The following is a 230,466-nucleotide window of genomic DNA, read 5'->3' as shown; positions in this document are numbered from 1 at the left end:
TTCGTAACTTAGAGTGGATTGTGTTCTTGCTGTGAAGAATAATTGTCTTCTCAGGCTCCTGAATATCTCTGGAAGGGTTTTATTTGGCTCTGACATAATTTTGAGTTGCAAACAGTAGCTGGAAATTAAATTTTAGTAGTGATGCCTGATTTTATCTGGAAGGGGTTTATTTGCCTCTAACGTAATTGCGAGTTCCAAAGAATAGTTGGAAATTAAATTTCAGTGGTGGACTCTAACAGCTGTTCAGCCAGTTTATGAGGAGAGCTTTGAAAATTAATTAGGTTTTAACTGAGCGAAGTGTTGCATGACAGTCTTTATTCTCCTTCAGGACACTTAAGATTCACCCTCAGCTCCCTGATACGGGGATAGTACCTGCCAGCCTGCCAAGTTCCATAGCACGTGGTGGGAGGGCACTGGCTGAATCCAGTCTAGAGCACTGATTGCAGAGTGGTGGAGGCTGGAAGACACTTCTGGAGGGATTCTGGTCCAACACCACCCCTGTTCAAGCAGGACCACTTAGCACAGGTTGCCCAGGATCATGTCCAGGTGGCTTTTGAATATATTCAAGGATGGAGAGTCCACAGCATTTCTGGGCAACTTGTACCAGTGCCCAGCCACGCCCACAGTAACAAGGTGTTCAGAGGGAACCTCATCTGTTTCAGTGTGTGCCCATTGTCCCTGGTCCTGTCACTGGGCACCACTGAAGAGAGCCTGGTGCCATCCCCTTTGCACACTCCCTTCAGAGATTTATATACAATTATGAGATGGCTCCTATAGTTGCCGACTTGATGTGTTTATAGAGATTTTTGCTCTCTACACTCTCCAACTGCCCTGTAAACAGGATGGGGGTTTACACGTAGATTTTCAGAAAAGGGAAAGGGGAATTATGTTTTTATAGGATGGGTGATGTATGCATTCCCAGAATCTTCATGCGTCTATTTAAGAGATAATCTTGTTGGAGAGGATTTATAACCAATTCATTTGAAAAATTATTTATTTTTTTTTTTCTTCAGTTGCTATCTACAGACTTATCTAGGATTCTGTCACTTTAACAATGTTTTAGCTATTTCACACAAGGAATAAGCAATTTTCTCAGCTCATTCCTTACTTTTGATTTTTTTCTGGTAACTCGTAGGAGTTGTGTGGTTATGAAACTGTGTTATCTCTCGATACTGGCCTAATCACAAGAGAGTATGATTAATGTAAAGTCAGTAGGAGAACTGGAGCAAATGACAATGTTGCTGTTGTAGCTAGCACAGGTGGATGCAAGACAGTCAGGATGAGAAGCCAGTGCTTTGCCAGATAGGCTCTTGGTTTTTCAGCAAGTAAAATTCAGTTTTAATGGTGCAGCATTATGTTGTATACTAGCAGTCTTTTAGTGTGTTTAATAAAAATGTCATCTTGGTAAGTGGAGACCTTAACCACTGCACTAAATCCTTTTGGAGATGTGAGAAGGTGCTTTGAGTGCATTTAAGTTACAAGAGTTACCACTAAAAAATACTGAGGAGCTGTGGTTTTGCAGGCTTCCTGATGATGGCTGTAGAGTGCTCCTTCATTTGGTAAGGAAGAAAAAAAATTCATCAGCATTTTTATCAGGGGCTCATTAGGGATGAGCACAGCAGCAAGAAGATGATGAGCTGTCATCTATTGTTCCAGCTTACAAATTAAGCCATTCTCCTACCAATAAGCGCAAGCCTTATCCAAACATCCCTGCAGGCAGACTTGCATGACATTCCACCCTCCTTATCACAGCGCTTCTGCCTCTTGTCTGAGATGTCTGGAGATTAACCAACCCTTCTGGTGGATAGCGGGTTAAGAAAAATGCCTCATTCCGAAAACTTGTAGAGCTAATTAAAAGTAAGCTGTATCTTGCTGACTGACACCAAAGCTATATAGTATTTAGAAAATCTAAAAGGCAAGGTGAAATTATTAGGGGAAAATTGCTTGTTCGGTATCTGAATGCACATCCAGTGTCTGAAGTGGCAATTACTTTATGATACATGATCACAGTTATGTTGGAGTCTGAAAGTTAATGGGCTTCTGCTATCTGAAGAAGCACTTTAAATGAGATACTCGTTGTTACGCTGGGCTGATAAGGGCTGCTACAAACTCTGCTTACAAGCCTTAGTACTAATCTAAATGACTCTTGCTCTAACACCTCTTAGTCACGCTCTCCTTGCTTGTGTCCAGAGGGTGAAGCTGTACATAGGCTGAGTCACATTTTAGAACTGCCATGGATTTCCCATGTTCTGTTTTCTCTGTCTGATAGAGGAACTGAGGGATGGCTGATCTTTAACAAAACTTTTTGCTCACGGTATCTGCTCTGTGCAGATGCTTCATGTGAATATGCTTTGGTGCACATGGAAGGTTAAGCAATGGGTCTGCCTGGGAGGTTTTCTGCGCTTGTCCCTGCAGTCTACACTTCAGCAGTATCAAAGAGGCCTCATCTACAAAAGCTGTGTGGCAGCATGGCTTACAGGAGAGTACATGGAGATGGGTAAGGGACGTGGCCCTCTTAGCCTGCTGTATTTTGTGGAGAGCAGTGTTTTGATGTCTTTCCTTGCCAGGCAGTTTATCTTCCATCTGGCTGACCATTCTCCTCAGTGCACAGAGTTTGTCATGGTCTCCTTCCATGATAGATGGCAACTGCAGATCTTCGTGCCTCTGTATTTAGATAACCACTGAGAATGTGGATAGGAAGGAGGCAAGATGCATGTCGTGTTCTTGTCCTGTGTCTGCACACAGCACAAGCTCTGACCTTAGAGCGACTGGCTGGGAACAGGACCAGGAAAGTGAGAAACTCGGAGTGGAGGCTGCTGCAGATCAGAGCTGATCATAGCAGATCATAGCAGAACGTACAGGTGAAGGATGTGAAGAATTTCGGTGTTGTGGTCCCTGCAGTCTCCACTCCTGAATTATGTCCCAGTTGTATAGTGTCCTTAGCTTTCGAGGCCTTATGTTCAATGACCATAATAATTGTAGGGGTAAAGAAAACATTGAATGTGTGTGCAAGAGCAAATATGGTCTCTGTGTGCATGTGCTGGGCATTTTATGGACTCTAGATTAAATAAAAACAGAGTTTAGCCAATCCTGTATTCTTAATATGTATTTATTGTTTAAAAATTAAGCCTATGACCTCTTTCCCTCTTTTGACCAGAGAGAACAAAGTGGGTGGAAATTAGTGGACTGAAGTCAATATCTAAACTTCCACAGCTGAGGAACACCTTGTAGGACGTAGTCCTGCACCTGACCCTGTTTCAGAAACTTGGAGTGAAAGTTCAGATCCACTGACTAGTGTTGAACAGCTAAGGAGTGTGCTTCTCCAGAGTGGGCAGCCATCAGCCCTGGATCTTGTTTACTTCTTGCTGGGCTGTTTTCTCACATCTCAAAAGTGTTGACAGTGCTCCAGTTGTGTGCCTGTGTTTAATACATAGAGGTATTTCATTTTTCCCCTCTGTTATTCTGCCAAGGAGACTCTAACAAATCCTTCTGTTATGCAGGATTTGGCTGACCATTGTACCCAAAATACTGCATGGGTATATGTATTCTTGTGATTTTGGTGATTTAGTACCAGTGTCATAGGTGAGGAACTGCAGCTGAGAGAAATCAAGTTACACACAAGTAGGAACATTGCCAGGGCTGGAAACCAAGCCCCAGGGTACTAAACTCTGCTTCCACACCCTCGTTACAAAGGCAGTGCTTTTCCTGTGTTCAAAATTAACAGGACTGAGTAAGCAATTGCACCTTGGATCTCTGTGCTGACCCCCAGAATAACTGCTGTAAACCTTGTCTCTGATCTGTTGCTGGATCTCTGAGTGTCCTGGCACCGCAGGATGCGAAAGGCAAGAAAGGCTTTTAAAATTGCTGAGCTGGCCTTTATGTAGCCCATGCTACTCATGTGGCGTCTGTGTCATGGGTAGTCCTTGACTGGGCCCTGTTTTCTGTGTAGAAGGCTTCCAGCAGAGCTGACAAAGGTGTCACTGGTGAGCTGTGTCACCTTGTCTGACCACATCTTTGGTGTGACTCTTGTCAACTCTTGCTGCTGTCACGTTTGGGATTGGGTTGAACAATATCAATCACAAGCAGGTAAGACATGGGTAGAATGCAATGCTCTCAGGAAGGTAAACAGCAATGCAGGTGGTGTGCAGGCTGAGCAGCAAGCTTACCGGTGCTGAACACCATTACAAAACCTTATTGGGGAAAGGTTTGTTCTTCCCTGTCCCCATGCATGGAGGTTCAGCTCCCCACAGTGAGGAGAAGGGTTCCTATTCTCCCTGCGCCCTCCCACAGCTGCAGAAATGGAACTGGGATGGGGCTACTGGGACTGGCTGAATGTTGGGGCTGGTCTGGCAATAGTCATCGCGGGCAGGCTGCACCACCTTGCGCAGGGTGGAGGGCTGGGGGTTCGTCATCTATGGAAATATAGAAATCAAGCAAGTAGACCTGTATTTATTTACTGCTGTTGAACAAGCTACTGGTTGGAAGCAGCCTGTTTAACTATTACAGTACTAAGCATTTTCCGTTTATGTAAGCCATGTGATCAATCATAATTAGGCTTAATGGGGGGAAAACCAGTGTCTTGCAGGAAGCCGACGGGCTGTCTTCTGGAGGAACCTTATTCAAAGGTAGCTAGTCACTCTGATGTATTCTAAAGTCCGTAAAAATGCCTTAAAAACCAAAACCAAACAGAATCAAACAAATAAAACCACCAGAGGGAATGAGTCTTCTTTCAGAAGAGATCTCTTAGTAGGATTAAATTATAACAAATAAAAAAACTCCTTTAGTTGCTGAGAGAAATGATTACTGATTGACCATGGTGTTAGTCCCTGAGCAAGCCACCCCTCAAAAGCCAGGCTGTGAGCACTTACTGCCCATAATGCTATGGGGCTGGCTGTTTGCTGTCTAATCCTTTTGCTTCAGGAAACTGGCATCTTATTTTCTGTCTTCCTGTAAGTCTCCTGAAGTGGTGCTATATCCACAGCTAATAATTTGATTAATATGACTCATGGACCATCCAACGTGGATCTGGGTGCGTTTGAAGGGGTAGGACTGATGGAGGGCTTTGGAACAGGACACTGAGAGCACGTGGTTGTCACCAAGGGATGATGTCAAATGGGGTTATAAATCTACAGAGGCTCTTTAATGCCCATCTACTGAATAACTTTTCTTCGAGCTCTGCAGGACAGGTCTGACTCCCCATCTAACACTAAAAATGTGATTGCATGTGGAAGAAACCTCGTTTGTCAATGTATCACACTAGAGATGGATTGATGGTGGTTGCTTTTGTTCTACTTAAAATAGCCTCTGCACACAACTGTACATCTGGGAAGCTGGAGCATCATTTTCATAGGTGCACATGACGTTTTGTCTTTGCAAGAATGATATACCATAAATGAAACCTGAGCGGGAACCTCTCTTTATTTCTCCGTGTTGTTCCAGGTACCTGCTAATACCTCTTGTACTTGCTAATGGTTCTCTGGGTTGAAAATGGCTACAGAGCCTACCAGAAGCTGTAAGAGGAAAGGGAATCTATACTGGAAGGCAAGATCTGAATCTTTCCAACTCTGATCCAAATCTTGACTTCCTGGCCTCAGCTCAAGTATTAGGCTGTTCTTTTCTGCATAAAGTACTATTGTAAGGCTGCCCAGAACATAAAGGTATAACTTTTCACCAAAAAAAAAAAAAAAAACCAAACCACAAAAACCAAAACAAACCCCAACAAACACAAACACCCACCAAACCACTTCATTGGCTGCAGTTAGCCAGTATCTGTATCCTTAAACTGAAAGGGTGTACCTTCCATTTGAGGGGTGGCCTGTGATGATGGAATGTTATTTCTGTATCAGCTTGCTCTACTGTCAGCCTCAAAGTTTTGGGTTTTTTTTTAGCAAAATTGTACTGGCTTGATGTGTAGGAAAAACAGGGTCAACATACTAGCAAATAATTCCTGTATCAATACAGCCCATCTTTCCACAAGAAGGTTTTGTGAGTGAAGTTCCGGTGGTTTCTCTCCAGGATGTACAGCTGTGTTTCCCCTACAAGCCATCAAGAATGAAACATCCATCTAAAATCTTTATTATTCTGAAACAAAAATGTTCCAGAGAAAGTAGATGAGCCTGATCCGTATCCCTGGAAGGCAGGGCCACCTCAGGTTGCTGTCTGTGTATTGGATCCAACCAAGTGATGGCTTTTTGCCTCCGCCGCTCTCCTTGAGAGGCAATTCCACAACCCCTTTGCTGTGACGGTTACACATCTTCTCATTTATTCATGGCCAATTTAGGCCCATTTGTTTTATTGCATGCATCGACCTTTACCAATGCATTAAGAGGGTAAAGAATGCTCGAAACTAGACAGCGGTCAATTTTTCCCCTTTGCTCTCATTTAAACAAGTTAAGTCCTTTTAGTCTCCTGTCATACTTTGAGTAGCTATACCTATGATCATCTCTCAAGTACATTTGTGCATCTCTTCAGGGCCAGGAAATGTGTTCTGCCAGAATGGTACAGAAGGGATCAGGTGTGGGTCTGGTACAAGGACTTATGTCTGCCCTCGGTTCTGGTGCAGACAATGGTACATTCTTCTTTTTGCCCTGGTGTCACACAATTGTCCTGCTAAGGTCTCGTGTACTTGAGTCTCTTCTCTGCTCTTATGAAATTATGAAGTCCCAGATTAAATACACATTTATTATCTCTGTATACATGTCTATGTGCTTTTTGGGCTGTTAAGTTTCACCAAGATCTTGCAGCAAAAAACAAATCTGCTTGTTTGCTTGTGCTTCCTTAAGGATTTCTGTGTCCTGGAACTTGGAGAAGACACTTCTGTAGGACCCTGCTTACCCTGGAGTAACCTTTTTCTCTTGGCTGCATTTTATGACGGAGTTCTTTTGATCCTGAAGATCTTGGCCAGTTGAAGAAAGCTCTGTATCTGACAGAACTTTAAGCTGGCCATTATGCCATTAACTTCTGGTTTAGAGAGACAAGTTTCTTGGACCTGTTGTGTTGCTCTCCTGTTCTTTCCTTCAGACAGGCCCCCGATTTATTTAGATTAGTACACACATCAAGGAAACATTAACATAACCACTGTTATTACAAGTTAATTTGCCAAGGCACCAGCAGTTATGAAATTCACCCTGCTTCTGTTTACTGCCCTAGTATTGCTGGCTCCTGCCCATGTTTAACTCTTGGTCACTTGACAAAAGCAAGTTGCTCTTTTCCTTTCCTGGAGTTGCCCACTCTGAACAATTTGCTGTGACTATCCAGGCCCTTGCTTGTCCTAGTATCTTAGTTTTTTTGATGCTGGCAGCTAGAGACTAGTTTCTCTCTTGGTCTGTGCAAGATAAAAATAAGTAAAGAAGCAAAGGATGAAATCTGCTTTTCCTCACTTGCAAGTCACTGCTATAGGATATTGCATTGCTGGCTCAGTACAATGGCAGGGGCTCTGGATCACCCTTACTTCCCCATGTTCTGTGACTTTTCACTGCACATTTGTAAATTAAGGTGATGCTGTTGGGCCCAGAATCCTTTTTACCCTATATGCAAAGTATTTCCGGGGAAGCTTTTCCCTCTCCTGGTTGAGTAATATTTTATTCTCAGTGCAGTGTGTGGAATGGTCAATACAGTATTAATACTTCTCTTCTTCAATGCAGTGTTTTATTCAAGAGTTGGGGCTCAGGTGAGATAGATGCAGTATCTGCTGCTCTCCCTGGTTCTCTGCTGTCTCCCATAATGTCACTCTGAGATGGGCTTTGATGCTTCTCAGGACACGTCTTGTCTGGGACCAAAAGACCGGTCACAGACAGGGTGACAGAAAGTAACATAGCACTGAGTTTACTGACTCTCATCTAATCAGTACTGACACTTCTCAGGGACCTGCATCTATAATTTCTCTAATACCACATGCAGCCCGTGAGCTTGAGGCAGACTGTCTGCTTTTCTTCTGTTTATGATGCTTTGCAAGTGCCTGTGACCACATAAAGCTTGGTGAGCCTGTGTCTGGTGCTGTGATCCAGCCTACGGTATGTCCTGGGTTTCTAACCTCCAGGAAGGAGAAAGGACCCTGTGTCCGCAGTGTGTCACTTCTGAACATCTGCCTTGGAAGGGCAGTTATAGCATCAAAATCGATTCTCATAGGATGGCACAAGTTAAAACAGGAGCAGAAGCCTCAAAGCCTGTATGCACCTGTATTGTATACAATACCCCAAAATTCCAGATGCTTTACAAGGCACAATGCAGGCAGTTCTTCCCCAAATCCTAATCCTGGAGGGAAGGCAGGATTCAGGAAGGAACAATATTATGCTAATATACTGTCCTCTGGGCATAACAAAAGTTGAGTTCTTTTGGAAGACTGTGTTTGTATCTCTTCAGGGAGGGAGGGTTTCAAGAGAGGAACAAGGGCTTGGAGAACCAGAATAAAAACCTTGTTGTGGGAGTACTAAACAGGAGATGAATGAAGACTCACCTGAGCCACGTGACATATTCCTATGTCTCTGTGCTGTGGCCAAGAGGGAGCTGGTACCCAAGAGGCAGGGCAGAGACTGTGCTTGTCACATTTCCAAGATGCAGCAAGGCACAGAGACAGGCAGAATTTTATGCTCTGACAGTGATCAGCAATGGCCCTTTAAGGCTGAGAATGGCGTGCAGCATGGACACTGCCCAGTCCAAACCCAGTAGCCACGTGAACTGGACCTGCGTGGGCAGTGCCAGTCTGGCACAGCAAAAGCCTCCTGGTGGCAGAGGGTATCTGACGGAACTTGCTGGCTCCCACCCCCTCTGCTTCCCTTTTCCTCAGGACAAATGAGAAGAACCTGTCTCCAAGCACAAGATTTTGGGAGTATGTGTCAGAGATGCCTGACACTAAAACGTCCGTCTCGCCCTGATTTCTGCCCAGGGTGCTGCAATGTCGAGTGACATAACCTTCCAGGCTGGCTCCGGTGCAGCGGTATTTTGTCTTATGTTATTGCTGGGAGCTTTCTCTCTGAGCTCTTTCTGCTTCCCTGTGTTCCCGATCTCTGGCTCTCTTCTTTTTTTTTTCTTTGCCTGGGATGCGTTCTGTCTGTAATGCATCAGGAAGTAATACGCAATGAGGAAACTCTCATCATCTGTGCATCAGGGAGAGAATTATTGACTGAGTGCTGAGCAGTCAAGTTATTGATTCAAACCGTAGCCCAGTCTCTCCGTCTGCCGCTTGGAGTGGCTGGTTCCGTCCTTCTGGTTCATTGCATTTAATCGGATTCCCTGAGCTGCCACACAGAGGGAGAGAGTTAGAACCAGATTTTGCTATAATGTTTGCTTCAAAATCCAGCTCCATTTCCCCTTCTCCATCCATGGAGCAGGCAGATTCAGATGCTCTGGACATCAGCACCAAGGTGCAGCTCTACGGCGTGCTCTGGAAGAGACCTTTTGGGAGGCAGTCGGCCAAATGGTCCAGGAGGTAAGCCATGGTCGCTGGGGGATGCTCCGGTGAAATACAGAGCCTAAGGGTGCTGGGGTGAGTTAGAGCCTGAGTGCTTAGCTCTTCAAGTGCGGGGAATGAAACTGCGGGCATACCTTCCCTGCTGTTCTGAGTCTGCTTTACACACATGGCACCCCAGTGTGATGTCTTCTTCATCCACCCACACCCTGTGCCACAGGCCATTCAGGTGGGAATAGGGACTGTCTACCTCCTCTGGATAATCACCCTGCAATTGTTTCATAAAAGAGGAAGAGTCAGCTCATATATTTTGCCCCTAAACAGCTTGACTTTGTTCAATAGCGTTTGTTAAGGCTCTTTGAGTTCTTTGAGTATGAGATGTCTAGGCGGAACTGTGTGTATGTGGTCTGCAGGGGTTTGTGGACCAGCATTAGCACTGGCAGCGCTGGCACACTGGGAACAGCAAATGCAGACTCCCTTCCCTGGGAGGAAGGTGGCTCTGAATTCTCTCCTGTGTGGTGCCAGGGAGCTGTAAGCTGCTATGTGTTGTGTATCCACAGCCAGGAAGTTTGGAGTCAGATAACATTTGATATAACCTTTTACCAAGGATGGAAGTATGTTCTATAATACTGAAGTGATGGGTCAGTTTGAGGTTTAAAGTTGTTGCAGTTTCTTTATGTGAATTGCTGAATCTCACAGGAGAATTTTTTGCTGTTTGTCAAATGATAAGACATGACTGTTTATGGATGGGAACTTGCACAGAAACATGGCTCTTTCTCATTGCTCACTGGAGATACATGATCCAATGGATTAAGCCTTCCAGCATTCCTGGATGGAAGATTAATGTCACTGCTGATAGGCATCATTGGCAAATGACTCAGTCAAAAGACTAGCGGCTGAGAAACTCGCATTTTCACCCTACCGCTGCCAGAGATGTGTTTTGTGACCCAGGATTTGTTGTTGTGATCTATGAAAGAAGGATAGTAGTATTTACCTGGTGTTAGTAGTTTGATATCTGCAGACGGAAAAGTCTGCCAGAAAAGCAACATAATGTTTTCTTTGCCCCCCTCACCTTTCCACTGGGGAAAGGCACAAATGAGTCATCAACAAAAGGCAGCACAGGAACCCTGGTTACCTCTGGAGCTGAACGGCAGTTTTGTAGCCTATAAAGCATAGCGTCTCAAGGATTTTTGGAACGATAAATTAACTTGCACATGAGCAACATCTGTTAGCTACCTCTGGTACCTACATTTTGTGGGTACCTTTTTGCTGCAGTCTGCAGTGCAGACACAACACATGCAATCCATTCCTAAAGCTGGTTTTCCCAGTTCTGCTTTGTGTAACCACAGTGCTGTCCAGTCTAAATGTGTGAAGACAGCACAATCTGAAAAAATAGTTAAATGTGGCTTGGGAAGCAGTTTTTGTTTGTAGCCATCTTTGACATGTGTGCATGTTTTAGTCTGTATTTCCCCTTTTCCCCCTGAAAACAATGGCCTTTTTTTCACCCCCAGAGAGAATTTGTGCTGATGCTCCCTACTCAGTTCCCAAACATTGATATTTAAATGAATTATGTCTGGAAACTAATGTGACTGTTATAGAAAAGAAGTGCACAGAATGACGGAGGGGAAAGTAATTTGCCACGGAGTAAACATTCTTAAAAGGCTTTTCTCCTAATCAAAATTTCTTGCAGGCAAGTGGCCCATCTCTGCTCTCTCTGTCATTATTTATTTAGTGCTGTTCTATTCCTAGAAGTCACTGCCATCTTCAGCGAGTGGTAAATATATTAGTGATAGCAGGCGGGCAGAGGTGGGGGAGGTGACGGTGGGGCAGGGTGATGTGGAAGGTTAGCTGCAAGGCGGTTGAGAGTCCTGGGGGAAAACAAATGTTTAAGGTGGGGATGGAGGCTGACTGGATAATGGATCAAGGAAAAAAGTCCAGGCATGGTGTCCAGAGCTTCGGTGACTGAAATCCCAGATTTGGGGATTTTGCAGCAGTAGAGGTTATGCAGGAAGGGGTAGCAGAGCCCTGGTTTAGGGCTGGCAGCTGGTGGCACCTGTGGGGACAGCAAGACTTGATATGAAGCAGTTGTCTGGAGCACTTTCAGCCCTTTCCCTTGCCCTCAGAATGGTCTATTCTGCAGTCTTAGCAATTGTATGCTGCCTCAGGTACTGATCAAGAGTGGGCTGGGTGCTCCTTGCATGGGACCAAAATGTCTGAGATTTATTTTGAAATGCCATTAGCAGCATCCTAGTTCATGTCTCTCCAAGAGAAGAAGTTTTATTCTTTGGCTAATGCGAATTTTCTTTCCTTGTGAAGTAATATCCTTCCAGGAGACGTGCAACCATTTTCTGGCACTTTTGACAAGCACAGTTTAAGCCTGGGTCACTGCTGGAGTGACTTTGGCAAGTCATACTCTCTGTCCTTGACTTCCAGTCCTCCTCTTCCCCAAAGCTGCACCTCATTCTTCCTTCCAATTAACAACAAGCAGTTTAGCCTCTTCTCTACTACAAAAGTTGTTCTGGTAACAGCATTGGCCTGACATGGGGTCTGGAATGAAACGCACAAGGTATGTACAAGCCCTGAATGTGGCGTGAGTGGGGCTCTGCAACTTTGCAGATAGGAGGTGACAAATCCTTCTCTGCTGTGAATAATCCCAGCCCCACACAGAAATGTCAGGCTCTGAGCTGACTGTCAGTCTTCAGGTGTGAGACCCCAGGCTAAGGAGGACAGTTCCGGGAGGGCATTTGCTCAGTGGTCAGCCAGAGTCATAAAGCAAGGCGGAACATGAAGAACTGAAAAGAGCAGAGAAAAAAACACAAAATATGCTTGTGCTTCCAAGTAAATCCATCAGAGGTGCCAGGTTGCTGCTGGAAGAAGGGAAGCACAGCACAGTGAAGAGAGATTTTCTCTTCTCTTGGACCAGTTCTGGCTGAAGCACTGCAAAGCGTGCACGTAACCTTGTTTTCCAGCAGAGTGGCTGCCAATGATCACTGGATACGGTCACAGGACAGATGGAAAGGGTAATTGTTTAAGGCCGTTCTCTGCTCTAAAAAAGACTAGAAAATAGGCAGCATGGTTCCTGCTGCTGAGCAGCATGTGCGTGCCAGTGTGCAGCACAGGGGCAGCCGGTACTGCCGAGGCAGCGGGACTGAGTCGAACAGACTGTGTGCTTTGTGCTTCCCTCGTGTCCCTTCATACACTTCCCACTTGGCTGGTTGCTGTCAGGAAGCATCCGCCTCTTCCCGCTCCCTGCCTGGCTGGGCCCTGCTGCAGCGGGGCAGGAAAAGTGAGGGACCGGTATTATGGTCTCTGAGCTGATGTGCTGATAAAGATCTTTTGCTCATGGTTTTCCTGAGCTGTCCCCAGGGAGAGAGAACTGGGCTGATCTAGTAACTGGGATTTGCTTTCTGTGCTCCTGGACTGGTGCCCAGAAAACCTTCCTTGGAAGGAAGGACCAGGGAGACTGCAGAAGTTTTATAAAGTAAATACTTAATGTGGACCATTGTCACTTCAAAAACTTTTGCAAAGATCAGCTGATTAATCTCGTTAGCCCTCTACAACACAAAGAAAGCATTATATCCCCAGAAATCAGGTATTTGTACTTGTCCAGTATGGAGTTGTTGTGCCTGATCCTTGCAAATGACATCTCTGGATTTTCATCCAAGTCAGTCTCTTACTACTCCTTCTCTATTCCAGTTTAATTACACTGTGCTTTCAGTGGTTTCATAATGCAGGATCTAATGACAGAGTGAGTGACCCAAAGGAGCTAACCACGTGTGAATGGCTCTTGTATTCCTTGTGCTGCACAAGGTGAGTGTGGATGGTTGTACGAGTCTTCTTACCTCTCATGCTCGTTGCTGCTCTCCAGGCTTTTTGAATGCTGCTCTGTTTCTAAATCTCTCTCTTTTTTTTTTTTTTAATTGTGTTTATTCAAAGTCTTCCCATGTCTTCCCCACACTCCTTTTACTTCTGTTGGCATATCTGGGTGTAATTCAGATACATGTTCAGTATCTTCAGCCCCTCAGTCCCAGCCCTAACTGGGTGTCTCTGTCTGTTCTCCTCTGGGCTTTTGCCCTTTCTACTCTTTCTCACTTGGCTCCTGCTTCGATCCTTACATTGCTCTTGAGTTGTGCAACTTTTTCTTCTTTTCTTTCTCACTTCATCCCTCTTTCTATCATGCTGCATCACTTGTCCTTGTTTTGTTGTGTGGAGACTTTGTCCTGAAAGTCAAAGTTAAAGTGGTGATCTTGGTTTCTTAGATGTTGCCTTCTAGTAGAGGATAGATGAGGGAATACGATCTGAGCATAAATACATTATGTACACCAGCTAACCAGATTTTCAATGTTTTTCCTTCATTTTTACCTGTGGGGGGTTGGTACTTATTATTATTGTAGTAGGAGTTTAAAACTCCTATTTTTTTATATTTCCATTCCAAATCCCCAGAGATTCTCTCCACATCTGTAAACTCAGGTATCTAAAAATTCATCAATCTGCTAAAGGCACATCATTTCTCAGACATCTGTGCTGTGCTTTGTTCTTGGTTTCTGGTGTGTGGGGTTTTTGGTTGCTTGGTTGGTTTTGGGTTTTTTGTTTGTTTGTTTGGGGTTTTTGTGTGTGTGTGTGGGGGGGGGGGGGGGCATGTCTTTCCTCCACTGCAGCATAATCTATACTACGGGCATTATCAGCAGCACTGAACAGACAGAGGGTGTGTAACAAACTAAAACCTGGATTTGACTGTGGGTTGACATTTAGATTAAAAATCTCACTTGGTTGAAGATCAGTATTTTTATGTGTCTTGCAAATGTTTCTCAAGGATGTTCAGACTGAAAAGACTGTTGAAAAGGCTGGACAGACTTTCTCCATTTCCTATGGTGTGTTGTTTTTTATTAATTAGTCACATGTTTGTGCCCACAGTATCCAGTTCACTCTGGCCCACTGGATCAAGCACAGCCCATTAACCAGGCAGGATCTGTTTGTTCTTCAAATATGTTATTTCCGTATTTACTGTGCAGATGGAGTAACATATCCTTCTAAAAAAATCAAGTCCTCCTTGAACTAGACATTAGAGATACAAAGTGAAGTCATAAGAAAAGTCTGTCATAGAGCTAATTATGAAGTGGGAGGAAAAATGAAGCAGGAAGACAAAAGGCTGCAGCTCACAGCTGTGACTCCTCCAGGAGATGCACTGGAACACAAGGCTGGCTGGGAGGGAAACGCGTCCCCCAGGTGGAAGGTAAATCGTAATTGTTCCTGCTCAAACAACTTGCTGGACAGACCACACTATGAATGAGCACCTTTTCAGTCCTCTACCAACTAAATGAGCTCAATGAAGAAGAGAGATTTTTTTTTTTTCCCCCCTCTTTTTTCCTCCTAACTGCCCCTCTTCCCCCCACCCTCCCCTCAGTCACGCTGTTCTGCTTACAGAGATTTTGCCAGGCTGTGGTCAGGAACAAGAGGTGAGGTTAGCCAGTCAACTGTGATGTTCCTGGAGTATCAAGTGAGAAGACAGTGTCCTGCTGAGGCAGCGAGTTGGCTGCTTCTCCCCACCTCTGATGCCAACATGAGCAGGTATAGATGAGTGGACAAGGAGAAGAAAAAATCTGTAGCACAGGAATTGCTGCTGATCTTTGTATGTTCTGAATATTTCTGGATAGAAATATGTAGATTTTCAATGACTGTCCCTTTAAAACATTTTGGAGGAGGTGCACAGTAGGTCCAGAGCTCAAGTTTGCTGCAGGATTTCAGAAGTTTTAGCTCTCTTGTGTTGTGCCTTTCCCTCTGCGAGTCTATGGTGATGTTCCTGTGGCATGTGGCAATTTCACCTGTGTTGCCAGAGCCACAGCAGACGAGCAAGAAACAGGAACTGGTGGAAGTGCTAAAGCTTTCCCCTGAGTCAGTCTGCACTTGGTAATTCTCTGCCAGCTTCCACTTCTTTAGCTTTAGAAACTAAACTGGTACTAAATTGATGTTCTAGTCTGTGCTGGAGGCAATGCTTGGCTCCATCTGATGGGGCCTGTTTTGCAGGAGAGGGCTGGGGTGGAATGGGCATGTGGAGGTGTTAGAATTGCTCTTGTGGATCAGAGCTCAGCCCACAGCCTATTGTTAATGCTGGCTTTGGAGAATGGTGCGGGAATCCTCAGGCTGCACAGCTGGATCGCGCTGCCCGGAGAAGTCTCTTCCTGACCCCTCAGAGCAGAGGCCTTCTGCCCAGAAGCAGGAGGATTTCCTTGGGATGTTCTCATTATCCACAGAAATGCCTTATCCTTTCCAAATTCCTCATGAGCTCTTGTTCTCAGAACCACATGAAAGTGATTTACACAGCAGTGTTTTGTGCAGTGCAAAAAGCGCATTCTTTACTCATTTTCAGCTTATTGCCTTCCACTGTCTTTCCAAATCCCTATTTTCTCATATCAGAAAATACATTACAGAACAGTGCAAAACATTGTCGTTAACTCTTTTGAAACCTCCCTACTAAACTCATCCCTGTTTTTTTCAGCTGCTCTTCAGCATTTTTGAGTGCTGCAGAGATTTAGACTGATTTTAAGCTAAGTTGGACGTATCTCCTCCGTACCACTGCCTGCAGGGTAAATTCAAACTCAGTTTTCAAAGAGGGACTCTTACAGGGGTATTTTGAACATCCAAATAAGCTACAAAGTGGTACTCCTTTAATCACAATTTTGAGGACATGCTCCAGTAAATTAGAGGGCTGGTTTACAGAAGCCGTGATATTTTCTGGCTACTATACAGTGTTCATCAGAGCATACCTAGGGCTAACTGACCCAAACAAGGAACATTTTAATGTGATACATATGAGGAAAAAAAAATTCTTTTGTATTTATTTACAAAGGTCAATGACAGGAGACTTTGCCAGGAGCTCTGCTTAAAAATATCCCCAAAATGTATTCCTGCTCCTGAGTGCTCTCATGGCCAAGCTTTTGCCTCAAGAGTTGCTTGGGGATGCCAGCCTGTGACTGTCCCTGACGTATGACTCCATGTTACAGCAGGAACTCTTCCCTTCTGGCTTATGCCAAGGGTGGGAGGGAACAGATTGCAAAAATAAGCTTCTACTTGCTCTTAGCCCACGAGAGAGAAAAAAGGAGCAGCTCTTTCTCTTCCAATAGAGTGAATCCAGCATATGGGCTAGATAGAGTATGCACAGGTCGAGATGCTAAAAGGCTTTGGCTGTGCTTCTGTCTTGGATGCAGACCACTGCCCCATTCCCCTGTCAGCAATGATGCTATGGTCTGCCTCCAACACTGGTGTGTGCACACTGTGATAAAGTAGAAGCCCAAAGCACTCGAACTTGGTGTTCAGTGTTAAGCACTAGCTCTTGGCTATGAACAGGAGTCAGGAACCACCTTAGGGTTGCATGGGAATAGTAAACCCTTCTGTTCAGAAAGCTGCTTTAGTTAGGTGGAGATTTTCTTGTGCTGTGAAGCACAACCTCTGTTCTAACAGAAATTATTTCCTTTCTCTGTCTTCAAGGTTCTTCATCATTAAGGAGAGTTTCCTGCTCTACTATGCAGAGAGTGAGAAGAAGAGTTTTGAAAGCAATAAATACTTCAATATCCACCCCAAGGTGAGCAGCATTTGCATGGCAGAGGGGGTTATTCTATTTCTAGCTCCTACCCTCTCCCCGGGCCCAGCAAGTGAAGACAAGGTAAGTCACAAACTTCTCACAGATCCCAGAAAGCCTCAAAAAAAAGCAAGATCATGTCAGCACCTCTTCAAGCTCCTTAATGATACAGCAGGTACATGACTTTCTTTTTTTTACCTGATAGTAGATATATTCCTCTTGTTTTCTTGATCTCTTAATCAACTAATCTTGTGGCTATGAGAATACAGTTGGCAAAGCCAGTGGTGGGGCTAGCAGCTTTGATTGCTGCTTGTTCCTAACCTGTATTTGCACTTGGAAGTGATCACAGCGAGCCCCTCCTAGCCCCTGTTCCCTCACTCTGAGAAGCATCCTCTGTAGCTCTGCCTCCTGGAGCTCTCTCGGGGGGAACTCTGTGCCCTGAGTTTGATTTTATCCTCTGTAGTCACTGAAGGATGGTGAAGCACATGTACTTCCAAAGACGCTGATTTCTCCCAGCCTGATCAGGGGCAGCAGGCCATCCATCCATCCATCCATCCTCACACAGCACACATGGGTTGTTGACCTACTGGTGGTGATGGTAATGGATGCAGAACCTCTCTCGTGCTACCACACTGTGACCCTGCAACATCTGCAACATCTTTTGGGAGATCACCTCCTGCTTGATAAAAGAGCTCCCACTTCCATGTTCTAGATAGCAGCCTTCCCTCCAAGCTGAATGCAGGAGACCCATCTTTACCCCCTCTCCACTTGAAGGTCTCCTAGTGGTGGTGAGAGTCCCTCTGCTTTTCAGGAACTATGTGTATTGCCACTTCTGGAATAGCCAAGGCAGAGCAGGGACCCACATGTGACCAAAAGTGAAAGTTCAGCTCCTGGTTAGTTAATATTTTTGCTTTATTTTGCTGAATGGAGTGCTCTGGTTCATCCCCAGGGTGTCATACCCCTGGGAGGCTGCATTGTGGAGCCCAAAGAAGAGCCTAACATGCCTTATGCCATAAAGATCTCTCATGAAGATTTCCATGTAAGTAGACTCTTTTTCTTCTCAAAAATAAATAAATGAAGCATTTACTGCTGATGAGCAGAGCTGGATTGACAGTCTGTCCCAACCCACCAAGGTATGCCAACCCTCTCTGGGCAGAGTATCCTGTGAGAGAGAGTGGCTTAGCATCTCAAGTCACCTCAAAGTTTTGCTGCTGCTCCTGCTTTTACAACCAACAAGGGAACATGCTCTTTCTGACAGCAGGTCTTATGATACTAGCAGACCAGTAGACATAGATTCAGGAGCCCTACAGCTCATGTCACCCTATCATTTTATTCCTAGTGTGGCTGCTTGCTGTGTGCATCTCTTTCCAAGGAAGAATGTGTGGTAGGCATGGGTCATATTTGCTCCCATGGAGGTGGAAGCCTGTGGAGGGCTCTCCTCCTGCCATAGATGTGTTAGTTATGTCCAGTCTGTGCACACAGGCATGTCAGCCACCAGCCTCTCTAATCAATTTTTTTTTCCCCCCTCCTTTCTTCTAGGGTAACATTGTTCTAGCAGCCGAATCAGAGTTTGAGCAGGCTCAGTGGCTAGAGATGCTACAGGAGTCTGGAAAAGTGTAAGCTGCTTTCTATTCTGTATTCTCTTTCATCTGCTCTGTAGATGCATAAAGGATAAAGAGGAAAAAGCCTCAGTAGAAGGACTAATGGGAGGAAGATAAGCTCCTCAAGGCTAGTGAGACCTTCAGTTGCCTCCTGGACCCATCTCTTCTCTAAATGAAAAAGCCGACACAAAGCTTTCTGCGTCAGTTTGCAGTATGGCTGATGACAAGCCCAGGCTGTCATCTGCAGAAAAACTCCCTACACTGCAGATGTATGAATTTGGGGTAAGATAAGAGCAGAACAGACAAGGCACAATGCTGGTGAGCAGCTGTCCATGTGGCTCTACATGCTGCTCGTGAGCAGGGACGTCACCAGCCCGTCCCTGCTCTCCCAAGCACGACCTGCCACACCAAGGTGTCAGTAACAGCCCTGAGGCAATCGTGTGCTGTGTGAGCATCCCCATGCCCACATTCTGGGGTGCTCAGGCTGCACAGGATTTGGACTCTTGAGGCAGTTTAATCCTGAAATGCAGAGGCAGGCTAAATCCCAGGGGAGGAGGTTTTAGCCGAGCATTTCCAGCCCACCCAGATGGATGAAAGACTTTGGTTGCTGTATGTGTACAATATTGAGCTTAGAGTCTGAGAGAGCTGGAGAGATTTGCAGCTCGTTGGCCACCAGCTCTGTAATCCCTCAGTATTCAGAATCCTGACAGTACTATGAGCAGCTGTCCCGTGAAACCAGAGCAGGGTTTTTCTAAATTTCACCAGATGCAGGAAGAACTAACCCTTAAACAGGAATTTGACTTTCCTAAACCAGGTAGAAACTTCCAGAGCTGTAGAGCAGAGCCTGCTATTCAGCTATGAGACTTAAAGCAACAAGCACTTTACTCTGCCCTTTGCAGCTGTGTTAGAGCGTTTGTACATGATCTCTTGTGACTGTAGGGACAAAAGCTGCCCTTTCAGGCAATTTTAACTTGTAATACCAATGTATGCACGCATGTATGCATGATAAAGGAGGTGTCTTGGTTAATTGCAACTCCATGAGGCTGAAAATTTTTGTTTGTAGTTAATGAGTAACACAGTGTTATGGAGGATCAGGCTAAGTCAAGTTCTGTGCTGCTGCAGTGAGCCTGGCTTTGGTGTGGAAGCAAGCTCAGCTACCTCCACAGTACTGTGTGCACTGCAACACTAAGCTGTTCTTTAAAGCTTGATGGGAGCATGAGCCCCATGGGACACAAGACCCAAGGCAGACCTCTGTCACCCCTTCAGCATGAGCAGGCTTGGCCACTGCAGAGGATGAGGAATCCAGATTTAGCCCTTGAGTAATTCAGAGGTTTTTCTTCAATAGCACAGGTCTCCGCTTGCCTTCACCAACATTAGACTTAACTGTGCAGCTCAGGAGGGGTTCTCACATGCAAGTCCTTGCTCCAACATTCCAGCACCAGTGTTTAAAACAGGAACTAGGTAGTGGCTGCTGTCATACAGAAGACCACCTGCACCTAGCTGAAAATTCACTTGTGATACCCCCTTCCCTCCCTTCTCTGCTTCTGTTCTTGTATTAGAGGAGAGTGATGCAGTTACTGTGCCAACCTAATCAGTGCTGTTGATAACCTGTACGTGAGGAAAAGCACAGATTTATGCTCCAAAGGTCAGGTTGGGAGCCAAGCAGCAGCCAGAAAGTCACAGCAGGGGCCAGTAAATTGAACGGCGATGAATGAGAAAGCTAAAATTATGCAGCTGAAATCTAGGCAACCTACTTTATTGCCCTGTTCCTAGACAGAGATTGTACTGCTGATGGCACTGCAGAATTTCCAGTTTATTGTGATCATCCTACAGTCTCCCTCATTCTTTAAACTCAACCAAAGGATAAAAAACCCCACACCACGCTCAAAAAACCACCAGCCTCATAGGCTGAGATTTTGTTAAGTAAGGGAAAGAGTTAAAAATTAATCCAGGGTGGAAAGGGTCCTCTGTCCTTTCTTCTTTGTTTCAATTTTTTTCTACTGCCTTTTGACATCTGTGGCTGGGGGGAGGGCGGTGGGCAATGCCTGCACAACAGCTTATTACCTCTACCCTCAGTGTACTCAGTGATGCCTTCAGCTCTCCACTCCTCTCCAACCCTCCTGGTTTAACAGGGAAGCTGCTTATTCAGTGTGGAGGGGAGCTGATGATCTTTCTACGCTTCCAATGTGATGTGGCTAGGACTTAGCACACTTGCCAGATCTTGAAAGCTTTTCAGAAGTGCACAAAGGAGGGCAATGCACAAAGCCCTGACTCCCAGCTGACCAGGCTCTCTTCCCACCCCAGAGGCTTTTGCCCCTGTAAGTAGGGGAGGGGGGCACACGTGCTCTCTTTATGTCCATAGCGGCATCCCCTCCAATAGTTAAAAGTAGATTTGGTGGGCAATGGGTAAGAAAAACCACATCACCAACTCCTTTTGTCAGGAGAAAGGCATGAACTAGGGCACGGCTGAGCCCAGCTGAGAATAATGCTGAGTGCTTGTTCTGAGAAACATGCAAACAGTTACCACATTGCATGCCTACCTGTGACACTCTGCTGGGAACATTTTGTGATTGGCATAAAGAAAAAAGTCACTTGACATTTGGGGAAGGATTAAAAAATGGGTTGTCCTGATTCTCTTGTTTTCTGAAAGGTATTTGTGCCTGCTGCTGGATAAGAACCAATTCTATACCTCTACTCCTTTAGGCCCTTGGCAAAACCACACTCCTTCCTTTCTTGACCCTCACACTGCCTACTTAGGCAACTCTGCCTTCATATACCCCGTCTCCTTGGATGGCCATACTTTTGTGTCCCCTCTCTCCTAATCCCCATAACTATAGATGATTATCCATCCTGGGCTCTTACCTAGAGAGAACTAGGTAACATAGCACTTCATGATCCACAGGATGTATGTGCTAAGTGTCTCCAAAAATTGGTTGTGGGTGCTCCTCAGAAAGGTAGAATGCAGACAAAGCTAGAGAGATGGTTCCAGTGCTGTGAAAGGACTGGGACAGTTGGTGTTTGAGCTGTATAGCAAATGGAAATACTATAAAGCTTCGGGGTTTTTTTGCAGAGGTAGATTATAAGGGCACTTTCTACGTGTCTCAAGGGCATTCCTGACCCTGCACTTTCCAGCATTTGAAGCAATGTGGCTTTTTCTGATGAAAACCAACTTGTTAAGAAGTACAGAAGAAAAGCACTTGCTTGCCCCTCAGCTGCAGTCAGAGCCTGTACCTCCCCCCAGGTGCAGATACACAGTGGCATAGGTTCCAGCAGACTAAGGGAATAAAAGCTGAAATGCTACACAGTGATAAGGGTTCATCTTCTAAGTTATATAGTAGTAGGTGTAAGAAACTTTGAGTTATGGAGAGCGAATTATCTTGGTAGACTGGGAAAGCAGAAGGAAGTGAGCTCTGAAACGGTGAACCCGATAAACAGACATCTTAAAGGGTACAGCTATTTTGAATCTCTCCTAGTGATCATATGATAAACTCTGTCATGTCTCTACCTTTGAGCTGTTTGCTGTTGGTTTCTCTATAATCAGATTCATTCTGTATCAGAGGGTGTTAGGGGAAAAACACATTCACAGCTGCTACTTCTCACTCAAGATGAAGATGTCTACCTGTGGGCACAACATCACCTTTTTAATTAGCATGCTAATTTCCTCTGCACTTTAGAATATCCTAGATGCTCATTAGCTGAAAAGAAACCCAGCTGTCTGCAAAGAGCACAAGGCAGTGCTTGGGCTGCTGGAGCTGTGATCTGCCTGGTCCCTGAGGTGATGTGTGTTTAATGTATTTGTCTGGCTTTTGTAAGAGATGAAGTACAGGTTGCCTTGAAATTGTTTTATAAGAGGTTGCCAACTTAATAGTTTCCGAAAAGCTACAATTTCAAATGGCTCACAAAGAGGCCTGGTACAGAAAGGCTTAGAGGTGTTTAATGTTAATGAACTCCCTTAGGATTTAACAAAGATGGCAGAATTTCTCGGCAGCAATTGCTGTTCCTGTATGTGCATCTATATAAATAGATGTGGATTAATTTTACATATGCATTTTATGTATTTGATGTGTGTAGATAATTTTTTCTAATGGAACATGAATGGACATCAGCAGCAAACTCCATTTCTGGTTCTATTTTTGATTTGTGTGTCTTTGTCCTTGGTATTTAATATGTATATTAAAGCCTACCCTGTTCATCAACTCAATCAGTAATGGGCATCTGCTCCACAGGCCTTTTTGCAGCTTAGTTTTATAATGTGTTCAACAGACCTTGAGGTTCCTTGACCAATGGTCCTACAGTAGCACAAGGTACTCTTTGAATATGCCTGTTTCCTTTTACTCTTCCTACTTGCCAGTACCTTGTTTGATTTGTATCTCTGTTTTTGGTGTGGTTTTTTTGTTTGTTTGTTTGATTTTGGTTTTGTGGGTGTTTGGGGTTTTGGTTGTTGGTTTTTTTTTGTTTGGTTGGTTTGGTTTGTTTTACAGGGAGAGGAGAGGCACTTAACTCAATGTAGGCAGACACCAAATCCTACTGGCTTACAAGATTAGCAGAGGAGGGATTGATTGGTCTCAGGTTGGATGATGGATACCAGAAAGGCTGATGATAGAAGGCTTCGGGAAGGAGTCAATCAGTTAGTGTTTGAAGGGAGGGAGTGGCTATAGCAGCAAAGTATTAGAAAGGCCGTAGAAGACAATGTAACTGCCAGATGGGGAGTTAGTTGAGTTAAAAGCTAAAATCTGGTTCTAAAGTCTGTCAGGATTCATTTAATGGTTTCCAGGTACTGCTGGAGGCTGTGCATGTGTTGTGCCAGTCTGGAGAGGCCTGAAGACTAAGTTCACTGTAGAAATCTCCAAAACACTGGAAAAAAATTTTGAATAGCTGCCAGCTGTTGAGATACCACTTCTGTATTTAAATAAATAAAGAAATATATATAGATATATATATTGCTGAATGCCAGGGAAATTTCTCCATTAATTTGTGAAGAAAAATTTACAGAACTTTTCTCCCAGCTGATGAGAGTCTCCATGTTTGAACTGAATGATTGCTGGGCTGAGTCCTCTGCCTGGCTCTGTGGGACCCCTAGCTCTCTTACATTGTGTGCTTTGTGTCTGCTCTCCCCAGGACCTGGAAGAATGCCCAGCTGGGAGAAGCCATGATTGAGAGCCTGGAAGCCCAAGGACTGCAGCTGGCCAAGGAGAAACAGGAGTATTTAGGTAGGAAACTCTTACTTACAAAAGCCATAAGCCCCAAAAGAGCCATTTTGCTTTTCTGGAGTTGTCAGTGTCGTCAAGCCAAGCAGCTACAGGTTTTTATGACTGGCTTTTACTGGTTGAAGCTTTTGAGCAGTGAGAAGCTGAAATTCAGGTTTTGAAAGTAGTTAAAACATGAAAATGCTAAGGTAGGATCTGGATATCTGTGTGAAAGGAAGAATGTGCTTTGGCCAGCATGCTGCAGTCCTGCAGCTCCTGATGGTTGGACTGCACAAATGTTTGCTGCCCCTGAGAAGCTTGGATGTGCTGATTTCAGCTACTCACCAGGCAAACAGCCAGTACCTTTGTCTCCCTGAATCGCACAGGACTGGTATTTCTGAGGCTGATCACAACTTCTTGTGCCCAGATTTTCCTCTTCTAGCTGGTTTGGGGTTTTTTTGGTCTTATTCTACTTGGTCTTTGTCTGCCTTTGTTCACATTGTTCATATTGGAAGTGGGAACATTTGCATGGGCTTGTTTGAGGTGTCTAATGGCAGTGGCTAAATTGTCATTGCTCTCTCTGTGGGCAATGGAGAGAGAGCAGTTGGTCCAGATGAACACAGAATCATTTAGGTCGGAAGAAACCACAAGCAGGGGCTTGTGGTATCCACTCTGAATCATCAAGGCACTGGAGGAATCTTGAAGAGCCTTTTGCATTTCTGCATCCATGTTGATTAGCAGTGATGTCAGTATGTGGTCTCACATGTAACAGGGATGAAAATTAAAGTATCAAGGCATGTTCATTTTGCCACCTAAGCGCCATTCACACGTATGAGCAGATGGATGTGCTCGTATGTGAGGCAGACAGGGAGGAATGGTTCCACACCTGACAAATGATAACAGAGTGCTGAGGGGAGGACCTGGAGAGATAGAAGAAAAATTAGAAACAAGAAAGTTTCGTCAAAACATTATTTTGCAACCATCAGAGCAGACTGAAGAGCATAAGAAACTAAAGAGGGCCACAGTATGATAAAAGAAAAGGTAATGGAGGCATAGAGGAATGCATGTTCTGTGGGAAACAGGAGATATCTGGAATATAAAATATAAATAAAATATATATTTCATTGGGTTCTTTGGTCCATGACAAGAACATTCGGAGCTGGTCAATTGTCACAGTTGGTTACTTTCTTATGACAGCAGTTGTCTATATACTCCTATATAACTACTGAGGCTTCTGCCTCATTAGCCTGACCTTCAATGATCTGTGTCCAAACTGTAGTGAAGCTTTGAGGTCAGGAACTGCTCCTCACAGCAGTTCAAGGCTCTGTGGAGGAAGCAAACAATGTTCTGGGAAATTCCCTGAATCCCCCTGGAGTTACCTTCCACCTGTCCCAAACCCAGCTGAGATGCAGGTTTCTCTCTCAGGCACGGAATTTGCAGAAGCCCATCAAGCCCTGAGCTTGGTCCCCCCGAGGAGTGGTAGAAGAGGGAAGGTTGGACAACCTCCGTGTAATTGCAGTGAGGTTGTGCTGCGTCCCAGCAAGGAGGGAGAAGGATGGAGCGGAGAGGAAAGGCAGCTGTGGTGGTCGGCAGAACTTCAGTAACACAACACTATTGCTTTGGATCCAGGAGCCCTGCTGTGGGCAGGAGGAGGAGGTCTGCGTTCCTCCTAGCAGTAGCAATCCTGCCAGCAGTAGTAATCTCCTCAGTTCCCTAGTACAAAGGGAACTGGTAGCATCTTCATCACCTGATATGGAGAAGACTTAATCATAGAGTGCTACAGTGAATCTGCCCCTGCTCACATGGCAGCTGAGTGGCAGAGCTGAGAGCTAAACCCCAGGCTTATCCATGAGGAATGTGTTTTTGCCTAGTTCCCTATGAGCATGACTAAGAGCTGCCTAAGGCAGGGCCTCTGTTTAAGGTAGCACAATGTAGGTACATCGGGTCACAGTCTCTGGTGGGCATGTGTCCTCAGTAGACAAGAGCAACTGATGATGAAGGAAACTATTATTAACAGCTAGAGGTTTCGGGGCTAAGTTAGGGGATTTGTTTCTGTGCTTGGCTTGGGACATCCCAAGGTGATGATAAGGAGCTGGCAGTGATGTCCAGGGGGCTGATGGACAGTGTGATGTGCTAGGCAGGTAGGGATGGGGTACCAAGCTGCAGGAGGACTGACTGGAGGTTCGCCAGTCCAGAGAAACCAAAATGCCTGGATGCAGTGAGAGTATCCAGAAGGGTTTGCTTTCCCTGAGATCACAACAAGCACAGCACTTGCTATGTTACATTCCCAGTATGAACACTTCCAGTACAGCTGCATTTCCTGGAGCCACCAGTCAGGTTCCTTCACATATCACAAGACCACACAGTGGTTGGCCCATTCACATAATTTCTGTCAAGCTAGTGGTGTTTTCTATTCAATCCTGCACTGGGGAAGACTAGTTTTGAAATTAGCTATGTGTGAAGCAGAGATAAGAATATTTCCTGACTCAGCTAAGGTTAGTTTGTTAATGCTCTTTAAGAACACAGAGAGGAAACCTTAGAAGGAGTACACAGCAATATGGTTGTTTAGTTTCTCAAGTTATTTGGCAGAAGGGAAATTATAGAACATCCCATTAGCATCATCTCAGCCTTTGGAGCCTCCCAGACACATACACAAAGAACAATAGGGAACGCTGCATTTTCAAGCTTCAAACAGCCAGTGTTTCATACTCATAAATATCCCCAGGATATAAATTGCTTTTCTCTTTGCTTTTCTCTGCATTTGGCCTCTGTGTGTGTGTGTGTTTGCAGATAAGCTAATGGAAGAAACAGAAGAGCTGTGCCTGCAGAGGGAGCAAAAAGAGGTGAGTGTTCATCACAAGCTGATTTCCTTCAGTGTGACAGGACTGGGAGGTTGGGAGTTGTTGGTTTGAAGGCATGTCAGGGTTCAGGTAGGGATCCTGTGGAGCCAGAATAGTCTTCAGTCAACCTCTGGGCCCTGTGGATGAAGAGAGGAATAAGAGCTGTGCCATGAGGTGGGTCCTGGAGATGTAACCCTACTCCTCTTCTGAGGCACTTTCCATGCAGTGTGCTTGTGATTATGTCTCCAGGACAAAGATCAGATTAAATTCATATTCACTGGGTTGACTTATACACTTGTTATTTGGCAGATTCAAGAAGACTCTGGCAATCAGTTTGTCTGTCTCCACAGTTAGAAAGCAAATAAAGAGACTTGACATAGTTCTAGTGTAGAGATACCATAGTGAGAAAAAAGGAGCAGCAAAAAGCAACATGTTTTGCTCTTTGGACACACCAGAGATGGGGAGAACAAACTTTGCACTGGGGAAGACTTGAGAGCACTCCCTTAGATGTAATTATGATACCTTAATTTATCAAGTTTTTTATTTTTTTCCAAACTTTTCCTAACTTATATCTACTTAATATTTTTTAAACTAACCTATTCTCCTATTTACCCCAGATCTATACCAGTTTTTTTATAGCATAAAGCTGTTGTAAGATAGCTTTGCAAATGGGTTGTCCTGTTACATGGTGGGAAAGCTTGCATGGATGTAGACCACTACATTGCAATCTTGCAAACTGTTGCATGTTATCTTTCACATTTAATCTAAAATCACCATTGTCCCTCTTTAGCAAAAGATGGCAATACCAACCTGGGCTTCTTTGTCCTATGTTTTTCCTCTGTACATTTCTGCAGAGTTAAAATTCAGAGGTGTCTTGGACACTCCTTTATGGCTAAGCTGTTTCTGCCTCTGCAGGGAGATATCCCTTTCTGGTGAGGTAGCCTGCTGCACAACCCACAGTCATAGGGAGGGAAATGCCCTTGTCTAAAGACCCTGGAACACACCTCTGCTCTTACAAAGTCATGCACAGTGTCTTTATTGCCCACAAAGGGCAAATGGGGTCAGGTTAGTTTGAAGGAGTTTGGTACTAATGAAGGAATGAATACATAGCTCGCTGAGCCATGGCAGTGTGACCTGCTGTGAGCCTGAAGGCTTCAGAGCAATATGTTGGCAAAGCAGCTCAAAGCATGTATCTGCACCATGGAGCAAGAGTCTTATTATGAATTAATCTGGAGTCAGTGCTGTTTTGTGACCTGTCTGGGCTTGCAGCAGGAGTTCTGTTTAGCAGCTAAAGCTGCAAGGGGACCTGACCAGGAGCAGGACCCTCACTGTGATTTGTCCTTGTCTCTCTCCATCAGCAGTAGGTCTTTTCTATACCACTGCTTTCTCTAAACTAGGGGAAGAGACTGTTCCACTGCTCGAGGATAGCTTGTGGTATTCCATGCTCTTTAAGCATGGTTTTATTAGTATGAAGATAGTGACAGGTCGTTTAGACTGTGCAAAGCTGTAGCTGTGCAGTTTGTCTTTCTCTGTCCCAGTGGGGATGGGAAGCAAGGCCAAGGTAGTAGAAATATCACACTCCAGGTGTAGCAGTGCTGAGGCTGTCACATTCCTGTCCGGGCTTTCTGTATCTGCACACACGGGTACCTGGAAATGGTACATGCATGTTGAGTCCAGTTTTCCCAGGGAGCTTTGGACCTTCTGTATATATGCAGCAGAGCTGATCTGTGCAAGGACCATGCCAGGGAATTCCAGGTGCCTGGTAATGCGGCTGGGACTTCTGGATGTCTGGAAATCCTCAACCAACCTTCAATCCTTTCTAATTGCCCCTGGACAAAAGTGTGGTGGAATTGGATACCCCATGGCTCTACATAGCTCAGGTTGAAAGTCCCAGTCATTGTTAACAGGGAAGCCTTTTCCACCTGTGTGCCAGCAGAGCACATTTCTGTCTTCTGTTTTGGACCAGGAACTCGAGCGTCTGAACCAGGTGCTGGAAGCAGAGAAGCAGCGGTTTGAAGAGGTGGTACAGGAACTGCGGCTGGAGCAGGAGCAGATCAGAAGGTAAGGGGGCAAACTACTCAGGGCACGAAAAGGACACAAACTTCCGTGCTGGGGAGAAGTGCTGCTGTGGTGGCCAATCAAAACAGTTTGTGAAATCCACCTATTCTGTGCATGTGGGAAGGAGATCGATGCTATATTGACCACAACAGGAACGGTTGAGATGAGTTTATCTGCAATTGCTATCACTTGTGTGACCAATAGAATTCAGCTTAGTTTCACTTTGCAGTCAGGGCTCCAGCAACCTAATTTTCAAAGGGCTGGGACATGAGCAGACCCCAGATTAGTTGGGGTAGCATGGCAATGGACAGGTGCTAGAGGATTTCAGAGAGGCAATTAGTTTGATTGACTGACCAGCCATGTCAGCTCCAGACATCTGAATCTCGTTTTCCACCATCAGCTGAATGATGCTGGGTGGATGATGAAGTTGTGTTATCAAGAATAATTTTGTCATTTTAAGAGTTACACTATGCAAAATATGAATAGCAAATGTATTTAGAAGGGGAAGGATGCAAATGCTTTACCCTGAGTTGAAAGGGTATGTTTTGCCATTGCCTTCTTTTTTTCTTTTCCTCTCCCTAAACAACATCTCAGAAAAGCCAGTTTGATTTTTGAAAACCATTTTTCTTTTCATAGACCTACATCTGCTTAGATATGACTGCCCTGTCTGAGCTCTGCCACTTGCAACCATAGCCCTGCCCTTGCTAGAGAAGCACATGAACAGTTGCTTTTGGTTTGAGGATCAGGAGATACAGTAAAGCTCCTGGACACCCATAGTGTGTTTAAGGCATAATGCTTCTCGGCAGGCTCCTGGCTCTCCAGGGCTGCCTGTGCCAACCACTGCTTGCAGGTCCTGCACAAAGAGATCCACAGCCTGTGCAGTCTGTGGGGACAGTGTTCCCCTGCAATAGCTGTCACCCTTTCTGCTTCTTTAGGGAGCTAGAGCTCACAGCCCGCTCCCTTAAAGGAGTGGAGGAAGAAAAGAAAGAGTTGCGAAGCCTGACACAGTCCTTACAGAAAAACCTAGAGGTGAGTGACCACTTCTCCCCTCTGAGTGACAGCATTTTGGGAATGATCCATGAGAACTGACCAGGGCTGAAAGTGATGCTGTCCTGTAGAAATGAATCAAGCATCTGCTAGTGCTGGAGTTAAGTCCTGTGCAGATGAACAAGTTCATTCGGTAGCTGATATCAAGACCAAAATCCCCTGCAGAAAAGGACTAGAAGTGACTTGGAGCCCAGCAGAACCAAACCAGGTGATGTGATGCAACACAATGACCATAAGTTGCAGTTTGGGAACCTCAGGCTTAACACTGGGGAGAGACTTTTCACTGGACAGGTAGGCAGGCAGTGGGAGAGGCTGAAGAGCCTCCATCTTGGAAGTTTTTCACATCTCAGCTCTAGAAAGCCACAGATGACCAGATCTTGCTGTGTTGACAGACCAGCTCTGAACAAGGGGCTGGACTAGAGCCTACCAGAGGAATATTTCAGCCAACATGGTTGTAAGTCTGTGATAGCTTTCTGATCTTTTTTTTTCTTTGAACTGCAACTCCCTATGTCCTGTCATAAATTGGAGCAGGAGAGAGGTATTTCTTCTTCAAAGAATGGACCATGGTTCCCAGGGAACTATGTACCACACAGGAATTTAGGAAATGGAGTGTCAGTGTATTAAACCCTTTCCTAACTTGGTATCACTCTGGTGGATTGGTGGAAATTTCTAGATGTGTATTTTTGTGAAATTTCCACACAGCTGACCTTCTGAAGCTTCAATGTCATCCTTAATGTTCATGTCAGATCCTGCAAGTTTATGCAAAAATCTGTTGCTGATGTTCGCTTGAGCTCTTCTCCTTGCTCACAGTTATAGGTATGAAATAAAGAACTCAAAAGCTAGAGAAGGAGTCTGCACAGCAGACTGAACAATTCACAGGAAAGCAGCATGATATGTCCTATTGCCCCGCAGTTAGAAGTAGCACCAAGGGGCTGCCTCTAGTTCACACTGAGGAGCAAGGTGAGAGGGGAAGGCAGGGAAGCTGCCTGCATCAGTGATGAACTAGGGAAGCACAAGGCTCCAGTCCATGGCCTGGGTCCTTACTAGCATGTTGTGTTGAAGGATCCGCAGGTTATCACACCTTGCATACGGAAGGCTATGGTGGAGGCTTGTTCCTGAAGAGGCAGGTAGGAAGGGAAAACCACATTTTGTTATTCCTGGTTTTAACCTGAATGAGGACTGTGGATGTAAGGATGCAGGGACTCAATAGGGAGGGAACAGGCAGGAACAGAAGCAGAAATGTTAGACTTGGTTGATACAATCTTTGCCCTTCTTCAAGGAGCTCTCCCTGGAAAAGCAGCAAATGCTGGAGATGCTGGAAGAAAATGAGAGTCAGCTCCCACCTCCAATCAGCCCCAGCAAAGAGCAAAGCCCCATCTGGGGACTGCACTGCAGCCTGCGACAGATTGAAGAGAAGATGCAAAAACTTCTGGAGGAGAAACTCATGGCAGAGAAGAGGTGAACTGGGGACAGAGGTTCTTACAGTGGTGTCAGAGACAGGGATGTGGGATAAGATGTGATCCAGTGTGGAGAGGGTGGTTGGAAAAGAGGTATTTTTTCCTCCTCACAGGTGGGAGGCAATCAGAAAAGGTATGGCTAAATATTTTCAGGCTTAAAATTAGTATCACTTCAAAACTGTTCCCCTGTTTCTCCTGAGACCTGCAGAGAGGCAAGATCCTTTATAATTTCCTTTCCTGGGTGCAGTAAAAGGAAGAGGACACTTTGGTCCTGCTCAGGCTTAGTGGTGCCAAATGACGTGGCTATCTGCTGACTTGCTTTTTGCTTGCCAGCACAAAAACAAGTCTGGAAGCTTGTCTGGTTCCCATGGCAGGAGTTCAGGTTATAAGCACTTCAGAGGAGACAGTGAGGCAGGGCAGCTGAACCTGCTGCTGCTTGGGCCTGCTCCTTTCATGTCAGGACTCAGGAACATGAATCCATTTGGTGTTTGTGCACTTGTCCATAAGAAATGTCTGGTGCTCCTGGACCTTATCTGGGGTTGAGAATGTTCCATTCAAGAACTGTCCACTTGGTTTTCTCCAGCAATGCTTGTGTTATTGAGCTGAAGCACAGACAGTGCTCCTGTTAGTGCCTCTTCGCTCAGGGCAGACAGGTAGTTAAGCATGCTCCATCACGATACTGAGCCCCTTCCCTCCTGTGAGATGTGCTGAGGTGAGAATGGTCATCTTCATTTATCTTCCTTTGCTGTGCCCTGCACCAGGATGAAGGAGAATGAGGAGCGGTCTCGAGCGCTGGAGGAGGAGCGGGAGTTTTACTCTTCCCAGTCACAAGCGCTGCAGAACTCGCTCTCGGAGCTGACTGCAGAGAAGCAGCAGACAGAGAGAGACCTCAAGGTATCCCCTGCCTATGTTGCATATTGCTGTTCCTGGGCCCAGAGTTCTTCTCCTGGAAACTTCCACTTGGCCAAATTAAAGCTAAGTTCACCTGAGCTCTATTAGTTATTCTCATTTGTGAAGCTGCTACTAAAATTATCCTCTTCTTCTAACCTGTGTTTTGTTTCTGAAACTAAGTACTGTGCATCCTTTTGTGGGAACTGACTGCCTTTATCTCAAGTCCATCTCTGCTGGAAAGATGTCCTCCTGTTCCTGCTCAGCTGCAAGTACTCGCATAAGCACAAATTCACAGATTGAAATACCATCTCTGATTCCACATGGTTCATAAAATGAGAGGAAAGCTGTGAAAATGAAAGTCAGAGTAAAGGAGAATTACTAAGATGAGCTGGACTTCAGCTTCTGTCTGAAGACATGAGGAACAGCTTTTTTGTTTGCTTACCGTATTTCTGTTGGTTCTCCTTACTGTTGTTTCTTCATTTTCATCTGCTTGGTGGGTACTTCACAGACCTTGTGAGTTAGCAGAACGGTTATTGAGACACAAGCTGTTTTTCAGCAGTGCTTCTTCTCTTTCTCAGGCTGAGGTGAAGGTGCGCATGGATCTGGAGAAGAGACTGAGAGAAGCTGAGGAAGCATTGCAGAGCTTAGAGCAAGGCTTAAATTCTCTGGATCGCAACAAGGAGAAAGAGGAGAAGATGAAAGCAGATGTCAGTAACTTGAGAAGTAAGTCAGTCATCCACACTCTCTACTGATGAGCAAGTCCTGAGAGAGGAACTATTTCTACCCATCTTCCCAGATACAAAAAGAAGTTCCCAAATTAGAAAACTGCACCAATGTGCTCTCCCAGCTCCTTGTACCTCAACTACATCTCCCTTTTGAGGAGTCAGAATGTGCTTTGCAGGCACTTGGTGTTTTGCCCTCAAAGGAGGGCAAAATTATCCCACCCCACCCTGCTGAGTGTAAGACAAACTAAACGCTTTCCAAAATGTCAAACAGGGAAGCTATGGCAGAGCTGTAAAGACTGACTGGGTCTGAGTTATAAAGAATCCTCTGATTCCCCTCAAGATAAACTCTTTTCTCAGCCTTGGTTACAAGAACATCAGTTACTGTAGGAACGTGCTGGGAGGTGGCCCAGCAGATGAAGTTTGGATCCTTACTCAGCGCTCCAGCACTGCAGTTCACATGTCAGGTGTAAGACTCGAATTCCTCACAGCTTATCTCTGTTTCTTTGCCTTTTTTTTTTTTTTTTCTTTTCCCCCCTTCTCTTCTGTAAGATGGAGCATTACCCTAGCATCTGGCTTGACTCAGGTTCAGGAATTGACGTTAGGAGTTTCAACTGGTTGAAATATTCCTTGTTTTCTATCCTCAAATATAGTGCAGGGGAAAGCTGTTATGAAGGTGCTGCATCTATGCAGTTAAGGCTTCATTTCAGTAAAAGATGGATGTATTGGGCCAATATAGAAAAGTCAAAAAGTCTTGTGGCATTCTGAGCACTGCTACATATACAAGTATAAATACACATCTAAATAGTTTTTATATATATATACACACATATTTATAATTTATACATAAATATATGGAAGTATTATTCAACAGTTTCTGCATCAGATTTCTAAACTGAGACAAAAAGGCATGATTCTGAACTTCATCCCACTGGCTCAGAGTCATAGTAAGAAAAAGTGGATGTGTTGAGCTCAGCATTCAACTAGGTCTGAGCTGCCTGCACAGGGCATAAGTGAGTAACCTCTGGCACTGAATGTCTCCTGACGCTCATTTCTCATCTCAGATTTTTGGGGATGTTTTCTTCAAAAGAGTAAAAGTGTACTGATGAGCAAAACCCTAGAGAACGTGAGGGACTAGCAATGTTCTCTTTAACGTCAGACCCAGCACAGATTGCCTCGGTCCTTCCAAGTGATTCCTGCAGTTCTGCCCTGCCCTTTCATGTAGGAGTTGGGGCTCATTGACACACAAGCCCTCTGAACAGCAAGGGATCAGTGACAGGCAGGAGGACAGCAAGACTGGAATGGCAGAAGATATGTTGGTTTGAGACCATGAGAGGGGAAGTCGGCCAGGAAAAGCAGCTTGTGTGGCAGATCAGAACAGAATAACATTGCCATAGATTGGACATAGGGCTTCTTATGGAACCTATAATATATGCATATATGTGCTAGTATTTGCTGTGCTGTTTAGAAATCCCTGCCCATGTATGGCCTGTGTGCGTGTGCCTGTGCCATTGTTGCCAACACCTCCCTGTCTGCAGTTAAACTTGATGGGTTTTAAGTGTCCTTCAAAGAAAGTGCAATGAGCAAGGTTTCAGACCCCTCTGTTGCAAGAGAGTTGAGAAGTTTTATCATAATACCAGAGGCTTTTGGAAGCTGAATCATGAGCAGCTGTGGGAATGATTGATGGGATATGGATGGTTGTGGTTCTTTCTACTATTTGAATATGCATTTGTTGGGGACTGGAGGTTTGTCACTTTGAACTTGTTAATTCTGGTGATACTCCGGAGCTTCGCAGACTGTTGTTTGTGAAGATCTAGGGAGGTGTTAAATGTCATTACCTGGCTCAACCCATCAGTGAGTGCAGTCCCTTGTGCCTGATTCATTGCTTGATGTGTCTCTTTCGTCACTGCTCACAGTAGTGTCTTCTCAGAGTTCTTTGAAGAGTGCATCCGCAATGCCGAGCTGGAGGCCAAGATGCCCGTGATCATGAAGAACTCTGTGTACCTCCACAAGGCTGCCACTCGTCGCATAAAGAGCTGCCGCTTCCACCGCCGGAGAGCCAGCACTTCATGGAATGACTGTAGGTATTCGTTATCTGCTGCTTCTACATCCTGCAGGAGCAGATATGTGCAGATGGGGCTGACAGACCAGTAAGGTCTGAAAATGTGGTTCATATTTCATATGCCCTAGTGGTAGAATGGAGCTACAGGGAAACTTGGAGCTTCCTTATACCAGAGAGCAGAGTCTATGTACTGGTTGCATGTCTTTTCATGGGGGCTGAAAGGTAACTGCTGTGGTGGTCCTGGGCCCCTAAAAAAAACATGTGCTGAAAGCCGACTTAATCTGAATGCTTATCACAGACTGAGTTAGGTTGGAAGGGTCACCTGGACATTGTCCAATCCAATCTAGTGCTCAGAGTGGCTACCTGCAAGGTTAGATCAGGTTCGACACAGAACCCTAAAACAGAGACAGCTGTCAAGAAGACAAGTGTGTTTCCGTGCTGTCAGCATTTTCCTCCTGTGTAAACAATATAGTGAAGCTGTTAAAGTGCAGTGCTTAGCTCATCCCTTGCCAGGCTCACAGTCGTGTTGATCACATGGCTCGTGCTCTAGTGCAGCTTTGTCTTCTGTTTGTGTCCCTGACGGAGAGTGCTGACCTTTCTGTGCTGCTCTTGTTTCAGTGAAGCAGTCCCAGTCCTTCATCTTCTCCCATTCAGAAGCTGAAAGCATTGAGGAGCTGAAAGAAGCGGCCAAAAGACTGAGCCAGGACCAGCACTTCAGAGAAACTCTCTACCAAATCATGAGGTCGCAAAAGGATTCTGCTTCAGGGGATGAAAAGTGACTCTTGGTGGGAAGGGGCTTCTGGTCTCAACTTGCCATTCAGCCCCTCAAAAGTTACACCATCGGGTGATAGTGTCAGAAGGGAGAGTTGCCCTTTGGGTGGGGAAAGTGGGGGAAGGTTGTGTGTAGGTAATTCCCTTAGTTAGTGGCTTTGCTTTAGTTTGAACACTCCCTGTACCCTAGCAAACCTCTGCTGATGACTCCAGATCTGTTTGCTTCAGCTGCTTACTTTAAGCCATGTTTTGTCAAGATACCACGGTCAGTGTTAAAGTGAACCACAGACCGTAGCTTAGGAAGTGCCTCTTCTTTCCTTCTCCTGTCCAATCTGTCTGCCAAATACAAGTGCTTCTGCAAAAGCCCTTTATCAGCCTATGCTCCAGCCAATGTAAGCTCCCTGAGTGGACACAGCTTACCCTGTTCTGCCTCATCTCCTCTAGGAAACATCTCACTGCACACCCCTAGTCATCAGCACTTCAGTGGGACACATTTCCTGAAGACTGCAGCAGTTCCGGCCTCCTAAGCACAGGCAACAGTATCAAACACAAAGAAATGTCTTGATGCTGCATCATTTCAAGCAAATATTAGCAACACAAGGTGAAGACAAGCTGAGGATGCTGTGGATTTGGCTCCAAGGATGATCATGTGCAGAGAAAAGCAGTGGCATCAATGCAAGCTGGAGGGAGGGTTGCTTTGTGCTGACTGTGGGCAGCACATCCTGGGACCACCTTCGTACTTGTTTTGCGTTGGGACATCTGTCTGTGTCATTGACAGATGGAGGAGTAGAGCTATGTGCTGCAGAAGGTGTTATCTATAGGCTACTTCAGTGTGGAGGAGCCTTTAACTCAGCTCGGATGGCCTCCTCATCACCTCTGTAAAACACTGATGGGTTTAAAACTCACATGGGTGAGTGTCCAGCAACAAACCCCATCAGCATTTGGAGAATTAAACCTTGGCAGCAGCAAGCTGTCAGGGCTGTGGAGGTGGGGAAAGTCATTTCTGTATGTACTGCTGTCAATAACCTATGTCCAAGGCTTTGTACTGCTCTTTACCAGTCCACTTAACTGCAATCCAGGTTATCTTGGTCAAACTGGGACCTCTAAGAAGTCAAGGCTGGAATTGGGAGAGGCACTATGGACAGCCTTGTCAGTGGTAGGCTTCTGGCTGGCTTCTGTCCCCTCCCAGGTGCTCACCATGTGGTTATCACAGGGGAGGCTTGTCCTGCATGTGGTCATCTTGTATGTCACAGGAGAGGAAACACTTTTCTGTGGAAACCTTGCAGCCTCTCCCACCTTCTTTAAGCAAGCAGCTGGCTGCAGGATGCTTACAGGGCACATGACAAGAACGCTCAGAGCAGTGCTGTTATCCTTGGGGTATAAATTGGGAAACAAAGGTATCAATGATACAGAGGTGATGCAGTTACCAGCAGAGGTACAGTTAGAGCTCAGGGGCTCTCAAGTGCAGATTTACTGGGGTGTTCTGGGCTGTACCTCTCGTCAGTACTCCTGGGTATTGCATATGTCCAGTGACTCCAGGGTAGCTCCTTTCATGTCCCACGCAGACTGTGATGCTGTCTGGTCCCAGGCTTTGACTTCTGGCCACCTAAGTCATTCCCTACCAATTCAGTGCTGTTTCTAGGGAGAAATCAGGGATGAGGCAGGGAAGGGAGCCCTGGCTTGCCAGCCACAGGAGAGGTGCTGATGCTGGGTGGAGGAGTGTACTGAGAGGGTGTGATGCTCCTAGAGAGGGTAACTCTGCTGAGACCAGAGGAAAAGCATTGAAGGCACAGCCTGTATTTTCCATTTCAGGCAGTTACTGACCAGTATACTTCTGCCAGGCAATGGGAGGTTTTATATAATCTGAGGGTCCAGCACTGAAGGCTGACATTTTTGTGATGACAGGTGATACAATTGGAAAAAATAATTTGCATCTCTCCTGATCCTTATGTGTCTTTTTCACTTGTGCTTGTGTGCTAGAAAGCCACAAATGAATTCTTGCTCCTACAAGGCTGAATGGCTGTGAGAAAGCAATCCAGAGCTGGTTTTCCTCTTGACACTGTCCTCGCATAATCTCTGGCTATTTTCCAGTTACAAGGTCTATATTATGTGATGCTGGAAGGAACAGAAAAAAGGACAGCCAGGGAGCATATCTGTAATTCAGACAAGTTAGGAAAAATCACCCTGTGGCTAGGGAATGCAGCACCTTTTGATCTATTACCATCAAAAGCCACAATATCAGACTTTACAGAAGTATTGTACTCCGAAGGTAGCCACATCAAGTCTTCCTTTACTGTGCATATTGACAGCAATAAATAAATAAAAGTTATGCTGACACTAGAGTGAATTCCTGTGTGTTCTTGATACACTGTCACTGAAATGATGTTAAATTGCCTCTGCAGGAGTTGAGACAAATCATTGTGACATACTCATTTACTGCCAGTGTACTTCCTCTGCTTCGCTGAGTTGTTGCATTATGTGCTTGAACATCACCTCTCAAAAGGACTGGCTGTATGTAAAATGACTTACCCTTGCTACCCACTTCCATTTTTAAAATGTATATAAACCCAGGATGTATAAAATCTAAAGAAGAAATGTCCGCTTTGCTTACCTGAAACCAATGAGCAGCTCTCTGTAACCACCAAGACATGCCTTAAGCCACCTGCAGTGATGTGCTTGTCATCAGTCATTCCTTGCTATATATATTAGTCTTGCAGAGGAATCTACCAGCCCTGACCATGTAAGGTCCCTGGCAGAGTCAACACAGAGCTGGGTCTATGCACTATAGCATCTTGATCAACTGTCTTCTTGTTCTGTTTGAAAGGATACAGAATTACTAATTCCAATGCTACCTGTATGTTTTTAATGCAATGCAGTAATAGGACGATGGCTTAGGGAGCAACCCTCCTCTGTTCAGATAACCTCCACTAGTAGTCCTGGGTCAGATTGCTTTATCTCACTGGGAAAAGTGGGAATGAGATGAGAACTCCCTCTGCTGAGTAGAGTTCCTTAAATTGTTCCCTCATGTCTGAGAATAGGAGAAGATATAGGATGGTTCGCACCTCTAAGATTAATCTTCAGAAGTTGCAGAACAGCTAGACTGGCTCTGAAAAGCTTGTGGCCATTCTTCCACCACCTCTGCTGTCTGGCTGTCATCTGGGAACTTCTCTTTCCTTCAGAGACTTTCCCTGTTGTGCCCTTCAAAGACAATTTAAAATACAGTTTCATTTGCAGACACTGCCAAACGTGAAGCCTGCTGATTCTCCTCTGTGTTGTCTTGCCTGCTTTTCACAATGTGAACAGTGGCTCTTCCTAAGGTAAATGTAAGGGTTAATTTTGCCCTCTACATAAGATGCATGAAGCCTCCAGGATGTTTCAGTCCCTGGTGTAGAAGAGTGGCTCCTGCTGAAGGACAGGGCTTTGCCGGCTCCCCTGGTGCTCGCAGCCCCAAGGCTTTGCTCTCGCACAGAAGTGAATTGTAGAGAACAGAAGGCAGTGCCAGCCCTGCTGCCTCCCATATGTGCTGCTCCTAAAGCAGAGAAAGTGGACAAGAAATGGAAACTGCCCTCAGGGTCAGAAGTCAATAACAAAAGGTAAACGTTGCTGGTGCGTGACATGCATTGCTGTGCACAGCACTCAAGGGACATAGGATGGTAGCAATTTTTAGCTACAGTGTGTGGCTTTATTTTAGCCCAAGATGGTAGGCAGGCGTTCAACTTTGGGAATTAGTGCATTACTTAGGATGGTAGCTTTTCACAGGAAAAGTTTGTTTTGAATGTTTTCCAATGCAGTCACTTTTGTTTGTGGGGAAGCAGGCTTCTGCTGTGTCTAGTAAGGAGAAGTTTGCTCTCAAGAAAAGGTGTCTATGCTCTGAAAGCTTTGTCCAAGGCTTAGTTTCAGGCAGGTCCTGGGGCTTGCCTGGAAACCCCATGGTTTGTTATACTGTTGTGACTGCAAAGAATGCCATTATTTTTAACATCTTCCAGCTGATATCCTTGGCATAAGGATAATTCTGCAGTTTTACACCTAGTCCATGCATGATTTGCTATCTACCTGGCCTTAGGGTGGCCATGAATGGAAGAAATGAAGGAGCCATGGGCTGTAGTCAGTCACCTGAGAGCTGGGTCTGAGGTGGCTTGTCAGGGTGACAGTCACCATGAGAGGGGCCAGGTGGGACCATGAGGTTGGCAACCACATGTGGTTTGCTGAAAACCTGCAGTGCTTTTCTGCCCACTGAGATAACACCTCTTCTTCTATATTGAGTAACTAATTTACTTTGTACTGCAGGTTTAACTCTAAATCTGAAATGGAGAAAGATCCAACTGAGTACTCAGGTCTGTGAGTCCTTTCTGCTCCTTTTTTCCACCAGTGTTAACTGCAGGATACACTGTAGTACTGGAACCAACTTTTTTCAATGTTGACAGATCTGGCACTTCAGAGGAAGAAAAATTACAAAGGCCACTTTGTGGGGGTAGCAAAGGCACCTTTTGCTAATTCAGAGGTGTTGCAATAAATAACTCAGCAGGATCACATGTTCTTACTTTGCTGTATTATGAAAAGTGCAAACTTCACATTGCTTAAAATAATAAATGAACTCTGCTTACCCTTGAGTTCTTTTTGACTGCACCCCTGTCTCTAACCTCCTTCTGGAAATCACCCAAAACCAGAGGAACAGGTTAATTCTGGAACATTGTTAATTCTGCAGGCAGGAAAGAGCTCCTGTTTTCTTCAATATGTCGGTGGCTGCCTGTAGGAGATGCCAAGCCCTGCTCCTCCAGGATCAGGAAAAGAGGTTCCGGGCTTTGTTGGTGTTTGGGTTTTCTAAGCTCTACAAAAAAGGAGTAAATATTTTTAACATCTCCATTTTAATAAGGGGGCTTGAAAGTAAGTTGCTTATGGTGAAGTGTGAGAAAACTGACTTGGTGCAATGGGATCAGGCCCTGTTCAAAAGACGTACTGGCTCTCACAGCCCTGATGGATGTACGGCTGGAGGCTCTTGTTAAGAGTCCCTGCTTAAAGCACAGCCACAAACAGGGCAATAGCACATGTGGCAGAGCTCTGTCTTTGGGAGGGTTCATAGGCATTCAAGTGCCCTGGGTGACAGAGGCAGGCTGTGCTCTTAGGTGCACTCATATCAGTGGCACGTGAGGCAGTGAGAAGAATTAAAACCACATGGTGAGAAGGCATGAATGCTATGTTTCACATAGCAGGATAGAGTAGCAGGCTTACTGCAAAGATTGCCAGAAAGAAGGGATTGCAACTCACTTGGGAAATAGCTACTGCTTTCATTTCTCCTTTCCATTCCCGATTCTGCCAGAAGCACAACACTCGTGCTTGCTGCGGGCCAGTAGAAGGTAAGGAGGCTTCACCAGAAATGATATTGAAAAGTAGGAGGTGGTCAGAGAACAAAGGGATCTACAGCTAAGGCCCTCTTTTCTTCTCCCCAGCTTACTGCTGCTGAGCAAGATGCAGTGAGAAAACACAGCTGAGCTTGCAGTGGCATGGCCCAGCTGGGTGATACAGGGATGTGACTTATGGTTGCTCTCCTTTGCAGGTAGCTGTGCATATGCAGTGGATGCTCGAGTGGCAGAAGTCAGTCTTTTGGTGCTGGAAAAGTTTTGGGTATTTGAGTGTTGTCTGGCAGAGGCTGGATATCCCTGCAACTCTCAATGGACTTGGATGTTCAGTAACTCCTCTAGCCTGGAGCCAGCAGCTCTCTCGAGCCCTCTCTGATAAGTCTGCAGTACTTCAAACAAATGCTCTGACCCATAATGGGGTGCAGGGAATAGCAGTGAAGTCAGACACTCTCTCTTTCTGCTTCTGCTACTAAATTTCTTGAGTTTTCTCCTCAAGCACAAATACAGAGTAGGTATGGATTAATGTGGAATTTATTTCAGATTAAGAGAAACAATGTAGGCTTCCTGTGCAGGCAAATCTGGCTTTCTTCCTTATGGAGGGTGAATGAGGGCTCCAAAATGAGGACAGAAAATTCCCAGCCATTCAGAGGTACCTTGGATGCGTAAGTGTACTTATCACATGTGCTAAGCTTGGATGGGAAGGAATAGCAGGACACACTGTATTCAGAGTTTGAAGCCAGCCTGCAGTAAAGGAAAAAGGAGTTTGTCTGGAGAGAGAGATATCATAACCCCTTCCTTTTGGTGATGCTGAAGGAGCTGGAAGAGAAAGTGTCCACTGAGCCCATGTTCTCATTTTAGTTTGTAGCTGACTCCTGTTGTGGGCAAGGGGTTAGTTTTGGTGGCCTCTCATCACACAGAAAATGCCTCCACCTGTGATGGGCTGCTGCTGAGTAATAGCTTCATTTCAAAGCTGTAGTGGTGGTTGTGGCTTCAAGAACCACCACCAGACCTGTATGCAGCAAAGGATGGGTGTGACACCCCTCCCAGCTAAACTTACAGGGACCCAATGTCACGGGAGCCACCGGCTTGCCCTTGCAAGTGGACACGAGCCCAGCTTGCAGGTCTGGGCTGGCACACAGGAGCAGAGAGCCCTTTGCCCACTGCTTGAGCTGCTCCTGCATTCCAGCCTCCTAACATGCCAGGGCAGACTTCTGCCACCAGGCTTTCATCCAGCAGCAGCAGCTGGAAGGAGGAGAGCTAATGAGCCAGCCTCGGGAAAGGCCATTGACAGCAGGTGTGAGAGCCATCCCATCCACTTCCTAAAGGGACAAGAGCATCTCCCTGTCCCCATGGTGCTCTGTCACAAGTACTCTGTTTGACTGCTCAGCGCAGTGGAGGCAGGACCCAGTAGTTGGCTGTCAGAAGAGTTGTACATAGGCTCTGCTTCATTCCCAGACCTGGACAGAAGAGATGGGGAAGGGAGAACAGCTGTTTTCCAGGTTAATTGTAAAGGAAGAGGAGACCTTGCCTTGACGCCTTCCTGTGTAGCCTCATCTAAGTGTTCCTGCTTCGACAGGGGTATTGGACTAGATGATCTTTTGAGGTCCCTTCCAATCCCTAACATTCTGTGATTCTATGTAATAGCTGTCATGGATAGTGCCCTGCAAAGGAATAAAGCACCCTGATAAGATGTCTCTAGGCCTCAGTTCTGGTGCATTCCCTGTACCAGGAGGTTTGGTCCTGTCTGTACTTGAACAGGGTCACAAAGTTAGCAAACAAATTGCTTTACATGAGGAATGTCTTCTTCCTGGTCCTCCAATCTCTCCAGCCCCAAACATGAAGGGCAAGCCAGCTTGTTCCCACCTTCCCCTCCAGCCCTCTCCATCAGCTTTCTGTTTGCTCTTCATTGGCTAATTGTGGCTTCCTCCACGAGATGGGAACTGGTGTCACCCTGGCATGTGGGGCAGGAGCTGGCCAAGGAAGAGGAAGCTGGCCTCACTGCAGTGGAGCCAGGCAGCCGCTCCCCTCGGAGAGTGCAAAGGAGGTGAGACGTGGCCTGCAGACCATCATAGCTGCTCATGCCTTTTTCATAATGCTGGCTTTCTGTCTAGAAAATATTACGCATCCTACTTCAAAATTCTTACAGACTTTAGCATTTCATACAGAAAATGCACAGAGATGGGCAGTGAACACCCCAGGCTGTTAACCAGGCACTTTCCTTCCCATCACATCTCACCACACAGGTGGTCATGGGCCAAGCCCCGTGGGTGCAAAGGTGTGCAGGGAGGTGCCTGGCTCCCCCTCATTGCACACCCAGCAGCGCAGACCCTTTTGAGGTCTGTGCCCAGTGTGTTTCATGGGGCAGGCTGGGAACGGGTGCAGCTGCCAAACTAGTCTGAGCTTTAGCTCTGGGGAATTGGTTGACAACATATGTCCATTGAAAGCTGCTAACTAGCACTGAAGCTGACCCATCTCTCCCCCAGCCACGTGTTCACACACACATACGTACATATGTGCACATGCATACATATGTGAAAGGATAATGTGTGTTAAATGTATATCTCAAATGTGTATCATTTATCAAGATAAATACTTCATAATGAGGGTTGTTTGTTTGTTTGTTTGTTTTTTCCTGAAAATATTTTCTAATTTTTCCTCTGATATTCTATCTTCACGGGCAGAGAGCAGACTGGAAGGTTTTACCTTCAGGTGAAACATCATGTGCCTTATAACTGAAGAGGTGGTGTTATAAAGAAATATTTCCTGATTTAAGGCACTGAATACATTTTAATTATTTTGCAGAATAATTGCCTTGCATTTATTACAGCTATAAAAGGATAGCCAGAGAAGCAGAGGCTGTGGCTGCTAGTGCAGCAGGAGACATCAATTATGGAGGAAGGAGGATGTGCTGTATAAGGTCAGGAGACAGGAGGACAGAACGGTATTATATTCTGTTTTTTCTCTGTCTGCCCAGGTGATGTTTGCCATGGTAGGGTGTGAGTTCCCAAGGTAATACAAAATGAATCCTGCCCCTTTTCTAAGGAGAAATGGGTCAGTATTTGCCATCCCTACAGCCCAGATACCACAGCCTGACGTGTTATGGATGCTAATTCTGGTAGTGAGGTCATTACTTCAGCTCACTTTCTAGAGGCTGTGTGTGAAGAAACACGAATTATGCAGAAGCAGAATGTGAGTATTCATCTTTGGGTAGACAGCTGTGCCCAAGACAAATCAGATTTTATTTCATGGAATCTCCTTTCTCCTTAATCTTCAGAGATTTATTGAAAAGCTTAAGGTTAGGAAAGACCACTACAGTCTCTAATCTCTTCTGTCTCTCACAGACAAGTATGTTTTACCTGCTTATCACTGGGTGAATTTTAGTGTTGCTCTAATCTACAGTGAGAAAGGTTTGGGAAAGAGATCTGCGGCACATTGTCTCTGGAACTTACTGGTGACTTCCCCACCTGCATTAACGCTATCTGGACTGACACACACCTGAACATGCCCCAGCATGGACCCTCCAGGAGGTGTTTGGGAACAGCACTCTTTATGTGCAGCTAGCTCATCCAGGTGCCTTGTGGGGCAGGCAGGTTATCTATTCTGCCTGCCAGTCCTGCCTGTAGTTTGCTTAAGTATCTCTGTGTCTCTGCCGTGCCCTGGCTGTTGGACTGGAGCTGTCAGAGGTGAGTGTGTGGAAAGGGCAGGATGATTAATAGAATCATAGCATGTCCTGAGTTTGAAGGGACCCACAAGGATAGTCAAGTCCAGCTCATGTCCCTGCGTATGACAACCCCACAGTTCACACCATGTGTTTGAAGGTGTTATCCAGTCTCTTCTTGAACACTATCAGGCTTCGGGCTGTGACATCTCCCTGGGGAGCCTGTTCCAGTGTTCTACCACCCTCTGGGTGAAGAACCTTTTCCTAATATCCAACTCAAACCACCCCTGGCACACACGTGACCTCAGCAAGCCCTTCTTTGGGGAACATGTGCTCCTTGGATGCAACACATTCATCTACCCACTGCCCATCTGGCTTGCTTTCCTATGAAATGAAGTGTTGGCAGTTGCTCTGTCTCTCCCACCTCCCCTCAGTTGTGACCTCTGTCCACCAAGCTTAACAGAGACACAGAGATATCAAAGATTACCTGACCCTTCATGTTTCAGAGCTGAAAGTAATATAAACTTTTTTTTTTTCTTTAATTTATAGCTGAAGAATAGTGGAATTTGCCAAGCAGGGTCTGGGCTAATCTTGTGCCTCGAAGTGGGAGCTGCTTCTCTCACGTCCCATGCCAGTGCTTCAGGAAATGTCTCTCAGTGGGAGGATGGAGGAGAGTGGGGTCTCTGGCTGCAGGGTGATCCATGCTGTTCACACGTAAGGCACAGGGACTTGGCAGGGTTTGGGTATTTCACAGACAAATGATAATAACCATGGTTTTTAGTGAGCAGCTGGACTGCAAAAGGCAAGATGTTTCAAGGGAGATGGGAAAATGTCCTCTGATTCCTTAGCTGCTTTTGAAAGGCACAACAAGGAAGCTTTAGTGCATTTGTCATTTCAACCAGAGTCTTAGGAACCTGGCCTCTTGACTGAAGTGGAGAGTTGAGGGTTCCTCCTCTGCAGTTACTCTCATGTATGTGATCTTGAAGGAGTCACCTGAGGAATTGTGAGCTATTTGTATCACCCAGCTTTCAGTAGAGAGCCTCATCTTCTCAGCCTTTTTCTGTAATCTCATTTTATACCTTCCTCATCCATGATCTTGGGCAGCCACCAGGCAGGGGACAGTGGCTCATCCTGCCTGGATATGCACAGAAGGTCCCAAGGTGCTAATAGCAAAACTGCCAGAGCTGATGCCCTGTGCTAGTCCTAATAAGAACCTGGTTTCACAGCCCTCTGTGCCAGGAGTTCTCCTTGCTCTTTTATAGTGGTAGCAGACCTGGACTCCTTATATTTTAATCTTGAAAGAAGAGTTTTTTCGCCAATGCCTTAAATTGTTCTCTTGCAGCTCAGAGGGCTGCCCCTGTATAGAGTGAGCTGTGGGGCTGGCAGGCCCTGCAGCTCTGCCCCAACAGGACAGCTTACATGGGAATGAGACCCCCCACCTTCTGCTGAAAATAATGCACAGCACCCTCTGAAACCCTGTTCCAAGACATATGTGTTTCACCCAAGGTCACTCCTTTTCTGGCCCAGACTTAGTGCTTGGTTAATTCTTCACAGTCACTTAAAAGCTCTTCCTGTGTTAATGTTCTCTCTTTAGTACATGGTGCCAAATATATCCAACCATCAAAACCTTTTGCTCTCAGAGGGACAGGTTTGGCATAGGGGGTGTTTATGGGAGGGGGACATGTGTGCACAAAGCTGAATACCATTTTTCCTGTGTTTGTCTTCCCCTGCCACCAAGAGGCACCTCAGGGCAGGTGGGAAAGTCACACTGCACTTTCATAGCATCTTGGTGGCATTACTCTCCCAGAAACAGTAATAAAGCAGTGGCCTGTGGGCTTGCAGTGACAGTTAAGCTCCTCATTTTGTCTAAGTCCTGGCTGTGTTATCTGTCAGGAAGATAATTCCTTGACCTTGTGGTCGGGGGATGAGCGCTTTGCTTAGTGATTAAACCACTGCAGTAGATAACACACCATGTTTAATCCCTTTGGTAACTGGTCCCAGGAAGAGGGGGGGATGCAGAAAGGGCTGTAAAAATACAGAGGCTTGCAATAGGTCTGGAGACCTCAGAAACGGTGGCAACAGCACAGAAAACTGTGGCTGTATATGCCCATCCTCCTAAGTTAATTTGGTGGCAGACTAGGAACAATCAGCCTATCTAGGGCACTATTTTATCAAGTGATAGAGCCATATGGTGCAAAAACCCGCAGCCATCTGAGGGCTTAGGCACATCAGAAATCAGGGAGTCTTTGTGTGTATTGATCCTGTCTGCTAGCTGGCATATATAAAAAGAAGGTTTATAATTATTTTTCCTCTGCTGTGTCAATGGGGGAAGGGATTCCTGAATAACCAAGTAACCCTTGCTGACTCGAGCCAGGGAAGGATGAGATACAGCCTTTTCTGCTGCTTCAAAGTTGTGTCTGGGATGTGGCTGTGAAGCATGTGGCTGGTGTGCTGGAGAGCCCCACAAGCCTGCCTTGATGCCCAAGCAAGTGCAGCAAATGCTTCAGAATGTGGAAGCATGACAAGGTTTCAGGGTTGTACAAGTCATCAAGGGTTGAAGTCCAGTCCCCTGGTGATATTTGGGGTCCTGCCTGCAAGTGAAATCAGAGTCAGAGGTTTGACTGAGAAGGTCTGACCTAGGAGGTTTCATCTTCCCAGTCAGCCGTCTGTCCCCCTTCCTGCTGAGACTCTGCTTCTTGCCCCTGCCAGAGAACGAGAGAATGGGGACATGAGCCAACATTCAGCCTGTCAGTGGTGAGGCACTATCTTTCTTGAGGGTGACCCATTGTTGTTTGAGCAAGCCTCTCTTCCCATGCCATCACCACATAGTTGAGGATTATGATTTGCCTTTAATCTGTCTTTTCCCTTCCAGAAGGTCCCTGCCTTCCTTGGAAACAGCCCCAGCCTCAGGTTGCCTTTGGCTGTGTTGTCACCTCTGTTTGGACACAGGAGTGTGCTAGTTGTCACCATGTGCTCGCCTTTGGGCAATTGACCTTATCGGGCATAAACGCAGCCCCGTGGTCTGGTGACTGAATCGAAGGGGCTGCTTGCAGATAAAGCCATCCATGGATCTGGCCTTTGTGTGAAACTGCCAGCCAGCCCTCCAGTCTCCTAATGAGAACTGTGCTATGTGCATGTAATGGGTCTCTACCAGCCCATGTCAGTTTGATGTTAGATTTCGTATATAAGGAAAGAAAAAAATAGAAAAACAGAATTAAAACAAGCTCCAACAGAAATGTGCTTCCTCATCCTCTGCTCTTGAGCTAGATACCTCTCCTGCAGCTCACCCTCCTGATCCTAGCATGGACCCACCATAAAACTCTTTTAGTGCCAGCTCACATTCAAACACTAACAGAAATGCTCCTCATCACCCTTTGCTTCACAGGAGCCCCCTGTGCACCCTTGGCTGCTGCCCGAGAGCCCAAAGAATGGCAGGTCAGCTCAGGCTCCCTCCTGCTCTACTGTCACAGGGTGCTGCCTGCCAGCCCCACCGGAGCAGCACCCATGCAAGCATGGGGTGGGGGAAGCCACTAGTCTGGGGTGCTTCAGAACACAGGTCCCTGCTAGTGTTATGGGAGGAGTCTTCGACAGGAAGGAGACCTCAAAAGATGCAAAATTCATTGTGATTCTCATCTAGGATCCCAGTCCTATTTTTGTTAAATTGTCCACTTGTTTAACTCCTCCATGCACTTATCCCAGCCAGCTCCATGGAGCTTGTTTCTCTTTCTCCTCCTTACTCTCACCACTCATTCAGGACTTGTTTCTTTGCTGTAGTGGTATGAGAGCCACCATCACTGGAGATGTCTAAAACAGCTTTTAGACATTTCTCCACAAACTCAGCTTTCCAGCCACTCCCAAACCTTGTTGGAAAACACCTCTTCTTTCTTACCTGTGGTCTTAAGTACCTTCCACCTTTCTTCATTCCTTGAGAGTATCTGAAATGTTGTGTGAAAGGAACTGTTTGCCATGTACATTTCTGTTGCACGAGACCTATAAACTGCATCTCCTACGATTTGAAGGCTATTTAAATCTCCCATTTTGCCATTTCTTTCTTTTCTCTCACGTGTAGCAATTCTTTCCTCTGAGAAGACATTTTATCCCTTCGCATTTGTGCCTCCAACTTCTTCCAGACAAAAGACATTGCTAGCATTATACCCTATACATCTGATACATTGACTCCCCAGCCAGCCTTGCCTGCTTGCAGGATGCCTCCCTGTACCTGAGAACATTGCGGTGTGTTGTCATGGAGAAGATCCAGGCAGCGTTGCTAGGTCAGCTGGTGCCACGCAGTATGCGAGTTTATAAAGTGCTGGCATTAGGATGGAAGGACAGGCCCCCTGGAGATTCCAGGAGACTCTGCAGAGTTTCCCCTGGTAGCTCCATTAGAGTAAATTTTCTGTGCATTTGGGGACCGGTAGGCTGTGACTGAATCACGTGGCATCTGTGTTATAGCACAGTGTCTTTGCAGGGAGAGATCTGCAGGTTCCCAGAGACTACAGGAGCTACGAGAATTATATAGAGTAGGACAGTGTAGTTTGTTCAGAGACACTTGGAGAGGACAGTAGCTCTGGGTGCGAACATCACTGCCATCATTTCCTACTTCCACAATTTTTTGATCAAACCGTAAATAAAATGCATTGAAATACCTGATTGCAAAGAAGTATGTGCAAGTTCTTAGAAATGCTGTAGGAATCAGAGAAAACAACTGTTACAAGACAGAGTGCCTTCTGCCTGGAAAATATTAGGACTCATAGCACCCAAGAAATGTGAGTTGGAGTGACAGCTACCCTGCAAAGTGATATGGAGTGTATCTGCAGCAAACCTAAGATGTCAGGTGCTCTATCCAGTGTTGCATAAAGCCCTGAAGCATCCCTCGGCCTGCCCACCCGCCTGACACTTTCTGAGAGCAAGCAGGTCAGCTCTGGTTTTCTAACACAATCCTCCCTAGCGTGGCAGCAGGTGAAACTTCTAGCAGAAAAAGCAATATCACAACGCAGAGCTGTTATGGTATGTCTAAAATTCCCATCATGACAAGTCATGCATGCCTACATAAGCTAATTATGAATTTCCTGGTAGAGCTCAGGATGGGTTGAAAAGCCCAAAAAGAGAAGCTGAAGAATACTGGACCAGTTAGCCAGTTAGCCCATCCTAGGCTCTGCACTGCTAAACTGCTAGGGGTGACTGAGCTAGCCTGTTTAACACTGACTTGGTTATATCCACACCTCACTGTCAGTCATTGCAGTGGTGTCTGTATCTCAGACAGACTGCAACCCCACCCCAAAGCACAGGCAATGATGACTGCAGAAAGGAAAGCTTCTCTCTCATGCAAGAGGGGGCACCACTTCCCATGCCAAGCACTGGTCTAACCATGGAGGGCAAACACCTGATTTCTTCTAGTGCTGCTAGTGTTCACCCCATTCATGTTACAGTCTGGGAAAGCAATGCAAGGGAAGCAAATTAGCAGTGGTGCTGCTATTTAAGTCAAACAGTAACATCCCTTTGCTATGCCACAATACCTTAGTCCTTCTGTAGGTTTTCAATCTACACTGCCCAAAGCTCAGCTTCAAACAGTTCCTGCAGTTGCCCATGCACAGGCATGCCTCCATTTAAGGAAGAACAGAGCAAATTAGTTGGCTTGAAGCCTCTACAGGCCAGTGGAGACTTGGCTGCACCTTGTGGCCGGCTCCCCAGGTACCGAGCTGCAGGTGTGAACTAGGAAATAAGGACAACTTTAAGCTGGTGGGAACAGAAAAAGGTGCAGAGGCTTTTAGTGTCTGGATGAGGGCTGCAGAAATCACCCCATGAGAGCAAAATGTCACTTCTCCATTGGGTTTCATGTCACACGTGGGCTGAGTCCACCCAGGAAGGCTGTGTAGTGGTCCCTCCACAGTGAAAATACTGCTTTTCTGTTCATGGATCTCACTTTGTGTTTCTTTGATCTCACTTTTTTTTCTTCAAGTCTGAGGAAGTAGCTGTTACTGGGAGGCAAATATGTAGTGTGGGCAGGAGACAGGTGCACAGGTAGCAACATTTGTGAAGACAATGGGTTCTCTCCTAGGGTCTAACAAAATGAGTGCAACTTGGCACTTAACAGAACTCCCAACTGCCAGCATAATGCTCAGGGCTTTTTTCAAGAGGGAAGGGAAAACGTCTTTCTGCTTTACCTACACATTATGTTTTGAGTTCCCTTCTTCATTTATTTTCCCATCTCTTATAAATGATTAAATAATTGTCAAAAATAGCACTGCTTACTTTGGAAGTGATTAAAAAATAAATTATCCCATCACTCACTTACAAACCAAAACATTACTATTAGCATCTGACAGAGCCAAATCTCTTATTCCCTACTGTTTAGCGTGCTGTCTGACAAGGTTTCTCTGTGCCAGCTGCTCTTCCCTTCAGCTGTGCTGAGCTGTTTAAGCAGATATTGCTTTGCAAAGACGCAGGAACACAATGTGCAGCATGGGGTATTGACATACTTGTCACCCAGCCTAAAAATAACAACTCATGTGTGATCTTCCCAACCCATTGCCTGGGTACAGTGCAAGCAGGGGGAATTTCCACCAAGCTCTTGGAAGCATAACCTATCCCAAGCCACTATGACTGAAATGAACAATAAAAAGGTTAATATATCTAGACTGTATTAACTCCTGGAGTAACTGCTGGCTCTATGTAGGTAACTAATGGGATCAACTCTGGCCTGGATGGTATAAGGAATGCCAGTTCATGCCTGTTCTTTCATTTCTGCTAATGCACATTTCTCCCACCCTGCCTCTGTCCCGAGTTCCCAGTGCAGCCTTGTCTGTGCCACTCACCTTCAGCCCCCTCATTTAAAAGCCTACAGATAAATTTTACAGACCATTCCAGTGCTTCAAGGTTTGAGGGCAATGCCCAGAAGTGGTGGCTGGCACCTTAAAACCTTCTTCCATGAAACACCAGCTGCAGAGCAGGAGCCACAGGAGCTGCCACAGCAGGGGCACAGGGACGTCCTTCCCTTGCAACCATGAGCGGTTCATTAGAGGGCTGCTCGAGGAACACGGAGGATGTGAGAGCTCCAGCTAAGAGTGCCAGCATGGCCCGGGGCATGTCACATCAGTTCTTTCTGCTTCAGTTTTCCCGTACTTAGGCTGCTGGCAATAACTAGTTTAACTCACAGCCAGGTCCTGAGATTGGATGCGGGGAGCTGTATAAAGCACGTAAGAACAAAATAGCACTGGCAGTTTAGTTTTGTAATACAGGATATTTCTTACTGCCAGAGTGGATTTTTAATGCGGGGGATTTCTTGCTGAATGGCAAGCATGTAAGAGATGAATGCACACTTGCCAGAGAATTATTTGGGTCCTTTCAGAGTAGAATGCTACAATAACAAGCTTGTGTTTCACAGCAAAGAGCAATGCTTCAAGAATGGGCTAAAGACAAAGAAGTCAGACCTAGAACTGAATTTTTTATGCCCTCACATTAAGAGGCATACAGGATGTGGGGCACATCCCATTATGAAGGCTCTGAGCACTGGCCTTCCCCAGAGCGCTGGTTGCTCTGCAAAAATGGAGAATGTGTTTCCAGGTATCATGTACAGAAGAGTTTTGCATTTTTTGCCTCTTCCCGGTGTTCTCCCTTCAAAACACCACCTAGTAACATCTCACCAAAAAGAGGGACAGAGCTGCCTCCTGCCTAGAAGCAGGGGCATTTTGATTTTCTCCCCATGTCTCAGTACTGGCTCTTCGCAGTGGGTGCTACTTGCTTGCCAATGGCTTGTGGGGCTGCACTCTCAGAAGAAGTTGCATTAGGGGCCCCATCACCTCCCCTTAGAACATGCCTGTACCGTGCTGCAAAGTAGTGCCACGGGGCTTATTTCCAGAGGGACTGTGATAAGCCAGTGTCTTCCTGAGCTTTGCCTATGATAGCCTTCTTCTCCAACTGTGACAGCTAAGTCCAGTCCTAACTAACTTAATTCTCTAGGACCCTGACTCAGCAAAGCATTAAATGAGCTTTAACTTGTATGCTCTGAAGGGAAGCCATGTAATCTGAGAGCACCTCTGTTCCCCTGCATGTGGTGGCTGCTCTAATAAACAACAGCACAATCCCAGGTCCGCAAAGCAAAACTGTCTGCAAGGAGAGGCACAGTCATCACCTGCAGTGTGCTGCACCTAACTAGTTTTGTGTCTCATTCTTATACTCCCCAAGCATATCTGCTTTACGAAGAAAAACAAAATATTAAAAAAACACCAAAACCACACACAACCCACCCCCTGCCCCCCAAAACCCAAACAAAACAAAAAAACCCTTGCAAAATGGCATTCTAACTATTACATTTTTGTCTTGACAGAGGAAGAACACCCACAGCTGAAAGCAAATCTGTTATTTTGTGTAACAACCAGTGGCAATGAGAAGCCGTCCTCAGGTAGGATGTAATCAGCCTGGCTCTCTCTGAGGTCATGTCCTGGAAAATGTCACTTCCTTGAAGAAGTCACTTCCCTGATGACAATGAGCAGAGGTGGCTCTGGGGCTGTTTTTAGTAGGACTTCTGGAAAAACTAGTGGTTGATGGACTTTGTATTGCAAATTCTGTGTTTTCCACATCTCCCTGTCCAGGTTTGGCTTAGTAAAGATATGCACATGAAAATATGTCCCCTCTCAGACCTCTGTGCACTGCATATTCAGCATTTGTTTAGCAAACAGAATTCCCCTGACATCAGGAGAAATTTTAGCACAGAACGAGCCTGGAGCTCCATAAACATCACGAAAGAAACACAGTAGGTAACCAAGGTGAGAAATCTAATCCTCACATCTCTCTTATCCATGCAGTGAAAGAATTTATGATAAACTGGGTTAAAAAAATACCTTGTAATATATTAACAAGTGGTGGTGCAGCTGTTCCTTCTAATAGCTTTTGGATGTGTCTGCCAAATTCAACCTTGACAGAGAGATTGTTTCAGTGATGTATTTTGTGAGAAGAGGCAGCATGCAGAGGAGACTGTTGGCACTGGCACTGAAGGGCTCCAGCTTTAGCCCTGATGCTGTTAAAAGCTAGACAATCCACACTCAAAATGTGTGAAAGATTCAACCGGAGCTCAGGGAAAATAAACTGCTCTTTAATGATTCTCCCCCATGTGTGAGTTCTCTGACATCTAATACAAGATGAACTCATCCTGCAGCCTTGGTTTCACTGAAGTGAGAATCACAGGGCACTTGTCTGTGTTGCAGACTCTTCCAGTACTGTGTGTTTGATCCTGCTGTCTCGCTAGGCAAAACATTAATATGTAATGAAATGAATCCCAGGACTTGGTCCTGTAGTTCTTTTTAGAGGTGCATCCATGTGTCAGTTTGGCTTTAAATTTGAATGTTTAGTGGCATTAGATCCAGAGGTTGTCCCACTAGATCTATGGGATCCAGTGTGAAATGGGGAGCTAGACTCCAAGTGTTTACCAATTCAAACCTGGGAATTTGATCCTTGCTGGATCGAAGATGTGTTATCGGTCACAGAAGTTTCCTAGTAATTGTTCTTTCGTTGCTGTTGCTTTTAAAGCACAGGTATTTCAAGGTCTAGTGGTCATTCCGCAACATGCACGCACATGGCCTAGAAGCAATTATACCTTATAATACAGCAATAGCCTAAAATGTGTTTTCTAATCCCAGGAGAGGACCAACCTAAGTTACTTTTCTGCAGGACCTAACCAAATGCCAGCAGCTGCTCCTCTGCTCTAAATAAGCCATGATCTACTTCTGAGCTGTGAGGCAACATGTAGCTTACTTTGATTTTTAGTTCTCCCTGACCTGCAGCTCAGTATCAAAACCACCATATAAGCCTCATCTAAAAGTGACATATTTTTCACGTGTCCCAGGGTTTAATTTCTGTTCTCACAGAAATCCAGGAGTAAAACTCCTTCTCAAGTAAACAGAAGCTTAAGCAGACCCAATAAATACCTCTCATGCCTCTGCACAACTTGCTGACTTAATTTTCCATGCTGCAATTTTAAACAACTTATAAATTCCATTGACTTTCATAGACTTTGAACTTGAACCACAACAGAAATGAAAAAACATACATACACAGATTAATGTATTTTGGAAAAAATATTTTTTCTTAGATTGCACATTCAAAACTTGAGCTGCGCACTGCATGATACAGGAACAGTAGTTTGCCAATCCAGTTACCACCGTGTAGGTGTGTTTTGATTAGTTTAGCTGTAGCCCCAAGGTATCAAACTCAGTCAGCAGCAGGAGATGGACCCCAGGTATAATTACAGTCAGTGGCCAAGACATCTCCTGGACTGTACAATGTTCTCAGTCAACACTAGAAATGCCCTGTCAGAGGGAGGTTTGGATCAAGCCTTCACGTAGATTGCAGTAGACCACCAGTTGAAAACTGCTGTTCCAGTCAGAGCCTGTGTCTGCTCATTCGCCTGCCACATTTTGCCTTCTTTCTGCTGTTTTCCAGCTCTCCCCATTTGCCATCTGCTAAATGGACCAAACAGTGAACTTCAACCACAATGCAATAACAAGAGGAGCAAGAGCCCTCACATCCATGCTGGCAGGTTTTCTCTGCAGCCCTGAAGGCTAAAAAAAAGATGAAATGTTGGCTATGCTGGAGCCACTGCAGGTTTTATCCGAATTCCAGTGCTGTCAGGAAGCAAGGGAAGTTTTGTGCAGGCTGGATTTGGGCCTCTGGACACCTCTTTTCTAGGTTTTTGCAGCTACAAGGGCACACATGGACCACTGCAGTACAAACAACACATGAAGACAACTTTTTTATCAAGGACATTCTCTGGTGTTACAGTAGGACTGGTTTCACCCTTCAGACTGATTGCTGTTTTGAGGACGAGGGTGAGGGGACAGACTCCGAGCTGGAAACAGTAACGCAGCTGTCCTTCCCACAGCTACCAAGATTTTAGATTTCAGTGTTAATCAGTGCTTTTCACCAACGGGTATGTTTTACTTTAATAACCACTCAAATAAATAAATAAATAAATAAATAAACAAACAAACAGTACTTTGTGCTTTGTTAGCATCACTTGTCCAAAGTCTTTGAAGTGTTTTTCTGAGTGTTACTATTTCCTGCAAGTCCCAGCAATCCCAAGAGCCTGACTCTGCTTCCATTTATATCAACAGGAGCAAGCTCAGCCCCTGGGGACTTGCCTGGGATTACACAGTGAGCCAATGACTGAGGGAGCAAACGTCACTCAGGTGCCCTAATTCCTCCTTTTATGCTACCTGTCCTCAACAGCACCAATTGCACCATGATTCAAAGAGCAAGTTCCATCAAAACCAAAGAAAATCCCCACTTGCTTCATTTTCAACACTGTTTGTATAATGTCTTCAGGCTTGCAGGGTACCAGGGTGTGTTTGGTCTACTGTTGCTGCTGTTCATTTAACACCTTCCTTAAAGCTTTCTAAGAGGTTTTTGACCTGCTGTCACCTTCTGGGAAATTCTGGTAAGCAATCTATGCATGCAGAACTGCATGTCTGTGCTGTATGCCAGCCTTCTGGTTTTCTCTTCTGTGCTGTATGTCAGAGACATCCACAATGAAACAAGATCCTGGCTGTTCTTGCTGCTTCTCCTCCACGTGTCAGGTCCGATGCTGTCACCACAGCAACCCAGCACAACATCAGGAAAAAAACAGCAGAGAGCACCTGGTCTGGATGTGTGCTCATAACTGCAACCCAGCAGAGTGTAAACGTGGAAACCTGGAGCGGACACTGTTTTCTTGAATACTGTGCAGGGGGTAGGTAGGCTTTTCACATTTCCAGGGCATTAATGGCAGAAGGACTCGGTTCCCTCTAACCGGTATTGAGTTAAGAGTTATAAAAAAGCTGTGCTCCTCATCTAAGAGAGTCTGTAATGTACCTTATTTTGTGCATCTACTCTTTTTTGTGCCCTATGTAAGAATACAACTGTTAGCACCAGTGGACAGACAAATGCTGCCCTGCTTAGTAGACTATGATAAGAGCTGGGTAAAGGTCTCATTGTATGCAGCTCATAGAACCATTATGTTGGAAGGGACCTCTGGAGGACACCTGGTCCAACCTCCCATTCAAGGCAGGCCAAGTTAGATAAGGCTGCTGAGGGTCTCCTCAAGTTTTGAGACTTCCCAAGGGTGGCAATTGCTCTATGTAATCTGTTTGCAGATTTCTTTTTACAAATGATTGACAAGTTTGCCACAAAGGTCAGATTTCACTCATTTTTATATCCTAATGAACAACCAGGTTGTGCAGGTGCCTGTCAGTTTGTGGACTGCCCACAAACTTCTCTCCTTCTCCCCCTTCTCTGAAAGAATAAATTGTACAGATGATTGTAAGAGAAACTTTGACAGGAGAAGGAAAGGTGAGGATGCCGAGCAGGGGCAACAGTTGCAAACAGCAAAAGTGAAATTGCGTTGTTGAGCACTTCTAACAGCTTCTGCCCAGCTCTGATCATAATGTCTACTTACATGGTGTTACGAAGTCTTGATCTGTGCTTTCTCTTGCTCGGTACCAGCAGCAGGTGCAAGGGCAACCAGGAGCAACCGAAATTCTGTATTCCAGCCCTTCTCACCTTTGGCATGGGAGGGCAGCTGCTTTGAAAATGCAGTTCTGTAACTTAAACCAAGCTGCCTGTCACTCAAGCCAGAATCAGCTGGGGTGGTTTTGGTTCTTAGACAATAGACTCTAGTAGTCAGTAGTTTCTGCTGTCTGCATTTCCAGCTGAAAAGAGTGCAGCTGTAGTCAGCTCCAGTGTAGACAATCAATTGGTAATTCACAGGCTTCAAGGAGACTACTTCCGCAGCCCTCTCTGAGAAAATGCATGTGCTTGTGGGGTGGAGGACACAAAAACTCACTTCCCCTCTATAAATATGACTGAAGTCAGTCCTTCAAACATGCCTGGAACAAAAACACATTTAAAAAAGTATGTGAAATAGCTGCCATGTTTTTGTGCGGTACCCTGTTCCCTCGAAATAATTTGGGTTGTTGTTGGTTGCTGTTGTTTTTTAAATGTTAATATGAAGGAGTTTTCTGATGCCTTATCATGGACAACCAGTGATGTATCCCTGCTCATCGATGACTAGACCTTTCATTTCTTATTCAGGTGGGCATGCAGTTCTGCTTCCAAGGCCATCTTGTCAAAGGTGCGCATGTTCGTCTCCTCCCGTACTTTTTCCCGGACATGGAAGGATGCCCGAGCGACAGACCTGGCATTTTCTATAACAGTCTTCTTCTCCTTGAAGATCTGCTCACTTCTCTCCAGCTTCCTCTCTATAGAGAGGAGGATCTCCCTGCGCCGTAAGTCCTCATACTGTTCCACCTTTTGCTTGTTCATCTTCTGTACTTTCTCCTTCTCCAGACGGCTCAAGACCACCTTGCGGGCTTTTTCTTGGACAGCCTCTTCAGCTACTTGGGCAGCATGCTGGAGCTTTCTCTCAGTCTCTCTAGCCAGGGCCTCCAAGTGCTCTTTCTGCTCTCTTTCCTTCTTCTCTGCTGCCAGTTTGGCTCTCTGGATTTGCATATCCTCCCGCCTGGCCTTCTCCCTCAGCTCCTGGTTTCTCTTCTCCACTAGCTGCTCATAGTTCTCCTGAGCCTTGGTCAAACTCATCTCCAGGGAGGCCTTCAGCATTTCCTTCTCTTCTGCTTCTTGTTTGGCCAGTTCCTTGAGCAAGGCCTCATGCTTCAGCTTCTCTGCTTGGTTGAGCAGTTTCTTCTCCTTCTGCAACTGCACCTCCTTCTTCAGCCTCTTCTGCGCAGCCATGGACAGCTTCTCTTGCAAGAGCTGCTCCTCTCGCTCCCGGTGCTCCTTCTTGCCCTCCTCCTTTGCCTTCAGGTTGTGCTCTTGATGGAGCTTCTTCTGCTTGTCCTCCAGCACAGCTCTCTCCAGCCTCTCCCTCCGCAGCCGCTCCTGCTTCTCTGCTTGCTCCCGCCACCTCTCCTCACACACCAGGCGTTGCCTCTGCTTCAGCAAGGTGACCTCTTCCTGCTCCTGGCTCAGCCTCCCCCGCCGCTTCTCCACCTGGCTCTCCCACATCCGCTGGCCCTGCAGGAGAGCCCTCTGCTTCTCCTTCTCCTCCTGCTCCTTGCGCTGCTCTGCCAGGCGCCGCTGGCTGTCCCACTGCAGGTGGGCCGCCTGCCGCTGCTCCCGCAGGAGGCTGGCCTCCTGGTGCTTGGCGATCATCAGCGCCGCGATCTTCTTGTCTCTCTCGGGCACCTCCGAGAGGCCCTTCCTCCTCTTCACCTCCCTGACGATCCTCTCCACCCTCTGGGCGGTCTGGGGAGAGTGGCTGAGGTCGCCCAGGCTGAAGCTGCGCCCCAGCAGGGCGCCGTTGGCGACGGCTCCCCCCCGGCCCCGGCCGCCCCCCTTGCCCCCGCGCTCCCGCAGGCTCTCCCCGCTGTAGGAGGACGACGCCCCCGACTCGGAGGAGGTCTTGCCCCAGCTGCCCTCACGGCGCTTCTGCAGTGAGTCCAGCGAGTGGCTCTTGGCCTTCGCGCCCCCCGCTGCCCCGGCCTTCCCCCCGCCGTGGGGCCGGGGCCCGCCAGTGGTGAAAGCGGCGGCAGCGGCGGCCCGGGGGGCGACGCGGGCGGCTGGCGAGGGCGGCAGGCTACCGAGGGGCGCCAGGATCCGCCTCTTCTCCTCCCGGATAATCCTCTCCCGCTCCTCCCGGCATTGCTGCAGCTTGCGGCGCCGCTCCCGCTCGTAGGCCTCGTAGAGGCCAGCGGCCACCCGCATGGAGCGCCCGGGAGCTTCCCGCAGCAGGTCCCCCAGCGCCCGCGGCAGCAGCTCCACCGGCCGCACGGCGCAGCGGGCACAGGCCTCCAGCGACCGCGGGCTGGTCAGCACGTACCGGCTGCCCTCCGCCGCCGCGCAGTCGAAGTTGTACAGGTCCAGGTGCAGCAGCGGCGATTGTTCACCGGGACGGGCCGGCTCTCCCCCCGCTGCTCCCGCCGCTGCCCCCCCGGGCGCCGCCGGGCAGGGCTGCGGGGGAGGCTCAGCCGGCGGCTCCACCATGGCTCGGCCTGCAGGGGAGAGAGCGGCGGCGGGTGAGCGGGGCGGCGGGCGAGCGGGGCGGGGAACCCCTTTTGTCTTCCAGGGAAGGTGCAAGGGCAGGGCGTGCAGGAGCGTGCGGGAGGAGCTGTAGAGGGGCCGCGGGGGTCTGCAGCGGGGATGACTGGGCTGGGGGAGTGCAGCTGGGGCACGTCTGCAGAGAGAGCAGGGCAGGTTGCGGGGGGTGTTTGGAGGGGCACAGTGTCTGATGGGGTGGGGGGGGTTTGGGGCGGGGGGATGTTTGGGCGGTCAGTGGGGTGTTGGGAGTGTGTGCTCAGGCACGGTAGCGTGATGGGGGAGTCTTTAAGGTGCGTGGGTTGTGCATGGGGATGTGCGTGGGGGCGTTTGAGGTGATGGAGGTGTTTGGGGTGACGGTGGGGTGCGTTCAGAGTCCCTGCAGTATGTATGGGCTGTGGGCGCAGGGGTGTTTGTCTGTGAATGGGGGTGCCGGGGGTGCATGGTGTCTGCCTGGGCCAGGGGTGCGGGAGTTTGGGTGGGGGTGTTGGGCTATGAACGAGGATGCCTGTGATGCTCCGGGCTTGGCAGAGCAGCGGACGCGGGTGTTTGGGGCGGGGGGCGTTTGAGCGGTGGACGAGGATGTCAGGCAGGACTGGGTGCGGGACCGGGACCTCCCCCCAGGGCCGCTGCCCACGGCGCAGGACGGAGCCCCCCGCCCACCCCGGTCCCCCGCGGCACTCACCGGACGGGCGCGGCGGGTAGCCCCGCGCTTTGTCTCGGTGCCGGCAGCCTCGGGGATCAGGCGGGCGGCGGCGGCAGCTCCTCCATGGCACCCCGGGCCCCGCGCGACGCCCCCACCTCCGGGGCGGCGGCGGTGGCGGGCACGGCAGCCGCCCGCAGGCTGCGGCGCCCCGCGCTGCCCGCTGCAGGCCCCGCGCGGGGGGCGGGCGGAGGCGGGCGCGGGGGGAACCAGCCCCGCGGTGGGGCCGGGCCGGGCCGGGGCAGCGCTGCTGCCGGGCGGGGGTCCCGCCCCTCGTCCCCCCCACCGCGAGGGGCCGGGCCGGGCGCTGCTGCGGCAGGAGCGGCGTCGGGGTGGCTCAGGCAGCGGGCAAACGCCCAGCCCGCCAGGCGTGTGTCCTTCCCTGCAAGCATCCTCCAGCCGTGTGCGCATCCCTCCATGCCGGCGTCCTGCCGTGCACCTGCCTCTCCGTGCACGCATCCTTCCCTGCAGACCTTCCCTATACGACCGGCATTTCCAGGGTCGTGCCCTCTATTTTGCACTGTGCCTTCGTGCAAACAAACCCATGCATATTTACAGTGAATATAAGCAAGAATAAAAGTGGTGTAAGAAGGAGGAGGGGATGCTAACCCGGTTTTACAGATGGCAAACTGAGCCACAGGGAGATGAAGGTGCCTGCCTTGGGCCACCGGGGGAATTCGTTCCGGAGCTGGAAAGGAAAGGCACTGCTCTCAAATTTCAGTTCAAGGCAGTTTCCAGCCATGAAACTCTATTCCTTTTAGCGCTAATGCAAGCTATTGCTTGCTGCAGGGATGTGTCAGGACTGACAAAGGGGGAACTAGAGTGACATTATAGGCAATACAATACACCTTTTCAGGCACTCACTTTGAACATGCTGGTTGCAGATACTTTGATAGATCCCACGTCTCTACAGGGATCCTGGGCTCAACAGCCTCTGTGGGGTTGAGGAATGCCCTGCTCTAAAAATATTGTTCAGGAAAAAGGGGATTGTTGCTGGCTGTGGAGCTGCAGAGCATCTGTGCCACATAGTGGAGCAGCTCTGATTTTTTAAGGCAGAGGACAGTAGCACCATTAGCAATTTCTCATTTAACCTCTACAGGCACAGCCTTAATGTGTTTTGCTTTAATGAGGAAGGACCTGGCACTCACCAAAGGACTTCCAGGATGGCCTAGGACAAAGATACAGAGCAAAAGAAGGATCCAGGAAAGGCTTAGGGAGTGCTTGGTAGAAAGCTGAAGAGCTGCAGGTTGGTTGTGATTTCAAATTGTACAGGCAAAGACTTTGAATCATGCTCATCTCTGTGCTGATGAATGCAAACAGTAATGATGCATCTGCAGCAACTGGGCAAACTCCACCAATAAACCATATTGACTAATCTGATCTCATTCATTCATCATCATAGTCTGCAGGGGACGATTATAAAGCTTGGTAATTAATTATGCGAAAAATCCTCAGGCCAGAGAACAGCTCTCTGCTGTCTGAAGAGCCTGGCTCACTGGCTCATAGGGCTAACCATTAATACTAACTGTAGCACTGTAGCTGTCAAGCTGTGGCTGTGTTCCCTTCTTGTGGAAAATGCTAAGCTGGTAAGTGTATATACCAGGTAAGGTGTGGGCTTCTTGGGGCTTTTGGTAGGTTGCTGTTTCAGCCTCCAGTGGGGCTGTATTTGGGGCTTGATCTTTCAGGCTTCCTTGTGGATCTTTAGGAGTCCCATCAGTGTTCTCCCAAATGCAATTGGAAGGGGATTTATTGGGAGATTTTAGAAGCAGCTGGATATGACTTTAGGAGACATTAACACACACTATCTGAACATGGAGTCAAATATATCCCTACCTCATCAAGACTACAGGAGATTTGGGATGGGGCAGGAGGAGGTCTGTGGTGAAGCTCAAAAGCATCACTGCTAATAAGTTATCTTCCCACACAGATAAAACCTAGTTCTCTGTTGGCTAGAAATGTCTAGAAATCCACACACTCAGGCAGAGCAGTACTATAAGGTTACACTCCTGCTTTAATAAGTATTTTCCTTCTTTGCATTGCTGTTAATGATAGCGAGAGAAGCAGGGCAGTGGAAGATTTGGATTACAGATTGTGGGGGTGGAAATATTTGTATCACTTCAATAAATTCTTCTGTATGCTCTTCATTGCACATGTATTGATTGCTTTCTTCACATCCAACTTTAAAACTGCTTGTGCCTGGGTTTTTCCCTGCTCTCCTCGTGAGAGCTATTTCACAACCTACTAGAGCTCATTGGTAAAATGTTACTCATTACTTTCAGCTTCAGTTTTTTGTCTCTTTGTTTTAGCTTCTCTAGCAACTAATTTGCTCTTCCTCCTGCTTGGGTTTATGCCTTAAAAATGTTTGTAAACTGTTTCTATATCCCCTCAGAGCCAAGGAAAACATATTGTAATTGCAAATCAATCGCCGGTGGTTGCAGAAAAAGCTATCACCTTTCTTCTGACCTCCTTCCAGTGTGTCAGGGTCTTCCAGCAGCCGCTGCCCTGAACTGAGCAGTGGACTCCTGCCCAGCACTTGCCTCCGTGCTTGCCTGGCACAGGATAGCTGTGTGCATGGTCCTGGTGCCAGTGTGTTGCCTTCCTCCTCGCTTGCATCTCCTTGTGTCCCCTTCTCTAATTTGCTAGCTCTCCTAAGGTTTACTCAACACAGTTTGATTTTCCAAAACTTCCCCACCTCTGCCATGGGGAACATTAGTTGGTGAATTATCTCCTCCTTGCTAAATAGCTTTTGTTTTCCAGGCCGAATCCTACCTCCATCTACTTTGCATTTTGTACTCTCTCTTTCTCAAGCTGTGTTTACACCGTTGTTGGGAGGACCCTGACCTAGCTATTGTTTAGCTACTCTAGCTCTCACCCTACTCTCTCCTGTTTAGACTCCTCCTAGTTTTGTACCGGAATATACCTGCTCCTTACTGAACTGTGAGGACAGGGGGAAGGTGACAGCCTTGGGGAGAGGAGACTGCAGCCCTCTGACATAGCTACAAATTGCTGGTATCTCTCAGACATGGGATCCTTCCCTTTGTAGCTGCCAATGGAGCACAGCCACCCAGTGCATTCCCAAGTGTATCCCTTCCCTGCCCAGAGGCAGCTCCTGCACTCCTCCCAGATACACCAGAACCTCTCCGGCACAGCCTTCCTCTGTCAGCTGGATGGTTTAAGAACTAGTTTAAAACTTTAATGAGAGGCTGAGTCTAAGGTCTTACTGATCCCTTACCCCATGATACCCTTGGTCCCTTCCCTCTAAACAGCCCCTTGCCACATGCCATAATCCTTTGTTTATACCACCTGAGTGACTTGGCGGCCCTCTCTGAGCTAGTGCTGGACATGAAGTCTCATGAGATTTTACATACTGGCCTTGCCTGGTAGCAGAGGCCTGAAACCCAGCACACCACAACATCAGTGTAACAACCTGGCAAAAGCTAAAGTCCTCCTCCAGGAGATTTCAGTCTTGGATCTTTTTATCCATTCCCATGCTTTGCCTTTTGCTTTTGTCATTCCCTGCTTCTGTTCTGTCCACAGCCCTGCATGGCCTGCCTGTCCCTTCCTCTGTAGGATGGCTATTTGCTTTCCCCCTTCTGCTGCTCAAAGTGCTTGCCTGGGAGATTCAGGCAAAGCCTCCCTCCTTCCCTGCCTTGCAGGTGTTGTTCTGCAGCCACTTGGCCAGGCTGTTCCAGTGAGCTTGCAGCACCCAGGGCAGCTCAAAGTAACTGCTCAAAGCCAAGGCACCGTCCCCTCCTCTCACAGCCCAGAGGCTCTGCTTAGTGTTGTCATCTGTGGCTGAGCTTCATCCACTTCATGTGAGTCTCTAGGGAAAAGGAGCTTCTGGCTGGGGCAGATGTGCAGAGCAGAGAAGCGGATAAAAAACAGTGCAAGAGGAGGTAGCTGTAGCTGACGACATATGGTGAGGAACAATGCAGAGGGCTACTGCCAGAAGCGAATTGTTTGGCAGCCACTGGGGACAGACTTGCACTACAAATACTGCGTGCTTCATTCTGAAGCTGGAGTCTCAGGCCAGCATGTGAACCATGCTGATGGTGAGTTTTTTATTAGTGTTCATCTTGCTGGGTGACACTGTGTTGCATGCTGTTTGTTGTCTCACCAAAACCACTTGTTCCTCGATAATGAAAAGGTTTCACTGGTCCCTCGCTGAAAGGAAATTGATGCCCCATCCCTGGAGACATCCAAGGCCAGGCTGGATGGGGCTCTGAGCAACCTGATGTAGTTGAAGATGTCCCTGCTTATTGCAGAGTGTTGGACTAGATGATGCTTGAAGGTCCCTCCTAACCCAAACTATTCTATGATTGTATGATTCCATGAGCTGGCACTCTCTGTATTAAGGACTGGCAGCAGCGTTGCTGCACTGATGGTTTCTTGGGGTCATAGTGAAGAGGTCTTTACTCAGTTTTGTGCGAGTTTGGCTCATCTGTAGTAGTCTCTGTATTTGAGTAAAACCTGTGCAGTCACCAGGGCTGTCTGAAAATATATGTTAGGTTGGCAGAGAAAATTCTGAAAATGAAGGAAAAAACCTTGTCGCTGCGTATTTCCATGGAAACAAGTATAGAAGTAAGAGTGGATTTTATTTGCTTTTGGGGATATTGTGTTGTCAGTGATTATTTTTCGAGAAATGAGAATACTGGCATATTTTGGCCCAAACTGAATCCAAGATGTGGCTGTTGAACCACATACACTCAGGTCTCCTGTCAGGCTTGGCTTTGTATGGAGAGCTCATGGGTCATGAGGGAACTAGGGAACCCTTGCACATGGTGAATCACGGAGGACAGATCTGGCCCCAGGGTCACAGAGCAAACTTAAGATGAAGTAAACAAATACATGAATCACTTGGAAATTAGTGTGAAGGAGTCTTTGTTATATGTGAGGTCAGAGTACACCATTGGAGTGATCTGTGCAGGACTACAAGCTACATTTCCATGAGCTACTATCCACATATAAATAGTGTGCTGACCCAGAATCATCTCTAATAATCAAGTGTCATCTCAACAGGAAGATTACATGCTAACTCTAGCTACATTTTAAAGCTGAAGCTGAAAAGCAATTATGTTCCATTCATTTACATGAAAACTGTTGGTTTTAAGCAAATGATCAGTCTTGCATGCTGCTTCAGTTTCCAAGCTGTGCTATTTATTCTAGCACAGCCTGGAAATCACAATGTGAAACTATTGGAGAACAGTGGGAAATACAACATTGCTGGTGATGCTCTTCAGGGGAAGTAAAATGCAAAGTGTAATCAAACAGAATAAACTGTTAGATTAAGACTAGAGATTTAAAATGATTTTTGTTTTAAGTAATCTGAGATGTTCATTAGCTGAATAGTAAGAGATTTTTTTCTCTTCCTGCATGATTTCTACCTTGACCACAGCATGGATTTTATCAGTTAGTTGTTTTTAGGAGAACTGCAAAAATGTCACATTAGTCCTTCTTTTGCTGTCAGAAGCCACACCGAAACATAGTTTTCCAGGGTATAGTATTTAATGTTCCATTCTAAATACGAGCTTCTTTTGCATTCCTAGATTGTACTTGCTCTTGCCAAGAAGCTCACAGACGGAAGAGATTTGCTGTTTGTTTCTGCTCTCATCCGGGAGTGAGATACTGCAGGGAGCACGAGAGAGGGGTCAGGAGTAGGGAGCTGGACCCTTCCTCACTTTGTTAGCCGCATAGCTGTGCATATGGAGTGTAAAAGAGATTTGTGGGGCCTTGCACTCAGGCTGCATTTATGTACATTGTGGTCTAAGGAGAAAGACAAAAGAAGTGTTGAGCCCATGACACCTGCCTCCCTAATTCAGGAGAACTGAAAGACGAATATGACACCCGTGGAGGCAGAGCGATCACACACAGGTGGAGTCGGAGTCGCATCATGCACCCACATGGGGTCAGCACAGCGGTCGCCTAAGGCTGAGTCGCCCCTCCTGTTCTAACACTGTTTAACAATAACCTGAGCTACCGAGTCTGCCTTGACTACAGCCAACCCCCTTATGAATAATGCTGCTTAATTACAGGCTAATGTCTGCAGCTGAAGCCTGCTACTCATAATGACAGGATTACATTTAAATTCCTCAAAATTATATCTGTATGTTTAGACTGTGGAGGGGATAAACTCTTTTGTTCATCCTCAGCAAGAGCCTGATGCCTAATTCTTTAGGCACTGAAGAGCATCCACACTGAACCCCAGAGGCCGTACCAGTTCCAGTGCAGTTCAGATCCCAGCATCTGAATCCCATGTCATCAAAACCTCCCCAGGAAGGGAAACTGTTCTACCTGAAGAGTGAGAGACTGCAACTGGAGACACTGCCAGATTTTTCTTTTCCTTTGGGCTGATATCTGGGAATTAATCCAGCTGGAAGACTGCTGGAAGGAAATCTTCCTAACTCTGATCATATTTGCAATCAGTTTTTATGCCAGATGTTGCCTCAGAAAATATGAAAATCAACAGACAGTAGTTTTAATATGTAGCTTTGCAACTTGAAAAGGGCTGAGTTTTTATAGAAAGGAAAGAAAATGAAGATTTACTGCTTCCTTGAGGTGTACCGTGCCACTGTATGTAGCCAAACAATGCAGCATCATGTGGAAAAAACAGATGGGAATCCAAGAAGTTAACAAATGTCCTATAACAAAAACCTACTGTGTAACGGGAAAGTTTTCTGCAGCTGCCCTTCATTTTAAAGAAGAATTAGTCAAGAGATGCCTGACTTTCTTAATAGAATTTTCAAAACTGACAATAAGAGAAGAAGCCGAGCATAAATCAGGCTGCTTTTCATAGGAGATCCCGGAACATGAAGTTCTCGTTGGAAAGACAGAATATTTGAGGACAAGGGGAGTTAGGCAGGAACAGGTTCAGTTCTTTGCTTTGTCATTTTTTTTACCTAAATAAATGCTGTGACTGGATATCTTTGAGGATCTGGGCCTCCCCCTTCAATCTGCGAAGAGGAATAATCACACCTTCCCTAAGCGGTGCATAGCCAATGTGATAATGAAGCCATATATTAAATATATTAGCTAAGTTTGGCAGCAAGAGGATCTCAAGATGGTTGGAAGGTAATTTAAATTAATCACGGGATTTTACAATGAAGGAGATTTTGTCCTTCAGCCTCACTGAAACAGAATCCCTCAGAGAAGCAAAATGGGATTCCCTGTACCTCTTTCTTGTAGCACATTGGCAATGATACAGCTACAAAAGGCAGCCTCCCTTGCTGGAAACACCAGCACTGTTGAACAGATACTAAAGGGAGCAGGATGGATACTTTCCCATAACAGTTCCGTATAACTGGTATTTCATATATATAACTATATAGGTCAGAGTCTGCGCTTTCTCTGCTTCCACCAACAGTTTCACTGGACTCGGTAATTTTGGTTTTGTTGTGCCTTTGTTTTTCCTCCAACCCTCATGCTTTTTAGCACAGTGTAAGGATGAGATTCATGAGATGGTGCTGGACAAGCTGGTACAGGTCCACTGTAGAATACAACACGAAGATACCCATGCAGGATGGCTGCTGTACAGCGATGCTGTGCCCAGGTGAATTGTTCTGCTGGGATTTGGGTGTACATCTGTTGGGCATGGGGTAGGTGCTGATTGCAGGGTAACTCTGAGCTACCCATATGAAGCAAATGCTAAGAAGTCCAACATGATCTTCTGGTTTATTAGGCAAAGTGTCTCTGGTAGAGATGAGGGTGTACACCACCAGTTTGTGAGTTACTGAGGAGACCCTCTCCAGAATGCTGTGTGTTATTCTGGTGCTAGGAAATTCGGCAGGCAGGACCCTGGTGTTAAGATTAAATGAAGTTTGAGACAGCAGAATGAATTAGGATGATCAGCAAACCAGTAAGCTAGCCTTATGACAGAACACTAAAAGAGCTTCAATCTTTGAGCCTGTAAAATGAGATTTGAGGTAAGATGTGGCAGATCTTTAAAAATACACAATGGACCAAACAACTTGCTCAGCTGGTGTCTTTCAGGTATCCTACATTTTGCTGTGCTAACCCAGGGGCATGTCACAGTCAACCTCAGAAATGCAGGCTCCAAAGAAGCTGTTCCTCTGAAAACCAGAGTGGTTTTGTTGTTGACTTCAACACAAGCAAGACCTACAGGAAACTCCCTGTTCCTTGCTCTGAACATTTAGCCCTTAAGTGAAGTGGAATTAATACCATTGTGCTGTGTGGCTTGAATCTAGCTCAACTGGAGCAGAAGTCAATTTGCTGTATTTGAAAGAAAATTAATTAAAGCCTCGTTTATTTCCCTCAGAGAGAAAAGCTCTGGGTAGTTTCCAGGAGATTTTTTTTTTTTTCTGAGCTCCTTTGGTACAGGCCTGTATGTGCAGAATAAATGTCTTACAGCTTCAACCCCCAAGTCCCTATAAGCTCCAGGCTGTGACCTGGGTCTTCTGGCTCCCACAGCGGTGTGACAGCCCCAGCGGCTGCTCCTAACTGTGTGCTGCATTTCAAGGCACAGAAAGGGACATTGTAGCTCAGCACAGTCAATGTTGGTAGTACTCCGAGAAGGGAAATGTCATGGCAGGGATGATGCTTATAGCCTGGTTTACCCTCACCTGCCTCTTGTTGGTGGGCTATGAACTACACAGAGAGTAAAGCGAAATGGAGATGGTGTGCCAAGTTTTCTGTTTTGCTGTTGTTTTTTCCATGTTGCTTTGGTAGTCTTTTGGAGTTGAGCTTTTCTATTTACATCTAGTCTGAATATTAATAAATGAGTAATTCTCTGCTAAACATGAAAAATGTGTATGGGTTCCAATGTACGATCCTGGAAGAATAACAGGGCTGGCAGAACAGGAGATGTATGCAGAAGGGAATGGGAGAAAACACAGCAAAACAGGAGAGGTAAACCATACAGAAGGTTAATGGGCTGTGGGGATTTCAGGAGCACTTAAAAACTGGTTTACTGCTGCACAAATCCCGCTTCAAACAAGTTGCCAATTAATAGATCACAGAGGTGTTATCAGCAAGAAGGTAAAGGAGCAAGACCATGTGTGGCAGTCCTGGATGCCCAAGTGGGAGATGCTGTTTGCTGGAATCGTGCCTGGCATGCTGCCAGCTCCAAGGAACAAAAGGCACTTCTGGTGTGATGCCAGCTACCTACTTTCCCACCAGAATCTGGACATGGGGGATTGATGGAAGCAGCAAAAGGAGAGTAGTTCTCCTGCATCTTAGCAGTAAGAGTTACAGAACTGTCTTACTGAGGAGGAAAGGTCTGTGAGAGAGCCCTGCGAAGCCAAAGAGTCTTTGGTGGCTGAGCTGGGTGCTGAAGGATTGCTGTTGCATCTTCTTCTGGAAATGAAAGTGTCTCAGTCTTTTGGCTTGTTGGCTGGGCAGCTCTGCTCATGAGAGAGCAAATGGTGTGGAGCAGGTACAGCCCTCCCTCCTTGTCTGCAGGAGCACAGAGCGCTGGGGAGGAGGATGTCTTATAGGATGGTAACGTCACCAGGGGCTCATGAGCAAGGGTGGGTTGTATCACAGCCTGAGGTAATGGTATCTCTTAGGCTATTTTTTCTCCTTTGATAGTGCCGAGACTCTCAGGAGACATTTTCCAGCTGAGCACTAGCATCAGGAATCATGTTTTATTTGTGGCTTCTCTCTCAGAAGGGAAATGAAATTGCAGTTTGGAGTCATGTTAGATATGCGGTGCCTGGACAGACATTGATATCCTGTCCATCTTGGGATGGAAGGGATAGGCCGGTGTTTGTGTCAGGGTGAAAGGTACTATTTGTTATCACGAGGATGTGAAGGGTTTCCAGCAGTTTGAAGAAGAAGATAAGAACTTCATGGCTGGGATTAAAAAGATGGTTTTTTAATAAGAATAATCCAGTGGCAGGTCTGGATCTGGAGGGCAGCAACTGTCCCTGTGGGGAGAAATATCAAGGCGTGCAGAACAGCATGTTTGCTGCACTGGAAGAGGTGCTTTGTATTGCTGTAAAAATGGGCCTCTCCCCAGGACATAAGCAGCTTGGACTCCCCTGTGATCCACTGCTGCGGGCTTGCCAAGGGGACCAGGACGAAACACGGTGTGGGGTGCCCCACTGTCACCATGTACGGGCTGCCGTCTTCCCCCATTCCCTGCCAGTGGGTCACAGCCCAACCAAATGCCCTTTGGCATCTCTGCCAGGAAGGAGCGTATTGATGGGCTGGGACATTTGTGATACTTGTACTGCCTCTGCAGAATAAAAACAACATCCATAACCACCGGATGAGAATTGTTTAATCAGATGGGGCTGCATGAAGTAAGTGTGCTTTGACCTTCCAGTGAAGTTTGGTAGCTTTCATGCTTTAAAATTTCTGCTACCCAAAATTAAAATTAAAACAAAACAAAACAAAACAAAACAGTTATTTATTTCTTTTCATTTACATTCAAGAAACCTGACAGCCTTTGAACATCAGGAAAATTGTATGAAAATACATGGGTTGAGACTGTAAACTTTTCACCTGGGGGAAAGGCACTCTGGTGGTGGCAGCTCCCAGTCTTCCTTCATTGACATGTGTGTAATAAAGGGAAAATATCTTACCTCCCCCTTCAGAACATGAAGCTCAAAAAGAAAATAAAACGTAGGTCATGGACACAAGGTTGTGAAAAGGGAAGGTACCTGTTTTGGGAGTGATTGGTGGCATTTACTTCCTCTGAATCATCGGCTGTTGGCTATGCTGGAAATAGGATATAGGATTAGACAGATTGGGGGTCTGATGCAGTATGGCAAATCCTATGTAAAAGGCATTAGTTAATGTCTATGTGATACATCAGACATATAAGATAGTCCAGATGCTGTTTTCTGTGGTTCCACAATACAAACCAAACAAACAAGCACAGTCACATTAGTGTATCTGAGGCTCCAAAGGAAATATGTATGAATGAGAACTAAGGAAACAAAGTAGCATAGAAATGAAAAAGTACCTCTAAAAAATCAGAAACATTAACTAGTTGGACCCAAAAATGTGACCAAGCCTCCAGTTAGAGGCCATTTTAGTGAGGATTTGTCAGGAGCTGCACCTTCCTGTGTGCATTAATGCCACGTGCAGAGGAGGCAGTGTGGCAGCTCCTCACTGCTCTTTTCTTTCAGAGGTATGTGGGTTTCCAAACTTCCCTTCTAGGTCCAGGAGAGCTGCACCAACGGGTCAAACCGGAGCAAAATGGGAAGGTGGAAAAGACAGAGTGAGAACATTGGCTTGTGCCCAAGATTTCACAAAAGAAAAAAAAAAAAAAAAGCAGCTGTGTGAATCAGCAGGTTTGTGTGTAGCTCTAGCTCTCACTCTTCCTTCCTGCCTTCAGGCATGTTTTCCAGATGACCATGTATTTTTTTCCTGCTTTTTGGTTTTGAAGTGTTCACAAGGGGAGTATTTATAGGGAATGTTTTGCCATGGATGATATTACCATCTTACATGTGATGATAAGACATTTCTATAGCCTATTATGGGCTTTTACTATGAATGATCACTGTGCTTATATAAATAGAAAAATAAAAAAAAAATATACTTCCCTCCACCTTTCCCGTAGAGCTACATGTGCTTCCCACCACATATAAGGAGAACAGCTCACACTGTAGCAAAACGTGAATAATGTAACAGGTCTATAGAAGGTAAATGTTAATACAAGGAAGACAAAGGAAAGCAAAGAAAGAGCTCCTTCTCCATTCCTGCGTGCACTGTTGGATACAGAAGTGTTCTCTTGGGAGGGGCAGTTAATAGCAGATGAAGAGGCAGGAGGTGGCAGGAAGATGCAGAACTTTGCCCTACACCTGTGTGTACCAAACCGTTCTGAGCGTGTTCACCTCCTCCAGCAACGGCTCAGCCCTTGTACCTTCCCACCAACAGCCTGCGTGCTGCTGCTGCACAGCAGCTCCGAGATATCCCGTCTGCCTGGGAAGGAAGGGTTGAAAATGCAAGGAAACTACTCGGATTTTGCAGCAGCGTTCTCTCCTGCCGCCGCTGAGCAGTTCCTGCTCCGGGAGCAGCGCAGCAGGAGGCCGGACGGGGCCCCGTCTCCCTGCAAAGCCGTTGTTCCCAGCGCTGGGCCGGGAGCAAGCGCCACGTGTCGGTGCAGCAGCCGCCGCGCCGCGGGGTGGGGGCTGCAGCGCTCCCGCGGGCCTCCTGCGGCCACGGTGCCCGTTTGCGGCGCGCCTCCCGCTGCGGCTCGTACGCCAGAGGCGGCAGCAGCCGGTGCACCCGGCCGTGAGCTCCCCGGCGGGGCCCGGCCCCGATCGCCTCCCACCCGCGGCGGCAGCGCCCCCCACCGGCAGCGCCTCCAGCGGCCGCCGCGCGGACCCTTTAAGGCCCGCCCCGCCCCACGTGCCCCGGTCGGCGGCGCGCGGAGCGGGGCGGGGCCTGGCGGGCGGCGGCGGCGGCCGGGGCGTTGGGCGGGCGAGACGCCGGGGCGGCCGGGGCGCGCGGCCGCCGACCTTCAGCCCTGCAGCTGCGGCACCGCCGCCCCGCACCGCCCGCCCGCCCGGCCAAGCGCCGAGTGCGTCCCGACACCCGCCGCCGAGACGCCCGAAACTCGCCGCTGAGCCACCTGGTAAGTTACCGCGGGGGAGGGTGTGGGGCTCGTTCCGGAGGCTGCGCCGCGGAGGGGCTGCTCGCTCAGTGCGCGGGCGGGGGCAGCGGCCTGGCTCCAGCGGGGCGCGGGGCCGGGAGCCGGGCCTGCCGCCGGCGTGCGGAGCAGCGTGCCGCCTACCTGCGCGGCGGCGTGTGCTCGGAGGCGGCAGGCGCTGGCTGGGGCGGAAGGTCTCGGCGGCGCTTCCCCTGGCGCGGGGCCGCCCCGCGGGGGAGAGACCGAGACCCGCTGGGCGGCCGGTCCCTGCATGCGTGTCCGCGGGGCGGTGTTCGCTTTCCGTGGGGCTGCGCGGGGGCCCGTTCCCCGCCCGGGAGGTGGGCGCTGGGCTGTGCAGCCGGGGCTGTTACGTAATGTCACCTGTGGTCCCTGCGTCCCTCGTGTCACAGCCGTGTGTGGCCGCCGACAACAGCGGAGTTGTCTTTTCTCTGAGATCTGCGTTCTTTACAGTGAAACGTTCAGGCTTCTGGATCCGCCCTGGCGTGGGATTAACCTCTGGGATTTAAAAACCCCGAGAGTAACAGTCGAGAAGTGTTCATTGCTCTCTTCTGGTTTTTCTTTAGTAGAGCTTGTGGGTGCATAGAGAGACACTGAAGAAAAGTCGTGTCTGAAATGAAGGTATTAGTGAAGGCACTCCTGCAGATGATTTAATATGAGAAACTTTGTATACACTAGGGCTTCGTCTTTGGGTTCTTATTTATGGTGTCTTAACAGTGCCTGCAGGTCAGAGCTTCCCAAGCAGCTGCCTTTACACGTGTGCAGTGCTTAAGCTGAACCTGTACAACAAATATATCCTAAATCCCCTGGAGGACCTGTAACTCAAAAATAGCCATGCTGGGCTCTTGACAACTGAAAAGCAATAATGGTTGTAAGTATCCCTGAAGCTGAGTAAAAGATGAAAAATAACATAATAAATAGTTCTTATTTCTAGCATATTTACTTAATGCAAACAGTGATACATTTTCCCGTCTTTATAGTCTTCTTTTAAACAGATTAATGCAAATGTAGTAGTTTCAAGTGGGCTTATTCTCAAGATAGTTATGTTATTGTTGGGAATGGACTTCATCTCAGTATAGTTACAGCAAAACAAGTTTTGTTGGGTTGAAGGAAGTAAACGTATAATTTTAAAATATCCTGAATTTGTCTTTGGAACGGTTGAGAGCTAAACTGAGCTGATGGGCAGAGAGGATTTTGCACTTGTCTGGTTGCGCTTCCTAGTGGCTTTTTGTGTGTCTTCCCATAAATGCTATTATGTAATGGTGCTTCTCTTGGCAGGAGTCTATTGTCACCGTAATTCCTGAGGTTTCTGAAGCAATGCAGCTCGTTCAGGAGAGTTGTGGTCAGAACAACGGGAGGAAAAGTTCTTAAGAGGAGGTTTTAACCTCTTGTATTTTTCATGTGGTAGGACTAAGCTCAAGACATCTGGATCTCTTCTGGAGTATCTTTACTGTCCTCTGTTCAGCTTGTCTTTCTCTTCTGTGCTGCGCTATAGGTATCAGGCGCTAGCTTGCTGCTTGCATCCTGCGTCAGAGCTGGGAAGACATTGCCTCTCTCCTTTAATAATAAGAATTTTTATACTTCTCTTTTTTGTGTGTGGCTTTTTTTTTTTTCTGTTCTGAATAGAAGCAGAAGTGATATAGTTACTTTCAGAGCACTTTACTGTTGTTTAGAAAAAAGCACTTGGGATAGTGGAGAAAGGGGACTCTCCAAAGTCTGCTTCTCTAGTTAGGACTTGTCTATATACATCAAAGGGAGGCGAAACTCTAAGCAGAGAGACAATTTGCACATTAAATACCTGTGCTCTTAAGGATTGGTGCTTTTGTGTCTGCAGTTTATCGCTGATTTCATCCCCTGCCTTCTCTTCAGTTGTCTGTCATAAATCTCTTTGCCAGCCTACCTGCTTCTTTTTATGCCATGCTGGTTTGGGGGGGGCATATTTCTATGCAGGGAGGATCATTCTTTCCAGTATTGTAATCTGGTGACCAGTTGTGACACTGGCAGTTTTATAGGTCACACTTCTGTCTTTTTATAATTTGCATGTTGTTTCTGGTAATGATTCTGTAAGCAAAACTCGGAGAAGAAAATAACTTGTGTGTGTGTTTGGAGTTTCATCTGCCCTCTTGGATTTACCTGTCCTGTTAGGGGCTACTAGGATGAAGAAAATGTGCCTGAAAGACCTGCAACCTAATCTAAGTAGCTTTTAAGATCAAAGATAATTGTTATCACTATGGTGTGGCACCTCATGGTAGAGCAGAGTAGTACATGAGAAGGGAGCCATAACTTCCTCTTAGTCAAGTCTTTGTCAAAACCCGGGTGGTGCCCTCATCTTCCTCCTCAGAGCAGATGCTTCAGTGAAGTCTGGGTCTGGGAAAGTACTGATCTTGAGGCTGAAATTTCCCAACCCCAGTATTACGGTAGCAGAGACTTTGGTTCTGTCACCTTTTTTCTGCTTGTCATGCAAATTGACCACCTGTGCTCTTTGAGGACCCAGCGTCCTTGAGCTGTTCAGCGCACCGTGTCTTGTTGAAACTGTTTCCAGACAGTTATCAGCAGAGTTTATATTTAGTGCAGCATGTGAAAGCAGGCTGAAATAAATGGCTGCTGGAGCTCGTGAGCTGCCTGGGGAGGCAACGAGCGATGGTTAGTGAAGTCACTAAGTGTGAGTCCTGCCTGTAGTGTAATGATTTTGATGGGATTAGTTCTGTCGTGTGATGATGCTTGTTCTCCGCTATTTTATTCCTTCCTGGAGAATTGTTTCAGCTCTCAGTAATAGCAGTCTGCATGGGTCTTAAACTCAGCTCCTCAGCTGTGCAACCTCTTGGCTGCAGACTTGGGTTTCTGTGTCTGAGGTTGTTCCTGTTGCATCACTTCTGCTTTTTATCAGTGTACTCACTCACACCACAGCCATCTACTGCTATACCGCCCAAACAAGGTCTCTTGTTCTGCTTTCCTGAGAAAACAGATGTAAGCTGCTGGCCTCTGTCAGTCCAGGAAGGTTTGACGCTGCACACAGAGTCTGTGTCAGACCACTGCTGGGTTTTTTTGCCCTTTTGAAAGTTCCGTCTCTTCTTGCTAACCTGAGATCCTCCCGGAGAAGCCCATTGCTTGCCCATACCGGCATGAAAGGTCAGTAGCTTGGAAGTCTTGCTCCAGCGTTTCCCAGTCTGTGTCCTGTCGTGCTTTCTGCCTCATACAAGGGCTCCCTGCAGCTCCCCTGCCCTCTGAGCCACTTGTCAGCTGCTATAACCAGCTGATCCCAGCTGATCGGCTTAGCTGGGAGAGCGGCAATCTTTCACTGGCAGGACTGGGCCCGCTTGCCTGAAAGACTCAGGGAGGGGCGAGAGGCAGCAGGGATTGAATTCTGCTTTAGGAGTACGTAAATAGAAAGATGAAGGCATTTCCTAGAACAGGAAAGGGAAAATTTAACCCATACGTAGCAAAGATGCTTGCTTATAGTGGGGTATTGTTACAGTAGATCTCTCCTGCCAGAAATACAGTAGTCTGCAATTATGTTTATCTAGTTGTCATGCCAAGTGTAATGTCTTTAGAAATCCAGCCATAAACGTTTAATCTGTGCTATGAAACTATTCTGGATACAAATGGAATTACTTCAGATATAACTGTGTAGCCCCCAGCACAGAGACTAGCAGTTAGGGACAGGCAGATGACTTCCAAGAAGTGCTCTCTATCTTTGCAAGTCCTTCCTGGGATTCACCCAGCTTTGCTGTTTGGTAGTTAGGCAGACAGTATTCTCCTTGACTCTGCTAGCAGAGTCACTTGCTGAGCAGCTGCAAAAATTATTTTAAGTTTAATCAGTGGAAATGCTTCCTTTAAATTTCAGGAAGTGAGCTTTTGTATGTAGCAAGAAATGTTCTCACCCACCATTGGTATGCTGTTTTTGTTGCTGAATGGTGGCAGCTACTCAATCTCACAGGAAGCTCAGTGTTCTTGCATGGCTTACTTGCTGATGCAGTCTGCAAACCAGGTATTTTCAGACCAAACCTACTGATGCTAATAAGAGAACAGTGGAAGCCTGGCCTGTTGTTTGCTTGCTTATTTATTTCAAACTGATGATATTTGTTTGTGATAATTCAATGCAGTTTATTGAGGAGGCTCACACTGTTGAAGAGCTGCAGGACCAGAAGTTAGAAGTGTAAAACCCCTGCCTCTTTCCCACTGCTTCAGTTGTCCCCTCCTCCAGCTTTTGCCTTTCTCTGCGTGTGTGTTGAAGGGTGGGCAGGCTCCGAAAGCCAAGCATGCGCTGAGAATCTTCTCCACAGCGCAAAGGATCTGTGTGTCTCAGTGTGTCTCATGGCTCTGGTGGCTCCCTGAGGGGACCTGCTATCCTGGCAGTCAGCCCACCCAGCAGTGGATTTGTTTCCTGGTATAAGTGAGCACTGGGTGGAATGGGTTGGTCATTGCCTCTGCAGCAGTAACCTTGCAGGCAAGATAAACTACAGCTGGTAGAGCAGCTGGTAAAGGGGAACTGGCTTCTGGAAGCGTTTTTATGGGGAAAATGAAACACTGCATTGTATTTATGGTATGGACTAGAATGGATTTCAGCCCAGCATCATAAACTCACTTTCCATAGGAATGACTTCCTTGTAGATGCATGAGCTTTCCTAGGCTGAAGTATGCACTATTTTAACCTCATGCTCAGAAGTGCACCAGTTTTGGTACTTGGTGTCTCTATTCATAGCTTCCTTGGCTTACACTTTAGAAGCTCCAGAATTTCAATTTTAGAAGCTCCAGAATTTCAATTTTTGAAAATTTCAAAACTGTTTACATTTTCCCTGCACTCTTTTTCACCCTGGTTTGTAATTAAATGTTACTGTGGTTTGCTGCTCTTCCTGGTTTTTCCCTGCATTGATTTAATGGGATTTTGTAATAAAATGAGTGGGAGCAGAAAGAATCTGATCAAAACCAAGTTTGCATCTTGTATGGGAATGAAGACAGACAAGAAGTTTTGTTGAAGTATTGGATCTCTTTCTGCAGGACTCTTAAGGGAGCTTGAGTTTAAGAGGGAAATCCTCTTCATACATCAATCTTTTTTAAAAAGAAGGAAAAAAAAGTGTGTTGGGGGGGGGAAAGGACAACTCCCCTACCACCTGAACCAGACAACAGCCTCCCAGACCTATAAGTTCTGTAAGTGAGCTGGAGAGTGGTGTTCTTGTGCTATATAAAAATACAGATCTTTCAACAGTTAAACTTGAAACTTGATTTTCAACAATAGGTGTCAAAAGCAGCTTGCTTTGAAAGGAACTATAGTTTTTGTGTTTAGTTTTAAATGCACAGATTAGTAAAATATTTGAATGTTTCAGACCTATTTAAGATGATTTGGATTTATTTTCTTCTTGGTAAATAACTTCTGGTAAGTCTTCGAGGAGCAAATATTGAAGCAACCCACACTAATACAATTATACTGTGGGATGTGCCAGAATCTCCTTTGGGTATTAGTGTCCATTTGTGCCAATCACTCTCACAAGTCACTTTATTTCTTAGACCTAGTCAAGTGCTCTAATGTTAATTAAAACCCCTTAAAATGAGGGGTAGGGGGAAGGTAAAGATGCATACTGTGTGTGTGTTGCTCTCTAATGAGCCAAAAGGCAAAATAAAGCTAATGTGTGGTGAAGAAGACATAATGGTTATTTATTATCCTCTGCTGTGTGGGGTTTCATTATACTTGAAAGCTGAGGCAGAAACTTCCCCCAAAATAGCCTGTATAGGTTATCTTTCAGTGTTGGTACAGAGCCTGAGGAGAATCCCTTCTGTGCTGAAACACCAGCCTGGAAGGGTGATTGACATCTCTGCTTTTCATGACAAGTGTCAAAGTCACAAAGCATTGCTCAGAGGGTATGAAAGCTTCACTTCTCCATCTGCTGCCGCTTATGCTGCTGGTGACCCAGTGGCCATATGTGAGATCATCCCCAAAGCTTTAAACCCAGCTCCTCTCCGAGGGCCCCTCACTGCTTTTGAAAGTGTAAAAAGGGCATGCTGCTGGCTTCAGGAGAGGGAGGCTCTTCTTTTCCCCTTAGGAAAATCTAGTGGTACATCTTTGTGAAACTAAAGCATTTTTGCAGAGAGCCGTGTGATCCTGAAATGTTTCAAACTGGTTCTGTGACGTGCAACAAAAATATGCTGGAAACTTGTTGCAGGCTTTGCGAGCAGAGACTAGAAAACCTAATAAGCCTACTAACAGAGATCCATTAAAAGCCCCTTCGTGGGTATGGGGACCAGGGTTGTATGACTGGGGTTGTCTTTTGGTAAGTGTGTGGCTAAGCTGAATGAGAGACATGAAGAGGAGTTTGCTTGGTTTACTTTTAATTTCATTAGCTGTGAGAACTTCCATCTCAGGTGTGTTTCTGATTTGCTGTCTCGCAGGGCTTGCATACTTTGGGACTCAAAAAGCTGACATTTAAATGTGACAATGAAATGTTTAACAACAAAGGAGATCTTTAGGCAGGCTAGACAAAAATTCCTTTCAGCTGCACATTTTAGTTTCACTTTTGGATTACCAGTTTGCCCAGTTTTTAGTCAGTTGCTATGTTTTCCAAAGTGGAGAAGTTTACCTTATTAATAACAATATTTTCTTTTTAAGTTTTGGAATTTTTAGTATTAATTCTGAATAAAAAGGGTGTGGATGGATAAGAGGACAATAAAACTTACCAACGTTTTTGACACCATAGAGATGCATAGGAGAAAGGAAATGTTTCTTTGGGAAGTATGCAGTATTTGTGATTGACTAGATTTTTATTTGTAGAGGTGTATGTGTGTATCTGACTGGTCTTGATGTGGTTCTAATCTGTGTTTTTCAGGTAACTTCTCAGAAGTTTGTCCCATTGAAAAAAAAGACAAAATCAACAAAAAAACAAACAAAGCTTGAGTGCTGCTGAAAAACGTTTTCAGTGACACTCTGTTTGAAACTGTGATCTGTTCTCTCCTTACACTTGAGAGTTTTTTTAAACAGAATGTGTGAGGGTAGTTTTCAATGTTCTTTGGGTAACTTGTGCAGTGTATCTCAAACCCACATCTGACTTTTGCGGGTAATGACTGTACCTGAAACAGAGCTGCTTGCCTGCGTCCTGAAAATATAGTAGAGCTACTTCTACCGCTCAGCCTTCAGCTCTTTAGTGTGACGGAGTGCCCTCCTTATCCCATATGTATTCACAGCTAATACTTTTTCATGTATTCCTAGGTGTGTGAGTCAACCTATTGTCACTGAATCATCACTTTAATCATACTAACTTGACAACCATTGTATGCCAGCTTGTCTCAACACAAGGTAAGATGAAAGCTAATGCCATTACTTTATTTTTCCTGTCTCATTGCTTTTTAAACCTGTTTTTTGTCCAGATGCTAGTGACTTTGCTGTAGATTTAAGGCCAGAATGTGCCGCCTGCATTGTCCATGTTCTCCTGCAGCAAGACAGCTGCTAACAGTTAACATTGCTTCCTATTTTAAAAACTAGTGTTCAACATTTTCTTAGGGTCTAACTCCTTTGTAGCCATGTCTTAGCATTTTTCCTGACACCTCTGTTAACTGAACACCACAAAGAGCAGGTTTCCACAAGCTGTTTCATCCACTTACCACTCCCTGGTTTTGCTGTAGGAACTGTTGAGCTCCTGCCTTCCAGAGTTAAACATGCATGATAAGCCACCGGTGCTGATTTTTTTCTCTTGAACAGAAAATGGGGTTTGTTTGGTTTTGTTGGTTTTGTTTGTGTTTGTTGTTCCTCTCCGCCCCCCCCAATTTTACCTTTGAATACCTCTCACAGAAGGATCATACTTGTGCATTTTGTGTGTTAGTGGTAAGAAGCTACCTGGATATGCCTTTCAGAGAACTAAATATAAAGCTGTTTTTTGGACCTTGGTCTTTTATCCCCTTTTAGAGAAGGGGTGTAGACTGGGGGGTGGGGGTAGGAAATCCTTCTAAGCTTTCAACAAGGTTATTATTCAGTACTCTAGGGAAGTCCTAGTGCTCAGGAACTAACGTGAGCCTTTGTTCTGATGCTAATCAGAATAGGAATAATTCCTGACTACACCCTCAGATCCCTCTAGCAGTGCTGAGGCATTAAACCCCTCTGCTACCACTCTTCCTGCTATGCTGGCTTGTTGTACTTGATTCCTGCAACTGCTGTCTTGAGAGCAAAAGCTAGAGTTTTGAGGGTGTCTCATTAGGCGTGCCCATTTAGAACTTCTGAGGTTTTTTTGGGGTGCTTCTGAGTGGTACTTGTATGCTTGAGTTAAATAGGTATCTTGGTGTATATGTGTGTCTTTTTTAATCATTAAATAAGAAAATAACTTTTTGTTGATGCAAGAGTTGAATATAGCAGCATCTTTTGTTACATGTTGGAACATGAAACTGAAAGAATGCAAGTTGGCATGTAGCTCAAACTCAGAAGGTATTTTTCCTTCTATCTCTTCTTTCTTCCTTCTTTGACCAGAGCAAACAATACTGTTTCTCAAATGCTTTTAAATACCCTTAAAGAGACTAACTTCTGACTGCTAGTACAAAGAACTCTTTAAGTTTTCTAGGATGAACATGTATACAACCTATATATTGTTTTGTTTTATGCCAATGATCTGCTCCCATTCTAAAGACAGACTGCACAGTAGTGGAATGAGGAGCTTGAAGCCTAGGTATATAGTGAAATATGACTTTGCATGTAATACAACACACAAAAATAGTCCATTAAACTGTCTCTTCACTAAATCATCCTTGTGCTTCTAAAAGTAGGTTTCCTGGTACAGCCGTTTGGTTTACAACAGTGGGTTGTCTGAGGATAGTTGGTGGCAATCCTCTGTGGATAATCTGTCCTGAGTCTGACTGAGCTGGTCTTCTAGTGAATTTGTAAAGGAGTTTGCTGTCTTTCACTAGGGGCTGTTCACTCTGCAGGGTGGTTTGAGACCTTTTTTAGAATTAGTATGGAGTAGAGGGACAGGAGAGTTTTAGATAAGCTAAAGAGCTTCCCTAGAAGACAGACTGATACAGTGCATCCACACAGTTAGCATCTGCATATCAACACAATTATCTTGGAGTGTTTAATTTTAATGGAAAGTGTTTTTTCCTAATGCGGGACTGGAAAAGGCCTGAAGTAGCGATATAAATCTGATCTTGTTGCAAATTGCACAAGTTTTGGCTATGTAGATGTAATGTCTAGATGACCCGAGCTCAAAAAAACATGTAAGAAGGTATTGGGAGGAGGGAGAATGATTTAAAGTGAAACTTACCTTTTTGCTGGTGACTGTACACAGGTGGGGAGTGCGTGTTACAAAGGTAGTCCAGTGTGGCTCCCTGGTGCAAACCTGTGTGGAAGCATTAGCTACGCAAAGGGGCTTATGAGCACTTCCAAACAGGAATGGTTTATTAAGGTCGATTCTGTTGACAGTATTCTGAAGAGAAATTACTAATAGGTGCAGTGTGACACATTTTATGTGGGTAAAATTATGGGCTGGGTGTAACTGCCTTTGCCTAGAACTATTAACCCAGCAGTTGTTAAATCCCAGTTTCAGGGTGGTGATTGCTTTTATGACCTGAAAATAAAAACTGGAAGGCAAATGTGTTGTTTGTTTTATCTTTTCTTTACTCTTGATTGGCATATGCAGGGCATTTCCTGCAAATGAGTGCCCTATACTTAGACTTATTCGTATTCTATCACTTCTCGGAAACAATTATCTTGAAATGGGGGGGTGTGTGAGAGACCGCAGAGAAATTGCAGTACACAGCACAGGATTCCTCTCCTCCATTATTTTTAGCCTGTGAGCCGAGAACAGAAGGACAACGGCAAAAGCATTTCTGAACAGCTCCTGTGCAAAACTTCCCATAAGGTCTTGAACACTCTGTAACCTGTGCTTTCTTGTCTATTCACTGCTTTATCTGCTTGAACTATTTGTAATGTGGAAAACATAACACCCAAATGCTTGTAACAATGGTGTCTGTTCTGGTGTGGGCCAACATTCACCTGCATCCCTTCATATGTCCTGGGGTTTCTCCTTTGTGCATATTTTAATTTTTCTGTTTTATTCTGGTTTTTGTCCAAGTTGGCATTTCTTTTTCTGGTAGTGTACCATAGCATGAAACTCAGGGGACATACAGCATTGTTGGTATTAAAAATTAAGGAAGCGGTACAGAATATTTAAAATTCATTGATTGTTTGGGGTTTTTTTTCTCCACAAATATATATATTTTTTTTTCTGTTCCACTGATAGATAGGAAGCCAGAGGGAACTTTCTCTGCCTTTTTCTTTATGTATAAGCTGAGGGTATGGAGTCTAGATGAGAGCGATTTGGGATTTTAGCAGGGTTTTTTTTTTTGTGTTTATTTTAAGGTAATTTGAAGACCAGTTTTACTCTTGTGACTCTCTAGTTTAATCTCCAGTAGACAGGAAGGAAGAAGGGTCTTCAGTAGTCACCATGTCCTGGAGACAATACCTTGTTCCACTTAGGCTACGACAATCACCTTTTCCCACCACCTCTTCATGTTCTTCTACAACATTTGCTTTTAATTTTTCATCTGTATTTTCCCCTTATTGTGAAGCTAGAGTTTTTAATTAGCGTAGTTTAGTCATCAACTAACACATTGCAAAAAGGCCGTTTGACTTTTGGTGTGGCAATTTGCTGTGTGTGAGATTGGGAAGAAGAATCCCCCACCTGCCCGGTAGACTTGTGGTCATTGGCCATTTCCCATCCAGCTCCATTACATTAACAGCCAGTTGCATTTCTGGGTAAAGCTCAGCATCTTCAGGGCTGGTTGAGTTGAAGTGGCTGGTGACCAGGTATCTCACCTAACCTTGGAGTGGCAGGTTGGAACCCTGGGTGCTATTTCAGGCTCTGACTGTAGTAGGGGATCAGGCTCTGGCCATACACTTCTTAAACAGGAGATGCAGTGAGGCAAGCTGCGTTCACAGGGATGTATATATTGATGTACTTCTCCTTTACAAGGATGAGTCCTTCAGGTGAAAATGAAGGCACGCCTGGGGGAATAGGTATTACCAATGTGCTTACCGTGGCTGTTCAAGGAAATTGGCATTATAGCTAGCCTATCAACTCACTTGCTTAAATCCTCTCTTCTCCTTTCCTTTCCAACAGAAAGGGCTCTGCAGTTCATGCCAGAAAGCAGTCCTCCCTAGTTCAGCAAATCTGTTGTAGAAGTCCCAAGAAAAGATAGCTCTTTGTAGTGGGCGTCAGAGCTATTGATATGCAACTTGCTTTTGGGTCAGGGATTTGCCTTTGTGTTGCTAGAGGGGCAGATTTATGGCATCGATGTGAAACACTCATCTGAAAAACAACTTGCTACAGAAATCTGTTGTAGTAAGTCTTCTGTTTGAGATGTATGTCACCTGAAGATAGACCTGTTGCAGGGTCAAAATCTGTCAGTGTCTCTGCTTTTTGTTTTAAATGATTCACAGGAAACGCTAAAACCGAGCTGCCCTACATAACCTGCTAGGCAGCACAGGGAGGTGGGAAAGGAGATGTATATTGTACTTGCAAGACTTTTGAAAGGGCCTGAATGCTGTGACATTGAAAGAAATTGAAGCATTTGAGCCACTGAATGTTAACCCCTGGCTATAAGATGCTTCTGACCTCTGACAACAAGCCTAAGAAAATAGTCCTGGTTACCCCTTGTAAGTCAATCTTTTGCTTTGGTTGAACTGTGTACTTGTGCCCCACCATCTCCCACACTGTACTAGTGTGTTGGTTGCTGCTGACTAAAGAGGAGGACTTGAATCAGAAATATTGTTTCCTACAGAAAGGTACATGTGCTGCAGCCTCTCCAAGTGCTGTGCCAGATGACCCTTGCTGAGTTTATACATTTGTTTCTTGTTTTTTCTCTGAGGTACTTGGTGGTAAGCAACTACATTTGCTGAAGCAAGCTGGTATTTTATAGCCCTCCTGTGCTGTGCATTTAATTGCTGCATAACTGATTCATGCTGTCTCAAGTGTACATTGATTTTTCTTTTTTTATGCCAACTGTTTAACAGGCTTCTAGTACATAGGAGAACTTTGCACCCTCTTTCTACATAAAGTAGTACTTGGAGCTGTTGAGAGAGATTTTTCAGCTTAGATAATACAGTACTGTGTCTTAACAAGGGCATGTGTATATCCTAAATTCTGTGGAAGTATAGCTGGGCACTGTCTGGCTGCTCAGATGTTCAGGGCATCACTTTGTTCCCTTTCCACACCTCATGCTGTGTGCTCAATTTGTTTAGTGCCTACAAGCGGTGTATTTTATAGAATGGATACAGTAAAGAACACAGAAAGGCTTGTTTTTTTTTTTTTTCTCCAAGCCATGAAGATCAATAGTAAATGTAAAATCAGTAAATTCTATCTAGATTTTTTTTTTTATTCTCTAGCACTCATTATTACCTTACCCTTTCTTGCCTCTGAGTTCTTCTGTCTCCTTTTTTGTTATGGTGCCAAAAATAGTTTATGTGATGATGGCAGAATTTGCTTTAATTGCAAAAGCAGCCTGTTCTTCAAGTTGAAGCAAATTTTTTGGGGTAGGTGAGGTTAAGGAGGAGCCGATAAGATATTTTGAGCAGGCTTTTTGTAGCTGACTTAACTCATTAGTTATACTGGGATGAGCCCATGACTTCAGTAATTTCAGACTTAGACTGTGAGGGTCATTGCAGTTACACCCTCTACCTCACGTTTGCGAGACTACTGTGGAGATCCTCTACCCTTTTTGGAGAAGGGAAGAAAAATAAGAATGTTGCAGATAGAGTATGTGAGGTCACTTGGCGAGTGTGCTCAACAGCATGTAACGCTCTACCTGTCAGCCAGGAATCGGGTGCTGAGCAAGGTATTTGAGTTACAGTGCCTGCAAGAACAGAGACTGACAGCTCTGGAGGCTGAGGCTCTATTAGTCTTTAAGAGGGGGGAAAAAAAAAGGGGTAGGGGAAGAGGTTAAGAAAGGTGATTAGCATAGACAGCATTAATGCAAGCTTTTTACAGTGTGGTGAATGTTGTGTAGTTGTTGTCTGGGCTTCTCTACATGCGTCCTGCCTGTCAAAGCCTCTAGCATCTGCAGGAAATGGAGCAGTGAGCTACATGAGCTTATTTTGATCGCATGTGAATTTTTGTACACCAATATGTAGGCAGTTTTTGAGGGTAGAGCAGTTTCCTCAGCTGTGTATCTGTCTTTAATCAAGATGTAAGCTACAGTGTGCTAGGTGGTGCTTTCAGGTGCAGATACAAATCACAGCTTAAGGCCAGCAGCATGCAGTGGAGGAAGGCAGCGAAAAAAAGGTACAGAAAAACATGCAGAAAAATTAAAACTGAACTAGGCTGTTTCTTTTATGTGAAGCTACTCCTAGGAAGGTGATGATCTGAGTACCTTTGGGAAAACAAACCTTGCAACAATATACTGGTCTCCTTGTGTCCAGGAGCTAGTTTGGGAACAGATTATGTCGCTTAGCTTCCTGGTGAGAAGGAATAGCTTTGGTTGTAAAAGTTGGACCTTTGAAGCTACTGTAGACCCAACCTCTTGCTCAGAGCAGGCACTCAGGTTAAGTAGATGAGGATACAAAGGGTGGTCTGAATGTCTTGCATAATGGCTTAGTCTATATTTAGTAGGTGAGTGTCCCTCATGAGACCTTCCTTCAAGAGAAATGCTGAGCTTGGTTTGAAATTAGTGCAGTCACTGCTACTAGCTAGAGGACAACAGAAGGTTCAGAGGAGGATTAGAAAGGCTTCTCTGTTCAAATCCATGTGTTTAGATGATATTCAGCTGGCTGCTGAGGTCTGGAATTTGAGGCCCTTTATTATCCTCTCTGTCTTTAAAGAACCTAGATATGGGAAGGAGGTGTCTTCTCAAGAGAAGTTGTGGCATTTGTTTAACATAGGGGGAAGGAGGATTTTTTTGCCTTGAGTTCTTGTCCTGTATAAAGACAAAACATACTTGCTGCCCGATGTGACAACCTCTCTCCCTCCTTTCCCAATCTCTTTCATGCTCCAATGAAAACATGTATTCCAGGATGTACATGTCTTAGAATTTCCATCCTTATGAATGTGATGTTTTGAAACACAATTGCAATCTCTCATGCTGTCCATGGTACACCCTGAGGGTATGAGTGTTATTGTATGACCATAGGTTTTTGCTTTTTGGTTTTAGGTGTTTGGCAGCCTAATTGTGTTAATTCAATCCAATTTACTTTGTATTAATATTAATAGCTTAAACTCCATTATTTTTCTTTGGTATTTCCATGGAGAAGACATTGCTGGGGTGACACTTGCACTTGTATAACTTGCCTGTGTTTTATAGGTAACACTTCGTAACACAGGATGAGTTTCTCTGATGTCTTCTGGAACAAGAAGAGCTAAAATAGCTAAACTACAGAAGCAAAAACTCATTGAATAAAAATGATATGTGGATTTACTTCCACAATTAATGACTGTCTCCAGTGTAACAGACTGTACTGCATGGCTGCTGCATGCCTTGCACTATGATGTGCAACTTCATTGTGTTGTGGTTTTCCCAACGTGTGGCTGTAAGGTTGCCAAGCTTTCAGCTGCTGGTGTCGGGTTGTGGCAGCCACGCCTGGCCGGCTGGAGAGGTGGTGACCTTGTATGTGTGCAGGGCATGGGTGGCTGTGGGGAGGGCCAGAGTTTATGTATGGCATGGGATGGTGTAGCAGGCATTGGTGTTGCTGCAGCTGGACACAGAAGTCTTTATGCATTTAGTCATTCAGTTGCAGGTAGGAGCCAAACTTGGGAATATGGGGCTGCTACCTGGCCTGGAAAGAAAAACAAAGTCTCAATGCAGAAATGCTGTTCTTGGGTGGAAAATGTGAAGGTAGAAAGGTGCCGAGATGGGTTTCTGCTACTGCTGAGCTGGTAGTGACTTCTGGAGTGTCTTGCTCCTGATGATGTTGCAGGCTGTGGAGGTGCATGTTTTGCTGTAGTGGGCATTAAATCAGTGGCTCAATTTATGTAGAATGCAAACATGCAGTGATAGCCATACCACAAAGGAAGACTTTTATGAATCTCTGAACAAAAACCCAAAATACTTCCTCCAAATGTCCAAGTTCAAGAGTGTACTCATCTTTGTTCTATGGGAAGGTAAATTTGTGGATCTCTTCCCACAGTAACATGGAGATAAACCTTCTCTCCTTTTGCATCAAATGGAAGCCCTTCCTTGCCAGGATTAGTTTGTGCATGAGAGCTGCTGGGACAATCTTGGTATTCAGAAAACAAAAAAAATCGTGTTGTTCTGGGGTTTCTGAATGCCTAATGAGCAGTGCCTACTTAGAGACCTGGTCAGCTGGGAAATCCTACCTTTGAAAAAGTTCTCTATATCTGTTTATGCAAGAATATTAAAAAGTTTGGAGGGTGAAATGTTAATTTCTCCTTTCAGGTGATGGTGTGCTTATTTACATAGGCATGGTCATTTTGACATCCCACAGAATAAATCTGGTTCTTTCAGTTTTGAAGGCTTGGCTCCGCTTCTGGTTTTCTTCTCTGCAGTGCATGAAGTAATGAGCAACCAAGCTATCATGAGTCTAAAGTTCAGACCATGGCAGAGCAGCTTGGGGGAATCTCTTAATACCTAAAGCTCATTTTAATTTGCAGAGGAAAAAAAATCCTTTAATTACTGGATAGATGACAAATATGAGGATCAAAGTGAGACTTTTGAGGGAAAGTGTAACTGCTTATAAGATGGAAGTAATCGTGGCTCTCCTTGCTAATGAAGTTTGCTGTTAGGACTATAGAGCTGAGAAAGCAGACTTGGAAAAGACAATGTGACTTATTTTTTGTCTGCCCTGTGAAATACCAGCCTTTCCCCCTTGGCCTCCTTACTCTCAGCAGAGGACAGGTGCCATGTGAAGAATCACTTTGGCCACTGCAACTCCCCGCAGTCTTGTGTGCTTGCGTAGGGGTCACTCACAGAACTGCTGCTCTGCTCTGACCTTCTCAGGCTTCCACTACTTCATACCCCAGAGTGTAAAGGGGACACCACATCCAGCTCTGGATTCAGGTGATCCTAAAGTGGACAGGCTGTCTTAAGTTCCATACAGGGAAAAAATGAATTTGTTTGTCTCCATAAAAATCCACCTTTCCTGAAAACAGTAGCACAGCTGCTGTGCTTTGATCACTGTTAGCCAGAAGCAGAGTTTGTGATACCAGACAAAAAAAAAGTCTGGAAATGTTTGTCAGGGAAGTCCATAATTAATCTCTCCCAGTGGCCTTTCACTTGCTTAAAGCTGTGCTACCATCTTTCTGATTTAGAAGACTGTTGATTGTCCCCTGTATCTGAAAATGCATTTCATTTGGTGATGCTTTTGCTAGCAATATGTCTTCATTTTTACATGGAAGAAATGTAGATCTTGCTAGAAATTGATTGGGAGTAACTTCTGGTGGCATGGGAAATATTAAATAAGAATAACATAAGATGTGTGCTGAAGCCTGAGTTGCAGAAGGCTTTAAGGTCAGAAGCCTACATCAAGCTTTCAGCTTGCATAGGAGGTTGCAACACTCATTGGTGCACTGTTTCTGCTGCTCTCTGGTGTTAAATGTATCTTTGTGTTGTAGGATCATCAGTAAATGTAATGCATAAGGAGGGCAAAACATGGAAAAAAATGACACTTTGTCCTACAAACTTATCAAAAGCTGGCTTTTATAAGCAGAAAGATTAAGCTCCTGGTCCTAAGTTGAGACTACTAGCCACTTCTCTTGGTAAATACTTAGCCTGGCAATAGCTAAAATTCAGGTATTGCATCTATTTCCCTCTGGCACTTTTTGGCTGTGAGGCTGTTAACCAGATAGCTGCTGTCTGTGTATCTTCTGTGCTACATTGCTTTTCCCCTTACTGCTTGTGAGGAGACTGAAAAAGCCTCGCTGTCTCAGCAGTGGACTTAAGTCCTCAAGAGCTATACACCAAGTACCCAGGAAACTGCCTTTTTGTCTTTCTGTAGGAAAATTCTTGGCTCTACTTGAGACATTTATGGATTGCTTTTTGTGTAGGAGTGGTCATCTCTGAGTTTCTTGCCTGAATTCCCTTCCACAAGCAGAGTGTGAATATAGGGTTGAGATGTGGGTCAGGGCAGTGATATACCTGGACTCAGACTGGAGTGTTTAAAGGATGGAGCAGGGAGACTGGGACATGTTGCCACCTGGATGGATCTTGGAAGTAATGCTGGCACTAGTTAATCTGGCCTGTCATTCTCCATCCTGTTTACTCCTGACACTTGATTGTCAGAGTACACTTTTATACTCTATTTGCCTTGTGGCTTAGGCTGCTCAGCACTGCTGCAAAATCCTTCTAATCCTTTTTGCCATCCATCTCTTGTGATGAAAACTCAACTGACCAAGCGAATACTTGAATTTCAGAGAGCAAGTGTGGATTCAGGTTTGGGAAGAATGAGCAACCAGCAAATATGGCCAGAACTTGTTGGGACTGAGGGCCTCTTACAATATCTGAATTAACTTGTGTGCTGTATCTTGACAGCTGTTGAGGCACTTTGCTAGTTAGTACCAGGGGTCTTATCTCCTTGCACAAGACTTTCACAACTAAATGATACCCACCAACAGATGCTAAAATAGAAAAAGACCTCATTGATCTATTTTTTAAGAGATAATGAGGATGCATTAAGATTGTCCCTCTTGACTTCTGTATCCTCTATTATAACTTAGCTGCATAGCAGACCTGTATGTGAGGAAGCACTGATGAAGAAGCAGCTTTCCCAGCTGGTGTGCCTATATTCTGCAAGATATTAGAAAGCACTGCTACCACATGTCTGGCCTCACATCTGTTGAGGAAGTGTTATTGGGTGCTCCAATGGGCACCAACTGTGTTGGTTGCAGATCTGGGCAATGCTTTCAGGAATTGAAGATGGCTTCAGAATAGCTGTTGAGATTTACTGTACTAAACCATGCTTACCGCTGCCAAATGCCTCACAGCTCCAGAGCACTACTGTAATCTGCTAGTGACAGAACTGGTCTTTCAGTGTTGCAGCTCTGACTGGGCTGTGGATAAACTAGGCTCGTGTTAGGGCAAAGCATAATTCCTACAGGAGTGTTCTCATCCTCTCATGAAAGGTGCTCAAAGTTTGACTGTCCGGGCCAGAATACTGGCAACATTGGTTCTTCAGAAAGCCAAAGCTGGGCTGGGGATGATGGGCTGGAACAGAGGAAGGGGAACAGGCATTTTCTCTCTTATCTTGGAAGGAGTGACCAATTACTTTTGCCTTTAAATATGAATGAGCTCATTCTCTGTACCTCAGATACTGACCGTATGGTGTTTCTGGTAAAAGTAGCAGATGTTCCTCTCTCACTGGATTTTGCTTTGTTACACAAATTCTCTTTGTTTTCTTTCTACCCTGTCTGCAATGTGCTGTTACAGTGTTCAGCTCCAGTGTATCAGGTGTTGCTCTGAATTTCTAAATGTGCATTTACAAATAAGACAGGAGCAGCATAAAATGTTGCCTGGTTTGTGGATCTGGGACGGGGAGGGGGTTTGTGCATGGATGGGTGGTAACTGAACCCTGTGTTCTGGGTCAGTATGACCAGCTGAACAGTTTCTCCTCCTGTTTTGCTGTTACTTATGGCCTCTGCACTTTGTTCTTTGACATAAAACAGAATGTTTCACCCCACCTTCTTTGTGGTAGTTTGGTTTTGCTTGTGAATGCAGTTTCTTTGCAAATCTGCATCACTTTGTATCCCAGAACAGCACTGTTTTAGTGAGAGAATGAGGATATTTTTGCATGTAAGTAGTTGTTTTGTATATTAACCCTGCCGCTATTTTTTTTTTTTTTTTTGGTCCTCTTGCATACCTGTGAGCTGCCGTTCCAGTTCAGTAAGGGAGAGTAGGCATATGGTGGTGGGCTGCAGCAGACAAATGTCTGCAAATGCAACGTAGACTGTGGCATCCCCCAGTCTGGATGCAGGAATTAAAGGGTTGCACTCACAAAGGGTTGTTCTCTATTGTGTCTTTGTGCAGGGTCTAAAGCACTTGACACAACAGTGAGTGAAACTTTGGTCTGTGCTGGTTAGAGCGACTCAGGTCTTCATAAATCACATTTCATATATTCTTAGGAATCCTCATGTGGGAAGGGAGATCTGTCAGCTTAAGGCAGTGTCAAAGGCTGTCTGAGCCTGCACTGCCACTCTGGCCTTTGTGTACTGTCTTGCACATGCGACTGGAACAGGTGGGATTATGAACCAAGTGCTACTGTGGGCGGCTTGTCTGGGTGTAGACAGACAGCTCCTTCCCCTTGCACTGTAAATCTAGCCATGGTCAAAATTTCTTTGTTTCCCCTGTCCTGGGACCCAGCCTGCTAGACTTCTGTGTAAAGATAAAACTATGTCAGTATCAATGTATTTACTGAGAGGGGTGTCAAACAAAGAAGAATATTGTGGTACATTTTTTTTTGTAAGTTTGCTGGAATGAGGAAGAATATTTGCTGTTAATATTAAGAAAGCTGCCATGGTTAAACAAGAAAAAAACTTTTCTGTAGCTCAGTGAGGTGTACAGTGGTGGGATTGCTTAATGTGAAACAAATATTAGTTTTGTTTTTCCTTTTTAAGAGAACACAGGTACTAGCTTTCTCCATATATAAATGGCTGCGGAACAGTTCAAAGTATGTGTGTGGGTGTTTGCGCTCACTGGTTAATGTGATACTGAGAAGAGACACTAACGCAGGTCTTGTGATCAGCCTGATGTGTTGTCCCTTGCTTTACTTTAGAAGACTCATGACAGTGGCATGGGTTGATTCCCTTTTGGGAAAAACATTCTCTTTGGGCTGTAAGTCACCTGTGATGGTGCATTTGTACAGTGCTGCTTAGCATGTGAGGGTTTGTAGTTGTCACATTCAGTGAGACAAGGTGGTCTTGCCGGCAGCTTTAATTGCAAAATACTGTAACTTGCAGGTAGTTCCAAACTTAGTGTGGCCCCTTGGCAGAGCCAGTCAATGGGCCACACTGTTTTAAGTCTCTGTATGCGTAAGCGACTGATACCTAGAGGATGGTTTAATGGAGGAAGGGTGCATTTGAGGACATCAGGATTAATGGCAGAGTTATTCAGTTGTGATACATTGCTTGACAGTTTTAATGCTCTTCTTGGAAGGCAAAACCACAGGAGTGAAACCTGCTGATAGCCGTGTTTGAGAGCAGGCTGAGGTTCCCTGAGAATTGTTCCCAGAGAATTGTACTGGGGCCAGTTACAAGGATGCAAGGAGGCTCAGCAGTTTCATCTTTGTCCTTGATCAGAAGAGGAACAGCTGCACCGCAGGTGGTAAAATGCAAGGAAAGGCCAGATAAATGCTTAGACAAAGAACAGAGATCCCTTCTTAATGTCTTGTTTGTATTAAGAAAGTTACCACAGTCTTCAAGGTGCTGCCAGAATGTATACCCTTTGAACAAGCGAAAAAGGAAAAACAAAAACTTGAACTCAGCGCAAGATTGGTGTTTAGGATGACTGGAGCTGTTTTGTAGTGAATCTGTGCTCTCTGTCCCACTGCTCTCAGTAGTTTACCCTGTACTGCTGTTGCAGCACCCCATTGTCTGTGCTGCAGGCATGCTTTGGCTTACTATTAAACTTTGAAAGATATGTTCAGCAGCAGCTCTTCATCTCAGCCAGGAAGGTGGTGTATGCTTTTGCATGGGTTCCATCTCTCAAGGAAACATGACTAAACTTGGGGAACAGTTTAAATAAGTAAATAAATGTGCCCTCACTTCTCATTCACTACCCCCTTGCACCCAGAAACAAACAAACAAAAAAACCCCACAAACAACAACAACCAACCAAACAAAAAAGAACCACCAACTAAACACAAAACCTACACACTTTCTGAAAGTACATCTGGCATGGGAGAGGAGCCAGTTTGCTCCTTTTTCCCTGGAGCAGGGGGTTCCTGTGTTCCCAGTTGTGGTTCTTGAGGGAAGCGTGATGCAGGTATCTGTAAGGCGGTGATAGTCGCTTGCATAAAGGAACGTAGCCTCCATTACTAGTCAGCAGCTCATCTCTGCACTGAGCTCCAAAAAGCAAGAGTACAGCTCAGCCCTTGGCAAGGGCGTGGTGTGCCCCCACAAGGCCCACTAGGTTGCTAACGCTGCAGCCGCACAGGACGTTTGCAAAATGCACAAAGTAACTGCCCTCAAAACCTCGCAAACTCATTCGTATGTGCCCGGGGCGATTTTTTCAGTAATGGGGCGGTCCTGGAGACATCTTTAATGAGTTCAGCTGAGGAAATAGCACAAGGAACTGTGGGAGAGGGAAGGCTCACTCCTGTGTGCAAAGCATGAACTGGAGTGCATGCGGAGATAAGGAGGTTGGTAGTAATCTTAAGAAGGAACAAAGGAGAAATGAAAGCAGAAAAGAAGGTGTGTTAAGACAAGAAGATGAGGGGAAAGAGCTGGGAAATGGAGAGGGAGAGCCATTGGAAAGTCTTAGTCTTTAGTCCTTTCATAAATCTGATTTTATAAATTAATAAATATCAAGCTTGCGTCAGTGACTAGCTGCTAAAATAAAATGGGAGTTAAATATTTACTGATAAGAATCTGAGGGAAGCCTGTTTCCAAACAGTCTTCCTCTTTTGATTCTTGCTTCTGAGCCAGATTATTGGCATGTTCTGGGACAGAAATAACTCGTGTATCTGAGGGACCTTTTAATTTCCTTTTCAGTCTTCTGAATCCACTGTAATAAACAAAGGAAGCATTAAGAACAGGCGTGGTGCAGATTTTATTGCATGTTTGCAGTAGACTGAATAGCTCTGTATTTCTGTGACTGTTTATATAGCAAGAACCAACTGTGAGAATAAGATCACAGGGAACCAGTCGTGGGTCAGATTAAAGAGGTGGTTTCTCTGCAAGTGATGGTAGCTCATGATATCTTTGTAGCAGTGGTCTCTTTTTGTTCTGTGTTTGTACAGCACCTAGGACTGTGGTCTGATTCCTAGACTTGGGTTTCTGCCTCCTTGCCTCATTAGCGTTTGCAAGACAAAGGAAGTGCTTGTGAAGGGCTCTTTTTGCCTGGTCACATACCTATCACTTACCTGTCCGAAGCAAACCTTTATCCTTTGGCATGTGCCCCGGGCTTCCTGCCTGCATCTCTTACCTTTCAGTGACTTCCGTAGAGAGTCGCAACTAGCTGTAATGTATAAAAGAGAATGTTAAAAAGCATATGCTAAGGAGAGGGGGATAAGAAATGACATTCAGGCAAGAGGCTTTTGTTGGGTGAGGGGGTGACGGAGGTGCCTGCAGTGGAGGAAGAAGCAGCATGAGATCAGTGGGCTTTTTATTGCATGGCACGAAAAGATCCCCCGACTAAAATCTGATCTAACCTTGTCTTCCTGTGTGTCTTACAAGAAATGCTTCCCGTGTAAGGCACAGGAGAGCCTGCTGTAAGGAAGCATGTGGCTGTCATTTATTTCAGAAAATGTGCCTCAGCATTCGAACATAAGGAAACAGACCAGGTAGACCTGTGGTAGCTTCAGCCTTTATTGCCCACATTTATGCTATTTAAAGACTGGTCTTCTCCAGCTTTATTCTAGTGAAATAACAGGCTTACCTAAAGATTACTGTCTGCTTGTAGGTGAGGAGAATAAGCCAAGTGTTTCTAGGGTTAGTCCTTCACATTTCTCAAGTCAACATAATTGTATTACCCACCTGATGGTAAACTGAAACCCTTCCAGAAGGCTTCTAGAGCTCTGGTTTGACCACCAGTAAACAATTTCTTATGCAAGTCACCTATACACAGCAGCCCGCAGTTCAGTTGTGGTTTTAAAAAGAGGCATTGATTATGGTAATCACTTATCTGAAGGTCTTCAAGACTGGTTCATTCCCCTGCTGCCCTTCTTCCCTCTTTCCTCCACTATTATATGTCATGAGAAAAAAAACAATTTCTGTCTAGGAAATGGGGATTCAAAGATTTATTGTACAAAGAAGCAGATGATTCCTTTTCACCTCTTGAAATTAAGGTTTGCCAACACTGGGTTAATCTTCTTAATATCCGAAAAATAATTCCAACCCTTAAAATTGGCTAATTCCATGAACCAGACCCTCCTAATATTGATGTTATTAAGATAGTAACGTGCATGTCCCCTCTTCCAGTCTCCTTCTCCAGCTTTTTTCAGGCTTTTGCAAAGTCTGAGAGTCTCATTGTATGTATTGTGCATCTTTCTTGTATTGCAATGTCTTTCACATTACTATAATAGCATAGGTCTTAATTGACCAGTCTCAAGCATTTTGCATTTTGTGTGTAGGCCTGGGTGAACACTTGTAGAAGTGAACTGGGATCCCTCTGCACATCATCATCTGTTGGTGATTGGTTTGAAGGTGAGCTCTGTAGCCTACTGCTCTCAGGAATGTGGAGTGGGTGTTGAGCATTAATGTGCTCTGAAATGATGTGGCCCTCACAAAGGCTGATTCTTTCCTCTTTCTGCATTTCTTGATTCTCATCAGATCAGGAGTCTGATGGTCAAACTTATTTTCTCGTAAAGGAAAGCAAGCAACATTTTAAGGCTGTACATCTTGCAACTGCTGATAGTGCAAATAATCACCTGCTCTGCTTGTCTCCTTGCAGGTGGCAGTACCTGCAGTGTTTGCAAGGAATAACTTAGTGTTCCCTTGGCAATGGTGATCTTGAGGGCGGACCTGTCAATTCTACAGAGGCCTGCCTCCTGAGACCCTTTGTCTCTGAAGAAGAGTTATTGTTTATGTCATGCCATGCAGCATTCTGAGATTGAAACTTACTGTTTTGTCTAGTGACAAAATGCAACAGCTTTCTTTGGTCAGAAATAAAGATTTCTGAATGTGAATGCCTCTTCAAAGAACTGAGACTCCTGCCCTGTTACACCTGTTTCAAATGTAGCCTAAATATAATTAGCTTCTTCAGATTTGGTTTGTTTGCAAGGAACTATTGAAGACTGATGCTTTTATGAATAAAGCATGGCTGTGCTTGACAGTGATGATGGAACTTAACCTTGGTCACTCAGAAGTAAGTTGTTGGGCTCTGTCCTCCCCAGCAGGTGGTCCTGCCTTTCCAAAGGGCTGGTAATAGCGTTTAACTGGGATTTCTTTTCATTTGCAGAGGTTGTGTGATTAAGCCTTTGCAGTGATTCCCAGCAGCTATACTCAAGCAGATGGTGACGGGAGGTGGTGGGGCTGCTGGAGAGGAAGGTGGAGGCTGCTGGACTGTTGCTGGAGGCCAGGAAAGGGGATGTGGCTGTTGGAGAAAGGACTACTGATAGCTATTGTGCTCTGTAGTATGAGCTAAGGAGGGTGGTTTCCTCAAAATGTGCCTTAGAGCATCCTGTGGAGCCTTAAAGGAGCTATTTATTTTCCACAATGCAGGCTTTGCTTTGTCCTTTCCCCCACTTCCCTCTGCATCTGAAACAGTGACGGCTTCATGAGGAGCGTAAGTCTTGGAAGTGCAAAGGGGGAGGCTAGGAAGATAGCTTGTTGTCCAAAGCCAACTGTTCCTTACATCTGTTAAATGTCATGTTCAGCTTATCCAGAAAAGCAGTTTGAGGTGAACTAGAATGTGTATAAAAGCAGGTGGAGGCTTGCCTTTTCACAAAATGAAGCTTGTAAGTGGCCTTTTAAAAGTTGCTGATGGAAGCTGGGAAGTTGCAAATTACAGACCACCGACTTCTCTGGATACTACTGCTGTACATGATGTTTACAATACAATCTTTCCTTGAACTTCATAGGTGGAGGTATAGATGACATCTGTGTTTTTCTCTCTGCATTTAGTGAAAATAAGTGAGGTTAACTTAAAAAAAAAAAAAGTTTTGTAAGTTCCTATGCAGGAACTCTTTCTGGAAACTGTGCATAACATTGTTGTTGTTTGTGTTTTTTTTTTTTTTCCTTGTGAGTAAGAATGAGAAGCTCAGTTAACCTGTGCATATGGGACAGATGCCAGTCTGTTGATGTTTAGACCTTTCTGCAACATACAGGTTTTCTTATTTGTGAAGCATGCCTTATTTTAAGCGGTTGTTGTGTTTCTTTTAAACCATTACTCTGCTGTTACTTCCTATTAGCTGTTCGAGAGATGCCAGAGAATTGTCAAGCAAGTTTCTGATACTGATGTCAGGCTATTTGCTTCCTTCCACACACATGTAGCATTTGTCGGAACTATAATAACACTTGTGTCTGTGTATGGTTTTTATATAAAATGTTTGGCCTTAGAGGAAGAGGAAATTGGTAACACTGAAAGGTGGAGCAAATGGATTTTGCCTGTTGTTTTGCAGTAGAGACTTACACTGCAAAGGAAAAAGAAGAGCTTTGGTGAGGATGACTGCTGACTCTTGAAAGACTAAATTGCATGTCAGATTGACAAAATGGGAAAACAAATTTCATCTTAAGAGTACAGTAATAAAGGGATTGGGTGAATTCCCTTTGAGAAATTCACTTGAAAATAGATTAAATGAAAATGAAAATAATCTGCTGTTGAAAGACATTTTAAATCTTTGTCTCGCAATTTGGCAGGTTTTGCATATTAATTTTGCTATCTTGTAAGCTCTTGTAGCTGATGGCTTTGTGCTGCTGCTTGGATCATTATGTTGCAGGTAAAAATATGAAGTGGGTGACTTTTAAACTAGCTTGCTTTATACTAATTCTAATAACCTTTATTTAATCAATTCACTCTGAGGAAACCTTGTCTCCAGAGACAGGAAATTGCTTGAGGATTACTGGCTGTAGCAGGACCTTTGTATTTATTTGCAAAATGTCTGGGAAAAAATAAAATGTAGTCAGTCTTCCTTTAAAGGAAGCTGGAGTTGCTGTGCTTTTCCCATGGGGCTGAGTAGAGGTCGCTGAGAATTCTGTGCTATAATGTTTTTTCCTGCCGAGTAGTTTGATAATTTGATGGCTTGCATGTACTTGTGCAGGATGCTTGGAGGCCCATCAAAACCCTAAGCAAAGCAGATAGTGACCTGTTTCCCAAGTGGATGTTATTCACTTAGCTGGTAGCAGCTTAACAAAGTTGTTTCCTACTCTGCTGATAATGAAGAGTTAAATGTGCCTACTCTAAAATGTTCCTTTTAAGTGAAATGGAGAAGAATCTTCCACTTCTTAGCTCTGTGTGCAAGATGAGTGTGGGGAAGAGGTGTCTGGGGCAGCATCCTTCATGTTCATGTGCCCAGCCTGTTGACATTTGAATATAAGTGTGCTGGAGAAGTAACAAAATGCAGAAATCCAATGAAGACTCTACTGTTTTCCTCTTCTTGCTTGTATTTCATGGATGCTTGCCTGGTAGCTGGCCCATGCAGGGGGTGGAGGACTATGATGAGAACCAGGAGAGAGGCAGCACCTGGGAACCATGTGCTTGGCTGAGGGACAGCAGGCAGTGAGTCTTGCTTTCAGGGAGGGAGCTGCCCAGGTCACTGGCAGGATACTTTCCTCTAGCTTCTGGTCCCAGTGGTAAAGAGGCATTGCCTGCTGCTTTATCTGGGGTTTGTCTTTGCACATGCGAGTGTCCAGAGGGAATATGATCTCTGGGAGGGGTTTCACTGGAGTTTTGAGGCAGACTGGACAAAGCTGTGCTTATGTGGTTCTGGGTGGTCTAGTGAAAAAGCCAAGGTGTGAAGCAGAGGGTTAAATAACCTCTGTCTGACTTCTGTGTGTATCTCTTTCTTGCCCTAGCATTGGCAGGTGTGCCATTCTTGCCTGTGTGCCACAGCACGTCGTAGCTTTTCTCGCTGCTGCATGAAACTCGGATTTACTGCCAGAGCAAGTTGCTGACTTCTGCTGTCCTGCTTTGTACAACTTTTTCCCCTCTTTTGACTTAAATTTCATTTGACTTCCTCTAACTAGGCAAGCCTTTGTTGCCTTTGGCTATCATGGGGCACTCTCACACAGCTTTCTGGTTTTTAATCTACAGGGAAAACAGGCTGCTCAGAGCCCTGATTTAGGGAGAGGGTTTAGGTCTAGAGCAAATTTATGCATAGTAAATTAGTTCTGACATGTTTTAATGTGGATTGAAGACTGAGCTGTGATTTTTAGGAGCAAGAAGCCTGTGCAATTACTTGGCCCAGCACGTGGTACAGGCTACTTGCTTAAGTCAATGGTTCCACAAATTATAGATTTAAGCAGCAAAACTGAGGTGGAGTTTCTTACCTCTCCCCAGCTGCTGCTTCCACTGACTTCAGAGCTGTGTTAGTGCAAGGACCCAGTTTCCCCAAAAACCTCCTAGAAGTTGCATCAGTATTGTGGAGGAGATAATTAACTGCAAAGTGGGAGTGGAAACAGCAGCATGGGGGTATCTGGTCACCCGTCATGCAAGATAGCAGCACAAGTCTGTTAGTGCTCAGCTGGCAGAGGGACAGACCTCGGCCCTGGCCCAGCTCTGCAAAGGGGCAGTGCTGATATACAAGCGGCATACTACATTGCGGGTCAGTAAAAGCTGAGGAACCATTGCCACTATATAAACAGAGCACTGAGAACTGCTGAGTGAACAGTTACTACCAGGCAGTGCTCCTTGGCTGCCTCAAGACCCTTGACCCAACGATTGCTTTGAGTTTCTGTTCTGTAGTGGCTCAGCAGGAGCTCCTCCTTGAGGAGTGGAGGAACAGTGATCCCTGTGAAACCTGCAGGGTGGGTGCTGTGGGATGGGTGCAGGAGGCTGTGGCTGTGCTCCCACTCCTTGATGCTGCAGGTCAGAGCATCCTGGGTCTCACTTCTGGGCTGTCGTAATTTCAGCAAAAAAATCCATATAGATTTCTTTTTTTAATACTTTTTTTCTTTCGCAAATAGGCATGGTTTGTAAAGTGTAAATGTCACTGAGTCAAGTGAAGGAAAAATTGACAATTCAAATTGACCTTCAATTGAGATGCAAATTACAGAATTTATTTATGACAGATTTTTATCCTGCAGTCTCTTACTAGTCTACTCTTCTCTCCGACATGCTGCTTTTCTCCCGCTTCAATCTAATTGTGGAAATCTTAACATGCAACCCTGGAATGGTGGGTGTAGGTCTCTGGGAACTGGTTTGCCACCCTATTAGAAGTGGACCTGTCCTGGGGTTTTTTCTTAGAGTGCTTGGCCTACATGCTGTGTGTGTGTATGTCCACCCGTGACAAGTAATGAACAGCAATCCTTCTTGGAGTGCCTCTCTGGCTTGATGCTCCTAGCTCATGCTCCTCAAATCAGAATATAATTACAACTGATCCCTTGTTAGAACATCAAATTAAGCATAGCCCACTGAGGGAAGCCAGTTAGAAAAGGCTGTGGGGGTCTTCTGCCTAGTGATGTGTGCTTTCTGTGAGCTGGTAATTGCAAGAGTGATTTAAGAGAAAGGAAGCTGTTAGGATTCTATTTCCCAACCCCTCTTTTCTCAGCTCTCAAGTATTGACTTTTGAGATTAATTTATGGCACTTTGCCTAGAGTCTGAAAGCTTCAGGTTGAGTATTGGTGCAGATGCTGGTGTGCCTGCTGCTTGTGAGGGTTCTCAGCCTGGGAGCCTGCCAGGGCCACCTTCTGCAGCCGCCTTTGACCGCACAGGAGCAGGTGTGCATACAGGTGTTGTGCTAGTCGTCCTATGCTTTGAGTTGCAAGGGGTTTGAACGGCAATGTAAAATTTGAATTTTCCTTTTTTCAATGGTATGCTGGCGAGAGTGGTGTGGCTGGGCTCTCTGGAGTGAAATATGCTGAATGCCTCTGTGATTGATCTCTGCCACAGTGAGGGTTTGTGGCAATATATGGATATCTGTGATGTTTGCACAGTGCATCCTAAATATGAAAAGAAATAGGAAACATCTAATGACTTTTCTGCTACTAAAAAAGAAAAAGTGAAATAAAGAGATAACAGATACAAAACTGAGCCATGGTGCTGAGACCTTTTGAAGGCCTGCTTCTCTTTACCCTGCCTTATTGAGAAGCAGTCCTGTGTTAGAATGCCAAAGTCTGTCTTGAAATCACAACCAGAATCCCAAACTATGCTTTTTAACTTTCTCAGTTGGTCAATGATAGATTGGTGGAAGATTAAGTTTTTGGAGGACTTAATGGGCAGCCTTATTTCTCAGGGTTTTTGTGTTTATCTTTGAGAAGACCTTTGTGCTGTCAGGCATCCAAACATTAAGGCTTTGTTAGCCTGGAAGATTCTGATATTACAACGTGTCTGTTTTGGGAAACTTTATATAGAAACTGTGATACAAATAATAAGCACTGCACAGAGATTGTCATCACCCCTTGCAAGTGGGTGGTTGGATGTTTTCATATCTGGGATAGCAGCTTCTAAACTTGAGTTGTGTTTCACAGCTGTGCTTTTCAGAATATACATAAGTCCCTCCATCTTCTAGTGTAGTTCCTTATTTAAATGTCAGACTGGTTCACTGAAGTTCATATATAGAGGGCTTTGATAGGAAAAAGATTTCCCAAATGGGTGTCCTCTTCAAATGACTCTGCAGCCTGGTGGTGTTGCAGCTGCGTGTGTAGCAGACTGATGCTTTTAGCCACATCAGTTGAAAAGAAAGCACAAGTGGTAAGGATGGGGAGAAGCACATTCTAGTAGTGAGGGATTATAAAATAAGTCTTTATTGTACATGGGTTGTGTGATGCATTCCCTGAAACAATTAACACAGCTGCATAAGTGAGAGAAACATTCTGGATGTACCAGTGAATTTACCGATCCCCTGATGCCTTGAGAACCCCATTCTTACTGAGAGTAACATTTCAAGCTTGTATGTGGTTTCAAGAGGTTCTGCCTTTGCATGGCTTTTCTTTATTCTCCTTCCCTGAAGCCAGTTCAGTTTACTGTGAGTTTTCTTTTTTAGGACTTATTATTTTTGGAAAGCATTCTGGAACATTTTGTGCATATGGTCCTCTGTAAATGTGCTGTTGTACTGATTAAAGCTGAAAGTATGAAACCTAGTCTTTCTGATGCAGTGTGGCAGGGGGAAAATGCTGAAACAGTAGTTTCCAAATGGGAATGCTTTTCCAAATAAAGATGTATTAACAAAACAAAACCTGGGAAAGATTCTGCGTGAGATGTATTCTCCACTATCCCACAGTCTCTTTCTCCTATGGATTGCATAGATGCTAGTATGCTTTAAAAAAATCCTTAAAGCGGATCCAACACTCTTTAAATAACTGGTTTCTCTTTATTCACTGGTGATGTGACCGCGTTGCTATAAGCATTTTTGTAATAGCACAGACATCTGCAATGCATTGGTGTTGTGTGCATTAACCTAACTCTCCACCCTGGCCCTCCTTGGCCTTGCTTCTCCTTCCTGCTGTTCCCTGGAAGTTCAGTGCCTGCCCGTAACCATCTTCTCCTTCCTTATTTGGAGTGTGAATTGAATTTTCATCTCTTATCGTTCTCCTCCCAGGTTTTCCGTTTTAAAAGGTTTCCAGTGAAATTTTGTGACTTTCAAAGAAACTTAAAATTTGGGGAGCTAATGGTATCTTGAGCTTTCTCTCAAACTTACCGAGACAAGGAGAATTGGATTTTTTTTTAGGTCATAAAATTCAAATCTATGACTGTGTCAGACCTGGCATTACAACCACAGTTCTTAGAAATGGGCAAGGATCTTCACAAGACTGAGGCTATTTCTAAAAGTATGAGAGTGATATTTGCAAGAATGAAACCCGGATCCTAGAGGAAGCTCTGCTAGTGGTGTCTGCTTCACTGTGTCACAGAATGGGACACCAAGTGCATGGAACAGGAAACATTTCATGTCTTCAAAGCTGTGATGCGAAACCATGTAACTACATGTCGATGTGTCAGAGCACCTTGCCAGCAGTTTGTCTTCTGCAGTTCCGTGTCTGAGGGAGTCCATCCTAAAACGAAGCATGTTTTTTGGAGGTCTGTTCTGATGTCTTCTTGGGAAGATGGAATTTACGGCAATAGTGCACAGATTTATTTAGAAGACCAGTGTGGCTGGCTGGTTAGTTCTTATATCTTTAATATTCCATGCAAAAGGATGGTTTAGACTGTAGGAGACACGAATCTGTGAACTATGACTGACAATGTAACAATGGACCTTTAAAGTGTAGAGTAAAAATTTGCTTGCTCTGGTTTCCTTGAGGGACCTAGAAGCCCTTTGCTTGGCTGACTTATGCCAAATGAATTCATCATCTGTAAAAAAAAGTCTTTGAAACACCTGCCTACATCTTTTGCGTCTGCCAAGAGAATACTGCATATAAAATTGCTGGGGGTCAGGCGTTGGGGTGTGAGGTGTCGTTTTCTTTCTGGTGCTTCCTGGATGCACACATGTATTTTTTAAAGAAGCTCTAGGCCTCTTTTCTTGTTAATTTTCATTGGCTGGATAATTAGGAACAGAGGAAGCTGGCAAGCAAGACATCTTGAGCAGCAGCAGCACTGTCCTTGTTATGCTTAAAAATTGCTTTGTGCATCACACTGGTCTGAGGAGTGGTAAACCACTGGGGATTAATCCACAACTGACTTCAGAGCTTCCATCGTGCAATGGCCAGTGAAGGGTGCTGAATACCACTCCTTTCTCCCTTTGGCAACCTTGCACCTCTTCTTTGCATACCTCGAAAAGTCTATTCCTTCCTTGTTCCTCATCTCTAAGGAGACTATTGGAGTTGTGGTTTGTTTGATCCACTTGGGAACATCTTTGAGCCTGCTGTTTATTTCTCTTTGGCCTGCAGCAGGGAAGAAGCTCATTTGCAAAGATTTGTACTGAAACTGCTAGTATGGAATGGAAAGAGATGAAGGAAGTGATCCCTGCCTTTAGCCCACAGGAGAATATGCTCAGCTAACCTTAAGATGAGGAATGTCAAGTGAGATAAAGAGGCAAGCAAGGGAGGGGTGTGCAAACACATGATTGAGATGCAAACAGGACGTTAGACTGAGACAGGAGGAGGCTGTGGAACAAGCTATGCACATTGGTGAATGCTGAATCTTGCAGGCTTATTCACTTGGGATAGGAATGTTGGTGTCACTTTTGTAGTTGTAAGGGATTGGTTATCCAGTAGTGAAAAATCCAGTTTCCTGTCTTCAAGCCTTAAGTGTGCCTTAGTGGGACTGTGGAGAGTTAGGCATATGCCATTTACCAGAGATTAAAATGGAAATTCAGAATTTAGCTTGTCCAACCAGCTTCTCTGAGCAAGCTCTAATATTCCCTCTTGAAAATGGGAATTCTGCATCACCAACAATTGTGTTGGTGTTTTAGAAACCTCCTTGAGAGAGTGGAGGTGAAAGCTAAACCAAGATATTTACACAAAAGAAACAGCTGAATTACAGGTCATAGGTGAAACCCTGTGGCACAGTTGGGGAATGAGGAAGGAAACCCAACAACTCAGATTCCGCTACAGGTTGAAATCAGGTCTGGGTCTGCAGGAGGATGTGTGCTCATTCCAGTGTCCAGAATAAGCAGCTCAGTCTGCCCTAGTGACTCCTCCCTGGAGCAGGGGATGTGTGCAATTCAGCCCTCTGCTTTATGATGTGCAGAAATCTGCTGCTTTTTAATTCAAAAATAAAGCTGTAAAATTAAGCTACCAAACATGTGTATTCTAAATAATTTGGTTACTCTGTATGTGTGTGTTGGGGGGGCGTGTTACATGGGTTGTTTGGTTTTTCTTATTTCTGCTCTTCCACCTTTTCCAATTATCCTAGATAATTGAGAGTTGGCTGTGCTGAAAAGTCAGATGATTAAGATTTTTCTAAACTGCCTGCAGGTAACTTTGAAAGCTTTTTTTTTTTCCTTTGTGTCTAGTTTTACTGAACACTTTAATTGAATTCTGAAGTTATCCCAAAATGTTAAAAATACAATTGTATTTCTAAAAGTTTTCAATTAAACTGGCTGAGCTACAGAAAGTAAGTAGAATTAGGGATTTCTTTCCTCTGGTGGCACTTGAGCGTGATTTTTCTGTGATTTTACTTATTAAACAACCAAGAGGATGACTTTTTTTTTAAAGTTTGACTGTGCATTGCAAAGCAGACAAAATAAGGATATAACAAAACCAGGAACTAATGGTGAAGGCTAAATCCTCTGAACCACACTGCTCACAATTAGGTTCAACCTGTGGTGTGACCCTGAGGTGAGGACAATCCTTGTGCTTAGCCTTTCACAGGGTGTGCTGTGTACACCCATCACTCATCCCACTGCCAAGATCTTTGCTGGGTGTGTTCAAGAGATAGCAAAGAATTTCTGGATATTATTCTGAGAGAGGAAAACTGTGTGTATAAAACAGATTTCTGATATGTGTGTGGGTAACTAATTTTCTTTTTGGCAAGTTTCAAGTATGGCATTTAAAAACAAACCAGTAGCATTGCAAACATACTGAACATTTCCCTAAACAAACTGTGAATAATCCAGGTTGAAGACCTGTTTTCCGGCAAGGCTGACACAGGACATAGCTGTGCCAGGCATCTTGAGCAACTGAAGAGCCTCTGACTGCCCTGTCCACCTCCCTGTCATCACGTGGTCTTGGTGCACCAAAACTAACCGAATCTGGTTCTCTTTCATGTCCTGAGAATATGGCCTTCCAAAGAACACTTTTCCATTGGGACCTTGGAGTCCTTCTGTGACAAAATGGGGGAAAATCAGAAAATTAGTCATAAGCATGCATACATTTTCCCCAGATTATGAAGGGACCTTGGATTGAGGGATATGAGTTGACAGCTTCTGAAGGTCTAGAAGATAAATGGCAGAGGTCCCCAAACAGCTTAGCTTAGAAAAGCTCCTGCCATGTGTGAGTGCATCATGTTTGGAAAGGGCTGATTGTGGTTTAAGGGTGAGTGGAAAGTCTGGCCTGCGTGGTTTCAGCGGAAACTGGTTCCTGTTTCAGGGGGCTCACGTGGAAGCGAACCACTGCTCATTGTGTGAGCAGGGCTGGCCAGGCAGCGAGGGGACTAATGCTGGAGCTTCACTGGGAAGGTTGCTTGAGGACAAGACTTCAAGGAAAGAAAGAACTTGGGGTGGCTGTTACCCAGGAGCAATGAGTACTTTTTCCCTTGTTCATAGCATTCCCTGAGAGGGTGTGTGGCTATTAACTTTGTGGCCATAGATGATGGTTTATTTTCTTACCCATATTTAGTAGGTGTTTTTCTAAGTGCACATTAAAATGAAGGAAGGAAAATACCCACAAACCTCCATTGATTTGACATACTGTTAACAGAGAAGAATCTCCTCTCACCTCCTTATTGTATTTACGAGAACTGCTGGCTATACTAAATATTATCTTTGGAAAAATATCTGTTTAATCATTCCATAACCCTTCAGCCTAGCCTGTGGCATGTGAAACAGGTTTGTAGTGTACTCGCTTTGTATACTTGTGCTACTGTCAGCTTCTGCCTCATTGTTTCTAGGATCTATTGAAGAAACCAGCCTGTTCCTTAATGCTGTGTGTAAACAGGGACTTGCTTTGGTTCACTGAACCCATGAATTGTTGAGCTGGGAGTATGTCCCTGACAAACGTGTGTGCTCTGCAGTGCACTCCAGTTAACTCCCGGAGGTGTAGGCCTGAAGAGTTGTTATGAAAGCTGCTTCCCCCTGAGCTGTAGGTATAAGGAATGTGCTAAAACAACAGGCAACTTTCAGAGAATTGAATGTCTGTCTAAATAGCTTCCTAACCAAATAACTCTGTCTGGGAAGAAAGGATACCTCCTTATCTAGCTAGAATCTCTTTCATCTTTTAATTTTACCAAGCAAAAATCAAGACTGGGAACAAGTTGTGTAACTTGTCTGAAGCCTGAGGGAGGATCCTTGCAGACAGTACCTTTGCCCATTGTCTCCTAACAATTTTGAGGGGTTTATTGATGCTATCTCCCACTAAATGGTTTTGCTACCTTTGTGTATCCTTCAAATCTCATACTGAGCTAACTCAGCTTAGTGGTATGTTACTGGAGGCATAGCAGCAGCAATTTACAGCATTCCTTGTGGGGCAGCCCTGTGCCTCTGACAACAGGATCCCTGATAACCTGGGACTCAAGTGACTTGTTAGCTGAAGAGAGATGGGGAAACTGTGCCTGAATTTAGAAGAAAGGAGAGGAGCAGTGGTGTGCTTTAGAGCAATCTATTAGTGAATCAAGAATAAGCAATAATTGATTCCCCTAGCAGATATTATTGGTTTAGGTATTTCTAACTTGGTTGTTCAGAGACCAGAATTGGACTGCTGGCTCCCCCATGCAGTCTTTGGGAGAGGAAAATGCCTCTGGGGCAAGGTCAAACACCTCAGGCAGCTCAGGAAATTCGGTGATAATTGCATATCCTCTTCCCTACCTCTTCTGGTGGCTGCTGTTATGTCACCTGAAAAGCACCATTCCAAGTGCAGGGAAGGCCACCTTCAAAGATGCCTTGGCAAGACTTGTAGAGTTTGTAAGACTAATGAGGCTTCATTAAATTGGAATGGGGAGGACAGACCTGTCTTGATCAGAAGGGCCATTTGCTGAAGGTGGTGCAATGCTTTGTCAGAGCTGCAATTTGGTGTAGAGCAGTGACTTGCAGAAGAAAGCAGCCAGCTGTGGGCCTGGCGTACAGGCCAGATGCTGGCATCTTCCCATTATATATAAACTTAAAATCCGTGCACGTGATCAGACTTGAGAGGAGCAGGTAGATGTACAGACTAGCTGGCTTGGCTTTCTTCAGAGAGGAGTATTTTTTCATTCCATGGTCTTAATTGTTGTTGAAGAAATTCTGGCAGTTGAGTGTCAGCATCGTTATTCCTTTCTGTATGGTAGGGGTTTGGTTAACAAGGCATTGGCTCCTTGTCTGTGGAAGACATGAAAAATCTATAAGTTTTGCTACAAGCGTGGAATGGGATAGCTTCATTTCTGTCCCTCGTTCTCCAAATGATGCAAGAAACAAAAGGGGTAGACACACAGTTTATTGTAGAATCAGCTCCAGATTTGCCACATGGCACTTTAAATGTCATCTTGAAATGACATTTCAAGGCGGGGGTGTATGCAGACAAAGAGTTCTTTGGTAGAGACTAATTGACTTGAAAGATCCAAATTTTAAAGAGAGCCCTTTTATGAAGTAAACATGAGCAAAGTAGTGACATGGAACTAAGGAAACCCTCTTTTCACTAGGGTGTCTTCTAGGTTTAATGACAAATCTACATGTTCCCTCCTGTAATGCAGCTTCTTTTTTGTCTGAGTAATTGGAAATGTGAGTTGTGGCTATATGAGTTTTGTGTTTCTCTGGTCAGTGTTGTCATGTTGACTTAATCACAGAAGTACTTAATCTGAAAGTCATACTGCCTTCCCTAGTAGTAGGAGCACTAACCCAGGTTTCCCATCTGCTTTCACAGGGTATCGAAGAGTACAATACCCATCTCTGCACCTCTTAAATTTGTTTGGAGTTATCCAGCAGTTTTGAATTTCTATGGGAAACTTGGACTAAAATGAAAGAAAAAAATCCTCCCTCAGTATGAATATCATTTAACTGAAGCAGCTGTGGCTGAATGAGATTTCCCTCAAAATTTAAAGTATTCCTGTGGTCAAGTGTAAAGAAACCTAAATTTCTGCAATTTTGTTTTCCCTAAGAGCTTTAGAGCTTTAGATGTGTATGTAAGGAATAACATGATATAAGTGTTGAAATGTGTCTCTATATTTTGTTTGGTTGGTTGGTTTTTGGGTTTTGTTGGGTGTGTGGGTTTTTTTGGTGTGTTTGTTTGCTTGTTTTTCTACTCCATCAGTTATCTTTATGCTAGTTTTCTCCTTTCTCCTTTATAAAACAGTACACAAAGACTTTTTTGTCCCAACTTTCTGTCACGAGCATTACAGTCACAGTATCACAGTATGTTAGGGATTGGAAGGGACCTCGAAAGATCATCCAGTTCAATCCCCCTGCTGGAGCAGGAACGCCTAGGTGAGGTCGCACAGGAATGTGTCCGGGCAGGCTTTGAATGTCTCCAGGGAAGGAGACTCCACAACCTCCCTGGGCAGCCTGTTCCAGTGCTCTGTCACCCTCACTGAGAAGAAGTTTCTTCTCAAATTTAAGTGGAACCTCTTGTGTTCCAGCTTGATCCCATTACTCCTTGTCCTATCATTGTTTGCCACTGAGAAGAGCCTGGCTCCATTCTCATGGCACTCACCCTTTATATATTTATAAACATTAATAAGGTCACCCCTCAGTCTCCTCTTCTCCAAACTAAAGAGACACAGCTCCCTCAGCCTTTCTTCATAAGGGAGGTGCTCCACTCCCTTAATCATCCTTGTTGCCCTATGCTGGACCCTCTCCAGCAGTTCCCTGTCCTTCTTGAACTGAGGGGCCCAGAACTGGACACAATTTTCCAGATGGGGTCTCACCAGGGTGCAGTAGAAGGGAAAGAGGGCCTCTCTCAATCTACTGTCCACCCTCCTTGTAATACACCCGAGGATGCCTTTGGCCTTCCTGGCCACAAGGGCACAGTGCTGGCTCATGGTTATCCTGTTGTCCACCAGGACCCCAGGTCCCTTTCCCCTACACTGCTCTCTAATATGTAATTTCCCAACCTATACTGGAACCTGGGGTTGTTCCTGCCCAGATGCAGGACTTTACACTTGCCCTTGTTATATTTCATTAAATTTTTCCCCACCCAACTCTCCAGCCTGTCCAGGTCCCGCTGGATGGCAGCACAGCCTTCTGGCGTGTCAGCCACTCCTCCCAGCTTAGTGTCATCAGCAAACTTGCTGATAGTACACTCAATTCCCTCGTCCAAATCGTTAATGAATATATTGAATAATATTGGCCCCAGTACTGACCCCTGAGGCACTCCACTAGATACTGGCCTCCAACTGGACTCTGCACCATTGACCACCACTCTCTGGCTTCTCTCTTTAAGCCAGTTTGCAACCCACCTCACTACTCTATTGTCTAGACCACACCTGCTCAATTTAGCTGTGGGGATGCTGTGAGAGACTGTGTCAAAAGCTTTACTGAAGTCAAGGTAGACCACATCCACCGCCCTGCCATCATCCATCCACCTTGTTACATTCTCATAAAAGGCTATGAGGTTGGTCAAGCATGACTTACCCTTGGTAAAGCCATGCTGACTGCCCCTAATGACCCTCTTATTGCTGATATGCCTTGAGATAACACCAAGGATAAGCTGTTCCATTACTTTCCCAGGGACAAAGGTGAGGCTGACCAGTCTATAATTACCCAGGTCCTCCTTCTTGCCCCTTTTGAAGACTGGAGTGACATTTGCCTTCCTCCAATCCTCGGGCACCTCTCACGTTTCCCAAGACTTGGCAAAAATGATGGAGAGTGGTCTAGCAATGACTTCAGCCAGCTCCCTCAGCACCCGTGGATGCATCCCATCTGGACCCATGGATTTATGGACGTCCAGACTATTTAATTGCTCCCTAACCCAGTCCTCATTGACTAAAGCAAACTCCTCCATTGACCTGGCTTCACCCGGGGTCTCAGGGGTACAGGGCTCCCCAGGACAGCCTCCAGCAGAGTAGACAGAGACAAAGGCAGCATTCAGCAATTCTGCCTTCTCTGTGTCTTCTGCCACCAGGGCACCCACCTCATTCATCAGTAGGCCTACATTGCCTCTGATATTAGTTTTATCTGCTATGTATTTGATAAAGTTCTTTTTGCTGTCCTTGACCCCTCTTGCCAGCTGTAATTCTAAGGAGGCCTTGGCTACCCTAGCTGCCTTCCTACATCCTCTAGCAGCAGCCTTATATTCCTCCCAAGTGGCCAGCCCCTGCTTCCATGACCTGTAAACTCTCCTCTTTTGCTTGAGCATACCCAACAGATCCCTATTCGACCACACAGGCCTCCTGGCTCCCTTCCTCGACTTCCTATGTGTGGGGATGCTCTGATCCTGAGCATGGAAGAAGCAATCTCTGAATGCAATCCAGCTATCTTGGGCCCCTTTTCCTTCAAGCAGTCTTGCCCATGGGATTTCCCCCAGCAATTGCTTGAAAAGGCCGAAGTTAGCCCTGCTAAAGTCCAGGGTTGCAATTCTACTTGTTATTCTGTTCCTGCCACACGAGATGCTGAACTCCACCATCTCGTGGTCACTGCAACCCAGGCAGCCCTCAACTTTTACTGCTTCAACCAGACCCTCTTTGTTAGTGAGGATGAGATCCAGCAGTGCACCTCTCCTAGTCGGCTCCTCCACCATCTGCGTGAGGAAGTTATCATCAATGCACTGGAGGAACCTCCTAGACTGTGGCTGGCTGGCTGAATGGTCCTTCCAGCAAACATCAGGGAAGTTAAAATCACCCACAACAACCAGGGCCTGTGACTGTGAGGCCACTCTCGGCTGCGCATAGAAGGCCTCATCAACTTCCTCAGCCTGATCTGGTGGCCTATAATAGACACCTACAACCGTATCACCCTTGCCAGCCTGTCTCTTGATCCTGACCCATACGCTCTCAACTCGTTCCTCATCCGCTCCTGGGCAGAATTTAGTACATTGCAGTTGCTCTCTCACATAGAGAGCAACTCCACCACCACGCCTGGCTGGCCTGTCTTTCCTGAAAAGGGCGTAGCCATCCATGACCACATTCCAGTCATGTGAACTGTCCCACCACGTTTCTGTAATTGCCACCAGATCATAATCTCCCAACCGAACACAGGATTCTAACTCCTCCTGCTTATTCCCCGTGCGGCGTGCATTGGTGTACAGGGATTTCAGGGAGCAGGCAGAGCACACTAATTTTTCCCTAGGGGCACAGGAGGCCACCCGGTCCTCATCTGTTTTAGAATGCTGCCCCACTGGGACAAGCCCAGCTACAACCCCATCCCCCTTCAAGGGGGAGTTCTTGCAGGCTAAAACCATACTAGGTTGGTGGGACATGTATTCTGCCAGGTCTTTTTCCTTCATTAAAAATAGGAGTTCAACTCTGCTTTCTTGATTTCTCAACTGTGCTTTGTGTGTTTGTGTACAAGTCTGGTTTTGCTGTGACAGTGTCTGATAGGCTATGGCTGAATCCCTCAGTCCTCAGGTATGAGCGCTGTCACATCCTGCAAATTTAATTGCTGTGCTCTGTACTGTCAGAACATTATACCTGAGGTTTGCAAGCTGTTTTACATTCCTCCTCATAAGCGTGTGTTTGCCTGCATGCCAGCTGGCTGTCAGGTTTGCTATACCTCTCCAGGTGGCTGAAGAAGCATTTGATTTATTTATCCTAGCTGTCTAGTATAGTCTGCTGTGTCTTGGAGACCTTCTGAAAGGTGGTGGAGGTATAGGAAGGCTGGCTCTCTTGAAGTTCTTTTGAAACAAATTCTCCAGATGCTATATCTTCTAGTGTTGTCTTGAAAGGAAAAGCTAAAATTAACGGTAAGCTGGGCAGTCTTTCACACCCAAAATTTTAGAGAGTGAGTGAAAAGTTCTGTTCTCTCTATAATGCAGCTCCTTTTTGTATTTCCTATGGGAAAGGTTGCTTTTTATGCTCCTGTTACCATGTATTCACAGTTCACAGGGTGAGATTCCTAAATGCTAGAACATTCAAAAGGTTGCTTTTCTTTGTTTCTGAATTTCCCCTTTTCCTCCCCTCCCCAGATGCTGTCCACATTTGGCTCAAGACTTACTGTTCCTTTCTTTTTGTTTTTGTAGACCGAGGTGCTTCTGACCAACCAGCTCTTTCGGGAATTCTTTAAAAAGAAACTTTGGTGGGTAAAAGATGTGCCATGGAATGGTAGCACCAAAGAGCAACACAGGATCATCTCTTGCCTTGACTAGCCATGGGTTATTTCTTCTGCTAGTTATCTTTGATACCTTTATCTTAGAAGCACAGGCCTCAGGTAAGTGAAACCTTTGCATATGCTGCAGGGAGGGGGAGATATATATATAAGTATGGAGGTGGCTTTATATTTTTATGGGGAAGCTGGTGATGATTGATGCATTTGTACACATCTTCCAGTACTCACAGAAAAAATTCTGTCCCTACTTGTTAAGCAGAGGGCAGTGCCTAAACTGAATGCGTGTTGTGTATTAGTAAATAAGTGCTTGTCCTTTACCCTACCATTTTGATTGCCCCTGATTTTTTCCCCTCCAGTCTCAGCCTTTCAGTACAGCTGAGGGCACTTGAACTGTCTCAAGAGCATCGACCACATTTTGGTGGAGTGAGATTTTAATGTAGATGCTCTTATCTATATGTCCTGTAGCAACTGCTCATGTGAAGCAGTTTTGGAAGCACAGACTGTTTTCAGCTCTTTGCACAGCTGATGAATCTGTTCAGTGTTTCCTTGTATACTATCTTCTGATACCTAACCGCACCCCTCTTTTAGATCGTCTTTGCAGCTTGAGTTTTTCCCTCTCCCCTTTCTAATTTCTTGATGTTCATCTGATGGACAAGCATTGTTAACAATGTAAATAGCAGTGCAATGGTATGATATATAAAATCTCAGTAGAGATGAGGGGATCTGCCTTTTAGAAATGAGTGAAAGAAGAAAATAAGGTAGATAGTCACAAAATAGTACCTGATGTGAACTATGTGCTTATTTACCCAATGTACCCTGAAATAAGGAGACTGAGGGGAGACCTTATCACTGTCTACAACTACCTGAAAGGAGGTTGTAGCAGGGAGGTTGTTGTTCTCTTCTCCCAAGTAGCAAGTGATAGGACAAGGGGAAATGGCCTCAAGTTGCACCAGGGAAGGTTCAGATGGGATATTAGGAAAAAATTCTTCACAGAAAGGCATTGGGACAGGCTGCCCAGGGAAGTGGTGGAGTCACCATCCCTGGAGGTGTTTAAAAGGTGTTTAGACAAAGTTCTTAGGGATGTTGTTTAATGCTAGAGTTAGATTAGGTTATGGTTGGACTTGATGATGTTGAGGGTCTCTTACAACTGAAATGATTCTATGTCTTTTCTCTCAGACCAGCCATGATGTAGATTTTGTCTGTAGGAGATGCCTGATCATAAGTGGCATGGGATGGAAGGAGTAACTTTGTGTGCTTTTCCACAGAACTTTGAAAGAGGTTAGTTCTAAAAAAGCACATAGACTTGACTTCAGCAGCAGTTGCAATGTAGTTTGAAAACAAACATAACTCTAAAAAGTCCTATTTATTTGATGTATCATGGCACCTGAAAATATCCCATGACCACCACTCATCAACATCAGTGAAGCTCAAGTTGGCCTCTGTGTGGTAGAGCAGAATAAATGTTAATTGTCAGATGCACTCAAAGCTGAAGTGGTCCTGCGTGGAAAACTCTGCTGGTGCTGGAAGCTGCTGGAGGAGGAGTTGGTCTCCTTTTAGTATTTCTGGCTTTTTTAGTTGGGAGAGGCTGCTGAAATCAAATATCCCACACTTGTATGTCTTCCTGTCCTGATTTTTGGCTTTGTAGGTAATGAGGAGTGGAGTGACACACAAGAGAGCGACAAACTGGCAAGAATGCATAATGTGAGTGGGAAAGGAACAAGGTCTTTTTGGATCCCATCTATCTGTGTTTTTTCCAGTCTTGCTGTTATTGGTGATAACGTCACTGCCTCATTTCAGATACAGGTTTGTCAGATATGCTACCCAGCCTGGGGCTGGAGTGCGCCATCCCCATCTGAAACCCACATTACACACTGCAGCACCTTCTATTGAGTCTGTAATCAGTATGCAAATACCTCATGCTGCACAGTGCTGTTGGATGGGGAAAGGCAACCACAACATGGCAAGCCTTTCTAATATAATTTTTGAGGCATCCAGTCTCACTAACGAAAGTATTAGTTAAAAATGTCAGAAGACCCGAGAGTGGTTCTGCCTTGTTTCCCTTTCCGTGTTCCTTTTGCTTCAGGGTCTAAAATGAGCTGTGGTAAACTGATCAGGGCAGATCATCAGCTAAATAGGATTATAGTGGCCAGGCATGAACCATTTCCTGCAGGGGAAGTGGGAAAGTGAGTGCATGTGGAGGGGAGCCCAAGATCATAGCGCAGGGTGAGACTTGGAAGGGAAAAAAATCCTGGGGGAGGGAGAGGGTTCACTGAGGAGCGCTTCCATGTACAGGTTTTCTGAGCCGGGGAGGTAGCAGCCCAGCTTCTGGGACGGATGGAGGTGCTTGGTGATGTGTCATGGTCCCGGAGAGCTGCACCTGCAGCAGCACGCAGGCCATGAATAACATTAATGAGCAAGCCAGCCAAGAAGCGGAGAGCCAGATGGAGAAACAAAAGAATACTGGCAAGTCACTCGGAAAATCATCTTTCCCTCATCTTTGTCCTCCAGCCACCCTACCACCCTCACTTTATTACTTTACATAACTCCAAGGAGGCAGAGCAAAGCGATGTTAACATGAAACAAGAGACTGTATTAAATCTCTTGGTGATAATGCTTATCTTGAATGCAGGACCAGTGTGACATGCTCGCAATTTCTACAAAAGCTGAAGAATATTCTCATAAAGACAGACAAGCATGGCCATAATGGCCGGCTCACCTCTGAGCAGAGCTTGTGATTCCTGTGTTTAAAACTATATTATGTATAGTGTATTGCAATAATTTTGCTGTTTATAAATTCTATTACTTGAGTTCCAGGAGGCTTAGGGATATATTCATGTTCTGGGTAGGAATGCATTCTCTTTGCCATGTGTTTATGTAGACAGCAGACTCATTTCCAGTCAGCAAGCATCTGGTCTGTCCTCTGGTAATAAATTGTTTTTATTTATGCATAGATTTTTTAAAAAAATCTTCAGCACTTTGTCTCAAGCAATCTGTCCAAAATATCTCGGAGTGCTGTGAGATGAATATAAGTTGCTTAGCCACTAAGCACACTGCAGAATTCAGGTAAACTGCTCCCTTTTCACATGAAGATTTTCTTGGGAATATAAAAACAGCTGCTGCGCATATTTTAACACAAATGCAGCATTTGGTGATGGGCAAGCAATGAAGCGATGTCAGAAGAGGAGGATTTATGGAAACTTCGGTGCTGTTTAGAAATATGTTTTTGATCTCTGTCACTGTTGTGCCGTTTTTCCTGTCTGGCAAGTTCTCTGGGATTACTTGGGGAAAATAAGGAATGAGCAGGCAAAGAAACTTGTAAAATAAGAATCTGAAATGCTGAGTCTTAGTTCTCATCTGTCTCTTCTTTGAGGGTTCATCTGGAATGTAGGTAACATCTGGGGTGCTTAGAAGAGAGAGATGGGGTATTTTTGAAGAGTTAGAGAGGACTAATAGCAATCATTTTGTCTGCTTTTCTATAGGTGAGTCTTCTCCACTCTTCCTTCGTTGCTGTGATTTTTATTTTTTTTTTTTAATTTTTTAATATTATTTTTTCTCCCTCCCATCTCTGGCCGCTAAGGTTATTCCGAAGCTCTCAAAGGCCTTGTGTTTATATCTCATTCGCAATGGTCCGCCTGACTGTCTGGGCTATTTTTGGAAGAATGGCAGTGGAACAGAATAAGTTCATTAAGTTTTAACATGTAGTCTCTCAAATACTTTGAAAGCTTCCTCTCATTTGTATTGCAAATGTTGTGATCTGTCCTGGATTCATAATCGGCTCTGCCAGAAACCTATCAAAACATAGGTTGGACCTTTCATTATTGATAATAGCTTGACCTGATGCTGGGAAATACAAGTAGAGGTGTTGGTAAAAGTATTAAACATGCTGAATTAAGCAAATATCAGTAGACATAAAGAAGATCTTTTAAATATTAACCTTTAAAAATAATAATAATAATGCAACTCAGTGGATCCAAGTTCATTTAGATTTAGACACAGCCTGATTGTTGTGGTGTTTTTTTTTTTTTGTGTTGACTGATCACATGTGAACTGCTATAAAACTAGCTCTTTATTTTTCAGGATTGCCATTAAAGTGATAAATTGAGCTCAAATAAACTGAAACGACTTCATTCCTATGTATTGTCTGTGATGCAAACGCAGCCAATCTGCTGTTGTAAGGTCTTTTCAGTACCAAGGTTATTCTGCACAGAAGCTCTTGGATACTGCTGGTATTTGTTTGCATTGCACAGAACAGCTTGTTAGAGCGCACTCCAGTCATTGAGCAGATTCAGACTTGTTTCTGTTCTTTGGGAATCTATGCAAAGCAGAGGTTTCCTTTGTCTCTAATTATGCAGCTGAAAGGAAAGCATTTATACAGCTAGGGATGAACTCCATGGTCATGACAACAAGGACACTACAACACTGGATGGCCAGAGAGAAATGGGGGGAGGTGTTGCACATCAGCAGAAGGATCTTGATTGTAAGCTGCATCCTTCATGTAAGTGTGTATTTGGAGAAATTTCAGAGTCAGCCCAAAGAAGTGTGTAGTTCTCCATTGAGAGGAGGGGGAGCAGGTTTCAGGTGCAGTTCTTCTTTCCAGTCCCTTTGGAGAGCTTAGTGAGAGCAGAGTTGTACAGAAGAATGTGGTGAGGGGCTGCAGAATAACAGCCATCTGCAAAGGTGGCTAAGAAGCAGAGGCAGATGGACCCAGAATTAGAATATTCAAATAATAAAATTCACGCTATTACTACACTGATCCCGGTAGTGTTATTTAAGCAACTGGCTTGAAGGGAGTTATAGGAATCTTAAGAAGCCACAAAACTTATTTAATTTTAACCATTTCTAATGGTTGAAGGATGAATTAAAGCAAACATAATAGTAACCCTGAATTTTGCTTTTGTCTGTCCTAGGTTTTCCCAGCAAATCCAAAGGACCTGCATGTGAGTAGACTTATATTCACTGCTTTGCTATGATAAATGAGTGTGATATTTTACTGCTTAATGTTATACTTTTGTTGTGTTGGATAGGCTGAGATCCCTTACTATGCCCTACTCCCATTTTTGTCCCTTGTGTTAGGGAAAGATGACTGCCCTCAGTTTGAGATGGTGGTCAACTTTATATGTGCCACTGTGCTTGAAAGGATCCCTGTGCCTTCTAAAGCATTTAACTGCAAATAACTGAAGAAAAAACAAATATAATAAATATCTCATTTCAATGCGGAGATGCTGCTTGTGAGAGTTTTGAGAGGCTGACAGAGAGGATACAAAGGACAGAGAGGACAAGCTGAGGCAAAAAACCTTTTTATTTCCTTTAATAAAGAAATTGAACATCATGGAGCATGAAACTGGATATCTTCATTGGATACTCCTACTTTTCATTTCCCGTGCTTGGAAAAAGTCTGAAATCGTTCCTGTGTGTATGTTATGGATGTATGTAACTTTGGGAGATATTGGGAAGCATATTTGGGTTCTATATCTGTTCTAAATGTATAAAATTTTCATGTAAGTCTTTGAACTCTGAAATTTGATTTGTTCAGTTTGAACTTTCCCTTCTCTCCGCCCCCCCCCCCCAAAAAAAAAAAAAAAGTAGGAAAAGAGTCTGAGGGGAATAGATTCATAATGAAGTCTTTAAAGGTGGGGAAGGGGAATTTTACCGCCTACCAAATTTTGGTCTTCAGAGAATGTGAGACAAGAGAAGAGCTAATGGAATCCTCTGAATCCCAAATTTTTAATCCAATGCCTGAATTTTATTCCTGGCAAGACTGGTGTCACACACACCTACTATTAAGGGGCCTGAAATTCTTGGCCATGGTTGCTAGCAGAAAAATAAACTGATTTGGGGAGTAACTCAGGAGTTTTCTGGTCCAACTCAGCTTCTTGGGCTAGAATGAGAAAGATGGAAACTGGTAGGAGGTTCGTTGTAGAGGGAAGCAGGAGGGGCACTGAATGGCATGGATTCTTCTTCAAGAGAAGGTGTTTGTGAACTTCAGTCCAGGTTCTGACTCATCACCATCCTGGTGTCCCATGATGACCACTGCCTGCTAGGTCGAAGATAGACTTGTCTGTCTTCTTATGCAGCTTCCTTCTCTCGCTGAGTCCTTCATCTCTGTCTACTGGAGCCAATCATTTGGGAAGAGTTTTGGATTGTTCCTAGTGTCATGGGAAAAGTCCTGAGAGCGGGACAGAAAAGTTTGCTTGCTATCACCTTCTGCCACAAGGATTCACCACGTCCTGTTTATGCTGCCAACTGTTACTGCTTCTGGAGCAGGGATGGCAGAACAAGAAGTGAATTTGCTCTGAAACTCTGGCAGTTTTCAGCTAGGGCTGTTACTGCAAATACTGCTGGAATAGCTGGTGTGTGGTAGGTAAAGCTGTGAAGTAGGTGTGTTCCTCTATGCTTACATGAGTGATGAGGGGCAAACAAGTGGTAGGGCAGGGTGGGTAGCTGTAGGCTGTTGGATCTTCAGCTTTTGTGACTGAATCTGTCAAGGACCTGTGTTAAACCCAGCAATCTGTACCTAGAATCAGGATTGCTAAAATACTGCTGGTAACAAGCTGCAGGTAGTCAAGAGTGAAGGTAAGGTGCTGAAGGCACTTGAACAGCAAGCTCAAAAATGCTTGTATCTTCGAGAGAGTAATTGGAACCCGGTGACAGGATTATGGCATTGTCTCAAGGGGTTGTACCTCCTTATCTGTGTGCACTGATCTGCAGCTAAAAAAACATTTTCCTATTAGTGAACTGAAACCTCTGGAGAGTGTTATCTTCCTCTGCAAGCAGGAATTCCCCCGAGGCTCTGCTTTTTTGCAAAGTGTTGTGCTGAAATTGGAGGGCTGTCAAACAACATGCTTCCAGCTGTTGTTGAAGGGATTTGAAGTAACCCCTTAGGTATGGGGCTGCTTAGATGAGTTATAAGATGTTCTAGGTGGATTAGGCTAGAGGGGGTTTGTTGCTAAACTGTTGAAGAAAAAAGAGCTTTTTGGCCCAGCCTGGTACAGTGATCCTTTTATTATGGAAGGGGGAGGGGAGCTTTTGGAGTTCCAGTGCTGGGAAGACTGCCTCATCTCAAGAGGTTGTAGGGATGCTCCCTCGCTGCTTGTGTGCCTTGGCCTGGCTGGTGCTGGATGAAGATGCCTCCTGTGTTCCTTTTCTAAAGGGCAAATGCCATGAATGAAAGGATAAGTGCATTTATGCGTTTGGCACGGTAAGAAGCATTTCAGGGGAAGCAGAACCCAAAGAGTTGAACAGTAGGGTAACAAAAGAGCAACTTTAAGTCCTCTGAGCTCAGCATTTTCTGTCTAGCCACTTCTCTTAATTCAATGGGGAACATATTTTGTGTCTGAGAGCAGAAAGAAATATTGCTGCTGCTTTTGAGATGTATTTTTTACTTTGTCGATAAAGGGAGAAGCATGTCTGAAATGTTGCCTTGCTGGTGGATATCGTTATGAGTTTTCAAGCCATAGACAGGGAAGAAACATGAAAGGCCTGACACATGCAGAGTCATACTAGAAAGCCAGAGGTGGCTGCTGATTCTCTGGCTTGAAGGAATGTTTTCTATGTCATAAGACCAACATGGTTTATAGTAAGTTTTATGTCAGACATACCCTAAGGCACCCATAAAACTATCCATCAAGAAAGGGAATAAAACTGGTTTGTGTTCTTGCCAATTTTGTTGTTTAGGCAATTTTGCATTTTGTTCTGCTTCTTTTTCAGCAGAGATGTCAGCTGCTGAGACAACAGGTGAAGATTTTCTGTTTTAGGTAGAACTAGAATATTTGGAAGGAAAAGATGACTCTTCAGGCATAGAAAAAGACTAGAAGCAAATGGAGATTTGTAGGAAGGTAGTAGGATAGATTGAAGGTGAATAAGGATCAGGGGAGAGTAAGATTCTAGGAAGCAGATGAAATGGTCAGAGGAGTGAAGCAAAACAGGAAGGTGAAGATTTCCACAGGTGAAGTTGTGAAAAGGATCGTGGTGGTTTAAAATGCCAATTAGTGGGTTGGTAGTTAAGTAGTGTAAGTCCTGAAAGAAGGTAGTGTTTTACTTATACAAGCAGATTACAATGGTTGAGAGTAGTATGGCCTTGGGAGGGAGGACTCTAGTAGAAATATATATGTGTATATATTTGTGGGGGGGGCGGTTTATGGTTGGGTAAGAGTGTCTTAATGCAGGAGGATGCAGGATATGCCTTTACAACATAGGCTCTGAGGCTTTACTATATGCAACAGGAATGACTAATGAGACACTGGCAGAGAGTTTAAGAACTTCAAGGTTACAAAGTGTGTGCACTGCCAGGGACTGAAGCTTCAGGGCAGGAATCTCCTCACAGCAGGAGCAGAGCAGGGTAGAGATGCCAGTTGTTGGAGCACTGGCTGGGTCTGCCTACAAGTGCTCGAATGTCATTGCTGGGGATCTGGCAGGGAGAGAAGCTATGAGAGGCCATATAGCAACAATGTGTGCAACAAGATATAGAGAGGAGTTTCAAGTGGAAGTTGCTGCCATGTTCAAAGAAATATCCGTGACTTTTTCAGAAAGTTCTGCTTTTCTTGGTCTGTGTTCAGTTTTATAGTTAAAAGCTGCTTTGCTCTTCTGCCCCATCCTGCATTTGTTTGGCTGCTACACCCACTGTAGAGGAACCCTTCCTGTAGACAAGATAGACCTGTTAAAGCCGCTAGACCCTATACCCTTGTCAACACCCAGGTAATACTCCCTGCTGGTGGTGATGCTTTCCAGGTGGGGTCTGTGTGTCACTCTGTGTGTGGAACAAAGATATATCAGAGTGGGTTAGGGACTTCTCGTGCTGCCTCTGTGCTGGACCACCAACATCCTGGAGATTTATCACAAGGAGACTTACCTGATGCTGCAGAGGCCTTTAAGAATGTGCTTCTGGTGTGTCATACAGACCCCACAGCTGTGGATTTAACCTGATCTGGGAGGGAAGAAGTGCATGTTTTTAATGTTGTTTCCTCTTGTCCAATCCACTCCTACCTTCCGAGCAGCTGACTTTGAGACTCTGAGTCCTGGAGATGTGCCTGCTGTGCAAGCCGTCTCCAGTAGCTCAAGTTTAGGCCTGCTGACATGCTTCTCGAAAAGGACCAGTTGTCAGAGCTGTGCTGAACCATGCATCATGTTTCAGCACATCTTCTCTTTCGTGCAGGCAAAGGACTGCTTTGTGTTATCCTAAAGCTTGTACGGCTTCCATTCTGTTGCTGGTTTTGCTTTCCCTAACGAAAGTAACCTTTGAATGCTCCTGGAGAACAACCTTCAGGATTCATCATAAACAGTTCCTTGGTTGTAATTGACTGAGGTTATAAAATGCTAAGAAAAGAGAAAGGCTTTATCATTTGAGTATTTAGGTTTTACTGTCACTTTTCTTTCAACTGAGGAAATTATTCATTTTTGGTACATAAGCTGAAAAATCTGAACATGGTCACAAGCTGCGATGAGTTTGCCTTTGAGTGCAAGTCTTAGTGAAATCCATGAAAATGGCAAGTTTGTTTTTCCAGTTACATTCTTTTAGTGCTCCATGTCTTTATCTTTCCCAACAAGCTAGTCCTGTTGTAAATGTTATTGACAGTAGCCCAAAGCAGAAATGAGTCTAGCTGTGATATCGAAATGTGATGTCCTTGAGTTAGTATAATTTCAACATTCAGGTCTTCCCACTTTTAATCTCTTTATTTGCATTTACTTCTCAAATACTTAAATGTTATCGTTAATGTGACAGTTTCTGCTTTGATGGCAGCTGTTTCCTCCATGGCATTTAGTAAGCTAGATTCCACTTTTGGAATAGTTGGGGGAAAAGTACAGCGCTTGAGCTGAGCTCTCTGTTGGTGCAGGATCCTTGTTTAATTTCGTGTCACTGAAGTGATAGTGAAACAAATAGTCAGCAAGTTTGGTCAGAGGCTGACAACAGGATTGGCAGTCAGGCCCTGTTGGTGCACCCATGCCATGGGGGAGAGAGATGCATGCAGTGGTGGCTGGATAGCTGCTGACCTAAGGCCATGCCTGTGGTGGATGAGCACACTTGAAGTTCAGTGTGGATGCACTGCTGGAAGAGGTCAGGCCCTGTGAGAAGTTCTGCCTCCTCTTAGAAGCCTGGAGAACTGACAGCCTCTTGACATGTGCCTCCAGCTGTGGAAATGCCTCAGGACTGGAGCACCTTTCCAGAGCACTGGGGTTTTTAGTTATAGTTATATTTTTTCCCCCTGTAAGTGTTGCCAAGGTCATGTTTGGTCCCACTGTAACCAGCTCTTTCCAGTCTTGAACTGTTTCCATGTTAGAATCAAGTCTTAGAGTGGGCAGTGGTATGACTGCATGGGGAAAAGGGGACATTGCAACCTGTCATTTAGTATGTAAGTAAGGCTGCTTTTAGCATCCTTGACTTTTGCTGTCGATAAAACCAAGGGACTGGTGGAAGTTGCTAATTAAGGGTGTTGTGAGGAGATTCTTTCTCTGACTACAGTCAGGGTGAGCAAAGACTTAACTATTTACCACATACCCCTGGCCACCTGCCATTTGTCTGAGGCAGGTCAGGAGTGTTTCATGCTCAGCTGTGTCAGATACCATGGAGCGATTTGAGAGGATGAAAATGGATGTTGGTTTTGCATCATCTGACAGCAGGGAAGCATCTATCACTAAGTCTGTTTCCATCCACTGAACTCTTAACTTAATTAGCTGCTATAAATGGAGGAAATTTTTCCCCTGACATTAGTCAGTTTAGTAGCATCAAGGGAGGGTGTCTGCAGAACCAAAGCTTTTGTGTTTTTCATTTTAAAATGAACTGGGTTTGGCAGCATTTCAAAGCTGCTTGCCAGCATGCACCCTGCACAAATAAAACCAGATGTGTCTCCCTTTCCAAAGCGGTCTGTCGCCTTCCTTCTTTCTGTGGCGACAGATGCTGACCTCCTCATTATGTGCAGAGGTACGTCTCTGTAGGTAGGAGTTTAAACACCTAAGCAGCAGTGAGATGATTGAACTTTTCAAGATGAAATTGTTCTCATTTCTGTTCTGGTAGAGGGATTTGGGGCTCTCGTGTTATTTCTGCCATGTTAGAGTAGCTTCACCTAGTCTCATAGTGAAGTGGGAATCACTGTAAATGCAGCAGTGTTTGTGAATGGTGAACAGCAGCTTTCTAGTTAACCTGTATTTTACCTGGTGTAAAACTTAGTTTGATTTTACTTCTCAGCCATTGTGGTGGTGATCTCCTTTTTCTTCTGCAGTGGGAGGCTTTCTGGGAGATGGTAGGAAATGGTAAGCTGTAGGAAACATTTTTGCAGAAAATTCTATAGCATTTAAAACAATCAATACTTGAAGTTGGTTTTCCCTGGTCATTCCATGACTGGTATTGGAGTCAATTAAAACTGAATGCTAAATTGAAAACAAAAATAAAAAGCCCTCTGGTAACGATCTGTCATTTGTTACATATCACATGGTAGCAGGATCAAACTTGTGATGCCTGGTCTGGTCTCTGACCTCCCCACAGCAACTAGTTCCAGTTGTTTTTGCAGGGAATGTGACTGTTCTCAATCCCTTTGGAGCAGCTTTTTCCATGGGAGGGGTTCTTCCCTGATGCTGAACTGGTTCTTGGGGCTGTAAGGAGATGTGTTTATGTTAATCAGTGTCTTTGAGACCTGCTGTCCTATACCAATATCTGTTATGCAGAGTCTAATGACCAGCTGTAACGATTTTTACTGCCATGCTATTGTTTAGTAGTAGCAAGAGAGCTGTTGGAGACCTTTTTCCTCTTTTCACGTCTTCCCTGAGCTCATCTTTGTCCTTGCATGTGTGTTTAGAGAACACAAGGCCACAACATACGACTGCTGTGCCCTGGGCCCCCACCCCTCATGCATGAATTCATCAGCTTGATCTTTCCACCCCTGCTCCTTGGGAGGGTTGGATGGCAGCTGCAGCTCCTATCAAGCATGATGCCGGGCAGGGAGCTTTGAGGAGGAGAGTTACAAAAGGCCCAGCTTTAATCATCTGTGTAAGGGCACAGCCGAGGCTCTGTCACCCAGGCCCCACGCTTGTCTTCTGGTGCTATGGTTGTAATGACATTAGCATTTCAAAAATAGGATTACCATGGCCCCCAGGTTCTGAGAGGAGGATATTTTGGCTCTTACTTGAAAAACTGCTTCTTGTGTTAACTGCTTCTTGTGTGTGGATCCTGAAGGGATGGTGGAGGTGTCCATAGCATGTTAAGAGTGGGTTGTTGCTGTTGTGAAGAAGCTGGTTGTTTGTTGGCCTAAATGTGGAATTGTTGGAGCGAATAAAGGACTCAGCATTCCGATTCAATGTGAATCATGCAAAGCCATTTATTACAGAAACAAGCCTCTTTATATATGCAGTTATTTCCTGATCACACATCCACAGTCCAAGCATGTATTAACTGATTGGGTATCTTCTATGTTCATGAGCTGTCCATGCGTCTGAGTCTCACTGCTGATAGGTCTGTTGATTTACATAGTGTTGCTGCCTTGTAGCTACTGAACTGCTTTACACAGCAGATCCTGTTTTCAGCTTTCCAAGGTGGCCTTGAAATTCCTTTGGGCCTGGGTAGTTCAATAACAAATCTCCGTCTAATAGAAACCCATCCACATAGAATGATAGATGTGAAGTTGTTGTTGCTGATACCATTCATTTTTGTGGAGTGACTGAGAATTTACTAACTGAAAAGTGAACTAAAGGAAGTGACTTGAGATCACAACTGTATGCTGGATAAGCATCATCCTGAAGTCATGCTTACGGGAAGAAGCTAAGGTAACTACACTGTTAACAGTTTGTCTCTTGTATTTCAATGAAAGGAAATGGGCAGCACATACATCCTATTAATTCTCTGCCTTTCAGGCTTCTCATGGTGCCAAAACCACTTTCTGTGCCCAGCATGGGATTTCAGGGTGGTTCCTTGGAGAAATAGTTGTATTTTTTTTTTTTCCAGGTTTTGTTTAAAAACAAAAATTCCTCAAGTGAACCTTATTTCCTGACATTTGCAACTCTATTGGAGTATCCTCACTTTGGATCAATGTTCAGCTGATCTTTGTTTTTTACTAAGTTAACTTTCCCTTTCCTATGTTGTTTGTGTTGAAAACTTGCAGTAAGGCCCTATGTAAGCTGGACTCTAGTGGATTATCCCCTCAGTTGCTATCTTCTCTCCAGTTCTATTACCTGTAGAAATGATAGGTCAGGCCAGGCAGGTTGGTCATCTGGTCCCTGGGGCGGGAGAGAAAAGGGAATTGTCTTATTTGCCTACCAGATAGGGGCAAGAATATTTTATGCAACCTCTTTAATTGTGTGTAGGCCCTAAAATCAGTAGCTGTCCCACAGCATCTGAAATAAGGGCCACTTGAATTGGCTCTCTGAGCATGGTTGGAGGGCATGTAGCAGAAAATGCTGGTGGTTGCCTGGAGCCTTGTCCTGAACTGTATTGCTGATGCTGTGTGTATTGAACTGTTGAATGAGAAGACAAAGGTGTATTTTGAAGAGACATTAGTAAATGCATAGGTTGAAGTGTTCACAGGCCTTTGCGTGTGCCCATGAGGACTTCTCTTGCGTGTTCACCAAGTGGTTTGGCGAAGCTGTGCTGGCCTGAGTCATGACCCTTGCTCTTGGGACAGACAGACAGAGACTGGCTGGAAGATCTACCTACATCTTCTTGAGATGGCAGGCCTGGGCCCTAGATAAGCTGTCCCTCAGGTTATCAAGGAGGAGCAGCAGTAGAGTTTCCCATGTAAACACAGCACAGGGTATTTGGTGTGCTGAGGGAGGGAGGCATTGAACTTCTCTGTGAAAACAGGAACTGTGGAAGGCCTTCCAGGAGTGCGGTGGCTCTGACGAGGCGCATGTGCTTATTCAGTGTATTTCTAACTGTACCATAATCTCCTAGTGTGTTCTAACCTGCTTATTTCTGTAGAGCACACATCTGTCTATGAGCTTCAACAAGGATGGAGTGTCTTAGACATTAGATGTTCAATTGAACATGCACTGACCAATGGTGGAGCTCTTGTATGCCTGGTGCCTAGGTGAGCTGGACAGAAAGCACAGGGTGGCAGAGCCGCAAGTCGCCACCGTCGCCCTGTCTTGACCTCTCCTTTCTTCTGTTTCTGCAAACGTACCAGCAGACAGAGCTATGCAAATCTGCCAGCTCTCTCCTTGGGAATTAGTCACTTAGTTGCTCTGCAACCAGCACTGGAATAGGCTTTTGAATTTGCAGTGGAACTCAGGTACAGTGCACTTTTGTGTGGCTGGTTTTGGGATGTGTGAGTTTCTTCTTTTTGAAACACTGTTTCTGGAAGTGATGATAGAAATGAAATATTCAGTATTTTGGTGGAAGCAGGCTGGAGAAAAAGTAAAACAGTAAACGTGAATGCTGTCAATGGAAAACCTAGGAACTAAAGAATGCAGGAAACAACAGCCTGGTTTCTGAGGGGCTGATAAAATTTTAGGATTATTGGGGGAAGAACTGTCTGCCATTCTTTTTAACTTCAGGGCAATTACTGTCTTAAGGCTTGCAAGAGAAAGAAAAGAGCAGCAAAAAAAATAGAATTAATAAGTGCTGGTCATAACATTTAGTGGGATGAGAGCATTTAAAATTATTATGGAGTGGGGGAGTGGAGAAAGTAGTTTGATTCCCCTTGCTCCCTGTTTGGATTAATGAATTTGGAAATAGTAGCAAACTTGTGGTATTTTTCAAGTCTACTTTTAACAAGACTGCAAATTTTAAAAGAGGAGGCAATTCAGTAAAAATAATTGAAGATGTGAGAACTTAACTGCTATATCTCCTGTTGCAAGTGCTTTGTGTATGTAGATGTTAAGAGAACTGAATATCTTTCTGATGTACTGGGATAGGAGAAACCAGAGCAAGAAGACAATTCTAAATGCAGGGAAGCAAGTGAGATACCAACTTTTGAATAGATCCTTATAATAAAGTTGTTCTTTCTTTTGTTCTTGGCAGCATAAAATAGAGTCAAGGAAAGGAAATGGCTGAGCAGAATAGTGGTATTCTGTGTAACAAGCGGCAGGAGAGCATGAGGTGGGAAAAAGGAGATGGGGCAGAATGCCAGAAACAAAGATCTTTGTATAATAAAGCTTGTGTCAGAAATTCCTCCCTTCATGACGGTATAGTTTAGTTTCCACTGAATTGTTTGCTCTTTGGTCAGCTTAAACTGGTCTTTATAAAGTGATATGGCAGCTAAGCGAGTAAATAGCAAAGAAAAATAGCGTTGCGTCGTCTTTAAATTAGGGAAGATTTCTGGTGGGATGGGTCTGATGTCAGATACATTTACCATCAAGTGGAGTTTTCTGAACTGCTTGTGTCTCACTGGTAATTCCTTGGGAAAGGATGTCTCAAGTCACGCAAGCGCTGCTGAAAATTTTGCTCAGTGTGTTCAGCAGTCTGCAAAAGTGATTTAGTATTCTGCTATTTAAATTTGCAGGCAACACAGTACTGAAGGAGAGCTGAAAAATTCCCATAATGATCAAGTAACATGAGATTACTCCGAGTAACAGAGCAACTGGACATCCGTGAAGAGAGACTGAAACTAGCTTTCTCCCAAAGTTACTTGACTAGTAAGCAGATTGAGGTAGTGTTTGGAAGAAGGAGCAAATCCATATGGCAGAGCCATACGCCTTTTCATTTCCTCTTGGTGGGTATGTACCCACAGACAATACTAATTATCTGTACTAGAATTCTATCAGCAGTACAAGAGAGCTTCTTATTTCTAGCCTGTTCAGCTCTTTGATGAGAACAGACACATTGCCAGAGCTACTTGGGACCTGAATGCTGGTGGAAGGAAACTTGATTCTCTAGCTGCAATTCTACCCAGAAAGATGCTTCTCTGTTGCCAGTTTGCCCAGTAGTAACAGGCTCTTCTGTTACTTTCAGCATCAGCATGAGCGCCCGTGTGATGGCTCCACAGGGTGTGATTTATTAGAAAATAGTATGCTGAATAGAGCAGTTTTATGCAGCAATATTGAGGCAGTTTCTTGTGGTTTTCTGAGTGACCCATTTTGTCAAGTCATCAAGAGGAGTGTTTCAAAGCAACATGCCATGTTTTGGTCAGTCTCATCAGGTGCTCAACCATGGAGGAAGCATGTCCACTGACTGGAGCCAGCACAGATGTTACAGGATAAAAGCAGCTGCTCATACTTGTCCTAGAAGCACCTCTTGAAAAACCAACCTTCCTGTTCCTGTGGGCTACTGCAGCCTTGGAGATCTCCTTGACTACAAAATAGTTCTGTCTGTGCAGGTATTTTGCACTTCTAGACAGGAACCCACTGCAGCCCAGTGGCCTGTGATTGCTCAAAAGCATTTCCCACTGCCGTGAACCTTGGTTTTGCATGCTTTTGTCCATTTTTACCGAGGAGTGCTGGGTCTCTTAATATTGTCCTAGTTTTGTACCTCCAGTCACATGACCTCCTCTCAGAATGGAGCATTATGGAAGATCTACTTTTCTGCGAGATTTTTGCAGAGTCTAGACTGGGAATCTGTTGCCAGTAAATGTGCTAGACTGGAAATCTGTTGCCAGTAAACGTGCTCAAGTGGGATTAGAAGTTTTCAAGCAATGGTCTTCAGAACACATAATAGTAGTCCATGTTGTTTTGCCTGTCACACAGTGACAGCTTCTTACTCTCAAACTGCTTTGTGTTAAAATAGAGGTTTAAATATATTCTTGCTTTCCAGTGCAAGCAGTTTCTGTAATAGGTGGAAGTATGTGCCCCTGAATAAGGAGAGATATGATCACAAACCACTTCTGTTATGGACGAATACTATTGTTCAAGTATATTTTACATACTGGGGTAATTTCATTGCTGATGTGAAGTTTAAGAAGAGCAGGAAGGGGATAACTTCAAAAAACACAGCTACTAAGAAAAAACATAGGTGCAGTTGGGTAGCCTGCTCTTTCCTGTGGAATTACTGCAGCAGGCATGTGAGGCCTGGCAGTCTGGTTGTTGCAGGGTAGTGTGGGATCAGTGTCCTTCCAGAGTAGCAGAAGATGTATTGTGACTTGTTTTCTGTTTATCCTGTGAGCCAAAGAGTAAATGTCAACTGTTTGTCCTTTCCACATTGAGAATACAAGTCACAGTCACAGCTTTGATGTGCAATAACTAGGTTGCTGTGATTTGCGTTCATGACTCTTAAATTCCGATGCTTGTGGTGGCAGGGTTATGAAAGTAGATCGTGGAATTTAATATAAGACACACACCTGCACTGACCTTATTAATGAAACCATACTGACTGGTAAGAAGAATAGGGAGAAAAAAGTCCAGTGTCTCAATCCAGGTGATTTTCCCAGTGCTTGGGACACCTTTGCCATCTTTGTCCTCAGGTGAGATATCAAGAAAACGAGAATGGAGATGAGCAGTGGATCTGTTTTTTGAGGAACGCCCTAGTTTTTCCTGATGTTAGATTCTGTTTCTACTTCTGGGGAAGTCACCTTTTACTTTTGGTGGGAGTTGACACAGTATAATGGTGTTTAGCCACAAAACAGCCTTTTTTCACAAAATTAGCATCAGTTTAAGAACTGAGAACCTGTTTATGGTTTGTTGCTGGGTAACCCTTTGGGAGAATGGAAGTCTATTTATTGGCAATGCTATGTCTTGAACATGTATTTTAGAAACAGTAACTTTGAAATCCCTTGGCACTTGGTTAAAGACAGCTAATCCAGAAGTTTTAGAAGAGGGGCTTTTGTACTTTGATCCTAATGTAAGATCCTCTTGTGAGGTTTTAGAAGGCTTTTGCATGCATGCACAGAGGGAGTGTGGTGTTAGGAGTATTGTCCTCTGCTTTCCACGTCAGCTGCCAGAATATAGCTGTTCTTATGAATAGCATCCTAGATGCTAAGTGTGACTGAAGTATCCTCTTCTAGAAAGTCAATAGAAAAGTTGGGTGGACAAGAGGCAGAACAAAGGATGGCACAGCAGGCTGTCAGCCTGATCAGCACTGTGAAATTAAATGCAACAGCCTTTGGACAGTCTTTGATTATAATTGCATTGGTAATGGGATGAAAGTTCTGATAATGTCTGTGCTTGATGGAATGTATCTGTTGAGAGGGAGTAACTCCTATATGCTGAGCAAATTGTATAGGGGTGGCAGAGATTAGAATAAAGTAAAACTACCTGAAGTTTGAAAGAGTGGGCTGTGGAATCATTGTACCACCTCTTGTCGTGGTAGCTGCCTGCTAAACATGGCTCTGCAGTGCCTGTTGCCTTGCTTCCAAGACAGTGGGTTTTCTGTTACTTGTTTCTCCTAAAATACTTCAAATCCTACTTTCCCCAATCATATGGAGGGGATGGGGAAACAAACCAACAAAACCAGTAAAAAACCTGTAAAGGGAGATGCTGTTTCAATACCACAACGTTTTTGCAATACTTGCTGTTGATCCCTAGGCTTCCTAGATGGTGGATGTTCAAGACACCATGTGCTCTTAGCAAATTTGACCCAAGTGATCAAGTTTGGATTTGAAGCTCTCAAATTTCTGTTTACATTATTACCCCTGTAGTGCTTATTCATGATTAAATGTGTGTTCTCTGAAATTCTCTGTATTGCTGCGAAAAAGAGATCGGTTACAGAACAGCACCTGATAGGCTTAGTAAAAGGACTCCTGCTTTTTCTCTGGAACACTATTTTATGGTCTGGACGCTAACTTATCAACATGAAAATAACCTCCCTCGCTGCTGTTTTTCCCCCACTAGTTCTCATGCGTAAGACATCAATATCTGTTATTTAAGCATTCTCAAGGAGTTTGCATACACAGTTGGGAGAGTTCCCAAGTGTGTCTCTCTGGGGGGGGCAGCATTTCTGATATTTTTAGCATTATTTCTTTGAGGCTTCCATTTTCTTTGTGTGAGAAACTTCACTAACTGGCAAGAGGTTGAACCATACAGTAAATGGATCTTAAAGTTATACGGGAAGCTTTCACTTCACTACCATGAAACCTTTAAGTGCAGTCTGGGCATTCTCACTAAACCCTCTGGTAGACTGAGCTGGAAAGACATCATGGTGTAGCCTGGCATAGGATTACAATGTCATGAAAATGGTTGGTGTAGGGGCACTATCTGTGTACTGTTTATTTTTGCTCTGTCTGGGGTCTTCATTTGTGTCAACTGGCGTACTCCATCTGGCTATAATGCTTGGTGGTTTATTGCCTCTCTGCTGATCTACAATACCGAGGGTGCAATGGGAGAAATTTGAACATCTGCAGGGAGAAACAAAAATGCGTTAACTTGTGAATCATCTATTTAAATGAGAAGAGACTTTTCAGTTCAGGGAATTCATGGAGTATAGAAAGACTCTGAATTCTGTAGGGTACATGGAGGTAATGCTGGGTCATGGCCTAGAAATGGTAGTAGGGATGGTGAGTTAGTTAGCATGGGAGGTGTTCAGATGTAGACACGGTGACTGAGAGTGGGCTGGAGTCAGTGGCCTGCACATCTGGCCTGCCCTTCAGCTGCCGTTCTGCAAGGGCACAGGGCTTCTGAAGGCCCCGTGCCACATCTACCAGCCCTTGCGGGGTGTCTTGCGCCTCAGAAAAAGTGAGCCTGCATTGAACCCTCTGTCTGGGGAGCCTCATGCAGTAGGTGCTTGCTTCAGCTTCTGGAGAAAGTGGCTTGGTAACATGCATGGTGTCAGCATTTAGGGTATGGGGTGCCTTATATGTCAAGGGATCTTCTGGGTCTTGTATTTTTCTTGAAATTGTCAGATGATCTGCTTGTGAACTGCCTCTTCACAGAAATGTGGCTTGCTGAGTTGGTACCCAGAGCCTGTAGAGGTCTGTTTGAAGCTAGGCTTGATGGGCAGAAGCGTAGTGAGGCCTGGGAAGGTAAGAGTAAGGCAGGTTCAGCAGTTGGATCTGAAGAGGGAGGGAAATCTAGCTGCAGAAACTTCACCCTAACAGTGGTAGGAACACTGAGGTCTCTGGTGAGAGAACACTGAGAAAAAGAACAGCATAATCTCTGCCCTCCCCTAGTTTAATCTTTTGATTGTATCAGCACTCTTACTGGGAAAAAACAAATTTTTTTTCTTCTTCTTCTCTCTGTAGGCTGTGGGGGTATTTTAGATAGGAACACTGATATTGGGGAAGGGCTGGGATTTGGATGCTGACTTCCTGCCACATGTGTTAATGTGATGACGTGGGAGGCAGATCTGGGTCCAGCCATGAGTGCGAGGTCTCCCCCGGGGTGTTCTCAGCATTCCCCCGAGCTCTGACCCCGCCTCTGCAGAAGCTGGGAACACACATGAATTTTCCCCTGTTGGTGCTCAGCAGAGTGTTTCCCATGGCACTCAAGCACGCTGCAACATCTTCCTCTACTGCATTCCTCCCTAGAGAGCATCTGAAATGCTCTTTTGCTGTGTAAGGAACTTCTTGAAACTTTGTTCTTGCATAGTTTGGGAAAGATTATGTTGCTTTACGCTGATTGCCTGTAACTTTTCCTACTGTCTTGGTTGTCTTTGCTTAGTGTTTCCTTTCGAAAGCGTGAGTCAGAAGGTGGTTGTGAAATCTGTCTGCTAGATCAGTGTCTATACATATGTAGTCTGTGTTGACCAGAGCAGCGGAAGGGATTTTCATCTTCTTTAGAATTGTGAACATATAAATAAAACTTTCATTTAAACTATTATTTGTCTTTTATAAGGCCCTCGCACCTCATGCTGTTTCTCAGAATATAATAGAATTGAGCTATTATAGTAACATTTTAGAATGTAAAGTTAGCATTTTGTTCTGATAAATCTTCTGTCTCTCTCAGTGAAGACAGGATGGTTCTGCAGTTCTTGAAACCAAATTTGAAATACTGTCTTGCTGGATTGAAAATATAGACAAAAAGGACCAAGTAGTAATGTAGCAGATGCAGTTATCATCCGTTAACATTTTCACTTAAATATCATAAACTGTCCTTTCAGGTAAATGCTTAAGGAAAAAAAAAGAGCACACACACACAAACCTGAAACACCAAACAACAAAACAAATAAAAACCAACACACACGCCCCAAAACCTCAGCTAACCACACAATTTCTTTTATGGAGCTAGGTAATTGAACCAGGAATTGAAATTGTCTGAAATGAGGGAATGCTGCAACTGAGCACAAATTTTCTCCTGTGGATTTGATGGAAGATGACTGAGGAGAAGCAGTAGGATTGGAGGAAGGAGGAGGCAAAACTGTAGAAAGCTGAGGAGGGACTTGAAATTTCTCCAACTTGATACTGGAATGCTGACTGGAAAGTGCATAGGACAAGCAGCAATGAAAATAGTTTCGTGTTGGTTTGGTTCTTGTATTTGAGGAAACACAATTTTGTAACAGCATCTGTGAATCAGCTGAGTTATCTGGAAGAACCTGGCCTGCAACAGTCTCTTCTTTTCAATAGGGCAGCGTCCTAGACCCCAAGCTCTGGCTGACAGGAAATGGTAATAGTATCATTTGGGCTTGGCCTGCCGAGGTAAAGAGTGATCTGGGTAAAAAGCTTTAATCAAGGTGTGATTCTGGGTACTTCATGCAGCCAAAACTTCATCAGGCATTTTTACACCATTTTTATCCTGTTAAGTGTATGTTGCACTGAGAAATACTCTTGTTGGTTTAGCAAGAGCTGCTCTGACGTGACTGATGCTGTATAGGTAAGATGTAGCTGAAGGAAGCCTCTTGAGAGAGCTGAGCAAAAAAGTGCCTCAAAACAATAGAGGAAACTTAATGAAGTGTCACAAATAATGTAAAAAACAGCTGGCACAAATGCAGCTTTAAGTTAAAACCAGACAGTAACAGTGCAAGATGGTAATGCAGCACATGCGTCCCTAGCCATGTGTTAGTCCTATGTATGGCAGTAAAGGTTGAAGTAAATTGCTGGCTAGAGAGGCAGAGCTGTGTCGAAGAGCTACTGAACTGTGAAATCCTGCATCTGGGTTGGCTTTCTTTGTATAGAAAAAGAAGACACAAATATTAAAGCAGTCAAATTAATCTGTAAATATTTGACATTAATTAAATTGGTGACAAGAACCCTTAAATCATCACACTGAACACTCCAGACTCCCTGAAACCACATATTCACAAAGGCAGGCAGGAAAGTTCTCTGAAGAGGGAAGCCGAGGAAAAACCTCAGGTTAGTTATTAATGGAGCATGTTTCTAGGCTTAGGTCCCTTGTGCCTAGGCCTTAGTTCCAGCTGCTAAGCTGCAGTGTCTCCCCTTTCAACCTCTAAGTCAGTGATGGACTGGTTTAGGTTGGCTCTGTGGCAGTAGGTGGGAGCTGGAATTGTGCATCTCCAAGGTTCCTGAGCCTCCATTAGGCCAGCTGTCCTCCAAAACCACAAGGAAAGCTGCAAAAGCAACCCTGTAATGAAGTAGTATGAGCGTTGGCCTTTTTTTTTTTTTTTTTCTGAATTTTTTATATTTTCATTGTTACGGAAAAAAGAAACTGTCTAGATTGTCAGGGAATATAAATAAGAAGCAAAGAATGTATACAGTTGAGCATTTCTTGTTGCTTAAAACCAGCGAAGTACAGTTTAGCATATCTGGTCTCTTTCCTGAAGATTTTGTTTTGAAAATAGCTATACTGTGGGGTTTTGGGTTGTGCATGCTTTATAATCTCTTTTTATATCAAACAGAAGGAATGTTATTTCATCTCTTATGTTTGTGTCAGGCATTCAGGGCTACAAATGGGTCCTGTCTTGGCAGTTGCTACCTCTAAACGTTTTTATATTACGTGCTTTTTTTCAACTGGGTATTTTGGCTCGACTGTGCTTTGATTCCACTGGCTATAGTGAAAGCATCAAAGGGCAAGTAGTATTTCAAAAGGTGAGAATTCCTTCTGCACATCTTTTCTGAATACTTTTCTTGACAGTTGTGGAAGGAGCTTGTTTTTTTGAACAGTTTCCAAATCCTGGCTTGTTTCAGTTCAGCTTTGTTTACCCTGTAGGTGTTTGGGATGAGACAGAAAGATTTTGTGTTTGCTGCTAGGTATGATTTTGACAATTTGCTAATTCACATCCATTGAGTTGCTCAGAGCTGTTGGTAGGTACTGGGAAAATGGAGGTATAAAAACAAACACTTTGAAACTATTACATCTGTATAATGAAACAGTCTTCTCAAAGGAGGTGACTGGAAATCTGAATTATTTTATATGCTGCATTTGTAAGGATTATACTAAGTTGCCATTTACTTCCCATGTGCTATCTGATCCCCAGCAGAATTTGAGTGGGTGGAGTGTGTGGGACTCTGCCTGTTCTGCAAGAACTGATGATGTCTTCTGTGACTGGTAAAGTAGCAGCAGCAGCATCCCACCAGACCTTGATGCCTCTTACTAGTCATGCTTCAGTCATGAAGCAAGCTTACTGATAGCTTCACTGTGTCACCTCCCTTCTTCCCAAAAAACATTCTGCAGTTACTTGCATTGCCAGTAAAAAGAGAAGACCACATACTGAGTAGCTGTTAGTTTTAGTGCAGGTTATACAGGGTCTGACACAGTCTTTCCTCCTCTCACCTCGCTAGCTCTTAAATTGCCCAACACTTTTAAAGTATTGTGCAGTTCAGAAAGGTACAGAATAGCTACCTCTTCTCAGTAGAAGAAACTTGTTGCTTTGCTTTGAAGCTTAGTTCTTCAACTTCACTCTGTGTGTCTTAGAGCTTTTGAATTATTAGAGTCTGGATTGAGTCTGTGTCAGCTAATCACATTAAGAAAATCTAGCTGAGGAAGGTTGAACTTGGAGCTTAACTGGGAGTCTCTAAGACTTTGTGGTCTTTGGAAAGCCGGGTTTGCCACATGGAGTACTTCTGTCACTCTGTAGCTTGAGTTGCCTCCCATGTTGAATGGTGCTCAAGTAGGGCTATTTTTTTTCTGTCAGACTCTGCAGAGAAGTTGCTTGCAATGTTGAGCTCCTTTAAAGCCAGTAGAAAAGATGACTTAATATTTACAGCTAGCCTAACCACATCTAAAGTAAAAATATGAAGTGTGCTTAAGAGAGCCCTTCCAGTGAGACAGGACTAATAACTCTTTGCAGTTCTGCCCAGACAGTGGTAAATTATTTGAGTGCTTGTTCTGACAAGTCTCATGACAGAGATGAGTCATTCTTAAAGGATAAACAAATCTGCCTAGATATTAGATTCTGATATGTTCAGTGGTCCTGAACAGAATGAAAGGTCAAAAGAGAAGTGGCACAGCAGGGTGAAAAAGTATTCTCCAGTGTGTGTTGATGCATTAGATTGAGGTTTTGGGGTTGCTGCCCTTACCCACCTTTCCCTAGCAAAATTGTCCATAGAGCTGCTGCAGAGCAAAGCTTCAGTAACCTGGGGCTTTGGGCTTCCCAGTTGGGTTTTCATACAGATGAAGCTGGAACAACTCTTAGCACAGAGTAGTCTCCTGTGTGCATGCCATTGCTGGATCAGCCTTGGCCAAACTTCCAAATTAGTACTTTTTGGGTAGGCTGAGTCAGAGGCAAAAGCTGCTGCCGCTGAAAGGATGAGAAATGAATCAGCTGCCAAAGACTCATTAGTGAAGGAAGGAGGCAGAGCTTTAAAGTGACCTGGCTAGTGCAGGGATCTTTCCATACACATGTAAGACAGCAGGGCTCCTTTCTAAACTATAAAGTTCTTACTTCAGAGATTCCCATGTACCCTTGTACATGTACATTCCCATGTACAAGGCCCACCTCTTGAGCAGATTCATGACTGTGCAATGAGCTGTGTCAAGTCGCAGGATAAACAATAGCAGAACTGGTATTAGAAGGTAGGCATGAGCTGACCTGTTGGGCAAGGGAGAGCTGGTTGTTGTGTAGGTGGGTGGTGGAAGGAGAGTGATGGGCTCCTACTGCTGCTGGTATTATAAGCCAGGTAACTAACACGAGTCATCCAAAGCTTGAGGGGCTATGCTGAAGCTAACAGCAGGGACATATATTGGGAAACTACCATAGCAAGAACTTTTAAGGCCTTATTTGAGAAAGGAAACTGGTTACCATGCTAGGCTGGAGTTTTGGAAGTGGAAGCGTTTTGTAGTTACCTGGAAATCCAGGAGCAAGTTAAGCCTCCAAGGCACTGTGGAATTCCAGGCCTCTTGTTGCTTGCTGACAGTGATGAGTTTTGCTCTGCTGTATCCTGGAGTTGTTTCCCCTATGTCCTCACCTAGCATCAATAGAGGGACTATTTATTTCAGTCAGGACTTACGGAGTAGTCAGCACAAATCAGTCAGCTCTGTCCTGTCCAAACCTGGTGTTCAAAATCAGCATGAATATCTGGTAGTTACACTTTTTCCTATTGTGTGTCATTGTTTTTCCTGAAGAACCAGATAGTTTTCCTGAGACCAAAGCCCATAGAGTGTGTATCAGGCTTTTGTCCTAAACAGGCAGCCTTGGGGTATTACTACATGCAAATTGAAAACCTACCTAGGAACAGCTGAGGAAATAGCAGGGTAAACATGCAGGTTACCGCTGAATTGACACCAGTTTTTAGTTTTGTACATTTCTGGAAAGAGGTGAACAGGGACAAGATCAAAGCTGTGTGAAGAGTGAAGCTGAAGTATGAAATTAGCACTAGTAATTGAGGACAGTGGATGATGAGTTCAAACGCCGTGCTAATATATTTTCTACTAACCTGCCTCTACACAGGTGCTGTAAGTTCCTGTGTAGCTGCCTGTTCCTTTTTTGAAAGAATATAGAAGTATTTTTACACTTTATCTTTTTTTATTTTTTTTAAATAATTTCCTTGTTGCAATATAAAGTAAGATTTAGAATCAGACAAGCTGCCAGTGAGGAGAAGAGATGCCCCTGATGAGTGTTAGCTGCCTCTGCCCCATGCAGCAAACACTTCTGAACTCTATACACTTGTTAATCAGAATTTCAAACTAAAATCCACATGCAACTTTCCTAGGGGGACTGTCTTAATCATACTTTTGAAGAGGGGGGGAACCCACAAAACTAGCTGGGTACTACTTAGGACAGTGAGTTTGGGTTTCAAAAGCAGAAACCAGGATCCTGGAGATCACACAAAGCATTGTTACAGCACTTGCTTAATTTCCTTCTCCAAACACGTGGAAGTAATTATAGGGTGGATGGAAGAAGGCACAAGGAGGCCGGAAGCGGTCTTGGAAAACAAAAACAAATGATACATGTGCCACTTGGAAAGCTGCACTGTGCCCAGGGTGGAGACCAGGTTTCAGTATTGAGCTACCTGTTCGGCAGCTGCTTGTACCACTGGCTCCAGCTGCAGTCCAGAAGCAAATTTTTTGTACTGTCCTGGCAGTATGGGGGGCTGTAAAGTACTGGTCAGCTGGTCTGCGTCCTTACTGGACCTGAGCAAGCCGCATGAGCTTCCACATATGTCATCAACAGCAGTTTTTATTTTATTTATTTATCCATGTGTGTATAACAATAAGACTGCTTTATCAGAAGATCTTAAAAACAGTTCTGCAGTTGTTCCCAGTTTGTTGCCCCCTCCTTGTTAATGTTTCTTGAATTAATTCCTCAATCCTGGCTTTGTTTAAAATCAACAAGTTTTTTGTCTTATGATTTGGTGTAATCCTGATGTCCAGAATGCCCGGTGCGGATGAGAGCCCCACTGCAGCTGGCCCCGTGCAAACATAACACAGAGCCAAGTCTGAAAAAACTTGGCAGTGCTAGTCTTGGAGCCTGTCAGGCTGAATCATTTGGGAATGTTTCTGAGGGGGGCACATTACAGGTGGGCCTATTAGAGGGAAGCTAATACAGTTGTCATAGTGAGTAGCACTCTTCTAGGGAGGCAAATCTGCTGCTGGAGTGCAGTTGTGTTTTGGTTGCTGCTTTCCATCAGTGTAATCTTCCTTTCACAGATGTGGTTCTTTTGCTAGCCCTGGATTGTATCTTGATTTTTCCCTGCATAACATACAGCAAAGTCTGTGGTCCTGTTTTGGAGCGGGAAAGGAACTTTAAATGCATAACATTTTTCTGCTAAAATCTCAGTGAGAGAGTTGTCTAACTGAAGCAAAGATTTTTAAGGGGCAAACAGAGAAAAGTACGTTTTATATCAAGAGAGTCTGTAGCACTCCAGGAGCAGCAGTGGCAGCTTCATATAGCCTAAACATTTTGACTCTTGTAAAATGTAAATAGAATTTGCACTTTAGAGCAAGCTTTGATGCTAATGGTTTTCTTTTTAGGAGAGAGATAAGCCACTGGGGGAAGGGGGGGGATAATATTTCTAATAGAAAGGCAGACAAGACCCATAATTAATGTTGCACTACCAGGCTTCCTCCATGGTTGGCTAATCACAGCTGAGTGTTAATAAGCATAGAGTTTTTTTTAAATACTGTTGTAACATGTTAATTAAGATAATTTGGCTCCATGTATCTCTTGAGTTACCAGATGGCGACTGCATTGGTGGAAGGCTGCAATTAGAGTCTTTTCTTTCTTCCTTTTACTTCCCCTACCCTAAAAAGGAAAAGAAGAAAAAAAAAAAAAGGCAGTTTTGGTGTGTACGGGATGGCTGTGTGAGGGGTGCCTGTTACTGTACACAGTGCGAGTGCTTGTGTCTAATTATATAAATGCACAGCTATGTGATTATATATACAAATCTTTTTGCTTTGGTTTCTTTTCATTTACCCACATTATGACAAAAAGAAAAACAAGCCTCCTCTTCAGACTATGTCCTTGCTGAGGAAACTGTAATTTCCCCATAAAGGCTCCAGTCCTGCTTAGTTTGCTGTTCTGTCATTGACTTCAGAGTATGCAGCATCTGGAGCCAGTAAAGACAGAGGACTTATTTTTCAGTGGACTTTGGCCTCTGCTTAATACAGAAATCCCAAAAGAGGGTTATGTTTTGCAGTGTGTTTTTAGGAAGGCTTAAAATATTTTAGGGGCAGGGTCGGCGAGAAGTGTGTGTGTTCACAATGGAGGCCTTTTATCGACTTCTGCCTCCTGTAAGTAAAATATAAAAAGGTCCTTTAGCCTCAGCTGTTGTGACTGGGCCCGACAGCAGCTGCTGTCTCGGGTTTGTCCCTCTGGGAAGCGATCCATCTGCTCATGTGCTAGAGAAAGCCAGAGTGCTGAAAAGGAAAAGGTTCAAAATCTGTTCTCCCATTTCCAGTCCCCATCTCCACCCCAGAAATTACAGACCAGTGGAAAACCTGGGCATCTGGTAATCTGTCTTTTATGGTGTGAATGCTGTCTCTGGCTAGAAACCCACTGCATTCTCAACTGTTTCCAGCTGGCAGAGGATAGCGTCAGTCTGGGTCCCTTTTCAGACGTTGTATCTGCAGCTACTCTGCTTATACAGTTAAAACATGCAGGTTAGCAGACTTGTGGGCAATAAGCAAAAAAGCCCAGATGCTAACACCTTCATCTGCATGAAAGAGGAGCTGAGCTTGCTTCACCTCCACCGGAAGGGCCCACCTGTCCTCCAAGGAGACGGCTTTCTAATGACTGCAGGAGACTTTTGTGTTGGAATTTAAGTATGTGGGCTAAAAAATTTCCCCCTCAAATGTCCTCAAGATGCTGGATATGTCAGGAGGGGGTAAAATCTCAAATACGATTCCCAGAGCAGATCATTGCTGTGCTTCTCAGAGACAGCCTGCAAAGAGAAACCCCACTCTAAAGCATGCGGCTCTTCAAGTTCAGCGCAGACCTGCTGTTACAGGCGGTGACATTTATCCATGAAATACCCAATGTGCCATTTCCTAGCCTGATATTGGTAGTAATCCAAATGCTCGGACTAAGGAAGACAATGCAGGAGCAGAGGCTGCACAGTGGGAAGCTGCTGTGCTGAAAGTTTGAGTGCATCCAGGCAAATATCACTGGTTGGAAACCTGGAGGTATTTAGCGCTCAGAAATGGAGCTGGCACTCTGACTAGCTGGAGCATGTGGGTGGAGGTGACTGCTTTTGTATCTTGTGCATCTACCACTAAAGCGCATCCCCTTGTCATTCCTTTCTCAACAGGAAGGAAGATGTGGGTGGGGAAGAGGCAGAACTGTTGATCAAAACCTATCTAGGTGCTTTTTCTCTGCAGACCAGCTGCCTGGGAAGTGTTTTTTGCTTTGGTAAAAGATGGTATTTAGTTGACGTAGCTAGTCTAAAAAGGATATGAAATGATACAGACTTGCTTCCTACTAAAACCAAACTGCTGCTGAGGGAGGGGCTTCTGAAAGTGGCTTCTGCTCTTTATAGGCTGGTTTGTGTGCACAAGGGGAGAGAGGAAAAACAAGGGTATTGCTGTCTGGGTTTCACACTGAAAACAAAGCTGGCTGGTTCTCTCCCCCCATCATCTCCTTCTCTGCAGAAGACTCCTGGAGGCAAACACCAGTCCTGCCTCAGGCAGAAAGAGACCTTATGTGTGACTGAAGGCCCTGGTTTAAGAAAAAAAAATCCTGACCTAAAGAGGAGCATGTAGAAATTTTTTTTTGTTCCACAGTCACGGTGTCATTGCAGCCAAGCTGGTCTTCCCCTGCTTCCCTGGAGACCAAAAAAGCAGGAGGCTTGGGTTAGAGGGGCCTGATAACTAGCTATATACTCTTTGAGTTGAACAGATATATATAAAATATATAATTTATATTAAAAATACATTAAAAATATATATCGTATATTACACGTGGGGTATATTACACGTGGGTTATATTACACGTATATATATTTGTTTGTGTTTTTTTTTTTCCCTCTTCAAGGTAGCAAAAAACACCTTTATCCCAGACTCTTCTGGACACAGGGGGCAAAGTCCTTGTGATAAATCAAACAGTGAATTTTCTGTCTGCTAGTTGGGAAGGGTTTGTAAAATAAATGCTTGCTGTTGAAAATAGCATGTATGCCAGTTATAAGCATTCCTTTAGTTTTGATGCTGTTTTTCTAGGTTTTTTTCCCAGTAAGTATATAGTGGGGCTTCAGTTCATCATTTGCTAGGTAGGGATGCCTCCAGGAGGGAGAGCTAAATTGAAAGATGTAAAAGATTTTGAGTTGTATGAAAACTTGATGTTGTCGTTTAACCCCAGCCCACAACTAAGACACAATAGGAATTTGCTCCCTCCTACCCCTCCCTGAGTGGGATAGGGGAGAGAACTGAAAAGGAAGGGATAAACTTGTGGGCTGAATTAAGAACAGTTTAATAAGACAGCAAAATAATAATATACTACTAATAATAAGTGATACTCAATGCACTTGCTCTCACCAGCCAGTGACCAATACCCAGTCTGTCTCACGCCAAGCTGCCAGTTCCAGAAAGGAGAGCACCCTGATCCCAGCAAGAGAGCGAATAGGCAAAAGGCAGAAAGGCCAAAGGCCAATTGCAAATTGGCAAAAGGCTGAACTAACACCCAACTCAAAACAGAGTGGAATGGAACCACACTCTCTAACGGAGTGGAAGTGGAATGGAACGAACAAGCTGGAAAAGCCAACTCCAGTTACATACATAGCATGGCACTAATGGTAGGGAATATTTTGTTGATCAGCCTGGAAGTCAAGTTAGGTGCTGTCCCACTGTGTTTCCTCCCAGCTGCTATCTGCAGCTGGACAGCTGAAAAAGTCCTTGATCTCCCTGACAACAGCCAAAAACATCAGTGAGTTCTTACTTTGTTTTGTACCTACTCCAAAACAGTCTAGTTACTGAGAAGACAGTAAGTCTATCCCAGGGAAAAGCAATGTCATCACATCATTCTCACACTAAATCCAAAGCAAAAGACCATGCTGGCTACTAAAAAGAGAAGTTTCTAACTGCATGAAGAAAGTTAACTCAATTCCAGTGTGTTCTGTTAGGTGTAAGATGAGGCACTGTGGTCTGTCTGCAGGCACTGGGAGGCTGATGTGTTGCCTTTGCTGTTGCTCAAGAAGCTGCTAAGTGAGTTTGGCAACTCTGGCTGGTTACCCTGAGGCTGTGGCTAAGGACAGCAGCAACACTATTATCTGGTTGGGTCACATTCATGCTTCTCTGAGTACTGCTGACAGAGGTTGGGTGTATGTCCAATAAATAGAAGAGATCCAAGAACTGGGCTAAGGGAGCGGTAAATAGTTTCCTTATTGGCTTACTAAACAACCGGGAGACTAGAGAGGTTGGGCAGTGCCCTGCTGGCAAGAACTGAAATGCTGCAAAGAGAGAAAACAATGTTTCTTCTCCTATTCACAAATATTTCCAGAACTCTTGCTAGCACATTCATTCAGTTGCTTCCTAAGGCAGAACTGGTGTTCACTGTCACCCCTGGGTAGGATCCATGGGCAGCACTCTGTTAGAATTGCCAGAGTCTCTAGAAGCCAAAATGAGCATTATTACTGGTCTCTGACTTGCACTTTTAGCCCACTGGCTGCATCAGCTGTCAAATTTTTATTGTGAAAAAGCATTGTGTAAAAAAGATGAAGGTTTGTGTATGAAGTTATAAACAAACAGCAACTAAAAAAATCCCAACCACCTATTGCTGAAAGCCTGTTCTAGGCACCAACTGGAGAGAAACAGTGAAGCTGGCTCTGTTGTTTTCAGCATGGTGTTAATTAAATCTGAACCTCACGTCTGAGATGCTGAAAATGCATAGTCTCTCCAGAAGGCTTCAGATGGAGCTCATGTTTCGGATCACCCCTTTAGCTGTTGCAGGACCCAGCTTGAACAGGGGAGTAGAGTCTTGATAAGATCAGCTAAATTGAGTAAATCTTGTAGAGCTTAGAATATTTCACTTCCAGTCTTCACATGCCACAAAAGTTGCAGTTATGTCTGAAAGGCCAGGACGTGTTAATGTGTCCAAACAGGCCGCATGTTCAGGGGATCCTGCTGAGAAATCATCATTTACTCAAGTTCCTTCCAAAATGCTTCAGCACTGAGATGTAAGCTTTGTCTGACGCTGCTCTGAGAATGATCACAGGTGCTAGATCACTTGTGTAGCCAGTGAGAAATTAACCTGAGGCTCAGTCCAGCTTCCTCTTAAAGTTGCTGGAATTTGGGCCTGACTCATATAAACAGTAGTGTCAGTTTGTCACAACTGTTCCTTTCTTGACTTTAGTGACCTTTGCACCTTGTTGTGGAGAAGCAGAAGAAATGTTACTGGGTTGTTAGTGCAAAGCATCCCTTTGTTAAGCAAGGTTATACCCATCTGTCCAACCATGTAAGGTGAGCAATGCAATGGTTTGTTCTTCCTCAGTTACAAACCTGCAGTTATGCATGCAAGCAGATGATGATAAATAGTTATCTTGTTCTGTTTTGTTTTTATCTTGTAAGAATACGTTCAGTTATGAAAGAGTTGATTTTTATCTCTGTTTGGTCAGACTGTCTAGCAAAAGAGGTGAGTGACCGGAAAACAGTTCAGGTGCCTGGAGCAGAAAAAAGGGGTGTAAGACCCCTGCTAGGATCCAGGAGTCTTACTACCTGAAAAAGGAAATGCCAGGCAGCCAGGACTGTTGTGGGGTGCCTTTTGGTCACCCTCTGTGCGATGTTGTGCCTGTGTGAAGAAAGTCAGTACTGGGGAGCTTTATAATTCTGTGGTAATTCTGTCAGATTGAAGTACGTTTTAATCTCACATTTTATGTGTAAGTAGAGTGTGGTGTACTTCATCCTCACCACCACAGACTCATTCTGCCTGAGCTTTGGAAATCTCCTGCTTATCTGTGAATTTCACTCACAGAGATCAAGGCTCAACTGTGTGTCCCCTGTGGCTTATGTTCTGAGTACATAAACCCCCTCACTTTTATGTCAGCACACAAAATGCCACATGCTTCCACCTGTGGTATTATCTGTGACCATGGCTTGGTTTCATGTCAATTTTTATATTGTTAGAAATGCTTTTGTAGCTCTGTATTGGATTGGAGTTCAGGACCACAGCTCAACTTCAGCTCAGCCAAGACATGGAAGATCAATTTCATCCTTTGGTGATTAAGTTAATCAGTTTGGCCAACTGACATCTCTTATTGTCTCCGTAAGAAGCCATGTTCTGAGCCCTCGCAGCTGTCTGAGAGTTTGGTAAAAGAGAAAGCAAGTGGAACTTGCTACTGATAGCAGAGCCATGGGAAAGGGAGCCGGTGAAGGTACAATCTGATAACACTGTGGATGCAGCAAAACAGAGGATTGTTAGTGTTGTGCTGTTTGCTGTCAAGTTGCTAACAGATAGTCAACAGTTAACCCTCCTTGAAGGAGTATTTGCTCATGTGACCTAGACAGAAAAATTTCATGCCTACAGATGATTTGATGGGAAACTGAGTGGAAGTGCATACTGGCTTAATGTTTTTTTTAATTGCCTATATATTAAATAGCAAATATTTTGGAAGAGTATTGACAGAAACCCCAGTGTATAACTTTATTTCTGCCTGTCAATCTGTAAATGACAGTTTCTTTACCTCTGAACAGAGTTCAGGGATGTTCAAAACATTTGGACTTCTCATCAGTTGTTATCTCCTTCCTGTTTTCCAGCAGTGAATGCTGGCAGAGAACCAGCTCTCTCAGGAGGTGTCATAAACTTCAGCACCTCCTAGAAACGAGGCCTTTGGGAGTAGAGCTCTGCCCATGTCACACACAGTGCTGCAATACCTGAACCACTGTTTCTGTGCATCCTCAAAGCTTGGTGAATCAAGATGCTGGAACAGCTTTGCAAGCCTAGGATGTTGGTAACTCCCTAGGAAGTTGATAATTTCTGTAACTTGGCTCTCCTTCTCTTCCCTGCCTGATGTGAACCTTTGTTTTAAGATGTCTCATAAGATCTGGGATACTTCCAAGAACATGTGTTCCAGGGAAGGAGTTGGTGAGATCCCTGCTTGTTTCTGTGTATTTCAAATATAACCCAGTGCCCTTGTGAGTCTAGGCTGATCCTGTTGAGGAGGGCGTCGGTGGTTACAAAATACATACTTAAAGTGTCCCACAAATTTAGAGGATTTTTTGTAACATTTTGAGAAGCTTCAGTGTATCCACTGTACCACACACCTTTGCACCTTGGAAGCAGTGAATTTGAGGGTCACAGTTTTGCTATGTCTCTTGAAATCTGCCCGTCTTTAATTGGGGCTGAAATATTGAAAAACCTTCCTCCATGGTTCAGTTCACATGCTTCAAAAAGCATCGGTGTGCCCAAGTAGTATCCAAACAGCAACGCCTTAGCCTGGGGCTGGGCCACACAGCAGCGTGCAAACACTGCTGAAGGTTAAATGCAAGCAGCCTGCCTGGGAAGCGTGAGCTGGGAGGAGAACTGGATCAGGCTGCTCCCAAGCCCAGTACCGAACCATCACAACACAGCCCCGCTCTGCTTCTGGATTGCCATGGGTATTCCAGTGCTGCGAACTTGGGGCGTAAGCTTCGCTGCTGTTTGGTGAGATAAAGGGTTGTGCAGAATCAGACTTTACCTTTTCTTCTGTTAGCCCCAGTTTAGGGCATGCATATGGAGGCAATTGAAGAAACCCATTATGGAGTGTGTGAAAACTGAGAGTCCTGAAAACTCAGGAACAGGTCACTGTAGTGGAAAGCTGCACTGTCTGGCCCAAGCTCTCCCAATGCCTGTGTTACACTGGGCTCGGCCCTGGTCTGTGGAGGTGCTGAGCTCTGTCAGAGATGCCAGGGAAAGGGAGCTGGTCCACCAGGGACTGGAGGTGTTTGTCTTCCTCAGTTTTTCAGGCACCACCAGTCCATCATCTTGCCCCCCCAATCCTTGCCTGGGCCACCTCCACCAATCTTTAAAATGCTCAGCACTGTCTAGTAGTCCTCTCCAAAGCTGCAGGCTCTGAGATGCTCTGTTCCTTTGAGGCTACCTTGCAAAGGACAGTTCAGGTGGTCTTCCAGGGGAGGTGGGATTGCCCAGAGATGCTCAGTCAGGTTGAGGATGTTGATGTTCTGGCTGCCTGATCCAGATCTTCTTTATCTATTTTCCCAGCACATAAACAATGTTATTCCATCACAGTGAAGGTGACATTTTAAAATACTTGTGACGCTCTTGCATGCTGTGATGACAAATGACCTAAGGAGATGGGGGGGAGAGGAAGGAGGATATAAGTAATTGTGCACTCTCTTCTCTGTGTGAAGAGGACAAGTCAGAGACAACCAACTGAACACACTTATCAGCTGCTTCTCCTCTCCGTTTGTGTGCCAAGTGGCCTGTGGAGGTGAGGAGGAAACCAATTTGCAGTTGTGTACCTGCACATCTCCTCCTGAAGCGTCTGTCTGAAGCCCTTGTGTGAGGAGGCCAGGTCAGGTTTCTGTAAGTGTATGCGGTGATACTTCCAAGCCTTTGAGAGCACTACTACAATGTAAATGAGTGCCTGTTTCTTGTTTGCTGGCTGACTTTTGTACATAACTCAGAAACCTCATCAGTGTAGGTGGCACTTTATGATAGAAGTGGAACCAAACAGTGAGCTGCTGCCAGGTCCTAAAGGGCTCCTGGCACAATGGCCACATGTGAATATGGCTCAGGAGAAGGGGGAACAGAGGGAATGAGCTCTGTTTGCTGCAATCAGTTAGCAGAAAGATGCTCTATGTGACTCCCAAGCAATGTCAGGTACCTCCTGAGGCATAAAAAGGTGCAGGGAAGTTGCCATCTCTGCTGTTGAGTTTCAACAGCTGCTGTGGCAACAATAGCTTTTCCCCACAGCTCTCTACTGTTGCCTGGAGAAGTACCTGTTGCACTGCTGAGAATATTTCTGGTGCTCAAATGAGTCCTTGCAGTTTAGCAAAAAACCCCTCTTCTGGACTGCAGATGAAGCAGGCAGGGCATTTGTCTATGTGCCTGAATGTGAAGTGTGAAATGAATCTGTAACTTCAGCTGATCCCAGCTGACTCCAAGTGTTGGACACACTTAAAGTGAAAGCAAGTTTTAGCCTCATCAAAAATGGAGAAATGATTGCGGAAAGGAAAAATAAAGAAACACAGAAGAGACAACAGTTAATACTCATGAGGCGTGAGACAGTGGCTTCTCTGAAGCTTATTGAAGAATAAATCTTCTCAAGAACAAAGTCTTCTTGAAAAGCTGCTGCTTAGACCCCTGTTAACCTTTTCTCTCAAGGAGTCAATTGAATTGCAGTTATAAAGCTGGCAGAACTCATACCAGAGGGCTTTTGGCTTTGCTCAGCATTTCATCTCGGGGTTTACTGGCATTTACAAGGCACTATCTGTGATGCACTCACACATGTGATTAGGTTCAAGGGTCACTTGCACTGCAGCAACATAGCAAATTTCTCCACAATGGAACGAATCTCTAAAGTGTTTAAATCTTGCCCAAAATCTGGTTACTTTAATTTTGCCTAGTTGTTTCTCACTGTTTGTCCCACAGTAAGTGGGACACTCAGAGGCAGAACGTGGGAACGTGTGCTCCAAGGGTTAAGGGCAGGCCTGGATGACCCTGCTGTGATGGAACAGGGTGAGTGGGCTGGCTGTTTTTCCATGGCCCAAAATATCTCGAGGCATCTTTGATGTAGTTTCTTTTGTGAAGTTTGGGAAGCTGATGTGGATTTAAAGGAAAAAAGTCTGGATTTCTCCCTTTTTCAGCCAGGCAGATATGTGGCATCAGTGGGTAGTATTGGGACTGTCCTACAGGTTCACTCTGACCTGCCAGAGGAGAGGAAATTCTAAGCAATAAAAATGTCCTGTTTTCAGTGCAGTTTCCTCATTCGTGGTTTGGTTTTATTTGAATGGCTATTGAAAATTCTACAGGAAAAAATCTGGAATGTGCTATGTCTGTACCTATTAGTCAGGATAGGGGAGATGCAAGGAGAAATGTGAAGTGCGTTCAGCACTCTGGACTTCACATAGGTAAGCAAGGGGATTTTTAGAAATGTCTTGGTGATACAACTAATTCCTTTTTAAAAATAGGCTAGAATATTTGGTCCTACTGTATCAAAACTCGGTTCTCCATAATGTTGGTGGTGCATCTGTGTAAAATAGCTAAAATCAGCGTGCTCTTACAGGTTTCCAGGATGCCTTATGGGGCAGCTTTGTACCTTGACACTGTATCCATTGTACAGAGGGCTGTTTCCATTCTTCGTTTGTTTCAGGAGGAGGTCTCATGCTTTTTCCATATCAGGCTAATAGGAAAGCCTGGTAGTTAGGTTCCCCCCAGTCTCTAGTGAGACAGCTGTAGAGAAAAGATAGCACCAAGGATTTTCTGGGCCTCTCTCGTATGGAATCTATGTTGTGTCACTGTTCAAAAATATCACCAGTTTGATGCCTGCCAACTAGAATGTGCTACTGGGATAACAGTCAGTATTTAGCAATCGCAGAGGACCTGTCAGAGGTGAAACTGAGCAATGTTCTCTGCCATTGTGTAAGTCTGTCTTCTCGTTTTTAGTAGTTTCTTAATTCAGTGGGTGTTCGTAGGTGGAAGTCTGCTATGTGGCGTCATCTATTGTACAACACGTCTTCCTCTGATAGATCCTTCGTGATGCTATCTCTTTCTTCCAGATTGTCCCCAGCCACCACAGCCTGAGAATGGAGGCTATAAATGCCACCCCAGCCCATGCAACAACCCTCTAACTTCAGGCAGTGTCATAGAGTATCTGTGTGTCGAAGGCTATATGCTGAAAGGAGACTATAAATACTTGACCTGCAAGAATGGAGAGTGGAACCCAGCCATGGAAGTCAGCTGCAGGCTCAGCCCGGGTGAGTGCTCCCTGACTCCGGTGGGAAACTCAGAATTGCCCTTGCATTGGCATTTACATGATCTTTAAACACTGAGCCAGTGTGATGCTGAGGAAGTCCATACAGCTGTGTCTCATTGCTCCAGTGGTTTCATAAATGTGGCTCACAATCACAGCTCTTTATTAAAAATGTCTCTTCTGTAACAGCCCATCAGATGCAAACTCAGAGCTTCTCATGCAAGGAAACAACCCCTGAAAAGGACTATAAAGGAGGCAACTTGTTACTTATGAGGAGCCTCTTATTTTAACAGTTCTCATCCCACAAATGGGGGAGGCCCTGACTCAGGGGTGTCAAACTCATTTTCACCAGGGATCACATCAGCCTCACAGTTGCCTTCAAAGGGAGTAGTTACATTTATACAGTCCTGAAATTACATTCAGCCCTTTGAAGGCAACTGTGAGATTCATGTGGGCCCCGGTGACAATGAGTTTGACACCCCCGCCTTAACTGAAGCATTTTCCATGCTGTCTGGTTTTGCTCCTGATGGGTTTGACAGTGCACCTCCCTCAGCGTTGTACCATGTGTCCGCAGGTATATATGTATGTAGAGCCAATGTTCCTTGCTAACACATTTACTAACTGTTGGCCTTCTGTGGCAAAAAGCTCAGTAGTGCTGCTTTTCACTCTGCTGGCAGGAAGAAAGGACATTGCTGAGAAATGACTTCTGCGTCTCTCCGAAAGGAAGTGGACAGCTTTTGTTTTGTGGGTCTCTCTTAGCTGAACAGGAATTCCTCTGTCAAAGCAGGAAAGTAAAAAGGTTTACAGGCAAATATTCATCATACAGCTCTTAGTTTACCTAAGGTTGTTCTGGTTTTAAAAGCATGAATACTGGACAAAGGGAGAACTCCCTCCCCTCTTCAAGTTTGGCTTGTTGATAGTCTTACTGCTCAGTCATCCCAAGTCAGCAAGATGTAAACTCTGGAATTAATTCTCATAACCCATAAAGCAAAATGTGTTAGCTTAATCGTAAGGAAACAGCAAAACACCTTCCAAGTTCTCTATGGAGCTCACTGCATACCTGTGATTGCTGGAACATCCTGTCCTGTCTCAAAGACTCTGTCTTCTCAGTGTCTCTGTCATGGCCTCTCCAGTAGCCCCTTTCTATGATGTGTAAGGAAGAGAACTGAGAGTTTACCTGACAGCAACTAGATCCTTAAGAGGCTTTTCAAATTCAGCATAAGCTTCCTTCCCACAGTGGTCCCCCTTCCCCTTGCAGCACTCAGGATGGATGACAAAGCTGTGTTATTCCAAGTAGTGTCCCTGGGTGACATTCCTACGTGGTGGTATTTGGTCTACATCAGAGCTGAAGTGATTGTGTTGTGATAAGCAGAAATCCTTCAGATATCTTTAGCATCCCAAAGGATCAGTGGCCTTATCAAAAATGGGACCTCAAAAGTCTTTTCCAGTGGAAAAGCCATTGCTCTCACAGCACTGGCTTTGAAACAACTGGCCAGGGTCAGAGACATCTGAGGTTTAACTATTGGGTCTCTTTCACAGGACCAAAAGGAGTAGGATTTGGGAGAATGCAGAGAGAAAGGCAGTAGATCCTAAAATCATTGGTAATGGATAAGATCCCACCTGTTCCATATAGAATAAACAAAATCCTGAGCAGTTATCAGATGTTTCTCTGAGCCTGTCAGCTCTATAGTATTTTGACAGCGTATTGTGTGAGTTAGTGTTCATGTTGTTGGAATCTGAGATGGTGATTGTGCTGGTGTGTACCCTTGGTAGTGAACAGTTTTACAGCATTGTGTACTGATGCTGAAAATGGAGCACCAATTTTTGCCTATCTTCTTCTTTGTCAGTGTACTCAAAGTGCCCTGGGTAATGTTGACAATGGAAATCCTTACTCAACCTTATTTGCCATAGGGAAAAATGTACCAGATGTTGTTTTTCCCTGGGGAGAGGTCAAGCTACTTCTGAAAAGTTTCAGGAAAATGAGTTCAAAACAATTTTGCAGAAAAAGCAAGCTGGCTTTCCATCTTACATGCCTGTTTGGGGCATAGATTTCAGGCTGTAGTCTTAAAGAGAATGGCCCTCCAGCTTTTTTCTTCTTTCTGCTTGCTTTTCTTCCCCTCATCCCTACCTGCAGGCATGTCCTGCATACCCCTGCAGACTGAGACCTGTGCTCCTGAAGAATGTGTTGAGTGTAGCAAAAAGTAATTGAGGAGTTGCATACATGGGAATGTTCTGAATGTGAAATGCAAGATAGGATTTGCCAATGAGGAAGTGAGGTTTTTCAGATCTCTACTAAAGACATAAATTAAGGACAGAGGCAACACATAAATGTAGTTATTTGCTCTCAGGAGGTGAAAGTACTAGTATAGCATTCTAGGCACGATATACAGTGTTCAGCAATACCAACTCCAGGGCATTCTCTCTCCATTCCCAATTTATTCCTGTCTTGCAAGGGACCTTTAAAAGCCAAATTGGTTCCTGTACAGTCACACAGCATGACTAAGGAAGAGCAGGAAAGAGTAACGTGAACAGGGCACATGTATCTAATGCTGAAAATTTAGTCATCCCAGAACATCTGCCTTCTCTCTCTGTTCCCTGGCATGTGTTTGTGTGTGAGAGATACTGGATACTTATTGTATCTTAAATATAACCAGCCAGGTGACTTCTACCCCTTCCTTTGGGAGACTGTTCCATTAGCCAAGAAAACCTGTTATTTGGAACTTTCCCTATTGTTTGGCCTAAAATATCCAGCTTATTGTGCTAGACAATTATTGGCGTTCTGGTGACATCAGGACATTTTTGAGCTTTTGCTTGGCCAGATCTCCATATAATGTGACCCTTACTACCACCTATTGGTTCCTGTGGCCTGCTTGCACTGCTTTTCTGTTTGCCTTGTGTTTTCCAAACAACCATTTTATGGGAGTGTTTTAGTTTAGGTTCCCTTTCCAGCTGATGGAGAGCTGTCAGCTTGAGCTCTCAACTGTCCTCTATGCGAGATATCTGGTGTGCCTTGACTGTATGGGAAGCTTGGGCTCCTCACATGTGCACCCAAGTGTAAGTCCTGTGACAAGGCAATGTGGATGTTTTTCCTTCCCTATGGCAGTGATTTAAGGCAGTGGATCATTTTACTATGTGTTCGTCTTGGTTTTGTAGAAAAGGACTCTCCTCCAGCAATTGGAGTACCCACGCTGTCCATAGTAGCCTCCACAGCAAGCTCCGTTGCCCTGATTCTGCTCTTAGTTGTGCTGTTTGTTTTGCTGCAGCCAAAGCTGAAGTCGTTTCATCACAACAGGTAAGTGTAGCTGGGGTTTGGAGGGGCTCAGAGGTGTCCTGTTTCTTTGCAGCAGAAACCCATTAAGGCTCATTTTTAGTCCTTCATTTTGGAGGAACTAGTCTCCTCGCTTTTCTGTCCTGTTGTAGTCACCTCAGTGGCACTTCTCCTCCGTGGTTCAACAGGAGTCTGAAATGGTGTTCTGCCATACCCAGCTGCAGTCCCCATTCTAACATGCCATCTGATGAGTGGTTTCCTTGCTCTTTTTCCTTGGCCTTGAATGTGAAAAGTTATGATCCCTGTTAGTCCAGCTACAGGTCAGTCTCCTGCCTCTTCCAGCCTTGGATAGCTGCTGAAGTATGTGTTTGGTTATATACATGTGTCTTCCCCAGTCTGTTTGAGATGCCATGGACATGAATTCTGGCAGTGCTGCTGATTGGATACAGACAGTCTGCCGTTGTTCCCTGCTGTGAGAGGAGACCCTCCTGGCCTGGGTTTGTGGATGAGAGGAGAGACCCAGCCCTAACAGTGCTGCCAGCTGAGGTCAACAAAGTCGCTGTGGACTCTGTCCTCCAAATCAACTACTTTCAAATAAGAGCAGGGAGCATGGCTGTCCAGCAGCGGGGAGGTTGAGAGCTGGGGCCCTGGATTATGCTCTTTTCCTAGGAAGTCCAAACCACTGGAAAATAAATATTCAACCCTGGGACTCTGACTCCTGAGTGCAGGTGATTCACACTGTGCCAGCTTAAGAGCTGCCTGCCCCACCCCACCAGGGGTTATCTTGCCAGCAGCAAAGGTGGCAGAACAGGCAGCACTGGGTGTTGCAGAATATAGCAGTGTAACAAGCTGAAATCACCTCTGGTCAGAGCCCTTTTTTATCTGCAGGCTGTGACAGTAGAGGGTTCTGAGTCATGGTCTCTGTCAGATTTAGCTGTGAAGGCAAGTGAGGTGGGAGACTTAGTAACCTTTTCAGCTCTTGCTGCTAAATCCATCAGGCACTGTGAATTACAGCCCCTGCTCATGTTGATGGCAATTCAGAGTAGGGCTGCAAGGCCATGCTTGCTTGACCTTGGTAAAACACCATTCATGCTTCTGTTGTCTCCAAAGTAAGCTAATGGTAAGCATTAGCATTCTGCTGTGGGAAGTTACTGGAATTCTCAGTAACATATATATAAAAATTATATAAAAATATAAATACTCACCTTGATTTCCCCCCCCCCCACCCCGCTTTGTGTTTTTGAGGCGAGACCAAGGTGTGTCTGGAGATCAGGTCTCTATCATGGTGGATGGTGTCCAAGTGGCCTTGCCATCCTACGAAGAAGCGGTGTATGGCAGCACAGGGAACTGCATTCCACCCTCGGACTCCCGAGTGCAGATCGTGCTCTCAGAGGGAGCTGGGCAGAATGGAGCCAGAGAGATGCAGCAGCAGGACCAAGGGGCTCACAATAGCTTTGAAAGAGAAGATGAAGCCCCCGGACGTTCTGGACTGTGTGAAGCCAGTGGCTCTCAGCGCTCTGAAACTGTTCTTGTGCATCAGGCTGCTACCTCTTCCTGGGTGGCTGGCACAGCTAGCAGTAGACCTGTACACAAAGAAATCCAAGATTCAGAAAGCAGTGACATACAGAGCCTTTTATCACTCACTTCCTCCGAGGAATACACAGATGGTACGTGACTTGGGCAAGGAGCACTGAACGAGACCCTTATAAAAGCAGGTTCTACAGCTGACACCCTAGGATGAAAATGGCAAGGAATGACCCTATGTATGTCAGGCACCAGAGGAGCTTTTGAAAAGAAGTGTCCCAGTCTCCATGGCATGTTTCACAACTTAGATGTGCAAGCAGTTATTTGATGCCTTCATCTGACATCTGTGGCGTGCTCCGACAGAGAGCCTAGGGCAGTCTGGAGAGACTGTTGGGGTTCTGCTACTCACTCTTCTTGTCTTAGCAAAGGATTTGCAGAGAAATGCCAGCCTCTAGCATAATAGTGCAAGTGCAGTAAAATAGCTGTGTTTGTGGAAGGCAAGTTGGGGGAGTGGAAGGATATGCTTGGAATACAAACCCTTTGTGATGTTTGGGCTTCTTCATTTTTAGACCATTTTAGTAAGGAGCTTACTGCCATAGTGCATATAGTACAGCAGGCCTGGCCTGCAAGAAAGACCTAGAAGGGATGTGCTTGAACTTACTGTACTGTGCAGAAGGGCAAGTGTGTTAAATAGTGCATCTTGTGTTCTTGACTTCTGTTCTGCCCTGAAGGAGTGGCCTTACAGTGCCAGAGCTGATGTGAAGCTGCAGCTCAAGATTGCTTCTGCAGAGACTGCTGTACCTTAGGCAAGAAGTGTAACTCACCTGCAGATAGCTCAGGGCAGAACTTCTCCTTTCTGTGGTTTCAAGCCCTACAGCTGTAGTAGTGCCTTGCAGAACCCTTATGGTAAAAACAGTTAAAGGGGATTTCCACTAAAGGATAGAAATGGCAACGTGTCCCAGGATGGGCATTAAACCTCAAGTGCGTAAAGAGCAGAAATCCGAAGGTGGAGATTAACAAAAAATGTCTGCAGTGTAGAAATTAGAGGATGTTGCCTGTGCGCTTTTTTTATCAGTGCATCTTGGACGTTTTGAGGAGCTAAAAGATTGATGAGGTCATGGGAAAGAAGGAAACTGTTACTGTTTAGGGAAGTTATTACCTTCTGCTAAACAACATCAGTAAGGCTTTACTGAGAATACTGTATTTTGTTGTGGGGACCCCAAATTCAAGAGAGATGTGAAAAAACTGGTCAGGCTCTGTTGGAGGCCTGCCAGGATAGCCAGGGTTCTGTGGAGACTTTGGCTTCTTTAATTTGGTGAAGATGCAGCTGAAGGCCAAGCCAACAATTGACTGCAGTTACTTTACAGGGAGTTGAAAAGACTATGGACCCAAACTCTTCTCAACCAGATGATATAACATGGGGCAGTGGCTGCAGCCTTTAACTTGACACATTCAGGTTGGGTATTAGGAAAATATTTTGTGCTAGGAGTGTACTGCAGGGCAAGATAGGGCACCCAGAGAGGTCATGAAGTCTCTGTCCTTAGAGATTTTCCAGGCTGGAGCTGGTGATGGTCCTGCTCACAGGGGCAGGTTGGAGCAGAGCCCCTCCGGAGGTCCCTTCTACTGTGCTGTGATGATAGGCAGACCACTGCATTACCATGTTACAGAAGTGAGAGCGTGTCTTACTTTCAACAGTAGTTTTTCTGGTGTGTGTTGAACTGCAAAAGTTTGACTACTGTTTCTTTTTTTTCTCTCCCCACCATTCAGATATTCCCTTGTTGAAGGAAGCATGAGGCCTGCTGTGTTTGCCTAGCCTTCTCCCTCTTGGATTTCTTCCTCCTCTCCTCCCCCTGCCTTCAGGACAGAAGCACTCTGTGCAGCCTTCCCCGTCCTTGCAAGCTGTACCCTGGATACCTCCAAGCAGAGACGCCCTCAGCTGAAGATCCAAAGGATGTTGCCAGGTTGCCTCCTGGATGCACCAGTGGGGTTGATGCAGTGCTGGCTTCCCCATTCCATCTGCATCAGGGGCTCAAGGAACATAGTGGATTTGAGCTCTCCTCTTCCCCAGCCAGATGTTTGACAGCAGTCTCTGAAGAGCTGCTCTTTTCTTGTGCCTTTCTCCTCCTCATACCGGCTTGTTGCAGCTTGTCAGCCTCTCTAGCCCTTCTTCTGCCCAGAGAGCAGGGGCTAAAACCACTTGCTCACTGGGTGCAGACACAGTTTATCTATACATATATATGTTATATAGGCTCTTCTTCCGGCATCCTCTTTGCAATAGGCCAGGACGAAATGCTTCACTGGGAATGGAACAGGGTTTGGGAGGGATCCCAGTGAAGGGGCAGCTTGTGATGTCTAGAAGCACCTCAGATGAGATGGGCTGTGTGACAACTTAGCTGTGCAGTAACAGTTCATTGAGAATTGCTAGAGTGCTGAAGGCTGAGAAGTCCAACATGTAGGAATGCCCTCTGACCCCTTCTCAAAAAACACCTCTGCAGGAGTCTATTTCTGAAAATGACTTTTGTCTCTTTCTTCCATCTCTACCTGTGCAGCCCACTTGGTTATGCTGTGTTTCTAGAAACTGGGACTGTACTGCCAATAAAACAACCCTTTCAGCTTTGGTCTGGTGCCAGAGCAGCTCCTGATGTTAGCTTGTAGAAGAGCCTTGGAGAGTGGCCAGTGGTTAGCAGGGTCCAGAAAGCTTGGAGGATGTGACTTTCAGTTAACAAGCCCTGTGTTAACCATGAGTTAGCCCCATTCCCTGAGACATCAGGACTGGAACCAAATTTGTGGCCCCACTCTTCTGAATAAGCTGTGTCTCAAAGCTTTTCCAGTTAAGGTGGTTCTGAGCTAAAGCTTGGGTTCCTTTTGGTCAGATCTTCAGGCAGAGGAAACACTTTTCAGATGTAATCTGGAAGTGGTTCAGGTGTTTGAAAATGTCAAGAGCAAAACTGCCTGTAGATAGGGAATGCTATTGGTGTGATCCTAAATTACCTTTCCAGCCATGTAGGTACCTTGGTACTTGAATCCTGGGTTGCCACATCTCAGAGGCCAGAGTGTCTTCCTAGATTTGTACGACAAGAATCTGCTGTTTTATCCCGATGGGCTTCAGTGGGCCCGTGGAGAAGGGCTTCTTTGTGGCTGGGGGTAGGGAGCCTCTCCTAAATACAACGCTGTTGTCTGTTGCTGGGACAGCGTAGCTTATTCCTGAACCTAAGTTTTGAAGATTGCTTCAAGTTCTGGTAACAGGGAAAAGAAAACCCAAAAATATGTATACCTCTGCCCCCCCGGTTATCTATAGCAGGTCAGAATATCCTATTCGCTGTTAACAGGACTCTCTTTTTGCCGGAAGCCATGTTCATTTGGGGTAGGTGATCCAAACACAAAAGCATTGTCATGGTTGTAAGGTTCTTCACCAGGGAGGTCTGGACACTGCATTCCCTGGGATGGGTTTCAGCAGGAAGAGTTGGCTTCTTAGATGCATGTACCTTGTCATAACTGCTTTGAAGTAACTAGGGGAGTGTTTGCCCTGTGAGAAGCTGCTAAATTATTATTTGAGTTGAAGGAGCAAAATGTCATGGCCTTACACATCACGTGGTAATGTACAGGTAAATAGGGATGCTGTCTTTGCTGCTTTGCATTTGGTTTTTGAGCCTCACCATCCTCATCTTCGTTTCAGGAACATACTGTCACAGGACTTGATAAAAGTGACACAACACCTTTATATATAAGATTACTGTGGCTATGCTCCAGTTCCTGGAAATGAGGATTGGCCACAGTATCCAGCCATGTGCCCGCTGCTCCGGTTCCTGATCAGCTGTTAAATCTGAGGATACCTGGGACAGTGTGTGCCTGTGGATGGAAGAATCCTATTTTCCCTATCCTTGTTTTAGGAGGATGCTCGTAATTGAAAAATACAGTATTTCAAACTTCCTTCCTCATTGCTCATGTTACCTAGCATTAACACAAGGATTTGATAAATCCAGTTTGGATGTTTTTTGTTCAGTTTGGATGATGAAAATCCCATGTCATCTTGCAGTGGGACGCAGTCTCTCAGCACTGTAGAAGGCAAACATTGTTTACACATCTGCCTTTGGAATTTTAGAAAATAAGCGTGGGAAAGTTTGAATTTAGTTTTTAACTCCTACATTGGAAATCTAAGCTTGAGCAAATTGTCTCATTCACTGGTTTCATCGGGGATTGAGCGTGTGTCATAAGGCTGAAGGAGTGTGGAAGGAAGTGTGTGTGACTCTTTTCCTGCTACCTAAGCAGCTCAGAGCAGGAGGAGCTGCTCTGTATGTATTTAAGGTCCTGTCTACTCAAACTGGCCCTCAGCAGTCAAGGTGTAGAAGTCAGGTATATGTTGTCTTCCTGCAAGAAACATCCTTTAACTCAGTGCTAGCCCCGGTTGGTGGGAGAATCCCGCAGGAAGATGGAAGCTGATCCCAGGCCTGACCTTGCCCTGGATGAGCACCTGCTCCACCAGCAGACAGCACGTACTGAGTGGCCCTGCCTCTGCTCTCTGCTTTTGTAAAGCAAGCAGCCGTCAGTTTGGGAGAGAAAATTCAGTTTGCATGGGGAAGAGGAGGAAGCAAGCTGCACAGAAGAGGGAGTGCTTAAATTTTGTTTTATTTATAGAAATAGTGGGAAATGCAGAGGTGGAGGGAAATATGCAAGCATAGTTTTTGTGATCAGGCATCAACAAGTAGCTTCTGCTGGCTCGCTGAGAGGGTAAACCAGCAGCTCCCAGGCCAGTCTCTGCTGTGCTGGCTGGTGACGCCAGCCGGTGCTTCCAGCGCTTGCAGAAGAGCCCATCCCCTGCAGCAGCACCAGTGGGAGTGGGCCCCAAGGCACGGTGGAAGCCAGAACATGAAAACCAGTTTGGGGGCATCATGTTGCTCTTGCCCAAGTCCTCATCTGTCGAGTTTATTTTCATATAAAATGAGGTAGAGGGGCTGGGCAGGAACCTGAGAGATGTCTGCTTGACAATTCTTTTTTAAGGGGCAGCGGGGAGCAAGGCCTCACTTTACTAATTATCAAGTGATTGTTACTCATTCATGTTTGTTTTCATTCTGTGGAGGCTGAAGAACTGGGAAGTCTTTTGTGCAGAGATTTTGGAAAAACTAAATTGCATAGTCCTGTCTTTACTTAGGGAGCAAGGGCTGAGGCTTAAAGATCCATCAGTCATGAGCTCTGTTCTATCTCAGGAGCGTTCATTGCCCGGAGCAAAGAGTGTCCTCTTTGACTCTTGCCATGGGTGGATGCAGAGCATAGAGACTCAGCCTTGAAAGGTGTAACATGGTAAATATTTTTTTTTCTTTTGTGGTGTTTGTTTTCTTTTTTGTTTTTTTGTTTTGTTTTCTCTCTGATGGAGCCACAGCCTCCTTACCTTTTTTCCCCCACCTATGTCTGGCAAAAGAATTCGAAGGGAGGCATTTTTTTTATTAAACACTGCCGATATAGTCACCTCATATTCTGTCATACATGCTGGATCCTGTGATATTCAACATTAAAATGGTTGAATTACATTGGGAAAATAAAAATAGCACTTATTTTAAAGGTTTCTTTTATTTTTGGAATCTGATAGGTTAAAAATGAAAGGACATTTCAGAAAGTACTATGTGCAATAAAAAAACCTCCTTGCTCCCTTTCAGTTGCATAGTTCTGAAAAAATAAGGTGCAGCCTACTGCAGTGTTTCCAACCCAAGCATTGCAGAACTTGGACCAGGGTGAGAGCAGCAGAAAGTGAAGCTGCAGTAAATCCCGAGGAGCCTCCTCTCAGCAGCTGCACAGCGAAGCTCAGTTTGGACGATGAGCTGCTTGGGTTGTGTTGGAGCCTCCTGCCACCATGCAGGGGGCAGTGACACTGGAGAGAGAGGTGGTTTTGTGTGTTTCACAGCTTCCGTCTCCCCATCCTTAACTGTAGAAGAGGTAACAAATGAAGTCAGGAGGAGAAACGTGCTGCAGCGTGTGAGCCTGTGGAGTTGGTGCTTAGTCAACTTTTCATGAGTTTGGGAGGGAGAATTGCTTAATGCATTTTTATCTTTTTTTTTTTTTTTTTTTTTTTTAGCCACCAGGGAGCTTGCTATGTAGATGAAAGCTTACTCAGCACTCAGCAAGCGTGCTGCTTTTTATTGACTCCCTGGACGTGTCCCCTGAGGTTTCTCCTTAGCCTTTCAGCTCCAGTGTGGTGATTCTTCTAATGCATCTGGAGCCTTTATTTGGCCATTTCAGCACACAAAGAGTGAAGTGTGTTAGGATGAAATATGTTCCAGTCGTTTTGGGAGGAAACCTCCTGAGGTGCTCCCAGAGGTGGATGACTTGGGTCAGTACTGAGGAGTGGGGCTAAGAGGGTGACCGGCTCAGCCATTGGAAATAATCCAGGATGGTGAAATCATTTGCAGCACAGAAAAGGGAACATAAGGCAAAGGTAAGGAAGAGCTGTGACTGAAAACAGGGATATGCTGCAGGCTAATGGGCTAATGAGCTAATGCGTTCATGACCGGGTTGTAAGGAAGTGTGTGCTTTGTTTAGATGATTTAGCAGACACCAGCAGGCTTGTTGTATGTAAAAAAAACCAAAACAAAACAACATACAATTGATGGAACACACTGAGATTTCCTTGTTGACCTTTTTAGAACATATTTGTAAAACCTGGTTTTACTGCTCTGATAGCGGTTGTTAAACAAAAAAATAATAAAAAAAAATCCTGCCTTATTACTTGGTCCAGATAACAAAATAAAAACAATTTAACATTCTGGTTTCTGTATATGAATGCAATAAATCCCATCCATTTTGCACATCCTGCCTCAGACCATCCTTGCCCTTCAGTCCTTACCAGGGAGCTGCAGACTGACTTGCTCTTTGTGAACACCTTTGTTTGCAGAAGAACTTCATTAGAAATGTTGTTCTCTGATAGGCTGTGAAAGCATGGAGTGGTTTCCTAGAGCAGGCTTCATTTTAAGGTGTATTTTTTTTACAGGACATAGGCCTTTTTCCAACCCTTCATCTCCTCCTCCTGCCCTTCCACACCAGGACAGAGCACACCACCTCCCATATGTCTCTTCAGGGCCCTGTGCTCAGCACAGCTCCTGAACTCGACCCTCTGCAGGTGATGTATGGACTCATGGACCCACCAGACCAGATTCAGCTGATGCTCTGCATATGCTTTCCATAAGCTGTGCTTTGTCTTCTCTCCTGGGGTGAGCAAGGACAGGGGCAACTCAGTTGTGCTGGAGAATGTTTTTGTTCTGATTCTCAAATTTGCTTCCTTCCAAAAGAAAACAAAGCAAAGGTGTCTGTGAAGCAACTGTCCTAGAATGCGGTGGGTAGGCTGCTGGTAGCTGCTGATGCAAATGCAAAGGAAGCTTGATTGCCTTTGTGCATTAACCTCTTTTTCTTCTTTCCTGTATGTGTTTTCTTTTTATCTGAATTGCACCACTATGGAATTCTTTGCAGAATGGTACTCCATATATATGTGGGATTTAAAAGCAAAACCATTATTGATGCTGTGCAGGATGTCAATCAGTTTTATTTTGCTTTATTTTATATATTTTTTCCTGGTATCCTGTACATTGCAGTGGGTGTGAAGATAGTATTTTAATATTTGTACAAAGTTTAATTTAATTGTTCTATGTATATAACTGCATTTCTAAATTAAAAGAAAAAAAGTTCTTTTGAAGTGATTCTGCAATCTCCTTTGTATTTTTTTAACTGCTTGGGCCTTTTGGGCTGGAGTTGTAGGATTAGAGAATACCTTGCAATACCACAGGGAGGCCTCAAGAAGATGCATTTGGTGAGTGTCTGGAGCAGCTGCTGCATGGTTCTGCTTGCTGGACTTGGAACCTGCATTGGTGACTACAGCACCAGTGGCCGATCGCTGGTGGGGTGCCTCCATCTCTTGGTGGGCCCTTGGGAACTGTGAGCCTGGGGAGACTGTGGGTTGTCAGTGATGGGAAAGGGGAGGAGAAAGATTTAAAGAGATGATGTGTGTCATGAGAATACTTCAGAGGCAGAAGGTTTGCACATAAGTGGCTAATTAATCTTGAAGACTAGATAAAGAGAACTATATATAGGAAGAGGATGTTATTTTTAGAGGAAAGATAGCTCTGACTGGCAAAATATTAATCCAAAGAGGGTAGCAGGACAGCATAGGAGACATTGGAGGGATCTTTCCAATACATGGATGTAGACAGCACAGGTCGGAGTGCGGAGATGAGACCGGGTGCAGGCTCTGCTCTTCCCTCTTCTGGGTAGTCGGGCTGCACTGCGAGGGTGGCAGAAGCAGAAACCAGAGGAACGGACATGCATTTGTTCTGTTAGTGCTATAGACAGTCTTTTAAAATTATCATCATTGTTTGTATTGCTTCAAAGACTTAAGGTAACATTTTCCTTTGAGGCGAGTGTGCTAATGAACATTCCATTCTTTTAAGGAAATGTGTCGGTAGCGTAAGAGGAAAGGGAAGGAGGGGTGAATGGAAGGAAAGGAGAGATCCTTTTGCCCAACATGTTCAAAGCAAAGTCCTTAAAGAGGTTATGAAATGTTTGTGTATGTACATATGTTATTTTTATCCTTCATGAAGAAACAGGCAGGTTCAAGAGAAGGGACATCTACCTTTCTCCCATTTCCAGTTTTTTTAAATGATTCCCATACAGCAAGCTGATCTTACTGTAGTTTTGCCACTGTGAAACTGGCGCTCTGTGGTCTGTGCCTGCCTTCCTGCAGCAGACAGTTGGCATGTGAGCGTTGGTGGCCTCCAAGATCTGCTTCTAAATTACTACTATTTTTCACTGGGTTGTGGTCTGCCACAGTAATTCCAGCAGCCAGGAAGTTGCTTTTCTCATTGTTCTGCAGCTCTTGTCTATTAGATGCATTGGAAATAATTTGTAACCTCTGGTTTGTGCGTGCAATGAGAAGTGATGGTGGGAGCAGAGCCAGAGGGAAGCCAGCCTGGGCTGGGTGATCTGGGAAATCCTCCTGAACAGTTGCCCCCTTGGCTGAAGAGTGGAAAGGCTGGGGCATGCATGAAAACCTTTGCTTCCAGTAAAACAGCCTCATCACAAAGATATTGACCCTGTCACAGAGATATCGACCCTGCCACAAAGCTGCTTTGAGAAACTTGCTCAGAAAAGGGGATAGATGGGCTCCTGCCCTCCCCGGGCGTCCTGCCAACCAGCACACTATACTGCCGGCTCCCAAACAGGATGTTCTATATATGTGGATTTTCCAGGAACACAAAGCCATGGACATACCAGCCCCATTACAACCATGGGCTTTAACTCTTTAGCAGGACCGAGTGCGTCTGGAGCCTTTTCTTGCCACCCCGGCTGCTTCGTGCCACAATGCCACCATTGGAGAACTTCGTGGTGGGCTCACACTATCAAATAATCCTTTAATGGGCTGTAGCTTTGCTGGCAACTTCCCTGCACTAGCAGCCTCTGACCTGCTTTTAGAGGTGTCACAAAATGAGGATTACCCCTCCTGGAAGCAGGAGGATGCTGGCAGGCTACATGCCGACAAGCTCTGTATTTTGCAAAGCAAGTGTGTGCACACTTCTCCTCACCTGCCAGGGCCATGGAGAGGGTCCCTAAGGTGTATTGTCCTGAGAGATGAGAGCAGGGTCTGGCCAGGACACTGCCTGGCCCTGCCCCTCATCGGCTGTGATACTTGGCAAAACTGCAATGGTCTCACTCAGCACCAAGCTGGCATCCCAGTATGCAGGGGAATGGCTGGATAAAGGCACACAACAGACTTTCTGGTTCTCTCTGTTCCCTTTTACAGGAAGATGATGTTTATGAGCAAATTCCTCACCTTAACTTGCAGTGACACCTGGACTGAGACACAGCAGAGCTCAGGAGCCCTGAGGGTACCTTGGTATAACATGGTTGTCCTTTGTCAGGTCTCAGTCATCTGGCCTATGCTGAGCTCATGGCAGGTCTGTGGGACACAGCTCAGGCTTTTCATGTTACATTCACGAAAAAAAGAACAGATTTTGGGGTAAGAGGGCACAGACTGGTGCCAAGCTACTGGCATTCAGGGCACAGACACCCTTGTCTCCCTGTCTGCTTCCCCAGCCATGCCACCTGGATCTCCTTGTTTCCCCCTCTTTAGGGGTTGGTGTTTGAGACCACATGCTCTGCCTGGCAAGTGAGGTTTGCCTTCCAGGCCCATGGATCCCAAGTGAGGCCAGGGGACCTACTTCATGGGGCAGACACACTCTCCCTGTCCCCACACATACCAATCCACATCAGCCAGAAGCCCTGGGGCAGCCTGCAGGCACTGCTGGGCACAGGGCTGGTGCTCTCAGGGAAGGAGGAGGGAGCCATAGTGGGCTGGAGCATGCTCTGGATATCCAGGAGGACCAAGGAGGGCTACACAGTAGGTGAGTGTCCCTCCCCTTGTCACTGCTGCCTGATGATGTGTGCATGTACTCAGACTTGCCCCCATGTCTGGGGCTGTCACCTTCCTGTGGTTCAGCAGCAGCTGGGAGTGGCAGAAGGACAGGTTGGAGCGCTGGCAGTAGCAGTGCATGTTCCTCCTTACAGGTCAATAGCAGCTGGGGATGCCATTCACAAAGCAGAGGGGCTGGGCAGAGCTGCTGGCTGCAGCTGACACACAGCTGGATTTGTTTTTGCACTGGCTGTGCCCATCAGGTAGGCCTTCCCTCAACAATGACTAACATGCTACCTGTACTTAGAAAGTATAGAATAGTCATGTTTAAACCCAAGTTTAAAGTCTCCTCAAGTTGAGGAGACTCGGGGACAGCTTTGGAAGTAGCAGAGTTTTCCTGGGGAGGAAAACTCAGGCAGCGAAGGCCCCTGGAACAAGCCTGATGGAAGCAGGATTGGCAGCCTGGCACCCAAGGAAGGTGACAGCACTGGGTTTCCCATCTCATGCTCCCATCGCTGGGTGCTGCAGGGCACCTGTGGCTCCCCACAAGTGGGACGGGACAGCAGTCTTGCACAAAGGGCTTCCCTCCATTTCCATGAGCCGCTTGTGCAGGATGGCAGAAATCTCCTTGTAAAGACAGTTTCCAAGTGATTTATCATCTTGGGTTCAGCTCTGCAGACCAAGTTGTTGCCACCCTGCAGTCTGTGTCTGCCCTTATAAATGTAATGTGGCACCAGATAATTGCTTCCTCCAAGAAGCTTTGAAATAGTTAATTTGTTACTGAAACTGTTCTGTATTTCTCTCATGCTTCGCTGGTGCATTTTCAGCAGCCTTACAAACAACTGGGAATTTATCTTCACGGCATCTCAGTGGGTGGGAAGACCCACGATGTCCTTGTTGATGGGAGGAGAAAAAGAAAAGCACAGAAAACTGAAGTAACCTTCTCCACATCATACCGGAGGCTGTGTTGCAGGCAGGGAAATAAATGCTCTTTAATGATACCTCCAGCATGTCTTATTCAAGACTTCTGCTTTAACCGCGAGCTCCTGTTTCGTCCACATGTGGTGATTCAGCATCATCCCAAGGGACAGCCCCTTTATTCCTGCACAGGCTGTGCCTGAAGGGAATTCAGAAATGGTAATTCGGAGATACTGATTCTCCTCATTGTGGAAGCATAATGCCAAGGGCAACACTCTCTTTTCATTCTGCCTTGTGGCTAACTTGAGATAAACCAGGCAGTGCTGTGCCCTGGGGAATGAGCTGGAAGCCCTGCTGTTCCCAGCACAAGTCAGGTCAGCAAGGACTCCGGGACAGTCATACAGGAAGGTGAGCTCTCTTCTTTGCTGCATTTTTGCAGCAAAATTAGGAATTTCAGAACAAGGTGGTAAAAATGCAGATGAATGGAACATGAGACGGATCTGGATGCAGGGGCAGGTGATGCTGGGGTGCAACTGAGATGCTGTAATTAGGTTTTCTTGCTTACTAGTGGAATAAGAAAAAAGTGTGTTGCTGTTTTGGTTGATCTGTCGGTTGCTGGACTGGTCCTGCTCCCTACGAGTTGAGAGCCAAGGATTAATGCCTTGTAGTTCCCTCCCCCCCCCCGCAATTGGGAGATACAATTAGGAGAGGTCCATGGACATTAAATGCTTCTTCCTTTATTTATTCCCTGTTCTATATTTTTACAAAACCATTCTAATCCTTTTATACTGAAGATATTTTTGTCTGTTTTTGAGGATGCACCATGACCTTTCCCACCGGAGGAAAAACCCACACAGCAACATCTTACTGCTCCTCCACCAGCCACGGTGACAAGGAAGAGATGTGAAGGGTTGGAGCGCAAGCTGCCTTTCCAGTCTCCCTCCGCCGACGGCGGGGGTGACACGCGGCAACATAAACAGGACTTTTTCTGGGACGCGTGGGGCTGCTGTGCCACCCACTTTACTTCGGCGTAATGCTATGAGGATGTCCCCGCTTCGGGTTCCCAGTGATGGGTTAAAACCCGGTTTTGCCAGCGCTGTCAGTTCTTGGGGGCACAACCCCCCGCGGGGGCGGCAGCCGGGACCGGCGGCGCGACACCGCCCCCTAGCGGCCGCCCGCTCCGCACATCTGCGCACAGCTCCGCGCAGCGCCCCGCACCACCGAGATGCCGCCAGCAGAGCCGCGCAGCTCGGGGGTGGCACTCGCCGGCTTTACGCGGGGGTTCAAGGATGGGTGTCTGCTCCTTCCTGCGCTTTCACAGATTTTCTGTACGTCCTCTGGTAACGAGGCACTGGTCAGGAGTTAAAAATGAAAATGTGCTTCTCTAACCAAATAAATTATTTTGGGTGGGACTAAAGAAAAAGTTGTTTGTATTTAAGATCAAAACAATGGAAGGATTTTTTTGTTTTGTTTTTTGGGGTTTTTTTTGTTTTTTTAAGTAAAGTCACAACAGATCTACTTTAGCAACCAAACTGCCCATGAAGTTCAACGAGGCCAAGTGCAAGGTCCTGCACCTGGGTTGGGGCAAACCAGTACAGGCTGGGGGATGAAGGGATTGAGAGGAGCCCTGAGGAGAAGGACTTGGGGGTACTAGTGGATGAAAAGCTGGACCTGATCCAAAAATGTGAACTTGCAGCCCTGAGGCCAGTTGTATCCTGGACTGCATCACAAGGAGCATGGCCAGCAGGTTAAGGGAGGTGATTCTGCCCCTCTGCTCTGGTGAGACCCCACCTGGAGTCCTGTGTCCAGCTCTGGAGCCCTCAGCACAGGTAAGACATGGACCTGTTGGAGAGGGGCCAGAGGAGGCCACAGAAATGATCAGAGGGCTGGAACAGCTCTGCTGTGAGGACAGGCTGAGAGAGTTGGGGTTGTTCAGCCTGGAGAAGAAAAGGCTCCAGGGAGACCTTATTGCAGTACTTAAACTTATTGCAGTACTTAAAAGGGCCCTATAAGAAAGATGAGGACAGACTTTAGCAACAGGACAATGGGTAATGGTTTCAAACTAAAAGAGGGGAGATACAGGCTAGACATAAGAAAGAATTTTTTTACTGCAAAGGTGGTGAAACAGTGGAACAGGTTGCCCAGAGAGGTGGTAGATGATGGAAACATTCCAGGCCAGGCTGGACAGGGTTCTGAGCAACCTGATCTAGTTGAAGATGTCCTTGCTCATGGTGAGGGGTTGGACTAGATGACCTTCGAAGTTCCCTTCCAATCCAAACTATTCTGTGATGGAAATTAGGCCAGAAATTAGGGTCACCACCATTGGTTAGGCAGTAGGGAAGCCTTGTGGCATCGTTAGGGGAATCTGGGAAGCTGACTGGTTTTAAGATATAGTGTGATCACTTTATGAAATGTCTGACTCTTGCCCAAGAATGGGGCCTTGCAAGTGTCGTTCCTAAACTGGACTTTCTTAATATCAGAAGAAGCCTCCATTATCACTCCAAGATGGCTTCAATGGTGCTAGCAACAGTGATCAAGTTGGAAAAGAGCAGGTAAATGCAACTGGCAGGATACATAATCTGGAACAGACTCTCAGCCTGACAAAGGTTGAAATAGCGGTGGCTTTGGTCTTGACCAGCAGGTGTTCTGCTGCAGCTGTGAAGGGCACAGCAGCAGGGCCATCACCACCCCAAGAAAGCCACTTGGAGGATGTGTGCTGGGAGGCTGTTCCTCTCCATAGGCTCTATCCTGGCCCTTGCATCTGCAGAGGGTCACAAGCCCACCCTGAACATGCTCACCTGTCTTGGGCCAGAAATTCCTCGGCAGAAGACTTGATTGTGGATTCTGTTTTGTTTTTTTTTTTTGCTTTGTTGGGCAAAAACCTGCTGATTTCTTTAGTGCAAGGGTGTCAAATTTGTTTGTGGGACCTAATGGCCATTGGGAAAACAAATCTCTGTAGCTGCTAGGGGAGTGATCCTTGGATCCCAGCAGTTTGCAGACCTAGCTTCTTCCCTCTGCTGTTTGCCAGTGCAACAGAGTCATTTTCTTACTAGAGAGGAAACACATTGTCCGGTTACGATGCCCTTCTGGGCAATTGTTGCAGTTTCCTCTGAAATTTAAAAAAATACAAAATATGATTCTTTTTAATGTGCTGGTTTGAATGAAAGTGAATTAATTTTCTTCAGGCAGTTAGAAAACTTTCTTTTTTGTAGAGTAAGAAATGTTTAACGAAGAACTATTGTTTTTACATAGCTAAGGATCTGGCATCTGACCCCAGCAGGGGGGAAGGACCAAGAGACATCAGACTATGAATTCTTAATGTAATACACAGTCTCTTCCTGGAATATGTACTGACACCTGTATACACACCGATACCTGTATTGATAAGTTAATTTAGGGGGAAGTGTAGCCAAAGTACCAGGAATCCATATCTTAAACAGACTGATAAGGGGAAGGGTATTGTGTGCAAAGTCTGTAAACCCTGAAGTAACCAACCAATGGGGAACAGTGGAGGGAAACTGCAGCCGGGATTTTGAGGAGATATAAGCAGGGGCTTTTTGCCCTCTTAGGTGTGCCTGCCTTTAGGTAGAACACTCGGTCTTGCAAAATCCTTATTAAATTACGCTTTGCCAAGAGAGCCTGCCTGGGCCTATTATATTTGCAAAAGAATTGTTTCCTACAGTAGCTAGGATGGTTTTTGTTTGAATTTAGTTTGAGAACAAGAAGATAACACCCCGGGAGAGAGAGAAAGTTTTTCATTGTGGTTGTCTGGGAGCCAAGGCCTCTGAGCTCACAGGTGTGAGGCAGCTGGGAATGGGGGCATAGATGTGGTAGAGCTTGACTGACATCCAGACTGATCAATAAGAATATTCTGTGACATTAGCATCATGTTTCATATTTAAGACAAGTTGGGATCTTCCGTCTAGGGTCAGAGTTGGGACGGAGATGGGACAGAGTTCTGTTTGGGAGTTTCTTTAGTTCAGCCTTTGCCATCCTGCTGTTCTGCAGAGGCCTCTGGGCCTTTCTACCTTTATTTCTCTTTTGTCTCTCCAGGATCAGTTATTGGGACAATGTGCTGCTTCCTGGGACAGACTGCTCAGTATGGACAGAGTTCGTGAGGAATTGCATCAGGTATCTTTTATTCTATATTTTATTTCCATTTTGTATATATTAGTAGTAGTATAATAGTGTTATTTTATTAAACTGTGTTTATTTCAATCCAAGTTTCTCCCTTTCCTTTCGATTCTCTCCCTTATTTGGTGGGGCTGGGAGTGGCTATCATGGTTATATTCCTAGCTCAGTTTAAACTGTGACACCAATGTTTTTCTCATTTATTTGGTTTCCTAACAAAAAAAAATAATAAAAAAAAAAAAATTACATGTCTCCTTTTAATCTGGTGACGAGCAGAGGGATATTAATGCTTGAAGGGGATTGCCTCCCTTCCCTGCTTCTCAAAGAAATCTTGCCTTAAGTGCTTTTTTTAAGTTTTCTTTCTACCTGACTCCATTTTAAGTATTAGGGATATGGGATCTGGTATTCATTATGAGCTCCCAACAGGGTAAGATCAATGAAACTTTAAATAAAGCAGCTGTGAGCCAATATGTCATTTAGCTGTTGAAATTAAAAGCATATATAACAAAAAATTGAGCGTAACCATTTGGCGAGGATCTTTATTCCCTCTTTCAGAAGCTTGCGTGATATTGTCATGTTGCTGATGCTTCATAGCCGCACAAGGTAGATCTTGCCTGAATTTTCTTCAGTGTACCTACCTATCTACTAGAACATGAAGCCCAGATCATGAAGCACTCAGCTGTTATTATACATAGCCATGGTTACTTTTACCTTTGCAGTCAGGATGCCTGATGGTTTAACCACAAAGTCACCCTTTTTTTCTTGAATGTGAAAATAATTAGATAAAACATTAAAACTTATTAAACTTGTCTTTTCTTTAAATAGGTAGTGAAATTGACCTCCCTTCCCCCTCCCCGCCTTTCTTTTTTTCCTCCTAGGTTTAAAGAAAAAAAAAAAAAAAGGTCCCAATAACCCCAGTGCAGTTGTCAGGAACGCTCCAAGTTTCCCTGCACACACTGTTTGGTTGCAGCATTTACACACCGAGAGCAGAGCCCAGCACTATTTTCTCCAGGTCGCTATTCTCCACCATGAAGCCGCCTGTCAGAGCCAGTGGTGTAATGTCCGTATGTCCATCCCAGCCAGATGGCTGAGCTGGGGTCACGGAGGCCTTTTTTCACCAGACAAGGAGTCCATTTTACTTTGTCTTCGTCTCTCAGCAGCACAGCCCAGAGTGGCAGAAGCTGATCAGGTCAGCCTTGTAACACAAATTCAGCTCTGCCCAAAGAAAAGCTCCCCAGGCTGCCAAGAGGTTCTTTCTCACCAAGAAATGGGAAGGGTGGGAGAAACCTGGGGGAGCAGCCACGTGTTCAAGCAGCGTGATATTTGTTATTTTAATTAGCAGCATTGCAGTTAACTTGAAGACTCAGGAAAGAGCAATTAAATGATCAGAGGATGGAAGGATTTACCAGAAAAGATGAGAAGTATGTATATCTCAGCTGAGCAGGCACAGCTAAGGGAGGTTGATATTGCCATCCAAAAGGAACCATCCTCAGGGAAGAAAACAGAGCCTTTAGCCTACTTCAATGGCTTATAACTCAATGTGGCAGGAGCAATTTTGAAAGGCAAATATGGTCTTAACAGAAAAAAATGCTTATCATCATGTTATCTGTTGAACTGAAGTGATTTCCCACAGGGAGCAGCAGAAGCTCAGGCTCTCGGCTTGTCTGTACACCGGGCAGGGGACAGGCTTTCCTGTGCTTTGGCAAAGGCAGGAGGTGGTGGCAAGGAGCTAGGGCAAGTCCTGAGCAATGGTCTGGCCCACCAGGCTCTAAGGCTTCCAGCTTTCTGCCTGCCTGAAATAATGGTCTGTGCCTGTTGCTTATCCTACATGCCATCCAATGCTTGCCTTTGACAATAACAGCAAAAGAAAACTCCTCTGCTGGTTTATGTGCTGGGAATTTTAGCAGGGCCTGTTACAATAAGACAAAGCATAATGGTTTTAAACTAAAAGAAGGGAGATTCAGCCTAGATGTGAGGAAGAAATTTTTTACACTGAGGGTGGTGAGACACTGGAACAGGTTTTCCAGAAATGTGGTAGATGCCCCATCCCTGGAAACATTCCAGACCAGGCTGGATGGGCCTCTGAGCAACCTGATCTAGTTGAAGATGTCCCTGCTCATTGCAGGGAGTTGGACTAGATGAGCTTTGAAGGTGCCTTCCAACCCAAACTATTCTATGATTCTAATTAGTAACTGGGGGATGCTGGAGGGTCATGTAGTAGAATCAGACCCCTGGGAAAGCTGATGCAGAGTCATTTAAAGCACTGTGCAGCTCAGGGGGCTGTATGAGAGATGCCTTGACTGTTTCAGAGCTGCAGAAAAGATGCCAAACAGAAAAGAGATCTGCATAATCAAGTCTTTTATTGCTGGCAGACACATGGTTAGAACATTGTGGTGGCCGAACGCTTAATTCTAGAGTGATAGGCGCAATATATGGCTCTGAATGGTCTGGGGGGAAGATCAAATATAAAATGTGGCTGTTACTCCAAGCATTTAATCTTCTTAAGACAATTTAAAATGTGATTTAAGCAGTAGGCTTTCTGGCCATTGTGTTTTTGAGCAAAGCCCAAAAAGTATCTGAACAAAGAATTTATTTTCACCAAAAGGGATGTCCTCAGCTCAGCGCTGGAAAGGTAGCAGTCACTGATCTGAGTGCAGAATTTGGGAAGGCATCTGTACCATCGACATTTCCTTATGGGAGGTGACACCAACTCCTGTGCCAAGTGAGCAGGCAGTTTGAGGCAAGAACTGCAGAAGGAGCAAAGCTATTGCACACAGATAATGATTCCCTGGCAGGAACCAGACACCAGCACTCCTGGCCCCATCATCTACAGCGTCCTGACAGCCCCAGGGTGCCTGACTGTGCATTTGTTTCCTAAGCCGGAGCAGGAGAGCCCTGCTGCTCTCTGGCTTTGCAAGGAGAAGCTGGTCTCTGGCCGGCCCAGTACATGGTGCCAGCAAGACCAGGGCAGTGCAGGTTCCCCTCTGGGGTGGGCAGGTCAGGCAGAAGCTCTGCCATTATCTCGTAATGGTCCTTGTGCCTGAACTCTCAGCCAAAGGAACCCTCTGTCTCTGAGGCTGAAAGTTTAATTAAGTTCTGGCACCAGCTTAGCAGGATGGCAGATAATTAACAAAAAGCAGCATGCCCAGATAGATGGGGATCTTAGAACCAGGATGAGATACCAAGCCACTCCATGTAAACCTAATGCATGGCTAGAAACTGTCAAATCTAGCCATGTTAACCAACTGCTGGAGGAGGCAAAAGTTTGACAATGCTGACCAGCTTTGTGCACTTTCCTGGCCCTGGCTGGGTGACAGCCCATGGAGGTGAGAAGAAGGGAGACCAATGCTGGAGATGTCTGTGAGCTTGGGTTACTGTTGCCTTGCAGCCTGGTGTGCACAGCAGCTCACTGTGCACTGATGTCAGTGCTCTGGGATTAAACTTGGTATGAGCTGACCCTTGCATCCTAATATTGGCCTTTAAAGCCTACACAGAATAGCATACAGAGTACACACCCGGTGCTTAAGGATCAAGAGGTGCAAGTGAAATCTGCTGAGCCTTCTAGCTGTTGTACCCTGCAGGCTGTCCCACCCTGACCTCTGTATTTGCTGGTGTACATCACTTGTGAATGCCTGCAGATGAGAGCGCTTTGTAGCACCAACCACCCGCTGTGCCAGTGGAGAGCTTCTTCCAGAAAAGCCCCTGTCTGAGGATAATATGAGCCACAATCTGCTGAATCTTCTTCTTCAGTTAAACAAACTTCACAGCATTTGTGGCTGCAAGGGAAATACTCAGAGAGTGAACCGTCGCCTTGGGGGTTTGGGTGGCTGTCATTGTGAGCTAGGGGAAGAGTGAATTCCAATGTCCTCCCTGATTATACTCATTCTGTGCTGTCACACCTGTCACATGGGTCACAGGATGTTATAAACTCAAGGGCCCAATGCCCTGTGGTGGCATGGTGCACTGCAGGGAAAGAGTACTTCGGAGGTAATTTCTCTGGTGTGGACAGGGTGAGATGTGGATCTAGTTACTGTGCCTCTGCCAGCAGAACCCTGGCAAGCGGGAGGAGTGAGTGGTAGCTTGGATTGAAAAGAAAAAAAATATATATTTGGTATTATAGTCACCCTGAATGTTGAGTTGATAAAACTGAGGGAGAAAACAATGAGTGGGAGAAGCTGGGAGCAGAAACCTCCAGAACCAAGGCTGCCACTGAACTGACTGTAGCATCAAATCATATCTATAGAAAGACTATGTATTCCTGTATCTTTAGGCAACATGAGGAGAAAAACCCCTGCATTGGTATGAGTACTTTCAAAGAGTTATAATGCTTAAACATAAACATACCTGTAACTGTAGTGGCAAAGACATTCTGTGCATATTAGGCATAATTCCTGGGTGGTTAAATAGTCAGTGAAATTGCAGTTTGTTTTACAGCAAGATCTATCAGAAGGTTGAAGGAACCAGCATATCATATAGATGTCACATATACATGTAAGTTTGGTCCTTCTGCTTTGCGTTTTAACTGTGTAAGGTGACAACTAGTTTAAATAGTATTACAGCTTAATGCCACTTTTCCTGGATTGTGCCACAATGTGGTATATTGTTTTAATGTGTTTTTGCTTAGTATAACAGTTGCCTAAAACCAAGAAATAAAACCACTAGTGATGGGCTACTTGAAAAGTATGTGAAAGGTTGGTGATATAAACATGATAACACACTTGCAGTACTGATAACACTCCAGCCTTCTGCAAGGCTTTGACCTCTGTTTCTTAAAGTTATAGCAAGGCTCTTCATGAACTGTGGGGCAGCCGTATCCATGCTGGAGTAGTATGAGTGCAGTGGTTGCATTTGGGGGCACATCTATCATTGGGTTAAATCAGAAAGGGGCTTGAGTGGCTTTCAGGAAAGGCCTGAAGGGGCCAGCCAAGGAAGGACACATGATCCAGCAGAAGCTCTCCTGTTACGGTCCAGAGGTTTATAAAAAGCTTTGACCCAGTAAAACGTTTTTGTAGCAGTCTACAACTTGTTCTCACAGCACTGTGAGATTTACTGACAAGTTCACATTTGGCATCTACAACTGAACACACTGAGCTGGTGTAAACTTGTTCTGACAATAAAAATATTAAGCCAAGGAGAAAAAAAAATCCACTTTGTCCCTGTAAGCTTCATGTCGGACCAGGCATCACCTGTCCTTTTGCAGCCGGCATAAATTCAGCATAAAAACATAAAGCTAATCTAAACTTTTTTGCATGTACTAGCTAATACAAAATATGTGATGGTGCGTTACGGCAATTAGGAACGACGGAAACCAGGACACAGACAGAAATTCATGCAGAGGCAGAGATCTTGTTCAGGAAGGAGCGCAGAGCCTGGCCAAGCAGAGAGCTGACCTAGGCCTAGGCTTAGGCTGCTTGCTTTATTCACCATTGACAATTTATAGAATTTACAGGTACAGGCCTGGACTAAGATGTTTACAAAAAGGTGCTTTTCCACTGATTGTTATTAAGAACACACTAAACTCATGTGATGTTTGTCTCACTTGTTTTTCCACTTATTCACAGACCAGGCCCAAGGACATTCACACATCCCATGCACTTGGGCGCCGTTATCCGGCTCGAGATACCATTCTCACTAGTCTGGGCTATAACTTTTTACAATTATGAGAAAGATACTTCAAAATAATATGTCCAAGGCCTTTTATATATTATTATGTTAATATTATGTCTTCGACCATCCGGATGGTCATGTTAGTATTGATCTTCCTTTATCGTCCAGGTGGCTGGAACCGCACATCTTGTTTTCCCACATTTTACTTTCCAACAGTGTGTTATGCCTTATTGGTATTAAATCTGTATTAGGATGTGATCTGATTCTGCTGTCAATCTGCCTTAACTGTCCCACACAGTTGGCAAACTGCAAAGACACAGGCAGTGCCCACTTCATGCCCCAGAGAAGAGGAGGAGCTGGGTTCCTGGCTCTGGCCCAGCCACTCGCACAGCCCTGAATAACAGACTCACCTGAGCTATGAGCTGAGGTTTACAATTTCAGTGATCCACTACAGATCCCCCTCTTCCTGTAAAGTACCTCCGAGACTAGCTGAATATTGCTGCTCAACTGTAATTAATAAGATGTTAATTATTACATTTGGTTAGAAAAGACAAGTGTGAGGAACTGTGTCCAAGGGCTTCCAGCAGAAGCCAGCTGATAGAAGGTCAGTTAGGCAGCCGGGATCCCTTTGGAGTGTGGAAGAGCGCCTCTCAGTCAGGCTCCCCGTCTCCGCTTACCGCTGAGTGACACAGCCCCACGGCAGCACATTTTTTCTCTGAATTACAGTCTAGTGAAAAAAAGAAGAAGAAAAAAAAAGAATGCTCCAGTTAAATGTATTTCTGGTTGATGGGCAAGGACTCTCAGCCTGACACTAACATACAACAAATCTGGGCATTTAGATTGAAGCAATTTGAAGAGTTTAGTTTATTGAAAAGTGAAAAGGAAAAACGGAACAACCCAGTGGCAAACTCACTTCTGGATGTTTGTTATTCCATTATTTATAGGTCAACTTTCACTTTCTTTCTCCAAATATTTTGCAGAAAAGCAATTGGTGCTCAAAGGTGAAATTCTCTAGTTTTTGCCATCTCCTTGAGACTTTTGCAAAGCAGCTCTTGAGCCCTTGTTGCTGCTACCTCTGAGAGAGGTACACTTATTGTAGCAGTAACAGAAATACATTAGTTCACAGAGCCTTGGAAAGAAGGACAGAGAATGCATAGGCAAATAAGTGTAGAGAAAATGAGAAAGTAAAGAAAGGTGGGAAGAGATTAACACAGAGAAACACAGAAAAAGCAATAACAAATATATTCAGTGATAGCAGAAGCAGATGCTAGCTACAGTTCTGCTTCTGTTCACAGAATGGCTGCAGAAGCTCAGCAAAGGCCAACTCTGGCTACATGGCCTATACAAGCAGCTTCACCTTGGATCTGAAGGGCAGCTTTTGCAGACGGTCTTCAGCAGCTGCAGGTAGAGTCTCTGAATTTGAGCTTCTCTTTTTTTCCTCTCTTTCTTCTCCTCTTTTTTTTTTTTCCTGTTCCCTCCCCTCCCTGTTTTAAGGCTGTCTGGTAGGGTGTATCCAGAGCATCCCCCAGCAAGTTATGCCAGAGGTCAACTACTGGTTGGTGAAGAACCACCTCCTTTGCATGTTTTGAACTTGGACTTCATTAGTTTCATCTGATGACATCTACTTTTTTTTAATTATTATTTGGAAGAGACAAGGAAGAGTTAATCCCTATTGACTATTTTCCACAAGCAGTACCAGACAGTAATGGTGGCTGATTGGGACTTTATTCCTGCTTTGATTTGGTCTTCTGCCAACTCATGCCCTTTCTGCTTCTGAGTAGTGACTGTATTTGCCTAGTTACTTTGGTGATTCAGCCAGAGGGATTTCAGCCTGCTTGTGTGACTTTCAGCAGCCCAGAGTTGTAAGAAAGGTAGGTGTGGTGGAAGCTACTGGGTTGCCCAGCAGCAAGAATAGTAACAAGATAGTCTTCAGACAGCCTGCAAACCAAAAGGAGGAATATGCCTTCCTATTAAGATAAAGCTTGGAGAAACCAGGTAGGAAACAGATGTCCCTTCTCATGACACTCATGTGAGTCCATGTGAGCAGGTAGCATGGGAGCCTTTCAAAAGTGATTGTGGTGTCCTGGGTCCCCTCCTGATTTCTGCTTCTCCCACTGCTCTGAAAACGGGATCCAGAGAAGAGATTAAGGCCTTGCAGGACAAAGGACAATGGGGCTACATTTTCACACTGCTAGAATGACCAGATCTTCCTTAACAGGGTGCTCCTGCCCCTTCCTCTACTCTCCTTTCTTTCCAGTACAAACCCTTGTTTTTATCCCACTGCAAACTGCTTTTTATGGATTTAAACCAGCAGAAATCTGCTTGCTGTCTTTTTCAGGGCTAGTTTTTGCTGGTTTATCTTTGTGAACCGGTTCACTCTGCAGTCAGAAGAGTCCCAGAGTTGACAGGAGCAGGACTGCCTATTTCCATGGCACCTGTTAGAACACCGTAACTCATTATGGAATTATCAGTGTAAAATGTTAGCACATTTGAACGCATATTCCTCAGCAAGTAAAGGTTATGATCCACTGCGGTAATGACAAGTGGTGTTTTTCACTGCTCAAAGCACTTCCTCTGCTGCAGGTTCTTCCATGACTGCATGGTCCTTTCTTTTGGACCTAGAGATCATGCAAAACGGAACCAGGCAACTTTGTTACCCAGCAGAAAACCCAGGGATGCTGCCAGCTGCCCAGCTAAACCTTTGGCTACACTGTAGCCTTACTCCTCCTTGTCTGCACATGGCAGAAATAGCCGTCCCAGTTTGGTGACTTTGCCCACTGCTGCAGTTTCAGGAGCAGGAAGGGGGGCAGGAGATAAAGCCATGATGGCAGCGGCATCATGTGCAGCTTTGTTCCAGGGACATTTACGTCAGTGACTAAGAATTAAAAAGAGAAGCTCATCTTCAGAGAGCTGATTAACAACAGACAGGGGCTGTCACATTGGTGGCGTTTCACAGTCCATTAGTGGAATAGGTGGGGGGTAGCACTGGAGGCATCATGGAACTCACAGTGACAGGTTGGGGAAATGCTACCAAAAGGGTCACACTGTCCTCAGGTCAGCCTGCCTGCCGTAGCTGTAATTGCCAGCTAATTCTTTGCATACAGCCAAATGATCCAGCAGGGCACAAACCTGACAATGCCAAGTCACAGAGCCACAATCTCTGTCCGTATTAGAGAACTAGTGGATGTATCTTCAATTTCCAGGTGTCTTCTGCATTTCAAATGCCCTTTGGGATTATCTCTTGCCTTCACTGCAATGATCTTGAAGCCAAGCTGTGCTAAATTCTGTGGAGTTATGTAAGACAGGAACAAACTCAGCTCTCTACCTTGTCATTACACACTTGATTCTAAATGAGGATACAAATAGATCAGGTGCTCCTTATGTATTTTTCTTTTGTTTCTTGCTTATTGGGGCCAAGAAACGCTTGCTCCTGCAAGACCTTGCCCAGCCTGTGCCTGCTTGGCACACAGGCGCAGCAGTTTTCAGTCTGTTACATGCTGTACGAATAAAAGAACCTGACAGTTGTGTGCAGCACATCACCGCAGCTGTAACGACAGCCTTGTGCTATGCGACACTGAAAACCGGGGTTGGTTTGTGCTTTTACTGCCTTTTCAAAATGGCTTCCAGATGAAGTATCTCACTGTGCCTTCCGCGCTCTGGACAAGCGTTAACGCCGCCGTTTCCCCTCGCCCCCGGGCAGCTTTAGCGTGCGGGCCCCGGTTACATAACCCGCGCGAGCCGGCCAAGGGCCATCACCCCACAGCGCGCCGGGAGGGCGCGTACAGGGGGGCAGGTAGCGAGGGACGCCCGCCCCCACGCTCCTCTGCAGAGCTGGGCCCCGGGTCAGTGCCCTATGGGAAGGCTGCGGGCGCTGACAGCTCCCGGACCGGGCCATCACGCCGCTTGCCCCCGTTCCGATGCCCCTGCTCCGGGGGTCAGGCCTGGGCTCCATCCCTCCCAGTCCTGACCCAGATTCTCCAGGGAAGAGGCGGGGCCGCCGCCTCCTCCAATCACTGTGCCGCACTTGCGTCACGCGGGGCCGCCTCATTTGGCTGCGCAGCGGCTGGCGGCGCAGCAGTCGCGAGCCGGCCGTCACGAAGGGAGGAGGCAGCTGCTCACCAGTCCAGCACCGAGTGCCCTGCGCCACCGTCCAGCTTGGCCCGCACCGACACCCGCAGCCCAGGTTTGTGACAAGCCGGGAGCGCGGCGCGGTGGAGCGCAGGACCACTTTGCGGAGCGCCCCTGCGGAGCGCAGCGCCGCGGGTGTGCGCTGTCGGGGGGGCAGGGTGGGTGGCACAAGGAGCTCCTGGCTGCGCAGTCCGCCAGCCGGTGTTGTCCTCGCTCTATTTAGCGCCCTCGGCGGAGCGGACACTGCTGGCGCCGCTGTTGGGCGCGGCGTAAGCCGCCATTTTGTGGTGGAGCGATGGCGTTGGCTTTTATTCCTTTCCTCGGCGGGGCGGTGCGCATGCGCTGGCGGGGCTGGGGGGGAGAAAGGGGCGGCACGGGCTCGGAGCGCTGTGGGTGGGGCTGCAGGCTGAACATCGTGTCCCCATTGGCGCAGGCGGAGGCATACTTACGTGGCTCATCCCTATTGGTTCGAAGTGGGGGCGAGGCCGGGCCGCGGGCCAGCTGCGGACTGCGGCAGGGAGGGTGGCTGCGCGGGGCGGGCGGTGCTGTGCTGAGTCACCGGGCGGGCTGTCCCTGCAGCGAGCTCCGCGTCCACAGCCATGAGCGGCTGCCGCGTCTTCATCGGGAGGCTGAACCCAGCCGCCAGGGAGAAGGATGTGGAGAGGTTCTTCAAGGGATACGGACGCATCCGGGACATCGATCTGAAGAGGGGGTTTGGGTTTGTGGTGAGTGCTCCTCCCCGCAGCGCTTCGCGGTCCCTGATTTTGGTGGTCTCTCTAGCTCGTGTGCCTTCGATGTGCACGGAGTTGTTTATAAGGATAATGCCATTCGTGTGCTCAGCTAGTTATACTGTGTCGCAAATGAGTATTTGTTGATTTCTTAAGCAATGTAATTTTTTTTTTTTTGCTTTTTGTGTTTTTGCTATGGGGGTTTTGCAGGAATTTGACGATCCAAGGGATGCAGATGATGCTGTCTATGAATTGGATGGAAAAGAGCTTTGCAGTGAGAGGTGAGGTACCATATTTCACAAATTTATAAACTCAAATATCTGAAATAAGAAGTGAGTCTATTTCAACTTGCGTTGTGTAACTAGTACTGTTTGGACTATTTTGTGTTGTGTTTTTTTTTTCTTATGACTGTAACTATGAAAGAATATGTGAGGAGAAGAAGAAAAATGTAAAAATGTATTTTTTCTCCTATTTTCTCCTATTTTCAACAGGGTTACAATTGAGCATGCAAGAGCACGCTCTAGGGGTAGAGGCAGAGGGAGGTACTCTGACCGTTTTAGTAGCCGCCGTCCGCGTAGTGACAGGAGGTATGTATAGCTTTGAAATGACATAGTTAAGAATACTGTGGTCTCATCTGATCCGAGAACTTGAGGCAGAATGAGGTATTAATAGGTATTATTTGCCTTTTTAGTCAATCATTTGATGTGACAGTAGGATAGTGAGGATTAAAAAACCTCTCAGATGTGCTTGTTGTCTTCATGCTCTCTACCTAAAGTACGTAATGCTTGTCCTAGATTACTTGGGGCATTACGTAGTTAAGCTTTAATAGTAATGGTGGTGTGCTGATGCTGGTTATTGGTACAGCCTTTGTTAATATTAATGTGTGGTTCTAGCTTAATTACTAACAAAAGTCTCAATTGTTTATTTCTGAACAGAAGTGCCCCACCTTTAAGAACAGAAAATCGCCTCATAGTGGAAAACTTGTCTTCCAGAGTCAGCTGGCAGGTTTGTTGAAACACGATTACTATTTTGACTTCATTTAATGGGTATGTAATGTAATTATTTTGTAAAATAATTGATTAAAATTAAATATAATTTATTTAAAATGTTTATATAATTAATGTAATTTTAAATAATAATATTTTATTATTTTAAATGAAAACTAGTTAATTTTAATTTATAATAATAAATTTATATATTTGAGGTTATATATTTATTTTTTTCTTGTTTTTTAAATCCATTTTAACCACATATTAAACCCTTTATTTGCCAGCCTATCTGTGTCGTTGGCCTTATGACGAGGAGTGCCTGTGGGTTATCCTAATCGTTCTGTCTTGGTCACTCTTGGTCGGGCCTGGTTGACTTTCCAGTCAGCTCCTACAATGTCACTTGGCCACCTCTAGATCTGTGTTTGCCGGTCTAGATGTAATCGATGCACTCCTTAAAGTGCCACATTGCAGCGATCCCAGAGCGTTAACGAGATCTGATTCCTAAGTTGAGAGCTGTTCCTCCTGTAACGCTTCCGAATAAAGAGGTCCTGGTCGAAAAGAGTTGAAAGATACGAAATTAGGTGGTCGTTGGAATCCTGATCGCAGTAAAGTGGTCCTTGGTGATATCAAGCATAGAGAATGTCTGGATCCATCACTAGTCTCCCAGTAGGGAGAGCAGTGCGATTTATGGCTTCCATCGACTGGGTAGTGGTCGTCCAGTGGGTGGCGAAGAGCCAGTCGGGCATATGTCATGACGGTATCTCCGGTCGCTTAATGCAGTTTGCTGCTTGGCTAGCCTAGGGAAATGTTAATAAAGGTAAAGTAAACTATATTTTTAATGACATATGGGGCACAAAATAATTTGTCTTAAGTAATTGTAATTCTGTACTCATATAAAAATTGTAATGTAAATTGAAACTGAAATAGTAAAAAAAATCCATGGGTAGTATTTCACTCTCAGTCCTATATATAGAAATGTACTTTTTTTGTTTCTCTCTCTTTCTTTCTCTCTGTTTGTTATTTAATCTATATAATCTTTGTAGATTAATATTTCCCTTAACGTTAAGACACTTGATTAGCATTTTGCTTAAAGCAATATGCTTTTTCATGTATTTCGTGCCCGGATATAGATAATTTAATTTTGATAGAATACAAGTATGGCAATTGCCATGTTTATCTAACATCTCTCTTTCAGTAGTCATAAGTTTCTTTTGTTTATTTTTAACTATTTTTATATAGGTAAGTATTAATTTCACTTCTTTGCATAACATAATTGGTCTTGTGTTAGGATCTCAAAGACTTCATGAGACAAGCTGGGGAAGTAACCTTTGCAGATGCACACAGACCTAAGTTAAATGAAGGGTAAGCCGCTCAAATCATCTCTTCAAAGCTGTAGTGTAATACTTCTGCACATTACGTAGATACTTCAGAAGGGAGGCTGTCTGCTTTTCAGTGCTCCCTCAGCAGCTGTTCATGGTTTAATTTAGCTACCCTTTGAAAATACCTTCTCTGGTATTCGGGGAGGGGAATTCTTTAGTTCATGCTTGAGTTACGTTGTGGGATGACTGCAATGAGCAGTGCGAATTTTTGTAAGTTCTTTATTTTCCCAGAGTGTGTTTTGCTCTGTCGTCAAAAATACAACTTGTAATTGTGAGCTCCGTGGTATGTTGTGTGGTTTTTTTTTTTTTTTTTTCTGTAGGGTGGTTGAATTTGCCTCTTACAGTGATTTAAAGAATGCTATTGAAAAGCTTTCTGGTAAAGAAATTAATGGAAGGAAAATCAAACTAATTGAAGGCAGCAAACGGCACAGGTATGGATTTCTATTCTCTTAAATAATGCTTAAATATCCACTAAGAAAGCTTTGAAGAACTGTCAGTGAATTGTCTGGCTATTGTCGTGGTCCATGGCGTTTCATTTGTAACTCTGATGCTCTTGTTTCCTCAGTAGGTCCAGAAGCAGGTCACAGTCTCGTAGCGGAAGCTCATCCAGGTCTCGTAGCCGTTCCCGTTCCCGCAGCCGCAAGTCTTACAGCAGGTCAAGGAGTAGGAGCCATAGCAAGTCCCGGTCAGTTAGTAGATCTCCAATGCCAGAGAAGAGCCAGAAACGTGGTTCTTCCAGTAGATCTAAATCTCCATCATCTGAGGATCGGCACAGGTCTCGGTCGAGGTCCAGATCTATTGACAGTGGCAACTGAACTATAAGTAACTTGGCCTGGGGCCCCTTTTTAAAACCATACTTGCTAAAACTTGTGGTAAGTATGTGACTTTCTGTGGGGAAGGGTTTGGATGGGGAGGGGGGAGGGATGGGGGAAACTTTGTAGATGTGGACTATGGTGGGAAGGGTTATTGACTAATTGTATTAAATGTTTTTTGATAACTCTTTTCTTGCTCACATCTTTTTGTGAATGTCTGAAGTGTATAGTTTGTGTATATTGGCAGAGCTCTTTATAACTAAAGCAGACAACGTAAATTTTTTGTACTGCAAAAAAAGTCATCTGACTACGTAATTCCCAGTATATTCAACTGTGTATAGTAACTCAGAACATTAGTATCGTATCTCAGACTAGTAGCTTTAGGCATCTAAGAGCTCTACGTATGCTGTACATAAAGCTTTATTTTGGAGGTATTTTTTGTGCTTCTGAACCATTGTTTCAGTTATAGGTCAGCAGATTTAAGTGCTGGTCAGTACTGGTAATAAAACTATTTTAAAAGCTCTTCATTTAATATGACTTGCACTACACTAAGAAAATGCCCATTTCAATGCCCTGTGGTAATAATATTCTATAAAGCACCCTAATTCTTGGTACTTAAGAATTAAATAAATAAAGTATAAAGAAACATGTCTCTGCTTCTGATGTGTTCTTAGTGAAGTGTTCATGACTGCATCTCATGTTGGACAGTGTTAAAATGTTTCTTAAAGATGGGTCTACAGCAAAGGTGCCATTGAGCATTTTGGACCTGGGGGAGAACTTCCTTTTAAATACATTATGCTTTTATGTTCTGGAATGAGAACCTTGATAACGAGAATCAGGCAAGTAATGTAGCTTTTAATCACTGGATAATAAAGATGAAATATGAAAGATAGATGTAGTTGGCATACTTCATTAGTGTGTTTGTGCACACGCGTATGAGAGGGTATTTAGGCATGGAGAAAGCATTAGTCCTCATTCTGGAGGAAGAAGAGGGATTTTTAAGTTGGTGTGAGTGCTGCAGCCTGTGTTTCAGTGTTTGTGCCTTGCAGGAGCAGCAACCCTGTGCCAGTCCCCCTGTTTCTCAAACCCTTGTCCATGTTGAAAGAGAGACCTTTAGAATTAATTTTTTTCTTTTTTTTAAAAGTGTTTTCTTGTAAGTGCTTTAAAAAGCTACTCCCGTAACCCACTGAGGACTTCAAAAAGAACTTTGGAGCCAAGGCTGGACTTTTCATTAAAACCTGGGAAATGCAAGGTGGTTCTCAGAACCAGGTCTGGCCCTGTGGGATGTGAGTTGTTCAGGGTCTTTGCAGGACCCACTGCCTTTTCTTGGTGCTGTTGCCCAGTTCTCATAAATGTGTTTTGAGCCAATGAATGAGAATGGACTTTTGTGCCCTGGGAATCTGTCTGTGAAGGTGGCCCTGCACCAAACTGCCAGGCGCTCCTGGGAACAGGTGCCGAGGTGGTTGGCTTGATGTGCAGTTGATTGGCTTGTTGCTGCTCAGCTTTGAGGAGTGGAAGGTGTCATACTCAGAGGCTGGTAGTTCAGATGATGGACCATTGGGAGAGGGGTGGAAGAACTTTACCTTACATGGGTAAGGGCAGGGCTGAAAAAGCCAGCTGTAAGGTCAGCTGTGTCACCTCAAGTTAGTTGGGCCTTGCTTACTTGAATGATCAGGCATGTCTGTGTTCAAGTGGGCCTTGGCTCCAACAGGAACGCAGGTCGCTGAAGGCATCTGCTAACCGGAAAGTGGTGGGATTTCAGATACTTCCTCAGGCTAAATGCAGAGGACTGCCTGCTCTACAAATAGCTGTTTCCAATTCTTTTTCAGAACCGTACCACTTGCCTTGCAAGCAAGCTGAATAGGTTTCTGCATTTTATTTGGGGACCTGGCTTTGCGGTGACAAACTTCCAGTTTACAACAAACTCCCAGGCTTTGCATTATGGATGATTATGTTGACTTCTGGCCTGAAATGATTCTGCGTTTTTGAAGCATGGGTTCTTGGTATAAGCCTGTTTAGTCTTAGTTAAGGGGGATTACTTCAGATTGCAATGCATACTCAGCATGTTGAAGAGGTTAACGCCAGTCTGCCATCATACTCCTATTTGTAGGGTGACAATAGCTAGATGGTGTCCTGTATTTAGTTCACTGACTCGTGCAAACCAGGGCACACTCAGGGCTTGTGTATTTTCTGAGGTACAGCTTGCCGGACCCAAACTTGACATACTTTGGTGGCTTGCATAGCTGTGTTCAATTTTTGTGGTCTCTGCTGTGTGGAGAGCAGTGGAACACCACATGATGCTCAGGTTTTGGAAAATGGGAGTGACCAGCAGCCTGTTGGCTGCCTAGCTGCATGCTGGGTATTGGTGGCCCCTGCACTGAGAAATTGCATACCTCACTTTGGGTCTGTCTTAGAGAAATTACATTAATTTTCAGTGATGCCTTTGGGAGCTGCTTCCAACATCTGCCAGTGAGATAATTCCAGGTAGGTGAAATTGAAAAAGGAAACTGATGTGGGCAGTGACTTTCATCTGGGCAAGGCTGCGGGTGGTCATTTGGGAGCGTGGCCCTAAGCTGTCCCAAAGGGTTGTCATGATGACTTGGTAGTCTCTCTCATGGGCAGGCAGGGACAGGCTTAGTCTGGAGCCAAGGTCTTCAGGAAATCACAGGGTACAATTAGCTCTGTGGTGACTCCTTGTTCGGTGTAAACTGAGCATAGAAGTAAGTCTTACACAGAGCTGCTGGAGACCTCTAAGCCAGCTGCAGAAGGTGCAGCTCGGAGGGGTCGTGATAGCAGCTGCCACATAATCCGTCTGTATAATTTTCCTCATTTGCCACTGTTTCTGCAGGGTCTTGACACTTCCAGAGCACTAACTGTGTCCACAGCTGTGCACATCATTTTTGCTGCATCTGAAGAAAAGGAAAAATGTAGTGAGAATAGGCATTCTGAAACCTGGGTATGGAAAGGTTGTGAAACAGCTGTAATTGGTGTTGCTGGGTGACATGAAACAAAAGGAAGGAACTTGGACGTCTTGCCAAAATACTTATACCATTTTGTTCGCAGTCACTTATGAATTGGAGCCTGGAATGGAAAGCCAGCCTTTCCGTGATAGTCCTACAAGCACCTGTATGGCTGTTTCCAGTATCAACTGTTCTGCGCTGGAGGCACACCTAAGGATACAAGTTGAGTGGGGTTTTTTTCCCATTAACAGTCAGCCTTCAGCTGAGCTGTAAGATCTGGTAAAATGCTCCTGTAGCAGCTGCTCAGCTGCTTCTCTGTCCCAAGGGACTGGAGAAAGCCGGTCTGGAAGCATCAGAAGTGTGACTGGTGGAGAATCTCATTCAGCAGTGCTTTCCTCAAATACATACACAGACACTCAGATGGGCTTTGGCATTATGGACCTGCTGAAGTTGGAGACGGGTCTACCTCACATCTATACCAACAGCGTACATGTATTTTAATTAAGCTTAAATCTACTTCCACTTTTCTAGCAAAAGATCCAAATGTTTCCTTCCTTCAGCTCTAGTACTTGGCAGTTCTGTCCTTTTCTTCCTCCCCCCTCTCCAAAAGTGATAGCAATCAGTGAATCTCTCAACAGTGTGCAGTGAAGCTGTGATTTGTTGCATTACACAGTATCTGATGTCTTGTGTGGTTTTAGGCACACACAAACACCCCTGTTCTTTGCATGTGCTTGGTGCAAGTGATAGCTTTTGCAGGATGTCTTAGTTTAAGCAGAGAACTCTGAAACCCTCTGAGCACTGATAGTATAGATAGTATATAGCAATGTGAAACATTCTGCTGATGCAGGAAGTCATCATTTCTAATGTGTTCGATTACCTCTGAATTTTTGACTATGATTTGTTTTTAATGTGTTGGGTATGTAACCCTGAGTTAAATGGCAACTGTATTCTCACTCTAGAAAGCATAAATTCATTGATAGTTTATGGTTTGGAGTGGAAAGCATAAAAAAAAGCAAAGCTGTACTTACCATTTCCTTTTTTAATTCTGTCATGGATCCTAAAGACCAGGACGAGCAGGAGTCCCTCTCCAAGCTGGAACAGCAAGTAGAGTAGTGGGAAGAAATACAGGGAGCCGATGATTTCTGGGGCGAAGGCAACCTTGAGGATTGTCGAGCAAAGCTGTACGTTCTGGCAGCCAGTTTCCATGCACACTGTCCGCCTGCATCTGAAGGAGGAAAAGTTAAGCAGATTACAGATTTAATCCGCTTTCAAGCAACTTAAAAAGAACACTGCCTACCTTGCTGTTGCAGTGCTTTGTGTATTTGCCTGTGCTAAAAGTTGCTTTATTAAGAGCAATAATGAGATCTCTGGAAGGTTTCATCTCTTGTTCCCTTTGCAATGGGAAGACACAGATCACGCTATAAATGTGGACTTTGTGCTTAACGGTGTTTGGAGGACTTAAGTCCTGCTATGGGCTCTGCAGCTTCCCACGAGGTAGGAATCTGCGTCCAAGGTGAAAAGAGGAGTCTAAGGTGCGAAGGTAAAAAATAGTGATGACTAGTGGGCTTCCTGCCTGGATTAGGTAGGATGGGAAAGGAAGAGAGTGGGTTTTATATGCAAGGTTTCCATCTGTAATTCCTGGGGCTGCAACTGAATGCACTGACTGGTAGAAGATATTTATTAGCTGAGGAATAATTGTCTCACTTGGGGTCTGCTCTCTATTGGTATTTCCCAATTCGCTGGTTTTTCATTTGGTGCTATGAATTATGTTCTTCCCCCATCTTCATCACTGAGAGCAGAGGCTGGTAATGTGTGCTTAGCAGGTCAGTAGTGATCTTAAGTCAAAACCACCTGTCTGCTTGTTCAGTGAATCTTCTACCCTTTCCATGGTGATCAGGTACCTGTGTCAAAAAAACTACGCCAGCTACTCCTCCCCTCTCTGATGAGACAAGCAGAGGTTAGACTAATTTCTCTCCCCACTCAAGGTGTGGGAGTTATTGACTTGGGACCAGCTAGCAGCATGTCTGTTTGTACACCTAGGGCCTGTTTAGGGAGGCTGCAATCAGTGTTTATTCTACAAGCATACAGCAGTGTTGAAACCTGTTTTCATCATTGCTCTGTAGACCAGAGCTGCCATGCCTATCTGTTCTTTCTGGTGACAGAGAGTGAGGGGAGGGGGGAGTGGGGAAACATACCGGTCATTAAGCTTGAAGACTGCAGAGAGAACATAGCCCAGGAGGAATCCAATAAAAGGCATCAAGGCAGAAGATCCCAGGAGGGATGGGGAGAAGACAACCATGATACTGCTTCCCACATTGGCCACAGACAGAGTGATTATTGCAGCAGATGACAGTAGAAGCACAACCATGCCTGCCTAAAATAAAAACGGTCAAGGCATGGACAAGAGAGAAATCCCCAGCAAAATTTGCCTCAGCCGTTGGAAGCAGCTGTACCCAGTTCCCTGTCCAGCACATATGTCAGTATAAAGTAAGAGTGCTTAAATACCTTTCAAGAACATAAATGTTACAAGTAATCAACAAAAAAACATCCTGAGGTATTATCTAGAGAGACCTTAAATAAACAAGTACCTTTCTGATCTACCTGCAAAATGACTGAGGCTTTCTCCACCAGCCACTAGTTTCTCAGGCATTGCTATGCGTCTGTCAGTCCAGGTCCCTTTGTGAACCTAGTCCACCCAAAGTCCACACAAACCGCTCTACTCACAGGCAGAGCCTGTCTATAGGTGGTGGTTGTGTTTTCAAATTGTCTCACTGGTATCTGGTGATTTGGTAGATAAAGGAGCTGGGGAATTTTGGGAGGCAGAATACACAGCTTTCTTGCCCGTCCCTCCACTTTGGAGTTCCAGTGGATTTTGAAAACAAGTCTCTAGCTCCTTCCTCTTTTGTAGAGAAGATAAATGGAAAGGTGTTGTTAGCAAAATGGAACATGACGTAAGGGTCAGCTGGGCCAGTGGAGGTCACTTTGTCATGCTGGGCTTCTTTTGAAACAGTCCAGTTGTCATTGCCCTGTGCTGGGTAAAGGGACCTCTGAAGAGCTCTGAACCTCCTGTGTCTGCTCTAGCCAGGTTCCCATCCTTCTTAGAGGTGATTCCTAATGTCATTTTATCAGGTCTGTTATTAGGTCTTGGCACCCCTTTTTCGCTGTGCTTGGTCCCAGTTTCTCTGAAATGGAGCCCTATTGAAAGAAGCTATGAAAAATTGGTTTACAAAGTAGTTAACAGCTTTTTGGGTATTGCTAGTGGAACTCTGGAGTTAAACAATGGTGTAATTAATTGCCCAGATTTCTCATTTTTGCTTTTTAAATGCCTGATGTACAAAGGAGGTAGGGAGATGACTCCAGGCATAAGTGGGCTTTTAGTGATCTAGTGGCTTCTGCTGGGTAGATATCTGATTGATATATGCAGCAACTTCAGCAACTTTGTAATGTGCCTTTTGCCCTGTGCTACACCTTTGAGAACAGTGGGGTGATCAAGTGGTGTCTTTTTCTTTTTTTTTTTTTTTTTTTAAGTCTAGGGTGTGCTTTGGATACAGCAGTGGTCGGGGGCAATACCTGTGTAGCAAAAGAAGATGAAGTAAAAACTGAAGTGAACAAAGGAGAGCAAGGTAGGAAGTTGTCTACAAAACGTTTGTCTGGAAAAGGTGGAGGACTTCTCTTTGGGCAAATATTTTAATGATGGAAGTGGTGAAGTGGACATCTTGAGTTCTATCCTCAAGCATTTCATTGATCTGTGACATACCTTAGAGAAGTTAATATTTCTGTGCCTCTATTTTTCAAAACTTCCTTGAGGCCCTTGGTTGAAAGGCAGCTAGCACAGGATACTTCTTACCTTGATGATAAAGCCAGTGTACTGTGGTTTCTTCTCATTCAGGATGATGCCGATTGCACATGGGATTAGCATTATGACCAGGGAGGTGATTATTCCTTTGTAAGGCACCTTGCCCTCCAAATCACCCTTGTATAGTCCTCCCGAGTAAAGGTACAGAAGCAGAGGCATTAGTCCAATTGCCAGAACTGTTGAGCATGTGGTCATTACAATGCTGAAATGAAGAAAGGACTCTTTAATAGAAGAATTACTCTTCTTTTTATGGCATATGCTATTTTTTCTTACTAACCTGGACACCTGGATACAAGACTTCACTTGGTTCTTTCCTGACCTGTCACTGAGATTTCCCCAACATTGCTATCAGGTTGTAGAAGGATGTGATATGAATAGAGAGAGGGGGAGATGGTTCAGGTTCTGTACAAGCTCACAAAGGACCTTCATTATGGGTACAGCTCACATTTCAGGAATTCGGAAGTGACAGAGAAAGTAATGCTTCCTATTTTCCCCCTGGATCTTGTTTTATCACTAGGGTTTTTTAGGTTCTGCTAGTTTAACTTTTCTGACTGGTGCAGCTTCTCCAGACACCGTGCTCAGTTTACGCAGAACTGTATGCTGCTATATGGATAAATATAGCACATATATGCTATTTGTACTGCTCCGTGGAGATGAAACATGTTCCTACACCCATCTCATCAAGAGCAGTGTGCCATATGCTTCAGAGAAAGGTACAGAATTCCATCTTATTGTAAAATCGGGACAAATTGTCTAATTGAGCAACTGTAAGTGCTTAAAAAATATTCTAGATTTAGTATTTCAGTCTTTATCCAGCTTCTTGGGAATTGCTAATGTTGGTTAAGCTAGCTTCTGAACCAGTTATATGACTAGATTGGCCTGGGCATTCAGAAATGAGCTTTCCTTACCTGAGGTTCACGTCTCCTCTCAGTGCCAGACTGAAGATGTTGGAGAGGTTTCCCCCTGGGCAGCAGCCACAGATGAGGACAGCCAGGGATTCTGTAGCACCCAGCTGGAAGAGCTTGCTCAACACAAATGCTGTCAGGGGCATGATGCCATACTGAGCCATTACAGAAATTGCCACACCTTTGGGTTTCTTGAGGTGCATTGTGATCTTGGCTATCTCCATCGTACACCCCAGAGATACCATGATGACAAAGAGGACCACGATAAGGATCACATTCAGGGCTTTGTCCGTGGCCTGCTGGCCGAATGCAGATGGGGATGGCACACTGGTCAAGGAGGTGCTCTGTATGTGATTTGGGCTCCAAAGCTCTGGGCTCTCAAAGGCTCCCTTGGTCTTATTCATCCTGCTGAAGAGTTTAGAGGTCCCTTCTGTAAATGGCAAGCAAAACGAGCTCTCCTTCAGCAGCTGTTGAAAGAGAAATCCATGTTTTGAGCAATCAGCTGTGAACCCCATTCTCTTTTGTAATAAGTTGTGCAGTTTGCATAGTTTCTGCTCTGGGCCCCACCTCTTCCAGTGTCTGCTTTCACTGTGAGAAAGAGGATATAGCTGGTGAGAGAGGGAAGCTCATTCAAAACTGGTAAAGACAGGTGCTTCATACAAAAGAAGATGAACCAGAAGAACTCTTGTCCCCAAGAGACTGCCAAGGCCAATGCTTAAAAATGTGATGCATCTAGGCTACTGTATTTTTAACAAGGGTTACAAAATACTGATGCTTCTGACCACAAATCAGTTTCTCAATAGGAGAGCTAGGAAGAAACTTCCTCCATGGACAAATAGTTTCTCTAGCAAACTCTCAGGAGCATTCATGTCTCTTTTCCTTCAAGATATTACTCCCTCAGTGTTTAGGGGAGGTTGTGCATGTCAGGAGCCTCAGCCGACTTCCGCGATGCAAAGCTGTGCTTAGAATCACAGAAACATTTTGGTTGGAGAAGACCTTTAAGATCATCGAGTCCAACCATTGACATAACTGCTTGCTGCCGCACGGCAGTGTTGCTTTCAGGACCTGAGTTGCCCTGCACCATGATCCAGTGAGTGGTGCAGGCATCACCTGAGCTCTCCTAGCAAAGGCAAATAGGTAGCTCTTACTCACCCTGGACTGGTACCTGCCTGGTGCTTTCAATTTAAGCATATGTGCAAGAAAATGGGACCTGGGTTGCTGGTGTTGGAGCAGGAAGAGGGATCAGAGAGGTGTCTGGCAAAGATTGTTCCTTCAGCTGCCACAGAGGTGACCTCTGTCCGACACCTCACTGCTCCCTGTCCCTGGTTGAACAGGGGATATGCTTTCCTGCCCCTGCCGTGCTGGGGAACAGCACATTACACAGAATCATACAGAATCACAGAGTGGTTGGGGTTGGAAGGGATCTCTGGAGATCACACTGCCCTGTCCCCAGGTGCCACCCTCCCTGATACCTCTGCAGGTTTATGGAGCAAACCAACCTGAGCTGAGCACTAGATCAGACATGGAAGTCTAAAACATACAGAGCGGAACACTTTAAACTAGAGCAAAGTGAATGTCGTTACCTTACATGCCTACAGGAGACTTCGGTGAGATTACTTGCTGCTCCATGCCTTCCTTGCCAAGCTTAGTCCTTCAGTCCTTCTGCTCCAAGAAAATATTTCCCCCTTAGCAAAATCTTGTCCTCTGCTTGCAGAGTGTAAAGCCTGGGTCTAAAAGAGCCTTTTAGAAGGGAAGCTGTTATATGATAGTTGTACTACAGGGCTGCAGTCTTTTTCTCTCTGGTGGGAGATTTCAACCAGGGAGGTTTGCTGCGGTAGGGATGAGCTCTAGCCCATTTGCTGAAGGGCATTGTAACACTGCAGTGATGTGTCCCTCACTCCTATTCATCCAGCAGCTCCATGGGCTTAGCCTCTCCAGCTCCATTGCTCTGGAAACGCTGGTGGTGTCAGGCAGGAATGTCAGAGCCATTCTTCCCCACTTGCTTTCACTTTGGTTGGGAACTTTGTTTTCCAGGCTGGCAGCCAGGCCGGAAAAGCACCAACAGCAGCTCTGGAGCCCAGCACAGGCATCCCAAGTTGGGCAGGGGCAACGGTGACCGCAGTGGTGCAGGACAGAGCTGTGCCAGCAGCTCCTGGTGGCTCCGCACCTCTGTGCCCGCAGCTTCTCCTACACCCTTGTGAGAACCACACACTATCATGCTTGTGGACAAGGGTCCTTCCTGTGAATGGCCCGTGGTGGTTTGAAACCTCTGTGTCACTGTGGTGGCAAGGAGTACAAATAAGGGTTGATCAACTGATACGTGGGCAACACCCATAGGAATTAGGAGAAAATGCAGGAGCAAATCCCACAGCAATTCCTTCTCTCTTTCTCTCCCTCCCTTTAGGTTTTTCTCACACACAACCCCAGCCATGCAAAGGAAATGCTTGTTTTCACTGAGTGGCAGAAGGCACGGGAAAGGTCAAATCAAACAAGTGGTTACAAAGCATCACTGCTTTGGCAGCATCCAGACTCCAACGGCAAGCCAAGTGCAGCTTGGGATTTTCAAATAACAATGTTGTAATGCTCTCCCCGTGCCTTTGCAGGGCTGTAGAAGAATGTTCCAGCTACCCAATAATTTAAAAAAATGCCTGCTAGTTGTTTGCTCTTTCAAGCATTCCTGGTGGTTCCCAGTAGTTAACACATAGGAAATGCCACAGGAACTAAGGGAGAGACTGGTTGAGAGAAGCAGAATAAATTAGGATCATTATTTCACCCTGATTCATGCTGTGGGACGTCCAGTAGTTTTACATGGGTGTGCATTCAGTCATGGCCAAGGAGCTGCACCTCAGCTCTGAAGCCACTGGTTGCTTTGGTGGGGCCTGGGAGATGGGACCAGTGAGGAACATGGCTGGAGGAAGGAGTAGACTCCTGTAGACTCCTGTGCCGGGAGGCAGTGAGGCCTGGTTGGTGCATGGCCTGCTGCTGGTGGCCTGTGGTGGGCTACTGCTGACTTGATGACTATGTCATCTGTCTTGGTTCAGAGGAGGCTTTGGCCTCAAGAGGAGCAGCCTGCTTCACAAGGAAGTCCCTAGTTTCATCCCTTTTCCTTCCCTTTTCATGCCTTTTCCTTCCTTTAAATGCTTTTCAGGCTCAGTTTTTAAAAGGTAAATTTCTAAATGTTCTTCTTTGGATGGTCTCTTTTTTCCCATCTGAGGACTCAAATAGCTTGCTCCCTGCACAAAGGCCTTTGTGTTCTTGCTCTGTGCAAAGCCAAGGAGGTTCCTGACAGGTCCTGCATGGCTCGTGCCACTTGAGGGCAGTGGTTGCATGCCCAGAGCCTGGTTGCTCTCTGAGGATAAAAGACCTCATAAAACAACAAAGTAGGTGCCATAGTTTACATCGGTTTTGTTAAGTCAGATATACGCCAAAATTTGGAGATATGATCTAATGCAAAAGGCATCACAAGATGCTTAATAAACATGAGGCATTAAGGGAGATATTAAAAAACCCCCTATCGTATAACTTTGCAGTCTTCCTTTTGGATTCAAAACGAGCTGTGTTGTGGACTTTTTTTTTTAAGACACCAAAGGAGTCAGTGCTTCATGCTTTCATAATGCAGCTTCATAAATTCACTGGATAAATATGAAATGGCTCATTCGCCCCTTTCACTGGTGGGGAGCTGAGGTTTGGTTTGCAGCTGGGACTGTCATCTTTTCTGTGTCTTTGTAGAATATAACTTTAACTTGAGCTCAGCCCAGTGGTTGCCCATGGGCCATACTTCAGAAGACATGCCTGATAGGAGCAGCAGTGACTTGATTTGTGCCGGGTTTCGCACTGTACTGACCCACAATCCAAGACCTTGCTATCTGGTACCCATATTTTGCTCAGGTAACATTTTCTCACTGTAGAATTACATGCTTAGCTACTCAATATGCTCATTTCTGTGTGACTTTGAGGCAATTTGCCCACCACAGCTCTGCCCACATGGTACACACTGTCTTGGAGTGGCTGTCAGGGGGTTGAAAAGAGAGGGTTTCTGCAGGGACAACCACAACTTGTCCCAGCTGTGGCTCTCCCATGCCACAGTTTTGGTCCTATCCATTCTCTTTTTTTTTTTTTTCTTTTTTCCACTTCTGTCACCACCTGAGAATGCAGCCCACTTAAATGGAATTTCCTCCAATTAAAATCTAGGTCTTGTCTGCCCTGTCATGGGAAAAGTTGTGTGTTTGGGGGGGTGGTTACCTTTGCTTGTGTCTGAACTCCCTACAATAGGGTCAGAAATGAGAACAAATTGAACAGGCTTGTCTTGAGATGCAAACCACTCACCACCAGCTGTGGAGCAGTCTGGGCACAAGATGCCACGTACCATTGACCAGGGCAGACTGATGCCACGGTGATGGCCACACTCCCCTCTCCTCACCCCCATGCTGGGTGCCATCATCTTGCCATGCCAGCTCCATGTCAGGGATGGCCACCTGGTGTGTCATGGGGAAGGGGCACATCTGGAGTGGGACAGGGCAAGGGGGGGTGGAGAGGCTCCCCCAGCTCTGCACAGTCCCACTGGCTCCCTGCAGCGGGAATGGAAGTGCTCCCCTCTTAGTGGTCCTGAGCCCAGACAGGATCCGAAGTTGGTTTTATTTATTCAGATCCCATTTAGCATCCATCAGGCTTAAAAATCCCATGACTGCCCGCTGATACAATTTTGTTTGATAGGAAAATAATTAATTTTGCAATTAAGCTGTGCCTAGAACGAATGATGTAAGAGCACTCTGTATGGGCTAAATTAGTGCCTGGTGAGACACAATACCAGCATCTGTCTGGTTTAGTGACACTTATTTTTAACAGCCAGAGGAGGGCATAGTGCACCCTCTTGTGATTTTACTGATGGCTTCGTCTCAGATAGAGATGCAGAGAGGACACAGCAGTGTCAGCTGGAGTACACTCTGGTCAGTAAGTAGTGAAAAATGAGCTTACTCCGATGTCTCTTCTCTGTGTTAGGGAAGTTGTTTTAAATTTAAGCTTGCTGGCCAGGTGGGCATTGCTTATGTCTCAAGCAGTGTGATGGGCTCTGGAGAAAGTAAAGCTGCCCCCAAGAGTGTGGCACTTCAGCCACTGAGACCAACATTTCAGTGGACGGGCTCTTTCTCTGAATTTCTAGAGGAAATTCCACTGGAATTTTTCCCCACCAGCACTGGGATGTGCCAAAGGGCCTTGGTGGCAGGGAAGGGACCTGCCCTGTCCTTTCAGTGGTGCTACTACCCTAAGGGATTTGAAGTTAGTCCAAACAGAACTTCGCTTCTGGGGAAGGACAATTTTTATGGCTAGTTAACCCAAGTTTCTGTGGACTTCTGATCCTTGTGGTAGCTGTTCCGTTTCCGTTAAGGAGTCAATAGCAATCAGTGCAACATGGTGATATGTGAGAGAGGCTCTGATTTCCCTTGCTGGGGAACAGTTTGCAGGTCTGGGGCAGAAACCTCCTTGCTGATAGGAGAGGGATCCTTGCATGGGTTAAGGGGAGCGCAGGGAGCACCCCATGTTCCTGGATACAGAGGGTGGTTCTGGCTTTGCCACTCATGCTCACAGGAAGGGTGTTAGCATGGTGCTGGAGCAGATCACTTCAAGGGCGGATGTTTTTTGAGGGGGAATTCCACAGAAGCAGGGTGTAGGAAGCATGTTCATGTATGTGATGCTTATTTTTCCCCTTGGGAGAAGAGATATTGTTTATTATCTATTGTAGTTCCTTATTAACTATGTAATTAACAGAGCTAGTTAATCTTGAGTGTTTCATTTCCTTAGGGACCAAATGTCAAAGATGGCTTCATAAAAATTTGGCAGCTTAAGTTTCTTTGAAACTTCAGTAAAATGCTACTGGCAGGCCAGCAGCACCTTCCTTTAAGCCTATATCTGATCCTCATAGCTCTGACTATTCTCTTAGCTTAATGGGAGAAAAAAGACTTGTCTGCTGTTCTCCTGACCTTTGCAGAGTGATGACTATTCAGCACATGCTGTGTTTTCTCTGGATCAGGTGAGAAGCCTTCTTGGCACAAACTTGGGAGAGCTGATCTGGGCAGCAGAAGGTTCCCTAGTCCCTTGTCCAGATTCCAGCTGTGGATGCCATACACCTGTGAGAAGGGCACTGCACCTTGAGCTGAGGTGAGTGTGCTTCATTTGTATTATATCAAAGCTTATATTTTAAATAATTTCATTGTGTAGATTGTGCTTGAGTCCTGCTGCCATAGCTTTAAATGGCTCAATCAGTGACATGAAGTAGATCTTCTTTCTAATGATGAAGATTTATTGCAGAATAAGGCTAGAAAAGCGGGAAGTAAGAAATAAAGTGACCAGGAATAGCCAAGGATTAATGAAAGAGTCCAAGATGTGTATAGAAACCCCAGGTGAGAACCGGAGGTCTGTGAAAAGGCAGACTCATCACCTAGTCTTTCCCCTCCTGTTGCTTCCCAAGCTCCCATCTGAAGGGCAGTCAGATTGCCTTGATAAGAGAGAGAAATTTCCATGTCAAGGAGAAGGCGCAGAAACTACTACCAGGGTTTAATCTTAGAAATTAGTTCCCAGGTGGCTGTGCGGAAGACTACTAGAAAACTTGTAAGGACAGGGCTACATAAAGGGGATTAACTCCAAGCAAGGTGCTCCGATGGGCACAGAGCATCAGTGCATTGGAGCCACTAAACTCAGTGCAATGGCTCAGTGGGAGGGCTGGGGCACACAGCATTAGAGGAGGGCATCTCATGCTCCTCATCAGTGGGATGCCAGCAAAGCCTATGTCCTGACATGGCTCTGAAGACCATACCTGAGCTGCTGAGACAGTGCTCTGGCCAGCAACCAAACAGCTTAAGCCACCTGAAAACTTTAATTTTCACCTGCAAATCAGTTTGGGTAAATTATCTGTTGACATGCTGACCCCCATATCCTCTTGTCCCTCAACTCTGTTGTGATGGCCTCAGTAATCATCCTTCCCAGCATAAGGAGGAAAAATCTCTCTCTTGGAAAACAAAAAATAGTTTAAGTAATGCAGTCCAAAACAGAGCTATGTTTAAGTGCATATCTGACCTTGTGGGATCAAGATGACACTTTGGAGTTACAGGGCTAATAAGGAGGAAAACTGTGCTGCCACTGTGGAGCCTGTGGCTTTGCCTGGTTCTTGTCTGCTCCTTTGGCATCCTTGCATCACTGACTGTGGTGCCTGGGAAGGATCCTGTCTCTCTTCTCTCTTACTTGTGTGGTTTCTCACAGACTTTGCTGGGAAGCTGTAGGCTGTGTAGAGTTCTCTCCCATGGGCACATTAGGATTTTCAAGAAGAGGACAGGCTTGCTTGCTTAGCAGCGAAGAACTCCCTGAGAGGCAGAAATGGCTGCAACAGCCGCATCGCACTTGTTCATGAGGCTCAGGACCAAGAAAGTCATTGAGGCGATGGCTAGGATCAGTCTAGATCTTACTCCCTGCTTTATCACCATCTCCTGTTTGGGAAAAGCAGTGGGGAAGGCTGCTGAAACAATCCAAGCTTCATGAGAGATGAGCATAGCACATTCTTGCTACAGAAGGATTTTCTTTCAAGCCAGCGGTCACAGGTGTGATGCCCTGGCTCCCGTAGCACACCTCAGGGAGTACCTTGAGCAGGCAGGGGGGACAGCAGGGCTTCCCAAGGCAGCACTGCAGCTCAGCTGGGGCACCTGGAACCTCATCCCCAGGGTTGTTTGAAGCCTGGTCATCCCTGGGTCAGTCCTGGACTACTGGCCAAGCTCTCTCCTGATCCACAATCAATCAGTGGAGTGTAATACCTGTACTAATACCTGGGTATACAGCAGTCCTTGGATATGGTCACCTGTTTGTCTACAGGGCAAGCTCTGTGAGTGCTCAGTGATGTGGTTATGCCACTGTTTTTTAGTTTGGATTTTGGAAAATTTTGCTCTTCTTTTCCCCATTAATTTTGTTCTCTTTTTCTTCAGCTTGCACATGTTATGATGGGACCCTGATTTGGACTGGAGAGGCAGGACATGCAGAGGTTTTGGTGCTTGCTTGCAAGGAAAGAGAGCTGGTCTCATGGCCTTCCTTACCCCTGCTGCAGGACACAGGCAAGCAAATTTCTGCCTCTCTTCCACTGTCCTGCTAAAGTCCCGTTGCCTCCTGCTTGAACTGAACCATTCTCCTTTCTACGTGGTGCAGATGGGTCATGAAAAGTTCAAGAAGACTGCTGAAAAACCTTCAGTTTTTGTGTACTTCAGCATCTACCTTCACCTTTTGCAGCTCCTTAGGCTCACTTGTGCCGAGCTCTGCCTAGAGCAGCACCTCTGGGCAGCCAGATCCCGCTCTGGGTGCTAAACGTGTTCCTCGTCTGCCTGAATGTTTTGCTGAGATTCTGGGCTGGTGGAAGCCTTGCGGCTTTGAGTTTGACTGATGCATTAGGCACTGTTGTCTTTTGGTTATTGGCATTCCTGTGGTCAGCCCCTCTGCTCAGGCTTGTCCAGGCACCCAGGCAGTGGCGAGCCAAACCCAGCAGTGCAATGCTTTTGTCTTGCTTTAATTAGACCAGGGTACAATTATTAGTGGCATGTTTTTATTTCAATTTGTTCATTCGGACAGCAACTGAAGGAAGCCATTATCTTTACAAGAGGATGTTTCAGCAAGTGTTACAGTTAATAAAGCTAACAGGACCAGTGGAAAAGAGAGAATCACATTCTCTTAAAGGCAGCACTTGATAATCCGGCTGTTACAAGCCAGATCATTTCAAGAGGCACAATACCAAGTCTGCACTCAGATCAGCCTTTAATCTGGGAGGATCACTGGGCTCTTTACAGGCTGATAACACTTATCACAGTCTATCTGCCCCATAACATAGATATCCCTATAAAGACATGCGACAGTTCTTTCAGCACCTTTGGAGATGAAGATAGTAAATTGGATGGCACTGCGCCTTTTGGGCAGTAAGTTTCTGTATGGATCAGGCTAAAGATGGAAGCCCAGGCTTGGGTTTGGCCTTGGATAATGTTTCCCAACTTTCCCTGCCCTTGAACAGCAGCAACTCAGGGCACATAACATGCTCTTGGAGATTCTGTGCTCCCCTGGTCCCCTCAGCCTGGGACAGCAGCCTCAGTTTTAACTTTTCTGCAGCCCTTGGCTGTAAGCAACATTGTTCTGGGAGGGAAAATGTCACTGAAGACCTGCCCTTAATGCTGGCAAATAAAGTACTTAAGCAATGTGATGTTTGTTAAAACAGCAAAATATCTTCTAAAAGGGCTTTTGCGCAACACTGGAGAAAGATCGTAAGAGGCATGTATACTGCAGGGTGCTCATTCTTGAGGTCTCCAGTATTTCCTATTCTCATTTTAGAGTAAGTCTTTTGATCTTTGGTGTTTGCCCCAAAGCTGTGGGCACTAGGTGAGCTTCTCAACTTTCTTTTATAATAAAAATGTAGAAATTTGTAGCCCTCAGGGATCTGGAGAAAAGTTTGAAAACGTGATCATAAAGTTCAAGAAACCAGAGTGCAATTAGGAAAAACTCAAACATTTATAATTTTCTTTAAAACCCAGAACAAAAACCCTTGTGATATTTAAGCTGTGATTCTCTGGAGCCTGATGCATAATTTTTGAGTATGTGGGGTTGGCAGTGCTGGAAAGATGCTTTTCTTTGCCTGGATCATGTTTTTCTTCTGGATTTTTATTTACCAACTACTTTAACCATTTCTGCCTCTCCTTCTTGGCTGGTCTCTCTTGAGGCTGAGGAGCCTTCTTCATCTCTGAGGGCTTGGGAAGGGCAGTCAGAGGTGGTGGTGGCCAGGACTATCCCAGTGCAGAAGCCAGGTTGCCCCAGGTGGGTTTGTCTCACCATGTGATTCAAACCTGCCAGGCAGTAAAACCACTCAGAGGACTTGTAGCCCACTGTCAGGGTTGGGAAGGACCCAGGGGAGCAGCAGCACCCCTTGTCCCCTGCTCAGTCATGGCCAGGGTGTGCAGCTCTTCCTCCACAAGACAACAGCTTTGCTTGGAGGTTCATCTCCAGCCTGAAAAACTTGCTGGAGGGATGTGAGCTTCCCTGAGGGCTCATGAAGGGAAGAGGATCTTTCCTTGGGGGTCTTGTTTGCATTGGCATGGTGGCTTCTGCGAGCGAGGCCACCAGCGTGACCCTGCTCTCAGTGGGGCATGGAAAGACATGGTGCCTTCCCGAAAATCTCACAGAGATGTGGCAACAATGCCAGTCTCTTCCCTCTGCTTCTCCCGCCCCGAGCCATCCTCCCTCGGGCACTGCTCTTTTATATTTTTAGAAAGCACAGTTTATATTTTTCAGTCCTCGCTTTGCACGTCAGCAGCCACTGCACAATGAACTCTCAGGGGCCCGTTTGTTTTGCAAGCAATGGTTGTACCCCGTGACAGTGTTTTCCACCACATCGTCAAATGCACGCTGGGCTCTCGCTGCTTCAAAATGGCAGCCTATTGTTCCATGTCCCAAGCCCTGCTTGAAACCAGGTCCCACCGGCACCCATTTTAATAGCTCCTCTCTGTGATCTTTCTATCCCCCAGTGCTTTCGGGGGGAGTGGGGCAGGGCTCATTCCCTTTTTAGGGACCCATGCAGCAACATTCGGCAATCAGACCCTTTCTCTGCCTCCTTCCCAAATTTTTGGAGTAGTCCTAGTTTAATCGAGCATGAGTCTCTTGCAGAACTGGGGAATTTGGGTCTGGCCATGTTTGCTGCACCCTGCTCTTTGCTGCAGGGGCACAGCCCGGGACAGGTTTTGCAGAATGATGCCTACAATAGCAAAAATATGTTTTGGGCTGCTCAGTCAAAGATAGTTTTGAATTACAGAGAGAGAGGAGCACAGTGATGAACAGGGCTTTGTTCTGCAGCTGTAGGATGACCATGGGGACCGGGGGAACCATTTACTACATTTCTAAGAAAAGACGTCAGGATCAGTAGAAAAGTTCAGAGGTGACAGCCTGGCTGGGCAAGGCCAGGATCTCCTCTCCAGCTGGCCCTGGGGATTCTAACAATTCTCCTTAAAAATGACTTTGCTCCACCTCCTGCTAGCCCCACTGTATGCACCCATATTAACATCGTGTACTCATAGTTTCAAAAAAAATTAGCTTATTCCTCCAAGGTGGAGCTTGTTCCTCCACCTCCCTCTTGTAAGCACTTCTGAGTTGTGCGGCCACGGTGGAACACCCTTGGCTAACCTGGACTATCTCAAATGAAGCTTTCAGGCCTTTGAATGTTTTCACAGTTTCCTAGCGGTGCTAAGCGCCCTTCCAAATTGTCAGCCTGACGCCACCCATGCTGATTTATGTTCCCTGAGAAATGCAATCATAACTATTTCCATTAAGAGAGCCCTCAAAACCGTAAATGGCTCCAAAGTTGTGAAGCATTCCCCAGTCTGGGACTGCAATGCCCCTGTCTCCCTGTTCTGTTTTCCTGAATTTGGCAATATCCAGTACTTCAGCTAGAACGATGTTTTTACTTCCAGCACGTGCATGCATACAAGACACAGTATCTGCTTACCTTGACATGACTCCCACACTTTCAGACTCTACCAGGACTACTTTCTTCTGCTAAGGCTTCTCCCCAGGTAAGTGCCTCTTTTGATTGTGCTGTTCCTTCCTTTATTTGCTCACCTACTTCAAAAATAAGCTCTTCAGAGCCCAGGATACTATCATTGTTTTTCAGGGGCTTGTTGGGGGTTTGGCTAGTAAAGAGGGCACAATTCTTGCATGGTTCTTAGGAAAGCACGCTTTATTTCAGACACAAGCAAACCCTAGCTTGCACTTAGCATATGCGAGCTGCATTCACCTATGGAGGTATATAAAGGGTAATGATAATGTTGCCCAGAAGGCTAACACATCAAAGGCCAAGGAGCAGTTAAAATGTATTACGAGCTGTTGGCAGTGATTGTGGGGGGTATTTGTGTATTGCTGGTTTGGACAGCCTGAGTAAATGAAAACCCTCTGGATTAATTGGTACACCAAAGAGATGTGGAGGAAAATGGAGGCCGAGGGAAAATAGCAAACAACAGAAAATGCGGATAGCTGGGTGTGCTGACCTGTGGTGGGGCACTGCTGATTAATTTGTGGCTCCCCACTGTGCCCTGGGGAGCCACAGGGAGCTGGGGGAGCCCTACCAGCAGCTTGCCCGGCACTTCGGTGGGTGTGGGCTGAGCCCCACAGGCAGTATCTGCAGTGCTGCTATTCCGGCACAGCTGAGTGGGTAGTTAGAGGTGAGACTTACCAGGTGTCTTGTGACACCTGGACACCACGGGACAAGAGTTTAATTATTTTTAATGATGTGGGGGCTGGGGGAGGGAGAGAGGAGGCCGTGTGGTACCTTGTGTAACAGAGAAAATGGAGCTGGGAACTTCAAGATCGATTTTACACAGAGACTGCTGGCTGAATCAGATGACAACCAATGTGGACAGTATTGAACCATACAATCCCATCTTTTACTAGGGTACCCATATTCCAACTACTATTATGTGTTTTTTTACTAGTGTTTCAATGATACACAAATGGCATCTAACCCAAGCATTACAGTGACAGCCATACAAACACCAATCATACTGGCTCATTCACACACTAATAGACTGTCTGGAGAAGGACCGCCACCTCTCAACACAGCATGGTCACACCAGGTAAGTTCTGCCCTTGCAGACCACCTGACTGCTGATGAGGGTAGTGTCCCTATGTTGATGGCAACTGGCACTGACCTGGGGGTCTTTCACCCATCCACACTGAGGCTGCAAGGGCAGAGTGTTCTTGTCTTCTCTCTGATCAGCAACTGGGTTCACCAATGGGTTTCCAAACGAACCTCCCCAAAGGAAATCTGACATGACTTGTGCTTGTTATCAGTGATCCCTCTTCTGGACATCATGTGGGTCAGCCATTGGTTCCTTCCTCAGTCCCCTTGCCACAATCTCACCTAGTCATCACTGATTCTGGTAGATCGCACTTTTCTACTGCCAGCCTTAATTAGACACCTCACAGTCTGGGTGATTTCCTCTTCTGTTACACCAGTTCCCCTGCAGCTCAGCAGTTTGCTTCATTCCTATATCACACACATTAACTCCCCACTTTGCATATTTGTCTCTTGCAGACTTGAGGAATCCTTGTTGTAGGAAGAAAAGCACAGAAGGTGGTGTGTTTTTGGTCACCTGATGATTTACAAGCTCTCTTTCTCCACGCATTATCCCTTCAGTGCATGGAAGAGGGGAAGGAAGAGTCTGCTGAAACTGGCAGGTTCTCCAGACCATGTCCTTCTCCTGGCAGCTGTATGGGTGAGATGGGGATGGAAGCTAAAACAACACTGGGTGGGAACAAATTCCAGAGAGACCTTTCTCTGTGCCTTCCCTGAATACACTTAGGAGAAAATTATGTGAGTAAAGAGTTGGCATAAAGACAGAGAAGGAAATTGCAATGCTGTATGCAGTGGTAACTGCGCAGATAGGGTCGCTTCTCTCCCCAAAAGCTTGATTCCTGCTGACCGAAGTCTGACCGGCTCTTGTTTTGTCTCCCAGCTCATAGTCACAGATGATTTAAAACATGGCTCAGCTCTGCAGCCTCCGTCACTACCCATCCCACTGTCCCTCTGCTGGCAACCTCCTTCCTTCCATGGGCGACATAGTAAAAGCCTTATTTTCTGCTTGTGCCAGGGAGCGTTGTAGCAGAGTGGCAGAAATAGCAATCTTCTACACTTTTTTCTTAGAGTGAGGGGATAAGAAAAAGCATCACCAAATTATTTCTGACATGTTCCTGAAAAATTCCTTGCTTCTGCCATAAATATGTGACATAAAGAATCTGTTTTCAGTCGTAAAGCTAAAGACAAGCACCAATTTAAAAATCTATTTTTAAAGCAAATTGCATTGTAATTTGTAATATTAAACTGAAGTTTTTAAAGTGCTCTCATCCTTCGTTTTTAGTGACTAATGATGAAGTGTTTTCTAAAGGTGACTAAGCATAGCTCAAAGAGTCCTAAATATATTTATTAGCTTATTAAACATAATTAATGGAATCTGGTTGCTAAGATTAGCTGTGCCTTCACAAGTGAAAAGCTCTTTTGGTTAGTTAGACAGTTTCTTCTCAAAGAACAAAACCGCAACATTAAAATATACAGAGCTTACTGAATAATCATGTTATTTGTCAGACAAGCAGAAGAATCACCACTGAAGTGCTCTCAAAGTGCCAAATTGGGTAATATGCATAATTAGGCCCCGTTTGATTAGATACGTGCCCATGGTAACAGCCACACTCTTGATCCACATAGTAGTACAGATTTGAAATAATCTTCAAGGGGGATGATGACAACAGAGCACATCTGAAGCTTAACTGGGGAGACTTTTGGAACATAACCAACATGCTGATTTCCTCTGTTCCTGTGGTTATTCTTTATTTTATCTTGTTATCTTTTACTTTTAAAACAATGCATGCCTTGTTTCTCAAAGGTGATATACTGCTTCCATGAAATGTCACTATACTTTTATCCCTAAAAGGAAGATCTCTTAATCATCTACATCACATTTTAAACCCTAAAACCTTCCTATATTTAGGGATGCGTCCCAGCAATTGGCAAGGCTGCTGCAAGCTGCTCCTAGGAGGTGGGAACAATCATCACCTGGAAGCCAGCCCATCGCAGATCCACTCTACTCTTGCAGCCCAGGACAGCCCAGTGATGGATAAGGCCTTCTAGATGTTCTTTTAGGCTTTTGCAGGAGCCTCACGAAGACTCTGCAAGATCTCAGCAAGAAAACTGATTCTGCATCAGATCCAAGCCTCTGAGAGAGCCTGCAAGCGCTGAGCTACTGCCAACCCACAGGGAATGAGTCCGGAGGGTACTGTTTGGGTAACAGCAGAACCCAAGGGAGTTTATTTAGCTGTAGATGCAATATGAATTGTTCCTGCAGTTTATTTTTACATGCTTAGAGGGTGAATGAGTTTGGAAGAGCTGGAGAGAATCAGAGAATTAGCAGAATGAATTATTATTACGGGTTATTTATACCAAATGAGAGAAATATATCTCCTGGTGCAACAGTCTATGTCCAGGGCTAATAAGAATTGCTGCTTTTGCAGTAATGCCTACTGGGAAATACTTAAAATAAGCTTTTTACCCCAATAAGGAAGAGACAAAGATATGGAAAATTTCTCTCAGATGAAGGCACCAGGGAGAGACTGGTCTGTAGCATGGAAACCTACACAATGGGTGCTGAGGGTCTGGCAAGAGAGGAATGTGGAGCCCCAGTCCTGGCCAGTCTGGTTCAGAGGACTAAGGTGTACGTGGCTAGTCTGGTTGTGTCAGCTATCCCACCAGTGTAAGAGAGCCACAGCATTCCCATGTGCAGACACCTCATCCTCTAGAAACAAGATAGGACCGAGAGTCAAGGGACCCTGTTTGGAGATATGTAATGGAGAGGAAATCAACACTGAAAGACTGTGAAAAATAAATGCACAAAAATGATCTGGGATGTCTTTTAGCTTTTGGGAAGAAGAGGGCTATCCCAAGCATATGGGAAACACAGAACAGCTAAAAAGCTTTGGTGAGGGGGGGCACAGGGGAAGACTTTATTGCACGGTGTGCCTGTTACCTGGCACAGAGGAGGGGAGCATTTTCTCAAGGGGCCAGTGACACAGTCTTGTCCGCAGCCTTCAGCTGGAGGGCAAGAACACTGTAAGTCACATCCACACAAAATTGCCAAACTGTTACTAGATGCAGTGTTTGGATTACACCTACTGAGATGAAAATTAGACCTATGGATCCACTTCAGATTACGAGTGCGTCACCTTTTTCCATATTAGTGTGCTCTTAACCACACTTGGGGGACAGGATCCATAATCCTCAGCAATATAAATTAAGATCACTGGTCAAATTACACTAAAGTGAAATTCCCATACGCTTGCCTTTTCTCTTTCAGTAAGTGTTGTTTCTAGGATTGTCCCTCAAAGCAGGAGATTATTCAAACCAGTTCCTCATTATTCACATCAGCATCAAAAGATGAGGTCTGAAATGGGTCAGACCAAATCCAGTGTCTGCCCTTACCAAGAGCGGGAAGACTCTAAAGGGAACTGGGTTGTGTGTGAACCCTGTGGTGATGGTAGTCACAGCTATGCCAGCCCTGAACACACTGTTTTTAGGGAACCTTATGGACAGCCACCACCTGTATTTGACAGCACACTTATGCTGGGTATGCCCAGGCACTTGTGACCACCTGCAGACTGAAGCATGTCCTCCAGTCATGGGGCCGGAGGCCAGTCAGCTATATGGGTGGTGAAACCAGTCTGAAGAGAGGCCTGAAGGTGCCACGGAAAGGCACAGTGAAGGTACTGTGTGTGCAAGTGCTTATGTACATCTGCATCTACAGGCAATATCGGTCCCTCCTGTGATAAATGGCTCAAAGTTGAGCTATGTGAAAATTTGAATTTATGCTTCTGTTTTCCAGAACAGAACAAACTGGGGCAAAAAAATAGGAAAAAATTGTTTCCTGGAATTAAAACAGTCGTGTTCAGAAATGTCTCCATGTTCTGTTTTGACATTTTTTGGATCAAAGTGAAGCATTTTGACGTTTCTGAGGTAGGAATGTTTTGTTTCAATTTGTTGAACCGACATGAAATGTTTCGTTTCAAGTCTGCTTAACATTAAAGTAGGCAGCGCCTTTCCTTGGGTTTGGGTCCCATTCTCTCCTCTGGGCTGTGCTCCCTGGGAGCTCTGCCCAGCTCCCATAAAGCTTGGGCAAGGTCCACGTTGTTCTCAGTAAATGCAGCTCAGCCACAAGCCCCATGCACAGGAAAGTAGAGAGGCCTTTTCGGGAAAGTTCATTTCGATACTGAACTTGACTAAAATGAAAAATTTGGGGGCAGCTGAAGCAAAGGGCTCTATTCTGGTTCACCTCCAGCAAAACAGCATTTCTTGTCAGCAGCATCTCTGTCTTCCCACAGGCACTTTTTATGTTGCAGAAACTGTTTTCTGATCAAAAAAGAAGCAGATCTCCCAGGGAGTGCCTGCATAGGTGTTGACATGATCTACACTAATGAGCTTTCTGAGGGCTGCAGACTGGACCCCCAGAACTTAGTGGGGAAGGTGCCCTTTCGTGTCAGTCGAGCAGATTCTCCAACAAGCTGAAGATCCCTATTCGCCTACTTGGGGCCCGCTGAAGTCAGGGCAGCCTCTGTCTGGCTTGGCTGTCTATGAGGATGGGGAGGGGCTGCAACAGGAACAGGAGTTTCTCTTAGGACATGAGCAGACTCTGCTGTTTTTATAGAAGTCGCTGTAGGGTCTTCCTGGGATTTCTGAAGAATTTTACCTGAAAGTCCATCTAAAAGTTGCTTTGGTTCATTCTCAACAGCTCTCAATAGGACCAGGCAGATCCTACTACTTACTGTGGGGGATAATTGAACCCTTCTCCCTCCCCTTTCCTGGGCAACAGCTTCAAAAGATCTCTGATTTTGCTCACCAATCAAGCAATCTCATTTGCAAAACAACTGCAAGGGCCCTTCCAAAGCAGAAGGCCGGATCCTTTGTTAAATACTTGCTTTTGGTGACACAAAGGAAACATAAAGGTGATGGAACTGCAGCCTGGACAGCCATGTTTCCTGGACTGTGCAGACTGGCCTCCCTCCCCCTCCCGCTGTAGTTTCAGACCCCCAGCCTAAGGATTATGCAGGGCTTGAGCCCAAGGAGAACAAGGTGCATTGCAACTATTCTTAGCTCCAAAAATTATTCCTGGCTTTGCTTTGAAATCTGAACCAGGCTTAATTTCTCTCCCCCTTCCCCCAGTCTGTTTCCTCTTCTCTTTCATGTACCTATTTGCATAGACTGTCATCGTAAGAATCTCCATTAAAATTGAAAGCCTCCTTCCTGCATGTCACCTCTCGCAGCCCCCTTCCGCTTGCCCTGTGTGACTTTTAGAGGGTTGGAGAGCAAAGGTCCCGCACTAGCATCGCCTCCCCGAGCCCTGCATTCCCCCGCCATCAGTCTTGCTCCTCAGTTGCTATAGGAACATCTATCAACTTGGGAGTGCCAGAGAAAAAGAGCAGAGAATTATCTTAATTATTTAACGATTGATTAATATAAGTTTATAGAGCTCTTCAAAACTGTGCATCCTTCTGTAAATCGTTTATTAACTGGGCATAATTTGCTGAACCTCCTCCAGTCTCATTGGTTTCACAGGGAGCAAAAGGGTGGTAGGTAGCTTGCAGGTTTTGTGATAATTGTATTACTAAGAGTGTTAGTAGTTCAGCTTCAGGAAACCAATTTAAATATGAGCCTCTGTTTCAAGTTTTTGTAGGTAGGGCTGCTCCCAACACCTGCCACTGAGGTTGCTCAAACGCCTCCATGATAAAGACCTATGTTCAGCTGCTCTCTGGTGGATTTTTCCCACCTGGAAAGAAAGGCGAGGCTTGCTTCTTGAGGCTGGGTAAACAGAGGAGGCTTGGGAGAGTGCTTGCAGCTGGTGGTGCAGTATGTCTGGTTGGTACGGGTAGGCTTCTGGCTCAGCTGCTTGTCTCCTGCTGAGTGATGGTGTTTGTTGTCAGGAGGACACAGAGGCTGTTGCTAGAATTTTTCTCCTCTGTGCCTGTAGTAGCAGGTTGGAAGGACTGTACAAGCAGGCTGTGTTGGCTGGGTGAGGATGCATGGAAGCAGGAGCATGGTGCTGTGCCTGCTGCCTTACTCCCATGCCCACTTAAGGATGCCAGCTAGACCCACACCTGCTGCCCATGCTGGTTGTGGATCCTGATCTCTCCCCAGCCTGACCCACGTGACCTGCTGGAGAGCCAGCCTGCCCCTGCTCCCTCCAGCCCCCAGGATCTTCAGGCACTGTGAACTGTGAGTGCACAAAATCCACCAGGACTTGTTGTGCAGCTCCCTCTCCTGATACCTGGCCTCTCTCCAGATGTCTCCATCTCCTACTAACAAGCTGAGACTATCCCAAAGTGGGATGCAAGGAAAATGCAGACTGACCACCTGAGGAGATCTGCTTCACCACAAGCGCAGGATGCTCTGGGACATGTGACACATTGCCCTGCACACTTGAGAAATGAGACTTGCAGTCTGAACGGCTTTGGTGTGAGGTGATGTGTACCTTGGAGAGCTGTCAGGCTGGTATGACCTCAGTGTCGAGCCTGAATGTCTGTGTAGGTGCAGGTGGTGAGATGGGCTGATGCAATAGGATACAGGCAGCTGCTGAAAGCTGGTGCTCCCTGTCTGGCTCATGCAGGCTCCTTCCTCGAGTAAGGCCTGTAGCACCATGGCTGCTGTGATAGAAGATGATTGGGAAGGTAATAATTGTAGATGGTGCTCTTGGAGGGGCTGCTTTCCCCAGGTACTGCTCTGTACAGAGCACTAAAGACCTGTGATGCCATGGGATGGGTGTTGATCAGGTGTGTGGTGTGCACAGCTCCCTAGTTTTTAAGTAGAAGCACAGAATGAATAGAGAGACTTGCAAAACAGAACAGATTTGCCCTGGATTCCCAGTAGTATTTAGGAGGTATTAGGATCTTACTCATTCTAAGTACTCTCAGGCTTCTCAGTCCCTGTGAATCCATCTGCTGTAGAGCAGTCATTCCATAAAGATGCGTTCACATGTGGCAGCCACCTTCCTGGTTTGTTTATAGGGCTAGATCAAGGATTGCCACAGAAAGTTCTATGCTCCAGCTGAAGAAAGCAGGATTAGGTTGTTATTCTGTAGTAGTTCAGCACTAGAGGGGGATGTAGCATGTGCTTTCCAGCACATTTCATAAGTCCATGCAACAATATTTTACAGCAGTATTTATGAGGAGGCTGTTTTTTTAATTGCTGATGTGAAGATTTTTTCTCTTGCAGGGACAATTTTCTTGCATAGGATAAAAATCAGAGAGGCTGCTATTTTCCAAGCCTTAAAAGACTGTGCTTGTAGCCAATTAATTTTGTTACATTTAATGTGTGTCTTGGATATTGGGGCCTCAGAACTTAAGGCAATTCTCAGGTCCTTCTCTCTTTTTTTTTTTTTTTTTTGTCTGACATGAGCAAACAGCAAACAGAAGTTGTTCTTCAGCTTGGCTGTAACTCTAGTCCAGGCTGCTGGCTGGAAGGGTCTGAGTTCTATCCTTCTTTCCATGGGGATACCCCATGTGCTGTGCCAGGGGGCTGCAGCCTGATTGTGTCTACGCATCCTGCAAGGGGCTGACTGAAGACATTAAAGCTGAATCTACACAGCTCTGCTTGCTCGTAGAGCTGCACCTTTCTGTTCCCAGTAAAAATGGCTCTTTAACTTCGCAGACATACCAGTAATGAAAAAGAACACCCAAAGCCAACAGTTGTCTGCTTCACACACAAGCAAAACACTTTGCCAAAAATGCTGATGCCTTGTGGAGGTTTTACAAAAGCTGGACAAATCCCTGTTCTTATCTTTTCCTCGTCTCCAGTGAGCAGTTCTCATACCATGTTTTACTCCACTGTGCAAGAGTGTGTCATCGTGGGGAGGTGACTTGCTAGCCTGTGAGCCCAGGGAATTTCCCGATGCATTTGGGTATGGCATCTTGGGAGAGGAGCGATCTGGCTGGTGTGTGCCACACATCTGCACAAACACAGCTGTAGAAGAAAGTGGGAATGCCACTTGCCGAAGAAAACCTGCATTCAGGCCAGTGGGTACAGATTCTTACAGATCCAAGTTTTGTTGGTTTGCTGTCTATGGGAGCCCTTGGTACACAGCTCCATGTCCTTCTCTCCTTCTCGTACCCTGGACATTGCACAGGGCTGCGGTTCCCACCTCGTGCTGAGGGCAATGTCGGCTAACCAGAAAAGATGTTCCCATTCACATTTCCACATAGAAACTTTTCTTCCCCTACTTTTAGTGCCTGTAATTACCTCTTTACTCCAGTGCCAGCAATCTTCCATCAGGCATCATTATTAACAGAGAGAAAAGAGAAGGGGGGAGAGAGAGCACCACAAAACTTAATTTAATCGCAGCACCCCATGCTCAATTTAACAGACACAACAGCTCAGAATGGGGTCCCTGTGCAACGGGAGGGCAGGCAGTGGAGTGTCCCTGGAAAGAATTAATTGTGGATGACAACGTGTAAACAGTGCGGATGAATAGGGCACGCAGGTGTGAGGCACCGGGGCCATCCCGAGGACTTTTTCACACGAATTTCAGCTCCTTCACTGCTGACCTGCTCCCGAAAACGTGATTAGTGTCGGCGTTGGGAAACCATTCAGGGTGTCAGGATTTGGCACATATTAACTAGCCCTGGGGGAGAGGGGAGGGAGTGCATGGGGGCTATGAAAGAAGGAAGTCTGGCGGACAAGGGGATTGTTAAAAGGCCAGAAAATCCTCATTGCTCCGAGATGCCCTCTCTGCTTGGAGCAAAATGGAAGGGAGTCGAAGCAGAATAGAAGTCTGAGGCATCCTAGCCCTAACTGAGCTGTGTGGAAAACAAGGCATTGCATCGTGGAATATTTTTCTTTTGGTGTCCATCATAAATATTGATGATGTTTATATTACTGACTTTTTCTTGGCTGTAACTTTCACAGTTCTAGACACTTCAGCTCAAGAGATAAACAGTCAAAACAAGCAGGAAAATTAATGACACAGCAGCATTGAGAACAGGAAATATCTCCTGGGTAACATATGGATGTTATTCAGCGTGCAAAAATCCCCCTTCATCAATACGTACTCTCAATGTAAGGTGATACATACAGACTGAGGGCTGTATAATGGGCCCAATTTACCAAGCACAGGGCTAGACACTCTTAAATTATGTTTTCCATGCCAGCCCAGCCTTCTGCATCCAAATGGAGGATAGAAGTGTAAAGAGGACATAAGGTTACTGATCTTTTTTTCTCCACTTGGTAGAAGGATGTGAGGGGAAGGACAGAACATGAGGTCTACCATGAATACCAATGCCTCTGCTTGACTCTGTTACGCTCTTTCTCCCTTGCTGGGAACCCTTTTGCTGCCTGTGTTGAGATTTGGGCAGCATGGCAGGGCTACTGTGCAGATACCTGCCCAGCCTTGCACTCCCTAGACTGCTGCAGCCCAAAAGCTCCAGCCTCACCTAATATAGCAATAATAAAAGTTATTCTAACTGCAAACATACCTGTGGATGTCGAGGTGAGGCTGGATACTTGCTGACCTGGTGAAGAAAAATGGGTATTGCCACTGGTACTGGTCTGGCCGCGCAGACAGCTGTGTGGGACGCAGAGTGGACCAGCTTCTTGTTAGGCTGTTTTGGCTTGAAGAGATGAAGTAGGTGGTGAGGAGGGGACATTAAATATCAACGCATAAACCATGAAGGCCAGCATACCCAGTAGAAATCTCACTTCAAATTCAGACTTGAACTTAGTTAATTGCTGTTGGAAAATTAGCTACTTATTTTGTTCAGTAACCCACACATATGCGACAGACTAGTTCAGCATCCTTTTGAGAAAAGGCTGTGGCTATCGCTACCTTCAAGGGGTGTTGGGGGCTGAGGTTACATGGGGAATTACCATGCTCGAGCAGTGAAAGTTTTGCCTTTGGTTCTGATTGTGGCAACTGTAGATGACTTTTCTGGTAAATCACAGCAATGATTGTGTGGGAAGTCCATAAGTGCTAAGACCTGGCAATGCTTGTGTGCTCAGCTAAATCATTAGCATAAGGGCAAAACTTGTCTGCTGCTAAGCCAAATGATATCTTGATTCATAAGAAACAAGAAATACTGACACAGGCTTTATTCAGTGCACATCTGGGGGAGTCCAGTCCTGCAGCTCTTGAGATGGGACCCTCTCTGCCTAACAAGCTTCCCAAAAGCTGGATACCCAGTTGAAGCCACTCATCTCGATTCCCTCTGGAAACGCAGAGGGTGCAGCATCTCACTTGTCTTACATGCCTTCAACAAGGACAAATGACAGTCACTGTATTGCAACCTGCTTGACTGACTGCTGTTTCCAAAAATGATGATCAGTGCTACTGTTATTTCTTCCCATGGTCTGTCCCCCATCAGATGTTCCCGTCTCCCTGCACCAAGATATCTGCCCTCTCAGAGTGCAGCTACTCTTGGGAAAGCTGATGCTGAAAGGACTTTTTTTCCTATGAACTGTACACAGTAGGTCTTTTAAAAAACCATTCCAGAAATAAGTTAATTCTGTAATGGGTGTTCTTGCCAAGGTGAATGTGATGTTTTTCAGGAGAGTGAATTAGCTGTGTTGCCTGAGACAAATTCCAAGATATTGGCTTCCTGCAGTTTTAAGGAAAGTGTGTTTCATTAGCTGCAATATGGCTGTTTCTCAGAATCCTGAGTTCGATGTGACGGTACCTGTGTTTGACCAAGTGCTCCTTATGCTTTTGAAGCCCTTTTTTTGTTTGTTTTTCTTTTCCCCATCATTTGCATGGAGTCATTATTTTGAGAGGCATTTGCTCCTATTTTCACTTTTGCTTTTCTTTGAGGAAGAGTAATGTGCTCGACATCTCACCAGTTGGACAGCAGATAATCTACACACTGGAAGGAAGTGGGCTGCAGAGGTCAAGGAGATCAGCTCCCCAGACAACTGACCTAGGGACTCTTCCAGGCAACGAAGGACTGTCTCCAGGTAGGCTTTGTGTATCCTACAGTAGGAGCAAACTGGACCTTAACTGGTACACCAACAAAGACTGTTTTATCAGAAAGGCTGTAATACTTCATCAGCTAGAGGACCCAATAAATGTTCTTAATTTATACTTACATGTATCACTGGATCTTCACCTGCGCTATAGTTAAGATTCTACCATTTGTCCATGCCCCTGCCATAACTCCCTGTGGGAAGCTTTCCTTGGGGCCATCCCACCATGACAGTGCTGAAGTCCTAAGGCACTCTGAATCAGAGCTGTCTGGATAGCAGGACCATTCTGGTTTGTTTGTAGACCTTGGTCCTAGTTGAAGAAACTGGTGCCACACCAGCAGCATCAGCTCTGCCGATGTTTACCAGATGAGGACTGAACTAAAATGCTGATTTTTCATTACTCCATACATTTTCTTGTGCAAGATCTTGCTTTACAGCTATAGAACCAAGGAAGGCTGTGTTGAGTTGCCTTAGTTCAAGAATGGAAGAGATGAGGCCCATGGGAGGTCAATAATTTCCAAGCAGTCAAAATGGGACAACTGAAGAAACTGAGGATGTGTCTCCCCAATCAGTTGTGTTAAGCTTAAGACCATAGCTGTAGCTTGAATTTTTCACAGAATCCTCATAGCACTCCAGACTTCTATTGCGTGTGAAATATGCTCATGTGGTGACAATGTGCCCTTTCCTGTAGGTTCTCCGGTAAGTGCAAATGTTCTCAGGCTTACTGGGAAACCAGCGCAAGGAGGGACTCAGGGAAATTTAGAAGTCATATATGGATGTACCTCTTCTCCAGCCAGCACCACTGCTGTTTGTGGTATTTAGCATGGAATCAGGTCCTGGGCAGGGTGGTGGAGAAGAGGCTGGGCTGCTGGGCACTGTGACCTTTGCAAAGGTGCTGATGAAGTTCTGATGCAGGCAGGAAGATCTACTGCCATCACAGGATGCAGGAGCCATTGCATACATGTTTCTGTTCTGCAAGAGAGCATTCAGCAAAATACTTGGCTTCTTTTAGCCCCCTGCCAGTGTCTTGGCAACCCTGAAGTTTCCCAGAGTGATCTTAGATACAGAATCTCAGTAACTTATTTTCCTTATAGTGAGACTGGAGCAAAAGCTGCCTTCAGAAGAAGTTATGGCGGAGGTCGAGGAAACAGGAGCTCTGGAGTGAGAGAGAGCTGTCTGCCCTAGGAAAGAAGAGCTGAAGCTCTGAGTGCTGAGGACTTCTGTCTTCTCTACACAAAGTCCAAGCTAGAACAAAGTCTAGACATGCCAGGGGCAAGACACCTGGGAATATGGAGGAAAGGCCGTGATGAAAAATTCACTGCTCAATATGCAGGCCAAGGAGAGATGTCTCCAGGGGGTCATTCATCACCGTACCTTAGCTGGTCTGCTCACAAGCTGTGCTGGTCTAGCTGCAGGACAGAAATGTAGTGATATGGCAAAAACCAATACTGAGAAATTATGAAAACCAAAGTCTCTGCTGATTCACAGGTGATCTGAGGGATGGTGAATGAAATGTTGTGGCACTTGAAGTCAAAATGTGTTTCTTTTAATTTGGAAATGGGTTGACTAGTTTTGGTAAAATAAGACTCTATCAAACATTCAGCCAAATCTCAGATTAAGTAAGTTCTGAGTAACTTGCTTTTCATGACATGTTTTTGAAGTCTGCATTTATAGTTTCTGCTGGGAGAGCTTGCAGAATTGCTACGTATCACTTCAGAGACAGTCTTGTTGCAGATTTTGTATTTCCTAACCAGTGTCCATGCTAAGGCAGAGAAGAGGCAATACTAATTTCTCAGTACAAATAGTTATCCTGGAAGACACTTTTATTGGCTGTAGACAAGTTTGAAGGTAGACAAGGCACTTTTCTTTAGTCACAGGAGCTTTTCTGTATTAACTGAACTGAAAACCAAAAACACCCAGAAACCCATCTGTTACACAGCAGCAGCCAGTTGCTGTTGCCATCTGATCTGGAACAGGCACCAGCATGGTGATGCTGGGATGCTTCGTCTGCCCAGCCAGGTGTTTGCTTGCCAGCAAGTGAAAGCACCTCCCCTGCACTCAGGGCCTCTGCCTGGTGTAGATGCAGGTCTGACTCTGCTGGCATGGCCAGAAACACAGGGTTTGGTTTATTGTCTGGCTTCAGCTGTGGTGATCATAATTGCATATCCTTCTATCCATTTCTGTGTTTCTTGACTCCGTCTTTGGCACTCCTACATCTCCCTTTTCCTCAATCAAGAGAGACAACCTGCACCTAACCGCTTCTCCTCATTAGTCCTAGTTTTGCCATATCCATACCTGAATTTGGCATTTCTGATACTGCCAGCCGGGTTATCTCAGCCTTGCGTGCTATTACAGGTATTGTTATCAGGCACACTGGCCTGACAAGGTCCTATTTCTCAGAATGTCCCCGGTGTTCCGCTCCAGCTATCTGTGTGGTTTGGCTGTTGCTCACACACGTCCCGCTTAACCACTTGAGGGATCCAGCCAGCCCTGACAGCACTGTCTGTAGCTTCTGCCAGCTTCTCACAATATCCCCTCTCACATCCAGCTTTCCACGTGTCACATCCACTCACACATCTATTGGCTTCCACACCCTTACCAGGTAGCGCAACCTCAGGCCAGGGGCCGCCTGACAGCCTGGTGCCTGCACTGCTATCCTCATCTTCCAGGGTGCAGCATTATTTGTTTGTAAGTTATCTTTATGAAGACTATTAATATATTTATTTGACGATGTAAATCCAAGTAATTACTGAAAAGTCTTGCCTATATGAAGATATATGATAAGAAAGTCAAGGCAGATGTCACCTCTGAGCAGTTTTATGTTCAGCTTTCCAGCTAATGCCAAAACCCATGGCTGTTTAATAACAAAGTAGACTCAAAGAAGGTGGTCGTGAAATGTTTGTGGATGGTCTTGCATGTTCCTTGGCAAGTCTACGGTATCACCTCTAGTACCCTGAGGGTGGTGAAACGATTCAGCTTGGTTGTTTCTTTCACACCTTCAAGAATGTGCGAGGTGTCATTTTGGATCTGCTAAGGATGCTGGATGTCTGCCCAAACCAAAATGCTGGCCGTGGGAACAGTTGAAGTCCTTATGAGAGAGACTTGGGGGAGAGGAGGTGAAGGCAGCCAATGGCCAAAGGGAAAAGCACTTGTGAGATGCTCCCTGTGTCTCTGCCCTACTCCTGGCACTCTGGTTTTGCATCTCTCCTGAGCCCCAGTGGAACCGGTTTCTCCTGGCCAGCTGAGGACAGGGTGGTGTCTTCTCCCCTCAGGGGTGCTGGGCAAGGTGAAGCCACCTGCAGCTGTGCTGCTCACTCCCAAGAGGGCCACGCTGCCAGGGGTGAAGTCCTGCTGGGGGTGGCTGCCATGGCTCAGCAGCCGCTGCTGCTCCACTCAGCTCCAGCTCCCACCAGCGACAGCAGGTCCCTGCCTGGCACTGCTGAGCTCTTTGTGTCCAAGGGGCTGGAACACCTGTGGAAAGACCCTTTACAAGACTGATTCTTGTGGATCTTGAGCATTAGCACCACAAAATATTGTAATAAGGTAAAGAGTTTGCTCTGAAGCCACAGGTGTGGCAAATGAATAGGGAACCCACACCTGAGGGGAAGGGATCTAGTTCAGGCTACTGTTTTCTAACTTGAGAACTGAGACTATCCAGCTGTGATTACTCACTGGATTTCTATCCATCCATAGGCTACAAATGGATTGCAACAGCATCACTGGTCAATCTTGTTGCAGACTAAACATCTGCTCATTTAGGCCTACAGAATATGAGCTCTTTAGGTACAAATCGTCTGTTTGTCCTCTGTTTGCATGGCAAGATCTTGGCCTGTGATTATTTCACCAAAGTGTTGGACTACTCAGTCTTCCAAGTAAGAATAATATAATTTACATCAGCTACCTAGAAAACCCAGAGAAATAGGATTTTTTTCTTTTTTTTTTTTGAGAAGCAGATTATGTTTAGAGAGAGAGGGAGACACTGAAATACCTGAAAACACCTACTAACAGAAACCTCTGTTTAATTGCACCACAGTCCCATTCTCTCCCCATTTTGGGCATCTTTGTCTTCTTTTGCATATACGAAACGTGAAGTATTTGGCCAGTTCCCAACTGAGATTGCACACCCAGGATTTCACCCAGCTTCTCCACTCCAGTTATGCACACAGCCTTACTGGCTTTGCCAACAAAGGCACTGATGAGGTGTACGGCCTTGGCTGGTGCTATTGCTGGGCCCTAAACATTTGAGAGATTAGTTGTCGGTGGCCACAGTCTGGTAAGGCTGCAGGAAGTTTGGGTGAAAATGTTTTCTGAGAAATGTACAAGAACTGGTAGTCTGACAGTATATACGTACATGCTATTCTCTGCTGCTCTGCCACCTACCTTTTCTTTGATGCATGGTGCCTGACAATGAATCTCCATCTTTGGGTCATGTTCAGGAGACATCACTACTGCAGACAATTAGAGATGCCATTTTACAGTGGATCTGCTGGCTTAGACAGGTATTCAGAGGTCAAACCAAGAGACCGGTGCCAGCATCTGACTTGGCTGGTACTGCCAGGCCTGAGACAGGCCCACAGGTACCCCTACCAGTGATGGTCTATCTGTATTTTGGAGGCCAGAAGGAACTTCTAGGCTGATTCAGTCACCAGAGGGTCACCCCACCATTAGTAAAATGGGGTGTGTTGCACATGTAAGTGGGGAATGGCTTTGTCTTGCTGCTCGTGGTGGACGGCAGTGAGGAAGCACTATGCTGGGGAGCTGCCAGATGAACAAACTCCTTCTGTAGCTCAAAGGTGCAGAGAGGCCTATGATTCTAATATAATGCCCGGCCTAAAGCTCATTTTAGCAAATGCAGAGCACTCAGCTTTGTTTCAAGCCTGTAGCTTAAACTCATGCTTTGGGGATGACCTGCGTAGCCGGGAGGCAATGGAGGATCTTCACAGGAGTGGGGAAGGTCCTGTGCCTCCAGTCAGTCCATGCACCCACATGGTTGTTGTCACCATCACCTACTTGCCCTTTCTTCAACAAGCAGCTAAGTGGAAGGGAGGCCTCTTTGACTGCTGGAGTGGTGTGGGAGTGTATTCCTCCTGCAACCCGGGAGCATTTCCACATGCCTTCATGGACTGTGTGGGTCAGGAAGAACCTGTGTAATGAGCATACTTCAGGAGACTGGAGGTTCTGAGGGGATCACAGATACGCCCCCAGGAGGTCTTCTCTTTAAGTCAAGTTGAATGTACTGTGAGGACTCATTTTCTCAGCAGGGGTGCGAGCAGCCTTTGGCAGAGCTGTCATATGCATGGAGCTCTGGCACCCACCTGCAGTGAAGTTCAGGCAGGTCTTTTTATCTGGGAGATGTTTACGCACACACAGGAGGGGTCCTTGTACACAAATCTATCTATATCTATGTATGTATCTATCTATCTATCTATCTATCTATCTATCCATCTATCCATCTATCCATCTATCCATCTATCCATCTATCCATCTATCTATCTATCTATCTATCTATCTATCTATCTATCTATCTATCTATCTATCCTATGTGGCTGTGTTTCTTTGAACTGATTCAGTATCTGACTGAAGTGAATGGGAGCTGGGTGAAACCTACAAGACTACTCATGGGAGTACCAATTTGCACAAGCATATCTTTGTTTTTGAAGCAGGTTAGTGTTCTCAGCAGACTGCAGCCTTTTCCCCATCTCCTTTTGTATTTTTCAATATGAAAACACTGCATATGCTTTTCCTCTCTGAAGTCTTCCCTTGCAATGCAAGACGCCCACCTCTGTCAGTGTTCAGCACCTGAGGAAGCAAATGGAAAGCAGTGGGGACCAATGGTGCTCAGCACTCTGCTGGGAAGTCTTCTGGATCAGCCCCATAAGCTGTGGTCTCTCTTCCTGCTCTCTGCTTCATCCCCAGTGTGTATTATACTTGCCCCAGCTTTGCAGAGATAATTTGCACTCTCCTAGTTCATTAGCTGCTACCCCCTCCTGTCCATGGGCAAAAAAAAGCCCTTACTGTTCAAAAGAACACATGCAGCAATCATTAATGCTGACCCTAATTGTGCCAATTCAAACCACTCAATAGCTCTAATTAAAACTTCTCTTGTGCAGGGCACTGAACAGTAACAAAACTGTCACCCCGAACAATCAAATCATGGAGCTAAGATTTTTTTTCCCCCTGTTGTGTTCAAATGTTGTTACTGCTGTTGGAAGGGTCATCTGAAGGGATTAAGTATGGGGCTTTTGTAGGCTGCAAAGGTGGGGGGAATATCTAAACCCAACCGATATCTTTTGGTCACAGTTTGAAATCAGAAGACCCCAACTCTTTTCCAGGTCTCCTTTCATCCCCTTTACCCACCCCCACATGGCAAGCAACACCTGCAAAGTAGACAGGATCTTGGTTATGAGACACATGGACACCACAAGTCAACTTAAACATCTGCAAAGGAGGGGGTGAGGGGGAAACGCAGGCGTTCCTATCCCTACAACTTCGTTTCTCAGGGTCCCTGACTACACTTTCCTGTGCACCATAAATAACTCTGCAATTACGTTAATTGGTTGCATATTTGTTGACACAGGGGTGGACAAGGGTAGGTTACGGTGGGAGGATTTTTGCTTTCAGTGCAATTTTATACTACTTTCTTCAGATGTCCCTTAATCCATACTCTCCCCTCCCCCGTTATTTAGGATTCGCATGTCTTCCAGAATAACTTTATAAGCCAGTGGGTGGGAGGGAGGCGGGGAGGGGAGAAAGAGCGTTAAAATTCATTTGATGGCACCCATGCACACACATCTGTTCTGCCGTGTTTCTCTAGCAAAGTCTATCAATCAAAAGAAAAAGGTTGATATGTATCACAGTGGGATATTTTAAAAAGCTGGTTGCAGGCGATTGTGTGCTGTAAGGTTTCTTTTTGCACTGAGTTTCTGACAGGGATCAGAAGAAGGAAAAGCTATGCATGTACACCTAGAATTTTTTGTACATTTGCAATTTTTTAAGAAGGTAGCAATATTAGTAGAGTAACAGCATTAACTACCAAAATTCCAGTCTTGGTATCTTTTGCTCTGTTTATTGTTGAATGTGTTCTGAATCCCAAAACTGAGATCAAATATGGGAGCATGAAAATGCTACAAGCACTTTTATATCTGCGGTTCTAGTTTAGATCATTACAGGCACACATGCAAACTCTGGGTTCCAACCACCATCTCAGAGCATTTGGTATGATGTACTTGACTGAGTCTTTCCTTCCAGTGTCTCCTTGGTTTGCTGTCTTTTACTAGCAGTAACCAGAGCTCATGGCGTGCTGTGTTTCATCTTCCCTTCTTTCATCTCTCCTGAGCTGCTATCCCAGCTGAGGACTGGGGAGTAGGATGATACCCATAGAGCCCTGGCACTGTGCCTCTTCAAACACCCTGAGCACTTTCTGTTAGAAACCACCTTCGTAGTTTCTTGTTCCGACTGCTGGGTTGTGCCGGTTGCCCTTACAACATTGCCTTGTCTCAGCAGTGAAGCCGTTTCATTTAGTGATGGGTAAAACAGGCCACATTTAGAGTACAGCCTGACTCAGCCTTTAAGTATTTAGCCTTGGTTAGCGACTAAGCACAAAATCTTGGTGTATAAACATATAAAAACACATTCCTTATGTATAGAAGCAATGGGACAAAACTTAAGAATGTTTTTAAAATACTTGGAGGTGAACAGTCTCTTTTTATGCAAACTCATAGCAAACTCGGCCATCTGAGCAGATATGTTCAGGATAAGGTCGATTTTCACCAGCTTGCTCTGGACTCTGTGAATCCTAGGGGCAGGAGAAGGGCCTTGTTCTTTACTACAAGTGGGGGTGCTGCACTGTGATGTGTGATGGTGCTAGGGTGCTCCTGTCTTCGTGTCACCACTGAGTGGTATCACAACACTCTCTAGTTTCAATGGTACCGTGCTCCTATAACGGGGTGAAGAGGAATAGGTGATGCTATTATATGGCATCCAAGCGAGTGCTTTTCAGAGAAAGGTCCCTTCAGCAGCAGCACTGTAGAGAAGAAACCAGAGCTCTTTGATAGTTTTGCTGTCTGTCAGGGCCTGTGGGAGACAGCACAGCATTCATGTGAGGCTCTTATGCTTCCTGACACTTCCTCAAGAGGGGGAAACCAGGCACAGAGAGTTTTTTTCGCTGACTCCAGGTCATTTAGCAAGCCAACAGCAAAGCTGAGAACAAACCCTGGGACCCCAGTATCATCTCTTGCCTCTGGAAAGCACCACTTCCTTTTCTGAGCTGCATCTTGCCTGTCTTCATATGGGAAGCTCCGTGTCTCTGTTGATCTGTGAGCTGAGGGTAGGGGATTTCTGTAAAATATGCTCCAGTGTAGATTCCCATCACTTTCTGTATGGATCTCCCACGGTCTCCGTCTGCCCTTCCGTCCTCATTCCTTGCCCCTGTTTTCTAGTCAGCAATGCTGGAGCCTATCCTTTCGACTAAGCTGTTGCACTTTAATTTTCAACAGGCCTCTATTGCTTTTGCACCTTGTGTGTGGTCTTTGAACGTTATGTGGCTCGGCAGCTGGGAATAGTGAGTGGGTGGGCAATTTAAAACAGAAAAGACTCTGTATCAGCACAGGGCTGAGGTTTGAACTCTGCTCAGCTTTGGATACGTGTAGCTGGTTCTCAGAGCTGTGATTTAAGTGCACTTTTGCTGGTGTCAGTGCTAAGAAACTGGTAGGGAAGAAACAACAAACTTCTCCTGTCCGATAACAAGTGTTACTTTTGGCCCTGATGAAAATATTCAGGATCATGGCATTTTAGAATTTGTACCCCACTGTTTTGTCACCATTTTGCCTCCCCAACTCGTAAGTCAAAGCCTGTCTAATATGATGTCAGGGCTTCTTTGCTGGAGTACGTTTCTGTGCTGTTTTCATGCCACTTAGGATGCAATTCAGATTCTGAGTTTCCTGAGGACAAGGACTGCTGATGGAGGGAGACAGATGAGGGGGGTGCCAACTTGTGCTTGTGATGCAAAATACTTTATTCCATTTGTCTGAGCAACTCTCTGAGACAAGGTAAATGTGCTTAACAGACAAAAAATAATCTCAATGTCATGACCTGTTGAGCTTACATGGCCTGATCCTCAGCTACTTCTCCTCTGTTTTACTGTTGTCTGTGCTGGTGGAGGATCACATGGAAGGGAGGTCAGGCCTCCATGTGCCCTGGCATGATCGACCCCCTACATTTCTTTTGAGCTTTTGATAGTAAGTCCACTTTGCCTGAGCAGACAGAGGTCATGTATGGGAGATTCACCACCTGCTCTCTCTCACATTTGCAGCCGAGAGTACGCAGTCCTCAAAATTTTAGTGTGGAGGTATTTCTTTCCCCACCCACTTTTCATCTATCCCACCCAGGTAGACAGGATGAGCAGAAAGAATCCTTGCCTTGATAAGATTGATAAATGAGGTTGGAACAGAGCTCTTCTCTTCTGGACTCCATATGGAGTCCAACTCAACTTCAATCTCATAGCTGACTAAAAAAAAAAAAAAAAATTGGCAAGCCCCTTAGTACTTTTAAAGATTCTAAAGGTTAAAGATATGGTTGATTGGCATTCTTTTTAGAGCCTGGAGTGATATTATATTTACTTCACAAAATTAAAAGAAGGGTGCAATGAACGTTAGAAGTCTCTTAGATAGATTATTGGAAGAGTCACTTAATTTTCCAGTGCCACATAAATACCCATTATTTGCCACCACTGCACTGGGCCTCATACCAATTCTCAACATCATACCCTAGAATTTGCAAAACATAAGTAAGAGTAAAAAGGCAAAAAAGCAGAATAGACTTGTTCTCAAGGAGCTGGCAGATTTTAATTGCAGACTGACATCAGCCAGGTCATTGTAGGGGTTCCATCCTTAAAAACAGGTATGTGCTTCAGCACCATAAAATATACTGAAGCTCAGATGGTCTTTACTGCCTCTCTAGTACATCTTGCACTTCACTGCATTGCTTTTTTGGGTTTTGTTTTCACAATAATATTGGTGTATGGCCAACCACCTCTTCCTGTAGTGGAATAACATAAGAACATGAGGGCATGGCTGGGTAGTAGGGTCAGATGGACAGGCATCAGTGAGAGGTGAGGGCTTGGCAGTGATGAAGAACTAACCAGAACTACTAGCAACCCATTGGCAAAACAAAGAAGCATAGCCAGGAGCCACACAATTTAATGTAATTTGTAGAGAAAAGCTCTGCACAGGATTTCTATATGAAGTCTAATGAATGGAGTGGCAGACTCTAGATTCATTTAATGGAAAAAGACTTGCAATGTTGTCATATTTTTAACAAAGTTTTTTGTTCAAGTGTGAGTGAACATTCTGCAAAGAGCTTCCAGGATGAAAAGCCCAAAAGGACATTTACTACTACTAACAGGGATTCTGTTTCTTTCAGGCATATATATAATTAGCTTTTCTAAGAAGCTGAGACTCCTTTTTGTTGACATAATCCAGCAAGTACACCCCAAGACATGCTAATAGCAAAGCGTCTCTATGTCTTAACAAGCGTGAATACTTTGCCCACAGCAGCACCTGTGCTGACAGTGGGATGACACTGTGAAAATGCTGTGTACTGTGATGTGAATCCTTTCAAACCCAAGGACTTTCGATTTCTAGCCTCATAATCACTACGAGTCCAACTTATTCCTCCTCACTACCCCCATATTCAGCCTGTGTCTGGCAAGCTGGGGAAATTGTATTCTACCTCATTTTAGGGTGACTGCAGAGACTCTCTCATTCTGTGGCTGTTATTCCAACCTGTGTAGAGTCACATATGTGCTCAACTGTGGCTTTTCAGCCTTTATTCTGGGTTGCCCTGAACTTGCTTTTGGATGGAGATTTCAGGGTGTGAGCATAGTAGAAAAGGCTCTTCCGATGCTGCAGGTCCTCAGCAAGCAATGCCTGTCAGCAATGGATAATTCTCTGATTAAAGTTATCCAAATGATTCAAGAGGCTCATTATTAAAAATACAACTTTACATTCTGCATCATTACAATCTAAAACAATGAACCTCACAGCAAATCCCCTGTCTTCTTCGATCCTTTTGTGACAAAAAGTGAACTAAAATTAGACCTGATGCAAGAGCAATTGTAGCATCCACTGACTTAAAAAAGAACCACTAGCATTAATTTGATCCCTAAAAGTAATTAGCTCATATTTGGAGGCAGCAGATAATTCTTTATTGAAAGTGTGAGCAAACATTTCTGCTAAAAGTGTGCAAGAGGGGATACGTTCACTGATAGAAGCTGTGGCAGACAGATCCCATGACGGTTCTGCTGTGGGTGCCAATACTGTTCAAAAGAGGACAGCAATCCTCTGAAGCTTGTCTGAGGACAAGTAGATGCAGAAGCAAATAATCAAAGCAATCAAACAGTTCTCCCTGAACGGTTGTCAAGACCACCAATACATATGTCCTGTGCCATGGACTTGCGGTGGTGCGCGTGATGTGCATGCACCATAGCAACAAGATATTAATCATCAACACACAGAGGCACGTGTTGGGGTACGTCTTAAGAGGTGCAAGTTGTAGGCTGTATCTGCTATACACAACAAGCCTCAACTGTACCAGTTTCAGTACCTCCTCCAGCAGCATTATATAGTTAAATTCCTTATGGCTGGGCGTACATCTTCATCTGAAGGATCTGAACGTTGAACCTGGTGTATGAATGCCTGGACATGAAGAACAACTTCTCTTAGTTCCATGCTCTTCTCCCTTTGTAGTTTTCAGTTAAACACCCTGGGCAAGTGCTTTGCTGGTGAGACACCACTGACTGAAGTGGCACTGGGCCAGCACAGAATTTGGCACTGCATCCTCAGAGTGGTGGCAGGTATTTTTGGAAGAGCTCAAGTGAGAAGGTTAGGAGCCCAGTTCCTCTTAAGTTTGGACATCAGCCTCTTCTTGGCTCATCAGCATCTCTGCAATGCCACCGATGACCAAGGCAGGCACTTCCTGCTTCCCAGTAACCTAGAGAGAGTTAGCAGACAATTTAGTCACACAAAGTTTTCTGTTTGGGAAGTTTGTTTTATTTATCTAGATTTTTCTTTGAATATGACACACCAATAAAGTGCACCTACACCAACCGGAGTACCAGGTCCAGTATGCCAAAGAGTTAGGCACGCATTTTCAACGGTGAAGGTCGTTTGCCACTGAAACAAAGACATACTCTCTCTCTTTCTGGTATCTTTGAAGGTGTTTTGCTAAAGTTTTCAGGCTCGGAACAGCTCAGTGAAGTTTAATGGTTGTGTTACATAGGCCAGGCTATGGAGACTCTTCTGGATGGGTTATTGCACTAAGGCAGTTACTATCTGCAAAGGAAATATAAATCCCTACAGAGAAACATCTGGCCATGGATATATTGGTCATGGATGGAAGTACATGCTGCAAGGTTATAAACAGCCTTGACCATAAAGGAGTCAAAGCATTCAGTTACTGGGAATTTCTGGCCCTCTCAGGAACTTTTACTTGGTGTTAAGATGCTGCTGGTGTCAGGGCCTCATAGGCATTGGAAGGCAGGCTTCTAGTGTAACTGGTATCCTCTGTTAGGAAATAGGAATAGGAAAAGGAAACAATAATTTTTTCGTGGTGGTAATAAGCATTTATATAGCAGAGAGATCCTGGTATCCCTGGGTTTGTCTGTGGAAGGTACGCCAAAGACAAACATTTGTGTTTAAAGTGCAAGTGATAAAGAACACATGAGGGCATCACACAAAGTAGGTCAGATGCAAAAAAACTCCCTATGAAATTGGAGAGGGGAATATAGGCAAGTGGGATAATGTTATCTGGACTGGAATTTAATCAAGACTTAACTATGAGATGATGTGGTACTTCACTGTTGGGATAACTGCCTCAACAAAACTGTACTAGATTCTGCCTGTCTTTCCACAGATGTCAGGTGTGCACTGATATAACTTGTCCAACCTCAACAGATCTGATCCTGATGTACACAAGGACACTCATACTTAGATTTTCCAGCTCTCCCCCTCCTCTTTCCCTCAAGGTCTCTCTGCTCATGTCATGTGGAATGGCAGAAGTTCAGGTGTGGATCAGAGAGACTTTGAAATGGAAAATCAGAGGATACCGCAGGCCATATTGAAGAAGAGCTGGCAAAGCTTAGGGCCAGGATAGCAGAGTGGTGAGGGTTAGGGCTAAGGTACATCAGTAGGCTTGTGTGGTGTGCTGGCTTTGGAGCTTCAGAGAGATCCGCAAGCCAAGAATAATGAATACTGGCAGAGGTCCGCATGAGTAACAAACAGCTTATCCCGCCTAGGCTAATGACAAAATGTTACATACTGGCATTTTAAAATAAATACTTTTTTTTTTTTTTAAAGAAAAGAAAGATTAAAGCAACCGCCATAGCTCAACACCCTGCTTTGCTCTGATAAGATGCCAGAATTATATGACTTCTACTGTGTAACAAGGCTCTTCGTGTGGGTGTAGCAGCCCCTCCCCATACCTAGCGGATACACTCTAGGGAATTTTTACAAGCGTGAGTATTGCCTCTTGAAAGGTCACTGAATAAAGAAAGTTAAATACGTTGTATGAAGAAATTGCATTTCTTGTGTGTTTCCATAAAAGCACTACAAAACTGTCCACAACAAGGCTTTTATCACTGTTATGTGCACAGCAATGACCTCCCATGCATATTATTTTGCAAAACGTTGAGCTTCTGCCCTGCCATGCCCACCACCAAACTCATGCCTGTAATTTAAAACTCAAGGACTCTATGTAAATGCAAGTCAGTCCAGTTCAGAGGATACCTCTGTCACTCAGCAGGTAGACAGAGGCTTGGCATTGCTCTCCACCTCCATTGCTCAAGGTCTACAGCTTATTGTCATTACATGGCCATGGTGCTGCTCTCTCTTTAGCTCCTCATCAAACAGACATGCCTGCAGAGACTGGGCCCTGCCTGTAGATGCATCTCCATTTTTCCCCGCTCGTGTTCCACAGCTGGTGGAACTTGCCTCTTATGTGACACAACACTTTCTACCCAAGCATCCCATTGTCGAGTGCCTGGTTATGCTAGGACATACTGGGCCCACATGCAGCCTAGAAGGTCGTCTTGTCTCTGCAGATGTCAAACTTGATGTTGGAACAGTAGGGCTTGTTGTTTCAAGAGATATCAAACTTGGTCTGGGGATAGCTTTCCAGGTGCAAAGTGTGAATTACCAAAGCCCCCATCACACCAGCTCCACAACAAAGGCTCCAGGCTTTGCTGACCAATGTAGAGCAATGGCCTGTGGGGCTACACTTGCACTTGGGAAAGCAGAGGAAGATCTTCAGGGATGGGCAGTCTCTGTGGCTGTGGGTCAGCATGAGCTGACAAGAGGACCTACACTCCCTGAGGCACAGATTTGTTTCTACAGCAGCCTTGACCCATGAGTGCCAAACGAAAGGAAAACGGTATGTGCACCAGGAGGTAATTTCCTACGCCAAATTTA

General features: G+C 45.2%; 5 protein-coding genes across 12 annotated transcripts; 3 read left to right on the top strand and 2 right to left on the bottom strand.

The window, feature by feature from the left end:
* The first annotated feature begins 9,160 nt into the window (after positions 1–9,160).
* Positions 9,161–37,941, top strand: PLEKHD1 (pleckstrin homology and coiled-coil domain containing D1). Of its 2 annotated transcripts, XM_071808603.1 has the most exons (14): positions 9,161–9,427; positions 16,892–16,985; positions 17,932–18,021; positions 18,522–18,598; positions 23,702–23,793; positions 26,560–26,612; positions 28,576–28,670; positions 29,603–29,696; positions 30,994–31,172; positions 31,933–32,065; positions 32,641–32,785; positions 34,715–34,864; positions 35,465–35,588; positions 36,062–37,941. In XM_071808603.1, exons 1-14 carry the CDS (start codon positions 9,279–9,281, stop codon positions 36,084–36,086), a joined length of 1,500 nt encoding a protein of 499 aa, XP_071664704.1. In that variant the 5' UTR covers positions 9,161–9,278; the 3' UTR covers positions 36,087–37,941. The 2 variants fall into 2 exon arrangements, with proteins under 2 accessions (XP_071664704.1, XP_065695951.1); XM_065839879.2 differs by having other exon boundaries at positions 35,465–37,941.
* Positions 37,942–54,690: 16,749 nt separating this feature from the next.
* CCDC177 (coiled-coil domain containing 177) lies at positions 54,691–60,446 on the bottom strand. The gene is made up of 2 exons (XM_065839931.2): positions 60,339–60,446; positions 54,691–59,610 (listed from the first exon to the last, which is right to left on the bottom strand). Exon 2 carries the CDS (start codon positions 59,600–59,602, stop codon positions 57,680–57,682), a length of 1,923 nt encoding a protein of 640 aa, XP_065696003.1. The 5' UTR covers positions 59,603–59,610; positions 60,339–60,446; the 3' UTR covers positions 54,691–57,679.
* SUSD6 (sushi domain containing 6) lies at positions 59,356–163,347 on the top strand. Of its 4 annotated transcripts, none has more exons than XM_071809285.1 (8): positions 59,356–59,634; positions 80,129–80,215; positions 113,334–113,521; positions 118,327–118,356; positions 150,680–150,877; positions 154,027–154,165; positions 155,387–155,808; positions 157,433–163,347. In XM_071809285.1, exons 3-8 carry the CDS (start codon positions 113,401–113,403, stop codon positions 157,456–157,458), a joined length of 936 nt encoding a protein of 311 aa, XP_071665386.1. In that variant the 5' UTR covers positions 59,356–59,634; positions 80,129–80,215; positions 113,334–113,400; the 3' UTR covers positions 157,459–163,347. The 4 variants fall into 4 exon arrangements, with proteins under 4 accessions (XP_071665386.1, XP_065694424.1, XP_065694423.1 ...); XM_065838351.2 differs by lacking the exon at positions 59,356–59,634 and adding an exon at positions 72,737–72,897; XM_065838352.2 differs by lacking the exons at positions 59,356–59,634; positions 80,129–80,215 and adding an exon at positions 72,736–72,897.
* A 17,399-nt stretch (positions 163,348–180,746) lies between these two features.
* Positions 180,747–185,394, top strand: SRSF5 (serine and arginine rich splicing factor 5). Of its 4 annotated transcripts, none has more exons than XM_065838887.2 (8): positions 180,747–180,891; positions 181,416–181,561; positions 181,775–181,845; positions 182,056–182,151; positions 182,500–182,569; positions 183,842–183,915; positions 184,253–184,363; positions 184,501–185,394. In XM_065838887.2, the coding sequence occupies exons 2-8, from the start codon at positions 181,436–181,438 to the stop codon at positions 184,745–184,747; spliced, it is 795 nt and encodes a 264-aa protein (XP_065694959.1). In that variant the 5' UTR covers positions 180,747–180,891; positions 181,416–181,435; the 3' UTR covers positions 184,748–185,394. The 4 variants fall into 4 exon arrangements, with proteins under 4 accessions (XP_065694959.1, XP_071665382.1, XP_065694956.1 ...); XM_065838884.2 differs by having other exon boundaries at positions 180,748–180,891; positions 184,498–185,394; XM_065838885.2 differs by having other exon boundaries at positions 180,768–180,891; positions 181,434–181,561; positions 184,498–185,394.
* Positions 185,395–187,471: 2,077 nt separating this feature from the next.
* SLC10A1 (solute carrier family 10 member 1) lies at positions 187,472–192,937 on the bottom strand. Its single transcript, XM_071808617.1, is given in 6 exon segments — positions 187,472–187,653; positions 188,733–188,929; positions 189,900–190,078; positions 191,552–191,762; positions 191,864–191,905; positions 192,469–192,937. Coding segments are annotated over 6 exon segments (1,212 nt in total). The 5' UTR covers positions 192,870–192,937.
* Positions 192,938–230,466: the final 37,529 nt, after the last annotated feature.

The sequence above is a fragment of the Patagioenas fasciata genome, chromosome 5 (genome assembly GCF_037038585.1).
Source record: "Patagioenas fasciata isolate bPatFas1 chromosome 5, bPatFas1.hap1, whole genome shotgun sequence".
NCBI classification, from domain to species: Eukaryota; Metazoa; Chordata; class Aves; order Columbiformes; family Columbidae; genus Patagioenas; species Patagioenas fasciata.
The sequence above is the reverse complement of the archived record's forward strand: the minus strand, read 5'-3'. Positions and strand labels throughout refer to the sequence as shown.

What these genes read in the sequence shown, in the direction of transcription:
- SRSF5 (XM_065838884.2), top strand. Translation starts at nt 181,436, where the DNA reads ATGAGCGGCTGCCGCGTCTTCATCGGGAGGCTGAACCCAGCCGCCAGG. An exon ending in AAAGAGCTTTGCAGTGAGAG is followed by an intron (nt 181,846 to 182,055) that starts GTGAGGTACCAT and finishes TATTTTCAACAG; the next exon opens with GGTTACAATTGAGCATGCAA. An exon ending in CGTCCGCGTAGTGACAGGAG is followed by an intron (nt 182,152 to 182,499) that starts GTATGTATAGCT and finishes ATTTCTGAACAG; the next exon opens with AAGTGCCCCACCTTTAAGAA.
- SUSD6 (XM_071809285.1), top strand. Translation starts at nt 113,401, where the DNA reads ATGTGCCATGGAATGGTAGCACCAAAGAGCAACACAGGATCATCTCTT. An exon ending in CAAATCCAAAGGACCTGCAT is followed by an intron (nt 118,357 to 150,679) that starts GTGAGTAGACTT and finishes TCTTTCTTCCAG; the next exon opens with ATTGTCCCCAGCCACCACAG. An exon ending in CAGCTGCAGGCTCAGCCCGG is followed by an intron (nt 150,878 to 154,026) that starts GTGAGTGCTCCC and finishes TTGGTTTTGTAG; the next exon opens with AAAAGGACTCTCCTCCAGCA.
- CCDC177 (XM_065839931.2), bottom strand. Translation starts at nt 59,602, where the DNA reads ATGGTGGAGCCGCCGGCTGAGCCTCCCCCGCAGCCCTGCCCGGCGGCG.
- PLEKHD1 (XM_065839879.2), top strand. Translation starts at nt 9,279, where the DNA reads ATGTTTGCTTCAAAATCCAGCTCCATTTCCCCTTCTCCATCCATGGAG. An exon ending in AAACTCATGGCAGAGAAGAG is followed by an intron (nt 31,173 to 31,932) that starts GTGAACTGGGGA and finishes GCCCTGCACCAG; the next exon opens with GATGAAGGAGAATGAGGAGC. An exon ending in CAGCACTTCATGGAATGACT is followed by an intron (nt 34,865 to 35,464) that starts GTAGGTATTCGT and finishes CTCTTGTTTCAG; the next exon opens with TGAAGCAGTCCCAGTCCTTC.